This window comes from Pelobates fuscus, chromosome 4, assembly GCF_036172605.1.
Source record: "Pelobates fuscus isolate aPelFus1 chromosome 4, aPelFus1.pri, whole genome shotgun sequence".
Taxonomy (NCBI): domain Eukaryota; kingdom Metazoa; phylum Chordata; class Amphibia; order Anura; family Pelobatidae; genus Pelobates; species Pelobates fuscus.
In genome coordinates this window covers 228637433-228925790 of record NC_086320.1, presented here as the reverse complement: position 1 = coordinate 228925790, position 288358 = coordinate 228637433, and the positions used below count along the sequence as shown (strand labels likewise).

The following is a 288358-nucleotide window of genomic DNA, read 5'->3' as shown; positions in this document are numbered from 1 at the left end:
ACAGTTGATGCAGAGTCTGCTTTTAATCCATAAAGGGCAGAAATCACCTAACATTGACACCTGTCCTCAAAGCCCCTGATACACACTGAAACAGAGAAGAATAGAGACTGTTCCCCGTCCTCAGAGACCATGATACACACTGACACAGAGCAGAATAGAGACCGGGGGTCTAGTAGCGTGGACACCCAGCACAGGTCGTTCTCCTTCAGCCTTTTTATACGAGGGTCCCTCAACAGGCACGACAGCATGAAAGACCCCATTTGCACAAGGTTGGATGCCGAGCTACTCATTTCCCGTTCCTCCTCCTCACACAGAGCAGAATAGGGACTGTTCCCCCTACATAGGGTCACTTGGCAGATATGGATTGACACCTGTCCTCAAAACCCCTGATACACACTGACACAGAGCAGAATAGGGACTGTTCCTCCAACATAGGGTCACTTGGCAGATATGGATTGACACCTGTCCTCAAAACCCCTGATACACACTGACACAGTGCAGAATAGGGACTGTTCCCCCTACATAGGGTCACTTGGCAGATATGGATTGACACCTGTCCTCAAAGCCCCTGATACACACTGACAAAGAGCATAATAGAGACTGTTCCCTCTACATAGGGTCATTTGGCAGGTATGGATTGACACCTGTCCTCAAAGCCACTGATACACACTGACACAGAGCAGAATAGAGACTGTTCCCCGTCCACAGAGACCAAGATACACACTGACACAGAGCAGAATAGAGACCGGGGGTCTAGTAGCGTGGACACCCAGCACAGGTCGTTCTCCTTCAGCCTTTTTATACGAGGGTCCCTCAACAAGCACGACAGCATGAAAGACCCCATTTGCACAAGGTTGGATGCCGAGCTACTCATTTCCCATTCCTCCTCCTCACACAGAGCAGAATAGGGACTGTTCCCCCTACATAGGGTCACTTGGCAGGTATGGATTGACACCTGTCCTCAAAGCCGCTGATACACACTGACACAGAGCAGAATAGAGACTGTTCCCTGTCCACAGAGACCATGATACACACTGACACAGAGCAGAATAGAGACTGTTCCCCGTCCACAGAGACCATGATACACACTGACACAGAGCAGAATAGAGACTGTTCCCCCTACATAGGGTCACTTGGCAGGTATGGATTGACACCTGTCCTCAAAGCCCATGATACACACTGGGGGGAGCTACTGTCCTCCCCAACCCCTGCGCGGTGGGTGGGGGCCATAAATCACAATGGGGGGACCTACTGTCCTCCCCCCTCGGCTCCCACCCCTGCGCGGTGGGTGGGGTGCATAAATCACAATGGGACGGACCTACTGATAGGAGTGGAGTATTGTTCATATCAGTTTAATACCTTCCGCGTCTCCTATCAGTGGACATGTATATGGCAGCCATTTTAGAAACCGCACACCTGGGACCCGAGCAAGGTCACCTCGTTCAAGCTGCTCTGGTTCATTGATGAGCCAGCTGCCCGTGAGTTAACATGTCCCGTGGAGAAGCACTCTGTCCTGTAAAGCCTCACCACAAAAAATTTAAATAAATAACAGCACTCGGAGTGGTGAGTTTAGTAAATGTTCATATCAGTTTAATACCTTCCGCGTCTCCCATCAGTGGACATGTATATGGCAGCCATTTTAGGAACCGCACACCTGGGACCCGAGCAAGGTCACCTCTTTCAACAGGCGACATGATTTGGCCCTGTAAAACTATCCTGGATATTATGTACAATTTCTATGGATATGGCAGTGATTTCTGTAACAGGGAGATGGAAGAAGATGCTTGGTCGGTCCTCTTACTTGAAATTTGGGGCACTGCGCGGGCAAGCTAATGTGCCACCAGATAGGAGTGGTGAGTTTAGTATTGTTCATATCAGTTTAATACCTTCCGCGTCTCCTATCAGTGGACGTGTATATGGCAGCGATTTTTAATTGTGGAATCACCTCCCCTTTTTAGGCCAAGGTGGGAAGATGCTTAGACCACTGGTATATTGGTGCCATCTTGGAGGATTTTTTTTGGGTTTGGTTTTTGAAGCCACAGTGCTGCACCAGTGGGCCTAAAACTTAGGCATGTACACATGCCTGAAAAATTTGGTATTGTTGCAGCCGTTGCTGTAGCAGCGGCCAGAAAAATTTATATTTGTTTCACAGGCAGAAAGTGCCCTAAAACATGGCGGCTTGAACCCTAGTTGGTGGCGGATAAGTCACGCAAGTCAAACGTCATTCAGAGCTAAAATACAGCAGCGTGTGGACCATTTTTAGCCCAAGGCAGCTCATCTCATCAGGCCTTTTTTAATCAAATGTATCGCCCAGTGTCAGTCCCTTCGGGATCCATCCCTCATTCATCTTAATAAAGGTGAGGTAATCTAGACTTTTTTGACCTAGGCGACTTCTCTTCTCAGTGACAATACCTCCTGCTGCACTGAAGGTCCTTTCTGACAGGACACTTGAAGCGGGGCAGGACAGAAGTTCTATCGCAAATTGGGATAGCTCAGGCCACAGGTCAAGCCTGCACACCCAGTAGTCAAGGGGTTCATCGCTCCTCAGAGTGTCGATATCTGCAGTTAAGGCGAGGTAGTCTGCTACCTGTCGGTTGAGTCGCTCTCTGAGGGTGGATCCCGAAGGGCTGTGGCCGATGCATAGGACTTAAAAAGGTCCGCATGTCCTCCATCAACAACACGTCTTTAAAGCGTCCTGTCCTTGCCGGCGTGGTCGTGGGAGGAGGAGGATGACTTCCACCTCTGCCCCTGTTAGATTTCCGTTGTGCTGTGACATCACCCTTATACGCTGTGTAAAGCATACTTTTTAATTTATTTTGCAAATGCTGCATCCTTTCCGACTTGTTGTAATTCGGTAACATTTCCGCCACTTTCTGCTTATACCGGGGGTCTAGTAGCGTGGACACCCAGTACAGGTCGTTCTCCTTCAGCCTTTTTATACGAGGGTCCCTCAACAGGCAGGACAGCATGAAAGACCCCATTTGCACAAGGTTGGATGCCGAGCTACTCATTTCCCGTTCCTCCTCCTCACTGATGTCATTGAAGTTATGTTCTTCCCCCCAGCCACGTACAACACCACGGGTACCAGATAGGTGACAACGAGCACCCTGGGATGCCTGTTGTGTTTGGTCTTGCTCCTCCTCCTCCTCCTCAAAGCTACATTCCTCCTCTGACTCCTCTTCCTCACAATCCTCTTCCAGCGTTGCCGCAGGTCCAGCAAGCGATGCTGATAAGGCTGTTTCTGGTGGTGATGGTGACCACAACTCTTCCTCTTCCTCTTCACGCTCATCTACGGCCTGATCCAGCACTCTTCACAGGGCACGCTCCAGGAAGAAAACAAATGGTATGATGTCGCCGATAGTGCCTTCGGTGCGACTGACTAGGTTTGTCACCTCCTCAAAAGGACGCATGAGCCTACAGGCATTGCGCATGAGCATCCAGTAACGTGGCAAAAAAATTCCCAGCTCCCCAGAGGCTGTCCTAGCACCCCGGTCATACAAATATTCATTAACAGCTTTTTCTTGTTGGAGCAGGCGGTCGAACATTAGGAGTGTTGAATTCCAACGTGTAGGGCTGTCGCAAATCAAGCGCCTCACTGGCATGTTGTTTCGCCGCTGGATATCGGCAAAGTGAGCCATGGCCGTGTAGGAACGCCTGATCAGATTACACACATGTGCCATGCACGGCACATGTGTCAACTTGCCCAACTTCAATGCCGCTATCAAATTTTTTCCGTTGCCACACACCACTTTGCCGATATCCAGTTGCTGCGGAGTCAGCCACTTTTCCACCTGTGCATTCAGGGCGGACAGGAGTGCTTGTCCGGTGTGACTCTCTGCTTTCAAGCAAGTCAAACCCAAGACGGCGTGACACTGCCATATCCGGGATGTGGAATAGTACCTGGGGAGCTGGGGGGGTGCCGTTGATGTGGAGCAAGATGCAGCAGCACAAGAGGACTCAGCCGAGGAGGTTATGAAAGAGGATGGAGTAGGAGGAGTAGAGGAGTTGGCAGCAGGACTGCCTGCAAGTCGTGGCGGTGTCACCAACTCCTCTGCAATGCCACGCATTCCTTGCTTGTCAGCCATCAGCAGGTTTACCCAATGCGCAGTGTAGGTGATATACCTGCCCTGACCATGCTTTGCAGACCAGGTATCAGTGGTCAGATGAACCCTTGCCCCAACACTGTGTGCCAGACATGCCATGACTTCCTTTTGCACAATCGAGTACAGGTTGGGGATTGCCTTTTGTGAAAAGAAATTCCGGCCGGGTACCTTCCACTGAGGTGTCCCAATAGCTACAAATTTTTTGAACGCCTCAGACTCAACCAGATTGTATGGTAAAAGCTGGCGGGCTAATAGTTCGGACAAGCCAGCTGTCAGACGCTGGGCAAGGGGGTGACTTGGTGACATTGGCTTCTTACACTCAAACATGTCCTTGACAGACACATGACTGTGGGCAGATGAGTGGGAACTGCTCAAGGCGGGAGACGGAGTGGCGGATGGTTGAGAGGGGGCAAGGAGGACAGCAGTGGTTGAAGATGCTGGACCAGGAGGAGGATGGTGGCTTAGAGTAGTCGTGCTGCTTGTACTCATGTGTTGATCCCATAGGCGTTTGGGATGTGAGATCATGTGCCTACACAAAGCAGTTGTACCTAGGTGGGTGTTGGACCTCCCACGACTCAGTTTCCTTTGGCACAGGTTGCAAATGGCATCGCTGTTGTCAGAGGCAGACACACAAAAAAAATGCCACACTGCTGAGCTCTGCAATGATGGCATTCTGGTGGTGGACATAGCATGCGTTGATTGGCGTGCTGTCGGGCTGAACCCGGGTGCCGATGCATGCTGTCTGACTGTGCCACTAGCTCCTTGCGACGACCCCCCCCTGCTTCCAACTCGTCTCCTCCTCCTCTCTGTCTCCACATATGAACTTTCGCCCTGTTCTTCTTCTTGCCGAGCGGGCACCCACGTGACATCTATGGACGCATCGTCATCATCAACCGCTTCACTTGTATCTGACAACTCAGCAAAGGAACAGCAGTGGGTACAACATCATCATCATCACACCGTACGTCCATGTGTTTAATGCTGCCTGCCTGAGACATATCCCTGTTATCTACATCCTTTAGCAATAATGGTTGTGCATCACTCATTTCTTCAAACGGGTGTGTGAATAACTCCTCTGACATACCAAGTAAAGTGGCTGTGGTGCTAGTTTTGGTGGTGGCGGCAGGCGGGTGAGTGGTATTGATACCGGAGAAACTGACGGAAGCCAAGCACAGAGAAGTGGACACAGGTTTCTTCAGGAAGGAAGATTCTTTATTCGATTCACCGACCGGGGCTCAGAGGGACTAATGTCACCAAAATACAACAAGATCTGAGCCACAGTATCTTGAGAGGTGCCTGAAGCTAAGCTGGAGGAGGATGGTGCGTCAAGGTTCCGAGCGGAGGCTGTACAAGATTGGGTGTCCTGTGTTAGCCAGTCAACCATGTCCTCAGAACTTTTCAAGTTCAGGGTACGTGGCTTCTGAAAACTGGGCATTATTCTAGGGCAAAAGGGAATCACAGCACCACGACCACGACGGCCCATGCGGGGTGGCCTGCCTCTGCCTGTCATTTTTTTGGGGATTAGTGGTACTATGCGTTCAAGCTACTGTGAGACCAGATATGATTGGCAATGTGAACTGTAACAGTTCTGCAGAGCACACACTGTAGGCCTGACACAACCGCTTGAAGACAAGTAACTGCTATTCAATCTATAACAGTGAAAAAAAATTTTGGTTTTAAAAGCACGCTATAGAGACACCAGATATGATTGGCAATGTGCACTGGAACAGTTCTGGAGAGCACACGCTGAAGGAAGGACTGACAGAGCCGCTTGAAGGACACTGACTGGCTGCTATTAGCTTACACTGGAAACCTTTTTTCTTTGTAAAAGCACGCTATAGAGATACCAGATATGATTGGCAATCTGCACTGTAACAGTTCTGCAGAGCACACACTGTAGGCCTGACAGAGCCGCTTGAAGGACACTGACTGGCTGCTATTAGCTTACACTGGAAACCTTTTTTCTTTGTAAAAGCACGCTATAGAGATACCAGATATGATTGGCAATCTGCACTGTAACAGTTCTGCAGAGCACACACTGTAGGCCTGACAGAGCCGCTTGAAGGACACTGACTGGCTGCTATTAGCTTACACTGGAAACCTTTTTTCTTTGTAAAAGCACGCTATAGAGACACCAGATATGATTGGCAATCTGCACTGTAACAGTTTTGCAGAGCACACACTGTAGGCCTGACAGAGCCACTTGAAGGACACTGACTGGCTGCTATTAGCTTACACTGGAAACCTTTTTTCTTTGTAAAAGCACGCTATAGAGGAACCAGATATGAGTGGCAACTGTCAAAGTACGCTGGCACAGGTCTGCAGAGCACACGCTGAAGAAGGCCTGACACCAAGACGCTTGCAGACAACTAACTGCTCTTCTATTACAGTGAAAAAAAAATATTTATTTTAAATCTAAAGCTTAAGCTATTGTAAAAACAGATATGAATGGTGGCACTGGGCAAGAGGGCACAGTATCCACTGTGAACCTCAACAGAAGCTGTCAGGCAGGCAACTGCTCTTCTATTACAGTGGAAAAAAAAATTGAGTTTTAAAAGCACGCTATAGAGACACCAGATATGATTGGTAATCTGCACTGTAACAGTTCTGCAGAGCACACACTGTAGGCCTGACAGAGCCGCTTGAAGGACACTGACTGGCTGCTATTAGCTTACACTGTAAACCTTTTTTCTTTGTAAAAGCACGCTATAGAGACACCAGATATGAGTGGCAACTGTCAAAGTACGCTGGCACAGGTCTGCAGAGCACACGCTGAAGGAGGCCTGACACCCAGACGCTTGCAGACAACTAACTGCTCTTCTATTACAGTGGAAAAAAAAATATTTTTTTTTAATCTAAAGCTTAAGCTATTGTAAAAACAGATATGAGTGGTGGCACTGACTGTGCAAATGGGCAAGGCATCCAGCCTGACACAGAAGCTGGCAGACAGGCAACTGCTCTTCTATTACAGTGAAAAAATATATATATTTTTTAATCTAAAGCTTAAGCTATTGTAAAAACAGATATGAGTGGTGGCACTGGGCAAGTGGGCACAGTATCCAATGTGAACCTCACACAGAAGCTGGCAGGCAGGCACCTGCAATTACATTACACAGAAAAAAAAAAAGCAGCCTGATGTTCTAGCTTTTTGGGGTGCTGTCCTTACAGCAGAGATCAGATGAGTCCTTCAGGATTGTAGTGGACACTGAATACCCTAGCCTAGCTATCAATTTCCCTATCTAATCAGCAGCAGCTAAACTTTCCCTCCTCTCACTAAGCATGCATCTTCCGAATGAATCGAAAATGGATGCTGGGAGGGAGGTTGGAGGGTGTGGAAGGGAGGGAGTGCTGCTGATTGGCTGGAATGTGTCTGCTGACCAAGAGGCACAGGGTCAAAGTTTGCCCAATGATGACGAATAGGGGGCGGATCGAACTGCGCATGTGTCCGCCCGCTGCGGCGAACGCGAACACGCTAAGTTCGCCGGGAACTGTTCGCCGGCGGACAGTTCGGTACATCACTAGTTTCTAATAGTCACATGGGCTTCGCCTTCTGGTGGGCTCGGCAATGGATGATGCTAACTTGGGCAAGAGCCCAGACAACTTCGAGTAGTGCAAAAATTTCAGATTAACCCCTTAAGGACACATGACATGTGTGACATGTCATGATTCCCTTTTATTCCAGAAGTTTGGTCCTTATGGGGTTAATGCTTCATGTCTTTTTTCTCCAGAATTGAGTAGGCCCCATTCCTAGTACAGGGCCCATAGGCATGAGTTGTAAGGCATGCACACTTTGAGTCAGTGTAGATGTTGACACGAAGGCTCGCGACCAGTGGCAAGGCCCTGGTCAGGTTCTGGGAGTAAAGTGGCTAGGTGAGTTGACAGTTTCACAGTGGTTCCTTGGGTTCTCACATAGCATGGCTTGGTACTTTGTGGATGGACGGCACATGGAACCCAAACATAGAGATCTTGTCCTAGGGTCAATTTATCAGCTTCTGCAATGAAGAGAGAAGCCACAGCCACTGTTCTCAGACAAGGGGATAGGCCTTGGGCTACTGGAACAGGTAGGAAACAGGCCGCTGCCAAGAGCCCAAGTACTGGGTGAGAACATCAACAGCAGATTTCCTCTTCTGGACATACAGTTAAAACACTCTTTGGTGATCAGGAAGTCCAAGTGCTGGGGCTTGGACCAAGGCCTCATTTAGGTTTCTGAAAGCTGTCTGTTGTTCTTGTTCCCATAGATATGGGTCATGTTCAGTGCCGTTGCATTGATAGCGAGATTAGATATCCACCTGCAGAATCCGGCGGCACCCAAAAATTCATTTTCCGGTGACTGGTGGGTATGTGGGTATGTGGCTTCCTTGCGTTCTGGGCCAAGATTACAGCTTCCCTCTGAGATATGGAATCCTAAGAACTTGACTGCTGTGCAGCATATTTGGGCTTTTTTTCTGGACAACTTGTATCCTGCTTTCCATAAGGTTCGTAACAGTTGGTTAGTAGCTTGCAGGCATTTATTTTGAAGGGTGGCAGCAATAGGGAGGTCATCCCCATACTGCAATAGCATAAAGTGACCTGACTCAGGAGTGAAATCTCACAGATCCAGATCGTGACTGAGTACTTCTCCAGACAGGTGGGGGGATTTATTTGAAGCCTTGAGGCAGTCTTGTCCAGGTTAATAGTCTCTTAATTCTGGTGCTAGAATCTTTCCACTGGAACGCGAATATCCGTTGGCTCTGCAGTTCAAGGCGTATACAGAAAAAGGTGTCCTTCAAGTCTAGGATGGGGAAATGGGTGGCTCTTCCAGGTATAATGGCCACCAGGTTATAGGGGTTAGACACCACCAGGTGAATTGTCATGACTTTCTTTTTGACTGCCCTGAGGTCCTGAACAGGTTGGTAGTCTGGTAGGCCCACAAAGTCCTCTCATCTACTGGCTCAGTCATAAGTCTGATCAGGGGTGGCAAATCTCTCATGTTGGGTGTTTGCTGGCTATCTTCTCACTTCATATTGTCTTCCACTTCTGACTTCATATTGTCTTTCTTTTCTTCACTTCACATTGTCTTTTCATCTTCTCTTCACATCGTCTTTCTTCTTCACTTTACATTGTCTTTTCTTCTTCACTTCACATTGTCTTTTCTTCTTCACTTCACTCTGTATTTCTTTGTCTTTTCTTCTTCACTTCACATTGTCTTTCTTTTCTGGTACTGGCTCTAGCGGACGGGGGACAAGCCTGGTTTTAGTTCAATGTGGATCGGGGGCCTGTTTAGGGCAAGAACGAGGAGGTTTTGTTCAGCCCATATACCTGGTGTGTCTATGATTCCTCGAGGTAGTGAAGGTACATCCATGAGGGCCTTAACAACAAATAACTTCCATTTTACCTCCTTTGGGACAGATACAGACATGATTCAGAGGTTATGTGGGAGGTCAAGAACTGTGCTACCATTTGGAGAAAATGTGATATTTGTTTGGAAATTGGAGAGGACAGCTCTCCCTAGGAGTTGAATGGCACAGTCTGGCATGTACAGGAACTGGTGTTGAATGACATGGCCTCCCAAATTGCAGGTTCTTTCTCGTAGCAATAGTCTGATGACAAGCTTACCAGTGGCCCCTACTATAGTGACAGTCTGTCCAGATGCGAGGCAATGGGTTTAGTCATGACAGAGTGCTGGGCCCCAGTGTCGACCATGAAGAGACTTTTCTTGCCCCTAATGGACGGAGTACCGGTGGTGTGGGTATAAAAGGTGTATCTGAGGCAGGCAAGTCCTCTGACAGGTCATGCAACGGAGGAGGAGGCAAGGACAGGTTGGCCAGGTCAGGGTATAAAGGGGAATAGCAATGGCCGATGAAACAGGGGGACGGAGTAGGCCGGCGGGCTCTGCAGACCTGTGTTAAGGAGGGTGTAAAGAAGGCCTCTGCTAACAAAAAAATAGTTTCACACTATACTTCAGCAATGGTAGCCATCTTGTCTCAACACTGGCACCATTTTGTCACCTGAAATAACTTACAAAAGACATACATGTCACCTACATCACATGTAATTTGCAAACCTAGGTTTTTTCCTACCGAAACCTTTTTCTTTCTTATATATAGTCAAAACATATTTATGTCCAGGCTTTGCAACATATAATAATCCAGTATCAGTCATGATATTAACTCTCATTTTCATGAATTAGATCAGAGATGTTTAAATCAACCCAGTTATATTCTGCTTTGAGTGCAGTTTCTAAGACAGGGAGGGGTCAGCTGGTATAATTTCTTCTGAGGAGAAAGAGGAAGAGGAGGCAAGTTATTCAAGTCTGGATATAACCAGGCAGCAGAGGAACAAAGGGGTCTCCTATAGTGGCATCTCATGTGGATCTGAAGGATCAACAAGTAGGGTGGTGTTTGGTGGGGGCAGATTTAGGGACTGAAGCCAGTGTAGCAAGCATTAAACGACTTTTCTCTTCAGAACACCATTTTAACCAATCTGGCTGCTTTTTAACTACTTTGCCAGGCATCAATGTAAGGGAACTGATCAAGATGACCTGGGGACCCAGTTACTAGAGCAAGAACCTGTGCAATTAAATGCAAGTCCAAACTACCTTCAGAGGGCCAACCAGAACAAATAACGGGCCATTCCCATTCACACAAAATGATCAACCGTTTATGATACAATTTAACCCCATAATCAGCTCTATAAAATTATTGATCATACAATCAAGGAATGGTTTAGACCCCCCTTCACCCATAATGGCAAACAAAATCACTGGGCAAACAGAGCAGCCCCCATACACAGCCCACATTAATAGGTATCATACACAACACCACAAACTACTTGTGGAAATATACAATATAATGGCTCATATACGCACAAATACAATGATACAAAACAACTGCAGTATAAATAACACAAGCAGAATACGGCAACATAGACATCTCACTTTAAAAAAATCTCCCCTTTACAATATAACCCTTGTTATACTCAGACAGGCTAAATGCTTGGGTGAGTCAAACCCCCCTCCCTCTCAAGCAAAAGACAGAGATAGCAGCTTCCTCGCAGTGTCCTCTTATCAGTAAAGTTTTCCCCAGTGCCCAAAACCCACACTGAATGAGAGCATTACAGACACTCCCCTGATTTGCAGCCAAACACACCCCAACTCACACCACATCCAGCCACACATATATAAACAAACCCAATACCAGAACCAAGTAACTGCCATCTATACAGACAGCGGAGGGTGATTGGGCCTCCTTTCTCTCCTTTGGAAGAGGTCAGATTGTACATGTACTACCAAACACATGAATCAGACGTTTGTTTGTTCCTCGACCTGGAAAGCAGTCTTATGAGTGTCCTGGGCAGGCTGGAGCAGTAGCAGGGGAAACAAAGTACCTATCTGGACAATTTGTCCAGCAAGCGCTAAAGGTACTTTGAGAGCCATCAGACCTGCTCCAGCACGCCTCACTAACTGGGTCCCAGTTCTTTTTCTTATTCCCGGCCAAACGCATCAAAATGTGGTAGCAGTTCTACTTGAGCCAGAGATGAAACAAGGACACTCCAAACACTCCAGACAAAGGTCGTTGAAGAACAAAGGCTATTTATCAGTTTGACAATAGTCTTGGAATACCCAACTGAGCACACGTTTACAAGAGAACAAAGAATATATACCAAAAATGACGTACTCCATTCGTATACAGAGAATACAAAAATTACACCTACATTAATGATTGGATGTAACTATAGTAAACTAAAACTTATCTCTTACATACGTTATCTACTAGTGGGTGTTCCTGACATTCCACACATGCGCCCTGGTCCAAGTAGTTGCACGGTAGTTTTAATCATGTGGGTACTGAACTTTACTTAAACATCCTTTAGCTTCTACCACATCTTTAGTTTGGATGATTTGTACATAAGTAACCAGATAAGTGGATCAGGGTTTTCCCGGTGAGTTGCAATTAATAGTATGGTTAGTAAAGTCCAGGCAGGTTAGATCCACAGCAAATAAGGAATAGTTAGAAAACAAAGTCCAGTTTGAATTAAAGCAGGATGTTAGGATGAATCAGGATGGATCAAAGGAAATCAGAGTTGAGCAGGTTATCAGGAATCAGTTTGAGCCAGGGACAAATGTCTTGTCTGTATCAGATCATATACAAGTATCAGAAAAGGCCAGGTGTGTTGTGTTAGTGTGTGCACAACTTATCTCAATGTAAAGGCCATGTGATGAGTTGGGTGTGGCCTTTTATAGCAGATTTGGAAGATCATATGAGGCAGGTGAGACCGACTGAGGATTGACTAGTGGCTAGGGAGGCCACTAGAGGCAAGAAACAAGTATTGCAGTAATAAAATAAAACAATATCCTGGTTGTCAGGATAGGATCCTGACACTTCCATAGCTCTTGTATCCTCCACTCAGTTTACCTATTGTGCCATAGTTGGTAAAAGGGTCTCTTTAAAAAAAAAAAAAAAAAATAGGCATTAGGGCGTTGGCATCATTCAATAAAAACCATAAAAGTTTCTCTAAAGGAATTTGGCCATCCCAACAATATCTGGGAGGGTGAGAGCGTCCAGGATGAAGACAGTATCTTTGTTAAGTACTCAATAATTTGTTTCCAAAATAGTTGAATCCTAGGACAAATCCACAAAATGGTAATAAGTACCTACTTCCTGTCCACACATCCAACACTTATCATCTAAACTTTCCCTAAATATTTCCCTTTTAGGTTGACTGACCAAGTTTTGTATTACCTTTTAAAACATATAAGACCAATCATTAATTGTAATATGTATATGTAGGGCTGCTGACAATTTTTTTCTGAAAATGCCTAAATGTTTCATCTGTTACCCCTTTCTGTATCATGGTATATATCAGGGGTAGGAAACCTATGGCACATGTGCCATGAACGACACTCAAGATGTCTTTGCACTGCACTCGAGCTGCTAGAGCCAAACAGGCTCTTGCCTATCAGGAGTCCCAGTGAAACTTCAGATATCTGCTAATACAAAAAGGTGGTAAAGGACAATCCTCATTTTATACATTGCAGCACATAGAGGAAGTGATCTCAGATCATGTCCTCCCAGCACTTGTGAATAGGAATCCACACTGTAGTATGTGACTACTGGGAGATCCCTTCCTCCCAGCACTTGTGAATGGGAATCCACACTGTAGAATAGCAGTCCGCAGCTGCTGTTGCAGCTCCTGTCCTTAAACTGTACCTGGCCAGCCTGGAATCCACACTGCTAGATATTCACAGAAATGCAGTATAACCCTCCCCTCATACAGATAATATGAACAGCCCACACACAAATATACACACAATCCCCACAAATTAAACACCATTAACAATCTACATACATGCACACAACCCCAACATGCAATACCCCAAACAGCCCCTCACATACACACACTACCAAACATCCTGGATCCGACCACACACAATTCCACAAGAAGCCCCCATACACAGTGCACATTCATAGGTATCATCAGGGCTGCCATCAGAAATGTTGGGGCCCCTGACAAAGCACAAGGTCTGGCCCCCCTCTCCCTCATTCCCTCCCGGGTCCGCCCACGCCCTACCTAGTCCGCTGACAATGATGCAGGACTGAATGTGGTGTGTATAGTGGAAATGAATTAGAATGTGTGTAATGGATGTAGTGTTTGTGTGTATTAGATACAGTGAATGCAGAGTGTGTGTTTGTGTAGCGGATGCAGAGTGTATAGTTAACACAGAGTGTATTTGAGTAGTGGATGTAGTGTGTGTACAGTGATGTAGTGTGTGTTTGTACTAGATGAAATGTGTTTAGTGGATGCAGTGTCTGTAGTGGATGTAGTTTGTGTATTAGACGCAGTGTATGTGTATAGTGAATGCAGAGTGTTTCAATTTGTGGTGGATGTAGTGTGTGTACTGTGAATACAGGATGTTTGTGTAGTGGATGCTGTGTGTACAGTTAATGCAGAGTGTATGTTAGTGTAGTGAATGCAGAGTGTGTGTCAGTATAGTGAATCCAGAGTGTGTGCATAGTTTAGTGAATGCAGAGTGTGCGTTAGTGTGTAATGAATGCAGAGTGTGCATTGGTGTGTAATGAATGCAGAGTGTGTGTTAGTGTGTAATAAATGCAGAGTGTGTGTTAGTGTGTAGTGAATGCAGATTTTGTCAGTGTAATGAATGCAGTGTGTGTGTTAGTGTAGTGAATGCAGAGAGTGTGTTAGTGTGTAGCGGATGCACAGTGTTAATGTGTAGCGAATGCAGAGTGTGTGTCAGTAAAGTGGATGCAGTGAGTGTGTTAGTGTGTAGTGTATGTAGAGTGTATGTTGTATTATTGTATACAGTGTGTGTATTGTATTGGTGTATTAGTGTATGCAGTGTGTGTGTTGTGTTAGTGTGTGCAGTGTGTGTGTGTTGTGTCAGTATATGCAGTGTGTGTGTGTGTGTTAGTGTATGCAATGTGTGTGGTGTTAGTGTATGCAGAGTGTGTGTAAATGTGCAATCTTGGGGTGTGGGGAGGAAGGGGCATTTTCACATTAACTTTTTTAATTTTATATTCATTTAATTAACTCTTTCTCCCCCCTCCCTGCTTACCTGTGTCCAGGGAGGGGGAAGATTCCATCCCTGGTGGTCCGGTGGCATGGGGGGCCCCCCGGCTCCCTGTTTCCGCAGAGGGGGCCCAGGCAGCACACAACTTCTCCTCTTCTCTTCTAATAACTCTCGCGAGACCTGGTTACCATGGCAACGCTCCGTGGATCTCGCAAGAGTTATTAGAAGAGAAAAGAGAGGAGAAGCTGTGTGCTGCCTGGGCCCCCCTCTGCGTTAACAGGGAGCGAGGGGTCCGCGGCTGCACACATAGATAGTGAGATTCGCTATCTATGTGTCCAGAGAAAGAAAGTTGTCACCCGCTGATGGCGGCCCTGGGTATCATACACAACACCACAAACTACAAGTGAAAATATACAATATAATGGCTCATATAGGCACAAATACAATGATACAAAGCAACTGCAGTATAAATAACAAGCAGAATATGGCAACATACACATCTCAATTTAAAAAAAATAGGACCAGCACGCTAGGGGACATAACAATCCTATTTCGGCACAGTGCTGCTAAAAGGTTGCCTACCCCTGGTATATATTGTTGATATAAACCTAATTTCCTGTTTCTCTGAAGTACATAACTGCTCAAATAATGAAACATCTCTAGGTTTCCATTTTAATAAGACTTTCTTCCGTAAGGAAGTAGAAGGCTGTGAGTATTTAAGGAGGTCCAACATGTCGGAGTTCTAGTAGAACCTATTAAGCCATTAAGGGTTGGGATTGAACCTCCACTAGAATAGTATCTAAGGTTTGTTGAGATGAGCCATATAATCTAGTTAAGATATACGCACCTTCGCCATTCAAAAAATCAGGATCTCCTACAATTGGGTATAAAGGAGATTAAACCTGGTGATAGCTGCCATATATGTTAATATCTCCTCCAACTAATAAGTACATTAGATATTAAAGGATGTAATGAAGGAATTCATCTTTTCACATGTTACCCATGGAAATAATTGAAGAGAAACTGCTGAAAGCGCTGCTCTATTGTGTACCAGGGTCGCTGTTGTTTAACATCAGTCCATTCTCTAATTCAAGTTAGGACCGCTGCTGCATAATAATGAAACATGTTAGGTAAACCCATCCTACCCCTATCTCTATGTCCTGGTAAAATGTTACATGCTAATCGAGGTTGTTTATAATTCCAAATAAAAGGGACAATAATTCTCCTTAAGTTTTGAAAAACAGATTGTGGTATCAATATCATCATCTTAATTATATTAATACGCCCATCACAGAAAATGTAGGTAAATTCCATCTACTCAAGTCATTTTTAATTTCCACTAGTATGGGCAAATAATTAGCTTTAATAAGACCTGTAATAGAGGACGTAAGAGTAACCCCTAGTTATCTAAGTCCTCCATGAGCCCACTTAAATTTGAAAGATTTAGAAAATTAATGTTTCAATATTTTTTGAGTTCCTAATTCGCAACATCTCACATTCAGTAAAAGCTTCTTTAAAACTGGAGACCACTCCAGGGGGGCGTGGCCTGACCATTGAGGAAGATGGCAGCATAAACCTGTAGCTCCCTCTTCCCAACAAATCCAATCCGCCAACATCCGCACTCACGAGCACCTAAACGACCCGAGAGAACACAGAACGGTACCTGCTAACCGCACAGCACACACACGGCAATGGGCGGCGCCAAACAGAAACGGGAACAGACTCCGTCGGTTGCCACGATGTTCCGCCCGCAGCAAGACCCAGGCCGGCCATCTTCGCGCCAAAGCACAGAAGAGACAGGGGCAGACATGGCAGAGCCTGTGCACACCACAGCCCCGGACGCCCCATTAACCCTGCGAGACATGCGGCAAATGCTGAATGAAGCCACTACAGAAATAAAACCTCACGTGGCGTTGGAGCTTGACAAACGGCTCACAACCCTCCGAGAGGACATTGAAACCCTGACACACAGGGCAGACCATGCCGACACGTGCATCACGGACCTAAAAACTAAATCCCAAGCTCACCTACAAGACATCACCTATCTCCACGCGAAAATCGAAGCGATGAAGGAAGGGCTGGAAGATCTGAACAATAGGTCTCGGCTAGTGATGTCCCTAACAGTTCTCCGGGAACTGTTCGCCCGTGAACATAGCATGTTCGCGGTCGCGAACACGCGCGATGTTTGGTCCGCCCCCTATTCGTCATGGAGGTGGGAGGGTCTGCTGCTGATTGGCTGGAATGTGTCTGCTGACTGTGAGGTACAGGGTCAAAGTTTACTCAATGATGACGAATAGGGGGCGGACCGAACATTGCGCGTGTTCGCAACCGCGAACACACTATGTTCACCGGCGAACAGTTCCCGGCAACTGTTCGGGACATCACTAGTCTCGGCGTAACAATATAAGGATTAGAGGCCCACCCGAAACCGTCACGCCTGATAGCCTACACACCATATTCACGGACCTATTCCAGACTATCCTACCTGAAGCCTCAGTACAAGACCTCCACATGGACCGGGCCCACAGAGTGCTCTGGCCCCAGCCCTGAGCCCAGAGTCGCCCAGAGACATCATAGTCCGCATGCATTATTTCAAAATCAAAGAAAGGATCCTTAACCTCACTAGAGCAAACCCCGCGACTCACCAAGGAACCCACCTAGCCTTCTTCCAGGACCTGGCTCCAACTACCCTGAAGAAGAGAAGGGACCTTAAACAACTAACCCTCAAGCTCAACCATCATGGGGTACATTATATGTGGGGTCACCCCTTCAAACTTATAGTCAGAAGGAACAATCAGACCCACATCCTTACAAATGCCGCAGAAATGTCGCCATTCGCAGAATCATTGGGCCTCACTTTACTACCGGCCCAGCAGACAACCTCCGCGAATCTGGGAAGCAGGCCGCATCCACAAAGAGAGAGACTCTCTGATTCCCCCCGCCGAACGCCACGCAAGAGGGCCCCTGCAAGGCCCGACGATCGGGACTAACACATCCACAACCGAAAGACTTCCACACCTGATCAAGCCCATGGACATAAAATCGGATCTCATCTGATGACAGACATTAGCCCACTGACGCTAGCAAGTCACCTCCTACACCAGGGTTAAAACCCGCCGGGCTCGGACAAACCTTCACCTCCATGAAAACACACCGGACACCGGCCCACATGACTCCTCCACCAGGAACAACCAACAAGAAGAACGCAAGCCAGAAACACCCACCCGACTGAGACCCACCTCACAGAGCCGAACCAGGCATCCTCCACATCCACAAAGGGATTCTTACCGCCACTCTAAAGAGGCTCCCACGCTGCAACAGAAATAAAGAACTATGGATTCTGACCCTTAGGCTTAACATTACCAGATATGCTTCTCTACTGATTGCCTTTCCTACATAAGCATGTGTATTACACTCTCCAATACAGTCTGTGGGGGTGGGGGGCACGGAAACAGAAGGATATAGGTCCCAATATAGGGGTGTCCCCTATAACATCACGCCAGAACATCCTCACGACCCCCCCCCCCCCCCCTCAGTTAGAGCAGTGGTGGACTCCAAACCAGAGACTTACACTAAATGCAAGGGAACCACCACGCACCCACCCATCACAAACAACATACACCCCACGGGGACACCCACCCGAACCACCCACACCACACAAAAGATCGCAAACAGGTGTAGGGATGGGTCCCTGCGGGTGTGACACAGCTGCACTGGGTTCAGAAAGGCTACATGTTCCGGCTACATTAAGACTAAGGGACCCCCCAAAAGGACAAGCCATCAGCAGGCCCTATCCTTATTAAGTGCAACCCTCACAGTCAATGACACGAGCAATGACCACGTATAACGGCTGGTATACAACCCCAGGGACGCCAAACAGAAGAGCACATCAATAACCCAACAGAGCCCCCACTCCCCCAGACTCCTGGCCACACTTGGCAAATTCAGGGCCCAACTGACCCCCGGAGAGGCAACCACCAGTCAGTGACTCAAACCCACACCACCACAAGGGGGGGGAACCACAACACACACTGAACGTGTTACAAGGCCACCACCACTTTGGGGCACCCACGAGCACCCCAACCAGGGAAACTCGCACCACCCCAACCCTCTCCATAACACACTAGATAATAGGTGGGTCAGATATTCCTTACATCTCAGGTTGGAAATGTCAATGTATATAAGTTTTATATATGGTTTTATATGTGGTTTACAAACATTCTATGTATATTATCAAACAGTTTTATGACTGTTCTCTAACTCCTGCTCCAAAAGGAACACACCGCAACAGACGGGGCGACGGACCTAAGACATCACGGACGGCACCAAATGAAGGGACACCGAGAGACCCCCAACAGACGTACACTACTTGTTCTCAACTAACAAATGACCACCTCGTGCAACAACTGACAGGTCAGGAAACAGGGAAGAGGGAGACCCTGCCACCCACGGACGACCCCTACCCCACCGACCCCTTCCAACGGTCCAACACCTGAGTAGGACCGACACAGACACGACCACCTACAAGCCACGCCCAGAACGACCTGGCAACACTGACATAAGACCAGGCCACACACACGACTAACTCCCCAACTACTCACCCAGACACCGCCGCACGCACTACCTACACACACCCAATCCATACCCCAGTCCACCGCCCCTACACCACCTCCCCCCCCCTTTTTTTTTCTTCTTCTCTCTCTTTTCTCTTCTCCTCACTATTTCTCATCTTCTCTGCTCCCGCCCTCCACCTTCTCCTCTTTACCACTCTCCATATGGATAGCTAACCAGAGACGACACCCCACGCTTCTCCTCTCCCTAGATGCTGAAAAAGCATTTGACCCTATACTCTGGCCCTACCTATTCGCAACCCTTGACAAACTGGGCTTCCCAGTGGCCTTCGTGGACACGATCAGAGGACTGTACTCCCAACCTACAGCGAACCTTCTAATCCCGGATGCCCAACCCCCCTCCTTTACAATCCACAATGGCACACAACAAGGCTGCCCCATGTCCCTCCTCCTTTTCGCCCTGTCACTAGAACCCCTCCTTCAACTAATAAGACAGACCAAGGCCATCACTGGCATCAAAATCCGCAACGAGGAATACAAGATAGCAGCCTACGCGGACCACCTCCTACTGACTGATAGAACCCACACTCTCCCTCCCCCCGCTGCTTGACCTCCTAAACGCCAAAGTATCAGGCTACAAACTGAACTAAAACAAAACAGATGCCCTCCCAATCCATACTCCCGATGACATGCTGGGCACGCTCCAACTAGAATACCCATTCCGATACGAACCACAAAGCATACAATACCTCGGCACGCGCCTACCGGCAGATCTACACCTAACCTACCAACTCCCACTCTTAAATAAAGCAACCCAGGACCTAGAAGCCTGGCAACACCTAACCATTTCATGGCTGGGTCAACTATCATCAATAAAAATGAATCTGCTCCCGCGTTTCCTCTATCTTTTTCAGGCTCTGCCCATCCCCATATCCAAACCAGACTTTAAGTCACTACAGACTCGAATCGACAAATTCATCTGGGCCGGGAAAAAAGCTAGAATCAAGAGAATGACAATGTACGTCCCACACAAGATGGGGGGGGACTAGGCAGCCCAGCTGGCCCAAATCCGAAACCTCCACGCCCCAGCAGGGCTCAAACTATGGGTAGACCTGGAACACGACTTATTTGGCCGTGACTTTCCATCCCTACACTTATGGCTCCCTAAACAAGACAGACCACACACACCCCCCACGACCCTGGCACTGACACACTCTTTTCAACTATGGGACTGGATCACTCGCAAACACGACATTATCAACTCCCCATCCCCACTCTCACCGATCCTGCGCAACACCCAATTCGAGCCAGGCATGACCCCCAAACACTTCAATAGGTTCGAAGACAACAACCTAGTCAGGTTCTGTCACTTCTTCAGAGGACAACACCTCATCCCATTCACGGAACTCCCGAATGACACTCCACTCACAACATTCTACCACTTTCGCTTCCTGCAAATTAGAAGCTTCCTAACCCAACCAATGAACCACAAAACAGCCACCACAACACCCACCACCAAAATGTGCCTGCAAACCCCAATACAAAAGGAACAAATATCCACAATTTATAGCATTCTACACCACACCAACTCTGCCGAAGCTCTCTCATACACAGAAGCCTGGGAAAGGGACATAGGGCCCCCCGAGGACACCTCAGACTTGAAAGAAATTTGGGAAGCCACGGCATCACTCTCTATCTGCGTTACAGACAAGGAACAGGCCTACAAAACCATGTTCCGCTGGAACATCACCCCCCTACGGCTTAAACAAATGCGCCTCGCCATCTCTGACAGATGCTGGAAGGGCTGCGGAGGACACGGTACGTACCTCCACCTATGGTGGGAATGTCCACAAATATCCCAACTATGGCAAGAAATGGCACAAACAGTCAATAGGACGCTACATAGCAACCTCCCACTAGACCCATGGATCTGGCTCCTTTCTAAACCACATGAATCCCTCACCAGGGCCCAAAATAAACTCACAGCCAGGGTCGAACTGGCCACTCGCAGAACCATAGCCAGACATTGGGGCAGTAACGCTACCCCCTCAGCTCCAGAAGTACTACTGAAAATAGAAGATGCCATCGAAATGGACAAACTCTCCGCCCTAATTCATGATACAACTAAATCCTTCCACAAAATGTGGGACCCATGGCTGATAAGACCCGCAATAGCACCATAGACCCCAAGGAGCTTAACCCCCACGACCTAGCTTCGTACCCCCCCACCCCCTTTCTTTTTTTTTTCTCTCACCTCCTCTCTCTCTTTCTTCTTCCCCCCTTTACTTTCTCCCTTTTCCTCCCCTTCCCTCCCCTCCAATCTTCCTCCCTCTGCCCCTCAGACCTCCCCCACACGAACCACACAAAGACAACCACCAATCACAAGACAGGACCCACCTATACACCAACCACGCCACTCACCAACACCACACCAACAACTCACCAACACCACACCAACAACCCACCAACACGACCATGACACACCCAGCAAATCCACCACATCCACAACCCAACCAATCAACCACCCCAGACCTCCTCCCGCACTCTTTCCCTGACAATGGAAACACGTGACGGAAAGCAACAAAACGAAAGTACCCTCCACAATTGGAACGGGTACGACAAACTCACTAACTGTTTTTCACTCTGAATATAAACTATAAGAATTTGTATGCTACAACTATGCAGCCTTATGAAGGCTTTTGCACAAGCCATGTTATTACTTACCTTTACGCTTTCTGTCATTACAAAATAAAGAATTAAAAAAAAATTGGAGCCCGCTCCTAACGTATCATTCAATATTCACCTGGGCCAAGGTACACAGAGAATCAGTCACCATTAGTAAAACAATATATATATATATATATAGACAAAAAAGACCACCCAGGTGCAGCAATTAATTAAAGAGGAAGGATAGATTACTTCCCTCTGGGTCTAGGCTGTAACAAAGGATTCCTCGTATCCTCACAAATCAATATGTAAAACAAGATACACCTAGATAAAACAAAAGCAGAGAACACTCATAGGGCAACACTGTTTAGTGTATATGTCCCTGCTATGAATATTATACACTCACAAAATAAAGTAGTATTTCAAGCCCATCAGATGTCTTTAAATCCTGGAGTATGATTCCTCAGGAGTACATGCAGAAAAGAAGAACTGGACATAGTGTGAAATCTTAATTATATAAAAAGTCACATTTAATGGAAAAACTTACAGAAAATCAGAAGTAAAAATGCTCATCAAAGATGGTAAATGGAAGAAGCAGGTTACAGAATGAATGAAGCAGCTCTACGTGTTTCGTCTAAATATTAGACTTCATCAGGAGCAATAGCAGTCAAGTATATAAAACAATAATAAAATACAAATGCATCAATAAAAGTCCAGTGTCTTTAATTCTTCTTATATAGGTCCTCTGTTCAATTCCGCGCCAGAAATTCGCCAATCCGTGAGTCCCATAGCAGCTGTTGTGCATCTTTTAAAAATTCAAGTCCGTCTTTGGACTTCCGCGTTGTCGCTGTGGAACGCACGTGCATTCCACCTACCCGGAAGAGATCCTCCCTTTTCGACGCGTTCCCAAATATGTCATCTTTCCACGGCTGGAACGCACATGCGTTCCACCTCGGCCGTAGCCGAGAGATGTAGATACAAATGGGGGAAAAGGAAATGTGTATCAGTTCACATAAAGTCAAATAATTAACATAAATCAACACAAATCAAAAGCATCAATGGATGCCCCCTTCATTAGATCAGACATTAAAAATCCATAGATATGCTTAGTAGGATTGTTTGATGGAATTTACATCCAATCTAAATGGTGAAATAAAGAATACATAAAGGGGTAATGGGGATATTCAAAGAGAGGGATACTGGAATGCACAAACTTAAATAATAAAAATAAAAATAAAATAAAAATACCAAAAAATGAAAGAGATAAAAATAAAAATAAAAGTTGATGAATAATATAATGATTAAAGGAAACAAATTAAATCGAAATCCACATTCAACCCATGGGGTTGAAGTGTTCTAAGTTTGTGAATCCCTCTCTTTGTCTAAGTCTCGTGACAATATCATCTCCTCTTACACCAAGAGATACTTGTTCTATAACCACCCAAGAAAGGTTGTGTGAATGGAATTGCAGACATCCATTACAGTGTACTGGTACAGAATGATTTTGTACATTTTTCCTGATATTATTTTTATGTTATGTTTTAATACCGGCGAGATGGCACCATGTAGAAAAGTCAAAACAGTGTCTGTGAGTTAAAATGGCCGCCATCCATTGTTCTCACCATGTGCTTCATCCATTGTTCTCACCATGTGCCTCTGATACATGAAATGGTGGCCACCCCGTAACTCCACAGTTTTTCTGGTAGTCTATCCAGACGAACCAACAGATGAAACACATGGAGAACAGTGCAACAAACGAAGGGAATCATAAAAAATATGGACAATAGTCATATTTGTGCACAATCTCCAGTTTTGTCACAGGGCACAAATAGTGTTTTCAAATGCCATATATCCCAGGGCCATAGTCAGAAGGTAGGAGGTGGGCAAGCAGCCCCCTCCAAGCCGCCATTCACTGTAGCACATACGTTTGGTTATACAAATGGTGACCACCCAAGGATGACTTAATTGCGGTTAACAGCCAGGGGTTATTGGTGTTCGGGGAGGTATAAAAAGGGGGACCACACACCATCCATTTGGAAGACGAACAAGGGGGTACGGACAACTGAACAAAAGTGGAATGAGTCTGTTATGTTGCTCACCCGTAACCACAAGCCGGCATACATAGTCAAATCCTGACGAATTGACTTGGGGATCTACAGGGGTGCTCACGGATCATTTTTTAAGTTTAGTCTATCTGGACAACCCATCATCATTTCCATTTTGTTTTCTGGGGCGGTAGTGTATTGTGAAATCAAAGGGCTGCAGCACCAAACTCCAGTGCATCAGCATGGCTTTGTCCCCTACCACCCGGTTCAGCCAGACCAACAAATTGTGATCTGTGAGCAAGGAGAATGGTTGTCCATACAAAAAGGCTGTAATGTTTTTAGGGCTCACACCACAGCCATCCTTCTCGATGGTGACGTAGCTTACTTCTGGGGGGAAAAAAATGATGTTATCCACGGGATGTTCTCCACCATCGGGGCTAACTTGGCTCAGCACTGCTCCCAATCCAAACATAGAAGTGTGTGAACTAGAAAACGTTTAAAAGGATTGGGAGCTGCCAAGACAAGGGGCATGTTTAAGTACTTATTTCAACTGTTTGAATGTCTGCTCACATTCCGGGGCCCAGACTACCTGTTGGGAAAGGTTTACATGTAAGGTCGGTAAGGGGTTTGGACAGGGTACTGTAATTGGGGACAAACTTTCTATAATACCCTGCCAACCCTAAGAAGGCTAGTACCTGGGTCTTTATCCTTCATCATCAATCTTAGCTGGCTCAGGCTTCTGTTGCCCGCATCCTACTCTGACCGAGGTACTGTACCTTGGCCATCCCTATGTTGCATTTTCTGGGTTTAAGCATTAAGCCTGATTCCCTGATCCTGTCTAAGACCACTCCTGTATGGACCAAGTGCTCCTGCCAGCTATCGCTGAATATGTACAAGCATATTCTTGGAACCTATCTAGGAGCCAGTCTACCATCCTCTGGAAGGTAGCCGAAGCATTCTTCATTCCAAACAGCATGACTCGAAATTAGTACAAGCCGAACAAGGTCATGAAGGCTGACTTAGATAAAACAGTATAGCAAAGTGGGGGGTGCAACATAAAAATAAGAAATGCAGAATATATACTTAGTAGTAGCCGTTCCTTGGGCTTAATCTGCAAAATATAAAAGTCCATACATAGTGTAAAACTGTGGATAATATAAGAGATGTAAGAAATGGTAATGGGTCACTCACAGTATATAGAGCCTAAAATAGCAGGCTCTAGCTTGATTGCCTGTGGAAAATCAGCTTTTCCAAGCTTTTCAGACTGTCCCCACGATCTTCCTATGGATACTGGTAGTTGATTCCAGATGCAGGAAAGATGAATGGTAGACCAGAAGTAGAACTTTAAAAAAAGTATTTACTTGCATAAAATAACATGAAAATAAGTTCCATAGCGGTCGCGGCTAAGTACCGCTGAGGAACATTCATTGGTTTGGTTCATGGGAACGGCTGTCAGGGAGCTAGCGTTTGTTTCCATTCATGAGACGGGAAAGTGCTTGTGACGGTTACCCCTTTAGTGAAAGGGTATCTACCATCTGGACATCCTTCTTCCCATAGATGGAGTGCGCTGCAGAGTTCCAACCCGATATCCTGAGGAGCTAGTATAGCTGTATAGCTGAAGAGAGCTCTTACAAGAGCTAGCAGTGATATAGCAGTTCCCTACAACACGAGACGAGGCTGCGAGTTAAGGGTAAGAAGGTCTGATTTATTGAGCACAAAGGCATTTCTTTTATACACATTTCTTTTAGGCATTTCTTTTAGGCACACCCCCTGAACCTGATGGAACACAGGGACAAAAGGGACACAATCCAATTAACACTATCACAGTAACACTCCCACATACAGTCAGCAAGCCCTCCCCTCTGCCTGTGATATAATTAAGCTAGCTAATGGAATAACTTAATTATCCACAGGCAGAAAATATAAATTTTTACCAAAAGTTCAGAAACACCCCAAAACTCAAACATATCCCCACAAATTCTCTGATCTGGGTGAACAACATATCCAAAAATCACCCACATCAGAACAGGGGTTCAAAAGTTTTATGGAAGTCTCTTTTGACCGACCGCAAGCATGGCTTTCATGCCCAAAATAGTTCCACAGACTTAGGCTGTGCGGGCGGTGTATTTCCAATGCTAAGTCTCTGTTCAAATGCACGAACGGGGCTGTTCATGCAAATAACCAAGTTTAAAGTGTCATTCGTATTGTCGAACGCCGTTCGACTCCCGAAGCGTCAAAGGTCTGGAGATGGTAAAGTTCAGCGGTGTTCGTGCCATCGCGTGTCCGATTTGAGTTCCATGAACTCAACGACCAAACACAGCTGAACGCGTTCGACTGAATTAAAATGTCCGCCACATGTTCGTATGTTGAATGGCAGCCACTTTGACTACTTCGGCTGTATCTGAATTGCCACTTCAAAGGTGCAGAACTGTTCCAATATAATTTAAAGGGGCAGAACCAGTGCCTTAAATAAAATCCAAGCAATGACAAGGGGAAAATGAAGTCCAGGGACGTGTCCTTTGTTGCAATAAAATATCAGAAAGGAGAACCACACCATAATCACTGTAGGGAAGGGAGAAACCACCATAATTACTGCAATCACAGAGGGGGATTGTTACAGTGCTGAACCAGGGGCACCAATGGAAAGCAGCTAATGGGCAGGTTAACTTCCAAATGGTGTCTCAGACCTGGACCATAGTCGGTGGGCAGTAGGCCAGCTTACACATTCCTCCAGGAGTCCATGGCAAACGTTAGTGGGAAGGAGTGTTTCCCCTCCCGGAGAGAATAACCATACCCTAGACCTCCAATCGGTCTGGGTCAGTGTTAGTCTGGTGACCTTTCCCAAAAGGTTCAGTTATCCATAGGGCCTCCTGCCACAAGCTCCCATATGTAAATCCAGGGTCCTGCTGGGATGGAAAACTGCTGCACTCCACTCCTTGTGGACCTGGTTGTCTCTGGGGATGAAGGGAACAATTCTTCTCTCTAGGGGATAGCTCCTGCCGCTGGCGAGTGAGACTGACTGTCTCCCCTCCCTGGAACAGAATCAGCTACTGGGGAGTGGCACTGACTGTCCAAACTCCCAGTAGCTTGCACTGCCGCTGGGGAGAGAGACCGGCTGTTTCCTCTCCCTGTAATAAGCACTACTGCTGGGGAGTGAAACTGACTTTCTCCCCTCCCTGGAACACATTCTGCTGCTGGAGAGGGAGATCGGCTTTCTCCACTTCCTGAACCACACTCTGCTGCTAAGTGAGACCGGCTGTCTCCACTCCCAATAACTCGCACCGCCGCTGGGGTGTGAGACCGACCGTCACCCCTCCCTGGAACTCCAGGGCCGCCATCAGGAGTGACAACCATGATGGTTGTCACTCCTGATAGCGTCATGGGCCCGGCGGTCCTTTGGTAGTCCCGGGCCCCACATTGCCTCTCTGCACATATACATAGCAATGATCGCTATTTATATGTGCAGCCGCGGGCTTCCGGCTCCCTATACTTGCAGAGGGGGCCCAGCAGACTGCAGGAGCACATTACAGATCTTACCTCTCTAATGTCCGCGAGATCCGCGGTCGTCAGAGCGTTGCCATGGGTTACCATGGCAACGCTCTGCGCGGCACGCACATCACGCTCGCGGAAGTTAGAGAGAGGGAAGATCTGTAATGTGCTCCTGCAGTCTGCTGGGCCTCTGCAAGTATAGGGAGCCGGGGCCCCACCATGCCACCGGACCACCAGGGATGGAATCTCCCCCTGGACCAGGTAAGAAGCAGGGAGGGGAAAATAACATTTATTACATTTACATTATTACATTACATGCATACACTAGTAAACACACACACTGCATTAATTACACTAGCACACACTCTGCATTCACGACATTAACACACACTCTGCATCCACTACACTGACACACACTCTGCATTCACTACACTAACACATTACATCCACTACACTGACACACACATTGCATTCACTACACTAACACACACTCTGCATTCACTACACTGACACACTGTGTAAGAAATTGATATGCCAAACTGCAATATTGTATATACCTTTCTGTGTATGTGACTGGTTTCACAAGTTGGGGTCATTTACATGATAAAAGTGTGATAAGGATCAAAGCTTTCAATTGCATTTTACAACATCCAGCTAAAACAAAAGCTTACATCCCTCCAGCAGTTCTCCTGCCAACCTGTTTTAACATCTAGGTGTAACCATGGAAGTGTGTGTTTTCCCCAAGCAATTCTGTCTAACCTATCCAGAAACCAAGAGATCAAACCAAGATATCAAAGGGAAAGACTTGTGTAAAGACAGAGCTCTCTGGAGAAAGAGGGCGGGATAAACCACTTTTGGGAGGGAAAAGGAATTCTGGGACTTGTAGTTTATTACTCCAAGAATCAGTCTTTAAAAGGACAACATCCAAGGAAGTCTCTCTTTTCTTTTTGTCTCTTTGGAGAGGACAGCACAGCAAGAAGGGCCATGGTGAACTGATAGTCTGTCCCAGATTACCCAAGATGAAGGCGCAAGGGGAAGACCTCAATTGAAATGTTTAAGTATTGCCCTTTTATTATGTATCTTTTGGTTTTGGACTGACTATGGTCATAATGTGTAATGTGTATATCCTTTTTAAAATCTAACAGTATCCTTAAATTAATATTAACAATACATTTTATTATACACTTGTGTTTGTGTCTTATTTGTCACACATTCCCTAAAAGAATATCCTTGTAAGAGGGTCATAATTTCTTACAACTGCATCCACTACACTGACACACACACTGCATTCACTACACTAACACACACTCTGCATTCATTACACTAACACACACTCTGCATTCACTACACTGACACACACTCTGCATTCACTACACTGACACACACTCTGCATTCACTACACTGACACACACTCTGCATTCACTACACTAACACGCACTGCATCCACTACACTAACATACTGCCTCCACTACACTAACACACACACACTGCATTCATTACACTGTGTAGCGTTACTTACCTTATCCGGGGGCCGGCCGCGGTCCTCTCTTCAAGCCGTGCGCGGCTCATCCGACTCTCCTAACAGGAAGACGGGCAGTGACCGCGAGATGCGGTCACGTGTCCCGCCTGAAGCTAAGAGCGCGCCGCGAGTCTCGGGCGCGCTCTTAAAGAGACAAAGGGAGCCTAAATTGCAAAAAGGCTCCCATTGGCTCCTGTCATGCCAATCACCCCATACACTTACCTTTTGGGGGTGTGGAAGTGACAGGAGCCAATCACATTAGTTTGGAGGCTACTTATACTTACCCTTTTCCCTTAGTTCCTTGCCCTATCATGGTTTCTGCTACAGTTCCCTTTAGCGCTTGTTGTGTTCAGTTGTGTTCCTCCGTATTTGACCTTGGCTTTGTATTCTGACTTCGTTTTCGCTTTATCCTTGTCTGTTCTGTTTGCCGGCTTGCTGATTCCTGTGTACCAGACCCCGGCTAGTTCTCGTTTACGCTGTCTCTTTGTGCCCTTGACCTCGGATCGTTCCTGACTCTGTACTTCTCCTATATACGTCGAGTCCGGCCACTCTAAGGTCCGGTAGACGTATCTCTCCTCTGTGCTGTCTTCTGTTTAGCTGGATTCTGCGTGTAGGGGTATATTCTCGTTACACACTGACACACACTCTGCATTCACTACACTGACACCACACTGTTTCCACTACACTAACACACACACTGCATTCACTACACTAACATAGACTCTACATTCACTACACTAACACACTGCATTAACTACACTGACACACATTCTGCATTCACTACACTAACACACACTCTGCATTCACTACACTGACAGGCACTCTGCATTCATTACACCAACACACTGCATACACTACACTGACATACTGCCTCCACTACACTAACACACACACACTGCATTCATTACACTGACACACACTCTGCATTCACTACACTAACACACGCACTGCTTCCACTACACTAACACACACACTGCATTCATTACACCAACACACTGCATACACTACACTGACATACTGCCTCCACTACACTAACACACACACACTGCATTCATTACACTGACACACACTCTGCATTCACTACACTGACACCACACTGCTTCCACTACACTAACACACACACTGCTTCCACTACACTAACACACACACTGCATTCACTACACTAACATACACTCTGCATTCACTTCACTGACACACTCTGCATTCACTACACTAACACACTCTGCATCCACTACACTAACACAATGCATCCACTACACTAACACAATGCATCCACTGACATACACTCTGCATTAACTATACACACAGCATCCACTACAAAAACATCCTGTATTCACAGTAACACACTACAACAACTACACATTCAAACACTCTGCATTCACTATACAGAGACGCTGCATCTAATACACGCACTACTCCATCCACTACAGACACTGCATCCACTAAACACATTGCATCTAGTACACACAAACACTACATACACTACTCAAACACAGTCTGTGTTCATTATACACACTGCATCTGCTACACAAACACACACTCTGCATTCACTGCATAAACAGTATCTAATACACACAAACACTACATCCATTACAACCCTTCTAATTCACTTCCACTATACACACCACATTCAGTCGTGCATCATTGACAGCGGACTAGGTAGGAGTCCTGCGGGTGGGCTGGGTGGGGGGGGCAGACCTTGTGCTTTGTCAGAGGCCCCAAAATTTCTGATGGCAGCCCTGTGGAACTCACACTGCTGCTGGAGATGGATGATGACATGCTCCTCAACCTGGAATGCACACTGCCGCTGGCGAGTGAGACCGACCGTCTCCCCTCTCTGGAGCATACTCTGCTGCAGGGGAGTGAGACCGGCTGTTTCCACTCCCAATAACTTACACTGCCGCTGGAGACATGCTCCTCTCCCTGGAATGCACACTGCCACTGGGGAGTGAGACCGGCTGTCTCTACTCCTAATAACTCACTTGGCTGCTGGGGAGGAAGGACGATACGCTTCTCTCCCTAGAACATACTCTGCTGCTGGGGAGTGAGACCGGTTGTCTCTTATACCAATAACTCAAGAGAATAGAACTTATTGGATTTGATAAATTACTCCCAACTTAAATTTTTTTTTGATAATCCGTAGTTCCCAGATGGGAGCCAGGAACTTTAACTCCATTTGAACTCTTCTGCCCATCTTAAATAGGTTGTAAGAGACCTCTTGCCATGATTTTTGGTATGATCAGGTTGAGTTCAGCAGGAGTGGACACCATCTCTTTCCTGGAAAAGTGGGCAAAAGCTTTGCACATACACCTCACTGATAAGGACTGGGTCAGATTCTTAGGAGGATATTGATAGGATATTGTTGATAGGCTTATCTAAGAGAAAGGCTTATTACAAAAGGGTAACTAGATGGTATAAAACTCCTGCTCTCCCCCACACTTTTTCCCCCACAATCAATAGGAGCATAGCTGGTGGTATTGCAAAAGGTATACAAAATTTCGGAAAACATATAATAACTACATTGAAATTGATTCTCCCTATTCCCTCCACGTTTACTCCATCACAGGTGCTCCTACAGTGGCCAAACTACCTCCCTCATCTATGCCAACAAAAGCTGCCGTGGTTTCTCTTGGGAGAGTCCAAAGCTCAAATCCCAAGTAACTGGAAGCAATACCAGGTTCTGATAGTGGAAAACTGGATTAATATGGTTGAGCATACAAGGGGTATGGAGGAGCTACATTGGTCAGCTAAAGGTAAAAGGCACAGGTATTTGAAAATCTGGAACCTATGGTTGAATTTATGAGCACAACAAATAACCAATGGAGTGGGACATAAGCTTCTCTGGACACATAACTACTCATATTGATGTTCACCTAGACAGCTCTCACACTTGGCATGTGCAAGGATTATCTGATATGAAATGTTAGCGTTTGCTTATCCTGTATATTGAGCAGAGAGAATAACTGCTAAGCCACTGGTGTATGGGACCTGACAGTGGCTAGGCACAGCAGTATCTTACACAATCTCACACTGTGATCTATTTCTGACTATAATCTCAGTGCTATCCCTGCCACTCAAAATTTGCCACAAAATATGGCGTGCAACATTATATGCCATAAATACCATTTCCCACTGAAAGAGGAGATTTTTAGGAAGGCCTGGATACAACGTGAGATCCTTTGAAGGCCACACAGTGCCAATTTTCAAGATCTGTTCTATCTATGTTGCCAAATATGCATACCTTCCTTGCATATACCTAGGGTTGTGTGTTAGGGTCAGGCCAATCCTGACACAAAGGTCAGGGTAACAGAAAATCACAACAATGAGAGACACATTAAAGCAAATCAGAGGATAGAATAGTCAAGACAACGCAGGGTCAAATACCAAAAGATCACTATAACACAAAACGTGCCATTGTGTGAGTAAGAAATCACTTGGGGTCAGGCATAAGCGGAGTTTAGATGGTCATTGTCATTATTGACACTGTTTGCATCATTCTTGCACACCCATAAGAAATGTGTACATTGATAACAAGAGAATGCATGGTTTGATACATGGTTAGATTATTATAAACGGATGGTAGTATCCATTGTAAAAATCTATTTCAGAATGACATTGAGTCAGATGGATGGTGCAGGAATGAGCTGGTATTGTAGTATACTCATCTCTGTTCCATTACTTGTTTCCATGCACTTGTTGCCTATCTGGATAATTCAAAACATTTTGGTAAATAAATATTTTTTAAATCCTAGAATGCAGTTTGATGGCGTGTATTAAAATTCTGTTACTTTTTAACCTCGGCTTGTCCACATATATTCTTAGTCTGCTTGCAGACATATTCTATATCTGTCACTAGAGCCAGCCCGCTCTTCTGTCCTGTTCATTGTTGGTTAATGTGTTAGATTTAGGTCAGTCATGACAGCTGCTAAACTGTCCCATAATGAGATACAGGTTAAAGTTTGAAACATATATACATGTATATATAGAGCATTGGGAACACAGGGGGAAGGAAGTTATTTTCTTGTAACTATTAAAATGATTATGTCCAGTGTGAAACATGGTCCTTTTTATAATTGGACAATGTGTTAGAGAGTATAGTTAATACATAATTATTCTTTTCTATCTGCAGAATAGAATGCTTAATTATGTACTTCTTATTTAACTAAGATTTCTAAATATCGAAATCTGATCGTGATTTATCCAGTCATATATCATGCTATTAGAACATTTTAATTAATTTAGATTAATTAAATGAAGCCAGTATAATTACCAGTTAAAGAGATGTTCTCATCAGATGTTCTCAGGTATTCTCAGGAATTTGAATGTCATGGGTCTCTTTCTCTGTCTCCTGACTTAGCCTGCTTCCAACTGCTTCATCTGCATCTCTTCTGCATCTCTTCCCTTTGTCTTAACTTTTAAAGGAAAAAATTATCTGTTCGTCACTAGGTGATAGACCAATAGAAAACTGGAGGTGTGGTTACCTTCCAGATAGCAATTTAAGTATTTGGTCTATAGAGGGCAGTCTCGTCCCACTAAACATTCCTATCCAGGAAAGAGTTAACTTTTCCTGGTGGCTATTCTGACGTCATTTAGCTTATCTTTATGGTTATTTATAATTTAAGTTTACCGTCAGATCAAAGAGTTTCTTTAAGTTTTGTCCAGACTATGTGTCTGGCAAATTATGCTTTAATTACGAATATGACAGTTATAACTAAATATGACCCCTAAACGTACAATGGGACGTTATACAATATCGAAAGTAAATTTAAATTATTTAATCTTCTCTGTCACAAATGTCTGGGTTTAGAATTGATTATATTCCATTAGCATTTAGACAGTCTGTCCATCCCCCATTCTCATCTCTTATAAACAGGTTTGTATATACTAAGCATTCCTTTAGCTCTGGCAAATTGGTTAGTTTTACAGAAAGGATAGAAATCTTGTGTCTTTTGTTAGCTTGAAGATAACAAAATGGAGTCTGCTTGTTCAGAATCATTCAGGCAATATACACTTGAATTTCTATCATAGCACAAAATGTCTGCCGATATAAATACCTTGACAGTATGCATATTATAGCCCTCACCTACTGCCCATGGCTGTGGGGGACACGCATACCCCCGATCCTTTCAATACAATAGCCCACACATGCAAACCATGAATGGTAGCTAGGTAGATAATAGCATGTTCCCCCATGAATTATTGTAGAGCCACCACCAGGAACTCTATAAATGCTACTACCCCCCCCCCCCACCAGTTTTACAATTAATCCCCAAGAAGGCTCACTGGTAGAGATATGGGGGGAACAAATGCCAGGTACCCTATGATAATTCATTGCCCCATTGCTATTGGATGTGGTCTTTCTAACTAGGGTTACCAGATTCACCATGTTTTCAGGGACACATACAATTTTGTTATTAGCAATAATCAACATGGTTTTATGAAACATAAAAGCCTGAAACCTAGTATCTGGTCATTTTGTTTGTTTGGTGTTTCCTGCCGGATCGTTGCTTCTCTGCTGACTGATTTTCTGGACTCTGACCTCTGCCTGCCTTACTGACTACAATACTTCGCTGCCATCCCTGACTTCTGCTTCTTGTCTGACCCTACCTTTGCATTACCCCTTTATCTGTACTGTGTTTTTGGTTTTTGCCATCTCCTGCAACTGGACTCCAACTCCTGGTAAACTGTTACAGACCAGTGAGGTTTTGTCATGTATAAATAGGGGCATAAATTCTTGGGATGAAAATATAATTTTCCCTCTTCATAAATCGCTGGTAAGACCACTCCTTGAATATGCTGTGCAATTTTGGGCACCTGTTCTAAAGAAGGATATCATGGCACTAGAAAAAGTGCAGAGACAAGCTACAAAATTGATAAAAGGAATGGAGCATTTTAGTTACGAAGAGAGGTTAACAAATGTAAATCTCTTTAATTTGGAAAAACTGCGCCTCAGAGGGGATATGATAACATTATACAAATATATTCGGGGCCAGTACAAACCATTATCTGGAAATCTATTCATAAACTGGGCTATACACAGGACACAAGGTCACACATTTAGGCTGGAAGAAAGGAGATTTCATCTAAGGCAAAGAAAAGGTTGGTTTTTTTTTTACAGTAAGAGCAATAAGGATATGGAATTCTCTACCTGAAGAGGTGGTTTTATCAGAGTCCATACAGATGTTTAAACTGCAATTGGATAAATACTTGCAAAAACATAACATACAGGGACATAATTCCTAATTAGTAGGGTAATAGCTGCTTGATCCAAGAAGACATCTGACTGCTATTTTGGGGTCAAGAAGGATTTTTTTTTCCCTAGTTTGTCACAAAATTGGAAGTGCTTCAGACTAGGTTTTTTGCCTTCTTCTTGATCAACAGCAAAAACATTCATTCTTCTCACCTTATGTTCTCCTTCTCCCCTTATTCAAGTCCTTACTACCGTGTTTAGGATATACACCATTTTTATACCACGCACAAGACAAATAAGAAAGTCGATGGTTAATAACTTGTAAACAGGGTCCAGGACCAAACTGAGCAAAGGTATAACATGTACATGTATGCTTTCGCACTGTATGCTCCTACTACAAAGACCTTTAATGTGTTTGATGACCCAACAACTGGCTGTAATTTATGTTGTGATTAGTGATGTCGCGAACATAAAATCTTCCGTTCACGAACGGCGAACGCAAACTTCCGCAAATGTTCGCAAATGGGCGAACCGCCATAGACTTCAATAGGCAGGCGAATTTTAAAACCCACTGGGACTCTTTCTGGCCACAATAGTGATGGTAAAGTTGTCTCAAGGGGACTAACACCTGGACTGTGGCATGCCAGAGGGGGATCCATGGCAAAACCCCCATGGAAAATTACATAGTTGATGCAGAGTCTGGTTTTCAACCATAAAGGGCATAAATCACCTAACATTCCTAAATTGTTTGGAATAACGTGCAACATCAGGTATGATGTTGTATCGATCAGGTAGTGTAAGGGTTACGCCCGCTTCACAGTGACAGACCAAACTCCCCGTTTAACGCACCGCAAACAACCACAAACAGTCCATTTGCACAACCGCAAACTCCCCAGTTGAACAAGTTGGGATACCAAGCTAGCCATGTCCCGTTCCTTCTCCTCAGTGATGTCATTGAAGGTCTCTTCCTCCACCCAGCCACGTACAACACCAAGGGTCCCTGAAAGGTGAGAACAAGCCCCCTGTATTTTTTTTTTTAAATGTACACTACTGTTACATCAGATATGAGTTGCACTGGTGTGACACTGTGCCCTGGCAGGCCTTGAAACGCACATGTGTGAAGGAAACTGACTGCTATTATTTCACAGTCAAATTTCTAGTTTTTTTTTTTTTTTTTTTAATGTACACTACTGTTACACCAGATATGAGTTGCACTGGTGTCACACTGTGCCCTGGCAGGCCCTGAAACGCACATGTGTGAAGGAAACTGACTGCTATTATTTCACAGTCAAATTTCTAGTTTTTTTTTTTATGTACACTACTGTTACACCAGATATGAGTTGCACTGGTGTGACACTGTGCCCTGGCAGACCCTGAAACGCATACGTGTGAAGGAAACTGACTGCTATTATATTACAGTCCAAAAAGTTTTTTGGTTTTTTTTAAATGAAAGCTATTGTGACACCAGATATGAGTGGTGGCACTGGGCAAGTGGGCACCGTATACGCTGTGAGCCTGACACACATGCTGGCAGGCAACTGCAATTAGATTACACAGAAAAAAACAAAAAAGCAGACTGATGTTCTAGCCCTAAAAAGGGCTTTTTGGGGCGCTGTCCTTACAGCAGAGATCAGATCAGTCCTTAAGGACTGTAGTGGACACTGAATACACTAGCCTAGCTATCGATTTCCCTATTAAATCAGCAGCAGCTACACTGTCCCTCCTCTCACTAAGAATGCAGCTTCCGGGGGGCGGGGCCTAGCTGTCATAGAGGAAAGACGCACTTCGCGTGAGCTCCCTCAATATCTAACTTTAAGCAGCTATCAACAAGCGAATTTCACCCCAGAAGGGGATGACCCAGCAATGTTGTTACTACCTGACCGACCTGACATGCTCAATAGCGGTCAGCAACTCGACAGAGTCTTACTTACCTCCGCGTGGCAAGTGTGGCCTGGTGCTCACCGGGTGGGAGAGGCGGCCGATCTCCCGATCCTGGGATGCCAAGGAGCAGCTACTTCCCGGCAGGAGCTCAGTTACCCCCCCCCCCCCCCTCGGACCGGTGGGGGTTATCCCAGTCCACCCCTGAGAGGCTGTCTGGAGCTAATGGACGCACAGAGCACAGCCGCCCAGGCTGACATACTCATCTGCGACTCTCCCAATATGGCGGCAGCTGCGTGTCCTCCTGGTACCAGCAAAGCATGGCAGGATATTGAGTCTAAGCTGGACAGACTCTTTAATCAATTTTGGAAGCAAAGAACAAACAGGAAGCCCCAACAAGCTCCACCACAGCCCCAACAAGCTGCACCACAGCTAAGCGAAGCAGTCCCCATTAAAATCCACCAACACAAAAGGCGTCGAAGACGGGACCGGAGGCACAAACATAAATGCAGAGCCTGCCCCACGTCAAGCACTTGCCTCCACCTTAAGCCACCACAATCCCTCACCGGACGTGAAGCACCACCGGGACAGATCCGACCACCCAACAAAACAAGCTTCCACCACCTCAAGCCGCGAAGCCGGCACTCAACCAGAGACTTGCCTTTGTTGCGCCCAGAAGGGATCGGATGAGCACAAGCAGTAAACAGCAGCCTGCCAAGCATGTCCCACTATAGCCGATCCTCCACATGCCTTTGATCACATGAACTGCTCTCTGCACATTAACTAATCGTAAAGTAGCATGCGTTTAAACATGTCATTATTTCACCTCATAAAGAGTTTGTCGTAGTTCCTTACATGCCTTTACCTTAACTGTTCATGTATTATGTTATTCACTAGTCTCATCTCATGGGACGACTCACACTTGATTTATAACTAGTGGTGGAGCTGCTGATATAAATACACAGTTGATAACGTGCAAGCTACACCCTAAACATGACAGCCATCTTTCACAACAATGTACTGCTATATACTCATACCGTCAGTGCAACTAGCCATGATATACGCACGTTCAGCCTAGCATGCTCAAATATAACACACTTCTGTCTAAAAAAAAAAAGAATGCAGCTTCAGAATTAATCTAAATTGTATGCTGTGTAGGAGGTGGGAGGGTCTGCTGCTGATTGGCTGGAATGTGTCTGCTGACTGTGAGGTACAGGGTCAAAGTTTACTCAATTATGACGAATAGGGGGCGGACCGAACATTGCATATGTTCGCTGTCCGTGGTGAACGCGAACAAGTTATGTTCGCCAGGAACTATTCGCCAGCGAACCGTCCGGGACATCACTAGTTGTGATGTTAAAACTTATTTTCAATGTGTGTATGGCATATCTTCTGATAAAAACGAAATAGACAAATATGTAAAATAACAAAAAAAATGTGAGGAAGGCTCAACTTGATGGACGTAAGTCTCTTTTCATCTATGTTACTATGTAATTATGAAAATGCATGTATAATGACTTATATGTTGTATTTGGTTTTTACTGCGGCAAATTATTTGGATTTTTAAAACACTGTTATGGATTTTAGCAAGTCAGATCTGTATTTTAACATTTGGATCTGGACTTTAACTATTTGGCAGGCTGAAATCTGGATCTAATTTAGACTCATTCAGAGCTTGTTTTGAAAAATCTGACATTGCCAAATATTATGCACAAAGTCCAGAAGTTGTTGTCCAAAAAGTCTTTCAGCAGCTTTTTACCCCCATTCTGACTTTAGTAAAAAGACCTGCAAGAGTTGTTGTGTAGTTTGGGTTTGGGATGTGAGAGAAGGCAGTAGGGCAGTAAAGAAAGGTGAAAAAGGATTTATAGAGTTGAATGTTTTTCCCAATCATTAATACGATTAGCTGCCAATATAGCGAGATAAAAAAGTGAAAGGTGTCTATGTTATAGTGTTAAAAGAACATGTAATCTTGCATGATTTCAGCTTTTCAAGATAGGCAAGCACAAGATTTAGACACTATCATGTGATGTGACAGCTTTAATTATTTGAGCAGTCATGACCAGGTACTTTGAAATGCATTAAAAGAAGGATGAGAAAATGTTTCTGTTGCCTGAGAACAACCACAGATGCTCCCAATCTTGTGTAAATGAATGTCACACAGCTTGAATGATATAAAAATATAACTTAAAGACACTTTGAATTTCAAGCAAATTGTTTAAAATTCACACACCTGTGGTTTATGGAAAAAAACGTTTATATATATATATATTTTTTTTTAAAGTGTTCAGTACAATTGTGCTTTAATTCATATAATTAAGGATTACTGAGGGTTTCTTTCAAATAAAAAAAAAAACATTTTTTGTGACATTTAATATCAATTTTAGATCCCAAATAAGATTTAATGCGGTTTTTAATGTTTAACTTTTAAATAAGTTGCTTAAAATACATTTTAATTTGTTATTGACATTACAAGCTTTACATTTAGAAAAAATATTTATTGGGTGCTAAATTTAATATTGAAAATAAATATTGCAGTATTCAGTATATGCACATGTGGTAAGATTTTTATGAATTCCAAAATTCATAAACTATTGTAACAGTGTGTGTTTATTATTAAATTGTGCAGCGTTGGACAGATTTCATGCTACAGGTTTTCTTTACTTTACAGGTGACAGTACTTAAAGTAAACCACAAGCACATACAATGTATATTTTGAAATTCCTATTGTAAAGAAAAAGTCCAAGAAAAGGCATGTAATTATTTCTATTCTAGTATAACGCCTGAAAACACTTTGATGATTTTTTTTTTTTTTAAACTTCACTGGCAGATAATAACCCATTCAGTTCTTTCTGTATTTTCATATTTTTGTATCAGCCATTTCTATACTATGCTTATGCATCTTGACTTATTTATACCATAAACAATTTCTCAATAAAAAAGAAAAATATTTTCCCATCTTACTTCCTAAAACTGTTATCATGTATGGAAACTATCTTAATCAGACACATGCAGTTTTTTGTAGTAATGGTATACAAATTAAATATTAATGCATGTGTATAGAGATGGTAAAGTACAACGTTAAGATAGACAGTCCGTCACTTTAAAATTTTGTTTCACTTAAAGCGGCACTTTCACCATCTGGATACTCTACATAATTTGCAAAACATGGTGACATCGCTGCTGGGGAACTGATGGCCAAGGGGCAGGCAAAGGTAATTTTAACTTACATCCTCTTCTGCTCCTGATGCTGAGAAAGCAAGTTGTTTATTGACACCCAAATGCCTTACTAGACAGTAGTCTAATTCAATGTACAACTTCAATCACTTTAATCCCTTAATGCCGTTATAGCGTTCTATGCCGCCCCATTATAATGGGCTTTAAAACCGTTGCGGCGGCATAGCCATAGAGGCTGAGCGACCGGAAGAGAAGCCTTCAGTGGCTTCAGGCCTTGCCCCGCTGAACAGTGGAACTCAGGTCAATACAGACTGTGGCGAAACCAACCTCGCCACTGTGAACTGGAGAAGCCTGGTTGCTCGCCTGCTCCCTTTGGACTATGGCCCTGCAGGTTAAACCATTTATTTTCCCTGCAGAAAGGCTTCTTCGTGCCTTTCTGCCGGGGTGTTCGGTAGATTCCAACTACCGAACGGGGGACCACCGGGGAGCTGAAGGTGTTGTCCTTCCTCCCCAGTGGCAGTGTGTACCCCAGGGAGCTGAAGGTGTTGTCCTTCCTCCCCAGCGGCAGTGTATGTCCCAGGGAGCAGAAGGTGCCGTCCTTCCTCCCCAGTGACAGTGTGTATCCCAGGGAGCTGAAGGTGCCGTCCTTCCTCCCCAGCGGCAGTGTGTACCCCAGGGAGCTGAAGGTGTTGTCCTTCCTCCCCAGCGGCAGTGTATGTCCCAGGGAACTGAAGGTGCCGTCCTTCCTCCCCAGCGGCAGTGTGTACCCGAGGGAACTGAAGATGTTGTCCTTCCTCCCCAGCGGCAGTGTGTGTCCCAGGGAGCTGAAGGTGCCGTCCTTCCTCCCCAGCGGCAATGTGTACCCAAGGGAGCTGAAGGTGCCGTCCTTCCTCCCCAGCGGCAGTGTGTCCTGCAAGAAGCAGAGACCGCCAGTCTCGCACCCCAGCCGCAGGACCAAATATTGAAAGGGGAGACAGTTGGTCCCCCTCTCCACCAGCAGAGAGAGTGTCAGGGAGAGGAACCTGCTACCCCCTCTCCCCAGCGGCAGTTTACAGTTCAGAGAGAGGAGCTTGTTACACCCTCTCTCCAGCGGCAGCCTAACCCACCAAGGGGAGATGTTAAACCCCACAACTGTGCAGATGGGACCGTAGTCTCTGTACTTGCAGCACAATGGGTAGGGACGGTCGGTCCTGTCCCCCAGCCACAGAGCGGTGTAGCCAGAGGGGAGACAGTCGGTCTCCCCCGCCCACAACCAGGCTCTAACCAGGCTACTTCCGTGGTAGCGCTTGCCCCAGGGCAGAGTACCGCTGGTCTCTGCCCCCTCAGCAACCCACCAAGACAGTCTACCAGTCCCCCGCACAGCCGTGGTGAGGCACCTAGACATGGACAAGTTGCTACGTTATCCAGGTGTAGTAACCAGTTATTGTGGGTGGGCTGTACTGCTGTTTGTGTTTCGTAGGTGGGTTGCTGGACTAACCAGGGCACTGACCGGCAGGAGGTTAGTCTAGTTGGTAAAGGGGAGAAGTGTGGCAAAACCAACCTCGCCACTGTGAACTGGAGAAGCCCGGTTGCTCGTCTGCTCCCTTTGGACTATGGCCCTGCAGGTTAAACCGTTTATTTTCCCTGCAGAAAGGCTTATTCGTGCCTTTCTGCCTGGGTGTTCGGTAGATTCCAACTACCGAACGGGGGACCACTGGGGAGCTGGAGTGTGCCGCCAATTGACCGCCCAGAAGCTGCGCAGCTTAATTGATGAACGCTGGGTGGCCATTGTTCGTTTTCCGAACACGTGGCAGCGGCCATTTTAAATCCCGAAAGGCCAGCGGTGTTCAGCACTAACACTGTGGAACTGAAAACGGACACTTACTTGCGCGAACACAGCTGAGCCGTCCGCCCCCTGGTTCCTATTCGTGCCCTTGGTGTCGAACACCAGTTCAGTCGCTACTTTGTTATATGTGGATATGTTAACCCAGATAGCTAAGCCATGGAGCCCATTTGTGTAACGAAAGATTATGTGAAAGACTTTGGCTCTATGGCATTTAAATTGTATGTATGTGATCTGAGCGCCATTCGGTAGTAATGTGAGCTTAGATCTAAGTTATCTGGGGATATGTAGAATGTGTATGTTTTATGTACTAAATGCATCAATATGCAATTTTATGTATTTTACTGTCTTTTGTCTGCCATGTGGGTAATGGAGTTTTGCCTCTGTCCTTGGAGATAATTAGATTCCTTCCCCAATTATCTCCAGGCCCAAGAGGAGGGATTGTGAGGCATTGTGGGAGGTAACTCATGTGTGATTGGTGTATTGCGTAATTGTTGTAAATCCCTCCCTTGCATGGGAGAATCCTTTATAAGACAGTTGTGTGAATAAATCAGGGAGTTCCTGCTTAATCCTCAAAGTGAAGTGTTGTCTCATTCTTGGGGGGGACTTTGACTGTATGCCGATTGCCAGGAGTGTAAGCGGTTCGTATTGCTTTTCCTGTTCGGCTGCTTCCAGGGTTTGTGTGTCTCTTGTTCGGGAGTTGGTGAATACGTGCAGTTTGGAGTTCGGGAGGTTGGTGATTGCAGTAGCTGCTGGTTGTGGTATATCACCAAATTAATATATATATTACACAAGGTTCGTCTACATTAAAAGGTATTTATTTAGAAGGCAACAACACAATACTATAAATGTATCACAAACACACAGCCCAGACCCATGGAGCAACAACCCTTTTAAATCTATCTATCTATATATTAATCCCCTTCCCCACACGTTTGATCTCACCCACGGTTAGGCCTTCACATCTAGTAATGGCTCACTGCTGCAAGTCCAACATCACATCCACCAAGGAAGAAAAGGAAGCAACAGAGTATAACATGGTTCACCATGATAGCACATGGCGTCTGCACATCTGCTCAGTAGCACAGCCAAGAAGGAACAGAGAGGAATAAGGATAGAGAGGGAGTGGTTATCTCTTTCCTGACTTGTAAAGGTATTGAATTACCATATCAAAGGTTAAGCTTATCCCCCTGTAAGAAAGATCTACATGAACTTGGTCACATGACCCCTGGTCACCATGTTAGTTTGATGACAGAATGTCACCACATTCCCTCACTTTTTCTTCTCTTATGTTGAGCACATTTAAAAATAATATCCCTCTTATCCATCTAAACTATGAGATCTGAAGTAGGAAAGGGGAGCACAGGAATTAGTGTGATTGAGATGAGTAAGGTAAAAGAAAACAGTCAAATAGGGGTTGCATCACCCCACATTCCCCCACTTTTTCTTCATCTATGTTGCTCCGTTATCTAGTTATCCCTCTAGTACAAGAGAACCTAGTGGGAGCAAAAACCTGATATACAGGAGAAATTCAACCCACCGTCCCTCCGGAATAGTTCCCTCAGCGACATAAGTTCTCCTGTACTTTCCTATTATACAAATTTGTCACCAAAAAAACAGAAATTTAGGTGAATGTGTGTGTGTGTTAAATATGTATGTATGTGCAATGTAAGAATGTTTGAGAGAGAGAGAAACAAAAACAAAACAAAAAACATTTCAAATATATCCCCCTTTTCAAGTTTCTTCCTCATGTATATCATTGCCACACAAAAGTATAGTGTAATTATGAGAATGAGTACTAGTGGCAGAGTTTGTAGAGTGTGTAGGACTGGATGTGATATTTGCGGAATTCCATATTCTTAATCCAGTTCCGACTCCTCCCAGAAGGGCTGCAAATATGTCCAGTTTTTCCTGACTCCCTGCTTTGTCTAAACCACTGCCGCCGTTGTTCCGGACACCTTGGAGGAATAGAAGGATTATTAAAATGTAGCTTTTTAAACTGACTCCCTTATTTGGAGTATCTTCTGCCCGCATTGCCTGTTTCCCATCCCTACTGTGATACAGCTTATACTTATCCATCCTGTAACAAGGATCCACCACAATCTTCTGTTGACACACATCATCATCCTAATGCAGCTTTGCCTTGCTCTGTGGGAACACTAGATCTCATCATTAGAAATGTATAGCTATATGGGAGACTGAAAAACTCAGAGAAAGAATCAAAACAAAAGAAAAACAAACATACATACAGATGTAGAGAGATACAAAAATTATGAGAGTTATTAATTGCTGGGACCCCCCAATTGATCAATCTTTTCCTCCTCTCTCATCTGTTCCCTCAGTGCTTTCACATCTGCCTCCAATCTTTCAGTCTGCCTCTTTAGGTCCCAGTAGTCTCTATTCCCTTCTTTATTCCTCCAATTATCCCAGTCCCGTCTATTGGTCTGATGCTCATCCCATCTATGGTTCCTTCTCCAATTATTCTCCCAATAACTGTTCCTGTTATTTCTATGTTTTTCTCCCCAACTGTGATTTTCCCAGTTATTATCTCTTCTTTTTAGCCTATCCCAGGTATTATTATTAAAATTATTGTTGATTGCCTGAGGCTCTTCTAATCTATTTCTCCAACTATCTCCAATTATATTGCTTCCTTTTGCACTGTCCCTATTTCTACGGTCCCTCTGTGGATCTCTCCATCTTTTGTCAAAGCCCTGTTTTGGTCTCCAGTTCTCATTATCCCTCTTGTTCTGGGGTACATTCCACCTCTGGCTTCTCCATTTACCATCTATATCTCTACCAGAGTCAACCTTGAATGTTCTTATGGCTGAAACAGAGAAGGCCTGTTCTGAGGAAGGATGCTTGATCCACCAATTGTCAGCTCTAGTTAGTACCATTTCTAAGTCTGCTAATGTTGGATCAAAAAGCCTCACAAATTCTTGACACTCACAGGGAAGGGCTTCCATTACTTTAGCAATGTGTTCTGGTGAGCCCAAGACCAGAGGCTGTTGAGGTTGGCGTAGCGTATACCAGAACAATATCCTTTGAGCTACCTCTTTAGGACCATCTGCTGGCCTCATCGTAATATTAGCGATTTCTTTCTCTATGCTAAGTAGATTGAAATTAGTTGCAGCAATTCTTCCTGCCTGATCAGACACACTGTTTTTAAATCCGAATAGTCTACTAGCCAAAGGCCCCATAGCATATTCTAAAAGTTCTGTCTATTCTTCTAAGTTAAGACCTCCTTTTTTAGCTCTATTTGCTCCCCTCATAAACCAATGTGTAAAAGTATTAAAGTCGTTATTTGGCATACTTCCCCACCATTTCTGGAAATTATCTTTATCTGTGATTGACATAGTCCTTGTCTGCCTAGAGAAGCTAGTAGGCATTTCTCTTGCATTAAAGTGTTCAGTTATAATTAAAGGGGCTTGTGGGACACAGTTAAGAATTGACACATTTCCCTTGTGTTTTGTTCCCAGCACTGGTTCTTTAAAATAAGACTGGCCTGGGCATACTCTAGGAATCTCCTTATCCCATTTATTTGTGTTTTCTTTCATTTTCATTTTATATTCCATGACTAGGTCTTGGAGTTCAGTGATCTTAGCACTATATGTATCTCTCTGTTGTTCTATTTCTCTTAACTCCTTTTCCAACCCCTCAATCATTTTGTTTGTTCTTAGGGCAGCTATTTTAAAACAATCTCTTTCATCAAGAGCATCTTCCATTTTATTAGTGGTTACTAAATTAGCTTGCTGCAATTCGAGTACCATGCTTGCCAAACCCTCTATTGCAGCAACAACCGCTTGTGCCACCAAGCTTTTCCTTTTCTTAATATTGCACTTTTTATTAGTAACAATCTGTGTCAAAACATCCATAAAACCTTCATATTTTCCACAATTGGGGCCTGCTGGTTCTGGAAGCTCATATGGTCCATCATGTTTGTCAATGTCATTCTTGAAGTACTCTAGTACTTCTACAGAAAAATACTTAGTACCCAGAAATGACATTTTAAAACTGAGCTCTCCCTGAGTCTTTAGTAAAAAAAGACAACAAGCTTTTAACAATGGGATTAATTTAAAAAAAAAACTGAAACTGGCTCCAAAGAGATTAAACCATTTGAGAAACTTAATTACATTAACCTATTCAAACAAACTCTTGTCTTTTAAGAAAAAAAAACTTCACAGTTTCAATACAACAAATGCCCACAGATAGCAAAACACAAAACCACCCTTTTGAAGCCCATGGAACAACGCAGTAGGAGGAGTGGGCCTTGACAGAGCCAGGAAGTGGGCAGGTGCTAGTGTTTGGGGGTTGGATTAGTTTAATGGAGCTTGGGGGCGGAGACAGGGAGTATAAAGAGCAGCCATTTTAGAATAGGGGCCATTTTAACCAGAGCCTTTCTTACCTGTAAATTGTGTCAGGTCGGCGAGGTTCTTTTTCTTTGTCGTTTCTGCAGGATTATGGCGTCGCTAGATGAGATTCTGGATGGTGTTCGGGCAGCTGTGAAGGACAGAGGACTGGATTGGCTTCATCAGCAGTTGGGGACTGCCGGGCCTGCTCCTGCAGTACCGGCCCGTCGACCGGCGAGGAGGACGAGACCACCTCAGCGTTTGAGCCCGGGCGCTGGGCCCGCAGCGCGGCGGAGGAGGAGCCCTTCGGCGGGAGGTGGTGTGACCGACGGTCCGGGTGAGGCCCGGTCAACAGAGCCAGGTAGGCGCACGGCTCGCTCCGGTGGACGCGGCAGCGGCCTGGCGAGGACGGCCGCACAGCGCATGGTGGCGGAAGGATCCAAGCCACGCGGTTCCGCGGCTGGCAGGAGGAACGGTCCGGGCGGATCTCAGAAGACGGCCGGGACGGAGTCATGTGAGCGGCGGCACGAAGCAGTCACGTCCCGGTGAGTCAGCCACTAGTGTGAATGCTGGAGGGCAGGGGAGTGATGGTGATGGCGGATATATGACGGCCCCTCAGGCCTTGGGGGGAGGCCAGGACAGCGGAGTGATGGCAGGGACGTCTCAGGCTGAGGCAGGTCAGGGAGACAGATGCAGGGACAAGGGGACCTCACAAGAAGCGAGTGGGTCTGGGCGCACGGCAGGCTGCCAGGATAGTGATGATGAATCTGGCTTGGGGCAGACGGCCGAGGAGAGGCCAGGCTCGGCACTGTCAGTTGAGGGACAGGGTGCTCCTACTGTTAAGCAAGTTCGGGATGTCAGCGGTAGGCGAGAGGGCCCATCTGGCCGCTCCCAGGGTCAGCTTCATGACATGGAGGCCGCAAGGAGTGAGGGGAGAGCAGAACGACGCTTCTCTGGCGTCAGGCACAGCGTATCGAGGAGCAGAACAAGGAGTTCAGGGAGCAGGGAAAGATCACCTGCGCGGAGCGGGTGCAGCGTAGCAGGCTCATGTTGCAGGAGGCGTGATTCCAGGGATAGCAGGAGGAGGAGTCAGCGGAGAAGATCAGGTTCACCGGGAGGGAGGCTCAGTGATCGGTGGAGGGGACCACCTCGTGAGGGATTGGGAGGAACGTAGGGAGGAAAGGCGGGTGAGGAAGGTTCAGGACAGACTACCCAGATTTCCTTCTCCCTACAGGTCTCGGAGCAATACCCCTACGGTCTCGAGGCGAGTCCAGGCGGATGGGAGTCGGCGACAACGGGATTCTCCGGTGCCTGAAAAGGTGGACGGAAGGACGGCGCCTCTGCAGCCAGCTGCGGCCAGAGGTTCGAGTGGTGAGTTCACACACACACGACACCCAGGACAGTTGTTAAATGATTTAAGAACATTTTTAGATTCTTGGTCTGGGACGGAGGGGTCGCCTGCGCAATTCGGGAAGGTGTGGGCGCGAGAGGGTAGTCGGGACGTGGCGGCAGGGCTCGGGGGGACACGGTTGTCCGCGCCCGGCGGAGGTGAGTCAGGAGCGGGGGCTGAGTTGTCTGGGTTGGAAGGAGGGGGCGAGGAGCGTGAGGTAGGTGATGTCCCGGATGCGGCGCGGCAGAATGTGCACGTGTCCTTCGCGGGCCCCCTCGGATGTCATTTAAAAGTGGAAGTGAAAGAGAAGATATGGAAAGGTGAGTTTGTGGAGATATTTTCCCTCCTTCCCCTAGAATAATTCTTAGACTTGAAAGAGGAGGATAAGAAGGATGCCAAAAAGGAGGAGGAAGAAAAAAGGCGGAGGTATTGCAAGATACCTAAGACCTTTGGGAATTGGTTGAGGGCCTTCTGCATTCTAGCTAGTGTAATCGGGGAGAAGGCTCCAGGACGTTGCTCAGAACTATTTTGTTATTTGGATGGGATAGGAGACGCGTACCGAACCTACGGAGGTTTGGCTTGGTGGAGGTACGACGAACAATTTCGTCAACGGCTGGCAGCGAATGCGAGCATGCGGTGGGACCAAATGGACCTGCCGTTATGGATGCGCCTTATGATGGCCCAGAAGACGGCGCCCTTTCCCGGGGCAGCCGGCGCGGCCTCAGGGGCCGGGTCGGCTGGGCAAAAGAAAGGTTTCTGTTGGATGTTCAACGAGGGACATTGCAAATGGGGAAATAATTGCAGGTTTCGGCACGAATGTTCAGGCTGCGGGGGGACCCACGGTGTCAACCGTTGTTTCAAAAAGGGTAAGTCTGGCGGGGGAAGTGGGCCCGCAGGGGCGGCGGCTACCGCAGCTTCCGTTGGGAGTGTCTCCGGTGAAAATAGACGTGATGTTGCCTTGGCTAAGGCGATACGTTAACAGGGAAGATGCTATTTTCTTGTGGCGGGGTTTTCGGGAAGGGTTCTTTATCCCCTACGTAGTTAGGGGACCTGGTACGTTATGTGGGAATCTTAAGTCAGTGCGGGAACACCCGGAGGTAGTGAGGGAAAAGCTAAGTAAGGAAGTGCAACTGGGGAGGATGGCGGGACCGTTCTCGTCACCGCCATTGCCCGATTTGCGAATATCCCCGCTGGGCGTGGTCCCCAAGAAAGAGGCAGGTAAATTCAGGTTGATTCATCATTTATCATACCCGAAAGGGGCTTCGGTGAATGATGACATTGACACGGCTCTTAGCTCCGTCTCTTATACGTCATTTGACAAGGCAGTCGAGTTGGTTCGGAGGCTGGGGCATGGTGCGCTGATGGCAAAGGTAGATGTGGAAGCAGCGTTTCGACTGCTCCCGATACACCCGGACTGCCATCATCTGCTCGGTTGCTGTTTTGAGGGGGAATTTTTTGTTGACCTGTGCTTGCCTATGGGGTGTTCGATCTCGTGCGCCTATTTCGAGAGGTTTAGTACCTTCTTGGAGTGGGTTGTGCGGACAGAATCGGCAGGGGGCGCGGTGGTGCATTACCTTGACGATTTTCTTTGCGTGGGCCCGCGGGACTCGGACCGTTGTAAGCAGATATTGGACGTGTTTCAGTGGGTAGCGCACAAAGTAAGGGTTCCCCTGGCGGAGGACAAGACGGTAGGGCCTACGACGTGCCTTAGTTTTTTGGGTTTAGAAATTGACTCCGGTAAATGGGAATGCAGGCTACCGGAGGACAAATTATCACGGCTACGTGAGCTGGTGGCCACGGTAGGGAGGGCCAAGAAGGTGACACTGCGTGGGCTCCAATCGCTGGTAGGGAGCCTTATCTTCGCATGCCGGGTCATACCCATGGGGAGGGTTTTCTGTAGGCGCCTTGCGCAAGCCACAATTAAGGTGCGACTGCCGTCGCATTACATTAGGGTTTCGGCGGATATGAAGGCGGATTTAATGGTGTGGGACCGGTTCTTGCAGGCTTTTAATGGGACGGTGATTTTTCGAGAGCCGGCGGCATCAGGGGAGGTTGTTGGTTTATACACCGATGCTTCTGGTAGCATAGGCTTTGGGGCTTACCTGGGGGGTCACTGGTGCGCTGAGCCATGGCCTGAGGCCTGGAGGCGGAGCTCGCTGATTACAAACTTAGCGTTTCTGGAGCTATTCCCGGTGGTGGTAGCGGTGAGTTTGTGGGGGCAGGTGTTGTCCAACAAGCATATTGTATTTCACTCAGATAACATGGCGGTAGTACAGGCGATCAATAGTTTGTCGGCGTCGTCTCCCCCGGTTTTGTGTTTGCTGCGGCGTTTTGTCCTTCTTTGTATGTCTTTTAATTTGGTGTTTAGGGCTAGGCACATCCCTGGTATGATGAATGTGGTAGCTGATGCGCTTTCTCGTTTTCAGTGGGAACGATTTCGGGAAGCGGCGCCGGAAGCTATGGCGCAGGGGCAGGCTTGCCCTGGCGAGATGTGGCAGCTCGGGACCGCATGCTTGGGGAGTGTATAAAGAATTCTCTGGCGCCGAGCACTTGGTCGGGCTACGTCAAGGTTTGGAAAGAATGGGACGAGGCGGTACAGCAGGTAGGGGGTGACAGTTCGCAGGGGCAGAGGGTAGACGTGCTGTTGTGGGTCCTGTGTCGCTTGTTTGCTAAACAGGCGTCACCGGCCGTGATTGATAGGTGCATGTCTGCCATGGCGTTTTTGTTCAAGTTCAACGGGTGGGAGGACATTACGAAGAATTTTCTAATACGCCAGGCTTTGAAGGGCTTTAAGAGGGGTAAGAAGCTCGCGGACCCGAGGCGACCGGTGTCGTTTTCGGTCTTGCAAAACCTGTTAGGGGTGTTGATCGATCTGTGTAATTCCCCTTTCGAAGTAGCACTATTTTCTGGGGCGTTTGTCTGGGCGTTTTTTGGTGCTTTTCGCATTAGTGAGCTGGTGAGTGCCAACAAGTTGGGGAACGGCGGTTTGATGTTCGAGGACGTGGTCATAGGTAATGATCGGGTGCAGATATGGCTGCGCCGGTCTAAAGCGGACGTTTACGGCAAGGGACGTGCGGTGGTACTATATGAGTTGCCAGGATCAGAGGCTTGCCCGGTGGCTTGCGGCACAAGGTACTGTGAGGTTCGGCCGGAAGGTAAGGGTTGTTTCTTTTTACACGCCGATGGTTCGGCGTTGTCGCGATTTCAGATTCTGCGGGTCTTTCGAATGGGTTTGCAGAAAATGGGCCTGGAGCCGAGGCAATTTGGGACGCACTCCTTTCGCATTGGGGCAGCGACGGAGGCTGCGCGTTTAGGTTTGGGGGACGAGAAGATCAAACAAATAGGGAGGTGGGAGTCCGTGCGATTCCGCTCGTATGTAAGGCCAGATAAGTTGGTGTAATTGCTAGGGTGCAAGAATATGGGATGGGGACGTTGCCTTTTTTCTGCCACTAATTTTGTCTCTTTTCAGGTTTGGAAGTTTGGTTGCTGGACCACTCGTATGTGTACTGGGCGGAGAAGAGAGCCGCAGTTCGCAGCTGGGCTTTCCTTTGGAACGAGTGACTCTATGTTGGTTTGGTTTTAGGGGCGCTAGTTGGCAGAGTTTATGTAATTTCTTGTTTCAGAAAGTGGTTGGTGGGTCGGTCCCGGATGTGGTGTTGATTCATGGAGGGGGGAACGACTTAGGTGGGATTCCGCAAAGGGAATTGGTGAGAAGGATGAAAAGGGATGTGGATCGGCTGAGGGAGCTGGTTCCTGGTGTGGTGGTGGTATGGTCCGAGATGGTTCCACGCTTTGCGTGGAGACACGCCAGGGATCCGGCTGCAATAGCTCGATCGAGGGGTAAGGTTAATAAGATTATGGCAGTTTTTATTAGACGTTCTGGGGGCGTAGTGGTGCGTCACAGAGAGTTGGAGGGCATGTTACCTGGGTATTTCAGGAGGGACGGTGTACACCTGTCAGACGTGGGGAATGATTTGTTGAACCTTGGCTTCCACGAAGGTATTGAGCAGGCCCTGTTTAGGTGTGGTGGGGGTCGCACATGCGCTTAAGGAGGTCAAGCCATGTGCTGTGGCGGAACAGGGCATAGTAAAAATTGGAATTTGGCGTGGAGTTTGAACTGGACAGGCCGAGGTGTAGGCCTGATGGAATTAAGGACTGGTTGGTTCTAGCTCTTCGGTGGCGACGAACCTGTGGGTGTAGGGGTGTCTGAGGTACACCCCTACAGTTAACAATATGATGTGGGGCCTCTTTGGTAGGCCGTGTTTCAAGTGAATTGTTATTTGGTTATATATTGTTCAATTGGTAGGGTCATTGTCAGGGGTACTGTGTGGGGGGTATAGTAATTTAATGTATAGTTGGACAATGACCCTAAATTATGTTAATTATGTTAATTTATGATAATTTAATTAATAATTTAATTAATAAAAGCTGTGGACTTTATACTCCAACAGAATTAACTGTGTCCGTGTCTTATTTAGTATAAGGTTATAGTGCATGACGAATAACGTCTGTACAAAGGTTTATATAAAGTTTTAGCACATGCCGAATAACGTCTGTGCAAATGTCATGCCTTTGTTTAAGTGCAGTAGGGGGAGGAGGGAGTTACAAATAAACAGAATGATTTAAAGGAAGATATGGGAACTGGAAAATACCTGACTGTAACTTCAGCACAATGATAATTCCCAACCATATAACAATCTAACATAGGCACCTTTACTTCATAATATTTACCTCAAATACAAACTGTTCATTTTCTATTAAACACACTCCAGTGTAAAAATGGAAATGTTAACCTGGCTAAACAAAAGCCACCACAATGTATTAGCCCCAATACCTTTATAATGTAAACACAAAGCAAATTATATTTACCTTTGTATGGTGAAGGTAATACTTGCTAATTAACTTCAAAACCAGTAAATTAGCCTAAATTACCATATTAAAATATAATAGCAAGGCCTGGAGGGTAGGAGTTATACCTAAACTAGGATATTCAAGACACACAAAAAAGTATAAAGTATGGAAGCCTATAGTGTATTAAAATGCAGGCATGAAAAAAAAAATTAAACATTTTTTTTCTCTAGGCCTGTACTATGATAGCCAAAACACAACAAAACTCAACTCAAATATTTGAAACACACAAAAAACAATAGTATGTTCAAAATTGAGGCCTTTGCTGGTAGTGTATTAAAATAAAATAAAATGAAGGCCTGAGGAACTACTAGGCCTGAACTATGGTAGTCAAAACACAACAAACTCAGGTATTTGAAACACACAAAAAAACTAATAATATATTCAAAATTGAGGCCTGATGCCCAAGCTTGTATATTAAAATGGAGGTCTGCACTAGAATACAAAATAATAAAATCAGCATTCGAATACAAAAAGAAGCCGTATGGAAGCCTACTACAGTGTGTTCAAATGCAGGGCTAGGCCTGTACTCTGATAACTCAACTCAGATATTTGAATATATTTAAAATTGAGGCCTGATGCCCAAGCTTGTATAAAGAATCAAATCAGCATTCAAATGCAAAAAGAAGCCGCATGGAAGCCTACTATATTGTATTAAAATGCAGGGCTAGGCCTGTACTCTGATAAAGAAGGCCTTAAAAACTACTAGGCCTGAACTATGGTAGTCTAAACACAACAAACTCAGATATTTGAAACACGCAAAAAGACTGATACTCTATTCAAAATTGAGGCCTGATGCCCAAGCTTGTATAAAGAATCAAATCAGCATTCAAATACAAAAAGAAGCCGCATGGAAGCCTACTATAGTGTATTCAAATGCAGGACTAGGCCTGTACTCTGATACCTCAACTCATATATTTGAAACACACAAAACAACCTGTATTATACCTTTGTTTTATGCAGCAAAATAAGCTAGTACAATATAAAGGATTAACTACTAGGCCTGAACTATGGTAATCAAATCAGCATTCAAATACAAAAAGAGCAGCATGGAAGCCTTCTATAATGCAGGGCTGGGCGTGTACTCTGATAGCCAAAAACCCAATAAAACTCAACTCAGATATTTGAAACACACAAAAAACTGTAATAATATATTCAAAATTGAGGCCTGATGCCTAAGCTGGTACATTAAAATGGAAGCCTGAACTAGACTCCAAACACAATCAGCCCTGGATTTCCCATGCAGAGGATAATTAAACAAAGTACTCTTTTTTTTTTTCTCCCCAAAAAATAAATCTGACTATCTATTAATGTGTTATTACATCATAAATAACCTTTGTAGAAGTCTTAAATGCGTGGTCGCCAAATGTGGTGTATCACCAAATTAATATATATATTACACAAGGTTCGTCTACATTAAAAGGTATTTATTTAGAAGGCAACAACACAATACTATAAATGTATCACAAACACACAGCCCAGACCCACAGAGCAACAACCCTTTTAAATCTATCTATATAGTAATCCCCTTCCCCACACGTTTGATCTCACCCACGGTTAGGCCTTCACATCTAGTAATGGCTCACTGCTGCAAGTCCAACATCACATCCACCAAGGAAGAAAAGGAAGCAACAGAGTATAACATGGTTCATCATGATAGCACATGGCGTCTGCACATCTGCTCAGTAGCACAGCCAAGAAGGAACAGAGAAGAATGAGGATAGAGGGGGAGTGGTTATCTCTTTCCTGACTTGTAAAGGTACTGAATTACCATATCAAAGGTTAAGCTTATCCCCCTGTAAGAAAGATCTACATGAACTTGGTCACATGACCCCTGGTCACCATGTTAGTTTGATGACAGAATGTCACCACACTGGTCTGTCTGGAAAGGGGATTATCGCCTAAACGTTTTTTATCCCCTTGTGAGCGAAACGGTCCACAACACAGACCTTATCACAGACCATTCTTCCCTAGCAGAGGTCACAGCAGAGGACGTGGATCTGCTTCTCTCCACGGACGCACTGCTTCAGGTAACTCACCTTCCCTTTTTTCATGTACCTATTGCAGGCCATCTAATCCATTGTTTCCTTCAACTAATTATGGATCACTGGATCCTTCAAACGATATCAGGTTTCCACATAAATTTCATGTCCGAACAATATGAGTAAAAGATCGCCCTTTCCTCTACGAATGAGTCCAGCAGAAGAGGTGATTCTGCATTCCGAACTCTGCAAACTCAGGGTCAAAGGAGCCACCGAACCCTCCACAAGCCCACCAACTTTTATCAGCAATGTATTCTTGGTCAAGAAAACTACCGGAGAATTTCGGGCAGTTATCAATTTACGAGATTTAAACCCATCTGTCGTTTATCAATACTTCAAGATGGAAGGGATACACCTTCTACGCGACCTACTCTGCGAGGGAGACTGGTTCTCCTGCCTCGACCTCTGTCATGGAGTAACACTTCCGGGTTCGGCACTCAGCTGTGAGGAGCCAGACCCCGCCCCCCTCTGACAGCTCTGACGGTATTTAGGGAGAGTGGGCCAGAGGGGGGTGCTTGGTGATTGATTGTGTGAGCTAACGTGTGAGCTGCCTCCGCGAGACCGCGGGCTCCACAGGCTCAGCTACTGGGATCTACTTCCACCGGACTTGCCTCTCCACAAGCTCAGACAAGCCGTTCCAGCCTTTGAGCAAATGCGAGGATTGCTGCATGCCATAAAGGATTACTGGAGAACGGATACTTTGCTACTTTACAAGTGGACCATATCTCTGAACTATTGGAGGACTACCCATATTAACCTTAAGTATATCTTTCAGCTATTTGTCTACAATATCATTTATTAATGAACTAATGCTTGCTTACTTAAACCTTCATTGCTACAAGTTACTAATCTCATGAACTCCCATCATGCTTATTCACTATGAACTGTTTCTTGCTTTGCAAATACATTCAGTGCTTCAAGTTACTAATCTCATGAAGGACAACTCCCATCATGCTTATTCACTTTGAACTGTTTCTTGCTTTGCAAATACATTCAGTGCTTCAAGTTACTAATCTCATGAAGGACAAATCCCATCATGCTTATTCACTATGAACTGTTCTTGCTTTGCAAATATTCTTAGCTACTTGATTATTGTTCCTATTGAAGATTATTCTCATGAACTTAAAGAATGTTACTTAATGGATCTCTGAAGAAATACTTAATAATGAACTTTGTGTTGTTGATTACTTGCACTTCTTATTGGATTATTGCCTAAATGCAATTCATTTAAGTTTAACACTTATTAAAACTTCGGTTGAATCAAGTTACCAGAGATGCTCTCTTTTCTTAAAGCTACAGTATTGATACTTAAGGATTCTCCATTTCTTCAATATTGTAATTAGGGAGTTTACAAGCTGCAGTTGAGTTCCAATCCAAATCACCCCTAGTAGCGTAACAACCTCAAAGATGCCTACCTCACAATTCCAATTGCCGACTCTCATGGAGTTTACCTTCAGTTCCTCTGGCATCACGAACTTTGGCAATTCACGTGCCTCCCATTAGGGCTCTAATCCGCCCCATGGTGTTTCACAAAACTTATGATACCGGTTATGGCTCTCCGGTTATGTCAGGTCCATCATCTATCTGGACGACATCCTCATTATGGCTCAGGACCTACAGACTCTTGATCTTCATACAGAAAACACCTCCGCACTCCTACAGAATCTAGGATTCGTATTAAACTTCAAGAAGTGTTCTCTCCTTCCATCACAGACCATACAATTCCTGGGTTTTCAGATGTACAATCCATTCTCCAACTCCCGCTCTCCAAAATAAGAACAATAAAGAAGGACATTCGGAGACTCCTAGGCTCGCCTCGCTTCCACCTCCGCGTCTTGGCAAGAGTCATAGGTCTACTGTCAGCCTCAATTCAAGTCATCTTCCCAGGACCACTACACTACAGGGCAATGCTACGCCTCAAAACTTTCTACCTACGGAGGTCCACATCATACGATCAACAAATCTCCCTGACAGAAGACGTCAGACTGGAACGGGATTGGTGGCTACACAACATGGAGGCTTGGAATGGAAGGGCCATATTCGGCTCACAACCGGACTTCATCCTGGAATCGGATGCCAGTCTCGCAGGTTGAGGAGCGACATGCTCTGACATATCCACCAGAGGTTTTTGGACTCCATCGGAACAGAACCTTCACATAAATTGCCTCGAATTGATGGCAGGCTCCTTCGCTGTACGCAGTTTTGCAAAGGATGCCTACAACTGCTCCCTGATTCTACAGATGGACAATGTATCCGCTGTCCGCTACATGAATCGATTGGGAGGTTCCCGCTCCAAACTCCTTTTGGATTTGACAAAGGAACTATACAAACTTTTGTTTGACTAGGGACATTTTCCTTCGTGCAGAATACCTCCCAGGCCCGGACACCCTAGTGGCAGACTAGTTCTCCCACCTCTGGAGGGATGCCAGTGATTGGCAGTTAGACCCGGAGGTATTCCAACTTCTACAACAAGCTCGTGGCCCTCTACACTTGGACCTCTTTGCTTCCCAATTAAATCGACAGACCAAGGAATTTTGCAGCTGACTTCTGGACCCAGCATGTCAAGCGGTCAACGCTTTTCTCCAAATATGGCCTCAACGGAGGGTGTATGCCTTTACCCCCTTTTCTCTCATTCCTCGGACCCTGCAGAAACTCAGATTTCTTGGAGTGACAATCCTACTAGTCACCCCTATACTATATGAAAATCCAGCGCACTCCCTTATCTACTAAACAGCTATTATGGTGCTCACATTATTTTTTGCCTAGATTAGGTGTTTTTAATAAAACTAGTAAAATCTGTCAGCACCAAAGTAGCTGTTTAGTAGATAAGGGAGTGCGCTGGTTTTTCATTTTTACTGTACTTATTGGCCCCCAGCAGCACCCCATTTAAGCATGTTCAGGTGAGTGCAGCCAGCCCTTTTTTTTCCATATATATATATATATATATATATATATATATATTTAGGAGTCTAGCCAGCTCCTTGGTTTTGCACCCCTCCCTGTCACAGACGTCCCATCTCAGGACCCTATTTAGCCCTGTACTGCAGAGAACTCGAGATGGAAGGATTTCCCCAAGTGAGTAGCTCATTTAGTAGACAGTTGGCAGTGAGAGTAGGACCTGCCAAAGATGGGGTACATTGACATTTGTGGCAGGCTTATGCAATGTATGATCATACAGTGTAACTAAACCCCCATTATTTTTTGCCTAGATGAGGTGTTTTTAATAAAACTAGTAAAATCTGTCAGCACTAAAGTAGCTGTTAAGTAGATAAGGGAGTGCGCTGAATTTTCATTTTTACAGGAGGAATCATATGCTTCCCCATACCTGCTAAAATACTTTTACAAATACGTAACTGCTTTCTTAGCATTTTCTATCCTTTTGCATTAATATAAAATGATGTGCAACATTAATTGTTTTTTTTTATTGTAGTCATATTCATTGGTTTTATTTTATTAATCATTGTTATTTTTAATTTCCCAATGCAATAACCAAAACAGAATGTGAATGCTTTCCAATTATGTTGAGTGTAATTTTTCAATATTGTAAGCTCGTTTGAGCAGGATCCTCATCAACCTATTGTTGACGTAACCGTTTGTCTTATTTATTGATAAATGTCCCCCTTAATAATATTGTAATGCTCAAACCCATCAAGCTAGACTGTTGTTTTACTCTTTCCTTATTAATTCTCTTGACTTTCTAGATTTGCAACAAAATTATAAAGACAAATAGGAAATCACTCACAAAGACAAGACAATATATTACTATAACTGTCAGACTTTAAAGATAAAAGTAAAACTGCAATACCGAATAAAACACTTCTTAACAATTAGCAAAGATTTTGGTAACAACAGGCAACATATAATACTCTGTTTGACAGCTTGAAAACCTACCAAAATAAAACTAATGTGTAACTTATAAATAAAAATACTTTAGATACAAAAATAAAATAAAAGGTAAAATCACTCAAGGTACAAAAAATAGACTACGAGACCATACATTATCAGACATTAAGTCCAACAGTTCAACTATTAGCCAAAATTTTTAGCAAAGTTTTAGAAATTTTGTCTGGCATAGAATCCTCTAGGGGGGAGCCAGAAGCTGCTGCCAGGGGGAAACAGGGAACTGTCAACCTTTGAACAGCTGTGTACAACATAGTTACATAGTTAGATAGCTGAAAAGAGACTTGCGTCCATCAAGTTCAGCCTTCCTCACACCTGTTTTTTGCTGTTGATCCAAAAGGCAAAAAAAAAAAAAAAAAAAAAACCCAGTTTGAAGCACAATTTTGCAACAAGCTAGGACAAAAAATTCCTTCTTGACCCCAGAATGGCAGTCAGATTTATCCTTGAATCAAGCAGTTATTACCCTACAGTGAAAGATTATATCCTTGAATATTCTGTCTTTGCAAGTATGCATCTAGTAGCTGTTTGAACATCTGTATGGACTCTGATAAAACCACTTCTTCAGGCAGAGAATTCCACATCCTGATTGTTCTTACAGTAAAAAAAACCTTTCCTTTGCCTTAGACGAAATCTTCTTTCTTCCAGTCTAAACGCATGGCCTCGTGTCCTATGTAAAGTCCGGTTTGTGAATAGATTTCCACACAATGGTTTGTATTGGCCCCGAATATATTTGTATAATGTTATCATATCCCCTCTCAGGCGACGTTTTTCTAAACTAAATAGGTTTAAATTTGTTAACCTCTAAATAGGTTTAAATTTGTTAACCTTCATAGCTGATATGTTCCATTCCTTTTATTAATTTTGTAGCCCGCCTCTGCACTTTTTCTAGTGCCATGATATCCTTCTTTAGAACAGGTGACCAAAATTGCACAGCATATTCAATATGTGGTCTTACCAGTGATTTATAGAGAGGCAAAATGATATTCTCGTCCCGAGAATGAATGCCCTTTTTCATGCATGACAATACCTTACTGGCCTTGGCCACTGCTGATTGACATTGCACATTGTTGCATAGTTTGTTGTCTATAACAATTCCCAAGTCCTTTTCGTGTGTTGTTATCCCTAATTCACTTCCATTAAGGGTATACGTTGCTTGTGTATTCTTTACGCCGAAGTGCATAACTTTGCATTTTTCAACATTAAATTTCATCTGCCATTTGAGTGCCCAGTCCTCCAGTCTATCTAAATCCTTCTATCCAGTCTATCTAAACAACACACCCTTTAAAAAAGAAATTGTTATCTACAATGTACAAATTACTGTTTGACTTAGACAAAACTGACATTCCTGGTTTCGCCTCCAAGTAGACTAGAGAAATGAATTTAGACATTCCAGGGGAGCAATGGAAACACATTTTTACTAGAGCCCACAAAATATCCATTGCAACTTCCAACCAGGAAAGTAACTAAACGCCTAACTCGCTGGCACTACACGCCCTCCAAACTAAGCAAAATGTTCCCAGGAACACAAAATATTTGCTGGAGATGCGGGCAGGGGGAGGCTAACCCAACACATATCTGGTGGCAATGCTCTAAAATTAAAAAGTTCTGGACCCGCATACACAAACTCACACAGATTATTATACACAAACAGATACCCTTCACACCGGAACATCTAATATTTATGATGCCTCTCCAAAATCTCAATAAAAAGGAAAATTATTTGACATCCCAATTGCTCGTGGCAGCAAACCACCTTATTCCAGTATACTGGAAACAGGAAAAGATTCCTTCTATTAGGGAATGGACCAACCGGGTAGAAAGTATTAAACAGATGGAAGGTATAACATACGCCTTATCGAAAAACTACATAACTTTCACGCAAACATGGAAACCTTGGTCGATATACCTGGGGGGGGGGGGGGGGGCGGAATGCGAAGTAAGATTTAGGCAAAAGCACAAATAACAGCACTAGATACTGTGGAATACTCAAATTGTCACAAGTACAACTCTTAAAGAGCACGTATATGTAACACCACTCACACTTTGTATTTAGTAATCTAAAAACCGTTCTGGGAGAAACACACCCTATCCGATACTCATCATTAATTGTATAATGCTTGTCCAAAACTCAATATATGTCTTCATCTGTATAATGATTATCAATATCTCTTGTAATTGTTATGTAACATTATTTGTTGAAGCCACGCTGTCACGGTTTCGGATGTAATTAATGTATACATACTTACTGTTATGAAACTTGAAAATCAATAAAAATATTTGAAAAAAAAAAAAAAAAAAAGAATCCTCTAGGGAGGACAGTGGAAACTATAAATGACTATATATATATATATATATATATATATATATATATAGTTGCAAGAAAAAGTATGTGAACCCTTTGGAATGATATGGATTTTTGCACAAATTGGTCATAAAATGTGATCTGATCATCACAACAATTGACAATCACAGTCTGCTTAAACTAATAACACAAAGAATGAAATGTTGCTATGTTTTTATTGAACACACCATGTAAACATTCACAGTGCAGGTGGGAAAATTACATGAACCCTTGGATTTAATAACTGGTTGAACCTCCTTTGGCAGCAATAACTTCAACCAAACGTTTCCTGTAGTTGCAGATCAGACGTGCACAACCGTCAGGAGTAATTCTTGACCATTCCTCTTTACAGAACTGTTTCAGTTCAGCAATATTCTTGGGATGTCAGGTGTGAATCGCTTTCTTGAGGTCATGCCACAGCATCTCAATCGGGTTGAGGTCAGGACTCTGACTGGGCCACTTCAGAAGGCGTATTTTCTTCTGTTTAAGCCATTCTGTTGTTGATTTACTTCTATGCTTTGGGTCATTGTCCTGTTGCAACACCCATCTTCTGTTGAGCTTCAGCTGGTAGACAGATGGCCTTAGGCTCTCCTGCAAAATGTCTTGATAAACTTGGGAATTAATTTTTCCTTCGATGATAGCAATCCGTCCAGGCCCTGACGCAGCAAAGCAGCCCCAATCCATGATGCCCCCACCACCATACTTCACAGTTGGGATGAGGTTTTGATGTTGGTGTGCTGTGCCTCTTTTTCGCCATACATAGTGTTGTGTGTTTCTTCCAAACAACTCAACTTTGGTTTCATCTGTCCACAGAATATTTTGCCAGTACTGCTGTGGAACATCCAGGTGCTCTTGTGCAAACTGTAAACATGCAGCAATGTTTTGTTTGGACAGCAGTGGCTTCCTCTGTGGTATCCTCCCATAAAATCAATTCTTGTTTAGTGTTTTACGTATTGTAGATTCGCTAACAGGGATGTTAGCATTTGCCAGTGACTTTTGTAAGTCTTTAGCTGACACTCTAGGATTCTTCTTCACCTCATTGAGCAGTCTGCGCTGTGCTCTTGCAGTCATCTTTACAGGACGGCCACTCCTAGGGAGAGTAGCAGAAGTGCTGAACTTTCTCCATTTATAGACAATTTGTCTTACCGTGGACTGATGAACAGCAAGGCTTTTGGAGATACTTTTATAACCCTTTCCAGCTTTATGCAAGTCAACAATTCTAAATCGTAGGTCTTCTGAGAGCTCTTTTGTGCAAGGCATCATTCACATCAAGCAATGCTTCTTGTGAAAAGCAAACCCAGAACTGGTGTGTGTTTTTTATAGGGCAGGGCAGCTGTAACCAACACCTCCAATCTCATCTCATTGATTGGACTCCAGTTGGCCGACATCTCATTCAAATTAGCTCTTGGAGATGTCATTAGTCTAGGGGGTTCACATACTTTTTCCACCGGCACTGTGAACGTTTACATGGTGTGTTCAATAAAAACATGGCAACATTTCATTCTTTTTGTGTTATTAGTTTAAGCAGACTGTGATTGTCTATTGTTTTGACTTAGATGATGATCAGATCACATTTTATGACCAATTTGTGCAGAAATCCATATCATTCCAAAGGGTTCACATACTTTTTATTGCAACTGTATATATTTCACATTTTTGCAAGTCTGACCATGCACCTGGATTTAACACACCTCCCTGCAATTAGTGATTTTATTTTAGAATTCTTTGAAATGAATACCGTATATACTCGAGTATAAGCCGAGTTTTTCAGCACATTTTTGTGCTGAAAAACCCCAACTCGACTTATACTCGAGTCAGTGTCTGTATTATGGCAACTTACATTGCCATTATACAGACAAGGGGCTGTGGGGGCTGCAGAGAGTTTACTTACCTCTCCTCCTCCGCGCCGATCCGGTCAGCACCTCTGTCAGCTCCCAGTGTAAGTCTTGCGAGACTTAGTGTGAGCTGACCGGACCGGTGCAGAGGAGAAGGGAGCTGACAGGAGCTGCAGGAGAGGTAAGTAAGAGCTCTGCCAGCCCCCTCCTACACAGTGCCCATCCACTGGACCACCAGGGAGTGAGAACCCCCCTCCCTGCCATATATCAAGCAGGGAGGGGGGACAAAAAAAATAATAAAAATATAAATAATAATAATAATAAAAAAATAAAAATTAATTTAACAAAAAAATAATTATTAAAATAATAATAAAAATGCCCACCCCCCACCAAGGCTCTGCAACACACACACACACACACACACTGCACTCATACACACGCACTGCATTTATACACACACGCTGCACTCATACACACGCTGCATTCATACACACACACTGCATTCATACACACACTGCATTTATTATATACACACACTGTAAATAAATATTCAATTAATATAATTTTTTTAGGATCTAATTTTATTTAGAAATTTACCAGTAGCTGCTGCATTTCCCACCCTAGACTTATACTCGAGTCAATACGTTTTCCCAGTTTTTGGGGTAAAATTAGGGGCCTCGGCTTATATTCGGGTCGGCTTATACTCGAGTATATACAGTATATTAATATAGAGGACTGTGTTCCCATGTAACCAATTATTATTTAGTTGATCAGTATATTTTAGAGTAATGGTTGGTTCAGGACATGCTAAACAAAGGGTAATTGGATTTCACAATCTATCTATATTATGGCCATAAAGTGTGACTAAAACCACATATATTTTCGGAAAGGTGTTTTTATATAGACATTTAGATGTAAAGCTTCAACTTGTTTATTGTGGAGTTTGTTAATACTCCCCTGGGTACTGTGTGATTAGGTCATCTCATCAGCATTTGCTTACATCTTTGGTTGTTTACTTATATTCATAAAATTAGCTTGACATTATGACATTGAGCAAGACACACCTCAAGTAAGAGTCTATCCTTATTAGCCAAACCTACCCATTGCGGGGAGACTGTCTAATTTTTTTCTTTACCCTCAGTGGGAGGCCATCACCAGGGATCTGGGGATTCTGCAGACTGTGTCCGGTTCAGGATCGATTTTGTCGAACCTCCGAGGCAGGTCACCGCTCCGCGGCGGATACGCATAAACAAAGAGGCGTCAGATCTGGTGCATTCAGAAATGTTATCTCTGCTGGACAAGGGTTGCAGTGGAGAGGGCCACAGGCCCACCTTACTTCTTGAGCAATATCTTCCTTGTAAGAAAGAAGACAGGGGACGTCCACCCCATTATCAATCTGCGTGCCCTCAATGCATATGTCATCTACCGTCATTTCAAGATGGAGGGCATCCATCTCCTCAGATATCTGCTCTGCGAGGGCGATTGGTTCTCTTCACTGGATCTGAAGGATGCCTACCTCATGGTCCTGAGCCATCACAAGGACAGGTGTTTCCTTCAGTTCTCCTGGCAAGACCACATCTGGCAGTTCACGTGCCTTCCATTCGGCATCAGCCCCGCCCCTTGGTGCTTCACCAAGTTGTTGAAGCCAGCCATGGCGACCCTGAGAGCCAGGGGGATAAGGCTGCTCGTCTACCTGGGCGATATTCATTTGCTGGCACAGGATTCCGCTGGCTTCAGGACATGGGGTTCGTCATCAATGTGGAAAAATCGGAACTGACTCCTTCTCGGTCAGTCCAGTTTCTGGGTTTCATGGTGGATTCGGTTCAGGCGGTGCTCCGCCTTCCGATGTCTAATGGTGACCTCCATCAGGAAAGATATCAGACGCCTGCTCAGCAACCCCGCGGGTAACACGATAGGCCTTCTGTCATCCTCCAATCAAGCCATCTTTCCAGGACCCCTGCACTATTGGGCCCTCCAACGCCTGAAGGCTCGCTATCTCAGGTTGTCGGCTGCGTACGACCGAGTCGTGTGGCTTTCAGACTAAGCCATCTGGAATTTCATTGATGGCTTCCACATATGGTGGCCTGGAACGGTAAGGCAATTTTTGGATCTCAACCGGACTTCGTCCTGGAATCAGATGCCAGCTGTATGGGCTGGGGCGCTACTTGCGATGGCGTGGCGACAGTGGGACTCTGGACTCCAGAGATCAATTGTCTGGAACTAATTGCAGGATTGTTCACCATTCGCAGCTTCACCAAGGGGAAAAGTCACTGCTCGCTGCTTTTCCGCATGGACAACATTTCGGCTGTCCGCTACATAAACCGGTTGGGAGATTTCTGCTCCAAACTGCTGTCGGATCTCATGAAAGATCTCTATCAATACCATCTGGACAAGAACTTGTCACTTGTGGCAAAATATCTCCCGGGACAGGACAATCAAGTAGCGGACTGGTTCTCCCGACACTGGAGAGACGCGAGTGATTGGCAACTTCACCCGCCGGTGTTTTGATTGCTGGACTTATTTCAAGACCCCTTCACCTGGATCTGTTCGTATCCAGGGCGAATCATCAGATGGAGTTGTTCTTCAGTTGGCTTTAGGAACCACTCAGTGAGGCGGTGGATGTGTTTCTCCAAGACTGACTTCCCTCGGGGGCGTATGCGTTTCCCTCTGTCTCCATGATACTTCGGACATTGCATCGGACCAAACTCCTGGGAGTGTCGCTTCTCCTGGTCACACCACTTTGGAGGAGTCAACCATGGTTCCTTCTCTTGCTGGAGTTGCCATGCAAAGATCCTCTATTGCTTCCTGTCTCCAGGTTTCTCCTACGGAATCCACAAGGGAATCCACATCCATTGATATCAGAGGATCGCCTACCGCTAGTGGCTAGGACCATTTTTGGGGTTCTTGGGATGTGTCGGGCCTATTGACAATGGCTCTGGGATTCTTGGGCGCCTGGCACTCATACCTGCATGCCTGGCGATCCTGGCATGGCTGGTGTCTGGAGAGACGTTTGGATCCCTTTACAGCCCCTATCATGGCCGTCCTGAACTCGCTGGCTGAATTGTTTTCTCAGAGTAAGTCGTATAGGACCATTAACGACTCATGTACCTTTTCAAGGTTCTGGCATTGGTAAGGATCCCTGGGTCTGCAGACTGCTCCGAGGTGTATGCCTTTTGAGATCACCTACTTCTCATTATTCCTCATTTTGGGATGTCTCACTGGTATTGTGCTTCCTTGAGGAGTGGCCCGATAATAGGGAGTTGTCTCTGCGCCAGCTTTCCACTAAGCTAACTCTCCTGTTATGTCTTGTGTCTTTTTGTCGCGTTTCTGATGTTCGTGCTTTTGATGTAGAATCTTTCTCCTTTTTATTGGGCGGTATGTCCGTTTCTATTTCACGCAGAACGAAATCTAATTTGTCTTCTGTGTCGTATCCCTACTTTCCAGATAGACCACGTCTCTCTGTGGCAAGTTGCCTGCGGACGAACATCTCCATGACCTCGTCCTTTCGCCCTTCTGCCCATGGGCAACTGTTGATTTCCTACGTATGACCGTTTAGTGCTGTTTCTGCAGCTACAATTGCTCGATGGGCTGCAGCTTCAGCAGCTGTAGAAGCCGGTGGGTGCTTTACGGATATTCTCGGCGCCACGGATTGGTCTAGGGAATCAAGTTTCCGTACTTTTTATTTCCGTCCACGATCTCATGCTCTTTTATTTTTTTTATGTTTGGGCGTTAAAAATTGAAAATATGAAGCCTCCTGTCTTGCCATAAAATTAGGGATTATTCTCTTATGTTAATTGGGGGTATTGTTATGTTTTTTTTTGTAATGTATGGTCTCATGTTTGTTTAATAAATATTTTTCTATTATATGGTTTTTGGTTGTCCATGTGCATTTGTACATCATGTTCTATGCCGCTGAAGTAATGTTGTATGTGGTATGACATTCTGCCTTTACTTTCACAATGTTTCTTTTTCCTTGCAGTGTAATCTGTGTTTTCTCTGGTTCTGGCGGTTTCTTCTCTAGATGTGCCTGTACAGTTGGATTTGTTGGTTTTTCATGCTCTCCTGCTCGACCTCATCAAAGAAAGAGGAAGTGGGAGGGTCTGACTGAGGGATTTTATACTGCTGTTATTTTGCTCTGATTGGTTGTTTGGAAAAGTTATGTTAACTATTTCTTTGCTGCTGGAGGTTTTCAGTAAATAAGGTAAAGCAAATAGTGAATAATGGATGGGCATCTGCACACATTAAGCAATAACCAACACAAAGTTTCAGCAAACGTGTCAAAACTTTTGGGGCTGCTTTTGGAGCCAAAAGTGAGTCGTGTGTAGAAATAATACAACCCCTGCCACTTAAGGCTGTGTAGATGCCATAGTGAAGGGTGAATGGAGGGTAATTTAAAAGCATTTACTACATCAGTTTTACTGAGCCATGCACCTGTACCAGCTGTCAAAATGGCCCAAATAGGATTGTCGATAGTGGCATACTGTAAGGAAAATTCTTCGGAGGGTATGAGGGAATTAAGGCTAGGAATAGTGGAGGAATGTGGTGCTGATAAGTCAATGATAAGTCTGGGTTTGAGTGAAGTTTTCCCCGTGACAACCCTTATGGGGTTGGTTCTCCAAAATGTGAAAGGTGGGGAAACAAAAGGTCCCAACAAAAACTCTTGCTCTACCTCAGTACTAATAAGTGTACATACTAACTCTGGATCATTTAAAGTGGTTTGTAAATTGTTGCATTCTAGTGTACCTGTCGGCAAATGTACTAAACCCGTGTGGAACCCTTCAGACAGTCCAGTGATAATAAATTTAACCAAATGGTGTGATGGATGTTGTTGCAACAGTGCAGCCAATAACGTGACGTTGATGCAAGTGTGATAAGGTTTAGGGAAAACTTTATTAGGGCACATTGACTTTGCATGAGCCCTGAAACAACGGGAACACACGTGCAATAACCTACAAGAACTAAAACCACAAGTGCCCGCATTAAAATTATTGCAAATTTGAGATTTGCCCAGGAACACAATGTCCCTACCCAGCTTATCCTTTAAGATTCTGGTAGTTCTCATGAAATTTTGGACAGAATGGCCCTGCTCAGTTTCTGCTGTATTAGAGCAGAAGATGGTACTATGTGCTGTAGATGCACACACTACACAAGCCGCGTGTCTGAGGCCTGCAAAATGTCTGCAGAATAACTCAGTGTCCAGCTTACTCCAACTTATGCTGTAATTGAACTGAGCTGCAGCCACTTTTGCAGAGAAGGAACGGTGGTAGTCTTAAAAAGCAGTACCACCGTATTTGTGCCCCAGATCCACCAGCTTGTGCATATATACATCTAATTCCTCTCTTTTCTCAGGATAAACTGAGCAATATACGTCCCTATAAATCCCGAAACCCAATAAAAATTCTGGAATGAATAATTTTTTGTTCAACCTGGGGTCTCTTGCCCTTAGAACCACAGAAATGTCCCCGTATGCAAATGTCCTGTTCTCAAGAACATCCTGGGAGGCAATAAAAAGTGAGACCAGATTAACATCCTTGCCTTCCAGAATGTCCTTTTTAAGTTGAGCTGGGACAATGTGCGAGGGGTTGATACATTCAGGAACTTTAATTATTGCCAGAGTATTACCGGGCATAACATCAATGCCTGTGTTATTGGAAGTAACTGGGTCTGCAGGAACCTGGGGAGAACATACTGCTTCCAATTTCTCCAGTCTTTCGCTAATAGATGACATTAAAGACGTCATCATGGCATGAAGAGCCGGCAACTGAGACCCACTAGGCCCTTCCCCAGCATCAGAGTTATCGGTGTTAGTATTCAATAATCTATACAACTCTGCTTTCCTAGTAGTAGCGGGGAAAGGAATGCATCTCCTTTGCAATTCTGCTGTGAGGCGTGGGATAGTCCATGATCTCAGGGAAGATGGACTAGTGTCATCAGCTCCTTGGGCTGGAGTACCAGACCTAGCTGGTGTGCTGGGAAGTGATTGCTCCTCAGGAATATCAGGAACTTGAGACATAACTGAAAATATATAAAGCAACTTAATCATTATTCTAGGACAAAAAGGCAGGGTACTGGCGAGGCTAGCTAGATACCAAGCGGCAAAACAATGATGCTATTTGAAACGTGACAGGTGAGTCCCTGCTAATTGCCAAGCGGCGTGAGAGGCACTACCTATGCGTTGGCCCGAGGGGAAATTGAGGCCACCAAAATATTGTGGCGGGGTGTTGGCCTCTCTGTGATAACTAACGCATAAGATAGAATGGGAGTGACATGGTAGGCCCTCTCTATGCGACCATGTGAAGTGTCTAACTATGATTTGGCCCGAGGGGCGTATACCTACGAGTATGCGGATGGGTGTCGGCCTCGCAGGACCACTAGCCTATGGATGTAAGACTGGAAAACAGAACCTAGTTGGGCAATCTAAATCTTAAAGGCCAGTACCACTGTAAAACTAGAAAGGTACTGGGTTATTATTATTTATATAGCGCCAACAAATTCCGTAGCACTGTACAATGGGTGGACTAACAGACACATAATTGAGATCAGACCACTGGACGTACAGGAACAGAGGGGGTTGAGGGCCCTGCTCGATGAGCTTACATGCTGCGGTTATGATGTCGTACCTGAAAAAGTTGAGTCAGAACGAGATGTAGATACAGGCTGCGACCTATAGATATGAACATGAATGAGTATCTGTGCGTATAGATTTGGCTGGCCAGATCGTGGACCCGAATAAATAAAAGGAACCTACCAGATACTATGATGAGGAGTGGTAATATGAAAAGGCCGATGACTGGTTTGTCATGCTTGTAAAGCAACCGTCTGTAAGATCAGGTACCTAAGGAAAGTGAAATGTTAAATGCCTACTAAATAACCAACAAATAAACTAGCGAACCTAGAATAGTAACTGTAACCAAATTTCCAACCTAAAAAAGCAAATAGTTTTGACACAGTTGTCACAATTCAAAGTTGTTCGTAATCCGCAATCAAAGTTTAATTCCCGAAATGAAACCTGTGGGAATGATATCAGAACAAAATCAGCTATATCAAACCAGTCTATCATTACATTGAATTTGTCCTAATTCATAAACTATAACTGTAATATACTTTTTAACCAATAGGGGCATTTGACTTGTAATCAGGCTAATCGGCTTAAACATTTTGAACAGTCTCATGCCAGGAAATTACCGCCGAAAAACAGAGGAATACATTGTAAAACCTAATCATGCGTTTGTTTAGCCCCCTAGATACAATTCGTATAATTTGGCTTAATAAAACAAACGAACATACATTGCTGTAAGAAACTAAACGAATGGCTGCGTTCGTGCGGTTTAAACATACGAAAAACATATGTATATGACCTGTTATTGATAAACTAAATTGTGTCGAACGGCATGCAAGTAAATGAACAGAGAATAACCGAACGCCAATTGTAAATGAACGAAACCCCTACCGTGAAAGCGAGCAACATTTTGCGACCGTTGCCTTACAGTAGGGATTTTGACTTATGGTTTTAGACCACTAGCCGTGCCGAGACCGGGCTTCGAGGACGCCGGGAGGAGGCCGTGGAGCAACGAACTGTTTGGTAAGCGAAGAACAGGAAACCACGAGGGAAACAGGTAAAAGAAACAAAATGGCGGACTGAACCGGAGGTAATCTTCTCAGACTCGCCAGACCATCAACGGTAAGGTGGGAGAGGATTTTAAAGGGAATTCAAGCCCCTCCCACAACTACATGCCAAGGCCTTAACATATATCTAAATCATATACAAGGTTGTTTATCCCTAAACACCTATGTTACCTATGTTTCTATCTAATCTGTCATTACCTACGTTACTATCTAATCTATCATTATTATTGAAAGTTTAAAAAAATTTAAAGACTTTCTGCAGATTTTACCTATTAACATTTCTAGCACCCGATGTTGTTTCATGTCTACCAGCGAGAAGTAGAGGTGTTACCAAGATTCCGATACCAGCAAAAAGAGGTGTTCCCAAGATTACACTTTGATTGCTGTATCAACATAACAGGACCCATGCCCCTTAAGGCAATGTCTTGGAACATGCTATTAATGAATTTATTCATAAAATTTAAAGTTTGTGCTGAAAAATAAAAATTACCCATTTTAATTGTGCATGGAAACCCACAGTTTGATGGAGAGGATGTTATGAACATTTTCAAATATTGCAGAATGAAAAGTTGTATTTTGTAAACTGTGTACTTTGTCTTTAAGAGATTTTGAAAACTGACTAGTTGTTAGAAATGAAAACATATTTTCTCATACAGTGTTTCTTTAATAAATTGACATCTTACCCATATACATGATTAAGATGTTTAGACTTTAAGACGCCATTTTGTCCTAGATTAATGTGACAAACATGTCAGGGTCTTGTATACGTCATGTTTGACCTTAATATTTAGTCCAAACAAAGATTAAGATGTCCAGGCCATAACAATAGACTGATTACGATGTTTTCCTTTATTTTATAAGATTTGTAATTTTCCTAACATGACTGTGGCGGAACTGCTGCCTTTCGGCAGAGAAGCCGTCGATATTATAGGCCCCCTGGCTAAGCCTAGTCACTCTGGGAAGAAGTATATTCTGACCATTGTAGACTACGCGACTCGGTACCCCGAGGCAGTCGCCCTGAGCAATATTCAGGCAGAGACTGTGGCCAAAGCCCTGATGCGATTGTTCTCCCGGATGGGTTTTCCCCGGGAGATCTCGGACCGGGGCTCCCAGTTTACTGCCGAGATGACCAATCAACTGTGGCGGTTATGCGGCATTAAACCAATCCTCAATCCTCCTATATGCTGGAGTTTTGGGACTGGCTGGAGGATCTCACTCACCTGGTGGAGGCGCCAGCGCACATGGTATAATCAGGGAGCCACGAGCCGTAGCTTTCAAGTCGGTCAGAAGGTTTTGGTTTTGAAACCCGTCTGACATGACAGGCTGCAGGCTGCCTCGCAGGGCCCATACCGGGTAATGGAACAAAAGTGTGACACCACCTATATGATTGGTCCTTGCTCGGGTCCCGGGGTTTGACGCCTGTTACATGTTAACAAGCTGAAGCCCTCCTACGAGCACACAGAGGATGTAGGCAACATTGGTGCACCCACCTCGGAAGATTTTGATAATCTTCCCTTGCCGGACCTCCTGAAGTATGGAGCACAGGCAGCGTCCATAGATGAGGTCCACTTGGGGGACCGACTAACCGAGGAGGAACGCAGACAGGCCCAGCAAATGCTGGCTGCAAAGTGGGAGACGTTCTCCAACCTGCACCAGCCTCCCTGGCTACCCACCGAGTAGAGAATCCCTACCAGCAACCTCTGAGGCAGACCCCATACAGAGTGCCAGTGGCAGTGCGGGAGAATATAAGGCAGGAGATCCAAGAGTTGGTCCAACTAGAGGGGTCATTGAACCATCCAAGAGTCCTTGGGCCTCCCTAGTAGTGTTGGTTCTGTGTAGACTACAGGAGGCTCAATGACACGATGGTATCGGATGCGTACCCCATGCCCCGTATAGACGAGCTGCTCAATAAGATGGTTTGTGGCTGGTACCTCACCACGATAGATCTGTGCAAGGGATACTGGCAGATTTCCCTAGCTGCAGATGCTGTTCCCAAGTCGGCCTTCATCACCCCATTTGGTCTGTACCAAATTAAGGTATTGTCATTTGTCATTTGAACAAGGCCACTTTCCAGAGGATGGTGGACCGGCTGTTGGATGGCCTCCAGGACTATGCCTGCGCATACCTGGAAGACATCGCCACATACAGTGACACTTGGGAGTAGCATCTGGCACATGTAGGAGCTGTACTAGACCGGATTAGGGAGGCAGTATTGACTCTAAAACCCAGTAAGTGCCACCACGGGAAGCCTAAGCCAGCCAAGGTTGAGGCAGTAGCCAGTTGGCCCCGTCCTCGCACTAAGACCCAGGTGCTGGCCTTCCTAGGGACTGCTGGCTATTATAGGAAGTTTGTCCCCAACTACAGCATCCTAGCTAAGACTTGACCCGTACGACCTTACCCCAACAGGTAAACTGGACCTTAGGGTGTGAGCAGGCGTTCCAAGCCCTTAAGGACGTCTTGGTAAATGCCCCGGTCCTGGGGCAAAAATATTTTCTCGTTCACACAGATGCCTCTATGTTTAAATTGGGAGCAGTACTGAGTCAGGCCCGGGACGATTGCGGGGAACATCCCCTAGCTTACCGCAGCAGGAAACTATTACCTTATAACTATTAAATATATAACTATTATGAGCTACACCACCATCGAGAAAGAGTGCCTGGCGGTGGTGTGGACACTCAAGAAACTGCAGTCCTACCTCTATAGACAGCAATTCACAATACTAACGCATCACAACCTGTTGGTGTGGCTTAACTGGGACTCTGGAGACAATGCCTGGCTGTTACGGTGGAGCCTTACCCTGCAGCCATATGACTTCACTATTCACTACATACCCAGTAAGCAAAATGGGAACATCGATGGGTTGTCAAGACAGACGGCCCTGGAGATGTGATCCGTGAGTACTCCCCCTGACATTCCTAAGTCGATCCATTGGGATCAGACTGTGTATGCCGGCTTGTAGTTAAGGCAGAGCTGTGTGGCGGAATCACTGCCTGTTTGTGGGTTTTCCCTTCTTTTACATATATTTCTCCTGTATGTTCGCTTTTTGTGCCTGCTCCAATTTCGGGAGTGTTTCCACAAAAGAAATTCATTCACCTCCCGAACGGGGACCATGCCAATTCCTCATTTAGAATGTTAGGTTAGAATGTCCCACCTCGCATCCTAAGTGTCAAAACCGCAAATCGCAAGGGAAACAATTAATGAGTGCTTCCCTGGGTGGCCACCGTTCGTATAGACGAATGCCACCAGAGGGAGCATTCATGGATTGTTTCCTGTCTCGCTCGTTTCCCAAACGAGGACCTCCCTGGTGCCCCATTAGAACGTTCACACTGATTAATCCGAACGTTCGCACTCGCAACATTGTTGTGAAACCGCAAGGGAATTAATTGATGAGTGCTTCCCTGGGTTGCCACCATTCGTATAGACTAATGCTGTCCAGGGAGAGCATTCGTACCTCAAAAGGAAACGCTTCCCTTGCAAACGGAGACTAGCCGATCGAGGGACCGAGGCGAGGGTCCCTGAGATTGGTGTGTTTGGCGGACTCTCATGAGCCTGAGGGACAAAGAGACCAGCTCTTTTCCTGCAAGCTGGCTTTTCTGTGCCTGGGAAACAAAGGGACGGTCCCCTTTCCTGTGCCTAGAGAACAAACACTGCATGGAACATAAAAATAAAACAAACTAAAAAACTAATTTTGGTGAATATAGATGGAGCATTCAAGATATATTGATGATGTAGTGGTTTCTCTCATGGCGGCCAGTACGAATGGGCGAACTTTAGCTGGGTCCCAGGCTGTCGTTTGTGATGAATGCTCCGGTGGTTGGGCAACCCCAGTAGCTGCAGAGTACTGGACATTTCAGAGGCCTCATTAACCTTCAGAGTCCCACTGTGGTGAAGGCACCTAGGTGTACTTGTGGGGTATGTTGCTTGGTAAGTATGGAAGTTAAATATGGAAGTTAAGGTCGCAGGGACATCCGCCAGTCCAGTGTAGCCCTAGACAAGTCTGGGAACGATAGTAGGTGCTCTTTGAAGTGGTAGGGGTTTTTATTATGATCCACCGACATGAAGGCATATCTGTCCGACCCATTCTGAAACCTGATGATAACATCCCTATTTACTTTTGAGGTGCTGGTTGGTGGTGCTTGAAGTCAGAAACAGCTGCCCAGCAGCATGGCTTTAGCCTACTTTGGTGAGAAGAGACTTATGAGCATTCTCCTAACGAGATGAGCAATCTCCGCGGCTGCAACAGTATCGGCTAGGCCTCAGACCTTTACATTTTTCCACGGCCTATGGTCTTCCATTGCTGCCAAGCGGTGCTGGAGTAGGGTCTGTTTGCGCTTGATCATTGTCAGCTCTTGTTCCACGCTTGTGAGGTGGGTTACATGGGCAGTGGTATTGAGTTCAGTGTCGTGGAGGTGCATTGATACTCCATGCAGCTCATACTTAAAAAAAATTATGTCTGCAGCAATATTGTGACAGAGTTCATCCAAGAGAATCTTTAGAGTTTCCTCTCTCACTGGTGGGTCACCAGGCCTTAGAGGAGGTTTGTCGGTTCACAGTTTTTCTCCTGGCATCGCCAACTCTCTCAGGTCCGCCAGGGATATCTCGCTGGACATCACGGAGGGCCTATCGGAAATAAAGTGCCCATCCTACTGTGGAGGCCTTTTGTGATTATGTGGCCTCCACAGTAAATCGCCAATATTGATGGAAGTCTGGGTCTTGTCCGCTTTATATTTTTTACTTTTGCACCTCATTAAGTGAGTTGGTGGTATACCCCACTTTGCAGTTGCAGTATTTATCTGGGTGATTTTATCGATATTTTTAGGCTGCTGGCTCGGAGCTCCATCGAGACACGTCCAGTCGGTATGGCTGCTCAGCTACTTTCAATATTAATATTAGACAGAGGAGAGAATTTGGAAGCAGAGATATTGATACATATTACAAGACTGAGGGGGCATGTTACTCTATTTTACTGATATTGCAAGCATATACTTTAATCTTTTAAACTCTGTTGTATATTATTATAATGGATTATTTTGTTTTTATTTGTCTACATTTATATTTAATAAAATATTGCTTATTGCTTCCAAAACTATCCCTATTTTTTTATTTTTTATTGTATTCTCAATTATTATACATTTTAAATAGAGAAACTCTTACCAACTATATCATATTTTGTAAGATATCTGTAAAGTCAGCCCTGCTAAATTATATGCTTTAAGACTTTACAGGGGGCGGAGCTTGAACTCTGAGCTGAGCGGACGTGTACTGTGTGAGCTCCCGACCGATAGATGGGTCTTTTTGGGGAAAAAAAACAGAAATCTCCCAGCGACTGATGCCACACTGGGCTAAATAGTCTGGGTACACGGTGACAAACCGGCAGGTACCTTTCTCAAAAGTCTACGGTACCGTTAACCGCGGCTGCAAGTTGAGGCCTGCAGACGGCTAGGAGGGGGAAGGACGGCCGACTTCCCCGCCGACTGGTGCGTCCAGCAGACACACTCTACTCCTACCCCCCCCCTCTGGACCGGTGGGGGTCATCCCGGTCCCCGCTGGCCGTCGCCTCGAAGCCTCTCTGAGAATAGAGTCATCACTCGCGGAGGAGCCGCGCACATGATGGCGGCCCGGCGGCACACCACAGCAATGGACACAAGCACCAAGCCAGCCACTTGGCCCCTGAATGCCTTCGATCAGCAGTGTCAGAGCTTCAGGGCGATACTATGCAAACGGGGTCTAACCCTCAGACAAGCGACAAGAGCGGTGGCCCCCTGGGTCCGCCCGGTCACCCGGCGCCGTTACTATGGGCCTATGCCTCAGATCCCCAAAATGGCCACCCAGCAAAGCAGACAACAGCGACCGACAAAACGGGCAGGGGAAGCACATGGCACTCATGCCGACACTCAAACCCACAGCAGCTGGAACATCGACCTAGCTCAACAAACGTGTACCTTACTGGAAACTAGAACCGGGGACCAACATGGCGCACCCCCACATTCTATAGCCCGGAGGCGGGAACCGGAGGAATCAAGGAAGCTGAAAAGGCACACTCCAAGCCCCCTTCTTACTACCCCACACGATCTCCACTGCCCCCTCAGCTATGCTGTTGGACTGTCCCACATCACAGGTGACCACGACAAAACCTGGCCTCCACACAAACCTCTCACCTGATCCGGGAACCGGTGCACGACACGGCTCCTGTCATCCCCTCCTCGCCACTGCTGCAAAGCGAGAAGCCGCAAAGCTGCACACTCCACTGCATGCAGAGAGAGCCGACTCCCGGTCCAGAAGCGCCCCTGAGATGAACACCACAGTCAAGACACAAGTAGCAGCAGTGGGCATCGGCTAAAAGGACTAACTCGGTGCCTCATGAACGAGCACGCCTCCATGGGGACAGCCAGCAACCACCAGTTTATCCTGCCAGACCCCATCCTGAGGGACACTACGGGACTTTCTCTTATCTGATCGTACCTTTATGCCTTTATGTGATATGTTCCAATAAGTACACCGTCCTTAATACTACCTGCTAAGTAACCGTTGCAGCACCAGGAATGCTTACTCACCTACTAGCATACCCTGCATTAGCATGTTTTTCATAGCCTAGCATTGTGCAAGGATAGCCAGCCCTGTTAACGTGATCTACCCCTCTTCTCTTAGCTATTAGGCATCGAAGATTTAACATGTTTTAGCACTGTTCAATGATAGCAATGTTATGTATAGTGTGAATCATATTTATAAAGCCTGATATCGCAGCGTTTTTTACACATAATGTATATCGATGTTTCAACGTTACGTTAATTAAGCTAGATAACCGAGACATACATTATAACCCACCTGTTTGAATAACTCAACATATTACGCTTGTTTAAAAAAAAAAATATAAAATGAGGCTGATAATTCTAGGAGATTTTGTTACCTGTTATGACGATACTAGCCTGTATAACCCCTGCAAGTCTCCCTCTCTTTATTCTGTACCACCATAATCATATGCCTCAATAAAAGAAAGATTGACAAGACTTTACAGTGGTAAATATGGTATTAGTGGTTGCACTACATTCAAATACACCCTTGCAATTGCACACATGCACAGTCCATGTAAAACCATGTCTACATTCAAACACACAGACCCTACACAAAAATACACCCTTGCATTCAAATGCCAACACTACACACAAATGCACGCCTGGATTCACATATCTATGCCATGCAAAAACACAGATGTATTAAAACAACCCATTGTCTCATAGAAAACAAATTATATATACTTAAAAGTGATTGTTAGAGGCAAAAAAAACCTGACAGATTAAATTAAATTGTGCCAAATATTTGCTAAAAAATAGATGTGAATTATAAATTTTCCCCCGAATTGTCCATGGTAATTTTGCATTTTAATGTTGGCAATTACAGATGGTTCTGCTATTTGAACACGAACTGAAATCTTCAACCTTTGGAATCTAATTTTATGCTGGAAAAAGCTTATATTTTCAAGTATCTAGAAAAGTGTCTAATGTTCTCAAAAGCACTGAAATCTCAGTAGACTGTTTCCATGACACCTTATTAACTTCAGCAGAACTTTAGAAGATTAAATCACAACAACAAAAAAACTAAAATGGCATCAAGATTGATGAACACAATTCTAACAAAATGTGAATTTGTAACTCAGGTATGTTTTTTAACTCTATGCTAGAAATCAATCATTCCTTTTGATTCAGTCGATACCTACACTTTTAACAAAAAAGGTTTAAAGATTTCTTTTTTTAAGTCAAAACTAAAATTAATCACAAAGAGATGTACCTGCCTGCACTTCTGAAACTCAGTTAATGTTACCAGCCAAAAATGATAAATGTTCAAACTTGATGTTAAACTTGTTAAACAGTCTATAGTGTTTCATCCAATATCAAACTTCCAGAAGATTTTTTATAAATAAACTGAAGTTTGGTTAACATTTTTAACATGAATGGAATATTTGTCAACATCTAGTAGGCAAACAAAGTGTTTCACTAGACTCTCATGTACATCTAAATCTGATGGTTTATTTGGATTTGTTGACATAGAAAGAAATCAGCTATGTACTTGATTTCCTAAAAGCATGATGGAAGGAATCATTTAAGTAATATATAAGGAAAGATATTTTATTATTCAAATATACATATTTTTATAGAACATTTAACAATCTAGTACTGCCTCATCTATCCCTTGCCGTTGTATATCAAGTCCCAATATTTTTGCTACCTCCTTCCTCTCATTGGATGAGAAAATACTGGAAATGCTTTTACATAAATCTTTTCAGGAGAGCAATTTGACTTATCACTAGTATGATCCTATCCCACTCTAAGGGAGTCATGTTAGACACTCAATTTGATTCACTTCTTATAATTATTATTCAAGTATCACCTGGGGAAGAATGTCACACAGGTATGTGTTTTTGAAAGGGATGTCACTGTGGATAGTCTACTAGAGAGAAATGTCACTATAGTGCAATATATTATAAGGGTGCACTGAGGAGAAATGTCACTTAGGTGCAATATATTCTGGGGATATTCCGAAATATCATCATATTGGTATGCACTGGGGACAAATGTTATTGTGGGGATGCCCAGAGGGAGGTATATGACAGTGGCAGGATCTTATGGAGAGTAATGTCACTGCAGATGATGCATGTTTTTAGGGATATTGCTGTGGTTGATCTGCTGGGGAAGGATGCCACTGTGAGGATTGCACTAAGGGGAGAAAAGTCACTCTGGGGGATTCACTTGGGAAGGATGTCATTATGGGGAGTGATATCACTGTGGGTATATGTACTAGAAGAGGAATGTCACTGGGTAGGCGTTGCACTGGCAGTGGAATGTTGTTAGGGCATTGCACTTAGGGAGAAATGTTCCTGTGGGGGAATGTATGATGACAGTAATGTCAAAGAGTATATGTATTTATGAGTAGGTGTGTACTGTGGGAGAGATGTCTTTGTTCATGGTATACACCAAGGAGAATGATATAACTCTGGGTATATCACTCTAAAATGTTTACGAACAAAAAGCCTTTACCCCACTCTGGCCACACCCTTTACCCCATACCACCCACAATTTAAAACCTCCCATTCCTATGAACTTCAAAATAAAAAGGTTAGAGAGCTTAATGAAAATACAATTTTTATTCACAGGTGTTAAACTTAAACTTAAAGAGGTAAATAAAAATCACAGTAATGTGTTGTATGAGTGTATCACAGAACTCCACAGCACAAAATCTTATAATAATGTGCACAGCAGCATTTTACAGCTATAAAACACAGAGTAACATGTCACTATCACAGCGTTCCACTGCAATAAACCTTACAATTGCTGGTGACTTGTCACTTGTGTCTCAATAAGTGGGATATCAGACGAAAAAAAAGAGGGTTAGGGGCAGAAAATTGTCTTGTGCATGCTTTTGAAGACTGCTTGTGGGATTGCAACCTAGGATACTTCTGCACACTCTGTCCCTCCCATGTAGTCTGCTTTTGCCATGGCACTCTGTGCAACCACAATGCTCGGACATCCCATAGGCCGGGTGCAAGTAATATCAATGTTTGGAGGGACATTGAATTAAATAGAGGTCTCTGATCGGAACCTGTTGGAAAGGAATGTCTTTGTGGAGAATGCACAGTTTGAGAGATATTGCTGTGGGTGATCCACTGTGGGGGAATATTGCAAAAGAGTATGTTGCTTTGGGGAGATGAACTGGGACATATGTCTCTGTTTTGTTGAGTTTTAGTGATATTGCAGAAGGTCTTGATGGTAAGGTATGTATTTTTGCTGATGATACTAAAATTTGCAACAGGGTTGATGTTCCAGGAGGGATAAGTCAAATGGCAAATGATTTAGAAAAATGGTCAGAGCTGTGGAAACTGACTTTAATGTGGATAAGTGCAAGATAATGCACCTTGGACGTAAAAACCCAAGGGCAGAGTATAGGATATTTGATACCCTACTAACCCAGGACCAGATTAAGAGCCCAGTGGGCCTGATACTGACAAATATGATGGGGCCTAATTACAGAATCTTATCGACCAAAAACAATAAAACAGTCATACTTCTCAAGCGTCATGTATCTGATGGAGATGGTGTTGGAGGGAAACTCAAAGGATGCAGCTATAAGAAAACACAAGCTCTATGCTAATCTCTCTCTAATGTATGCTTTCAAGTAAATCCATACCCCCTAACAGCAGTGTCCAGTGAAGCAGTAAGTCAATGGGTGGGTTAAAAGGGTGGGCCACTATGTTATAAACATTTTTTAGTTAATAACTGTATAAAACCATGCTAATTGAAGTGACTTATGTACCCAAAACAAGACCCGACTGACAAACCGCGTAGAGTTGTTGCGGTGAAACCCAAGATGACGAATTAACCACCGACGAGACCGGTAACGCTAGTAAACATACATCTTAGTCTTAGGGTGTCATTCTTCATCTCTATACAACTGAACTATTTGAAAACGGCTTCTGCGTAAGCCTATACACTTTCATAAGTATGTACTTCTTTCGCGGCTTCTGCGTAAGCCTATACCTTGTCACAAATCTGCGTTTATGCAGCGGCTTCTGCGAAAGCCTAAGCATTGTCACAAAAGTGCACTTCATTTTTGCTAAAAAAAAAATAAATAAAAAAAAGGATGGGCCACTGACATGTGAATCATGTGACCAGAACTGCCAAAAGGGGCGAACATGCCCAAAAAGGGGGCATGTCTGTCCAAAGACACTAGGGACACTCACTGTGATACATAGGGACACAGACACTAGGGACACTGGCTGGGAGACATGGGGACACTAGGGACACTGGCTGAGAGACATGGGGACACTAGGGACACTGGCTGAGAGACATGTGGACACAGACTTTTGGGGACACTGGGAGCAGGGCCGCCATCAGGGCATGACAACCGTGACAATTGTCACGGGCCCGGCGGTCCTGGGGGGCCCGGCTGCCTGGGCCCCACGTGCATCAGCGGAACTGCCGCCGGTGCATCTTTACCGGGGCCCAAACGCTGATGGGGCCTATCAGGTGGCCCAAGCATTTAGGGCCACCCAATGGGCCCTATTATTTTCAGGGGCCTGGTCAGCGCTGTAATAGCGCAACCGGGCCCCTTTAAAAAATAAAAATGCTGCCGGAAGCAAGTGCTGCTGGGAGGAAGTGACGTCCGGTCGCTTCCTCCCAGTTTACTCCCTGCGGGAAGGAGGAGAGAAAGGCCGTGAGGAGAGGCAGCCAACTCACATCATCCCCAGCCACACTCCTGTGACGGAATGGTAAGTAAGAGATGAGGGTGGCTGAAAATGAGGTGTGTGTATGTATGTGTGTATGCCAGTGTGTGTATGCCAGTGTATGTGTGTATGCCAGTGTATGTATGTATGCCAGTGTGTGTGTGTGTGTGTATGTATGCCAGTGTGTGTATGTATGCAAGTGTATGTGTGTGTATACCAGTGTATGTGTGTGTATACCAGTGTATGTGTGTACACCAGTGTGTGTGTGTGTATGCCAGTGTATGTATGCAAGTGTGTGTGTGTGTGTGTATGCCAGTGTGTGTGTGTATGCCAGTGTGTGTGTGTGTGTATGCCAGTGTATTTTTGTATGCCAGTGTGTGTGTGTATGCCAGTGTGTGTGTGTATGCGCAGAAATAATATAAGGCATAAGGCTGAGGGGAGTCCCTGTAAGCATCCAGACAGAAACCACGGCATAAGGTACCGGTAGGGCTTCCCTACAAATCTACTGTAAGATATCCACGTATTTAATTTCATAACTTTTGCTATGTTATTTCCTCACTACACTAGGATAAAGCTATAGGCAAGGTACATGACCTTGGAAGGGGTGATGCTAGCTGACCTGAACATGGAGACCCTTGCACATAGGTTTGGCCCTACAAATAAAGATTCCCGTTTACCGCCTCCTACACCCCAACCAGATACCCATCATCAAAGGCAGCCCAATATATTTTAATTTTGTGAATACAGAATGGTTGTAAGGGAACACGCTAAACTAGAAAGGGTTACAGTTATACTCATGAGGGGTTTCAGCTGGACGGGTGCAAACACGTACACATGCGCACATAACACATAGAAATAAACATAGCTGGGTGTGCCCCCTGTATCCTCAATACTAGATGGAAGACATGGGAGACATTGACTACATAGGTAAAAATACAACAGCCCCAAAAAAGGTATAAAAAAAATCTATACCTATTGTATACTAACGAATATACTATTGTTATAATCACAAACATTATGAGACCAATCTTTCAACTCCTTGATCCCAAATTCAACCTCCAACCATGGTAGAGAAGCACATACCACTGGAATTGAATGAAATGATTAGCCACACTTGGACATTGCAGAAATATCTAAGGTTTTAGGTTCCTTAAGGTTCAGTTATGTAACAGTTTGTGACAAGCTCCCCCCCTTTTTATCTGAGTTTGCCATGAGTTCCTTGAGGAGCCTGCTTACCAGCCTCCTGCCCACAGACTACCGAACAACCGCACAAACCAGAGACCACCCTGTAGCTTGTTAACACCTATTACCATCTTGAAACGTTTCACACTGCAGTGTTCTAATTGTTCGTCTGGGTGGCTGCAATTCCTATAGACAACCACAAGGTGGCGGCCATCGTGTTCACATGAACGCAGGCAGCAGTGTTTGGGCATAAATCACCTGGAATTAAAATCGGCTACAGAAACTCCCGAACACCGCTGGACTTCCATCACCGCCTGCATTTGATTTTATACAAGTTAGAAGAGCACTGTTTGGTGGGATTATTCGTCTGGATGAAGGGAACAAGCTCCAGGGTAAGACTATTGACTCTGTTCGGTAGTTTGTTTGTTTTTCAACTACCAAACTAGACCGACCGCAAGCCCTGATTCTCTGGAACTGTTTTGGGCAGGGGACCATGCTTGCGGTCGGTCAAAGAAATTACTTCCATAGCATTTCTGAACCCCTGAACTGATCTGGGTGATTTTTGGATATGTTGGTCACCCAGATCAGGGCTTTCAGGGGATATCATGTGTTTTGGGGTACTTTTTGGACTTTTTGGTAATGTGTGTTTTTTCTGCCTGGAGATAATTGGGTTAATTCAGTATCTGATCCAATTATCTCCAAGGCAGAGGGGAGGGACGGTTTGCTTTTTGTGGCCTTACATTGTAAATGTGTTGTTATTGGTTTGGAAGTTTGTGTTCCTGTCCCCAACAAGGTCTATGTGGGCGTACCCCTTGCTTGGGGACTTGCATAAAAGGCAAAGTGGGGGAGGGGGGCGGCCACCGAGCGGAATGGTCGCAGGAAAGACCAGCTCCTACAAACCAAGACATACTAAGCCTATAAACAGGAACTTTCCATAAATCAAATGACCAACAACTGCGACCCTCAGTGTGCAAGGGCCACCGGAGCCGAGGAGAGGCTTGCTCGAGGAGTTTTAGTCCCTCAGGGGAGAGATCTTTGCTTTGCTGTGTGGACGGCCGCCACTCCACTATCCTGCCCAACGGAGCCCGACAGACAGGCTGAACCCGGTGATCCCGGTCCTTGTTCCATAACAGTACCCAGAGGTGATACCATACCACTATATAAGCCCTAGGCCCAAATCAAGATGACCGCCAGACCTGGGCCCGCCTCGCTTACAGCCCGCTTACAGCCCGATCTCATAGTGGACCTGCCCGCGCACGAATCTGACAACCTGCGCCCAAGACTCTGGACGAAGCTACAAATTAGTGAACAACCTCCTGCCCAGCAGTACCTACCTGCAGATGAACAAAGCACAGAGCGGCCCCAACTGTGTGTCCCTCGGGCGATACCGCGGAGGTGCAGACGCAGACGGATGCTGCAATCTGAGCATCAGCCACGACGGCACAGCCCCCAAATTGGCCGCATCTCACCTGAGCCGCGGGCTACCCGGGAGGGTCCCTGTCGGCGAGTATCCAGCAGAGCCGAACACGTGAGTCAGAAAGCCCACACGCTGCTCACCCAACGACCGATCAGGATCGGCCTCAGAGGGGAGCTGCACCGGAGCGGATTGCGGCTTAGGATCGTTGGAGCGATCTTCTCAAATATTCTGGACTCTGGTTACTCAGTGACTGTGCCTCACCCTCTAAGAACAGCGGCTGAAACAACTAAAGGCAATCTTTAATATTCTTTAGATCGTAGCCTGTAATCCAATCATATGCTGTGTTAGCTGTAGTCAGATCTATTAACCCCAGAGGCACTAACAGCCTGATATTTTACTCGTGATTCACTAGCCTCTGAGTTTAAATATAGCTGCCCCCTCAATGGTGCATAGGACAAGCTTTATGTCAGTACTCGTTACTGTTCTCACACACTGAACGACAACAATCTGTAACACTTATAACTACTACCAGTCATCAATACTAGTTGTTACACCTAGCTAGCTACCACAATAATTTTAAAATTGTGCAGTATAACAGACAGGCATAAAGCAACCTTGTCAACAATAACTCATATATCACTATGCAATGTCTTTGTTAATATGTGAACCTGCAACGCAGAACAAAAATAAAGAATAAAAAAAAAAAAAAAAAAAGGCCAAGTGGGGCACCATTAAAATCTATTCCAGCTTGTATTTCAAAACTATGTGTCGTCCTGTTATTGGAGGGAACAAAGATTTACTCCTGTGTCTGCTGTTCCAGCTTGCAGGGGATTCAATGGGGAAGGTCCTAGTAAGGACTAGAGCTAATTCCCCATTCGGCTCCAGCAAGAAGCGGTTCCAGGGCCCCAGTCAAGCCACGGCAACTGTGGGCAGAAGTGCTGTGGTTTGTCCTCCTGTTCCAGCTGGGAAGTGGTCCTTGGCAGAGGTACCCAGCCAGGGGTACAGGGAGCTCTGCTACACAGTTCTCATCTGAATCATTCAGATGTTCATTGGCAAACTTCAGATGAGCCTGTACATGTGCTTTCTTGAGCACGGGAACTTTGCGGCGCACCTACTGTCCTCCCCCCCTGGCCCCCAGCTCTGAGCGGTGGGTGGGGGCCCTAAATAACAATAGGGGGGGGACCTACTGTCCTCCCCCCCGCCCCCACCCCTGCACGGCGGGTGGGGGCCCTAAATAACAATTAGAGGGAGGGACCTAATGCCCTCCCCCTCGGCCCCCACCCCTGTGTGGCAGTGGGGGCCCTATATATTAATAAGGGGGGACCTAATGTCCTCCCCCCGGCCCCCACCCCTGAGCGGTGGGTGGGGGCCCTAACTAAAAATGTGCCCCCCAGGTGACTAGGGGGTCCCCAAACCCCTAGATTATCCCTCCCCCCAAAAAAATTACCCCTACCTACCCCCCTCATCCTAAAAATAATGAGGGGGGACCCTTATCTAAATACCTGTTAAAAAAAAATAGACTTACCATTTGATGTCTTCTTTCTTCTAAAATCTTATTTTTTCAGCCCTAAAAAATGCCAAATAAAAATCCATAATAACCGATGCACTTTAAAAAAAAAAATAAAAAATTCACCCATGGAGGGCTCCGCGCAGACTGAGCTCTGCAGGGCAGGGGAAGGCTTATAAAGCCTTGCCCCGCCCTGCAATTAGGCTCAGAGCACTCTGATTGGTGGGTTTAAGCCATCCAATCAGAGTGCTCTGACAGGTAAATGAAGAGACTGACAATTAGGTCTCTACATTTACCTGTCACAGCACTCTGATTGGTTGGCTTGAAATCCACCAATCAGAGTGCTCTGTGTCATTTTACACAGCGTGGTAAAGTTCTTTTGAATTTTCCCATGCTGTGTAATTTGACTCATAACACTCTGATTGGTTACTTAATCCACCAGAGTGTTATGAGTCAAATTACACAGCGTGGTAAAATTCAAAAGAACTTTCCCACGCTGTGTAAAATGACAGAGCACTCTGATTGGTGGATTAAGTAACCAATCAGAGTGTTATGAGTCAAATTACACAGAGTGGGAAAGTTTTTTGGTGGATTTCAAGCCAACCAGAGTGCTGTGACAGGTAAATGAAGAGACTGACAGGTAAGTCTCTACATTTACCTGTCAGAGCACTCTGATTGGATGGCTTAAACCCACCAATCAGAGCGCTCTGAGCCTAATTGCAGGGCGGGGCAAGGCTTTATAAGCCTTCCCCTGCCCTGCAGAGCTCAGTCTGCGCGGAGCCCTCCATGGGCTTTTTGAAGTGCGTCAGTTATGGATTTTTATTTGGCCTTTTTTGAAAGAAAGAAAACATCAAATGGTAAGTCTATATATATTTTTTTTTTACAGGTATTTAGATAAGGGTCCCCCCTCATTTTTAGGATGAGGTGGGTAGGTAGGTGTTATTTTTTTGGGGGGAGGGGGTGACTAGGGGTTTGGGGACCCCATGTCACCTGGGGGGTTACATTTTTATTTAAGGACCCCACCCGCCGCTCAGAGGTGGGAGGACAGTAGGTCCCCCCTTATTTTAATTTGGGGCCCCCCATCCGCCCCCAGGGGTGGGGGCTGGAGGGGGAGGACAGTAGATCCACCCCCCCCCCCCAATTTTTATTAGACAATTTTTAATAGACATGCCGCTACTCGCGGTATAGCGAGTAGAGGTATAATTTAATAATGCTAAGAAACCAGCTTATATAGAGGCTGGGTCACATGCTGCACTTGCCAATCACAGCCATGCCATTAGTAGGAACACGAGTCAAACGCTTGTTGGTTGGCTGCCCTGCAGCCTTTCAAAACGCGTCATTAAATCGCCGAACACCGAACTCCAACCCGAACATACAGGAGTTTAGAAGTAAACGGAGGATATGCTGATTGGGGAGTTTATTTAAAGTTCTAATGTCCTGTTTTTAACAGTTATGTGGGCTAAGCAAACCCTTTGCAAAGGCTATGGATATAACCATCAAAAATACGTATTAATTACATTTTCCTGGATATAACCAGGAAAAAATACGCATTTATTACTGTTACGACACTCACCGCCAGGGGAGGGAAGCCGCCGCTTAGTAGATAATCCCCTTTCTCCAGAAATGCAGTTTTAGTCCAGCCGATCGTCAAACTCCCGAACGGAGCATACGAACACGGCAACTCCCGATCAGCAATTCTTCCGATATCCTTTCACAGCTAGAAATAAACGAAAACGCTGTCCCAATAGTAAATCCCTCCACAAACGAGACCAAGCTCCGTCTTGAAGGTCAAACAGGAATGTGTTTAATGGGGGCTACCTGCCCGGTATTTATGCGGGTCTCCACAAGGTGGACACTCCCCTAGGGGACCTTGTGGAAGACTGTACAATATATTAGACAGTAGCCAATCGCAGTGGCTTCAATATAAGCCCTTCCCATTTTACCCATAAATCCTTCTCTATCCCGGAGATAATTAGGAAGAAACCTAATTATCTCCCAGGATAGAGACCAACGCCATTTTAAAACATAGTAAGAAAAATACAATAAAATACATAAATTCAGAAATACTGATTGCATATGGTTCGTGTAACGTATCCCCAGATAGCCTGGATCTGAGGGCATATTCCTACAGCTTCCAGCGGTGTTCGGCAGATAAAGTATCCGTTTTTAGTTCCATAGGTTTTGCACCGAACACCGCTGATTCACCTCGTGTCCCAAAATGGCCGCCGCCTCGTGGTCGGCATACGAACGTCGACCACCCGTACGAATGGAATGGAGAGGTGTCTGCGGTTAACTGCAACGTTCTAATTGTGGTCAAGGTGTTAACAAGCAGCACACTCCTCTCCTGGGTGGCCGTTTGTTCGGTAGTTTCAATCGCTATTAGGGGAAACACACAAACAGGGGCATACGGACAGGAAATCCCCGAAATCAAGGCAAACAGACGAACCAGCAATATAAGTCTATACAGATGGATTTGTCACACGGCTCCCACCTTGTGGGACACTCCGGCAGACCCGGCTTGGCCCTTTAGCGGGTCAACTTGGGGATGACCGGATTAGGAGGTAGCAAGAACGTCGGTTTGCTGCGACAATCAATCTGCATTCCCATTCTGCTTACCGGGTCGGTAGCTGATGGTGAAGTTATACGGTTGTAGTGCTAAACTCCACCGCAGCAGTCTACCATTGTCTCCTGAGTCCCCGGTTAAGCCAGTCAAGGGGATTGTGGTCCGTCACAAGGGACAATTCCTGTCCATACAAATAAGGGCTTAACTTTTTCAATGCCCAGACCAGGGCTAAGCATTCTTTCTCCACTGCCACATAACTCACTTCTCGGTAACAGCTTTCTACTGAGATATGCGACATGGTGCTCTCCTCCATCTTCCCCAACCTGGCTCAGCACAGCCCCCAGTCCATACATGGAAGCATCTGTATGGACGAGAAAACGTTTGTTAGGAACTGGGGCAGCCAGGACAGGGGCATTCACGAGAGCCTGCTTAAGTTCTTGAAATGCAGCTTCACAAGCTGGAGACCACAGGACCTGCTTAGGGAGATTTTTCTTAGTCAGGTCAGTCAGGGGCTTATCGATAGAGCTGTAGTCAGGGACAAAGTGTCTGTAATACCCTGCTGTCCCTAGGAAGGCTAATACTTGGGTCTTAGTGATAGGTGTGGGCCAGTTAGCTACTGCCTCTATCTTGGCTGGCTCTGGTCTCTGGCTCCCACACCCCACTCGGTGACCCAGATATTGCACTTCAGCCATGCCTAGATGGCACTTCTCTGGCTTCAATGTCAGGCCAGCGGCCCAAATCTTGTCCAGCACTACCCCTACATGCACCAGGTGTTCCTCCCAGGACCCACTGTAGATCGCAATATCATCCAGGTATGCACAGGCAAATTCCTGGAATCCATCGAGGAGCCTATCCACCATACGCTGGAAGGTAGCTGGGGCATTCTTCATCCCAAATGGCATGACCTTAAATTGGTACAAGCCAAATGGGGTGACGAAGGCCGACTTGGGGATAGCATCCTCGGCCAGGGGGATCTGCCAGTAGCCCTTACACAGGTCTATGGTGGTCAGATAGCGTCCCCTGGCAATGCAGTCCAGCAATTCATCTACCCGGGGCATCGTGTAGGCGTCAGTGGTGGTCCGCTCGTTGAGCCTCCAGTAGTCCTTACAGAACCGGGTGGTCCCATCTTTCTTAGGCACCAGGACTACAGGGGAGGCCCAAGGGCTATCAGAGTGTTCGATGACCCCAAGCTGGGTCATCTCCTGTATCTCCTTCCGCATTCCTTCTCGGACTGCTTCAGGGATACGGTAAGGGGGTTGTCGTAGGGGATTCTGTCCAGGGTTCTCTACCTTATGTACAGCTAGGGTAGTGTAGCCGGGCTCTTGGGAGAACGTCGCCTGCTTCTCCCACAGAAGCTGTCTTGCCTGTCCCTTCTCTGTGGGGCTCAATCTGTCCCCTAGCTGTACAAGGCAAGTAAGGTCGGTCTGGGAGTCCCTTTCTAGTAAGTCGGGAAGGGGTAAACTTTCTGGGTCGTCTGCAGCCGGGGCACATACTGCTGCTACATTCTCTGGTCGCTCCTGATACTCCTTTAGCATGTTCACATGAAAGGATCGTTGGATCCTGTCATCTGAACAGCTGGCTATAAGGTAGGTAGTATCACACACCTGAGCCAACACCTTATACGGGCCCTGCCAAGATGCTTGCATCTTGTTCGCCTTCACAGGTTTGAGCACTAACACTTTCTGCCCAACCTGGAAGACCCGCTGCCAGGCACCCTGATCATACCATTTCCTCTGTCTCTCCTGGGCCACCTGGAGATTCTCTCTTACCATCAGAGACAGTTTCTCCATGCGGTCCCGGAGTTCCAGGACATACGGTACTATGGGGGTCCCTTCTTCCTCTGTCTCCCCCTCCCAGTGGCCTCTAATGAGATCTAGGGGTCCGCGGACCCAACTCCCATAGAGCAACTCAAAGGGGGAGAACCCAGTAGATTCCTGGGGCACCTCTCTGTAAGAAAATAACAGATGAGGCAGGAATCGCTCCCAGTCTCTGCAAGTGTCAGAAAAAGTCCTCAACATCTGTTTGAGGGCGCCATTAAATCGCTCACAGAGACCGTTAGTCTGTGGATGGTATGGGGAACTAAGTATCGGTTTAATGCCGCATACCCTCCACAGTTGCTGAGTGAGCACAGCGGTAAATTGGGTTCCCTGGTCAGAGAGAATCTCCTTAGGGAACCCGACCCTCGTAAAAATTCTAACCAGGGCATCAGCAACTGTCTCTGCCTCTATGTTAGACAGCGCTACTGCCTCTGGATAGCGAGTGGCATAGTCCACCACGGTGAGAATATATTTCTTACCGGATGGACTAGCCCTGGCCAGTGGACCCACAATGTCAACGGCTATGCGGGCAAAGGGCTCCCCAATGATAGGCATAGACATAAGCTTGGGTGGTCCCCCCGCTTTCCTACCCGTTGACAAGGGGAATCGGGTCTTACCTGGGTCTCAGCAGCAGGTGGGCTGGTTCCAGCAGCACGGGTCTGTGCACGGGTAGTTACTGGGTTGGCCTCAGCAGGTCCCATTGGAGCATACGCAGAAACCAAAGGGGCCAAATCATTTCCCAGCAAAACGTCAGCAGGCAAATCCTTCATAACCCCCACATGTCCAGAGCCCACTCCCCAGTCCAAATGAACCCGCGCAACAGGTAGACGGAACACGGCGCCTCCTGCTACCCTCACTGCTACAGTATTTCCCGTGTGTTGGTGTTCCGAGACAAGGTTCTTTTGGAGCAGGGTCATAGTGGCTCCGGTGTCTCTCAGACCAGTGACCACTTTACCATTCAGCTTAACGGTCTGTCTGTGCTGTTGGCGGTTGTCCTGCTGGGCTGCTTGTACTGGGTCTGCCTCATGTAGGATACCCCAAAACTCCTCCTGCTCAAAGCAGTGAGCAGAAGGCTGAGGTGGCTGCTGGGCTCCGCCGGCTGGTCTTCTCCAGGACTGTGCTTGGTTGGCGTTGTTCAATGGGCACTCCGGTCTCTTGTGCCCCAACTGCTTGCATCCATAGCACCGGATCTGCTGCGAGTAATCCCGGGCGTTGAACCGGGCTGGCTGCCCATAGTTGTTTGCTGGTGGCATTGTGGGGGTACGTTGCACTGGGGGGTGGTACACGGTAGTGGTTGGAGGTGCTGCCGGTTTGTAATCCACTCGAGTAGGGACCTTGGCTGCTGTCTGGTCTAGCTTTCGTGCATCCGTGTATTCATCGGCCAGACGAGCAGCTTCAGGTAAGGTAGCGGGTTTGCGGTCCCTGACCCACTCTCTGACTCCTGCAGGTAACCGGTCAAAACAGTGTTCTAGCAGAAATACTTGCAGCACCTCTTCCGCAGTTACCGCTTGGTACCCTGCCATCCAGTGGGCTGCTGTGCGGTGTACCCTGCATGCCCACTCCACATAGGAGTCGCCAGCCTGCTTGTTCGTGTCCCGGAATCGCCTTCGGTACGCCTCATGGGTAACAGCGTATCGTGCCAAAAGGGCATCTTTTACTGCCCGGTAACTTGTAATTTCCTCCTCTGGGATGGCCCGAAAAGCCTCACTGGCCCGGCCGGATAACTTCCCAGAGAGGATAGTAACCCATTCTTCTGCGGGCACCTGGTGTAGGGCACACTGCCTTTCAAAATCCGCCAGGAACCCGTCTATCTCTTCTTCAGTCTCAACAAAATTTCTAAAAGCAGCAAATGGTACCTTTTTCCTTCCATTATAATTATAAGGTACCTCTGCTGCTGCAGCTCCTCTTCCCTGGAGCGCCTGTTGTGCTGCTACTGTGGCTTGTACTTGCACCACAATATTCGCTGCAGGGTTGGGGCCAAAGTGTGCCAGCCTTATCTGGACTGCCCGGTTGAACTGTATCTCCTCAGGTGTTAAATCCAGCAGGCCAGGCACATTAGCTCTCTCCATTCCATGTGCTGCATCCATCTCCAACAATATAGTAATAATCTCCCTTTTCTTGAGATTACTTGCTGATCGTCCTCTGCGTTCCAAAATATTTAAGGGTAGCATGCCTTAATTCTTCATACTGCATTTCCAATCTGGGGTGTGTAGCTGGCCTTCAGGGCGGTGGGATTCATCCCACCGCTGCCACCAATTGTTACGACACTCACCGCCAGGGGAGGGAAGCCGCCGCTTAGTAGATAATCCCCTTTCTCCAGAAATGCAGTTTTAGTCCAGCTGATCGTCAAACTCCCGAACGGAGCATACGAACACGGCAACTCCCGATCAGCAATCCAAAAAATCCTTTCACAGCTAGAAATAAACGAAAATGCTGTCCCAATAGTAAATCCCTCCACAAACGAGACCAAGCTCCGTCTTGAAGGTCAAACAGGAATGTGTTTAATGGGGGCTACCTGCCCGGTATTTATGCGGGTCTCCACAAGGTGGACACTCCCCTAGGGGACCTTGTGGAAGACTGTACAATATATTAGACAGTAGCCAATCGTGTTGGCTTCAATATAAGCCCTTCCCATTTTACCCATAAATCCTTCTTCTCTATCCCGGAAATAATTAGGAAGAAACCTAATTATCTCCCAGGATAGAGACCAACGCCATTTTAAAACATAGTAAGAAAAATACAATAAAATACATAAATTCAGAAATACTGATTGCATATGGTTCGTGTAACGTATCCCCAGATAGCCTGGATCTGAGGGCATATTCCTACCGAATAGCGCTCAGATCCGATGTACCTAGTTCAATCGCCATGGAGTCAAAGTCTTTCACAAGTCCTTCGGTATACGAATGATTCCATGGGACGGCTACCTGGGTAAAGTCCAAACGAAGGATAGAAACTCCCGAACTGACCGGTGTTCGTACGCCTCAACGAAATAGAAGGCGGGCGGCAGCTTCCAGCGGTGTTCGGCAGATAAAGTATCCGTTTTTAGTTCCATAGGTTTTGCACCGAACACCGCTGATTCACCTCGTGTCCCAAAATGGCCGCCGCCTCGTGGTCGGCATACGAACGACGACCACCCGTACGAATGGAATGGAGAGGTGTCTGCGGTTAACTGCAACGTTCTAATTGTGGTCAAGGTGTTAACAAGCAGCACACTCCTCTCCTGGGTGGGCGTTTGTTCGGTAGTTTCAATCGCTATTAGGGGAAACACACGAACAGGGGCATACGGACAGGAAATCCACGAAATCAAGGCAAACAGACGAACCAGCAATATAAGTCTATACAGATGGATTTGTCACAATTACATTTTCTCATTCTACTTTCTTCTAATGGACGTTTTGTAAAGCTGATAATCCATTTGTGTTGTGTTGAGCAGAATTTGTTCTTGAGTTTGTCGCCTGCCTAGAGATCCCTTTTAATATCATAAGTATTTTTGATAGCCTATATTTAGGTTTATATAGCAATTTCTCTACCATTTTAAAATGCCTATTAATGAGCACCTCTGACAATTACTCTGCCTATTTTTCCTTGAACAGAGAATTTGAATTTCACTTTGAATTCCCTGTGTGTCTCTAGTCATAATAGGTTGGCGGGAATGTTCATAATCACAATCAAACCTTAATTTGGTTTTATCCAGTTTGCCTATGTTAATTTTATGAAACCTGGTGTATTTGAAATCAAATGTATTTTACAGCAATTTATTTTGTGTTTTTATTTATATAAATTACGTTTAATTTAAGATCATTTTTTGCCTTCCTAAAACTCTTATACTTCCCTTCAAACAGATTAATCAAGTTAATTTGACGATAAAATATGCCACTCTTTTGATATGTATGATTTACTTGAGATCAACATATAGACTTGTCAGATACCCTTGTTCATATAAATAATGCACTTACAGCATGAATAATAGCAAATTTAGTTTATTTAGCAAATAAACAATACAACATTTTTGCTCAAGTTTTAATACTCTAAATCTTTAATAGTTTCATGTACAGTATGTAGTCTGGGGTTTTTATTTTCTGTATACTGACAGCAATTCAGTACCGAATAAAAAAAAAAAAATAATCACACACTTATAAATCAGTTATATAGTTTAGTTTTGTTTGTATATTAACTCATTACAGGGATAGTTATCAAGGCAAGACTTCAAAGTGAATCTTAAACGTAATGCCAAATTAGCCAAACTGGAAGCAAATCTGACTTGGAAGATATTTCCAGTTCAAGTATTTTAGTCTTAAAGGGACACTATAATCACCAGAACCGCTACAGCTCTGCATGCTTTTTAATATAAACATTGCCTTTTCAGAGAAAAGGCAGTGTTTGAGTGACTGCCACAAGGTGTTACTAGACAGTATTGTCACTGAATTTTAACTTTTTAAAATAACCCTGTTTGTACACAAACGGGTGTTGCTAAATCCTAGAATTACCCAAGTGATCTGATTTCTATATGTCCATTTATTGTTCAATTTCATTGACTGAGGATTATTTTTCTTTTACTATACATGGCTGTTTCTTCAGTTTCTGAACATTCACATTTTTTTACGGTTACAATTTAAACTTTCTCCATCTGAGTCAAGTTACTACTACCTACCTCATTATTTTGATATTGATAGCTTTCATATGTCCCTAGGGAATTTATTTTTGCAACAGTAATTGCTGCAATTGTTTTGCATCTTAGTTACCACCAAAAGCAAATAACAAAAACAAGTTACCGGTATAACACAAAACCACCAGAAGCACTTAACAATGATTATTTTTATTTTATAATTGATTTAAGACATGTTGCCAGGCACTCCTTCAAATTGAAAGATAAGGCAAAATCATAACAAAGTCATAAAAATATATTAAACATAAAACTGAACGGACATTCTGGCTGTCACAGTTCTGGGGAAAAAAAAGAACATTTAACAACAAAAGGCAGCTTGTGACCAAACCTAATGTGACTGCTGTGCAGTTTATTTTGATTATACTTCCCATATGTTTTATGGCGGTCTTCAAAAATGACTAGGTTTGAGTGACACAGTACTGACCATTCCTACATATCTGGTGAGACTTAAAATTGGCATCTTTGCAGAAAAATGAAAATATTTCACCATCAACATTTGTATTTTATTATGTCCTTTTCATAGTATAGTAACTAATCAATCATTCACTATCAAGGAGTGCAGAATAGGATCTGATTGCTCTTCTGGGATTTTAGAAGTGGTAGTAATATTTCTGCCAGTTACCGTGCAGTTGGGACACAATGTATTCAAACTGCTTATATCAGCAGCATCTACTTCCACGCATTATTACAGTGGATGATAAATGCATAAAAGCAAGCAATACAAGATATTGGAATTTCTAACTAAACTCAGAAAATGAGGAGTATAAATTGACCTTTGATTTATGTGAAAAGGGAGAAAAATGTGTACGCAAAAGTAATAAAGTGATAAAAATAGACCAGTGTGATTGATACAGATGTGACTGACTAGGGTATGTGTGTGATATATTTATATGCTATATATACACATGTGTATGTATGTATGTATGTATGTATGTGTATATATGTATATTTATTGTGTGTGTGTGTGTGTGTGTGTATGTGTGTGTAAATGGGATGGATGAGGGACATACAATACCTCTCTATCCTATCACAAAAAAAAAAAACAGGAGAATTATCTACTAAATACCGTACTCAACTCATAGCAGAGAGCTACCATTCACCGCTCTGATAACAGACTGCAATATTCAACTATTATGCTAAAGATTTTCTTTAATTAAATACTGCAGGACATTGAAATATTTAATAAAGAAAAATATATTTAAAGAAATATGAAGAGAAAAAACAATAACTCTTCGCTAGTTAATTTGCCAAGAAACCTATATAGAGAAAGAAATGTAGTGTTATATTATTTTGACTTTGCTTGCTTTACGGTTATTCAGTTGGGATAGCAGCAATAGTGTCATGAGGTAGACATCATGGTAGACGCTTGTAACCACTAACATGCAGCCACACCCTAGAAACAGTGGTATGCAATTCACATAATCTGGGGGCAGCGTGGCTGTGAGTGCAGCAATTCCATATGCACTTAGCATAGATTAGAAAATGATGCAGGGTCTAAAGCTTTCTATGCAGTAAGACCAAGGAATGTGTGATAAATGATTACATTTCAACTGATCCACTCATTCATTCTTTTATAGGCCACGTAACAAGCATAATGCATAGATAAAATATTCAGAAGATTAAAATAATAATTTGCCCACTCACTACAACTCACAGATAAGTGAATAAGCCAATAAATGTTATTATGATAGTCCACTTGCTAAATGTTGATATATAGATGATATCCGATTTAGTCTTATTAAAATCATCTTCTGAAAGACAATTTATTATTTTGTTGATTTTACTTCCAGAGAAAATACTTTATCCTGAATATTCATTTACTACTCCTGAGACTGCGTTCTTTTTCTCATATCTCTAAAGCTGGCAAGACATAATCCTTTTTCAATAAATGGCATGTATAAATCTATAGCATGGAATAATTATGCGACTCTGATGAAGGTCCACAGAGGCAGTATATCCCAGCATCCCAGTGTAATGAATAATGACTTAACAGCAATTACTTGTATTTTTCCGACATTAACAAAGCCTCTTCGAAAACAGCCTACACAACAACTGTAATAACTAAACCAAAAAGCACAATACAGTTGAATACCAAAGAATATTCTCATGTAACATAAACTGATAATCAACACTTTAAGCTACCAGAATTGTGTTGTCAAGTTTCATTAATGAAGAGTTGTATTTAATATACTAAAATCCCTTTAAGTCATGATTTGAGGTTATCTTTAAAATTCAGCTCCAGACATCTTGCAAATACCGCTTATGTTCTCTTAATGCGGCAAGGGTTTTCATTGCTTCTAGTTTGTCAACACCAAGCTCCAAGCTTAATATATCAGCTAATGCTTCATTCACATCTTTGGCCATATTTTTAGCATCTCTAGAGGAAAGAAACATAATTGAAACATTAGAAGCAAAAATCAATAATGACTGCTTTCAAGTACAATTTACCCCCTGTTTATTTGCTCTACTATCTGTACATTTTTATGACATCACTCTCTGCAAACAGAAAATATATTCAAGTCAAATACAAATTAGGCAAAAAAAGTATGGTTATGTTTTTAAATGTGAATTGCTTGGTAGACAATCACATGGCATTAAAATAGTTTACAAATGTCAAAGCGTATGTACTGACATCTTCCAAAAAAACAAAATATCCCTCTCCCCCCAAACTCACCCACAAACGAAGAGGTGACCATTTTCCTTTGTCAGGATTCTTACAATATCTTGGGAGCATATTTTAAGAAGGTCCTGAACATACCGTGGAGTTAATTCATCAGTGTTGCCATGAGAATCTCTAGAGAAGCATACTTTTAGGCAAGTTAACACGCCATTCTCAACAAAATTACTTAGCTCTTCTCTAAAAGCAGAAAAAAATGTATATTAGTGCAACAACTTAAACCAGTAACTCTTTATTGACATTAAAATAAACATAGCTGAAATTTAACAATAATGTGAATAATAATGTGGTCAGTCAAAATGTGGTCCACAAGATGGAGGGACAGCAAGGGTATGTAGACAATCATTTTAAATGACTCAACTGCATAAAAGAAAAGAAAATCAAATACCAAAATATAAGGAATTAAAAAATTGAGTAGGCAGCTAGTCATTGTCTCAGAGTATCAGCTGATGCTCTCAGCCTATCACCCATTCTCTGCCGCATTACCCAGAGCAGCAAAGAAGAGGAGGCAGATGGACACTACTTTTGTGTTAAACCATTCAAAAACAGTTTAACACTAAAATGTAACAAGCTGACAGGAAACACCGGGTGACTCAGAATGCTCTTTTAATGGTTTAATGTTGGAAGCATGCACAGCAAGGAATATAAGAAGGAAAAGCTAGTTGATAACATTCCTAGGTTATGGTTAAAGAAGCATCCCTACTTCTAATTTGCTTTATGTCTCTGGCCTATAACGCTCACAGGGAGAATCTTTGCGACCCCATAGCAGTACATGCACATGTATAATTACATTAAAATCAGGTGTTAACTTAGTTTTGAAATGATCTTTTAAAAACATGTCATTAGGCATACAGAGCTGAGATTACCTAAAGAGGTAGTCTTTGTCATGGTGGCGACAACCGAAAAATAACCAGGTATCCCCAAATTTAAATCCATTCTTCACTTCCTTGAGCTTCATTCTAAAGAACAATAAAGGAAATCATAAAACAGAACAGAAGAATTGAAAACATGCATTTGAGAAATAAATCAGAGTATATTCTTTTAACCCTGTAACGATCACATTACTGTCTATGCGGTCACGTAGTTCATGGCTTTAACGCCCACTGATGGCATAGACCATCATGCATTAAAAATACCAGCATGGTTAAATCCTTGCTGGTATCAAGGGGCCCCAGGTAAAATTGGATACTCAAGGGAACGCTGCACATAGCCCTTTAAATCTATTTAATTAAAGTGGCTAAGGAATCTTGATTAAATGCTGTGATTCTGAAAAAGGCCCCCTGGATCTGAAAAGACCCTGGTGATGTCTCACTGCAAGCTCACTGTCCAGCATAGATCTCCCTCTGCTGGACAGTGGATTAGGGGTGGAATTAATGGGTGGGATTGGGGTTGGATAAGGGGTTGGATTATGTGTGATATCATTGTACAGTTGGACCTCAGAACTGGAACTTTTCGTTACCTGAACAATTCAGTAGTGAAATATAAAATTAGAGGAAAAAAGGTCTCGGTACCAGAACAAAACTCTGTATCTGAACCAAAAACCTTGTTGGAACCTTGCTGGTTTGGCGCATCAGCCTCCTAGCACGAGACAAAATAAACAGAGCTCCATTCTGTCAGAGAACAGAGCTCCATTCTGCCAGCAAACAGCTGACTGATAAAGTGAAGTTACATTTTCGTTTAATTTACATTGTGTGTTTTTCTGTATGATTTTATGCATGTAAGGCATTATTAAACTGTAAAATTTGTGTTAAAATGCTGTAATTTTAGGGGTCTGGTACAGATTAATCTAATTTACATTAATTCTTATGGGAAATTTTGATTTGGTTTTCAAACAATTTGGATATCAAACAGCCTTCTAACAGATTAAGTTTTAGTTCCGAGGTTCCACTGTACTTGATAATTGTGGCACAATACAAATATAGGTTGTTTAAAGTAGTGGGACGTGTGTATTCTGTAAACTTCCTCAAAATAAATAAATTTAAAAAAAATAAAAAATGTAATATTTTGATGAGGTTTGTGATAAAATGGTTAAATGAAAAGTGTTCTTCCTTAAATGGCCTTTGGGATGTACTTTCTACAATATAATATTTGCAGTGGTTTTGGATTTGGTGACCACTATAAAAATTGTAATCACAGCATGCCCAATTTTACAATGTTTTAACTTTAAAACCATAATTCCCTCCTTGCAATAAGTTCAGTTTGTTTTCCCCGTTCGGGAGCTAAAAACTCCTGAACACCGACCACCCACTGGCTCAATAAACATCCAATAAACCACAGACTTAAATGCTCTCTCTGTGTTGCCGTTCGTATAACCGAACACACCGTGCTGGAGAAAACGGCGGCCATCTTGTTGCACGAACGCAGTCAGCGGGACCTGTGCGGCGATTGTCTGGAACTATAAGTCGGACACTCGACTGCACAAACACTGATGAAAGCGTACGAACGCCTTCTTTCTGCGTCAAGCCAGGAGAGCGCAGTTTGGTAGGTTTGTTCGCACGAACAAGGCGAACAAACGCTACCTATGAGACAAGGGAACAGTTTTCTGTTCGCTTTGGAACTCCTGAAATTGACCGACCGCTACCACTGAATCTCTGGAATTGACGCCTCGAGTGCGGTCAGTCAAAACTTTACCCCGGTCGCGATTCGGCTGTGTTCGTGGGAACTGAGCGCTATTAGGACAACTTGGGCGCTCGGTTCCAGGCTATCCAGGGATTTAATATGTGTGGGTGTTCCTCTATTCTATTTTATGCTTAGTCATTCTGACACAAATTCATGGGCGTGTTGTGGGAGTGTGTTACTGTATCCTTGCTGTATATATAAGTGGGCCATCTGGCCATAATAAAACCAGTTCTTTTATACCATTACTCAAGTCTAGGCTGTAGTGGTGTTGTGGAGACAGGCTCAGGCACAGAGTGTAGTGGTGTTGTGGAGACAGGCTTGGAGACTTTGGGTTGGCCTGATAGAAAGCAATTGTTGTTGGGGGATTCTTTCATAAGAGGTGTGGAGCTGGTCAATAGTGGTCTTGTGAGATGTCTTCCTGGAGCTACTGCTCACAGAGACAGGAGACGTATTTGTAATATTGTTAAGCGTGCAAAGCAGGACGGGGATTTGGATGTACTTGTCCATCTTGGGACAAATGACTTGGCTTGCAATGAGGTTTCAGAGGTAAAGGAAGTTTTTAGTGTTTTTGCCAATGATATCCGGCAGGTTGATTCCACATTGTCATTCTCTGAAGTCCTGCCTGTGCGCAACACTCAGAACGACAGGCAGATGCGCATTAGAGACTTTAACTTGTGGCTTGGTGAATGGTGTCGGGAGCAAGGATTTGGCTTAATTTCTCATGGTAGCTCTGTTTGGATTGTAAATAAACTGTACAAAAAATGTGGTTTGCATCTTTCTCAAAATGCAACAAATGTTTCCGTGAGAAGTTCAGAGGTTTTGCTAGGATATATTTAAACTGGGGGAGGGGGGGGCAAAAGGGTGAGAAAACAATCCAATTGCCCCTCAAAACAAGGACAGAAGGTGCCTGTAGCAAGTGTGTTAAAAAATGATAAGCTTAGAGTCATGTCTACAAATGCTTGCAGTTTAGGGAATAAGATCCATGAACTTGTGGCAATAATGGCAACTGATAATGTAGATTTAGTTGCTGTTACTGAGACATGGTATAATGAGATAAATGACTGGGACATAGCAACACCAGGGTACTCTTTATATAGAAAAGACAGGGAAGGCAAGAAAGGGGAAGGGGTGGCCCTGTATGTGAAGGATATCATAAAATCAAGCCTAATAAAAGTTAGTGAGGCGAACATAGAGTCCATTTGGGTTACGTTAGAATTTGGTAATCACACAGCAAGTCGTGTAGGTGTGATTTATAGGCCTCCAGGGCAAATAGAGTTCATACTAGTTGGGGACATACCGTATTTACCGGCGTATAACACGCACCTCATTTTAAGAAGGAAATTTCCCCCCCCTCCCATAGTGTTCCCCCACCCTCATCCCATAGTGCCCCCCCCTTTCCATAGTATTCTCCCCCCCTCCCATAGTGTCGTTCCCCCCCTCCCATAGTGTACCCCCTCCCCTTGTCCCATAGTGCACTTTCCCTCTCCTTGTCCCATAATTACTTACCTGTCTTGAAGCGTGGTACGGCTTCACAGCGCGCACCGTGGTACAGGAACTTAAATTTCAGGTTCCAGTTTCTGGTGGGACTGAAAGGAAGTGTGCACACTGAGTGCGCACTTCCTTTCAGTCCCGCCGGAAACCGGAACCTGAAAATGAAGTTCCAGTACCGCGGTGCGAGCTGAACACCGGCCCACGCTTAAGTAAACCTTCACATTCGCTCCATAAGACGCACAGACATTTCCCCTCACTTTTGAGGGGGAAAAAAGTGCGTCTTATGGAGCGAAAAATATGTATATCGGCGTATAACACGCACACATCATTTGCCCCCTATTTTCAGGGAGAAAAAGTGCGTGTTATACGCCAATAAATACGGTAGCTAAAATGACAAGGAAGGGGAAAGTTATCATTATGGGTGACTTTAATCTTCCTGATATGAACTAGAAAACACAAATAGCTGCTTGTGCAAGGTGCACTCCCTCCCTAAACTCCCAACAGGGATTGTCTCTAAAACAAGTTGAGGAGCCAACTTGTAAAGAGGCCATACTAGATTTAGTATCAAATGGAGATTTGGTATCAGATATTACTGTAGGTGAACGTTTAGGATCCAGTGGTCATCAGTCACTGTGGTTTAATATAAGGACGGTGACTGAGTAACCACCCAAAAACAAAAGTTTTAGACTTTAGAAAAACAAACTTTTCTAAAATTAGAATATGTGTAATTATCAGTCATTAACAGACTTGTGCAGTTTAAATGGAGTCCAAGAGAAATGGGATTATTTAAAAGTTGCACTGCTGAAGGTAACAGAAAATTGCATTAGGCTGGTCAGTGAAAGCAAAAAATAGTAAAGTCAGTAAAAGCCAAACTAATCTTATTGATTTTTTTTGATTGGGTAACTTAAATAATAGATCAGGATGGTGCAGTAGACATTGCTTACCTAGATTTCAGTAATGCTTTTGACACTGTTGCACATAGAAGGCTTATCAAAAAAATCTTTATGGTTGGATTCCAATATTGTTAAATGGGTAATGCAGTGGCTGAGTGACAGGCAACAGAGGGTTGTAGCCAATGGAGTATATTTGAAACATGGTCTTGACACCAGTGGGGTACCCGAGGGATCTGTACTTGGACCCATTCTCTTTAATATTTTTGTTAGTGATATTGCAGGAGGTCTTGATGGTAAGGTATGTCTTTTTGCTGATGATACGAAGATATGTGTAGCAGGGTTGATGTTCCAGGAGGGATAAGCCAAATGGCAAATGATTTAGGTAAACTAGAAAAATGGTCAGAGTTGTGGCAACTGACATTTAATGGGGATAAGTGCAAGATAATGCATCTTGGACATAAAAACCCAAGGGCAGAGTACAGAATATTTAATAGAGTCCCAACCTCAACATCTGAGGAAAGGGATTTTGGGGTAATTATATTTATTTAAAGGTAGGCAGACAATGTAATAGAGCAGCAGAAAATGCTAGCAGGATGCTTGGTTGTATAGGGAGAGGTATTAGCAGTAGAGAGAAGTGCTCATGCCATTGTACAGAGCACTGGTGAGACCTCACTTGAAGTATTTTACGTAATACTGGAGACCGTATCCCCAGAAGGATATTTATACTTTAGAGAGAGTTCAGAGAAGGGCTACTAAACTGGTTCATGGATTGCATGATAAAACTTACAAGGAATGGTTAAAGGATCTTAACATGAATAGCTTGGAGGAAAGACAAGACAGGGGGGATATGATAGAAACATTTAAATACATAAAGGGAATCAACACAGTAAAGGAATAGAGTATGTTTAACCCCTTAAGGACACATGACATGTGGGACATGTCATGATTCCCTTTTATTCCAGAAGTTTGGTCCTTAAGGGGTTTAAGAGAAGAGAAACTACCACAACAAGAGGACAGTCTTAAATTAGAGGGGCAAAGGTTTAAAAATAATATCAGGAAGTATTACTTTACTGAGAGGGTAGTGGATGCATGGAAAAGCCTTCCAGCTGAAGTGGTAGAGGGAAGCACAGTGAAGGAGTTTAAGCATGCATGGGATAGGCATAATGCTATCCTAACTATAAGATAAGGCCAGGGACTAATGATGGGCAGACTAGATGGGCCAAATGGTTCTTATCTGATGTCACATTCTAAGTTTCTATGTTTGGGTAGCTCGGAGTAATAATCACTATTTCACTTGGGACTTGGGAGATTTACAACGGATATACTCAGTGGGAGTATAGGGAATCCGTTATGTATATTCTTTATTTGCATTTGCTGTGTAGAACTAAGATACAACTGTGAATTTTTAATATTTTATTCATATTTAATTTTGTGTTATGTATAAATATAGGGTATTAAAAGAAAGCCATATTTCTCCTTTCAGAAGTTACGCACAATATGTATGGGCACACTTAAATATTAAAGGACCACTATACGCACCCAGACCACTCCAGCTGAATGAAGTGGTCAGGGTGCCAGGTCCATCTAGTGTTAACCCTGCAGCTGTAAACATAGCAGTTTCAGAGAAAGGTAAGTGTTTAACCCCTTTAGCCCAGCGGGAGGGGGGGGGCCATGAGAGTGTGTGTGTGTGTGTGGGGGGGGGGGGCGGGGAAGGGGGTTCTTTTCCTGGCACTATAGTGGTCCTTTAAGTGTGAAATTGTGGTAGAATTAATGCATAGCCAAAGTACCAAAGGAGACTTAGTCACATAGGTGTTTCATTTTAAAAGAACCATGGTCTTTAACATAATACATTTTTAAAAATAATCTGTTCATTGTATTTACATTCACTCAAGTAAAATCTCTATCTGACTCTATACTGTTCAATATTAAGTTTCTTGCTACCAAATTTTCTTTCTGTATATGACTAGTTCTTTGGAAATATTAAAATGTAAAGCACTAGATTATGCTTTCCTATCTTAGGTATGCATGGTTGCGTATGTTCAGATAGTTCCCAAGCAAAAATATTTCATAAGGACATTAAGACAATGGGGAAAACTGTCAGTTTAGAATGATTAATGATGTATCATATATATCCTGTGTGCAGCAGAAATTAATTAAATCAGATAATGTAGATCTAATGCTATACAATCTCATGGGACATATCAAGAAAGAATAAAGTTCATTATCTTGCATACTTGAAAACGAAAGATCTCAATGTATCCATCCTGGTAAAATATTTTATAAATAAATAAAATATATTTTGGCTCACAATGTTTTGATTGATCTGAACAAACCTTAACTCTGAAAATAGGCCTTATTATAATGTCAAATATAATTGTATGTGTATATGATTTATCACAGACATATATACCAATACACACACACACACACACATTGTTGCACTTGACACTATTCATTGGTGATTGAAAATTTTGCTCTAACAAGTAGAAATACACTGAGTGTGCCATGGAAGCATAATTTAAGGCGACACACACACACGGGCGTACTCACAACTCACAGGGCCCTCGGCCAATGGGAGACCAAAGGCCCCCTTCTGGTGCAGTTATTTTCCCCTGTGTTTGCTGGTGACATCTCAAGCAGCATCCCCCACATTTGTTTTCAATCATACAAGTAGCCTCCAAATACATGTTTGTAGGCGACTTGTGGGGTACAGTGTGTGGGATGCTACTTGTGATGTGTTCCTGTATGTCAACGCGTTGTGTTAGAAAAGTTTGTCTTCTACCGATTGTACTGCGCTGCAGAACATGTTTGTGCTATATAGATGGTTGTAATTATTGTGTGTGTGTGTGTGTGTGTAAGGAGGCAGTATGCAGTATTGCAATGGTGGGGATGCTGCTTGTGTTAAGTGTCCGTAGGGAAGCTGCATGTGGTTTTCCATGTGTGGGGATGCTGCTTGTGGGATTGTGTGCATACAGTGAGGTTCCTGGTGGATTTGAGTGTGTGAATGAGTCTGTTTGCAGTGTAGTATGTGGGTTGAGACAGCTGTTTGTGTTGCAGTGTGTGGCAGGGGCTGTAGTAGGCGTATGGGGGATACTAGGGCTGTAGTGTGTGTTTGTATGGATAATAGAGGCTCTACTGTGTGACCAGTGAGAGTATGACTGTTCAGGCAGCCGTGCCCCTGACTGCCCTGGGCCCTCAGTCCATGACCAATTTGCCTGAGTGGTCAGTCTGCCCCTGCGCGCACATACACACACACGTACCTCAGGGGAGAAGCAGATCCTGTGAGACCATATCACCCTCCATATATACCCACGTAATGCTAAATGAGAAATCTTTTTTTTTTTTTTCAATTTGAAGAAGTTTTTATTATTATTTTGCCATATCAATCAATTTGTCGGCGCCTGCTCGCCAGGGTTCAAAAAAAAAGGGGGAGAATGCAGGTACAGTGTTTACATATTAGGGTATTGCACACGCTTAACATCCATAAATCATTGTACAGTTCACCATAAGCCTAACCTTCTTAAACATAACTACATCTACAACCTAACCTTCTCCCATCGTTGTCTAGTAGGGGAGCTCGGGCGACCCCCATGTTTGGTTAGCCTGACCTTTCCTCCTTTTGTTACTTATTTCCTTTGGCTGTGGTGTTTCTGACTCCTAGTTGTGACCCGGCTATTTGTGCCCTATCTGCGCTGTTAGTTGTTCGTTAGATGTTCGTAGATCCTCGTTAGGTCCTCCCGCTTCTCCACCCCCTGTGTCACCCCCTGCCTCTCGTTCTCTAAATTTCTCCCACCTCTCCCCTGCTAGGCTCGTGTGTTTTCTCTGAGTGAGATGTTTGTCGGCCATGAATTCATATTTCCAATTCAGGGCGATCTGCATATGCAGATTTCCCATTGTGGGTATCGACATGGATTTCCAGGCTCTGGCTATAAGTATCACTGACGAGACCAGCAGGTGAAACAGCATCTGCTCCTCAATTCTGCTCAGGGATGAGGGAAACATGAAAAGGATACCCTGCTCCACCTGTATGGTCCATGCCCTACCGAACAGCCTTTGTACCATGGCTTGGGCCCCTTCCCAGAATGGCCTTAGGGCGCCGCATGACCACCATATGTGGGTCATGACCCCCCTTGTTTACCACATCTCCAGCATACATTGGGTGTGCCCGGGAACACTCGCGCTAACCGCTCTGGGACAAGGTACCACCTGTATTGGAGTTTTCGGATGATTTCCAGGTGTGTGGAGCACAGTGTGAGGCCCTTGTGTATGCTGTAAGCCCTGGACCATTGTTCCCTTGTGAACGCACGCCCCAGTTCCTTGTGCCAAGCCTCTTGGTGTGTCTCACTCCCTTTTTCTTCGTTGTTATGTAGTGCGTTGTATATGCGTGAAAGTATTCTCGTGGGGGGTTTGGGAGTCATGCATTTGTATTCTATTTCTCGGTCCTGGGGATTTGCTGCGGGTTGTGTGTGAGTTCCCTTGAGGAAGGATTTTAGTTGCAGATATTGAAATATGGCTCTGGGTGGTAATTGGTATTTAGCCTGAAGAGCCGGAAAGGGCATTAATTCCCTTGCTTGGAACAGGTGGTCAATTGTGGTACAACCTCCCTCCCTCCAGGGTGTAGAGTCAAAGGTCGGTATGCCTGCCGCTAGGATAGAAATCGGGGAGTTCCTGGGGATTGCCTCTGGGGTCCCTCCCTTTCCTCTGACCTCGTCCCATATTTTCAGTGTTAGGGTCGTGGTGGGGAGGGGGTCTATGTGTGGTGGGCGTAGGTGTTTGGGTAGCCAAAACAGATTGCGTAAGTTTTGTATTCACGCCCAGTGCGCTTCCAGGCGGGTCCATTGCGGGGCGTCCCCATCAGCTGTGGCTACTTTGAATGCCATTAGTTGTGCCGCTTTGTAGTACGCGTGTAAGTTGGGTACCCCTAGGCCTCCGGTACGAACGGGCTGTTGAAGGAGTGCCATTGCTACCCTGGGTCTCTTGTTTTCCCAGATGTATTTTGCCAATAAGCTTTGCATGGACCTGAGGAAGGATGTTGGCAAGGGTATCGGTAGGGTGCGCAGGAGGTATTGGAATTTAGGGAGTGGCATCATTTTCAGGGCTGCTATTCTACCTATCCAGGAGAGACATTTACCCTCCCATCCCTCTATAGTTAGCATGAGTTGTTTTTGGAGTGCAACATAGTTGATCGTGAACAGTTTGGCTAGGTGGGCCGGGATTTTGATTCACAGGAACGTGATGTGGTCGGTTCTCCAGTCGAAGGGAAAGGCTGAGGTGAGTCTGGCTAGGCTATCTTTGGGGAACCCAATTCCCATGGCTTGGGTCTTGGTTACATTAAGCTTGTAATAGGAATGCTTCCCATATTCCGTTATGGTGTCTACTAGATTAGGGAGTGAGATGTGGGGTTGGGTTAAAGTCAACATGATGTCGTCAGCGAACAGGTTCGCTTTATATTCTCTGCCTCCCACTCGCACTCCATGGATCGAGGGGTGCTGTCTTATGGCTGCCGCCAAGGGTTCCAAGGCCATGACGTATAGTAGTGGAGATAATGGGCATCCTTGGCGGGAGCCATTGGAGATCTTGAAGGTGTCTGATACGAACCCTGCATTGAGGACCTGGGCTGAGGGATTATGGTATAAGGCTCTGACCGCCGAGATGAAGCCCTCTGGAGTCCCGAACTTAGTGAGGACCGCTTCCAGGAACTCCCATCCCAGCCGGTCAAAGGCTTTTTCGGCGTCCAGCGCTACCGCCACGGCTTCCTTTCCTATGCGCTGTGCACTATGGATAACATCCAGCACTTTCCTGGTGTTATCCCCCCCTTGGCGACCTTTTATGAAGCCCACCTGATCCGTGTGGATCACTTGTGGTAGTAGTCGTCCTAAACGTTGGGCGTATATTTTGGCATAAAGTTTAGCATCTGTGTTCAGTAGGGAGATGGGCCGGAAATTTTGAGGGCATGTGGGGGTTTTCCCTGGTTTCGGGAGTGTGATGATGTGTGCTAACAGTGTTTCTGTGGGCAGTTGTTGTCGTTTTGTGGCCTCATTGAATGCCCTTGTGAGGTACGGTGTAAGTGTGGACTTAAAGATCCTGTAGTAGCAGTTGGCGAAGCCGTCCGGGCCTGGGGCCTTGCCTGTCGGCAGTTGTTGGATCGCCTCCGCCACCTCCTCGTCAGTAATGTCTTTGGAGAGCATTTGCTGTTGGCTGGATGTGAATGTGGGTAGGTGGATCCCGTGTAGATATGATTGCATAGCTAGTGTCTCTGGTTGGTGTGTACGGGCATCTTCTGCTAGGTTATATAGCGATGTATAGTACCTTGCAAAAACATTGCTTATGTCTTTCAGGGCTGTGACTTTGTGGCTTGCCTCATTATGGAGGAATGCTATCTTTTGCTTGTTTTGGAGTGTCTTGAGGCGTTGGGCTACCAGTTTCCCCGCTTTGTTTCCCTGAGTGTAATGAGTTGCTTTGAGTTTATGGAGGTATTGGCCTGTTTTTTCCAATGCCTGTTTGTGTATGTCCTGCGTGATTTGCATGATACGGCGTTTAGTTTCTTGGGACGGGGCTGTTTGGTTTAGGGCCGTGAGGTCCAGCAGTTCTTTTTGCCAGTTTCATAGTTGGGTTTCTGCTCTACGTTTCAGGTATGCTGCTCTTTGGATCAGCAACCCTCTGGCCACTGCCTTATGGGCTTGCCAGACTGTATTGTGCGATATGTTATCTATGGAATTGGTCGTGAAGTAGTTTTGGAGTTCTAGTTTTATCGTGTTGCAGAACTGGGGGTTCGTGAGTAGGGAGTCGTTGAGCCTCCATGGGCTCCTGTGGGTCGACTCATAGAGGTCGGTTAAGGTCACCACCACTGGGGCGTGGTCAGACCAAGTGATCTGTTCTATAGTGCAACTCCGAACCTGGGTCAGTTGTTGCCCTTTCATCAGTATCCCGTCGATCCTAGAATATGTATTGTGTACTGTGGAGAAAAATGTGTATCCTCTTTCCCCTATGTGTGTAGCCCTCCAAACATCATAATAGTGATGGTTAAGTATCAGTTTCTGGAGTGCCCTGCTTTGTCTTTTGAGAACCCGCAACCTGGGTGCCTTGGGAGAGATCGTGGAGTCTATCAGGGGGTCCATAACTAAATTAAAGTCCCCGCATATTACAGTGGTCCCTTCTTGTATTTGCGTGATCTTTGCAATGATTTTATGTAGGAAATTTCTTTGTCCCGAGTTAGGGGCATATACATTAACAATCGTGTAAGTTACATCATTGAGTATGCCCACCACCACATATCTTCCCTCCCTGTCTACATCCAAGTGTTTGAGAGTGAAGGCTACATTTCTGCTAATGAGGATCGAAGCGCCCTTCGATTTGGTGGGATAGGTGGCATGGTATTGATGTGGGTATTCCGTCTCAAATAGCTGTGAGTGTCTATTAGTTTTAAAGTGAGTTTCTTGTAGGCACACCACGTCTGGCTTAGCCTAGTTTAGGTCTCTGCGGAGTAGGCTACGTTTCGAAGGTGAGTTGAGCCCTTTAGTGTTATGGGTATATATTTTCATGGGGGTTTGCGGTGTCGGGTGTAGCTTAGTTGGTGTGTTTTTTCGTCTATGAGTGGGGTAACCACCCTACCCAGCAACATCGAACTGGGTGGTCTGCCCCTTTGGGGTGGACTGTATCTGAATGGGTTTCGGTTGATTGTGTGCTTAGCTGTATGGATATGGCAACATGGGGAATAACAGTTAAAAACAAACAGTACAAACAGCAGTACATAAACCATAGTTAAACAAAAAGCCTGGTAGTCGGCTTGGCGCCAGTATAAGGTGCCGTGGGGGAGGAAGCGTCTTGCTTCCATGCCTGTGTAGGGCGCTTGTGCGGCCTACCTGTTGTGGGGCTGAGCTTGATACCCCTGTGGTGTTTTGCCAGTCCCATCACTGTCCCATTTCGGGGGAGGGGTGTCCCATCCTGGGCCCTTGTGTAGCTCTCTGGCCCCTACGTTCCTGTTTGGGTGGGAAATGAACTCATCTCTCCCATAGTCTTTAGCCCCGTTTCGTGCATCTGATGTCTGACAGTGTTTAAAAACCAAGAGTCTCTATTCTCTTCCCTGCTTCCCTCCCTTCACAGAAGCAGGAAAGACCAGATGAACGGTTTCTTTTCAAACACTGTCTGACCATAACATTAAAACCACCTGCCTAATATCGTGTAGGTCTCCCTATGCAGCCAAAACAACTCTGATGCATCGAGGCATGGACTCAACAAGGCCCTTTGAAGTCTTGCAAGCTGTGAAATGGGGCCCCCATGGATCAAATTTGTTGTTCCAGCACATTTGACAGATGCTCAAATTAGATTTAGATCTGGGGAATTTGGGGGCCAAGGCAACACTTTGAACTCTTTGTCATGTTCCTGAACCCATTGATGAACAATTTTTAGCAGTGCCGCAGGGTGCATTTATACTGCGGAAAGAGGCCTCTGCCACCAGGGAATACCGCTGCCATGAAGGTAGTCCGTAGCAATCGCTAGGTAGGTGGTACGTGTCAAATTAACATCCGCATGAATTTGAAGACCCACGATTTCCTAGCACAACACTGCCATAGTGAATACTGCTGACATTTCTTCCCCAGGTAAACAACGCACACGCACCCAGCCATCCACCTAAGCTAAAAGAAAGCTTGATTCCTCAGACGAGGCAAACTTCCTCCATTGCTCCATGTACCAGTTCTAATGCTCACGATTCCACTGAAGGCATTTTTGGCAGTGGCCGTCATACGCAGCAAACTGCAATCCACTGTGTGTTCTGACACCTTTAGGTCATTGCCATATTTTCAGCAAAATGAGCTGTGGCGGAACCAGCCTCGCCACTGGGCATTGGAGAAAACTGATTGCCAGCCTCCTGCCCTGTGACTATGGCCCCATGTTGAAATTAATGATTTTCCCCTGCAAAGACCCAAAAGCCGGGTCATTCGGTACTTTCCCTATGTGAGCAGTGTTACCCCAGATAGCTATGCCATGGAGCCCATTTGTAACGAAAGACTATGTGAAAGACTTTGGCTCCATGGCAATTGAACTGTATGTATGTGATCTGAGCGCCATTCAGTCATAATTTGCGCTCAGATCTAAGCTATCTGGGGGTATGTTGAATGTACCCGTTTTATGCAATAGCTGCACAGTTATATATTTTTATGTATTTTATTGTATTTTGCTACCATGTGGCTAATGGAGTTTTTCCTCTGTCCTTGGAGATAATTGGATTACTTCCCAATTATCTCCAGGATAGAAGACTCTGTGGAACTGGTTTTGGGCAGAAAAGCCATGCTTCATTTGGTCAAATAGGACTTTCCCTTAACTTTTTAACCTCTGAACCGATTGCCCTGATTTTGGAGTATGTGTATATATTTTAAGCATGCTGATTCTGAAAATGTATGTTTTATGTGAATGGCATGTATATTTTGGAAGTTATTAATATTTTGTAAAAACTGTATTTCCCTGCCTGTGATAATTATATTACCCATTGTGTTCAGTAATTATATCACAGGCAGAGGGGAGGATTTTGTGTGGGAGTGTCTGTGTGTATTGTATGGATTGATTGGTTGTATTTCAAAACCATGTGTGCAGTACTATGTTTGTGGATTGTGAATAAAAGAGGCTGTATGTGCAAGTACAGTCAGTTCTGCTTGACCTCAAAACGAAGTGTCGTCTCGTTATTGGGGGAATTGGATTGTATGCTGATTGCCAGAAGTGCAAGCTGATTGTATGCTTTTCCTGTTTAGCTGTTTACAGCATTCATAGGATTGAGAGCATTCATATGCTTCTCCGATTCGGTGGTTGTGATGTCTACTGCAGTGCTTGGAGTTCTCAGGAAGCGCTAGGAGCATCCTTCTACGGAGGTACCCAGTCGGGGTGCCTGTCGATCCGTTACATGAGCCACAAAAGATCATCTGTTTGTTCGGATCAGACATGGTAGCCTTCACCCCCAATGTGCATCAAAGAGCCTTGGGCTTCCATGACCCTGAGGCCGGCTCACTGGTTGTCCTTCCTTTCACCACTTATGGTAGGTACTAACCACTGCATACTGGTAACACCCCACAAGACTTGCCAATTTAGAGATGATCTGGCCCAGTTGTCTAGCCATCACTATATGGTCCTTGTCAAAGTCACTCAGACCTTTTAGCTTGTCCATTATTCCTGCTTTCAACACAAGAAATTCAAGAACTAACTGTTCACTTGTAGCCCAGTATATCACACCCCTTGATAGGTGCTACTGTAACAATATAATCAATGTTATTCACTTCCTCTGTGAGTGTTTTTAATGTAGTGGCTGATCAGGTTAAACAATCCTCTTACATACTATACGTCATTTATAAAAATCCATTTCCTTTGAAAACTTGATAAAAGTATTACTAATTTAAAAAGGTTTTTTTTTTTTAGATGACAGTTGTCCTTTAACACCTTTGATTTCCAAAGGCTTTTAAATTTGTTTTGTTACTCCTTAATTCCCTTTAATATGTCCATTACTGTTTGAGTCATTCTCTTGCACTCTCTAATTTTTGCATTATTTTGTCTCGGTTTAGTTAGGAAGCCTGCGTCAGGGTACCTTGTGTGATAGCACAGGCTGTGCTACAAGCTGGCATCTTCAGGTAAGTAATTGGGGATATGCCAAATGATTCTCTCCTCTTGTTCCCATCGATTTTCATGCCGGCCGCACTAGCTCTGCCCCTTTTTATGACGCAGCGCATGCGCGCAGAAGTCATGGTGCTAATGATGTCACAGTCCACCAAAATGTTTGAATTCGGACATTTTTGGGGTGGGACTACAGATCAAGGAACATAGTACTTAAGGGAAGCTCAGGGAAAGGCTCATTGCCCTGTTGTGGTTCTTCTTAGACCCAATAGTGTGTTTCTTTGTATTGTTATCTCGGATTCTGACATTTGTCTGTGTTTGACAATTCTACCTTCTGTATTCCTTTGACCTTGGCTCTTGTACTCTCGCTGTTCCCGATTTCTGGCATCCCTGACCTCGGCTCGTTTATTAATACACTCTGTTCTTGTGACATTAGTCCGGCAATTCTAAGGTCCGGTATACGTTAATATTCTGTTACACTCTGCGTGTAGGATCTCCTGTTATTCCTGACAGCCTGGTGTGATGCACATATTCTGGCAATTCCAGTCTTAAATATTGACCATTGATAAAAAGTTGAAAAATGTTAAAAGGAACTCTGAATGTCCTCATGAAAAATAAATGGAGCATCAACATGTGCAATTGTTGGTTTCTTTCCCTCGTTGGAATAGGATAATGGTCAACAAACAAAAAGTGAAGCATAGCAAGCTAATTATCTGCTTCTAAATGCAGTCAGAGGTCTATGCATTTTTAATGAAACAAAAGTCAATAAAATGTTAGGTCCATACATTTTTGCTTTGCAATGTGTGCACAAACACATTGTTTTGAATCTATACAAGACCACAGGCATACAACGCAGAATTTTGTTTCAAATAATTGTTTTCACTTTTAATGCTGACCCAATATGCCCTAAGGCTGGTCAGAATGACTAAGTGTTAAATTGTTCAATGCCTTTTGGATGTTCAATTGCCAACACAGCCCAATTGTAATATTAGCTGTCAACAAGTCAATGTAGTGTTTGACATGTTCACTGCAATCTGCAAAATTTTTTGTATACATTTTTAGTGAATATTGTAATGTCTAGTTTTATTATGCTGTATCGTTGCTCTGGCAGCTGTCATTTGGGGTTATCAAATTTCCCCCTATAATATACAGGGCCGGCGCGTCCATAAGGCGGCACAGGCGGCCTTAGGGCGCCAGAGGAGGGGGGGCGCAAAAATCCGAATCTCCTGCCTCTGGCTGGAGACTCGGATTTGTAATCTCACCTCTCTCCCTGCAGCCAGCACACAGGAGCAGGGCAGTGAAGTCAGCCGTCCTCCTCTGATGATGTCAGAAGGGGGCGGGACTTCTACTGCTCCCAGACTCCCCAGCGGTCCTGACTGCAGCTCCAGCCTCCCAGCCGACCACCAGTTGTAAGGTTCTCCCTCCCTGGCCCAAGGTAAGCTTCTGGGAGGGGAAGAACTTTTTATTTTTATTTTTTTTAAATCAAAACGTTTTTTTTTTCCAGCCCCTTTCTACAGCCCCTGTCCCCACCATACAACCCCTGCCCCCACCATACTCCCCCTGCCCCCACTATTCTCCCCCTGCCCCCACTATTCTCCCCCTGCCCCACTATACTCCCCCTGCCCCACTATACTCCCCCTGCCCCCACTATACTCCCCCTGCCCCCACTATACTCCCCCTGCTCCCACTATACTCCCCCTGCTCCCACTATACTCCCCCTGCCCCCACCATACCCCCCTGCCCCCACCATACTCCCCTGCCACCTCTATAGCCCGTGCCCCCACCATACTACCCCTGCCACCTCTATGGCCCCTGCCCCCTCCAAACTGCCCCACCATACTACCCCTGCCCCCTTTACAGCCCCTCTATAGCCCCTGCCCCACCATAGTGCCCCTGCCACCTCTAAACTGCCCCACCATACTACCCCTGCCCCCTTTACAGCCCCTCTATAGCCCCTGCCCCACCATAGTGCCCCTGCCCCCTCCAAACTGCCCCACCATACTACCCCTGCCCCCTTTACAGCCCCTCTATAGCCCCTGCCCCACCATAGTGCCCCTGCCCCCTCTACTGCCCCATTTGCCCCTCTACAGCACTTCTATTTCCCTCTATAGCCCCTGCCCCCACCATAGTCCCCCTGCCCCCACCATAGTCCCCCTGCCCCCACCATACTCCCCCTGCCCCCACCATACTCCCCCTGCCCCCACCATACTCCCCCTGCCCCCACCATACTCCCCCTGCCCCCACCATACTCCCCCTGCCCCCACTATACTCCCCCTGCCCCCACTATACGGCCCCTGCCACCTCTATAGCCCCTGCCCCCACCATACTACCCCTGCCACCTCTATGGCCCCTGCCCCCTCCAAACTGCCCCACCATACTACCCCTGCCCCCTTTACAGCCCCTCTATAGCCCCTGCCCCACCATAGTGCCCCTGCCCCCTCTACTGCCCCATTTGCCCCTCTACAGCACTTCTATTTCCCTCTATAGCACCTGCCCCCACCATACTGCCCCCTTTACAGCCCCTCTATAGCCCCCACCCCTCTATGCCCCTCTATAGCACCTGCCCCACCATTCTGCCCCTGCCCCCGCCCCCTCTACAGACCCTCTATGCCCCTGCCCCCTCTATAGCCCCTGCCCCACCATACTACCCCTGCCCCCTCTACAGCCCCTCTACAGCCTCTGCCCCACCATACTACCCCTGCCCCTTAACAGCCCCTGCCCCACCATACTACCCCTGCCCCTTAACAGCCCCTCTATCGCCTCTGTCCCCACTCTACTGCCCCATGTGCCCCTCTCCAGCACTTCTATTTCCCTCTATAGACCCTGCCCCACCATACTGCCCATGTCCCCTCTACGTCCCTCTATAGCCCCTGCCCCACCATACTGCCCCATGTGCCCCTCTACAGCACCTCTATAGCCCCTGCCCCCACCATACTGACCCTGTCCTCCTCTACTGCCCCCTGTGCCACTCTACAGCACCTCTATTTCCATCTATTTCCCTCCATAACCCCTGCCCCACCATACTGCCCCTCTACAGCTCCTCTATTTCCCTCTACAGCCCCTCTTTCCCTCTAAAGCCTCTGCCCATGCGCCCCCTATACAGCCCATGCCCCCCTCTACAGCCCCTGTCCCCACTATACTGCCCATGCCCCCTCTATTGCTTTTGTGCCCCCCTCTTTATCCCGTGTGCCTCCTCTATTTCCCTCTACAGCCCCTGCCCCCCTTTCACACGCCTCTACTGCCCGTCTCCCCCCTCTACTTCCTCTACCCGCCTCAACAGCCCCTGTCCCCCCTCTACTTCCCATTTACCCCCTACCATACTGTCCCTGTGACACCACTTTATTGCCTCAATGTCTCTCGTTACAGCCTGTGCCCACACCATACTGCCCCTGTGTCCCCCTCTACTGCCCGTTTCCCACCACATTGCCCCTTTGCTCCTTTACTCCCACCACAGCCTCTATACTCCCTTTTACACCCCATAACTCCAGTACAGCCCCTATTCCCTTACTACAGTCCTTACCCCCACTACAGCCCCTCTCCCCCAATTGCTGCCCATATCCCCCACACTACAGCCCCTGTTCCCACTTGCAGCCATCAACCTACTTCAGTCCCTAACCCCCTACTACAGCCCCAATTCCCCACTACATTTCCTAAGCCCCCAATTACAGCCTCTGTCCCCCTACTACAGCCCCTAACTCCTCAATTAGAGCCCCTATTACCCCACTAAAACTCACTCTCCTCCCCCCCCCCACGCCTACATACATATATTTTCAAACACATTCACATACATGCTGTTTTACATTAAGTAAACGTTTAACACTATAGTCATGTTTTTCATACTTTGATGTTCACTTGACTACAAAAAGTGTTTCCATTTTTACTGTAAAAGGAACACTTTAAAATGTTTTTGAAAAATATGCCAGACTTATTTTTGTTTCTAACTTCACTGCTTTCAACTAAACATTCTAGTACCTGTAGACTATAATTGAGATAGATTACAGGGCAGTTGCATAGGCACTTGCTGGATGCTTGTATCTATGGAAACTCACTGAACTGCATATAAGCTTAAGGCTGACCAAAGCAAAAGCAGATGTAGTACATCTGGCTATTGTCCAAGAAGAAAAAGAATAGCAAGTCATCAGGAATTTAGTAACTCTATACAACACCTTTAGCTCCAGAGCAATACCCCCTGGTGAGAACTCTGCACGAAAAAAAAAAAAAGAAAAAAAAAGCATGCTGCAACAGCAAATCTATATGCTTTTAAAGTCGCATAGAGGATTTCATTTTAATGTGTAAGCAGCATTTTAATGTCCCCAACTGCAGATGTAAGGCAAATTGCTGCTCAGTAGGTTTTTTATCTTTAATATCCATGTGTTACGTTCTAGAAAAAATGTTCAAGGTAACTTAAATCCATTAGGGCATTTGAATAGACTATTTTGCAATAACAGAAAATTATCATGTAATTGTAATCTTGTCATGTCTTTAGCCCCCAGCATGAGCTGCATCAAGGCTACTGCATGGGAGGTATCCAGATGCAGCTGGGGCCAGTTTTAAGGGCCCTTTGCTTGCCGATTAGTTGTATAGGTCACTCAAGGTGAGCACTGCATATTATCTAGGAGAATTAGCATAATCAAGCTTGTGTTGAACAACACAAAGAGTATGCACAACACATACTACCACATCTTAACTTCGTATTCTATCAGAGGCAATATTGGTTCTAAAGCCTCTTCAATTGGTTGTCGACAAGTAAAAATCTTTAAGAAGGCCGATTGATCCTCAGAATCTACTTTCTGTGATTTTATTTCCAGCCTATTTGTACAGTTTCGAAATCCGGTTGTTGCTTAGCTTTGAACAAGCATAATAGTAGTATCCTGGTCTATAATAAAATGACCCAATGTTATTATTACCATGACATAAAGTTATGATTTCATTAATGACCGGGATGAGAGTATTATTCATACCCTCCCCCACTGATGTGTTAATAATATCATTTCTGAGTTTAACAGTTACGGTTAGTGCCTTTAGACATACTCAACATATGCAATGCCTTATTACTGAGTTATGGAATTTGTGGGCTTTTGCCTTTTCATTATTTATGTCTTATGACTAATATTCAGAAATATTATGAGATTTGCCTTCTCCCCTAGTTTGATTTTACCTTTGTATGGACACATTCCCTGTAGGAAGATATTAACTTCTCTGATTCCACTTCTCCATTCAGTATGGAGCTTTTGGTTCTATTTAGATTGTGAAGTTCCAGTTTGTGTTCTTCAGGATAACGAGAAGGAGGAAAATGGTGGGCTACTTCAGATAGTTAAACAATCTGGTTATTTTACATTATGTTGGGTTTTTTTTTTTTTTAACTCTTGCTTTTTCTAGATTTTGTTTTTGCTGCTGAGGGAAATAAAAAAAGCAGCATAACACTTGCCTTCATGTCATAGATAATACCATGACTTACCCCACGATTATAGTATAATCTGGAGATTTCTATCATTTAACCTAAAGGGTGTCCATTTTGAAAGATGTAAAATTAATCAATTGGAGTAAACTAAGTGCTTGTGCACAGGTATTTAATTTTCATATTTTAAAGTTTTATACATAGAATCTGAGTGTTGCTATAATGCATTGACTTGAATTGAGCATACAACCCCCCCCCTTCCACCCAAAATGAATTTAAATGATTCAATACCAGACAGAGATTCCCATGCTACAATTAAGAAGAGCTTGCACGTATAAGAAGTAGTAGTGTTTTTTTTTTTTTTTTCAATATAATGGAACATAAAATAAGCATAGAAGTACATAAGCATTGTTAAACTGAGCTTGCCTGTGTTGCAAGAATCCAATAAATGGTGCTATGCCTGTCCCTGGTCCCACCATTATAACTGGAGCAGATGTATCTGTTGGCAGCTGGAAGGATGTGGAAGGTCGGGCAAAAATGGATATCTAAAAAGAGATGTAATACAGCATGTTATCTGGGGTGCTAACCAAAGTTGAAACTAAACATACATTAACTGGGAATCAAATTGTTGATAACAGACTTGGTGAAATTTAGAGACCAGAGACATAATTGCATAAAGGGTGCAATCATTTCTCTGGTTCTAATTTTTAATTCAGGCTCTGAGTGAAACTAACACTAAATTTTTTTCTTGTTTCAAAACAAACAAACTAGAGGGACTGCACAGATCACTTTTACCATAACCACTGCAGTAAGCAGTAGTGGTTTTAAGTTTTCAATTATCCCTTTACAGCTGTAGTTTAATCAAAAAGTCTGTGGCTTAATCCAAAAATATTAAATAATGCAATTTTACTACACACAGAGCAGAAACATTGGACTATGCATGACACTATACCAGATATGGCAGTCCTTTTTCAAAGATACTGACCTGAAAATTATTTATGCTTTTTTGGGGGGGATTGCCATAGCAGAGGATGCAAGTCTGCATCTACACATTTGGAATTCCTCAGTGCCTAGTGTGCAGACACATACTAAACAAATATCATATAAAGTAAAGGGTGGGTGGAAATATGCATGTTCATTACACAGACAATTTAGAGACAATGGAACACTCCAAACTTGCTCTTTTAGCATACATTAAGGTGCAAGAAAGCACCATATGTCTGTGCACACAGCGGTTTAGGACTGCGATAATTGCAATAACGAAATAAAATTGTTACAGTAGTATGCCCTGCTCCTTTGGATCCAAGCAGGAAGAGGAGGAAACCATACTTGTCTCATTTTGTAATACAAAGTACATGTAGTATGCATCCTGCATTGGAGCTAGCTAGGAGTTCTAAGATCAACACCACCTAAACACAGCAACATCCACTGTCTGTGGCCAAACAGGGAGAATCAGTTCAGTGGAGAAGCTATATTAGAAGGAGCTGTTCCTTCTGATAATTTCAGGAAAAAATTGAAGAATAGGACTACCAAGGTAGTAATTTTACCTGTGTCATGCACTAAAGAATAAAGGGAGTTTAATGTGTGGCTGATGTTGTGGTTTAGGAAGGATGGCATAGCTTGTTAGAGCACTGAGCCCATTAGGAAGGAAAATTAGTCTAGATGAAAATATGTTTTCTTTTGTAGAGTCTTGGCTTAAATTCAGAGAGTTGTCATCAATGGTAAATTTTCAAGCTGGACAAAAGTGGTAAGTGGTGTCCCTAAGGGTTCTGTTCTCAGACCATTTCTCTTTAACATATTTATAAAAGATCTTGAAATGGGCATTAAAAGTCATGTGTTTTTTTTATTTGCAGATGACACAAAACTCTGTAAAGTAATACAATGTGAACAGGATATTGCTTTTGCTGCAAAGGGATTTAAATAGATTGGGAGACTGGACACTGACATGGCAGATGAAGTTTAATGTAGAAAAATGCAAAGATATGCTCTTCGAGGTAAAGAATACACAAACATCTTACACCCTAAATGGTAGTGAATTAGGGAAGGATTTGGGAATTATTAGAGATCAGCAGTTGATAAGGCTAGTATGGTATTGTCATGTATAAATTAGAGAATGAATTCTCAGGATGAAAATATAATTTTGCCTCTTGATATTTCGCTGGTAAGACCTCACTTTGAATATGCAGTGCAATTTTGAACACAAGGCCACCCATTGAGGCAGGAAGAAAAGAGGTTAAATCTAAGGCAAAGGAAAGGGTTCTTTCCAGTAAGAAGAACAATAAAGACGTGCTAAAACTACCTCTTCAGACAAAGAATTTCAGACTCTGTACAGATTTTTAACCTGCAAATGCATGAATGCCTGTAAAAACATTACATTCAATGATACAATATGTGGGGTAACAGCTTCTTGATACAAGAAGAGATCTGGGGTCAAGAATGATTTTTCAGAGTTTGTTGAAAAGTGCTTCAAACTGGGTTTTATGCCTTATTTTGGATCAATACAAAAAAAAACATGTGAGAAGTTGAACTTTTTCACGTCTTTTTTTCAGCCTATATGACCAAACAGCCATTCTGACCTGGTGAACGGAAATAATCATGGAGTCTGACCACAAGGTGAGATCAGATCCTTTGGATCAGAATGACAGGTTCATAGTTTGCCTATCTTCTTGGTCTGAACAGATCTCACTGCAGCTGCTTGCCTTTTGATGTGCAGCTCTAAGAATTGTAAAGGTCAATATATTATTTTCATATTTTTTGCATTTGCTAGTAATTTTGAAAGGACTATAACACCAGCACTAAAATAGGAATACAAATGTGTACTCCTAATCCTATAGTTCCCTGGTGGCCGTTTAGTTTAGGTTACTGGCCCCATCTACATTGAGAAAAAAGAAATAGATTAATGTTCTCAGTCAGTCCAATGCTTTTACATAAAGCATTGGGAGGCTAGAGCATGCATGGAAAAGTTCCACTCTGCGCCAATTAGGTGGATTCTGAGTTTTACTCTAGTGACTTTCTGAGTGATAATAAAAACATTGCCCTTCTGCCAGTGGTGTATCTTGGATTTTTGCTGCTCTAGGCATGACAAAACTATGTCATCTCCCTCATTTAAATTTGCCCCATCCTTTGTCAACAACAAAGTGTGTGTTGTTTAAGACCAACACACACTTCGACTGACAGACACACACACCCTCACTGATGCATGCAGTGACAGACACACACTGAAATACACACACTGATTTGACACACTCTGACAGACACAATCACTCACTCACAGACACACACTAATTTGACATACTCACTGACATACACACACAGTCACTCAGAAATACAATGACAGGCACACACACATTCAATAACAGACACATACACACTCACTCAGTGACAGACCACACTTTCACTGGATAGACACACACACACACACTCACTATAAGACACACACACCGATACTGATACATAAACGCTTTTCACACACTCACAAAGTTTGGGATGACTGTTGGCCGGGCTGCTGGACAGGCATGCAGGTGGGCGTTTAAAGCAGGCGTCGAGGAGCTGTGATCTTCTTGCTCAGCTCCCTTGTGCGACGCTTAGTGATGCTGGGACTGCAAGGGAGCAGAGCAGGAAGATCTCACAGATCAGTGCTCCCTCATCGCCCGCCTGTAATACAAATGTCACCCCGCCTCAGAGGGCCCAAATGTGGCCAGCCAGCTCTTGGACCCTCGATGAATTGAGGCTAACAAATTATCTTCCAGTGCATATCTCTCTCCCCCCCCCCCCTTCCCTCCCCTAATAGTGTTTCATTAAAAAAAAAAAAAAAAAAAAATTCATCACAAGTACATTGTGAAATATTGGTGTAAATCAATAATAAAAATAACGGCATTTGTTAAACTTTACTTTTTCAGGTACAAAACACTTAATTACAAATGAAAAGGCCAAAATATTGTGCAGTGCTTTGCAATTCTAGAATGGGTATATTTGACAGGAAGATGACATACAAAAATGATGAGACAAGAGTCATGTATACATTAATTTAGCCATAAATAAATAAATAAAACACTCCCTCACCTCCACACTAGTAATTTAAGTACAAGTGAGAGCAGCAGAACCTTTTACTCCTACACATAGATCACCTTCTCTCTGTCAAATCAACTGCAATGGTTGCAGTGACATTCACCTAGCAAGACTAGAATGCAGAAACATATGAAAGGAATAACAAAGGACATTCTGTTTTGATACCAAGGCACTGACAATAAAGCTAGTGTGTCAGTGTCATGCTTGAGGAAAGGTTTTCAAGCAGGGCCAATGGCATAGTAAGTGGGCTAATGGTAAGAGGACCAGGAGACCTGTGTTATGATCCTTGAAGGAAAAGAGCGGAGAAGAACATTAACGTAATGTAAGACAATTAAATATATGATAAAAGTTCAGTTAATGCTAAAAGAAATAAAGCTGTAAGCTTTAGGGCATTTATTCCAAATTTCACTGCAATGTCATGTTGTTATCAAACAGTTTTGTTATTATCCTCTAGTCAATAAACCATGTGCTGCAGAATCTCAACACAAATAAATGAAAATGATAAAACAAAGAGCGTTTTATTCTCCTACCTGTGGAATTAACATCGTCTCGCTTGTCAGATCTCCCTCTGGCAACTGTGCAGATTTCACATAATACATTGGGTGCACAAGTTCAGAGAGCCAACCGGTGCATACACCTTTTCTGGGTACAGGTCTTTCTGAGCAGCTTGACAAATGAACCACATTAAAAACAAATCGAAGCTTTCCAGGATGAAATAGGTTTGAACTGCAATAAAGAAGCACAATTATCCCGATAAACACAATAAAATGTTATTCTTCACAATAAATATATATGTTCAAGATTAAAGTGCTTTATAAGTTTGTCATGGTCTTGACAGTTTCTAAAAGTAAATTACGGTAAGTTTCCTAGGAAGTGAAAACAACGCTATAAATACACAGTACTTCCATATTTAATGTATAATAGTGAATAAACATATCTGAAATACAGGCCTTCAAATTTCTTCCCACTAAAATTATTTTCCTTATCCCTGTAGAGAAAAAGTATCTAGCATTTATAGAACTGGATCCAGGTAAATGTACTACAAACCTTAAAGCTCTCTGCCACCCTAAACTTTCCATGCTTCAATCTGTTCCTCTTCTCTTCCTAACTCCTAATCTGGTCTTCCTTTCTTCTTTTTCTTCTACAGTGTGATTACTTTGCCTTCTTTTTCCTCTGCTCAACAAAGAAAACGTGACAAAAGGCAGAGCTAACTTTGCCACGTTTTGTCACTTCCTCCAGCCATCGCTAGTGGAAGCTGCGGTTATAAGCCATTGTCCTGCTAATTGCAAGAAAGTATCTATAGAGGATCCAGTGGTCTGGCAGCATCCTCTACAGACATGAATACTGTACACTTGCACATGTGCGAGAGTACAGCACTAACATAGGCTGCTAGCGCATGAAGCACCAGGAGGTGAAGAACGAAGATGGTCACATCTGGGTACAATATCAGGTAAGTTGTATATGTACACTCTAGTGCACCTCTGGAACACTGCAATCCAAGAAGATGTCACCATTGGAGATTTAGCAAAATATGCAAAGAGCACCATGAGGTGACAGAGCTGTTTGAATTGTACATAAACTCCTAGATGCCTTTTCTCAATCATAGTTGCTGATATTGTCACTGGCATGCCACTAGTACAGTACTGCCTTTCAATGCTACATCTCAGTTTATTAAGAGAACATATATTGGTCCAACTTGCATTTACAATCTGTGGTCTGTACTAAGGTACATATAGGTTTGATTATCTTTGCAGCATTGTTTCTAAAACTAGCAAGAAGCTATTCAATTAGATGAGTTTTACCTGGCAGCTGAATAAGGTCTGGCTTGTAATTTAGGAAGATGTTCTGATGGGGGGAAAAAAAACACACGCAATTATCAAACATTTGCTCAAATTGACAAAGGATAGCTTGATTTGTTTAAGAAATATCAAAGGTCACTAGTCTAAACAAAAGCAAAAAAAAAACAAAAAAAAACTTGGAGCTATAGATTAGAACAATATTAGAACAGTATTTAAACAAAAGAAAGAAACTGGTAAAAAATAAATAAAAAAAACAAAAAACAACAACTTGTGTTTCAAAATGTTGTAGATAAATAATCACACATGCTTACCAATCAAAAGATTTAGTGGTGGCTTGCAACTTGGAAAAGCAGCAAGGAGATCTAAAATGCCAATGGCACGATCTCTCACAAATTGGTTATAATCTGAACTGCCTTGTTTGCTGCATAGTTCTTGTAGTCTGCGCTTTTCCGCAGAATCAGAGGTGTGCTCAACCAAAGAACGCAAAAATGCCTTAAGATAAGAAAATATACAAAAATGAAATGAGCCATGAAGGAAAGAAAAAGAAACCAAGCATACTGAACAAACAATATTTAATTCAGTCCTAGAAACAATCAAGACATGTTACAATAGCAAAAACAATATTAAAATTGTTTAACCCCTTAAGGGCAAAGCTTCATTTATTTGTCTTTCATTTAAATGAACACTTTCGTTTTAGGAATACAAAGCAGTATTCCTAACACTACAGTGCCCCTCTGTCTTATTGCCCACCCAACCAGCAATGATTTGGTTAAAAACCCTTTAACCGCTTACCTTATTCCAACACAGAGATCCCTCTGGCTCATTCGACACGCATTATGCTTTCCCCATAGGAAAACATCAAATCAATGCTTTCCTATGGGTATTTGCAAGACACCGGACATCTTCATGCACAGCGTGAGGACATCCAGCGTCATTTCACAGACTGCAGCGAGCACTTCTAGGGACAGGGACACCGCACCCAGACTACTTCAACGAGATGAAGAGGTCAAGGTGCCGATGGTGTCCCTTTAAAGACCCAAGTAATTTTTTTACTGTGTGTGTTACACTGCAATTTCCATGTTTCTTATATATTGCACCAACACATATTATACATGCCATTTTTTTTTTTTAACAACAAAAATTTATTAGATGTGAAATATACATATATAAATTTCTCATTTTCGAATTATAAAAAAAAAATACAAAAAGAAATGCAAAGAAAAAAAGGAAAATAGCAACATCTGCTGAGTACAACAATACTCAAATACAATGCAATCTTATCACCAATATAAATCCATAATCCCAATCCATACCTTAATCCTATGGCTAACACTAATTATAAACTTAATCCTGACACTAGCAATAGTGTTAGAAATAATTCTCCTTTGCTGACCCTAATCCTAATCTGAACTCTATTCTGAAACCTAATTCCAATCCTAAAATTAATTCTAAATCTAATCTTAAACATAAACCTAATTCTTATTCTAAAACCTATTCTAAATCCTTAATGTAATACTAATCCCAAGGGCTTCTATAACTAATATCAGTATTAGCAAAGGGAATTGTAAGATAAAACAGAGAGCGTTTTGCCATCTACTGGTTATTATCTGCTAAATGAAAATATGATCGGTTCATTATGATCGGTTCTGAGCAACTGATCAAAATGGCATAGTGTGACCCTCTAGGGTCTGTTTGGACCTGGGGGGGGTTCCTGAGCACCAGATCCAGTGAGAGAATCATGGAGCTACAGTGTTCTGACTTTCAGCAGTGCATGCATTTTATCAAAGTGTCTGGCCCACAAAAGGGAGTACAGGTATCCCAGGTATATATCCCTACTAACACCACAATCTAGTTACAGGCATTTAAATGCCTATTTAAGGAGCTGCATGAAGTGCTGACATCCTGCAATGCATGCAGCTCATTAAAAAGTCTGGGGCCACTAAAAATTGCCCCAGTTGATACCTTGGACTTCCTGGTGAGAGCAGTGTATTTAACCCTGCTCACACCACATTTAAATGCCACACCACGTTTGCAGCGCTCACTTCTAAAATTATCAATATTTATAAGGGTCATTCTTAATTAAGTGATTTTGGTGCATAAACCCAGTTTCTTTTTTCCAGACAGTGTAAAACACTGCTCTTTCAGAGATATCTCAGCATTTACATTTTGCTTTAGTTGCAAGACTGTCAGCCACTAAAGTAAACTAGCTAAAGTATGGAAGAAGTCTGAGACTCTTGTAATCTCATTTGCTGCCACTAGTAGTAAGCAGCAAATGTAAGCATTTAGATGTAGCACAGTGAACAACAGCATTGCAAACTTGGCAGAGCTACAACTCTTACAACTCTCCACTACCACTACAAAGTTGTACAACAGTTCTTATTGGCCAGAAAATTCTATGCACATATTTGAGCGAAAGGATAATTTGTAATGCTTAACACGATAGAAAGTTTAGCGATTAGCAACAGATTTTAATAGAACAAAAGGATCACATAAATATAGGAGTAGAATTTGATTGAATAACAGAGGTTGACTCCGTTCTGGAGGCAGAAGCGCCACTAGTGGCTGCAAAAACTAATATTTTACATTGAAGGGGGTTAAAACAACAGGACCACTGCACCCAGATCACTTCATTAAGATGAGGTGGTTTGGGGGCCTGAAGTGGTTCTTTAACAACGCAGTAGAGCTTACCAGCGTGTTAGCAAGCGAATCATTTATTTTCATGTCCTTGGGACTTGTAAATCAGTATGAATATACCAAAAAGCTCATAAATGATTGAAATGCAATTATTTCTTAATTGTATTGAAAAACTGTGTATGTTTATTCACTATCATATAATAGGTAAGAGGTTTTCAACTGGAAAGGAGGCAGTTTTTATTATTCAGAGTACCTAAGATGGCAGATAAGAATAGGCTTTAAAACAATAGGGTACATTCACTAAGTGTGAAATTTACTTAAGCATTATAGCCCAATTTGATTTAGCACAATTATTTTCAATTCAGCTTCATCTCTTTTGACTGAATTAAACACTGCTGTTGTCCAATGGATCTCATTGCACTGGAGGAAGCAGGAGCAAAAAGAAAAGCTCTCAGCCAAGAATGGGTTTTGCTACAGTGTTAGGCGAACCTACGGTTACAGGTGCAATTACCCTGATCTGTATCACGTGAACTGGATCAAAACAAATAAAAGGTTTGGTTACCATTCAGTTGAAATTCGGAAATTTACGAACTTTGTATAAAAGCTTTGGCTGTTTTTAACATCTAATGAAATAGTTTGCATTGCATCCAGTCCAGGCAGGGAAAATAAACTAAAGAAATATAAAAAAATAAAATAAAACATGGCAACTTCAAATTGAGTTGATGACGGTTTAATCAATTCAAAGTTAGCCCCTGGAAATATTTAGGCCCTCTCTGTCTTTGCCAATTCTAGACATAATTTAACAACCAGAAGGGCATGAAATAAATAACTATGACTGATTCAATAAATAAGGCCAATGCGTTAGCAAAGTAAAATATTAACATTGTTAAATAGTACAGGCTTAACCCTCTAATCTGTGTAATGTACCAACTGTAACCAGATTGCTATACATACACACCACGTGGGAGGGAGGAGGAAGCAAGCCTCCCCTTTATTTTTATGTCTGTCGGCAACGTGCAGTGCGAGCGGACGAGAGACGCAAAAAAAATATGCACAGAATTAATATTGGGCAGACTGGTACAGAATCATGCGTGCAGGGCGTGCAACTAGCCCCAAGCACACAATTCAAAATAATTCTTGATGTGCAGTTTTCAAGCAGAAACACTGCACATCCAGACTCCTACCATCATGACCACTTCAAACCACTAAAAAATGTTCATGGTGGTTAGAGTAATGCTATTTTCTATTATGGCAATGTTGTATATAATAACAACAACACTGGTTTAAACCGGAAAAGATTAGAAGAAATTATTTTCTTTCTATAAGAAATATTGAGAACAAAAAAAACAAACAAAAACCTATTCGCAAGATATCTATAAAGCTAAATTTGCAATGCCACTGGTATTAAACTTCATCACATTCCTGAACACTACAAGACAATATGGTGAATTTCCTGAGCAATCAGAACACGCAGTATGCCTCTAACAAATTATAAAGCAGATGGTTGGTAAAGCATGTCCTAGGTAGAGTAATCTTTTTGATTTTTTTCTGCAAACACAGGTTAAAATAAAAAATTAACCGTGCATTAACTTTTAGCTGTTATACAACACTGACATCCAGTGGACGCAAAGGAGTGCAGATATTTTAATGTATACAAAAAGCTAGCCAAATCTTTTTGTATAGCTGCTGCAAACTATCTTTCATATCACACTATATTTTTGCTGTATGCCATTCTAAAATAGTAAATGTATGAGCAAGAAATCGTCAAATGTGTTCCCAGTTCACCTACAGTTATTTCCCAGAGTCATAAGTCATTGGTGAGCAGTTTTGCTTTGACTTCTCTATCCTGTTCATAATGAAATACTGTAATGAATACTGTAGTGAAATACTGGTAATTACAAATTCCATCACACTTTTCTTCCAAATGCAGTGCCAGCTGGATGCCCATTAACCCTTGCAATAGACCATAAGACCCTATACAACTATTTACATGCCCATAAAAATGTGTTGTGTCACCCCTCCAGTCATTCAAATACAGGGGTGTCTAATACCCCTGGTGGCAGTTGAGCCATACCACCTGCTCATTACTAGAAGCTAGTAGACATTGGGGCGAAAGGATGGTATAGACCTCAATTTTTTTTATTCTAATAATTTATTTTAAAATAAAGTGCCTAAAAACTGAATGCAAAGAGGATGAAATAGTCCCAAGTCCCAATAAAATAGTCCCAAGTCCCAAATGTCCCAATAAAGAGAATTGTATAAAACAAGGGCATTGTAAAATGGGAGAGAGAGGCTGAGCATACAAGTTACTTACTTTTTTAGGCACAGATCTAATTTCAAGGCACCACGTAAGCATAAATTGCAAGGAACACTTCTCAGGGATATAACTGGGTAATGAGGCACCTATTAGCAATAAACAAATGAGGCATAAGAGAAGAAACTAGAAAAAAAAATACATTGTATTCATGGTAGTAGTGAAAAACAAGATTCGGATGCAGTTTATAGACAAATGTCTACACAAGAACATTAAAGGAACACCCTGGACACCATAACAACTTCATTGCAATGTAGTTTATGATGAAAGGAGGACCAGTGTGCCATCCTTAACAGATTAAAGGATTAACTAATAGTTTAACCCCAGACTTCTGCAGATCGCACCCCATTACTCTGCCTTTTTACTTCCTTACTTAGTCCAAGGCTTCAATCAGGAGCACCACTCTGTTTTCTGAAATAAAAAGTTGTTTAAGGCGCCCTCTTAATATTTTAACATTTTTCCAAGGCGCCCCAAGTCAAAAAAAATTCTAGGTTGTATATCTGTAAAGCGCTACGGCATTAACTGGACCTATAGTATGACGTACAGTGTTGGCGTCTGATTGAAAGGGTGCTTGTTTATAATTTTTGTGTTTTAATACAGAGGTGTGTTTGTATTTAATGTTTGATTGCAGGGGTGTGCTTGAATGTATTGTTCACTTTTAAATCCAGATGTACATTTGTGCAGTATTTGTTCACTTTCAAATCCAGACGTACATTTGTGTAGTATTTGTGTTTGAGTGAAGGGATGTGTTTGTATGTAGTTTTGATGTTTGAATGCCGGGATATATGCACACATACCTTCACAGACACACACACACACACACAGACACATATACAGACACACACACACACACATATACCTACACAGGCACATACACACAAACCAATACCAACACACACACACACACACACACACACACAAACACACACACAAACACACAAACCAATACCAACACACACACACCCCTACATACACACACACAAATACACACATACTTACACCTACACACACACACTGACACTCACACAGATGCAGACACTTATCCACACAAACACACACAAGCGCACGCTCATACATAGTCACACACAGAGATACACACACACTGGCACACACAGATACACACCGGCATACACAAACTGGCACTAAAAGAAACACACACACACACACTTACACATACCTACATTGGCACACACAGAGATACACACGGGCCATCACAGATACACACACTAGTACACACACACACAGATACACACAGATACACACTGGCATACACAAATCACAATTTACATATTATTTACCACCCCCCCTGCTTCTATACCTTTTAGATGCAAGGAGACAAGTTACTGGGGCTGGCTGCTGGTGATGAGAGTCTGCCTGCAGTGCTCTTCCTCCTCCCTCTCTGCGCCCCCTCTGTGTGCCCAGCCTGCACGGATAGTAGGCTGGGAGGAAGGGACAGTCACTTACTCCCAGCATTGTCTGCAAATATTAAAAGGGACCCAGCCATGCTTCCAAAGGGCCGCAGCACCGACCGGGCCCCCATTGAGACCTGCCTGGATTCCTGCCGGCATTGCCGATACTACAGGGGCCTGGTAACGGTCTTAAAGGGTCACGATACCCGACCGGGCCCCTATTCAGCAGAAATATTTCACAATGCGATCATCGCACCGGGGAAACATTTTGCCATCCCTGTGAGCCTATTGCAGTGCCTACACTTGCATTAACAAATAAAAGAGTACCTTTGATTAAAAAATACAACTTCATCTTAAAATGATAGAGAATCAAATTTTATCTATACATCGTGCCAGCATTATTGTATAACATGTGCCAAGTCAGATGGTTCAAAATTTGTAAACTTAGATCTGTCATGACAGGTTCACTTTAATAATATTAAACTTGGACAGCAATCACTACTACCCAGGTAATAGTGATATACAGCCAATTTTGTGATACATTATTCACTTTAAAAACACAAATAAAATGATATATGAAACGTACCTCTTTTTTTTGTATCAGACTTAATTCCTAATGAGATTTTCCTCTTTTCTGAGAGTCCTAATTTCATAAGTAGTTCATTAACTTCAGAGGAAGGATTTGGGCAAATAATCGAAAAATAATCCCCAGGCTGTAATTGAATGTCACTGTTCTGCAAAGAAAATATGACACATTGTTAGCCAATTTACTATTCATGTCATATGGTAGTCATAATCATGCATTTAAATTGGTTTAAAGACATTATGGCCAAATGAAAAAAGCAAAATGGAAATGAGTGGGTCAAAGGAATGCTGTGCATAATTGGGTTGTCAATAGACTGACTGTAACCGTGTTATGGCTACTATCAACACATTCAGCAGTTCCTATAGGAAAAAAAAAAACAGAAATTTTTACTTACCGTAAATTCTTTTTTCTTAATATGGTGGCAGTCACATATGGGTTTTGCTCCTCCCTGTGGACAAGACTTTTAACAAGCTTATTAAAAAGGATCCTCCCCCTTTGGGTATAAAGGCTCAGACCGCAAAACCTACCCCAGTACGTGACAAGTAAAGATATTAGACAAATCCAATATCCAATGCAAAATTACTTTAATAAAGAGGGAGGGTTATAATACTGCCACCATATTAAGAAAAAAAGAATTTACGGTAAGTAAAAATTTCTGTTTTTTCTGTCATATGGTGGCAGTCACATATGGGATATAGCAAGAATCCCTCTGGGCGGGACCTATGCCACGACGGCTTGTAACACCTTACGCCCAAAGGCAGCTTCAGAGGCAGAGAAAATGTCTAGCCGGTAGTGCTTGATAAAGGTGTTGTAAGATGACCAGCATGCTGCCTTGCAAATGATTTCTGGAGATGCAAGTGCTCTTTCTGCCCATGAGGTAGCCATAGCTCGAGTAGAATGGGCCTTGATAGCAGCAGGCGACTGAAGACCTGAGGAAGAATATGCCAAATCGATAGCCTGAATAAGCCAACGAGATAAAGTACCACGGGAAGATACCTTACCCTTTAAGTGACCCTGAAAATTAACAAACAGGTGATCCGACACTCTGAATTCCTTTGTTCTGTTTAAATATATACGTAACGCTCTTCTTACGTCCAACTTTTGCCATCTGTGTTCTTGAAGGGATGAGGGCGCACTAAAAAAGGAAGGTAAAATAATAGGTTGATTCACATTCTTTGAAGATAAAACCTTAGGAAGAAAAGATGGTCTCGGGTAAAGAACCACCTTGTCCTCATGGAAAATAGTGAATTCGTCTGAGGAGGATAGGGCGTGAAGTTCTCCCACTCTTTTGGCTGAGGTGATGGCCACCAGAAACAAAACCTTAAGAGATAAAATTTTTAAAGGAACTTCCTCCAAAGGTTCAAACGGGGTAGCACTAAGGGCTTGAAGGACTAGGGTTAAGTCCCATGATGGAAACACTGATCGTTTAGGAGGCCTCCTGAGGCTGATAGACCTAAAAAACCTTCTGATAAAAACATTTGCTGCCAGATCCTTTAGAAGAAAAAAATTCAAAGCAGATATTTGGACCTTGAGAGTTGAGACTCCCAGGCCAGCGTCAAAGCCTTCTTGTAAAAACTGAAGAATGTTATCAATTGATGGTTGTAAGATCGGAAACCGGTGATCCCTACACCAGTGCAGAAACTTGGACCAAATTCTAAAGTATATCCTAGAAGTCGATACTCTAGTGGCGCGGAGTAAGACAGCTATTCTCTCATCCTGTAATCCCTTGTTTCGAAGGATCAGCCTTGCAGTAGCCAAGCCGTCAATCTGAACATCTCTAGTACCTTCAAGGGTAGGTTCCTGTTCACAATGAGATGAGCTGACACTGGAAGTTCCCAATAGCTGATGGTCATCTCTTTTAGGGCGGCAAACCAGGCTCTGTTTGGCCAATAAGGGATTATTGCCAATATCCTTGCCCTGTCTGTTCGTATCTTGAGGAGAACCTTTGGGATCAGGGGCAGAGGTGGGAAGATGTAAGCCAGCTGAAAATCCCACCTTATTGATAGAGCGTCTATCCAACTGGGTCGATCCGTTCTGAATAGGGAGGCGAAGTGGTAAACCTTCTTGTTTGATCTTCTTGCCATCAAATCTACTTCTGGTACGTCGAATTTCACAGTTAGGATTCTGAATACGTCCGGGTTTAGCGACCATTCCTTTTGGTCCCACTTTCCCCTGCTCAAATCGTCGGCTATAACATTGTCGCTGCCTCTTATGTAGACCGCCGTAATGTCTTCCAGATTTCTCTGCGCCCATTCCATAACGGCTGTACAAAGACTGTAAAGCCTTCTCGCTCTGGTTCCTCCCTGTCGATTGATATAAGAGACTACCGTGCGATTGTCTGACTGTATCTTGACCGCTCTTTGAAGTAACCAAGGTCTGAGGTGATGAAGAGCATACAGAACCGCCAACAATTCTTTGAAATTTGTGGATTCCTCTGCTTCTTTGGAAGACCATTTTCCTTGGAACATGGTGGAACCCAAGTGGGCTCCCCAACCTGAGTTTGAAGCGTCTGTGGTGACTATCAGCCAGACCTTTGGTAGAAAGGACAAGCCTTTTAACAGGCACTCTGAGGTTATCCACCAATCTAGCTGCTTTTTCACCTGAGGGGACAGTAGGAATCTTTCGTCTAGATCTTCCTCCTTCTTTGACCAAGACGTCAGGATGTTCCACTGTAAAGGTCTGACCTTTGATCTTGCCCATTTGACTGCGGGAAAAGTGGCCGTAAGAAGCCCTAACACACTCATGGCCTCTCTGAATGAACAACTTTTCATTCTCTGGAGGTTGGAAATCGATCTTCGGATCTTTATTCTCTTCCGTCTGGGCAGAAAAATAGACATGGTGGTTGAATCGATCTTGAACCCGAGAAACTCTATTACTCTTGTTGGAATGCAAACTGATTTTTTTAGATTCAAAATCCAACCATGGTCCTGAAGAAACTTTATAGTGATCCGCAGATCCTCGTGCAGTTGATCTTCGGTATGTGCCACCAGTAGCCAGTCGTCTAAATATGGGACAATAGAAACACCCTTTTCCCTTAAATGAGCAGTTAGAGGAGACAGGATTTTGGTAAAGATTCTTGGAGCGGAGGACAGACCAAAAGGTAGAGCCCTGAACTGGAAATGAACGGTGTGACTTCTTCTTCTTATTGCAAATCTTAGATATTTCCTTGAAGTAGTGGCTATCGGAACATGTAGATAGGCATCCTTTAAGTCGATTTTTACCATAACGTCTCCGTTTTGCAATAGGGGAAAAATTGATGCGATTGATTCCATACGGAATCTGTGATAAGGGATAAACTGATTTATCCTCTTCAGATCCAGAATGGGCCGAAATGAGTGGTCTGGTTTTGGAACGAGAAACAGTCTTGAATAGACTCCTCGAAATTCCTGTTTCTGTGGCACTCTTTCTATTACCCTTTTGTGAAGAAGCATCCTGGTCTGACAATCTAGAGCTCGAGATTTCTTTCTGGACTGGTAGGATGAAAGTAGAAACCTCTGTCTTGGCTTTTCCAGAAAAACAATCTTGTGTCCCTTTCGGATAATCCTTAGAACCCAAGGATCCTTTGTGGTCTGTTCCCATGTCGGTAAAAAATATTGGAGTCGTCCTCCTACACCTCTGGCGTCAAAAACGCTTCCCTTTGTCTCTGAAGCTTCTCTTGACTTCGTTACTCTGTTCAAATTTTCGGTTTTTTTCTTTTCTTTGAAAATAGTGTGGTCTTTCCTGAAAGGGTCGTCTACCCCTGGATTGATAATTCCTGTAGCCTGCTCTCCAGGAAATTTTTCGATCCTGAGGAAGTGCCTTCTTGGTTTCAGACATCTGACGTATGATTTCCTCTAAGGGAGCGCCGAACAATTTAGCCTTTTCCAGAGGAAGTTCACAAAGGACTGCCTTGGACGCCGTATCTGCCGACCAAGACCTCAACCATAGGGCACGTCTTGCCACCGAAGTCAAACCCATGATCCTGGAGGCCAATTTTATCACTTCTACTGACATATCCAAAAGGAATTCATTCGCTAAATGCATGTTCTGAAACATGTGACTAAGATCAACGACCTGGCCAGATGAAAAATTTTCTTGTACTAGATTTAGCCAAACTTCATTCGCTCTGGCTGCTGCTGCCCCTGCCAGAAGGGCTTTACATTGGAAACCGGCTGTCTGATAAGCTCGCCTACACAAGGTTTCGGCTCTCTTATCCATGGGATTTTTTAATGCTGCAGTTTCTCCAATAGGGATCGTGGTTCTCTTGGCAATCTGTGCCACCTGAACATCAACTTTTGGGAGATCTTCCCACATAACGTCGCTAGCCAGCTTAAAGATGTCCTTGAAGTGTCTGGAAATAAAGGCACGTTTTTCCGGGTTTTTCCATTCCCTAAAAATAGAATCAACTAGGCTCTGTTGTACAAAAAAACCTCTCTTAGGATTTTCTGCTCCCTGAGGTAGGATGGTCAGATTCACTTCTTTAACAAATTTACGGATTGCCTCTGATGGAAAACCCACTGGTTCACTGGATGAGGAACCCGAATCTTCTGATTCGACAGAAGAAGAACATTCCCCTGAAGATGATCCAGATGAGGAATCTCTTTTTCTTTTATTGATCTTTCGTTGACTGGGGGCTTCTACCCTCTTAGAATCCTTAATCGTGTCCAAGGTCTGGGACAAACTCTCCTGGAACCAGGATAGGAAAGATTGCATATCCTTTTGCTTCTCTCTTTCCAACGAGTTTGCAGTACACAGACTGCATATTTTCTTCCTAGACCCGTCTGGGAGGGGAGTTGCACATTCGCTGCAAACAATATGTTTGGACTTCACTGTAGCCTTTCTAGGCGTGGGAGTTAGTTTCTCTTTATCCATCTCAGGTGGACTAGACATATCTGAAAAAATTAAACGGATACTCCTTAGAAAGTATTTTCTCCTTCAGAAAGTATTTCAAAGTAAAGATCTATTTTCTGTAAATCTTACCTCAAAATACCTCTGAGCCGTGTGGGGGGGCAGGTGACACGGCGTACCTCTTCTGATCTGCATCATGCTGTCAGTGGGTACTAGCACAGCTTTTAAATTCAAATTTTCGCGTTTTTTTTTTTTTTTTTTTGCAATATCTCTTTAAGCTTCCGTTTGCGCATGCGTCTTTGCGCACCCGGAAGCTTAGGTGGAACGCAAACACCACCCGGGCGTGCGTTCCACCGCTGTGCGCTTGCTCAGAGCGAGCTCCGCCTCCCGGAAGTATTTGCCGGAAACTTTCTCGGCATAAATTACAGACCTCAGTATGCTCCGTAACGATTAAGAAAACGGAGCATGGGCCACTCAGCTTACCACCCGGGCAGCTCTCGGACCGGATCCCCCAGACAGCAACCTGTGTGTCTCACCAACGACGAAGTCCTGTCCATCCCTATCGGGACAAGAAAGAAGACTGGGGTAGGTTTTGCGGTCTGAGCCTTTATACCCAAAGGGGGAGGATCCTTTTTAATAAGCTTGTTAAAAGTCTTGTCCACAGGGAGGAGCAAAACCCATATGTGACTGCCACCATATGACAGAAAAAACAGTCCTTATTGAGAGGCTCCTGATTGGTTGAATTTTTTCATTATCTAGAAAGATCTCACTGTTTTTTGCATGTTTGATTTCAATCAGTTGCAGAACTGTAAAGGCGAGTATATTTTTATTTTTTAAATATTTCATAGCATTTTCTGTATAATATTTTAAAAAAGGGTCACCTCCAGCCTGGACTGTCCTTTTAAAAATCGGAAGATGCAAATTTTTTAAGAAGGTGGATGTAAATAGTTTCATTGAGAAGGACAGTTGCCATTACCATCCATGGCTAGATAACATCCCCAGAGGACAGTTCCTAAGATTCAGGAGAAATTGTTCACAGATAGAAAAGTACGATCTTCTAGCGGATGTACTTAAACAACAATTTTTAGAAAAGGGTTATGTAGACGCAGATTTGAACAAGTCAATAGACCAAGTTAGACAGATGAACAGGGATGAATTATTGGAGTATAAACAATCAAAAGAGGAAAATGTAGAAATAGTTCCACTGATCTTTTTAATAGAAATCATGCCCAACTAAAGAGGATTCTTGGAACAAATTGGCACCTATTACAACAAGACAACAAAATGATACCATATATAAGTGACAAACCCAAAATAATATATAGGGGAGCACAAAACTTAAAACAAGTTTTAACGACAAACTTTTTAGAAAAACCTGAAAGATTTTATCAATATCCAGAGGGAATCACTAAAAGGCTTTAATTATTGTAAGAACTTTGGAAAACAAAGAAAATAAAATCACCACCTTTACTGCCCATTCCAATTTGAAACAATATGTAATAAGGTTGTTTATGACATGCAAAACAAAGAAGGTGATATATGTGCTCGAGTGTGTCACGTATTCATCCGCTTATAAAAATGTGGTTAATGGCATTTACTGTCCACACAGAAAAAGTTGTGCAGAGCAGCAACCAAATCCACAGAAGGGTTAATGCTGAGCAGCAATTATGCAAATGGGAACCTGGTAGCTGCCTTTGGGGTCAAAGGCCGGTTACAGCCGATTAGATCTTGAGGAGGGGTATTTAGGCCCAGTTCTCATTCTGTTCAGTGCCCTGTAGTGGTTTCCCTTGTGGTTGTCCGAGAGAACATTCCTGATTCTAGTTTCTTCTGGTTTTTGACTTTGGCTTTGATTTTGACTTCCCTGTATTTTGGTATCCCTGACTTCTGGCTTTCTCTTATCGTTGTGTCTCTTTCTGTATCCCCTGACCTTGGCAAGGATCCTGACTATTCTTTGGTATGTTAAGTCCGGCCATACGTTACCTATTAGTCATCTGTGTGACACAATTCTACTTGATGGATCAACTAGTAATCCTGACAGAGTGCCCTTGTGGGCTACAATATGTGGTAAAACAACTAGATGTGTGGCCATTAGGGTGCGAGAGCACATATATAACATCAAGAGAGGGATTCAAAATCACAGTGTTGCCTTACACTTTTTAGAATGTCATGGAAAAGACCCCAAAGGGATAAAATTCCATGGGATTCAAAATATTACCCATCATTGGAGAGGAGGGGACATTGATTCAGCCCTCAATACATGTGAAATGGGCTGGATCTTCAATCTAGATACTCTATCCCCTAACGGGTTAAACTGTGACTTCGAGATGAGTGCACTGATATAACATGCTATGTGGAAATGCATATTTGATATCTATTCAATGCTAACTATTTCTCTCCTTGTTTTTTAGAAAAATCCTTTATAAAGTATGTCCTTTAATATATTAAAAAAGTACTTAGGAGGTATACTATAGCAAAGATTTATTTGAGAATTATGTATTTTGTATTATAGGTATGAAATGTATTTACAGCAGTTTTAAATATGGTTTGGACATTTGCCAATATTACTATATATAAGAAAAAAAAAAAAACAATCTGGACTTTTAAAGATGGTACTGTCATGAACCACATCCGGAATCTATGCAAAGAGATGACATCAGACGGAAGCGGAAATACGTCATTAAGTCTAGACGGAAATGAAACTAGGCGGGAAACGATAAAAGGTGGCAAAAGACCAACTGGCGCCAAATAGAAGATATCCGATGGGGTATATAAAGAGCAAATGGACAACCGGAAGATACACTTTGAAAAAGACCATCGGTCGAAACACGTTAGTGTAATTGTTACTTTTTATTGTTATATCCACTTTTATTATTTTCTATTAAAGCTAATTTTAAGCATTTTAGCTCCAAACCTGCACATTATTATTTTGCTGATTCTTGGGACCAGCCATATCATCTGCAAAAGCGGAGGAGTGGACTTACATTCAAAGGGATATCTGAGCATGCTGTTATAATCAGAGCCTACTATATGTGGCTCTGAAAATTGTGATTTGGAATTTGACATCACTAATAAGAGTGTACCCACCATACAGTATTATGCTATGCATAATTTTTTTATATTTAGGTGGAGTACATATAATGTGAAGAACCAGTGTGAATTCTGTTACCCCTCTGTTATCACACTTATTTTAGAGTGCCCCCTATCTCTATTCTTTCTAAGAAAGTAACAGGCTGTCATTTCCTCCCAGTCGGCAGACATTACAGGGGTCAGGTCGCGGTCTTAAAGGACTGTGGCACCTGACCGGGCCCCTGTTCAGCAGTAATGTTTCCCCGGTGCTATAATCATAGCACCGGGGAAACATTCCACGGAACCCCTGTGTGCACGTCGCGGTGCCCAGGGTGCTGCGGCACACAGTTTGGGAACTGCTGATGTAAACCTTTAAAGAAGTATACACACACATAAAAACAAGATATTCATATAATATACATACTGAAATATCAAGCTCCAACATCAAGGTGGTTTTCTTAGCATCCTCTGCAGTTAGTTTCTCGGCATGAGTTATAGGAACTGTGAAAACCTTGTGTTCTGAATAAAGTGAAGATGGATCAACCTCCTAAATTAATTAGGTACAAGTGAGTTAGAGTTTAAGTAATCCAAAACAAACAAACAAAAATAAAATGTTTTTGTGTTTAAGACAAAATAAATATGCATATGCAAGAAAAAAAAAAATTAAGATTAAATACATAAAGGGATAGAAAGCATAGATTATCGAGGTGAATCCCAATTTTGGTCCTTCTTTATGCTATTCCATACACAGCTTTCCTTACTTCTTCTTAGTGGCAAAGACAAATATTTATTTGCTGTGAAGTTTAGAAATCTCTCCAACTATATTGGACAGGATTGATTTAATATTTCCTATTGACAGCAAAACATTCCACATCTTGTTTTCACTCACCTGTTCTTCACAATCTGAAATAAAGACATCAAGGAATGGAGGGGAAAGAGCTGGCACATTAAGGCTACACTGAGAAAGAGAGGAAACTGAGTGGACAAGAGAAGGCTCAGCGGCCTTAGATGTCTCTAACTGAACATCTTGGTTTAATGAACCGTTTGAAAGTACGGATGTTTCAAGGTTTAAGGTCTGTATTTCCAAATCCAGATTTCCAGGTACATCAGGTGGTTTTCGGTCAACATTAGTCAAGTCCCTGGTATGTGTATCCATTTCTTGACTATCTGTTCTTAATGCAATTTCTTTCTTCAATGCAACCCACAGGCCTTCGATCCAAGGATCAACCACCACTTCCAAGCTGAAAATTAAATATGTTAGATATATTAGACTAAAAAGCAGTTTGGATAAACATTCTCTAACTACAGCTTCAAATGTAAAAATTTTTTAATCGGCTGAAGGCATGCATTGAGATTTATAGCACACTTTTCTAGAATGACTATATGAAATTAAACAATGAAGTAAGTGCAGTTCTTAAAATAACTACAAAAACAAATGTTAATTCTAACTAGTTTATATTAAAATAAATAACAAACCATCTTACCCTATATAGTCATCTGCATAACCAGTTCCATAAAACTGTTTTGCACCCAACTCCTGAAGTCTCTGGTCAATGATCTTCCCTCCGTTACAAAAGTATGTATACTCAGAGTCTCCTAAGGCTGATAACAAGTAGAGAAATAACATTCCATACTGAAATAACATATTTTCAAGTTAACGTAAAACGATGAAAAATAATGCAATTCACTTTAGAATTTTACAGATTAAAACTCCAATATGTTTTTGAACTAGTATGTTTTATTCTTATTTTTGAAAACACTGTTCTTAACCCCTTAAGACCGCAGCCAAATGTACAAGTTGTGATCCAAAAAAAATGTAAACAAACCACAGAATTTTACTATATGTCTGTTCAACAATAATTTACCTCTTTCATACTAAGTGCACCCACACTTATTATATATCATTTTGTTCAGGGGAAACAGGGCTTTCATTTAATATCAAACATTCATGTATGGAACTCCATTTTATATGAATAAAATCTAAAAAACTTGAAAAAATTATGAAATCTTGTTATTTTTCAATTTCAGCATGGCAATTTAACTGTTAATGTCAGAATACTATTCGGTTTTCCTGCAATAAAACATACATATTTGTATTCAGAAATGTATCACGAGTAAAACAGTACCCCCCATGTACAGGTTTTATGGGGTTTTGGAAAGTTACAGGGTCAAATATACGACTTGTCCATTATTTTATTTTCTGCATAGAAATTTGACAGATTGGTTTGAGTGACCTAGGTTGCCTTTTAGACCGTATGGCAGCCCAGAAATGAAAATTACCCCCATCATGGCATACCATTAGAAAAAGTAGACATCCCAAGGTATTCAAAATGGGGTATGGCCAGTCTTTTGCAGTAGCCACTTGGGCACAAACCCTAGCCAAAGTTAGTGTTTTTTTTTGTGTTTTCTTTTTTTTACATAAAATCTGTACTTTCACTGATAATATTATTGTTAGTATATAGTTTACTGCCCTGAAACACTCCTAGTTCTGCTCAGTGAGGTCTCACGAGCGCCATGGTACCCCCCATGTATAGGTTTTATGGGGTTTTGGAAAGTTTCAGGGTCATATATACGGCTTATCCATTTATGCTTTTTCACCTTGAAATTTGTCAGATTAGTTTGCAGTGTCCAGGCTGCCTTTGAGACCGTATGGCAGCCAAGAAATGAAAACGACCCCCATCATGGCATACCATTTGAAAAAGTAGACATCCCAGGGTATTCAAAATGGGGTATGCCCAGTCTTTTGTAGTAGCCACTTGGGCACAAACCCTAGCCAAATTTAGTGTTTGTTTTTGTTTTTTTTTGCATTTTTCACATAAAATCTGTACTTTCACTGATAATATTATTGTTAGTATATAGTTTACTGCCCTGAAACACTCCTAGTTCTGCTCAGTGAGGTCTCACGAGCGCCATGGTACCCCCCATGTATAGGTTTTATGGGGTTTTGGAAAGTTTCAGGGTCATATATACGGCTTATCCATTTATGCTTTTTCACCTTGAAATTTGGCAGATTAGTTTGCAGTGTCCAGGCTGCCTTTGAGACCGTATGGCAGCCAAGAAATGAAAATGACCCCCATCATGGCATACCATTTGAAAAAGTAGACATCCCAGGGTATTCAAAATGGGGTATGCCCAGTCTTTTGTAGTAGCCACTTGGGCACAAACCCTAGCCAAATTTAGTGTTTTTTTTTTTTTTTTGCATTTTTCACATAAAATCTGTACTTTCACTGATAATATTATTGTTAGTATATAGTTTACTGCCCTGAAACACTCCTAGTTCTGCTCAGTGAGGTCTCACGAGCGCCATGGTACCCCCCATGTATAGGTTTTATGGTGTTTTGGAAAGTTACACGGTCATATATACGGCTTATCCATTTAGGCTTTATTACATTGAAATTTGGCAAAGTGATTTTCTGGGCCTATATCGCATTTGAGAGAGCATGGCAGCCTGGGTAATAACATTTCCACTATTATGGCATACCATTTTCAAAAGAAGGCAACCTAGAGTATAAGAAATGGTGCATTGCAAGATGTTTGGTCTAACCACTTTATCAGAAATGAAGGGCCCACATAGGGGTTATAGCTTTATTTGTGCTTTTTCACGCACATGAACTCCATTTTCACAGGACATTTCATATTCCTGATATGAGTTATTGCAACAAAGCCTTACTATTTGTATTTAACATTGTCTCCTGAATGTAACAGTACCCCCATGTACTAGATTCTCTGTTTTGGGGGGGAAGTCATAGGGACAAAAATATTAGATGTCCTTTTCAAAGTTGGCAATTTAACAAAGTGATTTTCTGGGTCTCTCTCGCCTTTGAGAGAGCATGGCAGCCTGGGTAATAACATTTCCACTATTATGGCATACCATTTTCAAAAGAAGGCAACCTAGAGTATAAGAAATGGTGCATTGCAAGATGTTTGGTCTAACCACTTTATCAGAAATGAAGGGCCCACATAGCGGTTATAGCTTTATTTGTGCTTTTTCACAGGACATTTCATTTCATATTCCTGATATGAGTTATTGCAACAAAGCCTCACTATTTGTATTTAACATTGTCTCCTGAATGTAACAGTACCCCCATGTACTAGATTCTCTGTTTTGGGGGGGAAGTCATGGGGACAAAAATATTAGATGTCCTTTTCAAAATTGGCAATTTGACAACGTGATTTTCTGGGTCTCTCTCGCCTTTGAGAGAGCATGGCAGCCTGGGTAATAACATTTCCACTATTATGGCATACCATTTTCAAAAGAAGGCAACCCAGAGTATAACAAATGGCATAATTTGAGATGTTTGGTCTAGCCATTTCAACAGAAATGCTGGGCCCATGTAGCGATTTCTACTTTGTTTTTTGTCTTTTTAATCAGATAAATAGTATTTTCACTGGAAATGTCATAATACAGATATTAGTTAGTGCACTAGAGACTTGGTATTTTGATTTAACACGGTCTTCTGAATATAACGGTACCCCCACGTACTATTATTTCAGATTTTACTGATAAGTCACAGGGCGAAATATATTAGATGCCCTTTCAGCTTGTAAGTTTGCCAATATTATTTTCTGGGCCTATGTAGCTTTTCAGAGAGTATGGCAGCCTGGGTAATAACATTCCCACCGTTATGGCAAACCATTTTCAAAAGTAGGCACTCCAGAGTATAACAAATGGCATAATTTGAGATGTTAGGTCTAGCCATTTTAACAGAAATGCTGGGCCCCATGTAGCGATTTCTACTTTGATTTTTGTCTTTTTAATCAGATAAATAGCATTTTCACTGGAAATGTCATAATCCTGATATTAGTTAGTGCACTAGAGACTTAGTATTTAACACTGTCTTTTGAATATAACAGTACCTACATGTACCATGTTTCCAGGTTTTTATTATATCACATGAATAGAACAGTACCCCACATACACTTTGATCTGAAGGCAGAGAGAGGCAGAGAGAGGCAGATAGATCTTTGATATCACATAGAGAGTCACTGTGTGAAAAGTTTGAGAAGTAAAAAAAACGAAAAAAACAAACTATTTTTTGTAACCCTTTCAGTGCTAATCACAGCATTAACCCTGTGATCAGTTTTTTATTGGGAAGTCACATTTCAAGTACTACAAATGTAGTATTTTGAGTTGTTTGGTGTAGCCACTTTAGAATGGCTAGCGTAAACAGGGACAGGCCAAGGTCAGGGGAATCCAGAATTCAGAGTAATCGGTAAAACAAGCCAACAGGCAGCTAACAAAGCGTAGTCAGGACAAGCCGAGGTCAGAAATCCAGGTAAATCAAGCAAACAAACTGCCAAAGTCCCATACAGAGTGATTCAGAAACTCAGCTCTGTATGGTAGACTTTGAAACAGTCTGTTATGCAGAGGGCGGGTAGAGATGGGCAGGTTGGACAATAAAAACTGGAGTCCTTTCGGACTCCTTTCTTGTAGCAAACACGGCACTTTCTTTGGGGAGCTTTTTTACTAGGGGTGGATGGGATTCGGGAAGGGAAGTGTTTGCCACAAAGTCTTTGGAGATCTCCTGATTCCAAAGTGGGATTGGGGGGCTGGGTAAATAACATATGGGACAAAATGCTTAATGTGAATTCGAGGAAAGGGCAGGGCCTACCTATGACCTCTTTTGTATAGAGGACATAGGCATTGAAAATTGCAATCTGGCTCATGTAGATTGCAATTTTCTTGTACCAGGTCCTAGTTTTTCGGTTCACCAGATAGGGCTGTATGCATTGGTCAGCCAAGTCTACTCCACCCATAAACTTGCTGTAGTCTACAATGCACTTCGGCTTTTCCAGATGCTCAGTGCTACCTCTCACAGACACTGGCACTGTACTTTCGTCATGCATCGTAGACAGCATGTATACATCTTTCCTATCTCTGAAGCGAAGAGCAAGCAACTCATCCTGGCGGAGAGCTGAAGAGGAACCTCTACTGCTTCTGCCACTTGCCAGGGCTTGGGGGAAACCCCTGCGATTCTTCCTCACTGTGCCACAAGCTAGGGTTTCAAAACAATATAAATTTTTAAATAATTCTATACTGGTATAATAATTGTCAACCCATAGCCTATATCCCTTATTCAACAAGGGAAGGATTAGATCCCAAACAATCTTGCCACTTGTACCCACAGAATCAGGGCATCCTGGTGGGTCAAGATGGCTATCCTTCCCCTGGTAAATGCGAAACGCCCATGTGTAACCAGTACAGGATTCACATAATTTATAAAATTTAACGCCATATCGGGACCGCTTCGATGGAATATATTGCTTAAATAGCAGTCGACCTTTAAATTTCATAAGGGACTCGTCAATTGAAATATCTTTATCGGGGACATAATTTTCAGAAAATTTGTCTGACAGGAGTTGAATAAAGGGCTGAATTTTATATAGCCTGTCAAACAGTGGGTCGTTTCTAGGGGGACACAGCGAGTTATCATTAAAATGAAGGAATCGCAGCAGTTGCAGGTAGCGATCCCTCAACATAACCTCAGGGAAAAGAGGTGTAGCCAGGATACGTTGCTTGCTCCAGTAGGACCTGATACTGGGCTTTTTTACAATACCCATCATTAGGGTTAAAGCCCAAAACCGCTTCATCTCTGCGACATCCGTGGGTCTCCACATATTCCTGCGACCATGATGGGACCCCGGATGTGCAGAGAGATACTGCATAGCAAACAAATTTGTTTGCTGAGCCATGAGCTCAAATATATCGTCTGACATAAAGAGCTCAAAAAAACGAATTGGCTCGCAGTCGTCCACTGTTACAGTGATGCCAGGTGTAACAGTGAACGGCGGTATTTCTGGGGCCATCATATTTGGAGGCACCCAGTCTCTGCCTGGCATTGGGCTTGCTGAGCGTCCTCTTGTGAGTGGTGGTGGGGCACCATCACTTGAGGTCTCACTCAGAGGCTCAATGTCAGAGGCAGTGATAGTGTCACTGTCTTGCAGAGTGTCACTATCACTGCCTGCCAGAATGGCATACGCCTCCTCGGCTGAGTAGCGACGTGCCATTCTAGGGGGACAAATAAATTAATTTATATACTAAAGTGGGTAATTAATTATCTACCTGCCTAACACCTACTACCCGCCCTCAAAAAATAATATAAATGTACTGATCACAGTATAGGCAGCTGCAATCAGTACACTGAAAGGGTTATTTTCAGATCTATAAAAATAACCCTAAAAATATAAACTGTACAGTTTAGTGATCACAGCAGCGGGGAAAGGGTTAAGGGAGATTTGGGTTGCTGCGACTGACACAAAGGGTCAAAAAAAATTAGAAATAATTTTTTTGACCGAAAAAAGTTTTTAAAACTGAAAGGGTTATTTTTTGATCTGTAAAAATAACCCTAAAAAAGGTCAGTCTGATCAGAGAGCCCTCTGATCACAGTGATCACTGATACAGTACTGTACAGCAGATTTACTGTACAGTATAGTGATCACGGCAGCGGGGAAAGGGTAATGGAGATTTGGGTTGCTGCGACTGACACAAAGGGTAAAAAAAAATTAGAAATAATTTTTTTTTGATCCAAAAAATAAATAAATAAATAAATACCCTAATCAGGTTGATCACAGTAATATGCTGTGATCAGCACTGAAAGGGTTAAATAAAATATAAATTTTAAAACTTTAAAAACATTTTTAAACTTTCTTTTTCCACAGGAGCTGCAAAAACCACGATCTCTCTGCCTCTCTCTCTCAGATCGAAGTGAGGTGAGGAGAGGGGCAGAGACAATGTGTCAGCCAGTGATCTGAGATCATTGGCTGACACATACTAACAGTGATCACAGTGACTTGCTGTCACTGTGATCACCTCCTACAGATCGCGGTAATTGGCCACAGGGGGAGTGCCTGGGAGGTACAGGCATGCCCCCCACCGCGATCTGTAGGGGGCTAATGGCTGCAGTTACATGTGTCAGCCAATAGGCCGACACATAGTAACACTGATCGCACTGACAGGCTATGGCAGCCTGTCAGTGTGATCTGATTGCAGCCTGACAGTGCAGATCGCGGTCACTGACCCCAGGGGGGCTGCCTGGGGGGCCAGGCATGTCCCCCGACCGCGATCTGCTGCAGAAGAATGCGGCCGGCTCCATGTGTCAGCCGATTTCAAATCGGCTGACACATGGTAAATACCGATCGCAGTGACAGCCTGTCACTGCGATCAGAAGCTGCAGACCGCGGTCCCCAGGCACCGGGGGGCTGCCTGGGGGGCCAGGCATGCCCCCCGACCGCGATCTGCAGCGGCCATGTGCCGCCGGCCACGTGGGGGGTAAAACCGCACAGGACGTACTATGCCGTCCTGCGGCGTTTAGAGCCGGCCAATTAAGGACGGCATAGTACGTCCTGCGGTCTTAAGGGGTTAAAGTAAAATATCTGGCAATATTCAGTGGGCATCTCCTAAAATTATTTAGTGGTAGAATTGGATTGTGTCAGTCCCTGTGTGAGCAAACGCTCAGTTGCCATAACAGGTAATATATTTTTTTTAAAGTACATTTTTGTGAGTAAATGAGTCCAAGACAAAGTTGCTCTGGCAATTAAAAAAAAAATATATATATAACATTTTTAGCATTTGTAGCTCTGAAATATCTATGGAAAACATGAGAAATGAGAACAAAATGGGATAATTGGGAGAAAAAAATCTAGAATTCAACAGTGTTGCTTTCCCAGATTCCTCACTCTCTCTCTGACACTTGCAATTATATACTGTAAGAACAGTAATAACATATCATCTAAAACATCCATTACCATTTACATTGGGTTTTAAATAAAACTAACAGACGCAAACAATTCAACAGAACATCTGAATAAACAAAGACCTTGCAGCGTTCTCTGTCATTTCTATTATTGGATGATCTAGGAGGATCTCAGGCCTAATGCAATGCTTGTCCGTAGAGAAAAATTGGTTGCACTACTGTGGATGAGAGGCAATCACTACTTCAATCAAATAATTTTCATATTGAAGGATTTACCCAACTCTTCTCTATAATAAGGCTTAGGTATCTTCAGAGTCGTCATGCTTGGCATGTGGACGTATACCACAAAGAACTTAGAAAAATGAAGTCCGTAATGAAGGGTGCGCCTCCAGTGCATGTCAGATTGAAAGCCACTAGAGACATGCACTGGAGGTGCAAACATTTTGAGGCAAAAATTTAAACAATGCAATTGATCTAAAATGGACTTGCTTTACACTGACCAAACAGTACTGTTTTGGTGCTTAGAGAATCCCTTGAAATTTCTATTTGCTACATATAAATTATAAAGACACTTTAATTTACTGTGAATTACAATAAAGTTTATGAACAAAGGCAATTTTCAATATATTAAAACAACATATTTTTAAAGTTTTAAGGGAAATCTGCATGGTTTACCTGGCTCTCTGCTCCACAGCAAAGAGTGCCTTACTGAGGTGGGTGTTACACTTATGTCACTCCCTCCTCAGGTCCACCCTCTTTATCTGGTCTTTGATAATTTGCCCTGCTCAGGTACACTTTCCCAAACAGGGCAAACCTCCTCCATGATGTCGACACGCTGGCGGTGTTGGTGTCTGAATGGAGTGATGTGGTCATATACTGTCTAGCTAGCGTAAGCTGAGGAATTGAGAGTCAGATATGAGAAAACCTATTTTGAAATCTTTTGTAGAGAGCTAAAGTTGATGTTTTATTTCATAACAGGTTCCCTTTAAAATACGATGTAGAAGTTAGGATTTATAAAAAAATATGTTGGTGTTTCAGCACTCACCTAGTAACCCATATCTCACATGAGCAAAATGATCTTCTGTTAACTCCTTGTTCTTGATTTTCTTCACAAACTTTAAGGCTTCATCAGGAGGGTCTCCAGTGCCTGTTGTAGAGACAACAACAACAACAGGGTCCTTTTCTTTCTCCAAATTGAACTGGAAAACAGAACAGGGCAACTCATTAAACATATGTTTTTTGACCAAGTAAACCTACATCCACCACAAAAATAGTAAACGCATAATTAAGCCTATAAAGATTCAAACTCATTTTTTACGACAAATAATGTTTTTACGCATGTTAGGTTTATTTGTTAAAAATGTACATGCTCATGGAAGATTATTAGCAAGATAACCCAGTAACAGTGGAAGCAAAAGGAATTTTAGAAAACGTTTGTTGGTTTCCATCATGTGCTATTAGTATTTAATATGCATTCACATTTCTAGAAAATACATTTCAGGTACAATGCTTCCAATGTTCTTTTAACCTACATTTTATATTACTGTGACTGTGTCACTTTGATTTTAAAGGGACACTATAGTCACCTGAACAACTTCAGCTTAATGAGGTTGTTCAGGTGAGTGCTACAGCTCCCTGCAGCCTTTTTCTTGTAAGCACTGTATTTTCTGAGAAAATGCAGCGTTTACATTGGAAACTTGGAACACCTCTTGTTGCAGTCAGACGGCCACCAGAGGGACTTCCGAGTTCAGAGGCCCGAAAAAGGCCTCACGTCTGATGCATCCTGGGTGAATACTTCAGACGGGCTATCAGCACACAAAGCACTGTGAACGCGCTGTGTGCTGAGGCTGTCAGCACTGCTGTGGGCGTGGCTTCAGCTGACAGCTGAAGCCCGAACCCACAGGGACGCGTTCTGGCCACAATAGTGGTTGAAGGGGGGGGGGGGGGGTGCCCTAAAATTATCAATAAGGGGGGGGGACCTACTGTCCCCCCCCCTCGGCCCCCACCCCTGAGCGGCGGGTGGGGGCCCTAAAATTATCAATAAGGGGGGGACCTATTGTACATCCCCGGCCCCCACCCCTGAGCGGTGGGTGGGGGACCCTAGTTAACCCTTCCCCCCCCCCCCCCCCCCCCCCCCAAAAAAAAATTCTCCCTACCTACCCCCCCTCACCCTAAAAATAATGAGGGGGGGACCTTTAACTAAAAACCTGTAAAAAAAAAAACAAATGAGCTAAAAACAACTTACCATTCGATTATTTCTTTCTTTATTTAGCCATTATTATGGCTTTTTATTTGGCCTTTTTTGGGGCTGAAGAAAGAAGATTTTAGAAGAAAGAAAACATCGAACGGTAAGTTGTTTTTAGCTCATTTGTTGTTTTTTTTTACAGGTTTTTAGTTAAAGGTCCCCCCCTCATTATTTTTAGTGTGAGGGGGTAGGTAGGGAGATAATTTTTTTTGGGGGGCGAGGGTTAACTAGGGTCCCCCCCCTTTGTATTTAGGGCCCCCACCCACCGCTCAGGGGTGGGGCCCGGGGGGTACAATATGTCCCCCCCTTATTGATAATTTTAGGGCCCCACCCGCCGCTCAGGGGTGGGGGCCATTAGGTCCCCCCCCATTGTGAATTTTAGGGCCCCCATCCGCCGCACAGGGGTGGGGGCCGGGGGGGGCAGTAGGTCCCCCCCTTATTGATAATTTTAGGGCCCCCACCCGCCGCACAGGGGTGGGGGCCGGGGGGGGGGCAGTAGGTCCCCCCCTTATTGATAATTTTAGGGCCCCCACCCGCCGCACAGGGGTGGGGGCCGGGGGGGGGGACAGTAGGTCCCCACCCCTTATTGTTAGTTTTAGAAAGCGAGCTGAGCTGTCAGTCAGACAGCTCAGCTCGCGAACGCGCATTCCACGCACATGTGCTGTAAAGCGCTGAATTTCTTCATAGGGCGGCTGTCAATGCCGCTCTATGAAGAACGCGATTGGTGCAGCGCGAAGCCGCGAATCCGCACCACATCGCAATGACGCTTCTCTCAGAAGCATCCTATTGGGCCCCGCGATTTCGTCATTTTGACGAAAAAGGGGGCGCGGCATGGCTGGGAGCTCGGCGCTGGAACGAAGGTAAGTTTTTAATATAAAAAAGCATCGAAAATTATTTTTAATAAATGAAAGTACATAGAAAAGCAAGAAGGAAGGCTGGGGGACCTGTCTTTCTTGCTTTTATATGTAGACTATAGAGTCCCTTTAAAGTAATAATTGGCATCTCTCCATTTCTCCTTGGTTTTTTTTTTATAAGAAAAGAAAAAAAAAAGTAGTGTAAACGGAGAAACAGAAAAGCAGGCACCCTCCCCATGAAGAGGAAACACCAGCTAAATGTCGCTAAAGCCACCTAATCCAGAAGATAGGGCATAACCCTGAGTATATCACAAACAGAGACAAATAAACAAGAGCTAGATTGGTGCATATTATTAAAAAAAAAAAAATATGACAAAAAATGGTTATTGGTACCATAAAAATAAATAAATACAAAAATGTATTGGAATTATGATTTTTTTTAATTGAATAATATAAAAATATCCAACACACTCTATTCTGAATTTATTAAACTCCATACGATGAAACATTAATAGGTAGTTTACCAACAAAAGGTGCTATTAACCTAGAGTGAGCAAATCTATTTGCAAACCAATGTTGTTAAAAAAATAAATAGAAAAAATAAAAATAAAATTATATTATATATGTATATCTTTTTCTATTCTATATATATATGTCTTCATATCGCTAGTAGGGATCATTGCACACAGGTTGTAACGGGTTCTGAGACCGTAAATGAAAGTGGTTTTGGCTGATATAGGTCTATGCTACCCTAGAATAGAGGCTCCTACAGTTTCATAGGATATAAATGCTTACATACCAGAATGGTATCTTACTAAGGCATACATATAGGGGAAACACACACCACCAACAACAGATACAAGCTAAGAAAAATAAGTAGCAAGAGAGATGAGAACAGACAACAGCTCAATTAGCCTGCCCTTCAGTGGGTCCCCGATCAGATCTCAAGCTGGTTTTAGTTCAATTTGTGCCATTACAGAGAGAACATATCTGAAGCATATCAGACTGGTCCCACCTGTAGGGGCAGTCCAGATCTGAAATGCCAGCAAGTTACCTCTGCATGAGAGATACAGCAACTCCAGACGATTGTTTCAACCTTGTAAGGCATCATCAGTGAGGTATAGTCAATATCCCGCTAGGCACCGTGAGCAAGGGGTCCATGTCTGGATTGCCCTTTAAACTTAAGGAGAGAAAAAGATACAAGCTAATCACTTACCTTGGTACTCTAAAAAGGACGCCAAACAACCCTAATGCTCAAGCCTCTATATACATAAGTATACAAAAGTTTACATACTTAAAGGGAAACTCCAGTGCCAGGAAAACAAACTGTTTTCCTGGCACTGCAGGTTCCCTCTCCCTCCCACCCCCCAATCCCTGGTTGCTGAAGGGGTGAAAACCCCTTCAGTAACTTACCTGAGGCAGCGACAATGTCTCACGTCGCTGCTTCTCCCTCCGCGCCGCTCCTCCTTCTGACTGCGTCGGCCGGTGGGCGAGACTGATCCCGCCACCTTCCAATTAAGGTATTTTAGCCCCCAGAGAACCTAACACATCTATACATGGGTGGTATCGCTGTACTCAGGAGATGTTTCTGAACACATATTGGGGTGTTCTTTGGCAGTAACCCTTAAAGTTCTCAGTACATATATTCTTTAATTGCTATGTGTCTCAAAAAAATCACCAATTGTTATTATTTTTTTATTTTATTTGGCAGATTGGTGGTAAATTGGCTGCAAGAAAAGATTCAAAATACCCCAGGTTTAATACCTTAGGTTGTCTTCTTTTAAAAAATATATACATGTGAAGGGGTATTCGGGGATTCCTGACAGATATCAGTGTTACAATGTAACTTGCGTTAATTTAAAAAGAAAAATTGGTTTGGAAATAGCAAAGTGCTACTTGTGCTTATAACCCTATAACGTTCCCAAAAAAGCTAAGAACATGCTAACAGTCGGCATTTCTAAACTCAGGACAAAATTTAGAAACTATTTAGCACGGGTGTGTTTTGGCAGTTGTAGATGCGCAACAGATTTTGGGGTCAAAGTTCGAAAAAGTGTTTTTTTTTTCAATTTTTTCATCATATTTTATATTTTTTTTTATAGTAAATTATAGGATAAGATGAAAATAATGGTATCTTTAGAAAGACCATTTAATGGCGAGAAAAACAGTATATTATATGTGTGGGTAAAGTAAATGAGTAAGAAGAAAATTACAGCTAAACACAAACACCACAAATGTAAGAGCCTTGGTCCCAGCGGCAAGAATTTTGAAAAACGGCTTGGTCACTAAGGGGTTAATCACACGCATCAAGGGACAACCGGATTCCTTCAACAACTTTTAAAGGAACACTATAGTGTCAGGAGCACAAACATGTATTCTTGACACTATAGTGGTAAAATAGGTACTTAGGTGCCCCTTGCCCACTTTTAACTCCTTAACCCCTTAAGGACGCGGGACGTTTCAGGACCGTCATCGGCATTTTTGCGTTGCCGACCGACGACGGTCCTGAACCGTCCTAAATTTAAGAGGTACTTACCCGATCGCCGTCGTTCCCCCGGCGGCGATCGGCGTTGCTCCCGTTGTGGGGAGACTGCCTGCAGCCCAGACAGTCTCCCCATGGCGGATTAGGACCCCTGTGGCCATGTGATCGCCCAACAGGGCGACCACATGGTCACAATAGGTGTCCTAGACTCTGCCTGCAGGGGGACTGTCTGTGCTGACAGGCAGTCTCCCTGCCAGTGTAAAATCAAAAAAAAATTTAAGTTATAGTGAATAAAAAAAAAATATTATTATATATGTGTATATATATGATATATAGACATATATTATACCTATATAATATATGTCTATATATCATATATATAATGTCATGCTAAGTGTATTTTTATATTAATATGTACATATATTAATATAAAAATACACTTATAATTAATTTACACACGTATATATATAATATATATAATAACTATATATATATATATTGTATATATATATTATTATAAAATACGAATAATAAATAATTTAAATTAAATTTAAAAAATTAAAAATAATAATAAAAATTAAAAAAAATATATATATCTATACGAAATGTTATTCTAACTGTATTTTGATATTAATATATATATATATATTTATATCAAAATACACTTAGAATGAAATTGTATATATATCTATGTATATATAAATAAATAAAAAGAATACAAACTATTCATATGTCCATATACAAAATGACATAAATAATTATATAAATATACACGTAGACTTCAAATATATAAATATGCATATATATTTAAATTCTACGTGCATATTTATGTAATATTTTTACATAATTAAGTTATTTTATTGATTGCAATTTAAGGGACCTGCCTGCCAACCCAGGCCAAAAGTCTAGAGAATTTAATTTGCTAGCACTGTATTTTACCCTGTAACGTTCTACGACACCCTAAAACCTGTACATGGGGGGTACTGTTTTACTCGGGAGACTTTGCTGAACACAAATATTAGTGATTCAAAACAGTAAAACGTATCACAGCGATGATATTGTCAGTGAAAGTGACTTTTTTTGCATTTTTCACACATAAACAGCACGTTTACTGATGATATAATTGTTGTGATACATTTTCCAGTTTTGAAACACTAATATTTGTGTTCAGCAAAGTCTCCTGAGTATAACAGTACCCCCCATGTACAGGTTTTATAGCGTTTTTGAAAGTTACAGGGTCAAATATATGGGTCAAATATTTTTACATTGAAAATGACCAGGTTGGTTACGTTGCCTTTGAGAGCGTATGGTAGCCCAGGAATGAGAATTACCCCCATGATGGCATACCATTTGCGAAAGAAGACAACCCAAGGTATTGCAAATGGGGTATGACCAGTCTTTTTTAGTAACCACTTGGTCACAAACACTGGCCAAAATTAGCGTTCAATTTAGTTTTTTACTTTTTTCACACACAAACAAATATGAACGCTAACTTTGGCCAGTGTTTGCGACTAAGTGGCTACTAAAAAAGTCTGGACATACCCCATATTGAATACCCTGGGTTGTCTACTTTAAAAAAAATATGTACATGTGGGGTGTTATTCAGCGATTTATGACAGATAATAGTGTTACAATGTCACTATTGATAAATTTTAAAAATATATGTTTTGAAACCGCAATATCCTACTTGTACTTATAGCCCTATAACATGCAAAAAAATAGCAAAAAGCATGTAAACACTGGGTATTTTTAAACTCAGGACAAAATTTTGAATCTATTTAGCAGTTTTTTTCATTCGCTTTTGTAGATGAATAAAAGATTTTTCACATAAAAGTCAAAAAACATGTATTTTTTTTCAATTTTTCATCATATTTTTTCATTTTTTAAAAATTAAATTACATGAGATTATATAAATAATGGTATGTAAAGAAAGCCCCTTTTGTCCTGAAAAAAACAATATATAATTTGTATATGAACAGTAAATGAGAGAGCGGAAAATTACAGCTAAACACAAACACCACAAAAGTGTAAAAAGATGCCTGGTCGCAAATGTACAACATCGCAAAAAAAGTCCAGTCCTTAAGGGGTTAAGGACACATGACATGTGTGACATGTCATGATTCCCTTTTATTCCAGAAGTGTGGTCCTTAAGGGGTTAAAAAGTGTATAACCCCTTAAGAACTGAGCCAATTGTACAAGTTCTGATCAAAACAAAACGCAAACAAAACCTGGAATTTGCACTATATGTGCACCCACACATTTATAATTTTGGTCATGAGAAACAGGGCTTTCATTCCATATCATATATTTATATATGAAACATAATTTAATATGAATAAAATCTAAAAAAGTATGAGAAATTAAAGGACCACTATAGGCACCCAGACCACTTCAGCTTAATGAAGTGGTCTGGGTGCCAGGTCCAGCTAGGATTAACCCTTTCTTCTATAAACATAGCAGTTTCAGAGAAACTGCTACGTTTACCATAGGGTTAATCCAGCCTCTAGTGGCTGTCTCATTGACAGCCGCTAGAGGCGCTTCCGACTGATTTTCAGTGAGAAGACTCCAGCGTCCATAGGAAAGCATTGAGAATGCTTTCCTATGGACTGACTGAATGCGCGCGCGGCTCATGCCGCGCATGCGCATTCAGCCGATGACTACGAGAAGGAGGAGGAGAGGAGGAGTAGAGGAGGAGGAGAGTCCGCCGCTGGAAAAAGAGGTAAATTTAACCCCTACCACCCCCTAGAGCCCGGCGGGAGAGGGGCCCTGAGGGTGGGGGGGACCTAGAGACCCTATAGAGCCAGGAAAAAGAGTATGTTTTCCTGGCACTATAGTGGTCCTTTAAGAAATTTTATTTTTCAAGTTCTGCATGGCATTTTAACTGTGAATGTTATAATACTGTTGGATTTTACAGAAATAAAATCCACATATCTGTTGTGACCGAAAGCAAGGAATTGTGCTGGAGGGAACCTATATACCTCCCCAGATTTTGCAAGGATCCTACTTTGTGTAATTAGCCCCAGGGAAATGTGTTATGTTATAATAAATGTTGCACTTTAAATATGTGTATATTTGGCCCATGGGGTGGAGTACTTGGAGAGTAGGGTGGGCCAGTGCTCCACTCCACATTTTGGAAGTTGCTTGTAACCTACAGGTGAGAAGTCCAGTTCCAGAGTTTGAATCCTAATTTAACTCACCTGAAAAGGATTGTCAATTACCAGTGCTATTAAGTACTCCCCTGCCAAGGAAGGAGGGAGATTGTGTTTGGTTTCTGTGAGTGGAAACAGAGCTGAAAACCTGAAACAGTAAGGTTGTTTATGTTGGGAAATGGACAAGCCATCCAACCCAGTTAGCTGATTATTTTGTTTAGTTAGTGCTCAGAAGAGCAAGGCTTTTATTTTGTATATTTTTGTTACCTTTATACCTTATTGTGCATTTATTTTGGAGCCACAATAAAAGAGCAAGTCCTTTTACCTCATGCAGCTTGTGAAGTGTCTCTAAAGCCTGAAAAAGACTGTGTGTAACACCCCAATCCCAGGACAAGGTTCCCAATGGAAAGGAGTACTTTTGTCACACTGTGTATATGTATTCAGAAATATCTCACGAGTACAACAGTACCCCCCAACGTATAGTTTTTATGTTTTTTTTGGAAACTTACAGGGGTCAAATATAGGGCTTTTCTCTTTACCATGTTTGCACATTGAAATTTGCCAGATTGGTTTGTTGGGCCTATGTTGCCTTTGAGACCGTATGGCAGCCCAGGAATGAAAATGAACCCCTTTCATGGCATACCATTTGTAAAAGTAGACAACTCACAGTATTCAAAATGGGGTATGTCCAGTCTTTTTTAGTAGCCACTTAGTCACAAACCTTGGCCAAAATTAGCGTTCATATTTGTGTTTTTTTGTGCATTTTACACAAAAACTGTAATTTCCTAGATGATATTATCAATAGAATACATTTTAGTGCTCTAAAACACTCATTTGTGTAGAGTAATCTCTCACAAGTAAAACGGTACCCCTCAGGTACAGGTTTTATGGTGATTTGGAAAGTAACAGGGTCAAACATAAGATTTACCAATTTCTGTTTTTGTAAATTGCTATTGTGGTGGAATCTCGGTAAAAATAAATTTAGTAGGCCGAGATTATCACGTGGCGTGCGTACGTGCATATGCTGACGTATCGGTCGGTTGGTTGCACGTGGCAAAGATACGATCAGTAGTGTACGGAGCATGTGCAAGAATACCGGATGTAGTATTCCCCTCCTCCATTGTGCTGGACAAGCCATGCGGTCAAGCAGGAAGTTCGTTCTTGTTCGTTTTGATTGGTTAGAATTGGTTAGAGAATGTGCGGGTGGAGCTTAATATGGGAGGAGTTATGTGCCTATATAAGGAGCCTGCACTATTGTCCGGGGCTCAGAACCTGTTGTATTTTGGTGACATTAGTCCCTGAGAGTCCCGATCGGTGAACCGAATAAAGAATCTCTTCCTTCCTGAAGAAACCTGTGTCCATCTCTCTGTGCTTGGCTTCCGTCAGTTTCTCCGGTATCATTTGGTGCATTGGCCGGGAAGCTCATCGTTCAACGGTAGCTGAGAAGCAGAGGCGTGAGACGGTCTATCTTTGCCCACGTTCTCTACGGCTGCACCCCTGAACTTCTGCGTGGACCTCCCTTCGTCTCGGCGCCACTGGTCTGTTGTCCAGAAGATCATCGGCCTCTACGTAGTAAGTGCTGGGGTGTCCCCGTCGATGAGTGTGAACTCCGGTTCAGGAACGAGGAGGTAAGACGACCGCTGTTTTAGACGGCGGACCCACTAGGGGTATACCGATTGTGCGGTAGGCCCATAAGGGGTTATTTGTGTACGGAATCTGCCCCCTCTGTCGGAGGGAAGGAGCGAAGGCGCACCCCTCAATTGAACGCTCTTTAGTAAGACCGTTTTATTTGGCTTGGAGTCAGGCGGGGTTCTGTGTAAATAGCCCTAGCCGGACACCGGTGTCTTGTCTAGACTAGCGTTCTAGGGTGTACAATTTGTTCGCTAGGTCGGAGGGACCGGGAGACTAAGCGGTGTCTATGTAAATTCGGTCCGCTGGCTCTCAACCTATCTTGGCTAAGTGGGAAGGCGTGTAAATTTGGAACCCACTAGACTTTTGATAGAGTAGAAAGGGTTCTGTTGTAAATTCCGCCCTCTAGTTCACTATATGTGGTGCTTGGGCAGTGTGGCTAACCAAAACGGATGTAGATAGTTTTAGGTAGTCCATCAAGGTACTGGCCAATAGATTAGTTGGGATTGTATATGTGTTAAAGATTGTTTAGTAACGTGTATATCTTGTTAGACAGCGTGAGCTCTGCCGTCTAGCGAGAGTGTGAATAGTGTGTAGCTGTATTATAGTGCACGGTACCATAACCCTGTATATTTACTGACACTGTATATGAATACTAATACTTGTCGTCTATTGCATGTTTAACACCATAACCACTATTAATTGTACTGTGACCTTAAAATTGTACTTTGACCTATGCTAACCGTACTGTAACTACTGTTTGTAAAGACGATGTTACTGGGGTATGTTATAGACGGGTAATTCATATATAGGGAATTATAGCGTGGGTGACTGTATAGTTTCGCCAAAGGGCATAGTATCTATTATTTCGTGACTGGTGTAACAGCTTTGTGTGTACGGGAATTCCCTGAGTGTTTTATTGTGTACGCTTCACTTAGTAACTGTACCACCTGGTGCTGTTGCCGAGGGAGCGGGTGTGACCGTTGAATAGAGTGCGTGTATAGTATTCGTTGGAAACGACGCTCCATTGCTAAGTATGGGCGCGTCGGACTCGACGATTTTGGATCCCTTAGGATGCATGTTAAAGAATTTTAAAAAGGGATTTACTAAATGTGATTTTGGGGTTAAAATGTCTTCTGCCCGTTTGATTACTTTGTGTACTAGGGAATGGCCTACTTTGGTTGCCGCATGACCGCCACATGGCAGTTTAGATCCAAATCTGGTACAGCGTGTACACGTGGCTGTATCAGGTAGGCCTGAACTTTACGGACAGTTTCCATACATTGATTGTTGAAGGCAGGCCGTAAACGACTTGCCAAGATGGATCCGAATATGCCACGAGGAGCAATGTCGCCTCATGGTGGCCAGGACTCGTTTGTCCACTAGGGCCATGGTTACGCCCATTTTGGACACGCCCCCCGAGTCCGAGATCCCTATGCCGCCCCCTTACTTCTCCTCAAGGGGAAGTGATACAGGAAGTTCTACACCCCTTTCCCCGTTGTCCCCATCCGCTTCCTCCTCTAGCTCAGAGTCCATCCCCCTCATTACTAAACCTCCCCTTCCGGTACCAACCCCCGTTAAACCCACATATCCTGATTTGGCGCCATATCAAGCTTCCGGTCAGACTTCCTCTAGCCCGGCTCGGAATATTTTATTCACTGACCTTCCCCACAATAAAGCTTCCACATCCCCATGCCTTACTACCCCTCGACTGGAACCCCTAACCGACGCCCCTCAACGAAGCCCTGTACTAACCCGACAACTGACCGGTACCCAAAAACCTAAACATTATCAGATGCCACTTCGTTTGACTCCCGGGTCAGCATACCTTAATGATGTAGGTCAAATGGTGTATGCTGACTCAGTCTTCGTATATGTCCCATTCACAACTACCGATCTCTTAAATTGGAAAACCCATAATTCCTCGTACACCAACAAACCACAAGCTATGACCGACCTGTTCACCTCAATAGTCCAGACGCATAATCCTACTTGGGCTGATTGGCAGCAATTACTAATGACATTATTTAACAACGAGGAGAGGACTAGGATAAACCAAGCGGCCATTAAAGCGCTGGAAGAAGAAGCCCGTACATTAAACCAAGCTAATCCAGCAGCATGGGCCACAGCCCATTATCCTAACGCTGATCCCGAGTGGGATGTTAATGGCGCAGATATGGTTCAACTCAGAGCCTATAGAGACGCTATAATTGCTGGCATGAAAGCCGGAGGGAAGAAAGCCATAAATATGTCTAAGACGGCTGAGGTGTTACAAAAAAGTGATTAACCGCCCAGTGTCTTTTATGACCGATTATTGGAGGCATACCGCTTGTATACCCCCTTTAATCCGAAAGCCCCTGAGAATTCCCGAATGGTAAACTCTGCCTTTGTCAGCCAAGGCTACGGAGATATTAAGCGCAAGCTACAAAAGTTAGAAGGGTTCGTAGGAATGTCCATCACCCAACTAATGGAGGTAGCTAATAAGGTTTACATGATCAGAGAGTAAGCAAGAGGAAGAGCGCAAGATGCGTAAAAAGGCGGATATGCTAGCGGTAGCGATCGCAGGCGGAGATAGACGGGGCCCGGATAGAGGCGATAGTAAGTGGAATAGGGAACCCCTGAGTAGGAATCAGTGCGCATACTGTAGAGAAGAAGGGCATTGGAGAAGAGAGTGTCCAAAAAGAGAGCAGTACGAGAGAGACCCACCCAGGGCAGGATATGGAAACTTTAGAGGTAGAGCGAGAGGTAGAGGAGGTCCCAGAGGGAGTAATGGTAATGACAGAGGTAGTGTTAGGGAAGACAGATATTATCCCGCAGCGCAAAGGTCCCGCGATAGAGAAGACAGGGACTTTTGTAGGATTGGCTGACACGGTCATGGATGACTATTGATACCGACCGGGCTCCATCCCCCTTGGCCGAGCGGAGCCTATGGTCGAAGTATCAATAGGGGGAAAAAGGAGTGCATTCATGATTGATACTGGTGCTGAACATTCGGTGGTGACTGATCTAGTTGCTCCTCCATCTGGAAGAACTATCACCGTAATAGGAGCAACTGGAAGGAGTGCTGCAAAACCGGTTCTTAAAAGTCGACAATGTGCATTGGGAGGCCACGTAGTGAAACATCAATTCCTTTATATGCCTGAATGTCCAGTCCAATTGCTGGGACGTGATTTGCTATCAAAATTACAAGCGCAGATAACGTTCCTACCAAATGGAACAACATATTTAAAGTTTAATGGACCTTCAGGTATTATGACATTATCTGTACCAAAGGAAGAAGAGTGGCGACTTTATACAGCGTTGACTAGCCAAAACCCTAAGAGTGATGAATCCTTATTCAACATACCAGGAGTTTGGGCAGAGAACAACCCACCAGGACTGGCCCGCAATATTCCACCCATTCGAATTGAACTAAAACTTGGGATTTTATCCAGTGAGCCTACGGCAATATCATATCCCGCAGAAGGCTAAGAAGAACATCCAATCTTATCTGGATAAGTTCATACTGTATGGTATCCTAAAATTCTGTACTTCCCCCTGGAACACCCCATTGCTGCCTGTTCAAAAGCCCGGTACAGATGAGTATCGCCCTGTGCAGGACTTGAGAGCAGTCAATGATGCGGTTGTAAGTATACACCCAGTTGTGCCCAATCCGTATAACCTGCTTGCTTTAATTCCGGGCGGGGCTACTTATTTTACAGTCTTAGACCTCAAAGATGCCTTCTTTTGCCTCCGAATTGCTGCAGAAAGCCAATGTATCTTCGCTTTCCAATGGGAAAATGCTGTAACGCCAGATGACTTGGACAAGACTGCCCCAAGGGTTTAAAAATTCACCTACCCTATTTGGTTCAGCTTTAAGTCAAGACTTACTGGATTTCAAGTCCATCCCAGGAGAGTGTGTACTATTACAATATGTAGACGACTTGTTGATAGCCGCAGTTACAAGGGAAATATGTCAGCAGGCAACACACGATCTACTACACATTCTCTGGAAGGCAGGATACAAGGTGTCTAGGAAGAAGGCTCAGTTGTGTCTGCCAACTGTCAAATATCTGGGATTCCATATCTCTGAAGGTCAAAGAATAATGGGGCCAGAGAGAAAAGAAGCTGTGTGCCAAATACCAATACCCAAGAATAGAAGACAAGTGCGAGAATTCTTGGGGGCAGCAGGCTTCTGTAGAATATGGATTCCCAGTTATGCGATACTGGCGAAACCACTGTATGCAGCTATCAAGGGTACAGAACACGACCCCTTCTTATGGACCCCAGAACAGCAAAAGGCATTTGAAGATGTGAAGAAGGCTTTGATGAGTGCCCCAGCATTAGGTCTACCTGATCACACACGCCCATTCTACTTATATGTACACGAGCAAAGAAGAATGGCTGTGGGAGTATTGACACAGTACTTGGGATCATGGCAAAGACCTGTTGCCTATATGTCTAAGCAACTAGATGCAGTGGCCAGTGGTCTTCCACCTTGTCTAAGAGCCGTAGCTGCAGCCGCCCTGCTGGTAGCTGAAGCCGATAAACTCACTCTGGGTCAAGAACTTTATGTACGAGTCCCACACGCAGTACAGACGTTGTTGGATTACAAAGGCAATCATTGGTTCAGTAACAGCCGTATGACTAAGTATCAAGCAATGTTGTGTGAAAACCCAAGAGTGCATTTAGAGACTGTCAATACCTTAAATCCAGCTACCCTTTTGCCACAACCTACTGAAAGTCAACACGATTGTTTGGAGGTGATGGATGAAGTATTTTCAAGTAGACCAGATCTTCGTGATTTTCCCATCCAGAACCTCGATGTCCAATATTATACAGACGGCAGTAGTTATGTGAAAGAAGGGATTCGCTATGCAGGATATGCAGTAACAACGATAGATAAGGTGATAGAAGCTCGGCCACTGTCAAAAGGAACATCAGCACAAAAGGCAGAATTGATAGCACTAACACGAGCGTTACAATTGGCTGAAGGTTTAAGAGTGAACATCTACACGGACTCCAAGTATGCGTTTTTAACAACTCATGCCCACGGAGCTTTGTATAAAGAAAGAGGACTATTGAATTCAGAGGGCAAAGAAATCAAGTACGCAGCTGAAATACTACAACTATTGGAAGCAGTATGGGAACCAAAAGAAGTTGGTATTATACATTGTCGAGCGCATCTGAGAGGCGATGGCAGATAATGCAGCTAAGCGTGCCGCTGAATCAGGAAGACAGGAATATGTGGAACATATAGCTGCTCTTATACTGACTCCACTGTCTCAATGGACTCCAGTTTATACAGCTCAAGAAGAGGAGTGGTTAAAGACTGAACCTGGAAAGTACCTGGAGAACAAATGGTATCAGTTAGAAGATGGGAGAATAGTTATTCCAGCATCACTAGCGGTAGAAATTGTCCAAAACTATCACAACGGGACACATTCTGGAAGAGAGAGTACAGAAGAATCTCTCAGAAAACATTTCTACATACCAAGATTGTCCAACTTAACTCAAGCCATTGTACGAAGATGTGTAACGTGTGCTAAAAATAATGCAAGGCAAGGACCAGTAAAACCACCAGGAGTTCAGTATATGGGGGGACTCCCTATGTCCGATCTACAAATTGACTATACAGTTATGCATAAATCTGGTGGACATCGCTACCTACTAGTAGTTGTGTGCACCTATTCAGACTGGGTAGAAGCATGTCCTACTCGTACAGAGAAAGCAGGAGAAGTTGTGCGATTCCTGCTACGAGAAATAATACCCTGATATGGACTACCCTGCTCTATAGGATCGAACAACGGTCCAGCCTTTGTTCATCAGTGCCTACAACAACTGACTCATATGCTTGGTATTAAATAGAGACTTCATACAGCATATAGACCTCAGAGTTCTGGTAAAGTAGAAAGAATGAATAGAACTATTAAGAATCAGTTGGCAAAGATGTGTCAGGAAACCCAACTTAAGTGGAATGTTCTTTTGCCTATAGCTCTGTTGCGTATTCGAAGTACACCTACCAGAAGGATGGGTCTCTCTCCTTTTGAAATCATCTATGGGCGTCCACCTCCCGTACTTGGTAACTTAAGGGGGGATTTGAGTCAGTTGGGAGAAGGAATTACCCGGCAGCAGGTTGTAAAACTATGGAGGAGGTACAGAAATGGGTACAAGATAGATTACCTGTGAATATTTATCCCCCTGTTCATAGTTACCATCCAGGAGATCAAGTGTGGATTAAAGAGTGGAATAATATACCGTTAGGGCCTAAGTGGAGGGGTCCTTATGTTGTTCTTTTGTCTACCCCTACAGCAATAAAAGTGGCCGAAGTGACTCCGTGGATTCATCACTCCAGGGTTAAACCAGCAGCAGTAGATTCTTGGCAAGCTACAACAGATCCAGAGAATCCCTGCAAGATCCGGTTAAAACGCACGACTCAGTCGGAGTGACGAGGAAACCTTGTGGATTACAAATATTGTTGTTTCAGAGATTGGTAAGTGAGTGTTTAGACGGCCATAATAACGCCTGTCCATTCACCAACGTGTTATTAAAAGTCAGGAAAGTCTCGAAGGGACCCCTGTGAAGACGAGCAGAACTCCATTCCCTGCAGCCCTTACATCCTGGAAGCTGAGGTGCCATCGCACGGACGAAGATTGAGGATGCAGCCGACGAAAGATGTGCTAATGATAAATGTTTATTTATATGTCTTTTTATATTCAGGAAGGTAGAGGTACCGACACTCCTAGCTGTGAGGTTTGCATTAAGACTACAAGAACAGGTAATCATATTTCCCAGACCCTAATTTGGCATTCGCAATATGAATGTAAAGGTGATGTGTCTAGGTGTAGATACCTAAATATAGAGTATAGTGTATGCCATTTAGGAGTAGGAGAACCTAGGTGCTTCAATCCGGAGTATCAACCCCGTACAATTTGGTTGACCCTCAGGAATGGAGATCCTCAGGGGACCCTAATAAATAAAACAGTGTTAGAGTCCGTACATTCTTCGGGTGTTCTGCTATTTGATGCATGTAAAGCGATATCAAGTGGTAGAAAGCCGTGGAGTGTATGTGGGGATCTTAGATGGGAGAGAACGTATGGGTCTAATGATAAATATATTTGTCCCAGTAGTAAAAATAAGTATGTGAGTCCGAGATGCCCAAAAAGGGAATATAATTTTTGCCCACATTGGTCTTGTGTGGGGTGGGCAACTTGGGGACAGACAGCAGACAAGGATATGATTGTGACTAAGTTGCCTACCAAACCATACTGTAAGTCTATGGAATGCAACCCAGTCCATATTCTTATAAATAATCCTGACCAATTCTTAGATAGATATGGTAACTTATTTGGGTTTCAAATATATGGGACGGGTTTGGACCCTGGGACAATATTGTTTATAGGGATAGAGACCGATACTGTAACATCCCAAACTCATCAGGTATTCCATTCTTTTTATAAAGAGATGAGTGTAGATAATAAGATCCCCCATAACGCTAAAAACCTGTTCATAGATTTAGCTGAGAGTATTGCTGGTAGTCTTAATGTAACCAACTGCTATGTGTGTGGAGGTACTAACATGGGAGACCAATGGCCTTGGGAAGCAAAGGAGGTAATGTCCGGTTCTGAGGCAGTTGAACAATTAATATCTTCACAAGCCGATTATCAGATGAGTGTTAGAGGTAAATCTGAGTGGAGATTGAAAACCTCCATCATAGGTTATATTTGCAAAGCAAGGAAAGGAATGATGTTTAATACTTCGGTAGGAGAATTGGCTTGTCTAGGGCAAAAAGCGTAGTATGATGATACAAAGAATACAACTTGGTGGTCGGCTTCAAATGTCTCAGAACCATTTAACCCGTTTGCAAGATATGCCAATTTAAAGGACGTATGGTTTGATTTATCCATCACATCTAGTTGGAGAGCCCTAGCAAATTTGTACTGGATCTGTGGTAAGAAAGCCTATTCGGAGTTACCACAGGACTGGGAAGGGGCATGTGTGTTAGGTATGCTCAAACCATCCTTCTTCTTGTTGCCTATTGAAACAGGAGAGACTTTGGGAGTTAAAGTCTATGATGTGAATCATAGGAAGAAAAGAGGACCCATAGAGATAGGCGCCTGGGAAGATGATGAATGGCCTCCCCCGCGTATTATAGACTATTATGGGCCAGCCACTTGGGCAGAGGATGGTACTTTCGGGTATAGGACCCCAATATATATGCTCAACCGCATTATAAGGTTACAGGCGGTGGTTGAGATAATTACTAATGAGACCTCACAAGCGCTCAATCTTCTAGCGAAGCATAATACCAGGATGAGAACAGCAGTTTACCAAAATAGATTAGCCTTGGATTACCTATTGGCAGTAGAGGGAGGTGTATGTGGGAAGTTTAACCTGAGCAATTGCTGTCTTCAAATAGAAGACGAAGGGCAAGCAATAGCTGAGCTTACTAGCCATATGGTTAAACTAGCGCATGTGCCTACTCAGGTATGGAAAGGGTATAATCCAAGTAGTTGGTTTGGTAACTGGTATGAGCAGTTTGGAGGGCTTAAGGCATTGGTAGGCGGAGTCATGCTGATTTTAATGTTGTGTCTACTCCTGCCATGTCTTATTCCTTTAGTAGTTAAGTCTGTGCAGAGCCTGATAGAAAATATAGCAGAGAGAAAGGCTGCAGCGCAGATAATGGCCATATATAAATATGAGGCTCTAAATCAGGGAGAACCAATGCAGGAAGAGGAGTGTTGAGGGATTCACATCATGGAAGAGTCTGGTCTGATTCATGGTAACCTGAGGTGTATGCAAACCAAGGTTAAGTGATGCCTCAAGTAATTGTGAAATATCAAAGGGGGGAATGTGGTGGAATCTCGGTAAAAATAAATTTAGTAGGCAGAGATTATCACGTGGCATGCGTACGTGCATATGCTGACGTATCGGTCGGTTGGTTGCACGTGGCAAAGATACGATCAGTAGTGTACGGAGCATGTGCAAGAATACCGGATGTAGTATTCCCCTCCTCCATTGTGCTGGACAAGCCATGCGGTCAAGCAGGAAGTTAGTTCTTGTTTGTTTTGATTGGTTAAGAGAATGTGCGGGTGGAGCTATGTGCCTATATAAGGAGTCTGCACTATTGTCCGGGGCTCAGAACTTGTTATATTTTGGTGACACTAGTCCCTCTGAGTCCCGATCGGTGAACCGAATAAAGAATCTCTTCCTTCCTGAAGAAACCTGTGTCCATCTCTCTGTGCTTGGCTTCCGTCAGTTTCTCCGGTATCACTATATGCCAGATTGGCTATGTTGCCTTTGAGACGGTATGGCAGCACAGAAAGGAAAATTAACCTCACCATGACATACCATTTGAAAAAGTAGACAACCCAGGGTATTCAAATGGGGTATGTCCAGTCTTTTGTAGTAGAAACGTAGCCACAAACGCTTGCCAATGTTAGCGTTCACATTAGTTTTTTTTTTGTTTTACACAACACTCATATTTGTGTTCAGCTAAGTTTCCCCAAGTATAACAATACCCCCCATGTAAAGGTTTTATGGTGTTTTGGAAAATTACGGGGTTAAATATAGGGATTGGCAATTAAATTATCTGGACAGTCTGCCTGGGTTGTCAGGCAGGTCCCTCAAATTATAATTAATAAAATCAAATAATTATGTTTATATATATACATATACATACATACATACATACATACATACATACATACATACATACATATATACATACATATATACATACATATATACATACATATATACATACATATATACATACATATATACATACATATATACATACATATATACATACATATATACATACATACATACATACATACATACATACATACATACATACATACATACATACATACACACATACACACACACACATACACACACACACACACACACACACACACACACTTTCTATATATGTAGATTATAAAATAATTAAAAACATTTTATAATATATTATACATATATAATGCACATTTATGATTTCATTATAAGTGTATTTTGAGATGTATATGTATATATCTCAAAGTACAGTTATAATGCAATCATTTATGTGCATTATATATGTATATTATAAAATGCTTTAATTATTTTATACTATAATATACATATATAATATATGTATTATATATCTGATTATTTTATTATTTTCTTTTTTACTTTTTAAGTGTCAGGGGATGCCTGACAGCTCAGACAGTCCCACTGCAGGCAGCTACATAGACTTCTATTGAGGCCATGTGATCATGGTGATCACATTGCCCTGGTGGGCCAGGTGGCCGGAGCTGCTGCAGGGGGACTGCTCGAGTCTCGGCCAGTCCCCCTGGACCGGGATCGCCGGTCCAGGTGAGTACAGGGGTCAAGGACGGTGCAAAGACGGCTGGGTGTATTATGCCGCCCTCCGGCGTTTAGGGTCACCCTTTCAAAGACGGGATTGTACGCAAGCCGTCCTTAAGGAGCTAAACTCACCTTTTTTCCAGTGGGGTGCTAGTCTTGCCGCAGCTGGCCCCGCCTACCCCTGCCTTCGTGACAGAGTTTACCAGATTTGAAAATCTCAGCCAATCCAATGCAGCACTGACCCAGGAAATGTCTCTAGTGGCTGTCTGAGTTATTGCCACTAGAGGTGTTACTATGCAGTAATGTAAACAATGCCTTTTCTATGAAAAGGCAATGCTTACATTAAGAAGCCGAAAGGGACAGGCTATATACACACAAACAACTACATTAAAATGTAGTTATTCTGGCGACTATAGTATACCTTCAAAGAATACCGCCATAAAAACAAGTAGAAAAGTGCACCACTCTCAGTTTATAGACAACAGGTTAAAAAAGAAAGAGGTTAATATTGAAGATTTTCCATCTAACACCTCAGCTCTGATTAATGCAGTCCGAAGCCTACCATACCGAAAACTACCTATCAGCTATATTACACTAATACATGAAAACCCATAATAAACTAAAACCCCTTCAGCCACTTACCTTTATCCAGCGCCGGGCTCCCTCGGCGCTGGTGACCTCTCCTCCCCCGCCGACGTCGCCGCACGCGTATTCAAACTGCCCATAGGAAAGTATTTCGCGTCCAGTGTCGCAGAAGCGCCTCTAGCGGCTGTCAGGAAGACAGCCACTAGAGGTTGGATTAACCCTGCAATGTAAACATAGCAGTTCTCTGAAACTGCTATGTTTACATCTGAAGGGTTAAAACCTGGGGGACCTGGCACCCAGACCACTTAATTGAGCTGAAGTGGTCTGGGTGACTATAGTGTCCCTTAAACCTATCGCAAGCTTGCAGGTGTATCTTCATGTTCGGGTCTTGTTCAAAGCTAAGTTTCACTATAACTACGCACTTCAAATTAATATTCATACGCACTAAGAATTAAAGATATTTACTACGCAGTTCTAAATTACACATTACTATGCAGTTATGATCAAAGGGAGAAACATAGGAAATAAGGCCAACAGCAGAAACATACAGGATATAACACGTGTTACACAATGTTCTACAGCGCTTGTCTAGGGGTATATTCACTAGGAATTGGATATAGATAAAATATATTTTTTCAAATAGCGGACATGTTCCAAGTTAGCCAATTTTAAACAAACTGATCATCCGGTCATCGATAGCTTGAGCCTTGGGTAAATATTAGGCAAAGTGTATTATTCTGAACAACGTGTGAAGAATGCATCCTCATTTTTTTCAATTTTCAAAAAGTGCAGATTTCAAAAGAAATTGACACTTTTATAAATTAACCTGGTTACACTCCCTTGGCTTTTAAGCAGACAACAGGTAATGTTACTTCCTGGTTTTGTTAGCTCAATGCACCTGATCTCAATAGGCATCAATTGCCCAGATCATCTGACTTACAAAGACTTCTGATTGAGCTGTATTGGGAAGTCTTGTGATTGGACAGCCACAGAAAGTTTGTGCGGTGTTAGAAGGGGAGAGCTTGCAAAGGCAGCAGACAAGAGATCTACAGTTTTTGCAAGCGGTTTTAGGTATATTCCCAATGAAAAATACATCATTAAATGCATGCAAGTTTTCATTTGTGGTATATTTACTAAACAGTGATTTATTTATTTATTTTGTATTTGGGCAGTGGAGTGTCCCTTTAACATATACACCAGTATACCAGGAACAGTCACTGTACATAAACAGTGCAACAGAGATCGTTAAGTGAATGGATACATGGAACTTAATAAATAGACAGGCTGTTACAGTCAAATCTAGACTTGAGTGCATGTACCAGAAGTTTTCACTGTACACCATCAGATAAAATAAAATCACACAGTAAGTCACGATACATTACACGTTAGGGTAATAGCTAAATGGCAACTTAGACACTTATACCCTGAATTACATACCCCTATTTAAGAGGAACAGTAAATTTTTCAGGCCCACTCCCTCTATTCTAGGAGCTCCATATGTTTGTAGGTGTGTCTAAGTGTATAACAAAGCTCTAACGCAATAAAACTCCCAGTAACGGGTCTTAAAACTGCAATAAATGCATTTACAGATCAGTCTGTGTAAATACAATGCATTCTTGTTCTAAATTACATTTAAGTTGCATACAATGTTACATGTAAATAAACTGTAATTTCTCAGAGCAGTCATGACCCTGGCCACACCTCGAAAAATAAAATGTCCCTCTTTGTCCAATCTAACATGTGAAGAGAGAGGGAGGTATGGAACGATCACTGTGAATAAATTGAACAAAGTGCATAAAGTAAGTGGATACACAAGGCCTCATAATTAAGGAGGCAGTTATTACTGTCAAATAGAGACTCAAAACACATGAAATCATCGATCTCAGCATGTATTGGCTGCCTGAGAAAGGAGTATGATTGCTATGAGCATTGTAGCGGAGCACTAGTCCTGACCTGGTCCTTCTTCCGCTGGATCATTGATATTGGAACAAGATACTGCAAAGTGAAAAGCCCACCCCCTCCCCAGTAACTGGACAACAGTTCTGGGAGTACAACTGAACTTTATTCTGCTACACACTTTTATGCACTGGCCTCTATGATTATGGTCTACATAGCAAGAATACAGGGGTTTCAAGAATACTAGCCTTTGTGTCTTCCCCCAGTCGGTAGTTCATGTAGCAGACCACGGGTAGCCCGACCGTTTACCTCCGCTAATTCCTTGCCTTCAGCCACTCAGAGTGTCAAACGACCTATTTCCCCCCCAGTAACCGGACGACACACAGTCCTGGAGGCACAACACAATTTTATTGGTAACACACTACTTTTATGCATACCCAGTGCAAGGGGTGGAACACACACACATATGCAGACACATCCCACAATCCTCCCCCTTCCCTGAGGTTCCAGTGCGGGAAGGGACTCCGTTCCCTTCGTCCCCAAAGCCCATCACTAAATCCACAGGGTTCCCCACACCAACCGCCAGGGGTCTTCTTTTCCAAGAGCTTATGTGCCTCTATGAGTCTAGGCACAGGAAAAATGGGACCGTCCCTTTGTCTCCCAGGCACAGAAAAGCCCACCCGCGGGAAAAGAGCTGGTCTCTTTGTCCCTCGGGCTCATGAGAGCCCGCCAATGTCAGGGATCCTCATCTCGCTCCCTTGATCGACTAGTCTCCGTTTGCGAGGACCTGGTGTGAAACCCAGACAAGGGAAGCGTCTGCTTTCAGGGTATGAATGCTCCCCCTGGATGGCGTTCGTCTGTACGAATGGCGGCCACCCAGGGAAGCACTCAAGTGCTTCCCTTGTGGTTTGCGGTTTCAGCACTTTTATTACAAGGTGTTTGGGAAGTGTGAACATTCTATACTAACATTATAAATGAGATATTGTGGTGGTCTCCATTCGGAAGGTGAATGAATCCACTGTGTGGGAGCGCTCCCAAACGAGCGGGCCTAACAAACATAAATACAGGGAAAATTCATGTAAAAGAGAGGGTAAATCCATGAACAGACCGTGGTTCTGCCACACAGCTCCCCCTTAACCACAAGCCATCATACACAGTCTGATCCCAACGGATTGGCTTGGGGATGTCCAGGGAAGTACTCACAGATCACTTCTCCGGCTTTGTCTAGCTCGACAACCCGTCGGCGTTCCCATTCTGCTTAGTGAATGGTGAAATCATAGGGTTGTAGAGCCAGGCTCCAACGCAACAGCCTGGCGTTGTCCCCAGCAACCCGGTTAAGCCACACAAACGCCAAGAACTCCTTTTTGATGACGGCGTAGCTCACCTCCTGGGGGAACAGTTTTCTGCTAAGGTAAGCCACTGGGTGTTCTCCACCATCGTCCCCAACCTGGCTCAGCACTGCTTCTAATCCAAACATGGTGTGAATGAGAAAACGTTTACTCGGATTAGGAGCAGCCAGGACAGGGGCCTGAATCAGAGCCCTCTTGAGACCTTGGAATGCTTGCTCACACTCTGGGGTCCAGTGTACCTATCGGGGCAAGTTCTTGCAGGTCAGGTCAGTGAGGGACTTAGCTAGGACACTGTAGTTGGGGACAACATTCTTATAGTAGCCCGCGGTCCCCAGAAAGGCCATAACCTGGATCTTCGTGAGGGGACAGGGCCAATTAGCTACTGCTTCTATCTTAGGTGGCTCGGGCTTCTGTTCCCCACACTTACCCGGTGTCCCAGGTACTATACTTTCGCCATCCCCAGGTGGCACTTACTGGGCTTTAAGGTCAATCTCGCCTCTCTAAAATGGTCTAGCACTGCCCCCACATGGGCATCTTCCCAGGTGTCACTGTAGATTGCTATATCATCCAAGTATGTGCACGCATACTCCTAGGGGCCATCTAACAGCCGGTCCACCATCCTCTGGAAAGTGTCCGCGGCGTTCTTCATCCCAAATGTCATTACCTTGAATTGGTATAGGCCGAATGGGGTGAAGAAAGTCTATACGGCTAGGGGGATCTGACAGTACCCTTTACACAAATCTATCGTGGTGAGGAATTGGCCATCCTAATAGCTTGTTGATACAGGGCATGGGGCAAGCGTCTGAGACAGTCTTGTTGTTGAGCCTCCGGTAATCTATACAGAACCTGGTGGTTTAGCCTCTCTTCGGGACCAGCACTACCAGGGAGACCCAAGGGCTCTGGGACGGTTCCATCACTCCTAGTTGGAGCATCTCTTGGATCTCGTGCCTCATATTCTCCCAAACCACCTCTGGGATGTGGTAGTTGGTCAGGGGTCTCTACCCTGTGGGTGGCCAGGCAGGTTAGAGAATGTCTCCCTCTTGGCTGACCGCATCAGCAGTGCTTGCAGGCATTCCCTTTCGGTCAGCCTATCTCTGAGGCGGACCTTGTCTACGGACCCGGTCTGAACTCCGTCGTCGAGGTCAGGCAGGGGAAGATTGCCAAAATCTTCCGAGCCTGGAGCAGATATGGCGACCACATCCTCTGTCCGCTCGTGGTAGGGTGTGAGCACGATAACGTATCGTACCAGGTGCGCTGGCCTTTCTGGGCCGCCTGGAGGTTCCCATGGGTGAGCCCTTCCAGCCGGTCCCAAAAAATATGGGACGATGGGGGTCCGTTCCTGATCCCCTCCCCTCTCCCAGTGCTTGCGAACCAGATCTAGGGGCCCCCTATAACCTTCCTACTGAACATCTGTTCGAAGGGAGAGAACCCTGTAGATTCCTGGGGCACCTCCCAATAGGCGAACAGGAGATGTGGCAGGAATCATTCCCAATCCTTATGAGTCTCTGCAAAGGTACAGAGCATCTGCTTCAACATGCCACTCGCACAGGCCATTGGTCTGTGGGTTGTATGGAGAACTCAGGGTGGGTTTAATGCTGCACAACTTCCAGTTAGGAAGTCATTTCGGCAGTAAACTGGGTGCACTAGTCCAAGACGATCTCCCAGGGAAAATCCAACCGGGAGAACCTGGGATCAGGGCTTTGGCTACAGTATCTGCCTGAATATTATTTAGGCGACTGCCTCAGGGTACTGAGTAGCGTAGTCCACAATGTTCAGGATGCATTTTATCCCAGAGGGACTAGGCTTAGCCAGGGGACCTATGTCGACAGTTACCCTGCCGAAGGGGTCCTCAATTATGGGTTGGGGCTGGAGCTTGGCCTTGTGCCTTTCGCTCCGCTTTCCCACTCTCTGGCAGACATCACAAGACTGGCAGTTCCGCCGCAAGTCGTTGGAGATGCCTGGCCAGAAAAAGCTTTGGGCGAGTCGATGCTTAGTACTCCCAAATGCCCTGCCAGGGGAATGTCATGAGCCATCTTCAATAGCTCCCTGCGGAATTTCTTGGGCACTACCAACAGCATGGTGGTAATATGGGCAGTTCCTTTGCCTACTTTTACCACTAAGCGATATAATAAGCCTGCTCCCAGATAAACTGTCCCCCACCCCCACCTCTGGACTAGTGGCCACCCAACTCCTATAGGTTTTGAGGGTAGGACCGGAGACCAATTCCCTCCTGAATTCAGCAGGGGTATCCCAGGGCAAGGGTACCAGTGGGCAGGGAGGTTCGCGGAAGGCTGGAGCAATGGGATGAGCATGGGACGACTATGGGCAGCTGGGGCACAGGGACGGGTATGTGTGCCTCCCTGAACCGCAGAGTGTAAGCCGTTCTGGGTAGTGCGGGCTTGCTGCTGGGTCATCACTGGGTAGGTCTCTAACGCAACGTCGAGGAGCACATACGAGGAGGTGAGGTGGCCCAAGTCGTTGCAGACGAGCACCTCCACTGGTAGCTAGACATGAGCCAGACTTCTACTCTCCTCTCCTGCGCCCCAGTCAAGGTGAACGTGAGCAGTGGGTAAGCGGTAGACAGCTCCCCCGGCATCGCGGACCGTGACGGTCCTCCCGGTCTTCTCTGCCTCGGGGATGAGCCGGTGTTGCACCAGGGTCAGGGTGGCTCCAGTGTCCTGCAGGCCCTGTATGGGGTGCCCATTCAACCTGACCGGCTGTCTGTGGTGGTCCCGGTTGTTGGTTGCGGCTTGGAGGGGGTCCGCTTTGTGCAGGATGGCCCAGGCCTCTTTTGAGTGGCCTGGGAGGTATGTGGTGGTGACCTGGTAACAGTAGGCTGCCGCAGCTCGTGGGGTCAGGGGGGCCACCAAGCTAACCCACCGGGGTCGGCTCCGGGACTGGGGGCAATCCCTCCTGAAGTGGCTGGGCTGATGGCAGTTGTGGCATTTGTTGTCCGCTTGGGGCGGCCCCCCTCGGTGTTGGCTCCAAGGCCAGCGGGTTTTGGGGTGGTGTGAAGGACGGTGCTGCAGGACGCGGGGGGGGGTTCTAAAAGGACCCATTTCCCCCCAGTAACCGGACAACACACAGTCCTGGAGGTACAACACTATTTTATTGGCCACACACGGCTTTTATGCATACCCCGTGCAAGGGGTGGAACACACTTATGCAGACATCCCACAATCCTCCCCCTCCCCGAGGTCCCAGTGCAGGAAGGGACTTTGTTCCGTTTGTCCCCAAAGCCTGCGACTAAATTCCCACCAGGAGTCTTCTTCCCAAGAGCCTCTAGGAAAGCCTGCCTGCGGGAAAAGAGCTGGTCTCTTTGTCCCTCGGGCTGAAGAGAGCGCGCCAAAACTCGCCAGTGCCCTCCAAGTGCCCACACCAATCTCAGGAATCCTCGCCTCGGTTCCCTTCGATCGACTAGTCTCCATTCGTGAGGTCCTGGTGTGAAACCCAGACAAGGGAAGAGTCTCCTTTCGAGGTACAAATGCTTCCCCTGGATGGCGTTCATCTGTACAAATGCCAGCCACCCAAGGTAGCACTTATTAATTGTTTCCCTTGTGGTTTGCGGTTTCAGCCCTTAAGTTGCGAGTTGTTTGGGAAGTGTGAACATTTTATACCAACGTTCTAAATTAGTTATTGTGGTGGTCCCTGTTCAGAAGGTGAATGAATCCCATTCGTGGGAGCGCTCCTGAACAGACATTACAAAGGAAAGTACAGGGAAAATGCATGTGAAAAAGAGGGGAAATCCACGAACAGACAGTGGTTCTGCCACTGTTCATATTTCCCGAACGTCGTTCGTCTACTTGGTTATGAAGTAGAACGTGCAGCGGTACAAACCCCACCCGAGTTTGCGCACTCCCGTGGCTGAAAAGAGTTCCAGGTGTTCGACGACTATGTACTGCTGCCTGTGTTTGGGAGACAAAATGGCCGCCATGCACGAGACCACGTGCGTTTGGTTATACGAATGGCCACCCAAGGAAAGCACTCAAGTTAATGTGTGAAGTTGTTAATTTGTGGTTAACAGCCAGGGGAGGTCAGTGTTCCTTGAGGTAATAAAAGGGAGACCACACACCAATCATTCGTGAGACCAAAAAGGGGGTACGGACAACCGAACACAAGTGAAAGAAGTCTGCTACAAGCATGTTCAGTTAATGCCCAATTTGTGTAGAAATTGTGCTGTTTTTTTTTTAAACTGTAAATGTACTAAATATTGGCAATGGTCTGTATAGGCACTGGCTCTGGAAAAGTGATGTTGGTCGATGCCCAAAATTTGGTCACAGTGAAATGGTACATGCATACAACAGTTGCCAAAAATATAGAATGTGACATGTTACATTTTAGATTTCTAAATATCCTCAAAATTGAATTTACTAGGGTTAACAAAAAGCTTTCTCTGTTCTACTTTGCATGCATTACAGCAACTTAAGAACATGTGTTCACATTTCAGTTGGGTAAAAGAAAAATCTGTAGTTTTTTTGTTCTGGAAACAAGTATGTCAGAAAATCAACCACTAAAATTATTGTATCTCACGTATTGTTTGGCTTATTAAAAAATACTGTCTGGTGACACACACCATTACTACTAATACCTCACCTTATTCACATCTTTCAGTGAATGAATATCAGCAACAAATCCATGCTGATCTGCCTGCTGTCCTATTTCCTCAGCAATTGCTTTAGCCTGCCCTTGTTGTGTGCCATAGAGCAGCAAAAACCTCCTCTTTATTGCACCACACATAGTATAGCACCAAGTACTCTGTAGAAAGGGAATAATAAAAAAGAAAAAAAAAAGAAATAGGCTTTATTTTTTGCAAGGAAAACTGTATGTTTCTTCCACAAGTAATATTTTTTTTTCTCCATGCAATATTATACTGAATTCATGTAAAAATAAATAATTGTATATTGTACACTACAGTGCAAATGTTTTAGGCAGGTGATAAAAAAAAAGCTGAAAAGTAAGAAAGTTTGTAAAAATAGATATGTTAATAGTTTATTTTTATCAACAGAGGAAAAGCAAGGCTGAGTGATCAGAAGAAAAGTATAAATCTTAATATTTGGTGTGACAACACTGCTAAAGCATCTATGAAGTACTCTCACCTATGGCGATTTCCTTGCACCTGACTCATGTCCCCAATGGTTTTAATATTTTTTGTATTTTTAGATGGTTCCCTTAAAATGAAGAGCCAACACAAAAATGTATTTTGAATTACCACTCCCTAACTTATTTATTATTTGCAATAATTACTATAGTTACTGAACAGCTAGATTCATATTGACATTGGTTCTCATTTCCACCATCCAAAGAAACAGCATGTTAAAAATGATAACATTTTGACAATAAAAGAATGTGTCTACATTTCAAACATACAAATGTTATATATAGTTCTTTTTCTAGGTAATTTTCCGGAATTGCAACACAATATTTAGAACCTCGTAACCTTCAGAATACTGCACGACCTTCTGTTGTCTCTTGTCACCAATTATTCCATACATGTTTTGATTTATGTGAATTCATTAAACAGCTCTTGACTGACTCAATAACATAAGTGTGTATTCTGTGTCCCTTCCTGTAAAATGTATTGTTTTATACATGCTATTTCCTATATTTGCGCTTTTCTCTATACACATGTACAACCTTTACCTAACTACTATCCACATTTACCTCTGCTTATACTTTCCTTGCTCTTATGTGACACTTTGTCACCATCTAGGATTTCAACCACAACCTATAACATACCTTCCTTATCAACTTAATCACTTTCCCTCCTTCTACATTATCTTCCTTCTACATCAAGCATGTCAAACTTGCGGCCCACAAGGACCGTCTTTGCGGCCCGCTGAGCCGCGACTACATGCTGGTGTTATAGCAGAGTAGGCACCTGCTTTCACCATATTGAAGGTGCCTATTCTGCTAACACTTACGCGGCCAGCGAGGGAGCTCAGTGTTCCAGCTCCTCACTGCTCCCTCTGAAGTGAAGCCGGGCGCCGGAATATGACTTCATTTTCCGGCACCCGGCATCACTAAACCGCGCGAGGGAGCAGGAATGACCCCAGGGAGATGCCCCACATCGTCTCCTTAAGAGAAGGAGCAATAAAAAAAAATAATGTGTGTGCAAGAATGTGTGTGTGTGTGTGTGTGTGTGTGTCTGTCTGTGTCTGTCTGTCTGTCAGTGTGTGTGTGTGTCTGTCTGTCTGTCTCCGTGATAGCGACTAGAGGCTCTTCCTGCAGTTCAACTGAAACAACGCAGGACTTCCTCGCGCATTCCAAATGCATGAACGCGCAGTAGGTTTTCCTTCGCGCAGAAATCAGAGGAGTTTAAGACAGAGCCTGTGCCGAGGGACATCGGTGCTGGAATCCAATAAGGGGGGGGGGGAAGTTTTAAACCATTTGATTGCTCCATACAGGATCCTGGTGTGAAAGCTCAAATCAGTTCTCTGACCCCCCTTACCTCCCCGCCTCTGTTATTTTAGTCTTACACATCAGTTAAATAAATCTTATACATTGCTCAGCCACAACATTGAAAGCACCTGCCAATTATTGTGTCGGAACGTGTCCTGTGGTATTTTGCACCAGGCATTAGCAACAGATACTCAATGTCCTGCATGTTGTGAGGAGAGCATCCATGGATCAAATTTGTTGTTCCAGCATATCCCATACATGCTTAAACGGATTGAGATCTTTGAAATATGTAGACCATGGCAATACCTTGAACTCTTTGTCGTGTTCCTCAAACCATTCCTGAACAATTTTTGCAGTGTGCATTACGCTGCTGAAAGAGGCCATCAGACAACACCATTGCCATAAAGGAGGTTAACAATTTCTAGGTAGGTGGTACGTGTCAAAGTAACATCCACATGAATGCAAAGGTTTCCCCTCAGACCAATGCCCAGAGCATAACATTGATCTGTCAGTCTGTCTTCTTCCCAAAGTGCAACATGCTGCCAACTCTTCCCCATGTAAACAAAGCACATGCACCTGGCCATCCACCTGATCTTAAATAAAACTTAGTCAGGTCAGGAAACCAGTTTCCATTGCTCCATGCTCCAGTTCTGATGCACATGTTCCAAGTGAAAGTGCGTTTGGCGGTGAACCATCATGGGCACTCTGACCAGTCTGCGGCAACACAGACCCATATGCAGTAAATTTGAGATACAATAGCTCTTCTGGGTCATTGGACCAGACGGGCTAGCCTTCACCCCCCAAGTGCTTCAATGAGAGACTTAACCCTGACACGGGTTTACTGGTTGTTCTTCCTTGCACCACTTTTGGTAGGTACTAACTACAGCATACCTTGAACACATAAGACCTGCTGTTTGGAGATGCTCTGACTCAGTTGTCTAACTAGTATTACGCATTGAATTAAAAGAACTGTTCACTTGCTGCCTAATATACCCCAACCCTTGACAGGTGCCAATGCAACAATATAATAAATGTTATTTACACCACCTCTCAGTGGTTTTAATGTTGTGGCTGATCAGCATATTTCTAGTTAACGACTTTTAATATCATTCATATCACGGCAGACATTGGACTTTCTCAATAGAAAACATCATGCAGAAAAATAGGTAGACAATTATTTATAATTATAAACAAAATTGAAGTGCCCTGTACTCACAGTGGTTAAAGTATAGAAGGTGTCTTTTTTTCTTACTGGTGACACAGCAATGAACGTTTTAGATTGAAAGTCTCCAAAAGTAGAACATAAGCAGAAGCAGAAGTTCAAATAAATAATTCAGTTAATAACTTTTACTTCGTAATCAGCAGACACTAAAAAAAAATATATATATTTTTTTAAATAAATTACCGTATATACTCGAGTATAAGAGTTTTTCAGCACATTATTTGGCTTATACTCGAGTCAATTGTCTGTATTATGGCAATTTGCATTGCCATAATACAGACTGGGGGCTGTAGAGCGTTTACTTACCTCTCCTGCAGCTCCCTTCTCCTCCGCGCCGGTCCTTTCAGCACCTCTGTCAGCTCCCAGTGTAAATCTCGTGAGAGTCGCGGGGTCATAGTGCGGCTCTCGCGAGACTTACACTGGGAGCTGACAGAGGAGCTGCACGGACCGGCGCGGAGGAGGAGGGAGCTGTAAACTCTCAGCCAGCCCCCCTCCTCCCCCCACTGAACTGCCAATGACACTGGACCACCAGGGAAGGAGAGCTTGAAAAAAAAAATATATTAAATAATAATAATTAAAAAAATAATAATAAAAATGCCCACCCCCCACCAAGGCTCTGCAACACACACACACACACTGCAAATAAATATTCAATTAATATAATTTTTTTAGGATCTAATTTTATTTAGAAATTTACCAGTAGCTGCTGAATTTCCCACCCTAGTCATATACTCGAGTCAATATGTTTCCCCAGTTTTTTGGGGGTAAAATTAGGGGCCTCGGCTTATATTCGGGTCGGCTTATACTCGAGTATATACGGTAACATATTACTTTTTACATTTTAACAAAGTAGCAGTAGTAACTTACAAACTTTGTTTATTTGAGCTATAGGTTATACTGAAGAAAGGATTTTCAAACCAAAAGGATCACCTTTGGAGCAATAATGTTTTAAAAAAAAAAAAAAAAAAAAAGGGAACACTCCAAGCACCATAACCACTGAAGCTTGTTGTGTTGGTTATGGTCCTAAAGCACACTGGTGTCCCCTTTTGTAAGTAGTCAAATCGTTTTTGAACCATTTGACTTATTAACAGGGCTGTCGAATGCTCCCCGAATCCACTACTATTGCCATAGAGAGTCCTAAATTGCTACGAAGTAACTCGTGCAGGTATTGATATGTGGCATAGTACATATTAAAGAAAAAGCTTAACACTAGGAAACAAAATACAAGATATTAATGCAAAAAAAAGTGTCAAATTTCAATAAAATTGTCATACTATGACCTCATGTTCTAGTAATTTAGCTTGATTACATTTGTGCACAAAAAAAGGAATTTATTAGATAATTATTTTCTACCGTGGAAATTTTTGATGAATGTAGTATGTACTTTTTTAAATTAAATTTAATGAAGCATAGAAAATGTCATTGTAGTTAAGTGCATTTTACTTAAATTATGCCAATTAACAAATTAAGATATTTACTTCCTTTAATACTGAAAAACCTGCAAGATAATGTAGGCATAATAAAATGTTCTCTAGAATGTTTAGTGAATAGAAAGCTGTCTTAATAAAATACAACAATACACACACACCATTTTTGTAAAAGAAAAAATTGAATATACATATGAATGAAATAATAAATAATACAAAGACTGCAGGAAGTTTTTAAATATTTATTTATTTGCATTTTAAATGCAATCATTGAATTGAAGTGGTCATGGTGCTTGGAGTCTGTATGAGCAACGTTTCCCTATGAAAACGTTGCACAAAAGAAGTGTAACCCCTCTCCAGCCGAAGGGAATAAACATTTTTAACATTTGAATGATTTTGGCCTCATTAACATAATGTATGTGTCGCATGCTCAATGGATTGCAGAATTCTATACCATAAGCCCCTCCTTAGTCATGCCCTCTCACGTCAGAAAACAGAATATGTATTCCATACTTAAAATATATACTGTTCCGTGATATAGGCCATGGTAGAACTGCAGAAGGGTATAACTCATCCTACTCCTACTGGATAGGAATATATCCTATTTAAATAATAACAGAGACCCCACCCCTACACCATAGTTAATGTCATAATACTGTTATACATATAATACATATATTTGTGTTCAGCCATGTCTTACAAGTTTATTAGTACTCCCCATGTACAGGTTTTATGGGGTATTTGAAAGCTACAGGGTCAAATATAGGGCTTGTTTCCCCCTTTTTAATTTTTACACATTGAAATTTGCCAGGTTTGTTTGCTGGACCTATGCTGCCTTTGAGACCATATGGCAGCCCAGAAAACTTACACCATACTCACCGATATTTTCATTTCCCGGATATAGGCGATGGCAGCACTACAGATGGGTATTACTCCTCCCACTCCTCAGCTGGACAGGAAAAGCCTCCTAATAAAAGAGACTCCCTCCCCTGTCCCCAGAGTCTTATTTTAGTTATTTGTAGTTCTGAACTAAGTTTTTTTAAAAGGGTGGAACTGTAGTGCTGCAATGGTCTATATCCAGGAAATTAAAATATCGGTGAGCATGGTTTAAATTTTCTGTTTTCCCGGATATACCCATGACAGCACTACAGATGGGTTTTACTTGAAAAAGTACAAGGGAGAGAAAGAAAACCAGAACATTGAATTTTAATGCCAACAAAAATATTTTATTTACAAAATAATTATAAGACGGCAGAAAGAACACTTCTACCAAATTCAGAGGTAGAGGACCTGGCCACATCCAACCGGTAGTGACGGATAAAAGGTATTTAATGAGCACCACGTTGCTGCGGAACAAATGCGGTACAGAGAAATATTGGCTGCAGTTGCCCATGAAGAGGCCAACGATCTTGTGGAATGGGCTTGAAGACTCGTTGAAACTGGAACACCCAAAAGCTATGCAAGCCTGAGATTATCTATCGGCCAAGGCAGGAGGAAGAGGCAGATTGACCTCTGTTATATCCTGAAGGAATGATGAACAAGCAAGGTGATTTCCTTATTTCCACCGTATGGTTCAGGTAAGATGATACAAAACAAACCAGATCCAGACAATGCCATTTCTCTTCTTCCTCAGAAGAAGAGTGTGGGGGAAAAAGGCTAGTAGAACGATACCCTGATGCATATAAAATGAGTATACTACTTTAGTACAAAAGGTAGGAACTGTCCGAAGGATGACTTTTCTTTTTGTAAAATTAGAAATGAGGAATCGCAAGAGAGTGCACCCAGTTCTGAGATTCTTCTTCCTGAGGTAAGTGCCACCAGAAGAACTGTTTTGATAGTCAGTGTCAGAGAAATACTTTGATTCAGGTCTTTGTTTGTAAATTGGGACATAAATCCCTCCTGATGGATCCACATATGCCATTTAGCCCACCTTGTAATGCCTAATGTAGAGGAAAAACTTTCCAGAAGGATCATAATCTCTCTTGCCGGAATAGAGTTGAGAGAAAGAAGGACAAATTTTCGACTGAATACAATGACCTCTGTCTGAGGAGAGGGAAACTTGTGTATTTATCATGTCGAATCTCGCACCCAAGTACACCATTATCTGTGATGGATACAGCTGGCCCTTCTTGAAGTTTATTATCCAACCAAACTTCTGAAGAACTCCATCTCAATGGAGAAAGAGCTGATCTTTGGTGTCTGAGAGGATACAAAATGTAATCTAGATAATGGTATATTGATATGCCTTCCATCCGGAAATTAAGCTATTAATGCAATAAGAACTTTCGAGAAAGTTCTGGGAGCCGTGCTTAAACCAATTGGAAGAGCCCAAAATTGGAAATGCGGTTGATGAATGGCGAGCCTCAGAATCTTCTGGTGTGGCGGAGCAATTGGAATATGAAAATAAGCATCCAAAAGGTCTATGGAAATCAACCAGTCTCCAAGAGATATGCTTTTGATAATGGAACTTAATTATTCCATTTTGAATTAGTTTTTATTTATTTTTATTTTTTTAACCACAGCTCTAGGTTCAGCTCGTGAAGATCTAATATCGGTCTCCATTCCCCTGATACCTTTGGGGTAAGAAAAAGCTTTGATTAAACTCCCTATCCTCTTTCTTTTATGGGAACTGGACAAATTACTCCTTCTGCTGACAGGGAAGTTATAAAGGAACAAATGGTTGATGCCTTTTTAGGTTCTTGGGGTATCTTTGTAGCCACAAAACGATGGAGAGGAATGTAACCATTCTTTATGATCATTAGAACCCATTTGTCTTGCACTGTCTGAGCCCAGACCTCGAAGAAGTTTAGAAGTCTTGCTCCCACTCCCAAGGACTGAACTAACGTCCCATCAGAATTGCTTTGATTGTCTGCCACTGCCACCTCGACCCCGATTGTTTTTGGAGGAAGAATATAATCCTTTCAATGAATGATTGGAATCTGGAGAACTCTCTACCAGGCTTGCAGCGTTTATATTTCTTATCCCAAAAGGAACGTCTGTCCTGTGGAAATTATCTTCTTGGTCGTCTGTCTTGAGGAAGAAAAGTTTTACGCCCTTCCACTGCTCTTTTGATACATTTGTCCAGATATTTGCAAAAAAAAAGCACATCCCCTTGGAAAGGGAGGGCACACAGGCTATTTTTTTGAAGAGGTATCTGCTACCCAATTACGTAGCCAAAGATGCTACTGACAGGACCATGCTTCTGGAGATTGATCTCACCAAATCTAGTTTCCGATGAAAATTCAATAGCCAATTTAACTTTTTTCAAAGATTCCACCAGCCTGGATCTACTGACTCCACTTGAAATTTCTTTTTCGAGATGGTCCATCCACTGCTTTAACCCCTTAAGGACACATGACATGTCTGACACGTCATTATTCCCTTTTATTCCAGAAGTTTGGTCCTTAAGGGGTTAAGGCCCTGGAAACGGATGTCAAGGCTACGGCAGGACGAAGCCCAGAGCCAGAGGCAACATAGGCTTTGGATAAGTTAGAATCCATAGGATCACGTAAAGTACCAGCATCATCCACTGGAAGGATGGTCTTTTGGTTTATCGGACAATTGCTGCATCCACTTTGGGGGCAAGATCCCAAGAAACACTCATCAGATTTAAAAGGGTAAAGTTTAGAAAAACGACCCTGAATAGAAACTATTTTCTCTGCTTTCTTCCATTCTTGCTTAATAAGGTCTTCAATGGCCTCATGCAATGGAAAAGTAGGATTGCACTTTCTTAGGTCTGCAAAGTGCTTACTAGAAGTTGGTTCTTCCTCTCTCTTATCACTAAGGTCCAAGGTATCACGAACCGCCTTGATTAGAGCTTCAATTTTACCATTGTCTATAAAGACAGGAGAGGCCCCAGACTCTTCATTTGAGATGCAAATGTGTCTTCTTCAAATACTGGGGGCATATATTCATCTGAGCTCAAAATCAGGATATTCTTCCGGGCTAAATGTCTTTTCTATGCCATCTCAGACCCTCTGAAACTGCTTGACGGATGTAAGAGCATCTGGATCCAGTTCTGCATGACCTGCCGCTGCTTTCAGACAAGCTAAACAAAGTCTTTTCCCAGGCAGCACCTTGACATCACAAGCTTCACATAAGGGGGTCTTATCCTTCTTTTTCTTGTATGAGGATCTGTGGGCAGAACTAAAATCTTCCATTAGAAATAGGGATCGACCGATATTGATTTTTTAGAGCCGATACCGATACTCTGAACTTTCAGGCCGATAGCCGATATAATTTGCCGATATTCTGTACATTTACCATTTTGGAAAATAAAAACTATTTCTAAAGGTAAATGCACAAAATATACATGCCACGTGTAGTGGATGCAGTGTGTTTAGACAGGGGAGCTGTGTATGTTTGTGTAGTGTGTGTGTGTGTGTGTGTGTAGGGGATGAAGTTTGTGTAGTGTGTGTGTAGGGGATGCAGTGTGTGTGTGTTGTGGATGCAGTGTTTGTGTAGTGTGTGTGTGTTGTGGATGCAGTGTGTGTTTGTGTAGTGGATGCAGTGTGTGTTTGTGTAGTGGATGCAGTGTGTTTGTGTAGTGTGTGGGTAGTGTGTGTAAAGTGAATGCAGTGTGTGTGTAAAGTGAATGCTGTATATACTAAATGCAAAGTGTGTGTGTTTGTGTAGTGTGTGTATATAAGGAATGCAGAGTGTGTGTATTTGTGTAGTGTGTGTATAGTGAATGTAGTGTGTTTATATAATGCAGAGTGTGTGTTTGTATAGTGTATGTATATAATGCAGAGTGTGTGTGTAGTGTGCATTATATAAACACACTACACAAACACACTGTGTATATAATGCAGTGTGTTTGTGTAGTGTTTATATAATGCAGTGTGTTTGTATAGTGTGTGTATAATGCAGTGTGTGTATATATAATGCAGTGTGTGTTTGTATAGTGTGTGTGTATAATGTATAGTGTATAGTGTGTGTATATAATGCAGTGTGTGTTTGTATAGTGTGTGTCTATACTAACACACTGCATTATACACACACTATACAAACACACTGCATTATACACACACACACACACACACTGCATTATATACACACACACACACACACACTGCATTATATACACACACACTATACAAACACACTGCATTATATACACACACACACACACACACACACACTACAAACACACTGCATTATACACACACACACACACTATACAAACACACTGCATTATATACACACACACACACACAATACAAACACACTGCATTATATACACACTACAAACACACTGCATTATATACACACACACACACACACACACACAATACAAATACACACACACACAGACACACTATACAAACACACTGAATTATATACACAGTGTGTTTGTGTAGTGTATGTGTATAATAATAGAGTGTATGTGTGTGAGGGGCATTTTTTATATATTAAATTAATATTTTTTTTATATGTTTAATTATTATTATTTTTTGTTGTCCCCCCTCCCTGTGTTTTGCCTTGCCAGGGAGGGGGTCCAGTCAGTGGCATTGGCTTAGGCTGCTGGGGGGGAGGGGGGGGGCAGCAAGCGTTTACTCACCTCCCAGCAGCTCTTCCAGCTCCCCAGTGTAAATCTCGCGAGACCCGCGGCCGTCAGAGCTGGCCGCGGGTCTCGTGAGATTTACACTGGGGAGCTGGAGGAGTTGCTGGGAGGTGAGTAAACGTTTGCTGCCCGCCCCCCCCAGGACCGCCGGGCTTGTAATGAGCCTGGCGGTCCCGGGAGGTATTATCGGCAATATATTGGTATCCCTATTGGCCGATACCGATATTGCCGAAAATACCGAATATCGGACGATTATATCGGTAAAACCGATAATCGGTCGATCCCTAATTAGAAAGATGAAATGCACTCTTTATTTGTATAGTAAATGCTGAAAATAAAGGTGACTTACTCTGAACCTCATGATTGCGACCTATTTTTTTAAAGAATGACCGGGGGACTCCATCCTAATAGGGCAGCTAAAAAATTAAAAATAAAGTTTCTAGCAATTTAGAAAATTACCAAAGGAATTTTTTATAAATCAAAGAAATCACAAATATTTCACTTACCTGCAGCCAGGATAGAATATGATTACTTCAGAGAGCGATAAAGGGATCCAGGTACCGATAGAGGGAAAACCTAATGGTACTTACCCCTTTAAATTGGAAAAAAAAGGAACCCGGAAGTATAATTCCCTTGCTACTGGGCCTCACTCCGGCGTGCGTTCCACGACCGGAGTGAGGAACACGATAGGCTGAACAAACCGGAAGTGACGGAAAGAGGACACGCGCATTTGGTGCATCCCACTATGCGTTCCAAAACCGGAACGTGAAACACAGGGGACACCTATCTGCAAAGGAAGCTAAAAAGGGAAGAAAAAAGAAAGAAAAAGCCCCCTGGTCAGGCAGAAATCTTTAAGGAACTGCCACTTACATCACCAACAGACAGGACAAGATCCATCCATGGGAAAGCCAAGAAGCCCAGAACATATGCAGCAGGTAGGTGTACCCTTTTTTGGGAATTACCACCACAATGGGTCTGGCACATCCAGCTGCTACCTACAGGGTCACTGCAGAATAGCTCCCCGGTTGCGGAGGGGAGAATCCTCCAGGGAGTCGCCCTTGGTGAGGTGCCGTGTCCTGAGGCTTCCATGGGGGAGAGGCTGAACTCCCGATGGGCAAGGGGTACAATTAGACCCGAGTAAACCAAAAAATAAAAAAGAGGAAGTAAAACATCCTAAGTCCATGAGAAGGGGACAGGAAAAAAAAGACTGAAGGGACTTTATTAATTAATTGGGAGGTGGTTCCTGTCCAATTGAGAAGGGGAGGAGCTATACCCCATACGTAGTGCTGCCATGGATATATCCAGGGAAATAGTAGATATACACACACACATACATATATTTTAAGGACTTAGCCTGTAGTTGCGGGAGGGGCTTGAATTCAATTTAAAAGGGCTGCCAATCCTCTCCCATCTTACCGTTGATGGTCTGGCGAGTCACCCCTCCCACCAGTCTCTCTATTCACATCACCCTCTAAGGTGGGCCCACTTTTATTACAGGCCTACTGCTTTGTCGGTTCCGGCACACTACAACCGACTGGTGTAAATTTAAATGTTTCGTGGTTATAATAGGTTATGTTACTTTTTCATCACAGCTATATTGCCCCGACTACAAATATATATATTATATACGGTATATAAAAAATATAATTCTAAGTGTATTTTTCAATATATTTATTGCCAAGATACGTTTATGATATTACATATATTTTATGTATATCATTATATGTATAATATATTATAAGTTAATTAAATCATCTGATTAATATACTATACATATAAACTTAATTCTAAGTGTATTTTGGTATTAATATATAGATTAATACCAAAATACACTTAGAATTAAGTTGATATATGTATAATATATTAATCAGATGATTTAATTAACTTATAATATATTATACATATAATGATATACATAAAATATATGTAATAGGGGGCGGGGCCTGACAGCCAAGATGGCCGGCTGTGTTTTCTGAGGGCTTCAGCACCGGAGAGCAAATCACACTGATTTTACTGATACTTAGCGACACAAATGGCTCGAGGTGCTTGGAATGAGACTCAGGAGGATCTGAGGAACGGGGTGATACCTGCCCGGATCCGATCCGCAACACAACGGCAAGAGCCGGCCATGCGGCCTAACATGGAGCGAAGCCTGCCGTATGGGGGAGACGGACGCTCTACCAGCGAGGGACAAGCTAACAAGCGTGAACCGAAAGCAGCCCTGCTGCCCCCTCCCCCCCCCCCCCGGGCCGGTGGGGGATATCCCGGTCCTCGCGGGGGAAAAAGAACTCCGTGAATCAGCCTCAAATCCTGCAGACTCACAGTGCCCCTGGGACTACCACTACAAAGGCACTTACCTGCCCCAGGGGCAGCTCGATGACATCGACCGTCCACAACACAGTACAAGCCGACAACGCGGCAAGGCTGGATGCACTCTTTGAAGCATTTTGGCTTAAATTGGAAAAGCGCTTGCAGCCACGCGCCAAAGCTCAACATGGCGTCCGACCAGCTACACCACCACGAGGGGGACATAAAATGGCCGCTGCGCGACATTATCGGGGCACGCGAGGTCGACGATACCACTCCATCCCACACAAAGCACCGCGAACCCAAATGACTGCCGGGAGCAAAAAACCTCCTTCTGGGCTGGGAGCCACACAGGATAGATATCCGACCCAAAGTCCACACACCCGGAAGGGCTTCGGGAGAACGGAGCCCCAGAGGGCCCACAGTCCCACCGCTTATGTCACAAGGACCCGAGGACACAGGTAAGTGACCCCCATGATAGCCCGGGCTGGAGGCTCGGAGCAGACCCGAAACAGCCGCAGCAGCCTCTCAAACCACCCACCGGGACAAAATCAGCCACAGAACCGCGGATCGGAAGACAGTAACCGAGCGGTGATGCTCTCAACCTGGCCCGCAAGTGGGGTGGGCTGAGCGATACTAGATGCCACAGAGGCAGAGCATGGAGACAGCCCGTGCATTTACAGCCTCAGACTCTTGACACCCTAATGTAACGAGAATATACCCCTACACGCAAGATCCAGCTAAACAGAAGGCAGAACAGAGGAGAGATACGTCTACCGGACCTTAGAATGGCCGGACTCGACGTATATAGGAGAAGTACAGAGTCAGGAACAATCCGAGGTCAAGGGCACAAAGAGACAGCGTAAACGAGGACAAGCCGGGGTCTGGTACACAGGAAACAGCAAGCCGGCAAACAGAACAGACAAGGATAAAGCGAAAACGAAGTCAGAATACAAAGCCAAGGTCAAGTACGGAGGAACACAACTGAACACAAGAAGCGCTAAAGGGAACTGTAGCAGAAACCACGATAGGGCAAGGAACTAAGGGAAAAGGGTAAGTATAAGTAGCCTCCAAACTAAGGTGATTGGCTCCTGTCACTTCCACACCCCCAAAAGGTAAGTGTATGGGGTGTGTGGGATGACAGGGGCCAATGGGAGCCTTTTGGCAATTTAGGCTCCCACTGTCTCTTTAAGAGCGCGCCCGAGACTCGCGGCGCGCTCTTAGATTCAGGCGGGACATGTGACCGCGGTCACTGCCCGCCTTCCTGCCTGAAGCGTCGGATGAGCCGCAGGACCGCGCGCGGCTTGAAGAGAGGACCGCGGCCGGCCCCTGGAAAAGGTGAGTAACGCTACAGTACCCCCCCCCTGAGGACACGCCCTCCGGGCGGGCAGGACTAGGTCGGGCAGGAAAACGTGAATGGAAAGAACGCACAAGGCGGGGAGCATGCACAGCATCAGCAGAAATCCAACTGCGCTCCTCAGGCCCATAACCCTTCCAATGTACCAAGTACTGAAGCCGACCCCTAAGGAAAAGAGAGTCAAGAACAGCAGACACTTCGAATTCCTCATGACCCTCCACAGAGACAGGAGGAGGAGGAGCATGCCGGGTATAGTGGTTGCGCACGTAAGGCTTCAACAACGAGGTGTGAAAAACATTAGGTATGCGCAGATTCTTAGGCAGACCCAAGGCATAAGAAACGGGATTAACCTTATGTATAATACGATAAGGACCAATGAAGCGGGGAGCCAATTTCATAGAAGGCACCCGGAGACGAATATTCCGCGTGGAAAGCAAAACTCTGTCCCCCACAACATAGGAAGGAGCCGCTCTGCGATGCTTGTCAGCCTGAGCCTTCTGGCGAGCAGCAGAGTCAACCAAAGAACGCTTAACCTGCTCCCAAGTATTACGCAAACCAGCCAAATGCTCATCCAGAACTGGCATGCCCTGTGAGGAGAATGCAGCCGGGAGAACAACGGGATGCTGGCCATAGACGACGTAAAAAGGGCTTTTGCCGGAAGAATCATGAGTGGCGTTATTCCGAGCAAATTCAGCCCAAGGAAGCAGGTCAGACCAATTGTCCTGATGGTGAGACACAAAACAACGGAGGTACTGCTCCAGAGACTGGTTGGCACGTTCAGCAGCTCCATTAGACTGGGGATGGTAAGCGGAAGAAAATGAGCGAGAAATACCCATTTCTGTACAAAAGGCCTTCCAGAACCTGGAAATAAATTGGCTACCCCTATCGGACACAATAGATAAGGGAATGCCATGTAACCGAAATACTTCTCTAGCGAAGATAAGGGCCAGTTCCTTGGATGTGGACAACTTGCGAAGAGACACAAAGTGAGCCATTTTGGAAAACCGGTCAACTATCATCAGGATGACTGTGTTACCATTCGAAGGGGGTAATTCAACAATAAAATCCATAGATGGGTTGGACCAAGGTCTCTCGGGAACGGGTAACGGATGCAACAGCCCACAAGGAACTCTACGAGAGGATTTCATACAGGCACAAGTAGTACAAGCATTTATATAGTCAGTGACATCCTTTCGTAAGGAATCCCACCACAAATACCGAGAAACAGCTGACACTGTTTTGGAAATACCAGGATGTCCAGCAGTCTTAGTATCGTGATATAGTGACAGAATATCCCGTCTCTCGGGAACGTCAACGAACAATTTATCATTAGGCCTCTCGCTAGGTGCCATGCTTTGTTTCGCTTGTATGTCCTGCAATAGGGACGAGGAAATAGATAATACAGTAGTTGCTATTATCCTGTCTGGGGGAATGACAGGAGTAACATCAATTTCCTGTTTGTCAATAGTTTCAAACTGTCTGGACAGAGCGTCCGCTTTAGTGTTCCGATCACCTGGCCTATAGGTGATTATATAATTGAAATGGGACAAGAACAGTGACCACCTAGCCTGCCTGGAAGACAATCTTTTAGCTTCGCTAAGGTAGGACAGGTTCTTATGATCCGTAAATATGAGGATGGGATCCTTAGTGCCTTCTAACAAATGTCTCCATTCTTTGAGTGCTAAAATGATAGCAAGGAGTTCGCGATTACCCACATCATAATTCTTCTCTGCTTTGGACATTTGTTTAGAAAAGAAGCCACAAGGATGCAATGGCTTTTCAGGAGACTCTCTTTGAGATAAAACAGCACCTACCCCGATATCTGAAGCATCAACTTCAAGTATATAGGGCAATGAGGGGACAGGATGCTGTAAAATAGGTGTAGAGGCGAACGTAGTCTTAAGGAAGTCAAAAGCTTGAAGTGCCTCGGTAGACCAGACACGAGTATTGCCATCCTTTTTTGTCATACGATTAATAGGTGCTACAATAGACGAAAAACCTTTGATAAAACGTCTATAATAATTAGAGAAACCCAGAAAACGCTGGATGGCTTTTAGACCTTGCGGCAGAGGCCATTCTATGACAGCAGCGAGCTTCCGGGGATCCATACGAAAACCCTTAGCGGAAATCAAATACCCCAAAAACTGGACTTCGGATTGGTCGAATAGACATTTTTCTAATTTACAATAAAGACCATTAGCAAGAAGGGTCTTCAGAACGGTCGTAACATGTCTGTGATTAGTGTGTAAGTCTGTAGAATATATTAAAATGTCGTCTAAGTACACAATAACGAATGAGTGAATAAAGTCTCTCAAGACATCATTAATAAACTCTTGGAATACTGCTGGGGCATTGCAAAGCCCAAATGGCATGACGGTATACTCATAATGACCTGACCTAGTGTTAAAGGCTGTCTTCCATTCGTGGTCCTTTTTTATACGTATCAAATTGTATGCTCCTCTAAGATCTAATTTGGTGAATACCGTAGCATGTTTGAGCTTGTCAAACAATTCTGTTATTAATGGTATAGGGTAAGCATTTTTGATGTTGATTTTATTAAGACCTCTATAATCAATGCAAGGTCTTAAATCACCTTCTTTCTTCGATACAAAGAAGAACCCCGCTCCAGCCGGAGAAGAGGATCTCCTAATAAATCCCCTGTCTAATGATTCTTTAATATATTCCTCCATGACACGGTTTTCTTGAACCAATAAGGGGTACACCCTGCCCTTTGGAGGTATAGTGCCAGGCAACAAGTCAATAGCACAATCGTAGGGTCTGTGAGGCGGTAATTTGTCAGCATCTCTTTTATCAAAGACAGTCTTTAAAGATAAATACTGAGAGGGTATAGCCGTAGACAAAGGAGGAGTGGTAGGAACATTAATAGAATTCACAGGCGTGACTTCAATAGTACATGATTCATGGCAGGCCTCACTCCATGATTTTATCTGCCCTGTCTCCCAGTCAAAAATGGGATTGTGGGCACGTAACCATGGATACCCTAACACTAACTGTGAAGAGGGAGAGGTGAGGACCTGGAACCGAATGGTTTCATAGTGTAAAACCCCTGTGTACATGTGTAGCGGTGCAGTCTCATGAGTAACGACTGGAGATATCAATGGTCTACCATCTATGGCCTCAACGGCATCTCCTTCTCCCTGATGGGAATATTGTTTTTCTTTACAAAACCAGAGTCTATAAAATTCTCGGCTGCCCCAGAGTCAACCAAGGCGTATATATTTTCAACTATACAACTCTCTCCCATATGTAAAGAAACAGGGAGAAGCAGTCGGTTAGGAGGCAATGTAGGAGACTTAGAAATCACACCCAAGGCCAGTCCCCTATAAGGTCTTAGGTGCGAGAGTTTTCCGGGAGCAAAGGACATTCCTTTACCATATGGTCTCTCCTACCACAATATAGGCAGAGTCCCTCCCTTCTCCTATGTAATTTTTCATTATCAGAGAGTTTGGCAACCCCTAATTGCATAGGTTCCTCTTCGGATACTTTAACACTCTCCGGTGTATTAACTCTGGGGTGAATAGGTGTAACAAAACGACTATTCCTGTTCTTGGTATAGAGCCTGTCACGAATCCTATTATCTATATCAATGAGGTAGTCAATAAGGTCCTCTAAGGCAACAGGAAGCTCCTTAGCTGCTACCTCATCCAATATAGAGTCTGATAAGCCTTCCATGAAGGCAGTAGTTAACCCATTGTTGGTCCAATCTACCTGTGAGGCAAGGGTACGAAACTGAATAGCGAAATCAGCCACAGACCTAGAACCCTGTTTAACTCTCATTAATGCTCTTGCGGCATTCTTAGACCTTTTCAGTGTCAAAAGTTCTGCGAAAAGCTGTAAGAAAACTGTGAAAGTCATGCACCATAGGTCCATTAGCCTCCCAAATAGGGTTTGCCCATTCAAGTGCTTTGTCGGTAAGTTGGTGCATAAAGAACCCAACTTTAGACCTCTCTGTGGGAAATGAGCGTGGATACATCTCAAAATGAAACTCTATTTGGTTAATGAACCCTCTGCAAGTCTTAGAATCCCCTCCATACCTAGGAGGAGGTGTTAAATGGGCCGAAGTAGTAGGTAAAGTGGATACTTCAGGAAGCAGGGGTGTAGGAGGGTTAGGTGCGGTTGCTGGAATGGTTCTAGCTAAGAGCGTCTGGAGAGCCTGAGCTATCTGATCCATACGGTGATCCTGCTCTACAAATCTAGCCTCATGGGACGCCATCTGTTGAGCTAAATCTGCGGGGTCCATGGCCCTATCGTAATGTAACGAGAATATACCCCTACACGCAGGATCCAGCTAAACAGAAGGCAGAACAGAGGAGAGATACGTCTACCGGACCTTAGAATGGCCGGACTCGACGTATATAGGAGAAGTACAGAGTCAGGAACAATCCGAGGTCAAGGGCACAAAGAGACAGCGTAAACGAGGACAAGCCGGGGTCTGGTACACAGGAAACAGCAAGCCGGCAAACAGAACAGACAAGGATAAAGCGAAAACGAAGTCAGAATTCAAAGACAAGGTACGGAGGAACACAACTGAACACAAGAAGCGCTAAAGGGAACTGTAGCAGAAACCACGATAGGGCAAGGAACTAAGGGAAAAGGGTAAGTATAAATAGGTTCAAAACTAATGTGATTGGCTCCTGTCACTTCCACACCCCCAAAAGGTAAGTGTATGGGGTGTGTGGGATGACAGGGGCCAATGGGAGCCTTTTGGCAATTTAGGCTCCCACTGTCTCTTTAAGAGCGCGCCCGAGACTCGCGGCGCGCTCTTAGATTCAGGCGGGACATGTGACCGCATCTCGCGGTCACTGCCCGCCTTCCTGCCTGAAGCGTCGGATGAGCCGCAGGACCGCGCGCGGCTTGAAGAGAGGACCGCGGCCGGCCCCTGGGAAAGGTGAGTAACGCTACACCTAATGACAAGCTACGCATAAACCCTTCCCTTATGCCTCTACCCACTGGTTGCCACTTGGTGGGGTATAGCCCTCGTGTTTTCTGAGGGCCAATTATTGCTTTGACCCTAATCTAGCTGTAGCCCCACATCTGCACTAGCGCAACCTATAAACAAAATAAGCTGGTTTTCTGTAATATGTCCTATCTTGCATGAGCATGTACTCTCACTTTCGGCTCACTCGACAGAGAACCTGCAGAACATCACAATGCTGGTCTACTACCCAAGCTTAGCTTGGCATAACAAACTGCACCATCTAGCTTAGCATGGCAAGTTAACATTTAGCAAGAAGTACCAAAACCACTGCGGGATGCGGCATTCTACCATGCTGGCATTCAGACTACAATAACTCTCCAACTCAAGCTAGCCGGGACTCAGAGGATTATGTTTTTCACCTCAGAAAACTACCACACAAGAAAGTCTGTGTCTCATGTATGCCATTATGGGGAGTGCACTGTTCCAATATGCCACGTAGTTGATGCACTACGCTGACCACCTTGTGCTGAGTTTAACCTGTTTAACCTATTTAACCTGTTTAACCTGTACTTCTTGCTAGCAACTAACAACTAATGTAAACGTACTAGTAATAAGCGCAGAATAAGAATGGGCATACTTCCAGTTCAAAGCATGATTGTTTTCTATTTGACCAATATAACAAGCATTATATAGGAATGAGCATAATTTACATATCTTATCTTGTTAATATGACATAATTACTAAGCAACGCATAGCCAACTGACAGACCTAGCACCAGCACCAGTATAACTTAACACGGAAAAATGCTTTGTGTCATCCGTTTATTTTTCCTATAAAATATAAAATGTTAACTCCCTTCCTAAGTCTCCCCAACAGACAAGCATGATTTAACCTATTAACTGCTGCATTAATTCGTGGCAATGTAATCTTACTCCCCAACATATTACATTACAGATTGATACACACAGAAACACATGCTAAAGATTGTTGACCTAATTTAAAAAATAGACCTCCGCAAAGCAAAGGATATGATATAGCAACACTTACCCATGAGTAACTATCATAGTATTGTAACCCACTAGCCTGTATCACAACAGACAATCGGATTATTAACCCCTTAAGGACACAGCTTCAGAAGCTGGACATACCCTTAACCCCTTAAGGACACATGACATGTGTGACATGTCATGATTCCCTTTTATTCCAGAAGTTTGGTCCTTAAGGGGTTAAGGACACAAGCAATTTTTGCTGTTTGTGTTCAACTGCAATTTGCATCTCTCATTTATTGTACCAACACATATTATATACCTTTTTTAGACAACAAAAAGGGCTTTAATTTGATGTGACCTATACTTGTATAAATTCTCATTAATTACAAACAAAATGCAAAATAATGTGGAAAAAAAAAACAAAAAAAAAAACGCTTTTTCCCCACGTTTTGGCAATAATAATGTGTGCATAATATGTCCAGCTTAGGAAAAGTAATTCAAAATCAATTCATTTATGTGTCTTGATTTACAAAGTACATCATATGTGTAGGATTTCAGTTTATTTTGAAAGTTACAAGTGACAAACTACAAGGTCTAAAATAAAATTTCAATGTGAAACAATTTTAGAAGTTGGTATGTTTGTCTTGGAAGTTTAATACCCATTACAGGAAACAAAATTGCCACACAAAAGTATATATTTATATAAAGTAGACATCACAGGCTATTTACCTAAGGTTAGTTTGACACTTTTTGCGTAGCCATTTCACCGCCAATCTCTGCTAAATATTGGAGTAAAATTGTGTTTCTCTATTTTGGCATATTCACATATAACAAGGTTTTTGTAATGTGTATTTCGTAAACCTAGTGTGTGCTATCCCTGTACAGAACCCCATATTGTGTTCAGCTACATCTGCTGAGTACAACGATACCCCCATTGTATACCTTTGCCCCTATTCTGTGAAGCTACAGTGCCATATAGGAGACCATGATATTTCAGTTTCTATAGTTGGAATTTTCATAGATGGTCATATGTCTGAATGTGGCATTATAGCCATTTGACTGTTCAAATAACCCCACAAAGGCCTTCCATTTGAGAAAGCAGACATTCCAGGGTATGTTATTAGGCATATATTATACCTTAACTTGCCACCATGTTTTCACCAATTTATTTGAAATTTTGTGGTGAGAAAAAAGAATTACATTTTTTTTTTTTTTTACATACATGTTGCATTTTCGCTGGGTATTTCTTACATTTGATAAGTGCCACTGTCATAAATTCCCCCTAAGTATGCTCAGTTACCTCTTCTGAGTAAAACAATATGCCCAATGTATGACCCATACACTATTTTGTGAAGTTACAGTGCTGTGAAAGAGATGTGATAAGTTCAGGTTTTTAAGTGTAAATTTACATGGAGGGTTTTAATGGGTCCGTATTATATTTCGAAATATGTTAGCAGGCTGCTTTACAACTACCCCAAAAAGGCATACTATTTCTTAAAGAAGACGCCCAAGGGTATTTCAAATGGCAAATTTTGAACCTTAGCGTGGGATAATTTTTCTGTTAGCTTGTATCAAGAGCAGTGGTAAAAAGCATTTTTTTTCTGCCTTTTTGACACACAGTGAGTTTGTACTGTATATTTTGCAAACCTTGTGTGCTATGGCTTTATAATACTTTATATGTTGCTCAGCTATGTTGTCGTAGTACAGCAATAACCCCGTATGTACCTTTGCCAGTTATATGGCGACGTTTAAGGGGCACATTTCAGACACAGCCATTGCAGGTTTTGTCAAACTTTGAATTTTTACGCTGTGTTGTTACCCCACTTTGAAGTTTTTTAGCAGGCTATATATTCCAACTATCCCATAAAAGCATTCTATTTCTTAAAGAAGACATCCCAGGGTATTTTAAAAGGCATATTTTGAACCTTAGTGGGGGATCATTTTTCCGCTAGCTTGTACCAAGTGTAGTGGTAATAAGCATTTTTTCTGCTTTGACACACACCGTGAGTTTGTACTCTGTATTTTGCAAACCTTATGTGTGCTACAGCTATATAATACTTTCTATCTTGCTCAGCTGTGTCGTCTGAGCACAGCAATACCCCCATATGTACCTTTGCCAGGTATATGCGGACATTGAAGAGGCACATTTGAGACACAGCCATTTAAGTTTTTTCAAACTTTTACGCTGTGTCCATACCCCACTTTGGAGGTTTGTTTGTAGGTTAATTATTCCAGCTACCCCATAAAGGCATACCATTTCTTAAAGAAGACACCCTAGGGTATTTCAAAAGATGTATTTTAACCCTTAGCGTGAAATAATTTTTCCGCTAGCTTATACCAAGTGTAGTGGTAATACCCTTAACCTTATATGTGTTACAGCAGTATAATACATCATATGTTGCTCCGCTATGTCATCTGAGTACAGCAATACCCCCGTATGTACCTTTACCAGGTATATGACAACGTTGAAATTTAATTTGAAAGAGGTGAGGGGGGGTGGGATTTTGTTACTAACACTTTTTTTTTTTTTTTACAGCCAGAGACAGATCAGCACCGATCTGTCTCTCTGCTGTTCACAGCTCACACGGAGCTGCAGGGAAACAGATCGGGTTTCACTGCAGCACGTATGATCACTCTGACTCCCGGTCAGAGCGATCACATGGGCTGAATCAGTGAAACTGCCCATGGTAGTGTGCCTCCGATAGGGAGACACACTACAGGAAGATTAACCCCATGATTGCCGCGATTGTGGCAATCAGGGGTTAATTTTCATTTTGGACGGAAATTTTCCGTCCAGCGTCCTTAAGGGGAGTGCTGCAATGACAGAAAATTTCCGTCAAGCGTCCTTAAGGGGTTAACACTGTTTCATGCGCACATGTAAGCCTCACGCTGCCCTATAAAAATGTGCTACACTATAAAAAGGTGCAATACACCTATAATCTCATGCATGACTAGTTGTGTTGAGCGCACACTTAGCCTAGTATGATATACTACAATAATTATATGTTTTGCAAACTCCAAAGAAACAAAGGGTTACTTTACCCTACTCATGTATGTTTAGTATAATTATTTTATGTTTGACTAGCTTATGGCATAGCGTAAAAACCTACTATCCAGAAAGTTACAAGCGATGTTGTTTCGTGTTATGTATTGAAATGCTTAAGCAACGTAAATCTATACTGTTCATAACCTTAATTACTTAAAAAAATGTGCTAGATCCACCGTCTAAAACCCTATGTTTAAACTGTTTACCACGCGCTAGAGGACTGCCTTTGGGGTACCTCACAAGCGACTGTTATAATCGTATGCACAACTAAAATAAAGAATAAAAAAAAAAAAAAATGTAATATCATAATATATTATATATATATATATATATAGCTAATCAGATGATTTTATATATATATATATATATATAATAAATTAATTAAATCATCTGATTAGCTATATATATATATATATAATGTATTTTGATATATTTTCATTAAGGGGACTGTCTGAACACTCAGACTGCTTTGCGGCCATGTGATTATGACGTCTGTTGCGATCACATGGCCCTTAGGGGGCCGAAGTGGAAGCAGGTGGACTGCCCATCTCTTGAAGCAGTCCCCCCAGGCCGGGATCGCCGATCCAGGTAAGTCTGCAGGGACAGGGGAGCTCACGATTGTTAGTGAGCCTAAACCACACCCTAACTGCGGAGCGGCATAGTACACCCTAATGGCATTAAGGAACACTATAGGGTCAGGAACACAAACATGTATTCCTGACCCATTAGTTTAAAAAAAAAAAAAAAAAAAAAATCTAGTCCCCTTTACCACAAATATAGTAAAATCTTAATTTTATTCCAGTCTGCTGAGGCTGGTGACTCTGCCCCTAATTTGCCTGACATCATCAGAAGTGGTGTTCTGAGACAATCATAATGCTTAGATTGCATTGGATTGGCAAAGCTTGTCAAGGAGGCAGATCAGGGGCAGAGTCAGCACAAGCTAAACACAGCCCTGGCCAATCAATGCATCTTTATGAGGAAAGTTCAGTGTCTTCATGCAGAGGGTGGAGACATTGAATGTCAGTGATGCACACTGTGCAGCACTGCCCCAGGAAGCACCTCTAGTAGTCATCTGAGGAGTGGTCAGTGACAGTATCAATAGGCTGTAATGTAAACATTGCATTTTCTAGGAAAAAGCGGTTTACTGGAAAAAAACATGAAGGGATTGATTATACTCACCAGGACAAATATAATAAGCTGTAGTTGTTCTGGTGACTATAGTGTCATGACATGGCCATAGGGTGGAACCGAATCCCCATATTTGTTTGCGGTGATAGATGATTTTAAAGGAGCACTATAGGGTCAGCAACAATTCAAACACAGCCCTAGCCAATCAGCATCTCCTCATAGAGATGCATTGAATCAATGCATCTCTATGAGGAAAGTTCAGTGTCTGCATGCAGAGGGAGAAGACACTGAATGTGTGGATGCATTTTAGGCAGTCGTGACCCAGGAAGGGTCTAACACACATCTAAGGAGTGGCCAGTGAAGTTATCACTAGGCTGTAATGTAAACACTGCAGTTTGAAATTCTGAAAAGACAGTGTTTACAGCAAAAAGCCTGAAGGTAATGATTCTATGCACCAGAACAAATTAACCCCTTAACACCGGAGGGCGTACAATTACGCCGTATTTTGAACGGCTCTAAACGCCGCCGGGCGTAATTGTACGCCCTCTGGTTTTTTCTTACTTACACGGTCGCCGGCGATCCCACGCCGGCGATCGCGTTTGGGGGGGACTCCCAGGGAACCCCGCGGCACATCCGACGTCATGGGGGCCCCCCCGGCCATGTGAGAGTAAGGTCCTTGCGAGGACCTCACAATACCATGGCCGGGTTAGCTGGCTCAGGCATTGCCAGCAGGGGGACTGCCTGTAATGACAGGTAGTCCCCCTGCTGGCTGGAAATAAAATACACACACACACATACACTGTCTAGGTGTATTTTACTATATATATATATATATATATATATATATATATATATATATATATATATATATAATTATTGTTATATATATTTAATATAAAAAACATATGTAAATACGTAAAAAAATATAGATGTGTGTTATTTTGTTCTAACTGTATTGTGATCATATATATATACCTATATATAAAATAAAAAAAAATATATATATATATATATATATATATATATATATACACACTACACATATATTTATGTAATATTTTTACATAATTAGGTATCCTAATTAATTACAATTAGCGGGACCTGCCTGACAACCAATGCCGTAAGTATAAGGAATTTAATTTGCTAGCACTATATTTAACCCTATAACTTTCCAAGACACCATAAAACCTGTACATGGGGGGTACTGTTTTACTCGGGAGACTTCGCTGAACACAAATATTAGTGTTTCAAAACAGTAAAATTTATTACAACGATGATATTGCCAGTACAAGTGAAATTTTTTGCATTTTTCATGCACAAACAGCACTTACACGGACGATATTATTGCTGCAATACTTTTTACGGTTTTGAAACACAAATATTTGTGTTCAGCGAAGTCTCCCGAGTACAACAGTACCCCTCATGTACAGGTTTTATGGGGTTTTCAAAAGTTACAGCGTCAAATATAAGGCTTGTGTTTCATTTTTTTTTTTTATAAATTCTCTCTTTTTGAGGTGCGTTGAAATTCACTTTGGTAACATGTGACAGGGTTACAGTATACATAGGTAAAGCACAGGCAAGATATATTTGTCATATGTAACGCACCATTTTTGGTAGTATATAACATGGTTAAACATTGGACAGAGCAGAGGTTTTACAAGACATGTGTATAGTTTGCAGACCTGAGCTGTCCTAGGTGTGTCAATACATGTCCTAGGTATACATGTCTCTCTAGTGGCATGTTAGGTTCCTGGAGCGGTTAGTTGTCGGTCGACATGTCTTTGTGGTGTGGTCGTGAGTCCCTAGAGTTTATAGGCGAGATGTCCAGGTGCCTCAAGTTGTGTGTCTGAGTATGTCTCATGGGTGACAGTTGTGCCAAGGCTTGTTCCGAGGCCGCTTTGTGAGTAGGCTCCTGACATCTGGGGTGGGTGCCCCTAACCAAGAGGCCGCGGGGGGAGGGGGGAGTGTTGGGCTGGAGGACGCCAGCTGGTTGCGGTGGAAGTGTGAGTAGCTGCGCTAGCTTGTCGTGTTGTTGGTGTCATGTCTGTCACTGAGCGCTGTGGAGAAGGTGAGTGTGTTATACAACTGTTAACATAAACTTTAAGAGCGACAAACCATAACCAAATCATATAAGAAGAAAAACGAGATAGAAAAATGCAAATATCTTTTGCCCGTTTAGCCTGAAAAAGGTAAATTTAGTTAAATGCGGAGATCGTCCCAGAGGTTAGCGAGTTCTTAGTGAGTTCGCCAGTTCTTGTCGACTCTCTCATTGCTCCATCTTTAGGGCTGTAGTGTGTCTCTGTCCCTAGCGACACAGGGCCGCATTCTGCAGTCTGGATTCCCTTGGGACGAAGGGGACCACCTCAGCTGGGTCCCAAAGATCTGTTGTTGTAGTTCCAGTTGTCTCAGGGTTTTTTAGTAGAGATCCCCAGGTTACGTAGGAATGTTGGTGCCTCATTCATTGTCGTGAGTGTATGAGTAGTCCCATCTTGGTTGAGTATGATTGTACAGTTTGCTCCCCACCTGTAGTCCACATTTGCTGCTCGGAGTTGTGCAGTGACAGTGCTAAAAGCTTTGCGTTGCAGAAGTGTTGCCTTTGTGAGGTCCTGGTAGAATGTGAGAGATGTGTTTTCAAACATTAGTGGCATTTTGCCTCTTAGGGCCGACATGATTTGGCTCTTATCTTGTATTGTAAGGCACCTGAGGATCACATCCCGGGGCTGAGTAGGTTGGAGCGGGGTGGCGCTGGCGAGACGGTAGACTCCATCTATGGTGATTTTTTTGCCGCTGTGTGAGGCAGGATTGTAAGTAAGAGTCTGCAGACATAGTGTGGGAGTTCCTCTGCCATGATTGTAGCTGGGATACCCCTTATTTTAATATGGGTGCGCCTTTGGCGGTCTTCCATCGCTGCTAATTTCTGTGTGAGGGTTTGCTGAGTGGTTTGCATTTGGGTGATTGATTCATCAATTTTAGCTAGTTGGCTCTGTACTGCCATCACATCTTCCTCTGTGGCTCTCACCCTTTCTGTGACCGCATGTACCTCCGTTTTTAAGAGGGCAGAATCAGCGGCCAGCAGTTTGTGGATGTCTGCTAATAATATTTTGAGGTCTCGTTTGGTTGTCAGGGCAGAGTCATCAGAGGGGTCTTGCACCGAGGTTAGTGGGTTCTCCTCACCTTGGTGGTGTTCCTCGGTCGGGTGTTGCCCCTCGCGGTACTTCCGCGGACGCGGGTCTGCGAGGAGTAGGCCTCTGGTTTTTTTGTGATCGTCTGCCCATTGCCTGCGTGTCTGCCGTCGGGGTAGAGGTATGTACACTTTCGGCTCCTCTAGCCGTTATGCTTTCTAGCAGCTCCCCCAGGTCCGGGATCGATGGCGCGTGGTAGGCCCGAGACCTCCGTATCCTTTGGGGTAGTCTCTGGGTGGCGAAGAAAGGCATAAATCAGTGCCGGCTGGCTTACTGGAGCGGGTGGTGAGGGTTTCGGGTTCAGATCGGGCTCGGGTTGGCTGATATAACAGGTGTAAGTTGGAGCTGGCAGAAATGGCATCCTGTTCGTTTGCTCGTAGGCTCCACCCCCGTGTTTCATTTTTTTCACATTAAAATTCGCCAGATTGCTTACGTTGCCTTTGTGACCCTATGGTAGCCCAAGAATGAAAATTACCCCTATGATGGCATACCATTTGCAAAGGTATTGCAAATGGGGTATGTCCAATCTTTTTTAGTAGCCACTTAGTCACAAACACTGGGCAAAATTGGCATTTTTTGCATTTTTCCCACACACAAATACTAACGCTAACTTTGGACAGTGTTTGTGACCAAATGGCTACTAAAAAAGACTGGACATACCCCATTTGCAATACCTTGGGTTGTCTACTATTGCAAATGGTATGCCATTATGGGTGTAAATTTATTTCCTGGGCTACAATACAGTCTCAAAGGCAACGTAACCAATCTGGCGAATTTCAATTTCAAATGTAACATGCTATATTTGACCCTGTAACTTCCCAAAAGACCATAAAACTGTACATAGGGGGTACTGTTTTACACGTGAGACTTTGCTGAATACAAATATGTGTATTTGATTGCAGTAAAAGCAAACAGTATTATGACATTGACAGTTAAAATGTCATGTAGAACTAAAAGAATAAATCTTATTTTCTCCCATTTTTTTCATATTAAATTATGTTTCATAGCTAAATATTTGATATTAAATGAAAGCCATGTTTCCCCTGAATAAAATTATATGTAATAAGGGTGGGTGCATTTAATATGAAAGAGGTGAATTACGGTTGGACAGACATATAGCGCAAATGCCAGGTTTTGTTTACGTTTTGTTCTGTTCACAACGTGTACATTTGGCTCAGTCCTTAACCCCTTAAGGACCGCTGACGGTTCAGGACCGTCAGCGGTAAAACGTGCGTTTGGACCGCTGACGGTCCTGAACCGTCATAACGGTCTTGGGCAACTTACCTGATCGCCGTCGGTCCCACGGAGGCGATCAGTTCTCCTCCCGGTCCAGGGGGGTTGCCTGTCTGCCCGGGCAGTCCCCCCTCGGCAGATCAGGACCCCACGGCCATGTGATCACTCGATCACATGACCGCAATAGGTGTCTGTGTATCTGCCTGCAGGGGGACTGTCTGTGCTGACAGGCAGTCTCCCTGCAAGTGAAAAATCAGAAATAAAGTTAAAAAAAAAAAAAAACAATCAGTGTAAAAAAAATAAAAATATATATATATATATATATACACATATATATATATATATATATATATATAGTCATACTAAGTGTATTTTTACATTTATATATACGTATATTAATATAAAAATACACTTATATTTAAATTACACACGAATATATACAATATATATAATAACTATATATATGGTATATATATATATATATATATATATATATATATATATTATAAAATACAAATAATATGTTAATAAAAACAAAAAAAATAATTTTTAATAATTGAAAAAAAATTATATATATATGCAATTTTATTCTAACAGTATTTTGATATATATATATATATATATATATATATATATTTATATCAAAATACACTTCAAATGTAATGAGATATATATATATATATATATATATATATATATATATATATATATATATATATAAATAAATATAATACGAAATATATGTCCACATACATAATTACATAAATAATTTCATAAATATACACGTAGACGTCAAATATATAAATATGTATATATATTAAAATTATACGTGCGTATTTATGTAATATTTTTACCTAATTAAGTAATTTTAATGATTGCAATTTGAGGGACCTGCCTGCCAACCCAGGCCGAAAGTCCAGATAATTTAATTTGCTAGCACTGTGTTTAACCCTGTAACTTTCTATGACACCCTAAATCCTGTACATGGAGGTACTGTTTTACTCGGGAGACTTCGCTGAACACAAATATTAGTGTTTCAAAACAGTAAAACATATCACAGCGATGATATTGTCAGTGAAAGTGAAGTTTTTTGCATTTTTCACACACAAACAGCTCTTTCACTGAGGATATTATTGCTGTGATATATTTTACTGTTCTGATACACTAATATTTGTGTTCAGCGAAGTCTCCTGAGTATAACAGTACCCCACATGTAGATGTTTTATAGTGTTTGTGAAAGTTACAGGGTCAAATATAAGGCTTGATTTTACTTTTTTTTTTTTTTATTGAAATTTGTCAGATTGGTTAGGTTGCCTTTGAGAGCGTATGGTAGCCAAGGAACGAGAATTAGCCCCATGATGGCATACCATTTGCAAAAGAAGACAACCCAAGGTATTGCAAATGGGGTATGTTCAGCATTTTTTAGTAGCCACCTAGTCACAAACACTGGCCAAAGTTAGCGTTTTTTGCATTTTTAACACACAAACAAATATAAATGCTAACTTTGGCCAGTATTTGTGACTAGGTGGCTACTAAAAAAGACTGGACATACCCCATTTTGAATACCCTGGGTTGTCTACTTTAAAAAAATATGTACATGTTAGGTGTGTTTCGGGCATTTATGACAGATAACGGTGTTACAATGTCACTATTAAAACATTAAAAAAAAAAAAAAAATATATATATATATATATATATATATTGAAACAGCAATTTCCTACTTGTATTTATAGGCCTATAACTTGCAAAAAAAGCAATAAAGCATGTAAACACTGGGTGTTTTTAAACTCGGGACATTTTGAATCTATTTAGCAGTTTTTTTCATTAGCTTTTGTAGATAAGTAAAAGATTTTTCAAGTAAAAGTCCAAAAACATGTTTTTTTTTTAATGTTTCACCATATTTTCTTGGTTTTTTTTAATACAATATATGACATAATACAAATAATGGTATGTAAAGAAAGCCCTTTTCGTTGTGAAAAAAACAATATATAACTTGTATGGGAACTGTAAATGAGAGAGCGGAAAATTACAGCTAAACACAAACACCACAAAAGTGTTAAAACTGCTCTGGTCCTTAACGTACAAACATCGCAAAAACAGGCCGGTCCTTAAGGGGTTAAATAAGCTGTAGTTGTTCTGGTGACTATAGTGTCCCTTTCAGTATTTTTGTGTTTGCCCTGCTACTTAGTCTGTATTGTGTAACCAATGCAGACAAACATAAAAAAAAAAATCACAACACTTTTTAACAAAATGGAACCTTACATGTGAGTTAAGACTTAAGATCAGCTGAGCAATGATAATACACTAATTACATATATTCAGCAGCACTGTACAATAATTATAAGGCATGTTTGTATATGGGAACAGTAGATAAAGATGACCCAGCTTACATTATAAACTTGACAATTATCCATTTGTTAATGTCATTTAAAAAAAAAAATAAATAAATAAAAAAAAAAAAGAGTGTATGATTTTAAGTAATGCTTCATTACACAGAATACCTCTATGGACTGCACATTAGATATTATTCTTTCTGAACTTTTGAATCGGGTGTGCCATCTTTTTAATAGTACACGTGGATAACATGACACATTCCAAATATTACAATACATTCTCAATAATCACACAAATAGAACGACGGAGGTGTTCTAACTTACCAAACTATGCTTTTCCAACAGTACTTACACTCCACATTCGATCCTCCCTTTCATAAGACTTTAAAACATATTTGCCTTTTTGGAGAACAAATATGTCTGACCACTTTCGGCTTCCATACACCTGACATGCCGAGGCAAAGGTTAAAACAAGCCGACGCAAATGGATTGCGACAGTCCTAGCAAAGGGCCAAGGACTCTTGCGTAAAGAAAACATTCTACCATCTTTGTTAAGGGCAAGGCTGTCAATGACTACTGAGAATCGCAGCCATATTTGTAATGGGCAAATGAAGATTGAAAGTTGTGGAGCATGAGGAGTCTGGCTTGTCACTTTCGCGGAAATTACTTTTGATAATAATCGATTGCTTAATAAGGCTGGTGTTCTGACAATCCAAAAACCAGTGATCGAATACTTAGTTCAAACGTTCTATGCAGTTTCTGAAACGATGGAAGGTAATTATATAGATTTGTTTTTCACTGGTGTATAAATTGTCATCCAAATGGGAAGCGTTTTATTATTTTTTTTACTTTCATAAAAATATGTCAGTTGTGTCAATAGAAAAGCTTTATTTTGCTTACATGCCTATTTGATTCAATCCAATCAGGTGATATTTTAATTAGAGCACTTCTAAAAATATGTAATACACTAGTTAGTGATAATGTCAACGCAGCCTTGCATGATACATTTCCCAATAAATACTCCATAAACAGTGTCCCTAAGATGCAATCACTAGGAGGAGCTGGTATATCACACTTAAAAATGTATCAGATAGTAAAAGACTAGGATACTCTGTACATGTGTAACAATGTATCTATAGAGGAAGATACTGAATAGTCCTTAAAATACCTTGTCAAAAGATCTTGGGATAGTAGTTGAAAAGTATGCTGTGGTCTCTGTTTAAAGATATTACTCCAGATATATCTGTAGAACCAGGCATATAAACCGAAAGATAGAGTAGTATTAAAGGGATACTCCAGGCACCCAGACCACTTCTGCCCATTGGAGTGGTCTGGATGCCAACTCCCACTACCCTTAACCCTGCAAGTGTAATTATTGCAGTTTTTTATAAACTGCAATAATTACCTTGCAGGGTTAACTCCACCTCTAGTGGCTGTCTACTAGACAGCCACTAGAAGGCACTTCCTGCTCTATAGCACAGAAAACCTGTGCTAGAGCGTCGCTGGACCTCCTCACGCTGTGTGAGGACCTCCAGCGTGGAAAGCATAGGAAAGCATTGAAAAACATTTTCAATGCTTTCCTATGGGGAGCTCTAATGCGCATTGCCGCGCATGTGCATTAGGTCTCCCTGGCCGGTGGGCGGGATCAGTCTCACCCACCGGCCGACGTAATGACTGGGAGGAGCGGCGGCAAGCAGAAACCACTGCCAGGGACATCGGCGGGGTCTCAGGTAAGTGACCTGAAAGGGTTTTCCTGGCACTGGAGTTTCCCTTTAAAAAAATTGAAACCTGCATATAAAAAGAAAGAGAAGGATACAGTTTCCGTAAGTGCCACCTTTATACCTCCAGAAGGAATGTGTTAGGTACTGTGCATCCATATTGGACATACTTGAAAACGAACAAAATCTCAATGTATCCATCCTGGTAAAATATTTTTATAAATAATTAAATATTACTCCTGTCAAAGCTTGCTCAAGTCTGTGAGATCTCATAAGGTTGTTTTTGTTTTTTATGGTGCCCAACTTATTATGCTCCACAACTCTGCTCTAACCTTTCTAAACCAATTTTGATTCATATACCAAGCATGACATATCTGACCTTCTTTCCTATTCTGATAATGCTCCTTCATTTTGTTGTGTTCCAGTGTATAACTGAGCTCCTGTAATGAGTCTTACCTGATCGGGAGTCCAGCTCGCAAAGTTATATGCTCACCCTTGCAAAGTAGACAGAGACTCTTTTCCCACAGTATAGACATAGACCATGGGCTCTCCTGCGGTCTTTTTCCTTAGGGGGCAATCTAGTTCTGGTGAAACCAATCTCCATGGGTTCCTCCATGTCGACTGGAGTTTTACGGCTAGCTCGAGTATAAACAGGGCTACAAGGCGGGTCCCTGAAAGTGGGTTCATGCTGCAACATGATGGGATTTTTGTATTCACTAAATAATTCCTCTTCTCTAGGCAACCGGGTTCTGCGAGAACCTGAAGTAGGCTTGGAAGTTGCTTTTCTTGCTGTAAAACACTGAGAATCCATTGCAGACATAAACAACTCCCAGGAGTCGAAGACAGTACTTCTCTCCTGCAGCTTCTGGTGTGCCCACGCCTTAATCCGCCCGGTACATAGGTTAATAGCGGAGCGAACTTTGATAAAGTCGGTGGCGTAGGTTCTAGATTTCAGGGCAAATAGTAGCTCACAATCCGTCTTGAACATCGGAAAAGCAGAACGGGAGCCGTCGAACCTGTCAGGCATAATGACATACGGTTCTGGGTATACATGTTCCGGGAATGGAAGTGTTGCTCCTTTAAATGCCAATAAACGTCTCTGCAAATCCATAACATTCTGGGACAGGTTGGAGACTTGCTCGGCCAGGGAGGTGAGTAATTTGCATAACTCTGCGGACTCCATTGGTCAGTTCATTCTGTAATGAGTCTTACCTGATCGGGAGTCCAGCTCGCAGAGTTATACGCTCACACTTGCAAAGTAGACACAGACCAGGGTGACTAGGTAAGACTCCACCTGGCCTGTGAGTCTGTGCACGGGGCTTTCCTGGAAAAGTGCTCCAAGACGCTGTACAGTAGGGATTAGCAGAAGCGTAGTCAAGGGAAGCCAAAATCATGGAAGCCAGAGATCAGAGTAGTCCAGGAGGAAAGCCAAGGTCAGAAGACAGAATTAGACAGGAAACATTGGAACGCAGGTACCGAGAAACAGGAACCAAACAAGGGAACCAGAGTCAATGAACTGACACCCCTCCCAGGGTGTGACAGGCTTTTATATCCAGCCAATTAATATGGCATACAGGTGTGCTAAAGTAGCCACGGGTAAGTTCAGCTCCCAGTGCTGGAACAAGGCAAGGACACCTATTACGGCAATACTATGAATGGCTGGATAGCACAGTGGCAAGAGAGCAAGATTTACGAAGCCAAAGTCCAGGGTTCAAATCCCCTGCCGGGCACTCCTGGGGTGACCAGTCTGGCAGACTGGATGTCGCGACGAGAAGCGTGACAGCTCCACATTAATAATAATCACAGTAATATGTTGTAATCTACTATAAATTAGTTTTAGAAATCAGTTAATGTAAATTCGATTCAAGTGGCAGCTGGTGAGATGGTGGGGTGCCAGACTCCTTTCCAGAACTTCACTCCACCCTTTGACTCTATAGCCATTATCTTCTGACCTGTGGCATCTGTCCACCTAACCTCACTTAAAAGTGTTTTCCTGGCACTAAGCTGCCTATAGTGCCCTTCTCCCTATTGGCTCACTTCTCCTATCTCCCCCCCATCCCATCACCGACATCAGCTGGTAGTGGGGACCTAATGCGCATGTGCGGAGATTTCCGTGCTCACATTAGGACCTCCTCCATAGGAAAGCGTTTTGGGTGACACTGGATGTCCTCATGCATAGTGTGAGGGTGTCCAGCATCAGTTAGGCAGCAAAAAGTCTCCTAATCACCCAGAAGTCTTCCAGACCTTTTGGTAGACAGCCACTAAAGGTGGAGGTAACCCTGGTAGCTAATTATTGCAGTTTATTAAAAATAAACCACTGCAGGCTTAAGGGACCTGGGATACTGCATCCAGACCACTTCACTGAGCTGAAGTGGACTGGGTGCTTATAGTGTCCCTTAATTGTAAGGTAACTCTGTATCTGTTACAATACTTTGAGTATTGTTATAACTAGCTCTAAGATAGGAACAATGCAGAGATACCTATACAATAAACGGAAGGGAATACAATTGAATTCAGAGATACCCATACAATACACAGAGCCAGGTACTATACAGAGATACCCAAAGAATTACAAAGAACCCAGTGCTGTAAAGAGATACCAATACAGTAGATAGAGCTGAGCATAATACAGAAATACCCACACAATATCTACAACTATGCATAAAAAATAAATCCATTAAAAACATATCTGGGTATTACAGAGATGATAACACACAGAGCTGGACACAATAAGGAGATAACTGTCCCAAACAGTCAGGGTCACTGTGATGAATTACACAGAAATCCCCACACAGTGTCTTTGTGTAATGTTCCAGCTTTTTCTGCTTTCTAGCCCTCCCCTTTTCTGATCTCCTAATCAGTAGTGCTCCTGCTATAATAACTACAATTTTCTAGTGAATAGTGCTGCTGTTGTGAACAACTTGCAAATAGTTAAAGGGAGACACTAGTCACCAAAACAAATTTTGCTTAAAGGAACACTATAGTCACCTAAATTACGTTGGCCAAATAAAGCAGTTTTAGTGTATAGATCATTCCCCTGCAATTTCACTGCTCAATTCACTGTCATTTAGGAGCTAAATCACTTTGTTTCTGTTTATGCAGCCCTACCCACACCTCCCCTGGCTATGATTGACAGAGCCTGCATGAAAAAAAAAAAAACTGGTTTCACTTTCAAACAGATGTAATTTACCTTAAATAATTGTATCTCAATCTCTAAATTGAACTTTAATCACATACAGGAGGCTCTTGCAGGGTCTAGCAAGCTACTAAAGGGAAACTCCAGTGCCAGGAAAACAATCCGTTTTCCTGGCACTGGAGGGTCCCTCTCCCTCCCACCCACCAATCCCCGGTTACTGAAGGGGTAAAAACCCCTTCAGTGACTTACCTGAGGCAGCGGCGATGTCCCTCGCCGCTGTCTCCTCCTCCGCGACGCTCCTCCTTGTGATTGCGTCGGCCGGTGGGCGAGACTGATCTCGCCCACTGGCCGAGGAGACCTAATGCGCATGCGCGGAAATGCCGCGCATGCGCATTACGTCTCCCCATAGGAAAGCATTGAAAAATCATTTCAATGCTTTCCTATGGGGTTTTGAGCGACGCTGGAGGTCCTCACACAGCGTGAGCATGTCCAGCGACGCTCTAGCACAGGTTTCCTGTGCTATGGACCAGGAAGTGACCTCTAGTGGCTGTCTACTAGACAGCCACTAGAGGTGGAGTTAACCCTGCAAGGTAATTATTGCAGTTTATGAAAACTGCAATAATTACACTTGCAGGGTTAAGGGTAGTGGGAGTTGGCACCCAGACCACTCCAATGAGCAGAAGTGGTCTGGGTGCCTGGAGTGTCCCTTTAACATAGCAGCGGATAAGAAAATCTTAATTAAACAGAACTTGCAATTGAGAGCCTAAATAGGGCTCTCTTTACAGGAAGTGTTTATGGAAGGCTGTGCAAGTCACATGCAGGGAGGTGTGACTAGGGTTCATAAACAAAGGGATTTAACTCCTAAATGGCAGAGGATTGAGCAGTGAGGCTACAGGGGCATGTTCTATACACCAAAACTGCTTCATTAAGCTAAAGTTGTTCAGGTGACTATAGTGTCCCTTTAATGAAGCAGCTTCTGTGTATAGATCACAACTGTGACATTTCGTTGCTCAATTCATTGCCATTTATGAGTTAAATCACTTTTGTTTCTTTTTATGCCGTCCTAGCCACACCTCTCCTTGCTGTGAGTCACACAACTTGCATGAAAACAAAATGGTTTAATTTTCAGTCAGATGTTAACTTACTTTAAATGTTTCTGTTTCCTGCTCTGTAAATTGAACTTTAATCACATGCAGGATGATTATGCAGGATCTAGTGAGCTATTAAAGGAACACTATAGTCACCTAAATTACTTTAGCTAAATAAAGCAGTTTTAGTGTATAGATCATTCCCCTGCAATTTCACTGCTCAATTCACTGTCATTTAGGAGTTAAATCACTTTGTTTCTGTTTATGCAGCCCTAGCCACACCTCCGCTGGCTATGATTGACAGAGCCTGCATGAAAAAAAAACTGGTTTCACTTTCAAACAGATGTAATTTACCTTAAATAATTGTATCTCAATCTCTAAATTGAACTTTAATCACATACAGGAGGCTCTTGCAGGGTCTAGCAAGCTATTAACATAGCAGGGGATAAGAAAATCTTAATTAAACAGAACTTGCAATAAAGAAAGCCTAAATAAGGTTCTCTTTACAGGAAGTGTTTATGGAAGGCTGTGCAAGTCACATGCATGGAGGTGTGACTAGGGTTCATAAACAAAGGGATTTAACTCCTAAATGGCAGATGATTGAGCAGTGAGGCTGCAGGGGCATGTTCTATACACTAAAACTGCTTAATTACGCTAAAGTTGTTCAGGTGACTACAGTGTCCCTTTAACAGATCAGAAGATAAGACATTATAAACAGAATTTCCAAGAAAGGAAGTTTAAATATTAGATGTCTCTCTTTACAGGAAGTGTTTAGGAAGGCTGTGTAAGTCACATGCAGGGAGGTGTGCATAAGCAAAGTGATTTAAGTCCTAAAAAGCAGAGAATTGGGCAGTGAGACTGCAAGGGCATGATCTATACACCAAAACCGCTTCATTAAGCTACAGTTGTTTTGGTGACTATACAATAATGTATATTGTCAAAGTTTCAATACAAGCATTCACAAAATGTATAAAGATAACATACAATACATGGCATTGGAATATAATTTGCTAGTTACAGTAAAGAGCTAAAATTAAAAGCATGAATGAGCAGATAAAATTAAAATCACTATACATCACAATGATTTTTTTTTCTGTTGGGATACTTTTTTTTTTTTAATTATTATTTTTGTGTGCATGAGTTTAACATAGATTTTCTCCAATGCCACAACAGCGTTGGCAAGAAATATTAATAAAACAAGACATTTCTGTTAGATGGCATTTGAATATACAGCACAATTTTTTGTAAGCAATAGCAGGCATAGAAAATTACAGGCTAGAGACCCTATGTTAGGGAAAGGTAGATTTTACAAGCTTAAAACAAGGATTTGTATGACATGAGTATTTTGCAAGGAGAGTGGCACAGACATCTTTTCTACAAGTTTAGCGTTAAATCTCGCTTGTTGCCTATGCATTTAAGTATACATTTTTAACACGCTTATTTTGTAGAGTATCCTCGCAGCGCCATCTATGCATCACCGCTTTTATGCCTATTTGTGTTTGTTTCCAAGACATACATTATATTTAGGCACATCAGGCCTGAGTAGCCTGAACACAAGTGTAGTAGTGTGCGACCTGGGAGACCCAGCGCAGCGCGAAAACAAAGCGAAAAGGTGGTGAGTAACAAGTAACAAAAAGTCAAACTGGGTGCGACCGGCAAGGGCAGAACACAGTCCCCTCCGGTACATGATCCCCGGCACCATAGGCGTGCGCAGCCTATTGCATTAGGGTGTGCACCCTAAAGCACAAGCACACGCCGCGTATATATATGTATGTATGTATGTGTATATATATATATATATATACAAAAATACAAGTAATGTTGCACTCACTGTGGTTAATATTCACTGCCGGGTGCTTGTCTGGCAAAAATATAAAGAAAAAGTAGATAGCACTCCACGGACTCACTTTGTTTAAAAGTAAAATTTAACTTTTAATGCTCCAGGTTAAAAAAATCGACGTTTCAGTCTGACCAATCAGACTTTCATCAGGACAAGGTTAGCAATAAACAAGATTCCACATATATACCACACCAAAGACCCCTAATCAAACAGTGTACTTACCACACCTGGCTGGGTGCAAGCCCCCACAAGCCGTCCGGTCAATTGCCCCGCCGAAAATGCCGGTCGCGTGTGGATGACGTCATCACACATCGCACACGCGTCCGTCCAGCGCACGGCACTGAGGGGAGCGTCTCCATGGCAACCAGACGCTATCCCATCTTAGCGGGCGCGGACCGAGGCTTACAGGGTCTGCCTCCCAACAAAACAAAATGTGGTCAGATTCACCCACTACGAGGATAAAACAGTGTCATCAAACACACTTGAAAGAGAAAACACTCAATAGTATACATAAAACATGTTATACATAAAAACAAATGTTGAAGCTGGGGGACTGTCTGAAAGACCCTGTCTCGGACGTGCAGGGTATGGCTACTCCCTTAAAGGAACATACAATCATGAGACATTTAAGTTGTGAACTATCATTCTACATTATAAGCACTAACAATGAAAGAAAAATGGGGGCCACATCAACACACTTCTATCTGTTATGGACAACGAGGTCTATTCTGTTTAATGATATGGATCAACTATTAGAATCTGCGCTTAAACCTAAATATCCTTTACTAGCATTATCCAAGACTAAGAAACACCAAATAGGTCCTAATCAGACCGCCTCACATTAAGAGAATGAAATAGTAGAACATATGGACAGCCCTGAATAAACGCTAGTCACTTCACCTACATCTGCTTAGGAGAAAAAGGTCACTAGTTAAAGCTAGGATCCCTGCCCAACTGTATACTTCAGACCCGTAGGGCTATGTTTACTCCTCCATACTCTGAAGGCTCATAGCCTATCCCCCAGGGTGGGCTCATGAGTTGATTCAGAGGTATTCTGGATTCATTGTAATGTAACTTGGACCCAAACAAATCAAAACAATTATAGGAATACTGCTAGAGAATATTTCTCATTGAGTCCCTTTGGTGCAATCGTGTCCAGAGTTCTGATCCAGTGGATTTCTCTCTGTAAGAGCATTTTCTTCCGATCTCCCCCTCGCCTTGGTAATGGAATATGGTCAACCGCCATTAATTTGAGTGACGGGAGCGTATGTCCTAGTTCCAAGAAATGTCTAGAAACTGGAAATTCTGATACCCCATCACGGTATGCGACCCGAATATTTGAGCGGTGGTTTCGAATCCGTTCCCTTAACGGTAAGTCAGTTTTGCCTATATAAACTAGGCCGCAGGGACATGACAGCTTGTAGATGACGAAATCACTGGTACAAGTTAAGCGATGTTTAATAGTGTACTGTTTGCCAGTATGGGGATGTGAGAACGTGCGCCCTGGGACCATATGTCCACAGGTAACACAACCCAGGCACCGATAGCACCCATAATTGCTCTTAGTTGTTTTGGTGTCATAGCAGTGAGAAGGATCTGTCTTCACAAGTAAGTCCCTTAAACTCTTGTTTCTCTTATAGCTCATCATTGGCGGAGAAGCGAATTCCTTAGGAAGGCTGGTGTCATTGCTGAGTATCCGCCAGTTCTTATTGACAGCTCTTCTTAATGCTGAGGAGGCCGTGTTGTAAATTGTTGGAAACACCAAACGTTGAGTTTTGTTGTTAGAACTCGCCCCCTTTCTCATGAAGGAGACAGTGGTCAATCTCTCAACATGTTTGAAAGACACACCTTCGTTCTTACGGTTAATCTCCGCAGTGGATTTACCTCCTGAACCAGTGATGCTCTTGACTTGCGACATCAAAAGCTTGTACACTGTCATTCCTCACCTTGACGGCATAGCTGCTACTAGACAAGTACTGGCACAATCCTCACATTACCAGGGTCCACCTATCGAATTTGTAATGGAACTACTAGAAGCAGTGTTAACATGCAATTATAACATGTTTTATGTATACTATTGAGTGTTTTCTCTTTCAAGTGTGTTTGATGACACTGTTTTATCCTCGTAGTGGGTGAATCTGACCACATTTTGTTTTGTTGGGAGGCAGACCCTGTAAGCCTCGGTCCGCGCCCGCTAAGATAGGATAGCGTCTGGTTGCCATGGAGACGCTCCCCTCAGTGCCGTGCGCTGGACGGACGCGTGTGCGATGTGTGATGACGTCATCCACACGCGACCGGCATTTTCGGCGGGGCAATTGACCGGACGGCTTGTGGGGGCTTGCACCCAGCCAGGTGTGGTAAGTACACTGTTTGATTAGGGGTCTTTGGTGTGGTATATATGTGGAATCTTGTTTATTGCTAACCTTGTCCTGATGAAAGTCTGATTGGTCAGACTGAAACGTCGATTTTTTAACCTGGAGCATTAAAAGTTAAATTTTACTTTTAAACAAAGTGAGTCCGTGGAGTGCTATCTACTTTTTCTTTATATTTTTGCCAGACAAGCACCCGGCAGTGAATATTAACCGCAGTGAGTGCAACATTACTTGTATTTTTGTATCTATGTTTGGCGTTTGGCAAGGCTGACCGTGTATGCACCCTGGACTTTTGGTTTACATTTGAATTTCAGTTAGAATTGGAGATTTTTCTATATAACCGTACCTTGCACACCTTTTGGGATAATTATTAATACCGATTGGAGCATAGCACTGGCTGATAGCGAGTGATTTTTTTCATGGAGGATTTTTTTACCCTAGCTGGGGGACTGACCGAACAGGCCGAATTATGGCAATATAATGACATTGACGCAGAAATGATTAGATGGTCAGAAACTACAACAGATTTACCCAGTACTACCACGTTACGGGAAATTTATTTTGAACTACTCAGACTGAAGAAACGTGAGACTGATCTGGATTTACACGAACTATTCTTATCAGAGTATCACAAGAAACTACAGATCCCGAGGGGCTTCAGAGTGAAAAACGTCCCTACTATTGGGAGACTCAAGCCGAAGGTATGCAGGAAATGGGTGGCCGTACTGAACAAATGTTCTCTTGATTTGATGCTGGTGATCATTGAGGATGTGAGAGAGGATTTGGTCCAAATACGGAGAAGAATTACAGAACTTGAGACACAACAAACAATCCTCTTGTCATCTGTTGAAGCTGCACCAACCCTCTTGAAATTGGAGGAAAATGTGAAACAATATAAAACGGATCTTGTACGCTTCAAAAGAGAGAAACACGAAAAAGTAGCGGCTGATTATAAGGAGCACACTGTGTACAGGTGGCTGAGTGGACACAGTGAACGTCCTAGATTTGCAAGGAAACGCAAGTTTATACGTAAACCACGACAATTCACTATTGATAAAACGTCGGGGGAGTCGAATTCGGAGTCTGACACCTATCCTGAGAGAAGTACTACCTCTGAGCCTTTTTTAGAAGGGGCACAAAAAGAACTTACAGGAATATGGACGAGGAACCAATATCGGAATCTGGCACCAGAAAGAGGCTCATTACGAGACGTGGCCAGAAGGGGAGAACCTTCTGGGGGAAGAGGGAGGCCCCCAAGATTCCAGATGTGATACCAGTTTTCAACATCTCATCCAGAAAACTCCTTCCTGATGAACTCAATTTACTTAGCAAAGGGTTATCCTTTGTCCCCACTAATGGACCTAATCAACTCCAGTGGGAGAGTGAATTATTCAAATTCGGACGCACTATGCGACTCAAAGATTTCTTTAAAAACCATCCAGCACAGGCGACAGATCAAAGATCAAAGTTTAAACTTAAGAGTACATTTGATCCAATATCCAACCAGGCCACGATCAAAACTTTTCTACGTTCAGTGGAGAAGGAAGCAAGAGATATTTTTGGCACACAGCATAAGTCACACTCTAATTGCACGGTCAGGGACAGAGATCATCACATCGTTGTCCAATGACAGTAAAATAAGACCAGCTGACAAGGGGGGAGGCATAGTTGTTATGAACTATGTGGATTATCGGGAAGAGATTCTTAACCAATTAGGTGACCAGCAAACGTACCTTCAGATCCCTACGGACCCCACGATGCAATTGCAGAACCATTTGGAGAGGATACTCAGAAGAGGTCTGGAAGCCGACTATCTAACTAAGGAACTATATGAGTTTCTGACACCATCAAATCCCAGGACACCCATCCTGTATACCTTACCGAAAGTACACAAAAACGTCGAAAAACCTCCCGGTCGTCCCATTGTGTCAGCCAAAGAGGGAATCCTGGAACCGATAGCCCAATGGCTTGACTTTCTCATGAAGGAGACAGTGGTCAATCTCTCAACATGTTTGAAAGACACACCTTCGTTCTTACGGTTAATCTCCGCAGTGGATTTACCTCCTGAACCAGTGATGCTCTTGACTTGCGACATCAAAAGCTTGTACACTGTCATTCCTCACCTTGACGGCATAGCTGCTACTAGACAAGTATTGGCACAATTCTCACATTACCAGGGTCCACCTATCGAATTTGTAATGGAACTACTAGAAGCAGTGTTAACATGCAATTATTTTCGCTTCGAGAATACTTGGTATCGCCAGATAGCGGGTACCTCAATGGGGGCAGCCATGGCACCCATGTATGCAAACTGCTATATGTATAAATTTGAGACGGAACACATCCTGGAACCATTTAAGACCAAGATTTTATTGTATGCACGCTTCATTGATGACCTGTTCCTCATAGTGAGAGGCGATCCAGATACCGTCTCCGACATGGTAGCCATAATCAACATGGCGAGCCCCAATATCGAACTGACCATGACAGCCAGTAGAACCACCGTCGATTTCCTCGACGTGAGAGTGGGGATTGAAAACAGTAGAATTATCTATACCCTGTTCACCAAACCTACCGACCGTAATACACTCTTACATGCCGATAGCTTCCACCCAAGCCATCTGAAAGCTTCCTTACCATATTCTCAGTTCCTGAGGGTCTTCAGGAACAACTCAGACCCTTTCAAAGCACAGGAACAAATCAACACCATGAGGGACAAGTTCCTTGAACGGGGCTATAAGAAAGCAATCCTGGATAAAGCCTTACTGAAATGCCAGCAGCAGGGGGCGAGTTCTAACAACAAAACTCAACGTTTGGTGTTTCCAACAATTTACAACACGGCCTCCTCAGCATTAAGAAGAGCTGTCAATAAGAACTGGCGGATACTCAGCAATGACACCAGCCTTCCTAAGGAATTCGCTTCTCCGCCAATGATGAGCTATAAGAGAAACAAGAGTTTAAGGGACTTACTTGTGAAGACAGATCCTTCTCACTGCTATGACACCAAAACAACTAAGAGCAATTATGGGTGCTATCGGTGCCTGGGTTGTGTTACCTGTGGACATATGGTCCCAGGGCGCACGTTCTCACATCCCCATACTGGCAAACAGTACACTATTAAACATCGCTTAACTTGTACCAGTGATTTCGTCATCTACAAGCTGTCATGTCCCTGCGGCCTAGTTTATATAGGCAAAACTGACTTACCGTTAAGGGAACGGATTCGAAACCACCGCTCAAATATTCGGGTCGCATACCGTGATGGGGTATCAGAATTTCCAGTTTCTAGACATTTCTTGGAACTAGGACATACGCTCCCGTCACTCAAATTAATGGCGGTTGACCATATTCCATTACCAAGGCGAGGGGGAGATCGGAAGAAAATGCTCTTACAGAGAGAAATCCACTGGATCAGAACTCTGGACACGATTGCACCAAAGGGACTCAATGAGAAATATTCTCTAGCAGTATTCCTATAATTGTTTTGATTTGTTTGGGTCCAAGTTACATTACAATGAATCCAGAATACCTCTGAATCAACTCATGAGCCCACCCTGGGGGATAGGCTATGAGCCTTCAGAGTATGGAGGAGTAAACATAGCCCTACGGGTCTGAAGTATACAGTTGGGCAGGGATCCTAGCTTTAACTAGTGACCTTTTTCTCCTAAGCAGATGTAGGTGAAGTGACTAGCGTTTATTCAGGGCTGTCCATATGTTCTACTATTTCATTCTCTTAATGTGAGGCGGTCTGATTAGGACCTATTTGGTGTTTCTTAGTCTTGGATAATGCTAGTAAAGGATATTTAGGTTTAAGCGCAGATTCTAATAGTTGATCCATATCATTAAACAGAATAGACCTCGTTGTCCATAACAGATAGAAGTGTGTTGATGTGGCCCCCATTTTTCTTTCATTGTTAGTGCTTATAATGTAGAATGATAGTTCACAACTTAAATGTCTCATGATTGTATGTTCCTTTAAGGGAGTAGCCATACCCTGCACGTCCGAGACAGGGTCTTTCAGACAGTCCCCCAGCTTCAACATTTGTTTTTATGTATAACATGTTTTATGTATACTATTGAGTGTTTTCTCTTTCAAGTGTGTTTGATGACACTGTTTTATCCTCGTAGTGGGTGAATCTGACCACATTTTGTTTTGTTGGGAGGCAGACCCTGTAAGCCTCGGTCCGCGCCCGCTAAGATAGGATAGCGTCTGGTTGCCATGGAGACGCTCCCCTCAGTGCCGTGCGCTGGACGGACGCGTGTGCGATGTGTGATGACGTCATCCACACGCGACCGGCATTTTCGGCGGGGCAATTGACCGGACGGCTTGTGGGGGCTTGCACCCAGCCAGGTGTGGTAAGTACACTGTTTGATTAGGGGTCTTTGGTGTGGTATATATGTGGAATCTTGTTTATTGCTAACCTTGTCCTGATGAAAGTCTGATTGGTCAGACTGAAACGTCGATTTTTTTTTAACCTGGAGCATTAAAAGTTAAATTTTACTTTTAAACAAAGTGAGTCCGTGGAGTGCTATCTACTTTATCTTTATATATATATATATATATATATATATACACATATATACACACACACATACACTGCTGTGTGTGTGTGTGCTGTTAGTGTGATGTGTGTGTGAGGGTGCTGGTAGTGTACTATGTGGGTGAGGGTGTTTGTGTGTGCGCGCTTGTGAGGGTGCTGTTAATGTACTGTGTGTGTGTGTGTGTGCACTTGTGAGGGTGCTGGTAATGTACTGTGTGTGAGGGTACTGCTAGTGTGCTGTGTGTGTGTGTTTGTTAGGGTCCTGTTTGTGAGGGTACTGTTTGTGTGCTGTGTGTTAGGGTGCTGTTTGTGTAATGTGTGGAAGGGTGCCGTGTGTTTTTGTGAGGGTGCTGTATGTGTGGGTGCTGTATGTGTGTAGGTGCTGTGTATGTCTGTGGGTGCTGTGTATGTCTGTGGGCGCTGTGTATGTCTGTGGGCGCTGTGTATGTCTGTGGGCGCTGTGTATGTCTGTGGGCGCTGTGTATGTCTGTGGGCGCTGTGTATGTCTGTGGACGCTGTGTATGTCTGTGGGCGCTGTGTATGTCTGTGGGCGCTGTGTATGTCTGTGGGCGCTGTGTATGTCTGTGGGTGCTGTATGTCTGTGGGTGCTGTATGTCTGTGGGTGCTGTATGTCTGTGGGTGCTGTGTATGTCTGTGGGTGATGTATGTGTGTTAGCGCTGTGTATGTGTGTGGGTGATTGTGGGGGGTGGAGGTGGGGGGTACATTACTCAATATCCCCCCTCCCTTCTTACTTTATGTGGGGAGGGGGGATTCTTGTTCCTTGCTGCATTCCCTGGTGGTCCAGTGGAGGTGGGGGCAGATCAGTTAATATCCCCCCTCCCTTCTTACCTTATGCCTGGGAGGGGGGATCCTTGTACTGCCATCCTTCCCTGGTGGTCCAGTGGTGAGTGAACTCTAGCCTGCAGGGCTAGAGTTCACTCTCGCGAGATCTGAGCGTTGCCGCGGCAACGCTCAGATCTTGCAAGTGGAACCCGGCGGAGCTGCTGGCAAGAGCTCTGCCGGTCCTCTCCTGCCTCCCTCACTGCCTGTGGGTCGGTGGGGAGGGAGGCTGAGAGCAGAGCCGGCGTTTGGATAGCGCCGGCTCTGCATGAGCCGACAGGGGTAATCCTGAGATCTCCCCTGCTGGTCTCAATCCAGAGGTGTGCCGTGGGGATTAGGGTGTGCCCAGGCACACCCGGCACACCCCGTGCGCACGCCTATGCCCGGCACTCTCCCGCCGCTGACCCGTGTGCAGGAAGCGTCGGCAGGGCTCCAGCAGGTAGGAGAATTCGGCAAGTACCGCTCCATCGGTATAAGCCCTGGTTCTTTATCCGGGGGTCTTGGCTGGGGTGATTCGTCCAGGCGCTAGGTTGCGATGTGAGGCACATCCTCGCACGTCTCAATGCCCTGGAGTGCAGCATTGGGGCCGGACCCAGTCGCCGAGCACACAGGCTTGGGCTGCCATTTCCTCAGCTGGTGTGGCTTGACAGTGCAGGGGTGGGTGCTTCAGCCCGCTTGTAGCTGTGTTGTGGTTCCTGTCTGCTGGCAGTCAGCCTTGCCATTCCAGACTGTGAGGCCGCCATTTTGTATAACAAGCGCGGGTGTCCGAAAGCAGGCTAAGATCTGTGGGATCTGCTCCTGATGGCGCCGGATCTCTCCACTGTAGACCGGGATAACCCCCCCGGTCCATGGGGGGGGGAAACGGGGCCTGTGAGGAGTGTCACAGGGCTGCTGTGTGGCTGCTAGAATATAGAGCAGAGTGGCGGCCGTCCACCCTGCTTCTCTCCCGTTTAGGCCGCAAAATCTTGGGGTCTGCAGTAGTGCCCACAGCTCCCTGCTCACTTTGCTGTATCTCTAGGCTGTACCTCTAGGCTGAGATAAGAACAGTTGATGCCACAGTATTCGGCCCAGATGGCTAGTTTTTGCAGGAGCCTCTCCCGCATGCGACCGGTCAGCATGGCGGTCAGGCCCCGCCCCGGGATACTTTTTAATGAATATTTTTAGCTCCAGATTGTAAGCCTTTTGAACTCTTTTATATACAGGTCCAGCTCAGATGGCCTACTGGAGAATATGTGAGACACTTCAGAAGTCACCTGTAGCAGCAATTCAGGCAGACTGGGTGTTTTATTTTTATTTTTTTTTTATTTATTTTATTACCAAACTATCTTAATTCTATACATGCTCAGCAAGGATATTGCTTAGGTGGAATTCCATTCTCTATAACTTGGTACTCCTTCTTTCATGAGATTTGAACTTTAGTCTCTAAAACTGAGCTTGAGAGTTTGGTGAATTCAAGCCCACCTAAATTATGGTTGGAATAATTAATACTACCTTTTTCTTTTTTTATTTTCTTTTTCTCATTTTTTTTACAGGGAGATGAATATGGCTTTAATCAACTTTAATGGTTTCCGATCCCATGTTTATTTCTTCACAAATGCCTGCAGAAGAGGTCTAAGCCGAAGTAAAACAATAGCAAGTGTGAAAAACCCCAAAGCATTTGTACACACAATATGCTGCAGTGACTACACCAACAGGAATGCAAGGACTTTAGTTCCATTATTGCATAGAAGATATTCTATCAGTAACGCTGTTGTTTTTTATCTACAGCATAATGTGACAGGTTGTTCTGTGCGCCACCATGGAGACACTGGAAGCAGTTTTGACCAGAGTCAGAATGCTGTAGATCACATAAGATTTTTAGAAGACCTCAATAAGCTTAGCTCATGCAAGCAAATATTTAACTTATTGGCATCAATGGAACATATGACTGGCCCCATGATATCTGCAGCTTTGCTTAGAATTGCCCATCTGGAAACACAAGATGGTGTCCTGTTAAATCCCAATGATGTGTTTGAAAGTGCTGTTTTTAAATCTATATGTGTACAACTCGAGGAAGATTCTCAAAAACTATCTACAACTTGCTTGGTGAATACACTGAAAGGGCTTGTTCAACTGCGAGTAGACCCTTGGAGTACCTTGATGGTCAGATTGATGTCTGAAAGCCAGGAACGAGTTGACAATGGAGAGATGAACATACAGGATCTTTGCATCCTTGGTGAAAGTGTATTAGAAATTGAAGGACCTGGATGTGCTATGGTACAGCCTATCATTGATCAAATACAAATGAAGACAGTTAAGGAATGGACACCTGAAGAAATAGCAATGGTTTATGAATTGCTACAAGCTGGGTTGGGAGAGAGGGGACAATACCAGGGTTTATTAAATGAAATGCACAAAGCCACAATTTCTATAACCTCTCAATTAAATCCAAAATTAATTAGTTCTATACTCAGTGCTTTGGTGGTTCTCAAACAAACACAAGCTCACCCACTTGTGATAAAGCTGTGCAAAGCTTCTGTAAGATATATACCATATTTCACAGATGAAGAACTTGTTAAAGTGTTAGTGGCCTTGACTAATTTTGAACACAGTGACCGATACTTTACTGAAGCCTTTGAGAGACATGTTTCCAAAATGGCCTTTAAAATGTCACCTGAAGTTATTTGTAGTGCAATGCAGTACTGCAGCAAAAAGCTAATCCTTTCCACACCCATTTTTGATGCTGTAGCAGAAAGCTTTGTGTATAATTCAGAAAAGTTCACCACACTACAGATAACCCAACAGATTGTGCCATTTGGGAAGTTGAATTATGTTCCACCTAATGCTGCTTCACTCTTTAGAAAGCTTGAAAAGATTCTGAGCAGTCGATTTTCCCAGTTTCAGCCTCGTACCTTACTTAATTTACTGCACTCGTGCACTCTTTTAGAGCGGTTCCCTGTCAATTTCGTGGCAAAGATATTCAATCCTTATTTTCTGCAACAGCTGCAAGGTAAATGTTATAGCTAATCAACAATGTGCTTATTTGCATATAATGTGTTTTCAGAATGTCTGTGTATATGAAGAATATGTAAACATAGAAATGTAGTAATACATTTTCAGAGCAGTCCATTTTGGAAAAATGATAAAACTAAAATAGCTGAGCTAAAAGAACACTATTAGCGTTATGAATACAAACCTTTATATATTGAACCAGTACAAGGCCAAATTATTGCTTATGGTTTTATATTGATTTCTTCAAGGATCACCTATCCATAAAGAAAAAAAGCACGCTCCTCACAAAGTGAAACGAGTGCTGTCTGGAAATATTAACAATGATAATAAGTAGACTAATGAGGATTGTTAACTCCTAAGATTAGGAAGAGAAAACAGCCCCACTGGGCTGCTGATGCACATACTTTGCTTTTAGTTCCACTTTGATATGTTACCATGATATCTGATAGACTGTTATCTACAACATCTATAGCTTAGGGGGGCTGCCTCGAAGCAGCAGAGGGTGGCTTATTTAGCACAGTGGGAAATTGAATACTAATCTGCTTACTTCATATCAGAGTGAATGCTCTCACCTCCTGTTTACTTTACCCCTTTAGCTTACACTTTCAATACTAGTTACATAGGGGAACTGCCTTTAAGCAGTAGGGGGGTAGTTTGGATAGTTTTAGGATCTTTATCGGATACTTTTTAACTTTATCCTTTATATGTCTAAACCTTCTTCCCTTTGTGTACTCTACTTGTCAAGGTTACATGGGATATATATATATATATATATATATATATATATATATATTATTATATTATTTTCTTTTGCCCAGAAAGCTCCCTCCTTATACTATCACGTTTACATGTCTCTTGGCAATTCACTACCACTATGGAATAGTACCTTTTATCTATATTGTTTAACATAGGTATATCAGTTTTATATTTCCACTCATAAGACTTTTCAGACAGCAATTTTCCTACTTTGTGTCCAATTAGTTTAGCAATTATATCTAATTGTTACATAGGTAGCTTCTGGAGCTTCCATTTATATGGTGATTGCCAGTGGTACATATCTAGTGGTTTTTAAATTACGGTATCACTCAATACACACGTTAGTTTAATCTTACACCAATTTGTTTAGGTTGCACGAGCACCTATGTTGTATGAGCCTTTTTCAATAATGTTTATTACCCTATATTGAATATAAATTAAGAGGTAATTCCTGTGGGGCTGATTTTCTTCTTAATCTTAGGAGTTAACCATCATCATTAGTCTACATTATTCGTCTCTAAGTTTTAAACCCTATTTACCTCTCTAACCCCTTTTAAACTCTTAGGCTAAGGTTTCTCTTGCCTTTTGTAGTTTTTGTTTTCTTCAAATGATAAGTATCAAGTAAATGGCAGGTGCACGTGTATCTGCACCGAAATGTGCATCTTTATAATGGGTTATTTTTAATCCATATGGGGCACTTCACCTCACATTTTTTTTTTTTTTTGTACACATTGGGTGGTGTATTTTGGCATCCTGATAGTATGAGGAACTAATACCTCATTGTTACTGCTTTTTCCTATACCTATCTAGTTAGATTAAAAGGGAGAGAGGCATTGCTTTACCTTATATTTTGATTCTCAGCTTTTTATATATATATATATATATATATATATATATAGGTATCTAGACAGCAGTATCCTCTATGTCCTTAGAGATTTAATTTACAAGTGTGTCAAGTGGCCATTTTCAATAAAGCCTTTTTTATTTAGCATTATTTTTTCACTTTTGCTATTTTTAGTGCTTTTGGGCTCTACCTATCGCTTCAAATCACTAACTTGGTATCGGAGAAGCCTTATAAGGCTTGTATCTAATTATACTTTGTATCTATATGGATGCTGTTTGCTATATTATTATTCTTTTGTTGCTACACTGATATTTTACATTTACTTGATACTTATTATCATTGTTAATATTTCCAGACCACACTCGTTTCACTTTGAGGAATGTGCTTTTTTGTAAGTAGAATTTAGGGTTAAGCCCTGAGACATATCTGGAGTGTCTCACTGGTGCATGGGCTCAGTGGAGAGAGACTTATATGTAGTTTATTATATGTATCTTTCTCCTCACGGATTCTGTTTTTGTTTTTCTCTTCGTAAAGCAAAATGGAGGAAAGGATCGACCGTGCAAAAGCTCTCTGCATTTGCCAAAATATAACTTTTTTTGTTATTTTTATATTGTCAATAAAATAATAAAGTATGCATTCTTTCCCAGATATAATGAATACCGTATATTATAATTTTTGGAGTAATTTAATAGAAGTACTGTGATGTGCTAAAGTACTTGTTTTATTTTTATCCTGTTTTACATTGTAAAAAGTGAAATCACTGGTGTTTTCGTTCTACTGATAGATGATGACATTTTCCACTAGATGGCACCATAGTTGCACGACTAGGTTTTTATTTCCGTGGCATATTAGGAAAGTTTGCTTTTTCCATACAGATAGCAGCAGTACTACAGCAGAGATTTCCAGTCTTCTTACAGGACAGGCAGCATTTATCCCTAAAACTAAAATTTTCTTGTATTAGTACCACCCTAGCTCCTACCCTCAAGAGCTTATATTGTGTGCATTACAAAAGATCTCCACTTTCCTGCCTGTCCCTTCAGCAAAAAAAGATTTTAGGTAGCATTTAAAAAAAAAAAAATTTTTAAAATGTTATGTGCAGTGGATGATTCTGCAGGGAAGCAGACTAGGGCAAGCTTAAGTCCCAGGAAATTGCATGGTCGGATATTTTCTATCCTGGAGGGGTTTCTGGAGACTAAACACCACTAAGAATTTCCAATTCCGGTTGCACTAAAATAGGAAGATAAACAGTAGCAAGTGTGTTAAAAATGATAAGCTTAGAGTCATGTCTACAAATGCTTGCAGTTTAGGAAATAAGGTCCGGGAACTTGTGGCAATAATGGCAACTGATAATGTAGATTTAGTCGCTGTTACTGAGACACGGTAAAATCAGAAAAATGACTGGGACATAGCAATACCAGGGTACTCGTTATATAGAAAAGACAGGGAAGGCAAGAAAAGGGGAGGGGATGGCCCTGTATGTGAAGAATAGCATAAAATCTAGCCTAGTAAAAGTTAGTGAGGCGAACATAGAGTCCGTTTGGGTTACGTTAGAATTTGGAAATAGCTAAAATGACAATGAAGGGGGAAGTTATCATCATGGGTGATTTTAATCTTCCTGATGTGAATTAGAAAACCAAAATAGCTGTTTGTGCTGTTGTGCATCACACACACACTGCATTCTCACACACACTGCACTCACTCACACACACACACTGCACTTATACACACACACTGCACTCATACACACACACACTGCACACACACTGCACTCATTCTCACACACACACTGCACTCACACACACACACACACTGCACTCATACACACACACTGCACACACACACACACACTGCACTCATTCACACACACACTGCACTCATTCACACACACACTGCACTCATTCACACACACACTGCACTCATTCACACACACACACTGCACTCATTCACACACACACACTGCACTCATACACACACACTGCACTCATACACACACTGTAAATAAATATTCAATTAATATAATTTTTTTAGGATCTAATTTTATTTAGCAATTTACCAGTAGCTGCTGAATTACCCACCCTAGTCTTCTACTCGAGTCAATACGTTTTCCCAGTTTTTTGGGGTAAAATTAGGGGCCTCGGCTTATATTCGGGCCGGCTTATACTCGAGTATATATGGTATATTTAAAAGAAGAAAAACGGCCACAACAAGCATGCGTGGGATAGGGATAGGCCAGGGACTAATGAAAGTAGTTAGAAAATTGGGCAGACTAGATGGGCCGAATGGTTCTTATCTGCTGTCACATTCTATGTTTCTATGCACTTAGAAGTGATACCCAAGGATTGGGGGGGGAAAGGAAAACCAATCCTATTGGAGTCTGGAGAGACTTTAAGTCTGAGAGACCTTATAGATAAGAAATCATAGACTTCATTAAGGATGATATTCCAAGCAAGGCTAAAAATTTCCATTCCCCCCTAGCAATTGGGAAGTGAAACTTTTGATTTGGTGAGTAGAATTTTACTCCTGACACGTGTGCCATGGACAGGGCTAGATTAAGAGCCCAGTGGGTCTGCTCCTGACAATTATGAGGGTATGATAAGTACAGAATCTTATTGACCAAAACACTAAAACAGTTCTACCTCTCAAGCGTTATGTATCTGGTGGAGATGTTGCTGGAGGGAAACTCATAGGATGCAGTTGTAAAAAAACTCAGATTCTCTTAAAATATGCTAGTTTCTCTCCAATTTATGCTTTCATCTTTGAAGTAAATCTATACCCCCTAACAGCAGTGTCCAGTGAAGGAGGAAGTCAATGGGCAGTGTAAAAGAGTGGGCCACTGACGCAGATCATGCAACCAGAACTCCTGGAAGGGACGAACATGGCCAAAAAGGAGGCATGTCTGCCAAAAGAATTGGAGGGCTATCCTGGCAGCATGTCAGGCTGCCTGCCAATCATGCATGCTGGCCAATAGCATCCTGAGATTGGCATAAATGCATCTAATGAAGCGCTGGCTCCATGCTTCCTAAGGACTGTCCCCTAGCACTCACATATCCACTTGTCTCCTTACCGTCTTACTAGCAGGCAGAAGCTCCTGTTATACAGTCTGAGACAGAGAAAAGGTGGATGTAGTAAGTGTAGAAGAAAGGGAACATGCCCCAGTGTTAGAGAGACCAAAGTCAGCATTACATTAACTAATTTCATTTCAGCTAGTCCACACAGGTTTTGTTGCTTAAAGGCAGTTCCCCTATGTAACCAGTATTAAAAGTGTAAGCTAAAGGGGTAAAGTAAACAGGAGGTGAGAGCATGCACTCTGATATGAAGTAAGCAGATTAGTATTCAATTTCCCACTGTGCTAAATAAGCCACCCTCTGCTGCTTTGAGGCAGCCCCCCTAAGCTATAGATGTTGTAGATAACAGTCTATCAGATATCATGGTAACATATCAAAGTGGAACTAAAAGCAAAGTATGTGCATCAGCAGCCCAGTGGGGCAGTTTTCTCTTCATAATCTTAGGAGTTAACAATCTTAAGCAAGAGTATGTGAATAGTAGTTAGGGTTGTCACCATTCTTGGAAAAAAATACAGGTCTTACTAATTTGCACAAGAAGTGATATAAGAGAATATTCTGTAAATACTTACAGTTTAAATCTGCTATATAGATGGATTGCTCCCAGTGTCTCCCTGTTCCCATTTCCCCATGTCACTAAGGAGCACTATGAGACTTGGGGACCTTTGGAGACCTGGGGGACACTGAGACTATGTATCACAGTGTCATTATATATCACAGTGTCTCAGTGTCCCATGTCTCTGGGTCCCCACATTGCCCAGAGTCCCCTAGGGTCTGTGTCCCCATGTCACTAGGGGACACTAGGAGACATGGGGATGCTGAGACACCAGGGACACTGTCTTGGAGACATAGGGACACATACACTTGGGGACATTGTGTCCCTAGTGTCTGTGCCCCTATGTCTCCCAGGGTCCCCTAGAGTCTGTGTCCCCATGTGTGTCTGTGTCTCCAAGTGTCACAGCGTCCACAGAGGTGTCCCTGTGTCCCAATGTCTCACAGTGTCCCCTAGTGTCTCAGTGTCCCCATGTCTCACTTTCCTGAGCTGTAGGCTATCTCTGCAGGCTGGGCGCTGCTGTCTGGACTCTCTGTGCTGTGTAGCTGCTCCCTCGCAGATCAGTGAGTAGAGAGATGCATTTTTATGTTGTAACTTCCTATCCCTGCCTCTCGCCACACACACAGCAACCCCTACTGGCCGGTGCTGGTATTGCAGAGTAATCTCTGTTTGTACTGAGAAAAATACCGGCATTTGTATTGCCAGTATTACTGCAATATCGGGACCAGCCAGGTGGCAACCCTAAGAGTAACATGTAAAAAAAAAAAAAAAAATATATATATATATATATATATATATTTTTTTTTTTTTTTCAATGGGCATGGGTTGGAACTGCAGCTCCATCAGCCCCTATGTTAATCCTACCCTGGCCATGGACCATCCAAGCTTGCAGTGGCGAGAAACTTTTAAGGACTGGCTGATATCTTTGTACTTGAACTTTCAAGTCTTGGTGTGTAGCACAGAGTAAGCGGGTTCTTTAGTGTCAAGAGCACAAATAATCTGGTTGGGAAAAAAACTAGAAAAAGCTCTGGGAGAAAATCGATAAAGATATAAAATTTTGCCACTTTGGCAAATTTTCAAACTTTGAAAAATTTGATTTTCTGCACATTTGTTATCTTTGAAACAGTATGGCATTTTTGGAAAGAATATTACCTGCATGATGTCATACTATTTTTAAAAGTATGCAATCCCCATGGTGTATTAAGAGAGCATATTGAGTTATTTGGTGTAGTCACTTTAAAATTACCTTAAAGTAATGTGTGTTTGTCAGTGAGTGTTAGTGTGTGTTTGTCAGTGAGTGTGCTTCCAATCAGTGAGATTGTGTATTTGTCATAGAGTGTGTATGTGTGTTTGTCAATGAGGTTGTGTGTCATTGCAAGGACCATTAATTGCTATTGGATTTGTCACAAAAATATCTTCACACAGCATAACATAAATAAGAAATACATTGTAATATAATTGGATATTTTTAACATACCGTATATACTCGAGTATAAGCCGAGTTTTTTAGCACATTTTTTGTGCTAAAAAACCCCAACTCTGCTTATACTTGAGTCAATAGTCTGTATTATGGCAATTTGCATTGCCATAATACAGACTGGGGGAGAGGGGGGCTGGCAGAGCTGTAACTTACCTGTCCTGCAGCTCCTGTCAGCTCTCTCCTCCTCCGCGCCGTCCGTTCAGCACCTCGGTCAGCTCCCAGTGTAAGTCTCGCGAGACTTACACTGGGAGCTGACAGAGGGAGCTGGACGGACAGCGCGGAGGGGGCTTATAGATGGAGAGGTGGCGTCAATGCATAGAACCTTACATGTCTGGACAAGGGGAGGAGTTAGATGACCACGCCCACATGGGGCGCCAAGATTTTTTCGCACCAAGGCATCTGTGACCCTAAGATCAGCCCCGTGCTCTGATACAGTCTTTAATATGTAGGGAAATTAGATATGGACAAGAAGGGCAGCAGTAACTAGAGTCCCTCCTAATGCCATTACATGTATTTATCCCTCTTTATAATCTTTGGAATAGAGGGGTAGCTAGGATTTGGTGCTTGTGCCAGTAGGAACCTATTTGGTTTATTTATTTATTTTTTTTGTTTTTTGCGCTAGCGTGAATCAGAATTTTCTTGGATATATTGGCTAGCTTTTATATGGCCATATGCTACCAAAATGTTGTCTGTTATTAAAAGTATGGCTCACAAATGTCTGAATGGGAATCTAATTTTATTTATCTGCACTGAATCAACATAGAGATATAATCAAGAACAAAATCTAACTGTTGAATATATATGTTTTAGTGTGGCACTGTAGATCAAGGACTATATGTGAATCTCACTGAAAGGAATCTCCAGGATGCACAGAGTCACAGATTTTAGCTGGAACTGTAAGAGGTGGTTCAGTCTTTAGGCAGCACTGTTGCACTTTATCAAGGTTACATATGTTTCACAAATGTAAACGCTGGTTGTGATGCCAGAAGTTGACATACATGGGGGTATTTCAAGGGTGGTTAAGTTTGGGGGAACCCAGTCTTCATGATTCACAGTGGGGGTTCTGATCACTTCCTAGTAGATAGTGGTACACTTCACTTAGACTCTATTAGAGGCCCTAAGAGTCTCACTGTCCGCCATCTCAAATTGATTCCCGATTTGCGCGTTAGAATAGCATAAGTATCTTCCACAGGATAACAACGTCACATAATGCAAAAGGCAAAAAAAAATTCTCCTACCTCTCTAGATTAACGCCAACTCCCTCTACCTACTCTTCATTTCTCACTTCCATTCAAAACAAAATCATCTATACACTACCCAAAAAAAAAGAAAATAACTGACTGATTGCAGTATAAACTGCAATCAGCACTGAAAGTATTAACTTTAATTTTTTAATAAACCAAAAAAAAAGATCAGGTTAATCAGAGAGAAAAATCTGCCCCCCCCCCAAAAAAAAACCTGAACTGTACTAGTGTACTGATCAGAGCACTTTAAAACATTCAGACGCTGTGGCAATGATCGCTCGCTTCAGATCAAAGTAATGAAAGAAAGATGCAGAATACAATGATCGTAGCTGATGTTTAAAATAATTGGCTGTGACATTGTATCAGTGATTATGGTGACAGCCTGTCACCATGACCATGTGAGTCTGAATGATGTGAACAGCTCCCACAAGAATGTTAAGACATGCTATGTCCTTATACCATTTGAAGGGCAGTATGTCCTAACATTGGGAAGTTGTTAAATCTGCAAGTTAACAGCTTGGCTACTGAACTGGAAATTTCAACTTCCAAAGGTTTGGACAGTTCAGTTTATTGACATTTAGTCTAGGCCAGGGGTAATCAACCTTTTAATACCTACGTCCCAGTTTTGTATCTTTGATGGTAATATTTCCTTACCGCCCACCAGTGGCACAGTAACTAATTTTATAAGAGAGGGTTTTTAAAAACAATATGTACTTAAATTTAGCTATTTCTTTTTTCTTCTATTTTCTGTGTGTGTGTGTGTGTTTTTTTTTTTGTTTTTTTTTGTTTTTTTTGCTGTGTCTGAGAGGGCTTCCAGCAAGCCTGACTTTGCATGGGCTGGCAGGGGAGATTAAATGATCTTCAATGCCGGCATCGGTCCATGGTCATCAAGGCCCACTGGGTGTTTTCTGAAATCCACCTGACTAGCCATGGTCTAAGCCAAGAAAAAAAATCCTGAACTTGTATTGGAACACTGGAAGAAGTGTGTGGTTTTTTTTTTTTGTTTTTTTTTTTTGGTATGTCTGAGTAGGATTTGATCTTCTCAAGGTATCTATTACAAGCATGTTATTTATTTATTTCTTACAGATAGATTTTTCTAAAGGATTAAAACTAACCTCCATCAAAGTTCAGACATCAGTTTTATGACAATTCAGAACCTCAAACCCATCATTCACGATCCCATAATCCTCTGTGCTTTACATTTTAGTTTTGTCTGCTCTGATGTCTTAACACCTTTAAGCCGAATACAGGAAGTTTTTTTGTTTTTTTTTTTGTCTTCTTGGTGGCCATCACATCTGCCAAACAGCTAGTAGAATTAGACTTAATTAAATAATATACAAAAAATGTACTTAAATGTATCTATTTTTTTACACGTTTTTCTTCTATGTATGTCTGTGGAGGGGGCAGTGCATGTGGGAAAGGGGCAGTGTGTGCAAGGAGCAGAGTTTGTGGTGGGAGCGGGGAGATGTGTGGAGTGGGCAGTCTGTGTGTGTGTGAATGAGAGGGCAGTTTGTCTGTTTGTGTAAGGGGGATAGTTTGCATGAGGGGTGTAGTGTGTGTTTGTGTGTTAAGGTTGAGTAGGGTCTATGCTATGTGTTAGTGGGTGAGATATGAAAATCTATCTTAATGTCTCCCCCTCCCTTCTTCTTACCTTTTACCAGGGAGGGAGAACATAATGCTGCAAGCCCCGGTGGTCCAGTGGTGGCATGCTTACTTTAGCCTGCAGCTCCACTGGCTGCAGACTGACTCTCTTGTTCTCCTGCAAGCACAGCACTGTATCGGAGCATTGCCCTGGTAATGTGCGGCAATGATACGACCAGCCGTCTCACAGGAGGAACACAGGCCCTCTCCCCCCCTTTTGCTGGAACTAAGTGCCAGCAGCCTGGTGAGGGAGATCTTTGATCTCCTCACTAGCCCAAGAGGGCTTACAGCAAGGCTGGCTCTGCACGGGACAGCAAGGGAGATGAAAGGATCTCCCCTGAGGACCTTGGCGATAGGGACCAGGTTGACTATGATCTAGACCAGGCATAGGCAACCTTCGGCCCTCCAGATGCTTTGGACTACACCTCCCATGATCAGGGCCGGACTGGGGAAAAAATTCAGCCCGGGCATTTTGTATTCACAGCGGCCCACTGAAAAGGGGGCGGGGACAGATAGGGTGTGTTTTGTCATTCCCAATGACAAGCACGGCTCATCACAAAGTGAGCATGTTGGTTCAATGCTCTTCCAGGGCATGAGAAAAGGGCCCTGTATTTGTTCTGCACAGCGCAAGCAAATTTAATAACATGCTTGCGTTGTGTTTGCTTGAAACTTGTCTCAGGGGTTTCCATAATTGGGATACTCACTGTATCCCATTTATGGAGACACTATGTGTTTGCTTAAATGGAATCTAGTTTGTGCATAGGGGATCCAGAGTGTGTATTTTAGAAATGTAGTGTGTGTGTGTGTGTGTGTGTGTGTGTGTGTGTGTGTAGGTGATGCAGCGTCTGTGTGTAGGGGATCTAGTGTGTGTGTGTGTGTGGGAAGGACTCAGGAGTGCGTATAGGAGATCTAGTGAGTGTGTGTGTGAGTGGTGCAGCATGTGTGGGGGCTGCTGTGTGTGTGAGGGGTGTAGTGTGCATTTGTGAGGGGTGCAGTATGTGTGGGAGGGTGCAGGCTGTGGGAGGGCGCTGTGCGAGGGTGACGTGTGTGTGGGCGCTGTGCGAGGGTGACGTGTGTGTGGGCGCTGTGCGAGGGTGACGTGTGTGTGTGTGGGCGCTGTGCGAGGGTGACGTGTGTGTGTGGGCGCTGTGCGAGGGTGATGTGTGTGTGTGTGTGTGTGGGCGCTGTGCGAGGGTGATGTGTGTGTGTGTGTGGGCACTGTGCGAGGGTGATGTGTGTGTGTGTGTGTGTGGGCGCTGTGCGAGGGTGGTGTGTGTGTGTGTGGGCGCTGTGCGCTGTGCGAGGGTGATGTGTGTGGGCGCTGTGCGAGGGTGATGTGTGTGTGTGTGTGTGTGGGCGCTGTGCGAGGGTGATGTGTGTGTGTGTGTGTGTGTTAGGGTGCTGGGTGAGTATGTTAGGGTGCTGGGTGAGTGTTGGGGTGCTGGGTGAGTATGTTAGGGTGCTGGGTGAGTGTTAGGGTGCGTTTGCAAGGAGGCAGGTAAATGCCAAAATTGATGTATTTTTATAATAAAATGTAAAAATAAAAATAAATAGATTATATCCCCCCCTTCCCTTCTTACCTGTAGCCTGGAAGGGGGGGGGGGACTGCTGACATCCATCCCTGGTGGTCCTCATGGTAAGTGAACTCTAGCCTGTGGGGCTATAGTTCACTCTTGCGAGACCCGGCCAGTTGCCATGGCAACGGCCCGGATCTCGCGAGAGAAACCCGGCGGAGCCCTTCATGCAACACAGCGGGGCCGGCGCTCGGATAGTGCCGGCCCTGCATAGACCAGCTGGATCTCCCCGGCCTCGGCCAGTGGCCATCGCGGCCCACCGGGCATTTGCCCGATGGCCAGTCCAGGCCTGCCCATGATGCTTTAACAGAATTATGGGTGTAAGAGCATTATGGGGGATGTAGTCCACAACAACTGGAGTGCCGAAGGTTGCCTATCCCTGATCTAGACCAAACTGCTCAATTTCAAAATCCTAAAAAAAAAAAGCACCACCACAGTATTTGTGCAACATAAAGACACTTCCACTATACACACACACAGCATCCATTACACAAACACACGCACAAACTGTATCCACTACACACACACACCACATTCACTATACACAGAAACACACACACTGCATCTACTATACACACACCACATTCACTATACACACAAACTGCATTCACAGCACTACGGAATCTGATGGCGCTATATAAATGCATCTACTCCACAAACACTTGCACAACCTTCACTATACACAGCATCCACTACACAAACACACACTCTGCAGTCACTATCCACAAACTATATCCACTGCACAAACACACACTGCATCTAATACACACAAACACTACATCTGTTACACAGACGTACAATCTGCATCCACTATAAACACTGCATCAATGAGACTCGCACTCTGCATCCACTACAAACATTCTATATCCTATATACACATACCACATTCAGTGCACACACACTTCTTCCCTGTGGGCGCAGTCGGGGGCATACCCTGTGGGTATGGTGCACCCAGTGGGTGAAGTCGGGCAGACATTAAGCTGCAGTGGTTCTGGTGACTATAGTGTCCCTTTATGCCCTGCTGTAAGTTCACTATCTGTGTGGATAGGCTTGGCATTAGAACTAGTTTCCCTCCCTTCTTTTGTAATACATTAGCAGAAATGGAGTGTTAAATATTCAAAGATTTTTGTTTTTTCTCCTAGAGAGAAGGTCTGTATTGCCTGTGATTAATACTCTTAAGGGGACAAGCTAGAGTTGTACAAATGAATTAGAATTAAGATTTTAGGGTTAAATGCTGCCTATCCTTGAAGTAGACTGAAAGGAAAATCCCAGCTGTAGTATTGCCGCTTATCCTATGGAAAATGAAAATTTTCGGTGAGTAAAAATTCAGTTTTTACATGTCTGTAAGAGCTGTACACTTACTTTTCATAAAATGAAACTCTAAGCATCATAACCACTACATCACACTGTAGTGGTCGTGGTGCCAGGAGTATCCTGGTGCCATGGTAAGATATCCAATTTTTTAACACACTTTGACAACTTACCTGGATTCTGCTGGATCCACATCAAGGAGGAGAATTGAGATTTCCATGTAAAGCAAAGCATGGACATGGAGGACCGCGTTCGCTGGCTGAGAGCATCAGCTGATTGGAAAATGATGAAATGAGTGACAGTAGGGCGTAGATGAGACAGGTTATAAACATGGGGGGTAGCAAGCATAAAGAGGACAAGCAGAGGGGAGAAATTGCATGTTACCGGGAAAAAAAATATGCAAGAAAAAATTAATTCTATGGCAAAATCAAGAAGGGAGTATTGAGAGACACTAATGGGCAGATGGAGTGGTTATGGTACTCGGATTGTTCTTTAAATGGTAGTGAAAGTCCCTAATTGGTATTTCTTTGGTTATTACTTTTTCGTCTTAGTTCTAAACGGTGATTGCTATTTGATGTATGAATAGAGTTAAATATATAGAAATTAATGCACTAAACTCCAAATTGTAGAGAATTAAAATCTGAATTACAAAAAAAATGGTCATTTGTAGAAATATTTGCAATTCTGCTATAATCACATCTTTGCTATTTTTGCTTCAATTTTACCATTCAGACTTTAATTCTCTGCAATTGAGTGAATAATGTAAGTTGAATTACATAGTAAGATGAAAGATATTTCTACAGTTCCGGATCGGTTTCAATAGAAATTAATAAAATCATCAGTTAGGCATAGTGACATAATTATTGTAAACCATTTAAAAGGCCCCATTCCATTCATTTGGTGTATAATACATATTCTAATCAACAAACTTCACTTTTGTAAATCTGCATGAACATACCTCCCATCTAAAAAAGTTGAATCCTAACGAAATTCGGGGTTTAATCTGATATGCCCCAGGTATTCCCATTTGATTCTATGATTATTTTAGTATTTATGCTATCACAGTGCATGTTGTGCTCATTTTAACATCTTTATTTAACATTTTTATTTATATTCTAGACCACTCGGGGAATTTGGATAAATTTGTGCTATCTCAGCTGACCCAGCTATTTCTTACTGTTACATTGGAATGCCCTTTTTATGAGGTATGGTATATTTTTTTATTTTTTTTTAGCACTTACTTTTGAAACTGTTTATTAAAACAAAGCTCAATGCTTTTCGTAACTTGTGATATGCCTTTTGGAGTTCACTTTGATCAGAAATTTGTAATGTAATGTATATTAAATATACCTCCATGTCATTTAGATGGAAGAACATGCCATTATATCTTTGTTTTTAGTACCACTTTAATGGCCATTAAATGGTAATTTTACTTGCCACATCAAGGCAAACCTTTTAGGTAAGTCTTGCGCTAACAATGCACCTTGCGGTTTCCCGCTAAGAAGCAAAATCCCTAATTAGGCAGAAAGGGGTATTTATATGAAACACTTAAAACAATTTAGCCCTTCACAATGCACACATGAGCAGCACTGTAAAATGGCTGTATAATGCAAAAGCAGATGAAAACACACATGAATAAGCTTTGCATTAAAATTCTCAATCTTGGGTGACAATAATGCTTATAGTATTAATCAACCAAATAAATCCTGCACACTATCCCATATATATATGTACATATAAGTAACAGAGATTTTTAGTACTACTACAATGCCATTAAAGTATAAGCTCACATGCCAGACCAAGGCACACTTCGTAGACAAATCTACTCTAGAAATTCACCTTTCACCTTTTAAAAGGCAAAATCTCTAAAGACAGAAATTAGTATTTGTATAAACTCCTAGAAACTAATTACCCTAGTGTAGGGTTCACTTTAGAGACTGACTTTTACACTATGATTAATAAGTTTGTAGAGGCTTATACAAACACCCCTTTCTGTCTTAATAGAGATTTTGTATTTTAACTGAAACCAGCAAGATGAATTGTTAGCATAGGACTCCACATAAGAAGTTTGCCTAGACACACGATTTAGCTTACATTGTAATGGATGTTTGAGCTGTATTAAAACCTCTGTTATGTAAAAGTGCGTAGGAATTTGGGGTAGTGCACAAGTAACTTGTAACCAAGTAACCAATTGCCATTGCAGCCATCCAAGATTGACAATGGAGGTTAACCTGTGCAGATGCATGTAGACTTCATATTTGGTTCCTTTAACGTTATTGTGATGATATGAGAAGATTTCTAAAATCACTTTAGAGTGTGTACCAGTACCACACTTGGTTGTCACTGATAATCTTTAGACCTGAGTCTCTAACTGGACTTTAAATTATATGCAAATTTACTGGCCTTCCACCTAAAACCACTACTTCCTTTATTATTATTATTTATTTATATATATAATATTGTTTTATGACCAGTCAGGGTTTGCAACTAGCGGAGAGCTGGTTGATAAAACCAGAAAATGTATCAATATTATATATATCAGGAAATGTCCCCCCCCCTCCCAGACAAAAAGGTAAGCAGGGAGGGGGACTATTAAAATAATTATTTTTCATAAAAAAAAAATATATATATATATTTATGAATTTACCCTCCTACCCCCACATAAACACAATAACTCCCCCCATACACACACACTGCTCCCTCATCTCTTACCCTACATGTTCTCTTTGGTGCTACCTGTATTTTGTCTTACTTGCTTAGTTTCTTTTGGGTTTTAGAGGGAATTCCCTACGTTCAGGGTATGCTGCCTGTTTTTTTATTTATTTTTGTTAAGTTGTTTAGCGCTGCTCCATCCCCCTTGTTTGCGGTGTATCAGTACTTATGGAATTCTTAGAATGGATGTTGTATTCTTCATGATGAATCTCTTGACTAATTTTAGATTGTTACTCATGGATTAAGGTTGGATTTCATTCCTCCTAAGGTTCCATAATATATTGTCAACTTTTCATTCACATTTAGTTTCTATAAGGTTGGTGATCATAAAATAATTACACTTGCAGGGTTAAGGGTAGTGGGAGTTGGCACCCAGACCACTCCAATGGGCAGAAGTGGTCTGGGTGCCTGGAGTGTCCCTTTAAGCATGCTGCTGTCGTACCCATCCTAAAAAAGCCATCCCTAGACCAGTCTTCCACTTCCAACTATCCACTTCCATACTAATTCTTCTTGACCTCCCTGCTGCCTTTGACACTGTTGATCATGGCCTCCTTCACCTAACCCTTCAATCTCTTTGTCTCTGTGACACAGCCCTCTCATGGTTCTCCTCCTATCTCTCCTAACGCTCCTTTAATGTCTCTTTATCCAACAGCACCCCCTCTCCTCCTCCTATCTCAGTCGGAGTTCTTGGTCTGCTTTTGTTCTCTTTCTCTACTGCCTCTCTTTGCATTAATTAATTTGGATTCCACTACCACCTGTACGCTGATGACACCCATATATATCTCTTCTCCCCTGACCTCACCCCTGCTGTCCTGCAACGTGTCACCAATTGCCTTTCTTCTATCTCTGATTGGATGTCCTCCCGCCTTATGAAACTCAATCTCACTAAAACTGAGTTTCTTATTTTTCCTCCTCATAACACTGATTCTACTCCTTCACTCTGCCTGCAGTTTGACGGTACCTGCCTCACCCCATCCTTTTCAAGTTCACTGTCTTGGTGTCACTTTTGATCCTGACCTCACCTTTGTGCCTCATGTCCAGTCTGTTGCTAAAACCTGTCAATTCCAACAACTTACAAACATTTCCTGCATACGCTCCTTTCTTACGCAAGATTCTGCCAAGGAGCTAATTCATGATCTAGTACGTTTTTTGTAATGATTACTGTAATTCTTCATAATTGGATGCCCCCAGAAGCTGTACTGCCTCACTACAGTTTGTATTGAATGCTGCCGCCAGGCTCATCTTTCTCTCCTCTCACACATCACACCTTACACTGACTTCCTGTCTCCTACAGGTGTCAATTTAAAATACTAACCCTTACCTATAAAGCTCTAACCAACTCTTTTCTTCACTGATTCATAGGTATACCCCTTCTCGGTCTCTCCGCTCTACTGGAGACCTTTTCCTTTTTGCTACTCGCACCCTTACTGCAAATTCACGCCTGCAAGACTTCTCACGGGCGACTCCTTTCCTTTTGAACAGCCTGTCTACCCCTGTCAGACTCCCTAGTCTTCAATCCTTTAAGAAGTCCCTCAAAACCCATAATTTCAGGAATGCTTATGGCCTCAAATAGTAGCTCTCAAGCCTTCCTCTAGCTCTCTCCTAAAGGGCCACACTCTACTCTCACCTCCAGCTCTGCTACTTTCCCACCATGTCTATTTGCTGTCTCTCTCAATACTCTTCCTATTGTGTTTTTATACCCCACCTCCTCTAGACTGTAAGCTCGTTTGAGCAGGGTCCTCCACTACCTATTGCTCCTGTTACATTTTGATATTGTTTCATTTGGTAAATTCCCCTTTTATTGTAAAGTGCTGCGGAATAAGCTAGCACTATATAAATAGCAATAATAATAATTACACATTTCCTAATCAACCTGTCTTTTTTTTTTTTTTTTTTTTTGCATAAAATGTGTTACAGGGTCCCATGCTTCTTAATAAATACAGACTGAAGACATTTTCCTCTGCTGGCCATTCACTCGAAACTCCAGTTGATATTCCTCTTTACAACAGAGTGAAGTCGGGACTGGTCGATCTACTAGGGGCAAGAATGTACTTTGCATCTCATGTGTTATCTCCTTACTGTTACACTTTAGGTAAGGTTGGCAATTGTGCAAAATAAATATTTTGTTGATGCTAGCTATGGATATTATAATGCTTGGTTAGATCAGTGTCCTCCCTGGTGTGGGGGTAAATATAAGAAAATACATATATACCTGCTTTATCTTCTGCCTGCAGAGTGAGGCAACCAACTCATTCAAAACAAAACTAATGATGTTGTGACTTATGTCCCTTTAAAGTGGTACTCTCACTTCTGAGGTTTTCATAGGAATAGAATCTTTATGAAAAACCTATATGTATACTGTGAGGAAATGTCGGTGTAATTCTAACAGAAGAAAAAATATATCAAGCCCCAGCATTTAATGTTTACAGTGATCCTGCCAGTGAGTCCCTGGAGCGCTTGAAGAGTGGTACATATATCCCAACAATCGGGCTGGGGTATGTGAAACCTTGAGTGGGACTCATATACCCCAGGTTGCTAGTGATGCCCATAGTGAATGACAGGCTGCCTGTTTAGTCTCCATCCTTCAGTACTATGTAGGGAGCACTAGCGCAATTGATGATGTGCTCTCACTGTACTGCCAGGAACAGTTCCCTGTTGTCCCCAGATGTAGGATGAGAGGCCTGGAGGTTGAGTGAAGGGTATGGGCTCAGATCAGAGTTTAAAATTTCCCAGTACTGATTCATATTACATCTATCAGCCGTACATTTCAGCTACGTAGCTTTGTATTAAGTATGGCATGAATTTTTTGGGGGAAAAAGGGTCTTTAATAATCTGCTGCCTGTCAAATGTTGCTAAATCACATCAGCCTTCACTCACAACTCCTGATGGCAACAAGCACCTTATGGCACATTCATGTGGAGATCTAGAGAGTATTTTATGGGATCTTCCAGACCTTAATTTTTCACTCTTACACGTGTGGTAGTACAAAGATAACAAGGATCCTGTGAGCTTTAGCTGTCAGGATCTGAAAACTGGAATATGGCAGCAGGAAGAGGGGAATGTTAGAGAAGTACATTTCCCTAATTTTTACTCCTAGGACTTACATTTAATAACCTGATTTAATCATGATATTTGACCCTTGCATCTCCTTTTTCAGTACTGTCAAATAAGTACCGTGGGTCCTGGTCAATTGGATTTGTACATATGACATATTCATTATTCTTTAGATTCAAATTCTTGACATGGCTACCCCTACCAGTGTTTGACTTTTAACAATATCATGTATGCAGGGCCGGTGCTAGGATTTTTAGTTACACAGGCGAAGATGCATTTTGGCGCCCCCAACCCTCATTTAAAAAAAAAAAAAATGCATCTTCACCTGTGTGTCTTTCCTCCCAAGCCACAGGCACACAGGCATCATTTTTCAGTCACACAAAGTCATAGTCATACAGGTACACTGTCATACAAAGACAGCAATAATCATACAGAGACATACAGGCACATACAGTCAGAGACATACAAGCAGAGACATACATGCATATAAAGACATACATGCATACAGAGGCATACCGTCATACAGACACATACATACAGACAGGCATACAGAAACATACATACAAAGACATTCAGGCACATACATACAGACATAAAGAAACATACATACAGAGACATACAGGCATGCAGACACATACATACATACAGGCATACAAAGACATACACACATACAGATACATGCATGCATACAGACATAACGTCATACAGACACATTCATATAGACAGGCATACAGACACATACATACATACAGAGGCATACCGTCATACAGACACATACATACATACAGAGGCATACCATCATACAGACACATACATACATACAGAAACATGCATACAAAGACATACAGGCATACAGAGACACACAGACACACACATACGTACATACAGAGACATAAAGGCATACAGTTACATACATGCATACAGAGACATATATACAGACATTCAGAGACAAACATACATCCAGTTACATACATGCATACAGAGACATACAGAAACATACGTACAAGACATACAGGCATACGGACACGTACATACATACAGAGGCATACCGTCATACAGATACATACATACAGACAGGCATACAGAAAAATACATACACACACACACACAAACTCACAGACACATACTCGAACACACACACACTGACAGACACACATGCTCACATGTGCGCACACACACTGACATAGTCACACACACCGACAGACACACTCACTCACACACAAACTCATAGACACACTTACACACACACACACACACACACACTGACATACACACTCACACACAAACTCATAGACACACTTACACACACACACTGACAGACACTCACACTCACATGCACACACACAGTAATTAATAAAGTAATTAAATAAATTACATTTAAATTTCCCACCCAGCCTCCCTACCTGGAGTGCTGGCGTGGGTCTCTCATTGGTGGTCCAGTGAGGCTGCTGCGCGGCATGCGGCTGAAGTTGATTAGGAGGCGGCGAGGGAGCTCTCTGATCTCTCTGACCGGCTCCCTCGCAGGCTGTTTTCTGATGCCGCGGGAGCCGGAATATGACGTCATATTCCGGCTCCCGCGGCATCAGCAAAAGGCGCGCGAGGGAGCCGGTCAGAGAGATCAGAGAGCTCCCTCGCCGCCTCCTAATCAACTTCAGCCGCATGCCGCGCAGCAGCTCTGGGGATTCAGGAGGTGACCAGGCAGGAGGGAGCACTTCCCTCCTGCCGGTCACTGGAATTTTGCGCCCACAGAGCCGGTGCGCCCTAAGGCGGCCGCCTGTGCCGCCTTATGGACGCGCCGGCCCTGCATGTATGTTTTCGATAGGTGTTATGGAATACGTGTAGCGTAGCTGCCTGTGCATGCCATTATTGTAGTCTTTATGTTTAAGAATAAAAAGATATCTATGTATTTACAATTTAGCAATCACAAGTTAGAGATTGGATTGCATTTTCTTTACAGTGCCATTAATTATTCATTACAGTAAAACAAGATAACTCGTTGTGTAATGGTGTTCTTAAAAGAGAGATACTCCAATCTACTATGGTTTTCTGAACATATACATTATTTGGGTGTAGCTATGTTTCTTGCAATATTAAATGTTTATCTACTTTGAGAGGAACAGTATGATGTTCTCAGGTGCTTATTTTCTCAAAGTACAAGCAGCTTTCCTTTCATCTCCCAAAATATGCATTAGCTGATTCCTATTGTACAGCAGATCAACATCCAAGTAAAATGATTCTGTCTAGTTTCTGATATCTGACTTTCAAAGAACGTACTTTGTAAATTATTTAAGCTCATCATGTGTTAAAGTTGTAGAATATATATATATATTTTTTATTTTTATAGTTGCTTTCTAATTCAAACTGTCTTGCAAAGGATATGCTTCTGCTTCATAAGCCACGTCTCCTCCAAAGAATGTAAATACAGACTTTTTGTCATGGGAACACATCCTCCGCTGTATTTCTTTCTAATGATCACATTTTAATTTAAAAAGCTGATTTTCTTCTTTTGAGTTTACATGCTTGTATATTTTATTATTATTATTAACATTTATAATTGGGGCAACACAACACAGTGCGGTACATTTAGTGACAAAGACAGTATAATTACACAAATCAACACAAAAGGTATAGACAATCCTGCCTGTGAACTGAGATCTAACAGTTAAACTGCTTTTATGCAAAAGCAGTTAGCAAGGTGGTCCATGAGCGTTCAATATAAAGATTATAATGGTGCGAGGGTTGTGACAAGAATTAAAGGCTATTTGCAGTTGTTTTTTAAGTTGTAAATGGAATGAAGAGATAATTGTGTGACTTCAAGCAGAGGGAGAAGCATACAAATAAAAACACGTTACTTGTGCACTAATATAAATCCCGATGCACATTTAAATAACTGGATGTCTTTTAGTATCACTCCAATAGCCATTTAAGTGTAAGCTCACCTGCCACACCACGTGTCTCATTTATGAACATTATAGCAGTTTGACTGATCAAATAACACCTAAAAGGCCTTCCATTTGAGAAAACCGACACTTAAAGATATATTTTATGGCATATATTGTACCTTAACCTTCTGCCAATTTTTCACCAATTTATGTCCAACTTTGTGGTGGAAAAATAAATATATTTTACATACATGTTGCATTTTTGGTGGGTATTTTGTACATTTTATATGTGTCACTGTGATAAAATCACCCCAAATTAGGATCTGTTACATCTTCTCAGTAAAACAATGTGCCCAATGTATGACTTAGACACTCTTTTGTAAAGTTACAGTGCTGTAAAAAGCGTGACCATTTCAGTTTTTTAAGTGTGAATTTTCGAGGGTCTGTTCCATTGTGGAGAATTTGAGCAGGTTGCTTTTTCAAACTACCCTACAAAGGCCTGCCTTTTTCTTTTTTCTTTTTTTTTTTTTATCTGTCTTTTATTGAGGCATGAGTTAAAAGGGATACAGAATAAAGAGAAGGGAATGCAAATTTTTTATACAGGTTGGGAACAGGATAACATAGTTCAACATCTCCTATGAGTGACAACCTCATTTTATATTAATCTAGCGTACCATAATTTTAATAACACGTTTAGCATAGTCAGGTAAAGGTAGATAGACAGACATAAGCGATGTCCGAAGGCTTTTGAGTCTGAATGATTCCTATACCAGTCCGCCATATGTGTACCCAATTGCCTCGCAGAATTCTGCTTGGTCTCAAGATGCGAAGGTCAATTCTAATGCATAACTAACGATAAACCAAGACGTATTTCTAAACATACTGTTCTAAGCTTTTCATAACATTTATTACCCGGTTAGCATAACCTAGTATAGGTAGCTAGGAATAAACGATGTCCGAGGGCGTGTAAGCCTGAGTGACTCTTATGCAAGTCCGACATACATGTACCCAAGTACCTCACACAACTCCGCTTGGTCTCGAGATGCGAAGTTTAATTTTAATGCATAACTAACGATAAGGCTGAGATATATCCAAGCTCTCTAATCCACCCTTAGGCCCTCTTGGTGTATGCATTGGCGTAAGTATACCAAAGGGCAGTATGGTGTGTGTAACTAAGCGGTATAAGCAAGCTTTGAAAATAGGCATTAAATCTTTAGTTGCAGTTGCTGTGGAGTTAATGGCTTACTGGCTTACTGTCGTGTGACATTACGTTAGTCTCGGTTTGAAGCTCCACATATGTTGCTATTCCTAAGACCTGTGCTTTCTGTGTCGTGTAGGCATGGCGCGTTCTAAACAGGCTTATCTGGTAGTTTCTATTAACTGCTACCTATTTTGTCACACATTTATAAGAGTGTTTAGTATAATGTGAAAGGTTCTGTTTGTGCAAAACGTAAATTTAACCTTTATGTATGGGCTATTCTGGCCAGTCCAGCACGTATAGTGCGTATCAGGTAGGTCAGAAAGGCTGTGTTTAGGTGTGGTCTGTCTAAGTAAAGTAGTCAACATGGCTAACCGTGTAATTTGCTTAAGTACATTACAGTCCAGCTGGGGTTGGAGGATTCAAATTATACATTACACATTACAGTCCAGGGATATGTTATGGCGTCCTGTGGGCATAGTTGGGGTGTCTGCTGGGGTGATCGCTGTTCTGCTTCTGGGGATTATACAGTCCTGGGAACTGAAGGCATTTAGGTGGTGTTGAGCCTTTTGGGATAAACAAGTTGATTTTCGTTGGGTCCCAGTTGTGCGCTGGTGTGGCTGGCTGGAGGGTTCAATCCTTGGTGAGTGAGTCCTGTGTGCGCAGGAGCAGGAGGTCTGCTGCGTCCTGGATGCTGTGGATCAGATGGGAGTCAGCTCCGTGTTGTATGTTGAGCGTCCTGGGGAGTCGCCATCGGTAACTGATTTTGTGCTGTTGGAGCAGGAAGGTGAGTGGTCGGAGGGACCTGCGCCAAGCCAGGGTGCCGCTTGATAGGTCGGTGAAGAAGGTTAGCACTATATTCTCGAACTGGAGGGGAGCTTTGCCCCGGAGGGCCATGAGCACCGTTGTTTTATCTTTTCCAGGTCTGTAAGTGACTATAGTGTCCCTTGTGGTTTAGGGACCCTAAATTGGTCTGTGGGGGTAATAGCTTTGGCCTGTCCGTGTGGTAGGATAGCCGCCAGCATGTGCCTTAAGGCGTGCGGTAGCTCGGCCTCTGGTATCTCATCAGAGAGCCCTCTAACCATTAGTTTTTGTCTCCTCCTGGAATCTTCTTGGGCTGCAAAGCGGCGTTTATGCATTTGGTTCTGCTGCTCTAAGCCCTGTATAGCCTTTTGCAGGGAAGATAGGTTCTGCTGGTGGTCTTGTGAGGAGGCCTCCAGTGTGCTAATGCGGCCTGTCAGGCCCTGCAAATCTCCCCTGAGGGCAGTTACATCCGTCAGGATGTTCTTTTGCAGCTCTGCCAGCAGAGTTTTCAGAACCCCAGTGGTTACTAATTCAGCATCTGCTCCAGTCTTGTTGGGCCTAGCCCTCTGTTAGGGCTGATGCTGCTTGGTATTCCTCTTCTGCGTCTCCAGAGAGATTGTCTGAAAAATCAGAGCAGCCGCTGTGGAGGGCCGCCATGTTGGACCCCATTGTGCCTCGTGCTTGCCTCTACATGTCGCTGATCGTCAGCCCAGAGGTAGGCTTGTCTGTCCCCGTTTTTTTGTTTTTCCGACCCATTGAGCTCTGGGTGGGTCTCTGCAGGTATTTGGGGATCGGTGGGGTATTTTGGTGTATTTTAAACCGCTTTTCCTGTGTTTGATGCCCGGAGCTACAAGCTGCTGCTCATTTAGGCAGTCGGACTGCCTTTTCCTAAAGAAGACAACCTAGAGTTTTTCAAAAGGCATATCTTAAACCTTGGCACGGGATTATTATTTTGCTAGTCTGTACCAGGTGTAGTCTGTACCAAGTCCATGTCCCATTTTTGGAGTATTTTAGCAGGTTGTTTATTCAAACTACCCCACAAACACATACCATTTATTAAAATACACCCCCGAGTATTTTAAAAGGAATAGCATGGACTAATTTTGTAGCTAGTTTGTACCAAGTGTAGTGTTTAATAAGCATTTTATATTTACTATTTTAAATTCTAAATTCCTCAATTTTTTACTAACTTCCACCAAATCCTAGCTAAATAAATATTTTTGAAAATATTACAATAATAAATTAAATAAATTTAACCCCAGAGGGTTTAAAAAACAAACAAAAAAAAGGCAGATCAGATTTTTCCACAGAGAGAAACAGATCAGCACTGATCCATCTCTCTTCACTTCACACTGCACACGGAGGTGGAAGAAGGCAGGTTAGGAGTAACTGCAGCACATCTGAAATCTCTGTCTGGCTGTCAGAGTGATTACATGGGCTGAGACAGCGCACTTGGTTGCTGCCCATCTGCCTCGGACATTGAGGTATACTGCAGCAGTAACTCCACAATCACAGCAATCTAGGGATAATTTTAGTTAATTACGAACATTTTCCACCATGCGTCCTTAAGGGTAGGACTGCTATGATGAAAAAGTTCTGTCCAGTGTCCTTTAGTGGTTAAAATGCTTTGCTTTTTTTTTGTTCTCTCTCTGCTGAGTGGTTTGGTGAATAAGAGGCTTCTTAACAGAAGAGCATAAGTGAGCGTATTTACTACTAGGTAAGGCAGTTTTTTGGACAAATAAATGGTGAGGGTAAACGAACATTTGCAACACAAATTTATTTTTTCCAAAATATTAAAGGGGCAGTATAAGCACCATAACAAGTATAGTTTAGTGCCCCTGCAGTCTCACTGCTCAATTCTCTGCCTTTAGAAGTTAAAGGGACACTATAGTCACCTGTCCTTGCTGTTTTTTTTTATGTAAACACAGCCTCCCTGTGCTTCCGCGTCTGTGTGAAGTGTAGGGAGACGGATCAGCAGTGAAGATCTTCTCCCTCTAAAAAAAAGTTAGTTTAAAATCCCACCCCCTCTTTCCCCTGCTTTAATAACATTAACTGTTTCCCTGCCAATTAATCACTGACTACAGTGATCAATTGGCAGGGGCTACATTTTACTGTCATCTGATTTATTTATTTTTTAACCCCTGAGGGTCACCTTTTACTTTTTGTAACCCTCAGGGGTTAAATGTATTTTATTAATTCATTTAAGTATATTAAAACTATTTATTTAGCTAGCTGGGGTGGGTGGAAGTTAGTGGGGAATTGGAGAATTTGGTGTTAGGCTAGCTAGGGGTTAACGTTAAAAATAAGTTGTTGTTTTTTTTAATGAAAAAATGTTTTAACATTTAAAAAAAAGTTACCCAGCCCAAATAAAAATTAACCCCTTCTCTGCCAGTTTATCACTACCTACATTATACTGTGATCCAATTAATTTTTTTAACCCTGGGTCGGAGTTATGGGAAATTGGGGAATTTACTGTTAGTGCTGCTTACTGCTAGTTAGGGGTTAACGGTAAAAAAAAGTTTGTAAATATGTTAAATGTGTAAAAAAAGAAAGTTTTAAAAACATTTTAGGAAAGTTTAAAAAATTTAATAGGCAAAAAAAAGTTTAAAAACGAGTTTTAAAAAGTAAAAAAATACATTTAAAAATGCTCATTACCCACCTGGAACAAACTAGAGAAAAAATTATCCCACGCTAAGGTTCAAACTATGCCTTCTGAATTACCCCAGGGTGTATTCTTTAATAAATAGTATGTGTTTGTGGGGAAGTTTGAATAACCAACCAGGTAAACTACTCCAAAGTGGAACATGGATACAGGTTCAAAGTTATAAAAAAAAAACTGAATGGCTGCGTCACAAATGTGCCCCTTCGACATTCACATATACCTGGCAAAGGTACATATGGGGTATTGCTGTACTCAGGCGACATAGCTGAGCAACATATGTAGTATTATACAGTCGTAGCACACATAAGGATGGCAAAATATACTGTGCAAACTCACTTTGTGTGTCAAAAAGGCAGAAAAAACGCTTATTACCACTACACTTGGTACAAGCTAGCAGAAAAATGATCCCATGCTAAGGTCCAAAATATGCCTTTTGAAATACCCTGGGATGTCTTCTTTTAGAAATGGTATGCCTTTTTGTTGTAGCTGGAATATGTAGCCTGCTCAAGTGCTCCAAAGTGGGACATGAACACATCAAAACTCACCATGAAAATTCACACTTAAAAACCTGAACTTGTCACGTCTCTTTTACAGCACTGTAACTTCACAAAATTATGTCTAGGTCATACATTGGGCATATTGTTTTACTCAGAAGATGTAACTTGGCATATATATTTTTTATTTTTTATGACAATGGTGCATATCAAGTGTAAGAAATAAAATGCAACATATATGTAAAAATGCAAAAAAAAAAAAAAGTTAAGGCACAATATACACTATATAAGATACCCTGGGGTGTCTGCTTTATCAAATAAAAGCTCTTAGTGGGGTTATTTGAACAGTCACACTGCTATAATACCCTAAAATTAGACATAGGCCTGTCAAATCCATCTACGAAAATTCTAACTATAGAAACTGAAATAGCCTTGTCTCTGGCATTGTAGCTTTACAGAATAGTACCAAAGGCATACAATGGGAGTATCGTTATACTCAGCAGATGTAGCTGAACACAACATCGGGTTCTGTGCTGGAATAGCACACACCAGCTTTACAAAATACACATTAATAATACCTTGTTATATGTGTATATGCCAAAATAAATAAACAAACACAATTTTACTCCAATATTTAGCAGATATTGGCGATGAAATGGCTATGTAAAAAGTGTCAAACTAACCTTAGGTAAATAGCCTGGGATGTCTACTTTATATAAATATATACTTTTGTGTGGCAATTTTTTTTTCTGCGATTGCTACAAAACAAACATACCAACTTCTAAAATTTTAGCAAATTGAATTTTAATTTTAGTCCTTGTATTTTGTGACCGGTAACTTTTAAAATAAGCTGGAATCCTATACATATGATGTACTCTATAAATAAAGACAGCTAAATTAATTTATATTGAACTTTTTCTTAGCTGGACATATTATGCACACACTATTATTGCCAAAACTGTGGAAAAAAATATTTTTGGGGTTTGTTTTTCAATTTTTTTGGCATTTTTTTTTATTTTTTATTATAAATAATGAGAATGTGTCTGTGTCTGTGTCTGTGTCTGTGTATGTGGCATCAAACTAAAACCCTGTTTGCCCTCTAAAAAAACGGTATATAATATTGTGGTGGAATCTCGGTAAAAATAAATTTAGTAGGCCGAGATTACCACGTGGCATGTGTACGTGCATATGCTGACGTATCGATCAGTTGGTTGCACGAGGCAAGATACGATCAGTAGTGTACGGAGCATGTGCAAGAATACAGGATGTAGTATTCCCCTCCTCCATTGTGCTGGACAAGCCATGCGGTCAAGCAGGAAGTTAATTCTTATTTGTATTGATTGGTCAAGAGAATGTGCGGGTGGAGCTTAATATGGGAGGAGTTATGTGCCTATATAAGGAGCCTGCACTATTGTCCGGGGCTCAGAACTTGCTGTATTTTGGTGACATTAGTCCCTCTGAGTCCCGATCGGTGATCCAATAAAGAATCTCTTCCTTCCTGAAGAAACCTGTGTCCATCTCTCTGTGCTTGGCTTCCGTCAGTTTCTCCGGTATCATTTGGTGCATTGGCCGGGAAGCTCATCGTTCAACGGTAGCTGAGAGGCAGAGGCGTGAGACGGTATATCTTTGCCCACGTTCTCTACGGCTGCACCCCTGAACTTCTGCGTGGACCTCCCTTCGTCTCGGCGCCACTGGTCTGTTGTCCAGGAGATCATCGGCCTCTACGTAAGAAGTGCTGGGGTGTCCCCGTCGATGAGTGTGAACTCAGGTTCAGGAACGAGGAGGTAAGACAACTGCTGTTTTAGACGGCAGACCCACTAGGGGTATACCGATTGTGCGGTAGGCCCATAAGGGGTTTGAATTGTGTATGGAATCTGCCCCCTCTGTCGGAGGGAAGGAGCGAAGGCGCACCGCTCAATCGAACGCTCTTTAGTAAGACCGTTTGATTTGGTTAGTCAGGCTGGGTCCTGTGTAAATAGCCCTAGCCGGACACCGGTGTCTTGTCTAGACTAGCGTTCTAGGGTGTATATTACGTTCGCTAGGTCGGAGGGACCGGGAGACTAAGCGGCGCCTGTGTAAATTCGGTTCGCTAGCTCTCAACCTATCTTGGCTAAGTGGGAAGGCGTGTAAATTTGGAACCCACTAGATTTTTGATAGTAATCGACTAAGAGGCGTCTGTGTAAATTCGGTCCTCTAGCTCGCTATATGTGGTGCTTGGGCAGTGTCGCTAACCAAAACGGGTGTACATAGTTTTAGGTAGTCCATTCAAGGTACTGGCCAATAGTTTAGTTGGGATTGTAAATGTGTTAAAGATTGTTAGTAAAGTGTATATCTTGTTAGATCGCGCGAGCTCAGCCGTCTAGCGAGAGTGTTAATAGTGTGTTGCTGTATCATAGTGCACGGTACCATAAGCCTGTATATTTACTGACACTGTATATAAATACTAATCATTGTCGTCTATTGCATGTTTAACACCATAACCACTAATAATTGTATTGTGACCTTAAATTGTGCTTTGACCTATGCTAACCATACTGTAACCGCTTTTTGTAAAATACGATGTTACTGGGGTGTGTTATAGACGGGTAATTCATATATAGAGAATTATAGCGTGGGTGACTGTATAGTTTCGCCAAAGGGCATAATATTGATTATCTAGTGACTGGTGTAACAGCTGTGTGTGTACGGGAATTCCCTGAGTGTTTATTGTGTTATTGTGTACGTTTCACTTGGTAACCGTACCACGTGGTGCTGTTGCCAGAGGAAACGGGTGTGACTGTTGAATAGTACGCGTGCATAGTATTCGTTGTCAACGACGTTCCATTGATAAGTATGGGCGCGTCGGAGTCAACGATTCCGGATCCCTTAGGTTGTATGGCAAAGAATTTTAAAAAGGGATTCAAAACATGTGATTTTGGGGTTAAAATGTCTCCTGTACGTTTGGTTACTTTGTGCACTAGGGAGTGGCCTACTTTGGTTGCGGCATGGCCGCCACGTGGTAGTTTGGATCCAACCCTGATACAGCGTGTACACGTGGCTGTGTCAGGTAGGCCTGAAGTTTACGGGCAGTTTCCATATATTGATTGTTGGAGACAGGCCGTAAACGACTTGCCAAAATGGATTCAGATATGCCACGAGGAGCAATGTCGCCTCATGGTGGCCAGGACTTGTTTGTCCACTAGGACTGTGGTTAGGCCCATTTTGGACACGCCCCCTGAGTCCGAGATTCCTTTGCCGCCCCCTTACTTCCCTTTAAGAGGAAATGACGCGAATGCAGGAAGTTCTATACCCCTCCCCTCATTGCCCTCATCCACTTCCGCTTCCTCCTCTAGTACAGAATCCACCCCTCCTCGTATTAAACCTCCCCTTCCGGAACCAGAACCAACCCCCGTTAGATCTAAATATCCTGATTTGGCGCCACTTCAAACTTCCGGTCAAGCTTCTTCTAGCTCGGCTTTTTCCCAAAATCAAGCTCCCACATCCTCATGCCCTATTTCTCCCCGACTGGAACCCATAACTGACGCCCCTCCACGTAGCCCCATACTAACCCGACAACTGACCGGTACCCAACAATTAAAACATTATCAGATGCCTCTTCGTCTGAATCCTGGGTCAGCCTATATCGATGCCGCAGGTCAAATGGCACATGCTGACCCAGTCTTCGTATATGTCCCGTTCACGACTACCGATCTCTTGAATTGGAAGACCCACAATTCCTCGTACACTGAGAAACCACAAGCTATGACCGATCTGTTCACCTCGATAGTTCAGACACATAACCCGACATGGGCTGATTGCCAGCAGTTATTAATGACATTGTTCAATAATGAGGAAAGGACAAGGATTAATCAAGCGGCCATTAAAGTGCTAGAGGATAGAGCCCGTGCTTTGAATCAAGCCAATCCAGCAGCATGGGCCGCAACACATTACCCTAATACCGATTGGAATGTAAATGGCGCAGATATGGTTCAACTCAGAGCCTATAGAGACGCTATAATTGCTGGCATGAAAGCCGGAGGGAAGAAAGCTATTAACATGTCGAAGACAGTTGAGGTGATTCAGAAAAGTGATGAAGCGCCCAGTGTCTTTTATGACCGATTATTGGAGGCATACCGCTTGTATACCCCCTTTAATCGGGAAGACGCAGATAATTCCCGAATGGTAAACTCCGCCTTTGTCAGCCAAGCTTACGGAGATATTAAGCGCAAGCTACAGAAGTTAGAAGGGTTTGCAGGAATGTCTATCACCCAACTAATGGAGGTAGCAAATAAAGTATACATGAACAGGGAAACAGAGACTAAGAAAGAGGAAGAGCGCAAGATGCGTAAAAAGGCTGATATGCTAGCGGTAGCGATCGCAGGCGTAGATAGACGGGGCCCAGATAGAGGCGATAGTAGATGGAATAGGGAGCCTTTGAGTAGGAATCAGTGCGCGTATTGCAAGGAAGAAGGGCATTGGAGAAACGAGTGTCCGCAAAGAGAGCAGTACGAGAGAGACCTACCCAGGGCAGGTTACGGAAACTTTAGAGGTAGAGCGAGAGGTAGAGGAGGCCCCGGAGTGAGCAATGGTAATAGAGGGAGTAATGGGAACAGAGGAAGTGTAAGGGAAGATAGGTACTATCCAGCAGCGCAAAGGTCCCGTGATAGAGAAGGTAGGGACTTTGTAGGATTGGCTGACACGGTCATGGAGGACTATTGATACCGACCGGGCTCCATCCCCCTTGGTCGAGCGGAGCCTATGGTCGATGTATCAATAGGGGGAAAAAGGAGTGCGTTCATGATCGACACTGGTGCTGAACATTCGGTGGTGACTGACCTAGTTGCTCCTCCATCTGGAAGAACTATTACTGTAATAGGAGCAACTGGAAGAAGTGCTGCAAAACCGGTTCTTAAAAGTCGACTCTGTACATTGGGAGGCCACGTAGTAAAACATCAATTCCTTTATATGCCTGAATGTCCAGTCCAATTGCTGGGACGTGATATGCTATCTAAGTTACAAGCGCAGATTACGTTCCTACCAAACGGAACAACATCCTTAAAGTTTAATGGACCTTCAGGTATTATGACATTATCCGTACCAAAGGAAGAAGAGTGGCGACTTTATACAGCGTTGACTAGCCAAAACCCTAGGAGTGATGAGTCCTTATTCAACATACCAGGAGTTTGGGCAGAGAACAACCCACCAGGACTGGCCCGCAATATTCCACCTATTAAAATCGAACTAAAACTTGGGGTTTATCCAGTGAGCCTAAGACAATATCACATCCCGCAGAAGGCTAAGAAGAACATCCAATCTTATCTGGATAAGTTCATACGGTATGGTATCCTAAAATTCTGTACTTCCCCCTGGAACACCCCATTGCTGCCTGTTCAAAAGCCCGGTACAGATGAGTATCGACCTGTGCAGGACTTGAGAGCAGTCAATGATGCGGTTGTTAGTATACATCCAGTTGTGCCCAATCCATATAACCTGCTTGCTTTAATTCCGGGCGGGGCTACTTACTTTACAGTCCTAGACCTCAAAGATGCCTTCTTTTGCCTCCGAATTGCTGCAGAAAGTCAATGTATCTTCGCTTTCCAATGGGAAAACGCTGTAACGGGCTCAAAACGCCAAATGACCTGGACAAGACTGCCCCAAGGGTTTAAAAATTCACCTACCCTATTTGGTTCAGCTCTAAGTCAAGATTTATTGGATTTCGAGTCCATCCCAGGAGAGTGTGTATTGTTACAATATGTAGATGACTTGTTGATAGCAGCAGTTACAAAGGAAATATGTCAGCAAGCGACGCACGATCTACTACACATTCTCTGGAAGGCAGGATACAAGGTGTCTAGAAAGAAGGCTCAGTTGTGTCTGCCAACTGTCAAATATCTGGGATTCCATATCTCTGAAGGTCAAAGAATTATGGGCCAGAGAGAAAAGAAGCTGTGTGCCAAATACCGATACCCAAGAATAGAAGACAAGTGCGAGAATTCTTGGGGGCAGCAGGCTTCTGTAGGATATGGATTCCCAGCTACGCGATACTGGCAAAACCTCTGTATGCAGCTATCAAAGGTACAGAGCACGACCCCTTCTTATGGACTCAAGAAAAGCAAACGGCATTTGAAGATGTGAAGAAGGCTCTGATGAGTGCCCCAGCATTAGGTCTACCTGATCACACACGACCATTCTACCTGTATGTACATGAGCAAAGAAGAATGGCTGTGGGAGTATTGACACAGTACTTGGGATCATGGCAAAGACCTGTCGCCTACATGTCTAAGCAACTGGATGCAGTGGCCAGCGGACTTCCACCTTGTCTAAGAGCCGTAGCTGCAGCCGCCCTGCTAGTAGCTGAAGCCGATAAACTCACTCTGGGTCAAGAACTTTATGTACGAGTCCCTACAGACGTTGTTGGATTACAAAGGAAATCATTGGTTTAGTAACAGCCGTATGACCAAGTATCGAGCAATGTTGTGTGAAAACCCAAGAGTGCATTTAGAGACTGTAAATACCTTAAATCCAGCTACCCTTTTGCCACAACCTACTGAAAGTCAACATGATTGTTTGGAAGTAATGGATGAAGTATTTTCAAGTAGACCAGATCTTCGTGATTTTCCCATCCAGAACCCCGATGTTCAATATTACACCGACGGCAGTAGTTATGTGAAAGAAGGGATCCGCTATGCGGGATATGCAGTAACAACGATAGACAAGGTGATAGAAGCTCGGCCACTGGCAAAAGGAACATCAGCACAAAAGGCAGAATTGATAGCACTGACACGAGCGTTACAATTGGCTGAAGGTTTAAGAGTGAACATCTACACGGACTCCAAGTATGCGTTTTTAACCACTCATGCCCACGGAGCTTTGTATAAAGAAAGAGGACTATTGAATTCAGAAGGCAAAGAAATCAAGTATGCAGCTGAAATCCTACAACTATTGGAAGCAGTGTGGGAGCCGAGAGAAGTCGGTATTATACATTGTCGAGCGCATCTGAGAGGAGATGGTGATGTAACCAAAGGAAATCGGATGGCAGTGCAGCTAAGCGTGCCGCTGAATCGGGAAGACAGGAGTATGTGGGGCATATAGCTGCTCTTATACCAACTCCACTGTCTCAATGGACTCCAGTTTATACAGCTCAAGAAGAGGAGTGGTTAAAGACTGAACCTGGAAAGTATTTGGAGAACAAATGGTATCAGTTAGAAGACGGAAGAATAGTCATTCCAGCATCACTAGCGGTAGAAATTGTCCAAAACTATCACAACGGGACACATTCTGGGAGAGACAGCACAGAAGAATCTCTCAGAAAACATTTCTACATACCAAGATTGTCCAACTTGACTCAGGCCATTGTACGAAGATGTGTAACGTGTGCTAAAAATAATGCAAGGCAGGGACCAGTAAAGCCACCAGGAGTCCAGATTATGGGGGGACTCCCCATGTCCGATTTACAAATTGACTTTACAGTGATGCCTAAATCTGGTGGACATCACTACCTGCTGGTGGTTGTGTGTACCTATTCAGGCTGGGTAGAAGCATGTCCTACTCGTACAGAGAAAGCAGGAGAAGTTGTGAGATTCCTGCTACGAGAAATAATACTCCGATATGGACTACCCTGCTCTATAGGATCGGACAATGGTCCAGCTTTTGTTCATCAGTGCCTACAACAACTGACTCATATGCTTGGTATAAAGTGGAGGCTTCATACGGCATATAGACCCCAGAGTTCTGGTAAGGTAGAGAGAATGAATAGGACTATTAAGAATCAGTTGGCTAAAATGTGTCAGGAAACCCAACTTAAGTGGAACGTTCTCTTGCCCATAGCTCTATTGCGAATCCGCAGTACACCTACCAGAAGGATGGGCCTCTCTCCTTTTGAAATCATGTATGGGCGACCACCTCCCGTACTTGGTAACTTAAGGGGGGATTTGAGTCAGTTGGGAGAAGGAATTACCCGGCAGCAGGTTGTAGAGTTGGGTAAGACTATGGAGGAAGTACAGAAATGGGTAGCTGAGGTGCCTTCGCACGGACGAAGACTGAGGATGACGACGAAAGATGTGTTTATGATAATGTTTATTTATGTGTATTTTTATATTCAGGAAGGTAGAGGTACCGACACTCCTAGCTGTGAGGTATGCATTAAGACTACAAGAACAGGTAACCATATTTCCCAAACCCTAATTTGGCATTCACAATACGAGTGTAAAGGAGATGTATCAAGATGTAGATACCTAAATATAGAATATAGTGTGTGCCATTTAGGAGTAGGAGAACCTAAGTGCTTGAATCCAGAGTATCAACCTCGTACAATTTGGTTGACTCTCAGGAATGGAGATCCTCAGGGGACCCTAATTAATAAGACGGTATTAGAATCCATACATTCTTCGGGTGTTCTGCTATTTGATGCGTGTAAGGCGATATCAAGTGGTAGAAAGCCGTGGAATGTATGTGGGGATCTTAGATGGGAGAGGACGTATGGGTCTAACGATAAATATATTTGTCCCAGTAGTAAAAATAAATATGTGAGTCCTAGATGCCCAAATAGAGATTATAACTTTTGTCCATATTGGTCTTGTGTGGGGTGGGCAACTTGGGGACAGACAGTAGACAAGGACATGATTGTGACTAAGTTGCCTACCAGCCCATATTGTAAGTCTATGGAATGCAATCCAGTCCATATACTTATAAATAACCCCGACAACTTCTTAGATAAATATGGTAATTTATTTGGGTTTCAAATATATGGGACGGGGTTAGATCCTGGGACAGTATTGTTTATAGGGATAGAGACTGATACGGTATCCTCCCAAACTCATCAAGTATACCATTCCTTTTATGAAGAGATGAGCATAGATAATAAGATCCCCCATAATGCTAAAAACCTGTTCATTGATTTAGCCGAAAGTATTGCCGGTAGTCTTAATGTTACCAACTGCTATGTGTGTGGAGGTACTAACATGGGAGACCAATGGCCTTGGGAAGCAAAGGAGGTAATGTCCGGTTCTGAGGCAGTTGACCAATTAATCTCTACACAAGCCGATTATCATATGAGTGTTAGAGGTAAATCTGAGTGGAGATTAAAGACCTCCATCATAGGTTATGTTTGCATAGCAAGGAAAGGAATGATGTATAATACTTCTGTAGGAGAATTAACTTGTCTAGGGCAAAAAGCTTATGATGATGATACAAAGAATACAACTTGGTGGTCGGCTTCAAATGTCTCAGAACCATCTAACCCGTTTGCTAGATACGCCAATTTAAAGGATGTGTGGTTTGACCTATCCATCACATCTAACTGGAGAGCCCCAGCAAATTTGTACTGGATCTGTGGTAAGAAAGCCTATTCGGAGTTGCCACAGGACTGGGAAGGGGCATGTGTGTTGGGTATGCTCAAACCATCCTTCTTCTTGTTACCTATTGAAACAGGTGAGACTTTAGGTGTTAAAGTGTATGATGTGAATCATAGGAAGAAAAGGGGACCCATAGAGATAGGTGCCTGGGAAGATAATGAATGGCCTCCCCAGCGTATTATAGATTATTATGGGCCAGCTACGTGGGCAGAGGATGGTACTTTTGGTTATAGAACCCCAATTTATATGCTCAACCGTATTATAAGATTACAGGCGGTGGTTGAGATCATTACTAACGAGACATCACAAGCGCTCAATCTTCTAGCGAAGCATAATACCAGGATGAGGACAGCAGTATACCAAAATAGATTAGCCTTGGATTACCTTTTGGCAGTAGAGGGAATTCTATAAAAATTCCTCCTTTTTCCCATATTAACATACACTGCTTTTTCCATAATTTTTTGCCTCCCTAAATATAGTAATATCTTACTTTTGCTCAAGTCTGCAGCTGCTGGCTCTGCCTCCTGATCTGCCTGCTTGACTGAAATCATGAGAAGTGGGTATGTGAGCCAATAACATGTTTCTCCACAGGATTGGTTGAGACTGTCAAGGAGGCAGATCAGGGGCAAAGCCAGCACATCTCCTGTTATGAGAAAAGTTCAGTGTCTCCATGCCAGTGGCGGATCCAGGGGGGGGGCAACGGGGCAATTGCCCCCCCCGAGATTCTCCCCTGCCGCAGATCAGGGAGAACCAATGCAGGAAGATGAGTGTTGAAGATTCACATCATAGGATAAGTCTGGTCTGGTTCAAGGTAACTTGCGGTGTATGCAAACTAAGGTTAAGTGATGCCTCAAGTAATTGTGAAATATCAAGAGGCATCAAAGGGGGGAATGTGGTGGAATCTCGGTAAAAATAAATTTAGTAGGCCGAGATTACCACGTGGCATGTGTACGTGCATATGCTGACGTATCGATCAGTTGGTTGCACGAGGCAAGATACGATCAGTAGTGTACGGAGCATGTGCAAGAATACAGGATGTAGTATTCCCCTCCTCCATTGTGCTGGACAAGCCATGCGGTCAAGCAGGAAGTTAATTCTTATTTGTATTGATTGGTCAAGAGAATGTGCGGGTGAGCTTAATATGGGAGGAGTTATGTGCCTATATAAGGAGCCTGCACTATTGTCCGGGGCTCAGAACTTGCTGTATTTTGGTGACATTAGTCCCTCTGAGTCCCGATCGGTGATCCAATAAAGAATCTCTTCCTTCCTGAAGAAACCTGTGTCCATCTCTCTGTGCTTGGCTTCCGTCAGTTTCTCCGGTATCAATATGTCTTGGTGTAATAAATGACAGATGCAAATTGCGAACACAAACAGCAAAAAAAATGCAAAAATGGCTTGTGTCCTTAAGGGGAAGACAAACTTCGGAGGGGTTAAGGACTGAGGCAGTTGTACAAGTTATAATCAAAACAACCTTGAATTTGCTGTATATGTCTGTTCAGGCGTAATTCACCTCTTTCATATTATGTGCACCTACACTTATCATATATAATTTTGTTCAGGAGAAACGGGGCTTTCATGTCACATCAAATATTTGTATATTAAAAGAAACGTCACTTCCAGGGTGGCGCCAATGCGACACTTCAGTTTTTTCGCCGATACATCACTTCCTGTGCATCAGTTGTCACATTTTTTAAATGTAATTATATTTTATTTATATATAGCTATATATATATAGCTATATATAATACCCTAAAACCTCTAATCACCAACAGCTTCATAAAAGACACAACCGACTTCCTCAAGAAACTCATCAAATCACCAATCTCCCAGCTAACACCATCCTTGTAACTATGGATGTGGAATCTCTGTACAGCAACATTCCACACAGAGGCGGCTCTAGACTTTATGAGGCCTTAGGCGAAACTCAAACATGAGGCCCCACTAACAAAAAAGTGTCACATATACACATTGATGCACAGTTTACCTATGTGTGTGCCTTAGAGTGTGTCTGACAGAGAGAATCCTTGTGTGTGTGAATGTATGTCTCTGTGAGCATGTTTGCGTTTTTGTCTGAGACCCTATGTGTATGGGGTAGCTGCTTGAAGTGTGTTGTGTGTATGGGGGGTGATGGTGATAGGAAGAGGTGGATGATGGTGAGAGGGAGAGGGGGGTGATGGTGACAGGGAGGTAAAGGTAGAAACATAGAAACATAGAATGTGACGGCAGATAAGAACCATTCGGCCCATCTAGTCTGCCCAGTTTTCTAAATACTTTCATTAGTCCCTGTGGGGGGTGATGTGAGAGGGGTGATAGTGATGTGAGAAGGGGAGAGGGGGTTGATGGTGAGGGGGGGGATACTGAGGGTGGTGAGGCTGAGGGGGGTGTGGTGAGGCTGAGGGTGGTGCGGGGTGATGCTGAGGGGGGTGTGGTGAGGCTGAGGGTGGGGAGGGTGATGCTGAGGGTGGTTGGGGGTAGGGAGGCTGAGGGTGGTGGCGGATGGGGAGGCTGAGGGTGGTGTGGGGTGGCAGGGGGTGACAGAGAATCTACCTTTACTCCCTGGTGGTCCAGTGGGCTCCCTGGTTGTCCGGTGGCCATCATTTCCGGTCTGCAGCTCCGCAGAGCTGCAGACCATGTAATCTCGCGAGACCATCAGAGCCTTGCCGTGGTAACCCGCGACAACGCTCTGATTGGCCAGTTCTCGCGAGACACATGGTCTGCAGCTCTGCTCACTGCAGAGCTGCAGACTGGTGTCTGCGGTGACTGGCGGGCAGCCAGGAGGGGCCTCGCACCCGGGCAAGCCACCGGGCCCCCTCCTAGTGTCAGGTCCTCGGTCACTGACCGAGGACCTGACACAGTCTGCCCACAGGTGGTTTAGGCGGGTGCGAGGCCTTAGGCGGCCGCCTAAACCGCCTAATTAGAGAGCCGCCTCTAATTCCACATACGGATGGCATCAATGCATCAATGATTGCTTCCATTTCCTTTTATGTCGATAACCAACAATACAGCCCCCGAATTATCGCAGAACTGGCAGTATTCATCCTCACACATAATTATTTCAGTTTTAACAATGAGGTTTACCTACAAACAATGGGCAATGCTATAAGCACTAAGATGGCACCCTAATATGCTAATCTGTTTATGGCAGACCTTGAACAGAGATTCCTAGAAATACAGCACACAAAACCATACAAATATTGTCACTATATCGATAATATCTTCATAATTTAGACTGAAGGCGAAGAAAAACTGATACAGTTCCATGACTCTTTTAACACATTCCATCCATCAATCCAACTAAAATGGAATATTCCACTAGATCTGTGAATTTTATGGACACCACTGTGGCACAATACACACATCAGTTTAACCCCTTAAGGACCAAACTTCTGGAATAAAATGGAATCATGACGTGTCACACACGTCATGTGTCCTTAAGGGGTTAAAGAAAACCGACAGACATATGCTCTGATCCTAATGACCATAATTCCCATCTAAATGTACTCTCCCAATTTATGAGACAGGCTACAAACCAAAGACTATTACCAAACAAGTCAACTCTGCTGTAAAAACTCCACGCCCACGCCTGCTACAGTACAGATAGAAAAAAATATCTACACGAGTGCCACTTGTGGTAATCTACAACCTAGCTCTTGAGGAAATACAGAAAATCAATAAAGACTTACAACCAATGTTAACAGAAGATAAGACTATGAAAACCATTTTCTATGAACCACCCATCTTGGCCTTCAGACAATCACCAAACCTCCAACCAGAATTAATCAACAGGAAGCTATCCACTGATTGGAAGAATAAAGAAAACCGGACCAGTCAATGCAAAAAACCTTGCTGCAAACGGTGTCGACACATATGCACAGACAACACACAACAATAAAACCCACAGAATTAAAGGTTCATACTCCTGCACATCCAGCAATGTAATATACATGATTCAAAGCACCAAATGCCACCTCAGATGCTACATTGGGGAAACCACACAGCAATTAAATGGAAGAATGAATATGCACAGACACTCCATTAAACACCACAAAGAAGAATCGTACTGCATGTCCCACTACCAACACTTTACATGAACACTCCCCCAGCATGATCTTTCTGTTTTGTCATATGTATCAACATTTTATAACTCATTCCAATATGTGTATTCTATCTATATACAAAGTACTGTGTATAGTCATATGTTTTCCCATACTCTTGTGCATGTATGCAGAGGCGTAACTAGAAACCACCAGGCCCCGGTGCGAAAATTGCCCTGGGGCCCCCCATGTCTCATTCCTCCGGCCAGCCTCTCCACGTGTCTCATTCTCCCCCTAGCCACTCCACATGTCTCATTTCCCCTCCCTGTGCCTCCATGTGTCTCTCCAACCCTCCAGCTTCCAGTCCCTCCATGTGTCTCTCCAACCCTCCAGCTCCCAGTCCCTCCATGTGTCTCTCACACCTCCCCCATGTGTCTTTGCCACCCTGTGGCAAACCTAGCCACTTCAGATTATGCTGTTATATGTCTACAGGTTGTTCTACAGGTTGTCCTAGAAAAGCTGGTTCAATTGTGTTAGTATGTATTCGTGTATAACTGTAATAAAGAGCATTCGTATGCTAGCAGCCGAAAGCCGCTAGCATTCATATGGTAGTTTCACGAACAGTGACTTTCCACACTGTTCGTGAAACGAACAAAGTACCAAATGGGAGCCCACACACAATATAAAAATATTTGCAATGCATATAACATTACAACCATTCACTGAAACAATATCTTGCTTCTCACTCTTGTATGCTATATGTCATATATGTGAGAATAACCCTTTGTAATGTGTTCTTATTAGATGTAGAAATCAAGTTGGATGAGGAAGGATTTGTGTTACCAGCTTTCCACCATGAAGAAGTTTATAAGAGGTAAAATCACACAGTTTGTGTTTTTAATGTCCTGTTAGAATGCACAATTACACTGTCAGATATTGAGAGTAACTCTTATACATGGTCACAGCAATATAGTTGTTAAATTGGCTGTCACCTTCTGAGGTCTTTGCATAGTTTGAAAAGACCTGATGGTGATTTTGTCGCTTGCAGTGAGGTGGAAGCGGGGTGCAGGGAAAGGTGAATTTTATTCACTTGAGCATGTCCCTCACACCCACCACCATTGTCTTCCTGATAGTCCTCTTCAGCTCTTGGAGCTTTATCTACTAAGATCCTATATCAGTACTGTACTCATGAGTATAACAATGTCTCATGCGAAAACTCACACTGTGCAGTACTGCCCCAGGAAGCACCTCTAGTAACAATCTGAGGAGTGGCCACTGGAGGTGTTCCTTGACTGTAATGTAAACACTGCCTTTTCTCTGAAAAGACCGTATTGTCTGCAAAAGGCCTGCAGGGACTAACTATACTCCCCAAAACAACTACATTAAACTGTAGTTGTTCTGGTGATTTAAGGGTTCATTTGAAGCACTGGTATAATAGCTTGAATATGCTTATATTATTGTTCTCACAGTAACTCCCAACTTTTATCACAAAGTATACCTCATATATATGCAGAGGCCTGTATTTGTACACAAACAACATAGCTGAAAGTGAGAGCCTGCCATCATTGTGCACTGAGATAATGTGCAAGGTGACAACCAGACTTGCCTAAAGCGTGATACAGAAGCACAATTGTATGTTAAAAATATTTTCTCATCTAAATGCATATATATATGTATATGACAAGTATATTGTTTTCTCAACAGAATTGCCGTCTGCATTGATGGCCAGAAAAGATTCTGCTTTAATAGCCATCATCTTATTGGGAAAGAATACATTAAACAGAGACATTTGCGGCTACTTGGTTATGACGTTGTGCAGGTAAGACCATGCCTATTAATGAGGCACATATTCATTGTTGTGAACAGGGCTTACAATTTTAAGTAGCATTGGTGAATAAAAATATAGTCACAGTGAGTAGAAATTCACCACTAGTAAACATGCCATGGACCCCCCAGGGTTGCAGTGACAAGTGACGTGACCGTGACAAGTCCTGGCTAGTGGCATAGTACTTAAAATTTTAAGCCTTGTACAGAGTATAATTTTTTTTCTCCCCTACAAATGTTGCTCCTGTTTATGTAGAATATTTGCAGCACATCTATGATCACAAAGTATGTAAACGCACATACAGGGTGACGAAAAAGAATCTGACACTGAATAATGCTACATATATTGAAAAGTTTGGGATAGCATACTACCGATGGATTAATTGATTTTGCTAATGGTTTTATTTCATTTTTTACTTTTGATTTTGTATTTGATGTATTTTTTAACCCCACTTGAAACCCTGCATAGATTATTAAATAGTCCCCAGACTACACCTACAGGTGGGGACATTAGGATTTTATATCCCTCCCCCTCACACCATTTTTTTCTATTTAATTGCCCCCACCTGCTGGATATACATGGGGGCAGGTAGTTCACAGATCATATTTAATTTAAAGCCTCCACCTGATACTAGGTGCCCCCTGTTATTTTGAAGTACCAATCTTCCTGGGATAGGGCCTTTTTAGCCATTAGGCAGCAATATGGCTTAATAGGCTTAATATTTTTTCTTAACCTAAAAATATCATCAAATATAAAGTAAACCTAATGGTAACGCATGTATAATGGCAAAATAAAGCTATTTGGGTTCTAGAGATATTTATTATCCACGTAACTTTCGGTCTAGTAATGTATTTGCTGTCTCCAGAACTCTCAGTTGTATTATTTCCCCATAATACATGGTTCATCATTATATATAGATATATGTACACTGCTGTGCAAATGTTATAGGCAGGTATTAAACATTCTGTAAAGTAGAAATGATTTAAAATAAAATAAAAAAGGCAATTAAAATGCAAAGTGAGCGAACAAGTCAAATCAATATTTTGCGATTAACTTTTACCTTGAAAACATAATCAATTCTTCTATCTATGTACCCATGTACACATGGACACAAAGAGTTGCATCAACAAGGTCCCTCCCACTCAGAAATTTCAAGGAGATATGAGTTTCCAGATGTGCTGTCAATGCTATTCTGAAGGAGCACAAAGAAATCGGCAACGAGGACTGTTGGCTCAGTGGTCAGCAAAGGAAACTTAGTGCAGCAGATGAAAGACATATCGTGCCTAATTCCCTTCACGCTGGCTCAGTTCTGCTTGTGCTCCTCCCCTGCCGACATCTGTCAGTGGGGGAGACCTAATGCACATGCATGGCAATGGCCGCGCATTAGTCACTGCTTTCCTATGGGAATTCCAGCATAGCATGAGGGTGTCCAGCGTTGTTTAGACGACCAAAAGTAGTCTGAGCAGCCGGAAGTCTCTCTAGTGGCTGTCTGGTAGACGGCCACTAGAGGAGGAGTCAATCCTAGCAGGTAATTATTGCAGTTTATAAAAACTGCAATAATTACATGCTCAGAGTTAAGGGTGATGGGAGTTTGCACCCAGACCACTTCAATGGGCTGAAGTGGTGTGGGTGCCTACAGTGTCCCTTTAAGTATGAAAGCACAGGCACTCGGTGGGGTTCAGAAAAAGGACAGTGAGTTCTCTGGCCAGCTGTGTCAAAATTTTAAATATTTGGCTGTAGCAGAAGGCAGTTTGTTTACTGAAGGACTGGAGAGCAGTACAACATTGAATGTCTGTAAGCAATAGTGAAGCATTGGGGAGGTTCCTTGCAGGTTTGGGGCTGCATTTCTGCAAATTGAGTTGTAAAGAATTAGCCTCTGGCACTCAACCAACGAGAGGTGCATCAGGTTCCTACAGATTCTCTAGCTCCTACATTTATATTCAAAATAACACAGATGGGACCATGCACACTCAAACTACGAGAATAATAAAAAAAATCATATGACAATTTAAAAACAATACGGCCTAAAAAACATTCAAATATTCCTCTTCCTGGGACATCATAACACAAGGAATTAAATAAATGTAGTAGCCTAGTTATTGGCTAAAAGCACAGTAATGACTGGATTAAGACATTGAACAACCCCAGGTATCATTAGTATCCAAGTAAACAAAACAAAAAAGTAAAGTATAAGTTGTTATTGTTTTAAGGGAGATTATCCGCTACCTTTAACGGGGCAGCTCATCAGTGCTCCTGAGGATCGTAGTTCAATAAACTACCGCCTCCAATCACACTGCTTTTCTCTCAGCATACTGGTGAGGTTGCTCTGTGTTGCCTTCTTGCTGGCACATGGACTGATTATTCTAAACTACTGCAGTACTAGTGTTTGTTTTTTGCTATAGTTTTTTCTTCCTTTTTAAACCTTTCTTTTTGGAAACCATACAAACAACTTACATGGACTTTACTTTTTTTTGTCTCCTTGGACACTTTTAAAACATGGACTGTTCAATTGCTCAATCCCGTCATTACTGTATTTAGGATATTATTTTAACAGCTGTAGATATATTTGCTAAACTATATTGTAATGCAGCAATTACTTGTGTCTTTATCGAATGGTGTGGTTATTATTGAATTTTAACTCCTTGTGTACTGATGTCCTAGAAAGAGGAATATTTGAGTGCAGATAGCCAAATAAATACCCATGGCAATTTAAAAACAATGCCCCCTGTCTTCACACACTAAGTGATTGTATTGCACGTTTGTATAATCAGGGTTTCCACCTGAAAGTATGCATACATATTTATTCTGATTATTTTTGCACAATAAATCTTGAGCATTTAAAACAACCTTTGCATTTATTGTAGTTGAGTGTGCATAGTCCCATTTGTGTTAATTCTCCAGAATGTTTAGAAAAACTTACTTGCCAAGTCCTTTACATAACTTTGCAAATGTACGGTACCTAGATGAATTCATCCTGTTTTGAGGACATGGTTATACACACAGAATATAAATTTTTCTTCTGTTCTCTTACTTTCATTTTATTAATTGATATAAACTATTAACATTTTTATTTTTGAAAGCATTATAACTTTAGAGCATTATTTTCGTGTGTGTGTGTGTATATATAATTCGGGAGTGAGACACACAAAAATTGATATGAGGTCAGTGGCACTCAAGTTCTTACATATTAATTTGAGTATATGTTTTAGCTGCATGCATGCATGCATTTACTCATAGGGTGTCAAAGTATCTATTTCTGCACATTAGCAGGTTACTTTGTTTCAGAATAAGTAACTTACTGTGGGGATGGAGTTGAACATGTTTGTGGGCATGATACCTCCAATACACACATTTTTGTCAAAGCAGGACCTGCAGATTCTTCCTTTACCGAACACCTATGAATATGTAGTTTCTCTCACCTCACACAAATGGTACCTTATACAGAGACATAAGATGTTCTCATAGTAATCTGATATTGTCACCTGTGGAAGCTGTCCATGTTTCTAATTCATGGTTGTTGTTTTTTTTTATTTCAGATCCCATTTTATGAATTTGATCAATTGCAAAATAGTGAAGAAATTGTTGAATATCTTCACAACAAAATATTTCCTCATAAGTACAGACTGAATTGGTGATACCAAGAGGTCACTGTGAGTTGTTGAAAGTTGTCGGAGAAGATACTCAGTTTGTGTCTTATACAATTTGAAGAAATTAAAACATTTTGCTGAATGTACTAAATAATGGAAAATAAACATTTTTTTTTAATTTATAATATGTCTGCCTTTGCTTGGTTTATTTTGTTTTGCAGACTTGAAGATTGTTAGGAAAAAGTATGTAAACTATAGACAAAATAATACCACTATAGTGCCTTATATAAATAATACATTGAAACAAAATGTGGGAAAAGTTTCCTAAAGCTATTGTATTTGCACAGCAAGTGACATTTGTAGGCAGACCCCCTGCCTCACAAGGAAGAAGCTCCACCAATCAGCAACTTCTCATTCTGGTATATGATCTGTCCAGCAGGTATTTTAAGGGATTAGTAGTTAATATCCAAGGAGCAGTTCCAGCCACTTTATTACATAAGCTAAGTGGAACTGTTCTGTACTCTTAAAGCAGCCATACAGACCAGTTTACAGTTTAGATAACCCAGCTGAGTGCGCTGATCGGCATATCTCAAGCTTGCCAATTTCTCTCTGTGTCTAGACAGCTCTGTCCAAGCAGTGTGTGCAATGTGCTGCATCTACATCTATTCATTAATTTAACCATAAAATTAGCAAGCAAATTAAAAAAGGACATAAGATGTAACTCCTTATTGTTAATTAAACACTAAAGCGTCAGGAATATAAACCTACATTCCTAACACTCATACTCAAAAATGGGTTGCCTCCCCTCCAGCCCATTTGCCATATAAAATTAAGTGTTTTACTTACTTTTTTTCCTGCTAGGCTCTCTGCTAGACATGTGCAATTCCTTTCGTTCCGAAATGTCAATTCGGACGATTTTCAGTCAATTCGGATACTTCCAAATGTCCGAATAGCTGAATTGCCGAAGTGTCGAAGTATAGAATTGCCGAAGTACTAATATACCCAGTGGAAGAATGAAGAATGTTACACTGTATACCAGTTTAAATAAAAAGTATACACACATTCAGGATTCAACTGTAAGCATTTGCAACACTTACATTTTATATGAATGTGTTACTTGATTGTTGTAAGTTACTTAGCCAGTCAATGGAATGACAGGAATGAATAAGTAGATAACTCTCTATTTCCCATGGTATTAGGGAGCTATCTACCAAAAGGCTGAAAGGCCTAAATTGGTCTTTCAGCCAAATTTACTAATACTAAGTAAAGATTACTTAGTATTAGTAAATTCTGCCCCTACTCGCTATAGTGCGAGTAGGGGTATGTCATAGCAACACTCTGGTTACTTTCAATCAACCAATCAGAGTTATGAGTCAAATTACACAGCGTGGGAAAATTCCAAATAACTTTTCCACGCTGTGTAAAATGACACAGAGCACTCTGGTTGAATTTCAAGCTAACCAATCAGAGTGCTGTGACAGGTAAATGTAGAGACTTGCCTGTCAGTCTCTTCGTTTACCTGTCCAAGTACTCTGATTGGATTGCTTAAACCAACCACCCAGAGTGCTCTGAGCCTAATTGCAGGGCGGGGAAAGGCTTTAAAAGCCTTACCCCACCCTGCAGAGCTCAGTCTGCGCGGTGCCCTCTGTTGTGGACAAAATATTAACCCAATTTATGTTAGTAAAATGCCTATTTACTCAGTATAACCACAATCAGCATTATCCAGCCTTATACATGATTTACTTAAGATGGCCGCTAGGGAGTTTCCCTTTGTCATCGACTAATAAGATGGCGCTGGAATCTGGGGGAGACCTCCATGACGCCAGTGACATCACACCCGGTAGGCAGAGCAATAGATGAACCACTTAACACCTAACCAATTATTGATGTATTATTCTCTGTTATCTCTGACAATGCATATGATGTAATCTTGCTTTATAAGGGGCATGCCTTCCCCCTGGAATAAACTCTTCCACAAGTTTTCATTAACCCGAGACCTGTGTCTGGTGTGAATTTCTTAAGGACGCATACTTTAATTTGGCCGGGGGCAGATATGCAAGATAATCAATTATTTGATTGATTCCACAACATTTGGCGCCCAACGTGGGGTACCGGTTTTCGCCGGTTCGGACGGCCGGAAAACGGGATCAGAGCGGACCCCCGTAAAGTGGGATAACCGGAGCCTGATCACCTCCTAAATACAGTAGTTTGCCTGTATTCTCCTGTTTTGTGTCGGTCTGTCTCAGTGTCCACTTCCGGCTTCCAGAAGGCTACAAGACAGGTAATTTCTTATCCTGTGCCTCTTAAACGAACCTGTCGATTGTCTATCTGCCTCCTGAGTGTGTGTGTGTATGAATGTGAGACAGCTGTTGTGTGGTTTGTGTTTTTTTTTTATATTATAGCTAGACTGCCTAGCGGGCAGGGAACGCATCCGCCCGGTAGAGGGCTGGGAACCGCCTATTGAGAGGCTGGGAATGCATCCGCCCGGTAGAGGGCTGGGAACCGCATAATGAGAGGCTGGGAATTTTGTTCTCCTGGTAGAGGGCTGGGAACCGCCTAGTGAGAGGCTGGGAATTTAGTCCGCCCGGTAGAGGGCTGGGAACCGCCTAGAGAAAGGCTGGGAATTTTGTTGTACTGTTCAGAGTAGGACAGGGTTTATTTACTGTTTATTTGTTACTATGTTCGTTGTTATATTGTTCTTCATCATATTATGGTTTTTATTTAATTCTAGTCATAGTGTGGGTACCCTGGTTGTGTGTGTTGCGTGGCTTATTCTTGATTCCGGATTATGTGCACATCTCTATATCTGTGACTCTTGTAAATGTCTTTTGATTAGTCTCTCCACGTTCACCTTTTCCTTTATTCTCTACATCTTCTGTACCTTTCGCCCAGAGCTGTGTTAGTCACCCGTGCTCGCTCGCTCAGATCCGTGACCACCATCTCGGGTGGGCAGATCCCGTGACTGGTCTACGTTTAGGGAATACGCACAAAGATTAATTCCTCGTGGCAGTTGAGCACTGTAGACATTCCTTCTTTTTTCTCTCTCTCTCTCAGTCCCTCTTAGATGGGAAACCCTATTTGGTAAAAATGGGACAAGAACATGCCAGACCGTCCAAAGGCTATTTAGCTTGTGACGTTGTTAAGGAGAGAGCAGGAGAAGAGGCTATGTTAAAAGTACAGAAGATAGCAAAGATTTGTGGCTTCCAAATGTCCCCAAGTGGTAGATTGTAACCAGAATTTTGGAGGAAACTGCTGATTGACAAAGAAGGCTTACTGTTGGATAATGGGTTAACGAAAGCTGTGGAGGCTTAGTATCGTGTAGCGAGAGGACTCAAGCGGGAGGGCTGGTTAGAGGAAGAACTAGATTTTGAAGGACAATTGATTTATGTATATCCTAGAAATGTTTGTAATGACGATTCATCTCTCGATGTTCCCCAGCCACCGCCCTATGATGGCGCCCAACGTAATGTGAAAGAACCTAGCCTCGCCTCCCCGGCCACTGCCCAGTCGCCACCTCCAATTGGCGTAGTCTCCTCGGTTCGCACCCCTCTGTACCCCGTCCTCGAGGCAGACTGATCCTATTATTATCCCGTCCCTCTCCTACCTTCCTCTGTTATTCCTACTGCTCCAGCCCCACCCTCACCTCCCTCCGTCATTCCTACTGTTCCCGCCCTTCTCCCACCTCCCTCTGTCATTCCTCCTGTTCCCGCCCCTTTCCCACCTCTCTCTGTCATTCCTCCTGTTCCTGCCCCTTTCCCACCTTCCTCCGTCATTCCCACTGTTCCGGCCCCTCTTCCACTTCCCTCTGATTCCATCACTCTTCTACCTCCCTCCATCACTTCTTCCGATCTCGCCCTTCTCCCACTCTCCTCCGTCATTCCCGCCATTCCTGCTCCCCTTTCACTTCCACCTGTTGCCTCCCCTGTCGCCCCTCTCCCACCTCCCTCTGCCATTCCTTCTATTCCTGCTCCCCTCCCACCTTCATCTGCAGCCATATCCTCCCCCGTTCTGTCTCCCTGTGTCATTCCCTCTGCTCCCGCACCTTCCTCTTCCCTCCCCTTCCGTCCCAGTTTCAGTTTCCCCTTCCCTTCCAACCTCCAACCCTGTAGTCCCTCCTTCCTTCGATATTACATCACTCATTTCCGCCCTCTCTGCTCATTTCCCTCAGCCTGTTCCGACCCTGTCACTTCCGGATCCTGTTATGGTCGTCACTTCCCCTCCCAGCATCCTTCCCGCCACTCCCCCTTCCGGTCTCTCACCCAATCCAGTCCCTGTCTCCACCTCCGTCATTGCGGCTCCCAATTACCCAATCATGATAGTTGTGTCGAATGAATCCACGGCATCGGGACAGCCTCACGCTGTAGGCGTTTCTCCTGCCGCGTCAGGCTTTCATCCCACAACCTCCCAATTAGTTACTCCCCAGGCCGTTGTTGTCGGTTCCCCCGACTCAGGTGTACCAGCCGCTCAAGCCCCTAATTTGCCAGATGTTGCCAGCTACCATGGTCTCCCATTCCCAGTTCCCCCCGAAGATGACAATGTGCAGTGGCTCAGCCCATTCTGGCCTTCGAATAATAGGGTTCCCCCGAGACAGGCCACCCCTGGTAATCCCGACCACGCCTTGCCCACCGTGGAAGGGGCTCCCCCGATGTATGTTACTTTCAACCCGTCCCAAGCTGCAATCCTAGTAACCTCTCTCCCTGACTCTGAGAAGCAACCCATGCCCTTCTTTCGGAGGGTTGCCCAGATCCGCAAGACATACTCAGCTGCCTTGCGTGATTTGTTTAGTCTTTGTGAAATCAAAGCTGGGGATGCCTCTTGGCCCATTATGGAAAGGAGTTTCAATGATGCTCTTTTCACTACAGATATGGATTTCCAGTCAGGTATCACATTCTGCGAACAGCTTCGAGCCTGGGCTCAGGATAAATTAGCCGACCAAGCCACTTGTATAAATTACACCACTCACGGCTGACTCAGACTTTCTCTGATCTGGGGTTCAGTGTATACAACAAGGCACATACCCAGATGTTATCCGCTGCCTTTGTAGAAGGCCTCAAAGAAGCCATCAGGAAAGGTTTAGTACTTTCCCGCCCTGAGTATAGGATCGTTCCTTTGGACACTTTCCTCCTGGTTGCTAAAGGCCTTGAATCTGCACTCCAGCAGCCTCAAAGGAAAAGTAATCCCCTTATATTTTCCTTTAATAGTCCTACAACCAGACCCGTCCCAGCTCCTGCAGGATATCCCGTGCCAGCTACACAGGGGCAGCCTATGACACACGCCCCTAGGCCTCAGACTAGGGCATGCTTTAATTGTAATCAACTAGATCATTTCAGGAAAGATTGTCCACACCCCAGGGTGCCAAAACAACAGCAGTCGACCACTAGACCACCTAATCCTGTGTTTAGCTATTCCGTGTATCCCGATGCCCCTGCAGTCACCCATGGTTATTCCAAGCCAGGTTACCCTCCACAGGTATATCCTCAGACATATACTCCATATTACCCCCCTCAAGAATATACCCAAGCTGCCTATCAGGCATCTCCAGCTGATACTCACCCTCCACCCCGCAGTTATGTTCACAATTCCCCTGATAACTATGATACAGATGATTATCAACAAGATGACCGTCCTGTACCCAGTCAACATCGTCCTACACGCCAAGCCCAACAGGCCAGTCGCTCTACCGCACCCACACATCACTATACCGGCCCCGATCAATCTCATTTAGATCTCATACAATAGGTAACCGGAAAACCTGTGTCCAACACCCCTGTCATGGCAGTGTCTACAGGGGACAAAGGGGGGCCTCTTGCTACAGTAGTCCTACCCGTAGAGGGTCATCCTACTACCTTTTTAGTTTACACAGGCGCAGCCCGCAGTGTTCTCAGAGAACAAGACCTGCCTGACTCTTCTAACCTGTCCGACATGGATGTCTCTTGTGTAGGTGTTAATGGTACCCCTAGAAACAATCCATTAACTAAGCTCTTGCGAGTGGGTTCTGACATTCTCTCATGTTTTGTTGTCTCTGCTACTTGTCCAATTAACCTGCTAGGTGCTGATGGTCTGTCCCGTCTACAAGCTTCTATCTCCTTTACTGCTGATGGCCAGGTTCAGTTATTAACCCCCCTTTCTCGCAAAGACACTTCTGTTCTCTGCTCTCTACTACTACTACTACTACTACTACACATGACATCTCCCACAGAGGAGGTAAGGGTCCCAGACGTCCCCAGTGCCCTGGATAGGGTCCCAACCAAACTTTGGTCCACAGGCCCAGATGACATTGGAAGCTTACACGTCCCACCTGTGGTTGTCACATTAATGGAGGGAGCAAACCCACCACAAGGGCAACAGTACCCATCGAAGTATGCACAAGCCCTTGCTATCTCCAAACAAGTTGAAAGTCTGTTAGCAAAAGGTGCTCTGGTGAAGTGTGTATCAGAGTGTAACACCCCTCTATTTCCAGTGAAGAAGAAAACTGAAAAGGGTCAACCCGACCAATACCGTATGGTCCAGGACCTCCGCGCTGTTAATGATGTCACCAACCGAGATACTGCCGTTGTGACAAGCGTGTGTGGATTAGGGACAAGTCCCTCCAACAGCTAAATTTTTCACTGTAGTTGATCTTGCAAATTCCTTTTTCAGCGTGCCCTTGGTTCCTTCTTGTCAATATCTGTTTACTTTCACGCATGATCGCCAGCAGTATACTTGGACTGTCATGCCTCAGGGTGCACAAAATTCACCAACTCAGTTTGCGAAAGCTATGTCTACTGTGCTAGAACCGTGGCAAAAATCACATCCAGACGTGATCCTCCTATTTAGATGATTTACTCCTCTGTGCGGATGACGTCACATCTGCTGACCTCACATCTGCTGAACGAAATTCAGAAGACCTTCTTTGTTTCCTCGCTGAAGAAGGTTGTAAAGCCTCCAAGAAGAAACTTCAGTGTTGCCGGCCCTCTGTGGTCTTCTTGGGACATTGTCTTTCCCATGGCACCCGTTACCTAACAAGAAACAGAGTACTCGCTATTACAAATCTTTCTCTCCCATCTGCACATCAGGCTCTTCATGCTTTCCTAGGCCTCATCACTTACTGCAGATCCTGGATTATCGAGGCTTCTCAGCTTACGCAACCTCTCTATGACGCTTTAAAGACAGAACCATTTTCATTATCTCCAACAGCTCGTAAATGCTTCTACGCCCTCCAAAGGGCCATCTGCTCAGCCCCAGCTTTGGGCCTACCAAACTGTCAGAAGCCCTTCAAACTTTTTGTCTCTGAAAAGATAGGCCATGCTTCAGGGGTCCTTACGCATTCACATGGTTCCCACCAGCGTCCTATTGGTTACTTTTCATGCATGTTGGATCCCGTGGCCAGAGGCGGCCCTTCCTGTTTGCGTGCTGTTTTTGCCGCCAGTGCCCTCTTGGACAAAACCAATGACTTTGTTCTTGGACATAAACTAATGGTCCTTGCTCCTCATGACATCACTGCTATCCTGAATCAAGTCCAGCCGAAACATCTCTCATCCCAGAGACATCTCCGCCTTCAAACCTCCCTCCTCTTGCCTGATAATGTCACTTTGCAAACATGTTACTCTTTGAACCCAGCCACTCTTCTGCCACTTCCCAAGGGGGGAGTGCCACAATACTGGTACAGTCTGGACATATATCCTGACGTTCACATGGAACTTCAAGTGAAAAAACCCATGGTTCCACATGATGAACAGCCCGGGGACTACTTACATTGCACCCTGTGGTTCAGAAAAACCCCAGGACCTGACCCATACTATGAAGAAGAATTATTCAGCCTAGTGGAAATACATATCACCCTGACAGATCTGTTTCGTGATGCCAAACCACAGTACCCCTTCCAAAGGATCCAAATTGACCATATCCAAATGCCGAAGAGTGGGCGATATGTATATGCACTGGTCATAGTGGATATGTTTTCTGGATGGCCAGAAGCTTTTCCTGTCTCTAACCTCATTGTCAAGACCACAGCAAAACGCCTACTTACCGAGATCATCTGCAGATATGGAGTTCCTAAAGTAATCGAGAGTGACCAAGGAACATCCTTCACCACGTTACTGACTAAGGAAATCTGGGCAGCACTGGGGGTGACCATTGCATTCCACACACCCTATCACCCACAGACTAGTGGTAAGGTAGAACGCATGAATGGCACTCTGAAAGCCAGGATGCTTAAGATGGCCCAAGAAACTAACCTACCCTGGCCAGAAAGTCTTCCCATAGCACTTTTTAGTGTGAGGTACACTCCAAGAGGGAGATTTTGCTTATCCCCCTACGAGATTTTATTTGGTACAGCACCCAGGTTAGGTTGTTATTTTCCTCAGCAACTTCAAATTCAGTCAGATGCAATGGTGGATTATATAACTGCACTTTCTCATGCCTTGACCAAAATCCATGCGCAGGAGTTTTCTTCTTTTCCAGATCCAGAGTCAAATACAGGCACACATAAGCTACTTCCTGGTGACTGGGTTATGGTAAAGAAATTCCTAAGAAAACACACTCTTGAGCTAAGGTTTGATGGTCCATTCCAAGTCCTATTGACCACGTCTACCTCAGTAGAATTGGCTGGGAAGAATACCTGGATCCACGCTTCACACTGTAAGAAAGTTCCTGATCCAGAGGAAGCAGATCCCGCTAAACCATGAGCTTCCTGTGTCTACTTCTGCTGCTAGGCCTATTAAAGGCCCAACAAGTTGCTATTACCAAAGATAATCATGTTTACACATTTTGGTATAATTCCTCAAACACACATGTAGCTACTTTTACCTTTGATTACTGTGATATTGTCTCTTGCACCTTTCCGCAATCACAACACTCAGCAATATACAAAGATATACCTAATAAAAAGGACTCATATATTTGTGTGACAGGCGGTCATTGGGGACACCATTGTAGTACCTGTAGAGCGGCAGGATGGAACATAGGTCGACCATGGGGCTACAGACCACAAAGTGCCTTAGATAGGGTAGACAGACATGGGAAACCCTTGTTACACAGAATGACTTTATGTAAGCCAACAGGGTCAACCCCAATGAAACTCACTTTGAACATAGAACACCTGGAGAGGGGGTGGGTCATATAACAAGTTGAGGACTTTCTATTTACAAGACATGCATACATTACCTGACTGGGTAGACTCTACACACATGACCATTAACCCCCTCAAACCACATATTAAGACCCTTAAAGACATGGTGCCAATCCTACATTCGAAGACACTATGGCTGTGGAGACTGGTTTTACAGACACCAACCTATGGCTTGAGTGGATGAGGTATAATGCTAATTCTCACAATAGAACTAATTGCTATGTTTGTGGCGGGGCCAGACCCCATCTGGGTACAGTGCCTCTTAATCTACCTCCCGATGTGGAAATGTTTTCTAAGCCTCTATGTACAGTCAACAACAAACTCATCAGTATGTGAATCATGGAAAAAGGTATACCCAATAACCCAAAGGGATATCAAGCCACCTGATGGAATCACCGTGTACCTAGGTAATTACACTTGCTATACCACAGACGGAGCCACGGGTAAATTTGTGGGTAAATTCCCTTCTGGCTACTGTGCTACATATCAAAAACCTCCCACTACTCTATTAATAAATCAAGTTAAATCATTGGGAGACATTTATTGGCTATGTGGAGACATGCAACTCAGATCTAAGATGACTGGCCTGTGGTGGGGGGAATGCACCCTAGCTAAAGTCATCATGCCCATACATATAATATCTGATAACCACCAAGGCCTGTTTGATTCACCACACACATATTTTAGGGTAAAAAGAGAAAACCCTATTCAAGGCAGTTTCGTCCCACAAATATTTATTGATGCTATAGGAGTAGCGAAGGGGGTACCAAACGAGTTTAAGGCCAGAGATGAGGTTGCAGCAGAATTCGAATCCTTGATTCCGCTCATCACCGCCAACAAGAATGTTAATTGGATCAACTATATTTACTATAATCAGCAACGTTTTGTCAAATAGACTAGAGATGCCCTCCAGGGCTTGGCAGAACAATTAAAGGCTACCTCCCAAATGACATTCCAGAATCGAACGGCCTTATGCATGATCCTAGCAGAGAAGGGGGGCCGTGTGTAAAATACTCCCCGACACCATGACATGCTGTACTTTCATCCCAGACAATACAGGCCCCAACGGTAAAGTGACTATGGCCACACCTACATTCTTACATCAAGATATTGACGATATAGCCTGTGACACACCGCACACACCTCTACAGTTCCATCATCTTAAAATGACAACTACTTCTCTATATGGACAGCATAGGGACAGCATCTGTCTCTACGGGCAGATGTAGTGGATTAGCCGCTACGGGATACCCGTGCAGTGAAGCATTCGAGACCTGTTCAGACAGATGAGCTGCAGCCAATTAGGGGCATTATAGGGTTAGTTCGTAGTTGCCTAGTTAGTAAATAGTCATTTTAAGGGGGAACTGTTGTGGACAAAAATATTAACCCAATGTATGTAAGTAAAATGCCTATATACTCAGTATAACCACAATCAGCATTATACATGATTTACCTAAGATGGCCGCTAGGGAGTTTCCCCTTGTCATCGACTAACACCCTCACTAACAAGATGGCGCTGGAATCTGGGGGAGACCTCCATGACGCCAGTGACATCACACCCGGTAGGAAGAGCAATAGATGAACCACTTAACACCTAACCAAATATTGATGTATTATTCTCTGTTATCTCTGACAATGCATATGATGTAATTTGCTTTATAAGGGGCATGCCGTCCCCCTGAAATAAACTCTTCCTCAAGTTTTCATTAACCTGAGACCTGTGTCTGGTGTGAATTACTTCAGGAGCTTGCACGCATACTTTAATTTGGCCGGGGGCAGATATGCAAGATAATCAATTATTTGATTGATTCCACAACACCCTCCATGGGTGAAGATAGATTACTTTTTTTACGCTCAGGTTTTTTTGTTTTTTTTTTCAAAGCGCGACGGTTATTATGGATTTTTATTTGGCGTTTTTTGGGACTGAAAAAAGAAGATTTAAGAAAAAAGAAGACATCAAATTGTAAGTTTTTTTTTTTTGCAGGTGGGGTCCAGGGGACAATAGGTCCCCCCCCATTATTTTACTTTCAGGGGTGGGGACCAGGGGGGGAGGACAATAGGCCCCCCTTATTCTAATTTAGGGCGCCCACCGGCCGCTATGGGGTGGGGGTAGGCGGGGGAGGACACAGGCTACTCACTGTTAAATAAACATGCCCCTACTCACGGTATAGTGAGTAGGGGCAGAATTGACTAATACTATGTAATTTTTACTTAGTATTAGTAAATTTGGTAGATAGCTCCCTAATAACATGGGAATTATGGAGTTATCTACTAAACGGCTGCAAGAGAACATCCGAAGTGGCGAAATGCCGAAGTTCCGAATTGCCGAAGTCCCGAATTTCGGAATGCCAAATACTTTCCCCATGCACATCCCTACTCTCTGCCACCGTGACATCATGGAGGAGACATGGTCTCCTTCGCCAATGTCCAATTTAATACTCTTCATAGAGCAGTATTGGGGATCTAATGCCCATGCATGGCGAGTGCCTCGGATGCATCTAAGCTACACATGCTCATTGAAGTGGTCTACGTGCACTGTCCCAGGCCCCTTAATCCTGCAATTGTAATTATTGCAGTTTTTGAGAAACTGCAATAATTACATTAGAGGGTTAACTGCACTTCTAGTGGCTGTCTACCAGACAGCAACTAGAGGGACTTCCATGTGGTTAGGTGACTTTTGGTCACCTAAGTGACGCTGGACGTCCTCACACTCTGCATGAGGACATGTGCATTTGGTCCCCCCAACGGCTGATGTAGGCGGAGGAGGAGCCTGAAACAGCTCTGAGGGACATCACCGCTGGAATAAGGTAGGTGACAGAAGGGTTTTTGCACAACGGGGAGGGGAGGGGGGAAATGGACCACGCAAGGGAGAGAGGCACTATAGGAAACCAACTTTGTTTTCCTAGCACTATAGTTTCTCATTAATTGACTTGTTCTGGTGTGTATAGTATGCCCCTGCAGGCACTTTAATGTAAACAAAGTTCACATTAATGCCTTGAGACACCTCCAGTGGTGATCAGATGGCCACTAAAGGTGCCAGGACACATGGTCGGTCACAAGGGTCGACAGTGCACCTGTGCCCCCTGGAGTGATGGAGCGGTCACAGCTGCGACCGCGGTAAGTATTCCACTGCTTCAACTTCTGTGAGATAAAACCATGACACCATACAAGTATTTCCTGGTTTGAATATATTGTGTGGCAGGGTAAGTAACAGATTGGAGTGTTCTCTATTCCCAGCATGAATTGGTGGAAGTCAGCCCTTTCAAGTGAATGTAATTAACCTGCACTAGGGGTTTAAAAGTTAAGTCTCTGAAGGCATCAGAGAGTCTAACAGCTGGGAGAGAGGAGGCAGTTAAGCCTGAGACCCTAAGACTCTAAAGGAAAAGTTACTGTGTAAAAGCCTACTTAAAGTGCTGTGTTTAAATTGTTTACCCCTTTTTCAATTTTCTTACCATTAAGGACCAGGGCACTTTTAAAATTTCTGCGGTGTTTGTGTTTAGCTGTAATTTTCCTCTTACTCATTTACTGTACCCACACATACTATATACTGTTTTTTCTCAACATTAAAGGGTCTTTCTAAAAATACCATTATTTTCATAATTTCATATAATTTACTCTAAAAAACAAACAAAAAACCTTTACCCCAAAATCTGTTACGCATCTAAACAACCCGTGCTAAATAGTTTCAAAATTTTGTCCTGAGTTTAGAAATACCCAATGTTAACTTTTTTTTTTGGAAAGTTATAGGGCTATGAGTACAAGTAGCACTTTGCTATTTCCAAACCATTATTTTCAAAATTAACGCAAATTATATTGTAACACTGATATCTGTCAGGAATCCCTGAAAACCTTTCACATGTATATATTTTTTTAAAAGAAGACAACCTAAGGTATTAAATTTTGGGTATTTTGACTCTTTTCATGCAACCATTTTACCACCAATCTATGCCAAATTTAAAAAAAAAATATTGGTGATTTTTTTTTACACACATAGTAATTTTAGAATACATGTACTGAGAACTTTAAGTGTTACTGCCAAAGGACACCCCAAAAAGTGTTCAGCAACATCTCCTGAGTACAGTGATAACCCCCCTCCCCCCCTCCCATCTATAGGTGTGTCAGGTTCTCTGGGGGCTAAAATACCTTGTTTGGAGGGCATTCCAGTTTTCCAACATGGAATTTTCACAGCTGGTCATCATGCACCCATGTCCTATTTGGGAAATTTTTTAAGCCGTCCAATGTAATTAACCCCCATCAAGCCATATATTTTTGGAGAAAAAAAAAACACTCTAGGGTATTTCAAATGGTGGTATTTTAACACTTTCCATGCACTAATTCTATCACCCGTCTTTGTCAACCTTTTGGGTAGTCATTTTTTGTGTTATTTTTCTCACATTGTACTTTAGTCATGGATTCTCAGTTATGTGTTACTGCCAAAGCACACCACAATATGTGTTCAGCAACATCACTCAAGTACAACAGTGCCCCCAATGTACAGGTTTTATGGATTTTTGCAAACTTACAGGGATCAAATGTAGAGCTTTCCCCTTTTTCCATGTTTGCACATTGAAATTTGTCAGATTGATTTGCTGCGCCTATGTTGCCTTTGAGACCGTATAGCAGCCCAGGAATGAAAATTAACCCCATCATGGCATACCATTTGTAAAAGTAGATAGCCCCCAGTATTCAAAATGGGGTATGTCCAGTCTTTTGTAGTAACCACAAACGCTTGCCAAAGATAGCGTTCATATTTTTTTTGCATTATTTTTACACAAAAACTGCACTTTTACTGGTGATTTCATTGTCGTGATAGGTTTTACTGTTTTAAACACTCATTAGTGTTCAGTGAAGTCTCCCGAGTAGAACAATACCCCTCATGTACAGGTTTTATGGTGGTTTGAAAAGGTACAGGGTCAATATAGGGCTTGCCCAATTCAGTTTGCCAGATTGGTTTGCTGGGTCTGTGTTGCCTTTTGAGACCATATGGTAGCCCAGGAATGTGAAATAACCCCATCATTGCATACCATTTTCAAATGTAGACAGCACAGGGTATTTCTAGTCTTTTGTAGTAGCCACTTAGTCACAAATGCTGGCCAAAATACATACATACACACACACCGTGGACGTACTATGTACGTCCGACAAAATAAAAAAAAACAAACACACAAAAAAAAACGGTTGTGAAGGACTGCGGACGTACCTAGTACGACCGCGGCAAATAGGAGCCCTGGACTTACCTGGACCGGCGCTCCGTGGGATCACTGTCAGGGGGGACTGCCGGAGACCCCAGCAGTCCCTCTGCAGCAGCTCTGGCCACAGAGGACATAGTACGTCCACAGAGGATTAGAGATATATAAAATTTCATTTGAAGTGTATATTGATATAAATATATGTATATCAAAATACAGTTAGAATAAGTTTTACATATTTTTTTAAATAATTTTTACAGTTTTTTTTATTATTTATTTTTTATAATATATAGTTATTATGTATGTTATATATATATATATACACACACACACGTGTAATTTTTTTTAATCTTATTTATTTTTTACATTTTATTTTTACTTTTCCAACAGCAAGGGGACTGCCTGTCAATTCAGACAGTCCCCCTGCTGGCAGCTCTGTGGATGTCCCCGGGGGGTCCTAAATTGGAGAAGCAGGGGGACGGGACTCTTGGGCTTAGTCCAGAGAGTCCCTCCAAAGAAAAACACAGATCGCCGGCGGGGGGAACGCTGTGATCGGTAAGTTCATGGGAGAGGGAATGGGGAGGAAGAGTAGGGGTTAATTCCGATGCTCTGCCTCACTGCCGGGCTCCACGTGGAGCAACCCGGAAGTGATCACTCCGGGATCGACCACCTGGTAATCTCCAGTGGCCCCTGGCAGTAAGAGGGGCTTTACAGCTATGCCTCAACATTGAGGCATCGCTGTAATACCATTAGAGCTGCTGGAAGCGATCATGATAGCTTCCAGAGTTCTAATTACCTGATACATCCGCGGTCCGAAAGGGGTTAAAACTGGGATCTGGATTAGCTGGCCAGTTGGAGAGTTAGGAATACTGTTGTTTAGGAAGTCTCCAAGTTGGAGATTTATTTTCTTTTTGTTTTATTTATTTGAAGCACAGCATTGTATAACTTGTGGAAAGTGCAAATAAACTGCAGTACTATTTTATCATAAAGCTTGCATTTGAAGTTTATCGTCAAGAGCCTGGGCATTCTGCCACAATTGATATGACTCCATTCCTGTCTAGTATTTTTTTTCATAGGAAGAATGAGGCTACACATTTTAATGCTGAAGATACCATGAATTACTTAGTCTAATAGTTTACGAGATGTTGCAGTATTACAACAGGACTGATTTTTTTGTTTGTGTCACTGTCATTGCAAAAACATACCTCTTACTTTTGCTCTTTAACAATCAACACGGTGGTAGAATGAGATAATTCAAGCAGTTCAAGTGCTGTGTTGCCAACAAATATATTAGATAAAATTGACACTACTGTGAAGACATGATTTATACATACAACTGGATAAAAATTGTGGGCAATATCTATCAGAACAGCCTCCAGGTGGTTAAACCCTGGGCTAGATGGTTGCCGAGTGACAGATTTCTATTAATATATAAGTTATCAAAGAGCTAGATGATTTGAATAGTATGTAAGCATTGATGACAGCATTGGACAGCATGTTGTGATCACTGTTGAACTCAGAGACACCACTTGACAGCAGTATTATAAAGTTGGGAAATGCAACTGAATGATCTGTCAGCATAAAAGATCTATTTTTCCTCACAATAGTTATAACTTACTCCTTTAATCTTTTGGTTCAGTTTGTCAGATTCAGAATTTACAGATGTCTATCACAAGTAATTATTTCTGTCCATGTTTTCATTGAATAAAATATTAAAAGAAAGTAAAATAAATGTGTTACAAGATGCTCTTGGTGGCTGCAGTGACCTTCAGTACGCAATACAATTATACACTGCTGCAGAAAAGTGAAAATATTGAAGGGGCTTTCAAGGTCCTATATTTACTAAGATGTAAACTGTATGGAATCTTGAAATGTTTCTGATATTTGTATAACCCTCCCCATAACAAAATTAGTGTGATGGACATTGTGCTTATCTTTACTGGGACTCAAATTAGAGCATGATGAAGGCAGCTAATGAGAGCTGACCATACAATGAGAGCTGCTGAAATGCTCACTTTAAAAGTCAGCAAAATGCGTTGCAACAGACTTTCAATATATGCACTTATGTTGACTTTGCAACAGTCCTCCTGACACTGGGTGATAGAGCCGCTCTGTCAGGTGATCTGGAGGATAATTACAAAGTCAAGTGTCACCTGAGAGGTAATGTTACTTGGCAGATCTGTACCAACTGTGTACAGCTGTTGGTCAGCTTGTGTGGTTTCCTCAGGTACGGATCTTCCCACACATAGCAGTTAACTTCTGTGCCTGGGTGTCTCCCACAGCAGAATTTGAATTAAACTGCTCTCCTTTACTGCTTAGACTTACGTAATAGAAGCACTTGGTGTTTTCTCTGGAACTTAGGGATGTTTTCATTTTTTAGCACACCTTTATCTGTACTAAAAGTTACTTTTTTAAAATATCTGTAATGGATGTTTATTACTTGTTTTTATAAACCTTCATTATGTATGATTTCAAGCTTACAACAAGGTTGTAAGTTAGGGTAAAATGAAATGCAAGTGAAGTTAATTGACATTGTGTTGAGATTATAGCACTCTAAATTGAAAAATAAGCTTGACATATAGTGAAGTTACATAAATTAACACTCAAGTGAAGGAAATAGTGAATAAAATGATTCAAAATGGTTAGTGACCAGAAACCAGTGTGATCCTTTATAGCAATCAGCACGGTCCTCTTGGGTACAAATATGCACAGTCTTTTGCAGTAACATAAATCTAGGCACTTTATTGTTGAAATTCACCACAGAGAGAGCAGCAAATGAAAGAAACAATAATATAACAGAAATCCCTGTAAACAAAATCCTAGCTCGTCTGAGTGCTTACTAACATCAAATTCCCTATCTCTCAAGGATTAAACTAGAACAAAAACAATACAGGTTTCACCAACCTAGTGTCTTGTCAACTCTCTGCACTCCAGTGTTCAGTCAGCCTGTTGCTTCCAGCCATCCAAGGGAGAATCAAAAATCTCACTGTGACGAAGTGCCCTTCGCCTCTTGGTCCTTGAGAGGCCTGCTTGCCAGCCTCCTCC

At 43.2% G+C, this 288358-nt stretch overlaps 2 protein-coding genes across 3 annotated transcripts; one reads left to right on the top strand and one right to left on the bottom strand.

The window, feature by feature from the left end:
- Positions 1-94907: 94907 nt before the first annotated feature.
- Positions 94908-207904, bottom strand: MTRR (5-methyltetrahydrofolate-homocysteine methyltransferase reductase). Of its 2 annotated transcripts, XM_063451929.1 has the most exons (16): positions 207764-207904; positions 179930-180081; positions 176908-177069; positions 148839-148992; positions 140585-140702; positions 139990-140341; positions 139525-139647; positions 131208-131355; positions 129213-129301; positions 124576-124756; positions 124268-124310; positions 122996-123191; positions 118824-118942; positions 98267-98359; positions 97398-97580; positions 94908-97100 (listed from the first exon to the last, which is right to left on the bottom strand). In XM_063451929.1, the coding sequence occupies exons 3-16, from the start codon at positions 177049-177051 to the stop codon at positions 96956-96958; spliced, it is 2088 nt and encodes a 695-aa protein (XP_063307999.1). In that variant the 5' UTR covers positions 177052-177069; positions 179930-180081; positions 207764-207904; the 3' UTR covers positions 94908-96955. The 2 variants fall into 2 exon arrangements, with proteins under 2 accessions (XP_063307999.1, XP_063308000.1); XM_063451930.1 differs by lacking the exon at positions 179930-180081.
- A 150-nt stretch (positions 207905-208054) lies between these two features.
- Positions 208055-271166, top strand: FASTKD3 (FAST kinase domains 3). The gene is made up of 7 exons (XM_063451931.1): positions 208055-208213; positions 224508-225964; positions 239551-239636; positions 243061-243235; positions 266408-266477; positions 267308-267422; positions 270965-271166. The coding sequence occupies exons 2-7, from the start codon at positions 224512-224514 to the stop codon at positions 271061-271063; spliced, it is 1998 nt and encodes a 665-aa protein (XP_063308001.1). The 5' UTR covers positions 208055-208213; positions 224508-224511; the 3' UTR covers positions 271064-271166.
- Positions 271167-288358: the final 17192 nt, after the last annotated feature.

Coding starts and splice junctions, on each gene's coding strand:
- FASTKD3 (XM_063451931.1), top strand. CDS start 224,512: ATGAATATGGCTTTAATCAACTTTAATGGTTTCCGATCCCATGTTTAT. Junction 243,236..266,407: donor TCCTTACTGTTACACTTTAG/GTAAGGTTGGCA, acceptor TGTTCTTATTAG/ATGTAGAAATCAAGTTGGAT. Junction 267,423..270,964: donor TTGGTTATGACGTTGTGCAG/GTAAGACCATGC, acceptor TTTTTATTTCAG/ATCCCATTTTATGAATTTGA.
- MTRR (XM_063451929.1), bottom strand. CDS start 177,051: ATGTGTGGTGCAATAAAGAGGAGGTTTTTGCTGCTCTATGGCACACAA. Junction 129,302..131,207: donor GTCTGATACAAAAAAAAGAG/GTACGTTTCATA, acceptor TATTGCTAATAG/GTGCCTCATTACCCAGTTAT. Junction 124,757..129,212: donor TTAGATCTGTGCCTAAAAAA/GTAAGTAACTTG, acceptor TCTTATCTTAAG/GCATTTTTGCGTTCTTTGGT.